This window comes from Pseudopodoces humilis, chromosome 4, assembly GCF_049639895.1.
Source record: "Pseudopodoces humilis isolate 2021_Gansu_Grassland_sample_001 chromosome 4, ASM4963989v1, whole genome shotgun sequence".
Classification (NCBI taxonomy): domain Eukaryota; kingdom Metazoa; phylum Chordata; class Aves; order Passeriformes; family Paridae; genus Pseudopodoces; species Pseudopodoces humilis.
Genome location: NC_142203.1, coordinates 65617866 through 65834655, shown reverse-complemented (window position 1 = coordinate 65834655; position 216790 = coordinate 65617866). Strand labels below are relative to the sequence as shown.

General features: G+C 35.9%; 1 protein-coding gene and 1 long non-coding RNA gene across 9 annotated transcripts; one reads left to right on the top strand and one right to left on the bottom strand.

Moving 5' to 3' along the window:
• Positions 1-40476: 40476 nt before the first annotated feature.
• LOC106628422 (uncharacterized) lies at positions 40477-50538 on the bottom strand. Its single transcript, XR_001331806.2, has 3 exons — positions 50404-50538; positions 43227-43257; positions 40477-40682 (listed from the first exon to the last, which is right to left on the bottom strand). It is a non-coding gene; the product is annotated as an uncharacterized LOC106628422 (long non-coding RNA).
• A 7704-nt stretch (positions 50539-58242) lies between these two features.
• On the top strand, positions 58243-208369 carry NIPBL (NIPBL cohesin loading factor). 8 transcript variants are annotated; one of them, XM_088054677.1, is made up of 48 exons: positions 58243-62696; positions 81576-81677; positions 113521-113664; positions 116103-116268; positions 117388-117518; positions 120629-120728; positions 122331-122482; positions 123531-123691; positions 126498-126591; positions 136186-136818; positions 148620-150140; positions 163420-163602; positions 167958-168152; positions 168336-168407; positions 168501-168590; positions 169714-169817; positions 171035-171121; positions 173354-173585; positions 174269-174420; positions 175111-175191; positions 176260-176360; positions 177443-177581; positions 177787-177869; positions 178919-179051; positions 179949-180092; positions 183703-183792; positions 184040-184254; positions 184356-184458; positions 185328-185426; positions 185516-185662; positions 187280-187414; positions 188780-188878; positions 190368-190421; positions 191591-191699; positions 192286-192422; positions 193931-194071; positions 194385-194478; positions 194586-194740; positions 195011-195101; positions 198194-198367; positions 198893-199083; positions 199828-199935; positions 201277-201477; positions 201869-202015; positions 203675-203970; positions 204280-204454; positions 205044-205229; positions 205794-208369. In XM_088054677.1, exons 3-48 carry the CDS (start codon positions 113601-113603, stop codon positions 206157-206159), a joined length of 8331 nt encoding a protein of 2776 aa, XP_087910803.1. In that variant the 5' UTR covers positions 58243-62696; positions 81576-81677; positions 113521-113600; the 3' UTR covers positions 206160-208369. The 8 variants fall into 8 exon arrangements, with proteins under 8 accessions (XP_087910803.1, XP_087910801.1, XP_014112424.1 ...); XM_088054675.1 differs by lacking the exon at positions 81576-81677 and adding an exon at positions 66698-66909; XM_014256949.2 differs by lacking the exon at positions 81576-81677.
• The last annotated feature ends 8421 nt before the right edge of the window (positions 208370-216790 follow it).

Here is a 216790-nt window from a genome sequence, read left to right as displayed (position 1 = left end):
TTTAATACAAAAAATACAAAAGCTCCATGGTTAATACAAATTATTTTTAATGAACTAAATTATTATTGTTTTCCAACACAAATTATCATTTAAATGTTCTTGCTGAAATGTTTTATGGATTTTCATCTTTGGTTAGTAAATCTTTAAAAGCATTTGATTGAAAGCAGGTTACTTAGAAAATCTAGTATTAAGATAGGTAGAAATGGCACACATAATGTGATGTTCCTATTCTAACCAGTGTGCCAAGTGCATGGGAATGTGAGACTTGTGATTTCCTCCCCTGAAAAGGTGAGGGTTGTAAATGCTTATAACCCAGTCTTAGAGACATCATTCTGATGTCATCTGGCCTGATTAGCCAAGATTAAACATACTTTCAGCTGACATCACAGAACAAAGCATTAATTTTTAGCAGAGTACAAAGAAGAGCAGCTCTGTTAATTTGATTTTTATCCCTTTTTGTCTCTCACTGTCTTTACTCAGTTTTCTCTCCTGACTCTTATTTCTGGTGGGTTTTGTACATTCATGTACATTGCCTGTTAAGCAAGAGAGCTCCTGGAAGTCCCTCTCAGAGACTGGGCAGTGAATATCTATCCTTGTGTCATTAAATTGGTTGTGGTAAGAAGCAGCTAGAACATGTTAGCTGCCCCATGCTAGAGATTTTGTGTTTTTAAGCTGCATTAAACCAGTGAGGTTCTGCTTCCAGCAGAGTGCTTTTATCCAGGAGCTGCACCACACAGAGAAGTGCAAAGGAAGCTTGAGCAATAGATGTGACATACAGCCCCGCAGATAAAGCAAGTCCCGAGGCTGGGAGCTTGTTTCCACAACCCTTCCCCAGGTGGATTCATAGTCTGTGCAGTAACCTATTACCAGGATGAAATTCACCCTAGTTCAGGCAGGGTGAATTCTTGGTTCTGCCTGACACCTAGTGGTCCTAAACAGAAGCATTTTCAGCAATTCTGGACAGCTTTTCTTCGAGTTTCCTGTTTGGATAGTACACACTCAGCCTGGATGTCATGAGAAAAATTTACTGGCTTATGATGTTTTCTAGCATTTTCCCCTGAAGATTATTTAAATCAGACTTTTGATCTGAATTCTGCTTATCTGTCAAGTGAAGCAAAAAACTTCAATGATGTATAGAGATGTCAATTGATGTCAGTTACTCGCCATGGGTCCTCTTCATGTATACAAGAATGTTGTGGAAGAAGAACAGCTCTGATACACAATCAGCAAAATAATGGCACTATGCTACACACTTGACTTGTTTTTAAAAGTAGTAGAAGTACAGATTTTTCTGATTAATTGTGCTACCTTTGGACATGGAACTCAGTACAAGAGATGTGCAAAAATTCATCTTAGAATTTATGACTCTGTATTTTCACTTTTCATTATTCAGATCTAAGGAATTAATATATTTTTCAACTACAATTTTATGAAACAAATGTAATAACTACCAGTATGAAACCCAGTATCAAAAAAGTCAAACCCCTGAAAGAACGGATAAAAGTAAAAAATAGTTGTAGAGTTTTTTTCCAGTGGGTTAAATAAAAACTCCTCACTGTTCATCTTTGGCTACACCAGTTCAAAAACTATGCAACAGCAAAAAAGCCTTTCAAGAAAGACAAAATTCCCTTGATGACAGAGAGGCTTTGCAGAGAAGCCTGGTAAATTAGAGAGATGGGCAGTCACCAACCATGTGTATTTTAGCAATGGCAAGTTCTGGATTCTGCACTTGGGGAAGGGCAGTTCTGGATGTACAGACAGACTGGGGAAGGAGATGCTGGGAAAGCTGTGCTGGGGAAAGGGACCTGGGGCTGTGGGTCAATGGCAAGTTGAACAGGAGGCAGCAGTGCCCTGGCAGCCAGGAGGGCCAGCCCTGTCCTGGGGGCATCAGGGACAGCATCACGAGCCAGGCAAGGGAGGGGATTGTCCTGATCTGCTCTGAGCTGGGGCAGCCTCACCTCGAGTGCTGGGGGCAGTTTGGGGTGCCACAACATAAAAAAGACAGGAAACCACTAAAGAGTGTCCAAGGGAGGGTCATGAGGATGCTGAAGGGTCAGGAGGAGAAGCCATGCAAGGAGTGGCTGAGGTCAGAAACTGACCCTCAGGAAACTGAGGGGAGACTCCATTGCAATTACACCTCCCCCATGAGGTGAAGAGGAGGGGCAGGCACTGATCTCTCTGAGGTAACCAGTGAAGGGAATGGCCTGGAGTTGAGTCAGGGGAGGTTTAGGCTGGATATCAGGAAAAGGTTCTTCCCCAGAGGGTGGCTGGGCACTGGAACAGGATCCCCAGGGCAGTGGTCACAGCACCAGCCTGACAGAGCTCAAGAACACTCTCAGGCACATGGTGTAACACTTGGAGTGTCCTGTGCAGGGGCAGGAGCTGGACTTGATGACCCAGATGGGTCCCTTCTAACTCAGGATATTCTGTGAGGCTGTGCTTCTATGAAGAGAAACTATACTGGAGGAATGGAAAACCTCCCAGCTGAAAGGAAAGAGTAGACCTAGTTGGAGTGCTACTAAAGAAGATGTTATGAGGCCAAGATCTCCATTAACTGTAAAGGAGATGTGTCATTAAGTCCTCCTCTAGTGAAGAAGCAAAGTGTCAGCCCATGATATGAAAAGCTGAAAATTCTCACATTGCAGTTAGTTACTTCAGATTATATTGAGATGAAGATATGAGGCAGAATCCAGGGGTTTCTGTGTTTATAAAGACAATAAGAACTTTCTTACTCACAACAGATAGAATCATATATAAATTTTTGTATGAGGTAGAAATTATCTTTCCTCGGGACATCTGCTATTCTCTTTATGCTGAGTAGGAGGGAAAACCCCCAGGAGCACATTAGATTACATGTTGTGTTTAGAAGTTTTCCTTCTCTGAAGATTTAGCTCGCAGTTGTTGCCAAAATCAAATTATCAAGTGAGATGGACTCTGGAGGTCTGATCCAGGATGGCAGCCCTCATCCCCAGATACCACAGCAGCAAATGGGAAAGGAAAAGACATTTGTTTGTTAATGGCGGATGGAAAGTCAAGAAAGCATGAGCCCTCCTACCACTAACAGCAAACCATAGATCTCCTGCTCCATGAATTCACCAAGCTCCATTTTAAAAGCAATTATGATTTGGCTTTTTACCTCCACTTTTATAACTGGGAAGCTGTTTATTAAAATATCCAATGGTTAGGAATTTCCTTTTGATATCCTATTTTATATAATTATTTGGTTTTGTTCTGTATGCTTTCTAGCATGTAAGTATCTCTTCTCACTCCCCTTGCTGACTTACAGGTTTCCCTTTCAGCCTTTTTCTGGACTAAATAGTTTTTTTCAGATTACTCCCAAGTATCGCTGCTCCCTTTATTGTGCTTTTGAGCCCTTACCCTTCTTGCATATAGGTGATCGAAACAACAAGTGGTATTCCAGATGAAGTTTGGGATGCACAAAAAAATATATTCTTTCTAATAGCTACCAAATACTTCAGTGAACACTCCGAAGTATCATTTACTGCTTTCCTAGCATCTCATTCTCTCTACATACAGCCATCCTTTAAACATTTTCAACTAATTGTCTCCAAGTTTATAGCAGAAATTCTCATTATTTCTCCCTAAGAGCAATGACTTCGCACTTTGCTCAAATGAATTTCATTGCATTGCATCAGTATTTGAATTCTTTTTCTATCAAAGGCAGTAACAGGATTGTTAAGACTGGTGTCAAATGGGATACTTTACTAGTACCTGCCTCCCCTTCAATGTCACCCTTCTCTTTTCCTCTTTAAAACTGTCTCAAACTCCTGCACAGTTCAAACAAATCTTCTTCAATGCAGATAATAGTTTTCTTCAAGAACAGATATTATGTTGAATATCAAAAAAAGAGACCTAGTAAATTATTCTTGTCAAGAAAATTACTTGTATATATAAAGAAAACGATGTGTCAAGCTTGGATTGATCCATACCTCATGAGTTTATGCTGTGTTTTATCCTGTTTCATTTAGCCCCCACACTTCGTCTCATCTCACTTCCTTCTGAAGTTTGCCAAGTCTTACATTCTCCTAAGCACAGCCTAGGCTTAATATCACAGCCATGGGGCTTCTGACAAATCTGTACAGTCTAAATGCTGTAGAGACCATATCAGGCACAACCAACGTTATCTTTGACAGATTAACCTGCTTTCAAAAAAATATCATGGCTGTAAAAATCTTCGGTTAACCTGGAGTTACATTCCAGTTAGAATTATCTTCTGTTCATTCCAAGTGCTCCCTGCAACAAAAAGTGCTGTTTTATCTTGTTCTTTTCCCACACAAAAGAGAAAATTATTGATTAAGATTTTATAATAGCCTTGCTACGTGGATAGATTGTAGCGGCTGTTTCACCATCATCTTCCTTGACATTCAAATAAGCCACATTCTTTCAGCCCCTCTTAATAGCATGTTTTACAAATGTGCATTTTATTTCATATCTTTCCAGGATTTTTCTAGTTTATTCAATAAAATTATTTTAAATTATAATCTATTTATTACATTTCACAATACAAGATACCTAAAATCAGGTAGCTCCTGTTTCAAACATGAATGAAAGATAATAACTGGTACAGTGAATATTTGCTGTACAACAAGTACACAGGGGCATATATGCTCATACAAACAAATATACACAAAATGAGCCTTAGTATAATGCAAATATTTCACTGAGTATTAGTCAAATAGATGCACCTGCTGTCCATTTGAAGTATTCTTTTTTTTCTTTCCTCTACATATCTGAAGCTCTGATGCCAGACTTGAAAACTTAAGTCTATTCAATCATTCTACAGAGTTCATTAGTACTGTTTTTGATTGCTACTTAAAAATAATTGTTATTAATGCACACAAATTTATATTATGTAAATAGCGCCTAGAGACAGCTAAAACACCTGTTACAGTTATGAACAGCACAAAATATCTAACAGCTTCTACAGTAGTCAAAACTATTCAAAGAATATTCAGATAAGATTTTAGTTGATACACGACTTTATACTTCCAGCCTTCCTTCAAGTACCAATCACAGGGTAAACAGGCCGTGACTGCTCGATCACAAAGTACCCTGTTTTTTTCTGGAAGAGAGAGATCCTTGTAAACTGTGGCTGAGCAGCCATGTAACATTGTCTTGCCCATATATTTGTCATAATTTCATGTAAAATAAGATAAATACTTTGATCCCATGGTTCCATATGCAATAATCAAAAGAGATGTTCAGAAGATAAAGCATAAAAAAGCTGATATAAAAAACATTAGAATGCAAACCCTTAGAGATCTGTCTTGGGTAACCTGAGACTTGTCATGCTCCAAGATTTCCCACCTTGTGCTGAAGGGATTCCTAATGTTTTTCCCATGAAGCCTTTCCCTAGGTAGAAGAATTAGTAAAGTACCAGCAGTTTCAAGATTTGGGGATTTTTTTAAGATCAATTTATCTTTTTGACAGCAAATTTCCTCTATCTCACACATTTTTCTACAGCACTGATTTATTCTTGAGGTCTTCGTTGTATTCGAATTCAGATACTAAACTATATGTTCTGGAGTTTTTCTTTTGCTCACTTCCATAAAGAGGTAACTAATCCCTTGCTCCAGGAGCATTGTTGCATCAGTTTACAGGCTTGAATTCCAGTCTTTTTGTCTGAGCAGCCATGATTAAAGTGCCTGAATATCTGATACAAGAGACATTCCCCAGGTGGCAGCTGTACCTTATTAACTGCTTGCTAACATTAACCTGTCTGTTTATCTGTCTCAGAAAATGCTGCAATTCCCACCCCGTGTCTCCTCTGCTGCTTAATGACAGGAAAACTTTCAGTGACTTGCTCTCTTCTCACCTGCTACCCTGTGTTTAAAAGAAACAAGCTAGAAAGGGTGTTGTCCTTCAACAATCACAGGTTTTAAAACAAGGGTGTGTTCCAGTCCCAGGTAGCTTTTCAAGCTTCCCACTTTCTGACGCTCCATGCTAAACAGTGACAGGATGTCTCAAGGGGTTTTAGGAACCTGGGCTTGCTTGGCAACACACAAGGAAAAACTTCTGTTTTCTGCAGCTTAGAAGGCTCCAGAAACTCTCTCTTTGTAATTTGAGAATTCAGAATCTATCCAATTTGAAAGCATCTTCTCACAAAAAGCCGAGACCTTTCTGCTGCTTTTTTCCACTCATTTTCTGAGTACAATTGCGGAATTTGAGGTCACTGTGGGTCACACTGAACTTACCTGCTTACAGAAATACTCATTTCAGGTGTAATGAAAGTCTCAGGGTGTAATTCAATCATATTTTCTTCCTCTTCCCCTTCCCTTTCTCCTCCCCTCCTGCTCCCCACAGTCATACTATAGGAGCCAGGTCTGGTCAGTCCCTTACAGCACTGACCATAGAGACTGCAGTATATTTTACTCTTGAAGACCTGTGCTCTGATTTCCCAGGAATAGTGCTACAAACACCTCTTCTTTGGAAAGGAAAGTGAAAAATTTGACTTGAAAAATCCTTTGAGTATACCTCCTCAGGGAAGGAACTTGCCCTATCCCAGATAAAAATATTAAATTAGTAGCCATCACTTGAGTTAGGTAATTTTTTGTTACCTAAATGTAATGGGCACAAAACCCAGGCAAGAGCCTGCTATCTTCCCTTCTAGAAAGCAAGTAGTTAAAATTCAATCTGAAATAACAATTCCCAGAAGTTTCACTTACCTCAGTAATTACTGCTCAGGGAAAGCAAAAAAAATAACAAACCAAGTCTCTAAATCCCAATACTTTGCTGATAGTTCCTCTTTGCAGCTGACTTTATATTTACTGATATGTTTCAATCCAAGCATGAAAAATTAGTCGAACACCAATAACTTTGTTATCCAGAGGCTGGCAAAGGAAATAATAGAGCAATTAAATGACACATTGGAACAGGTTCATGAAATAAATATACCCACCATCTTATTGGCAGCCAATATCTTCCTTAAAACTGGTTTTAGTGTCAGGCAGAGTGAGAGGGAGAAAAGGGAGGGGTAATGGGAAAGTGAGAAAGAGAATGTAGTAATATTTTGCAGGACATCTTCCAACACAGGAAAGAATATGGGACATAATTATGTTTATTTTCTGTTAGAGAGTCAGTGCCAGAAGTGGACTATGTTGAATTCTCCTCACATGATCAATGACCTTCTCAGTTCACACCTGAGTGATTTTGTAAGAGAAATAAATAATCTTGGTTCAGCAACAGAGTAACTCCTGCAAAGTGCTGAGGAGACAATAGGATATTGTGCTCTGACCTGCTCAGGATTAAAGGTGTTCCTGAAGAATCTACCCGTGAGCTTCCAAAGGCCACAGCAACAAGTCAACTGCTCACCATAACACACTTACCTAAAGACACCAGCAAATTCATAAGAAACGTGTCCAGATACAGCACCAGATGTGCCAGCACAGAAAGCTTGGTGTTCCACATGGATCCTGACATTTTCCATGAAATTTTTATTGTCCTCTTGAGCACTAAATAACTCATTATTTGAAGAGGTTGTTTGCACATTTCACAGCTCTTCTGTTTTCCTGATTAAAGTAAGTGGCATTATAACAGGAGAGATCAGGTGGGGAAGATTTCTCTGGGCTAAGGATATGCCCTGTCTAAATCTACTAGCAGATGCCTTGAAATTACTAGATTCACCTAGGGAATCTATTTCTGCCAGAAAAAAACAAATCTGCCTCAGTCTGAGTCTCAAGCTCACTCAAGTAAATACCTGCCTTCATAAATTGCTGTCCAAGTCATGCTTACAGCCACATTTCCCCCACAGAGAAGTTCTTCCATGGCATCTTCAGCTGTTGTGTGAAAATCCAGCCTCTGTCACCAGCTGCTTTTTTAGTTTTGCATCATCTGATGTGGGAACCGAAAGCCACATAGCAACCCCACCCCTCCCTTTCCAGTCTATACAGGATTCATGCATCCAACATTTAATGTTAACTTGGAGTAAGAAATCCGTGCCATGCGTAGGTTGGAATCTTTTAATCTCAAAGAGCAATTATTCAGGCAGCATAAAAACGTGTGAGTCAGATGTAGAATGGGGTGGCTGAGAGAGCAGGCCCAGCAGGGAAGCAGCTCTCTGGGAGAGGCCATGACTGGTGGGAGTGCCTGCGGAATGGATGGGTGCTGACTGTGCCATGCTTGACAGAGATGGAAAATGCGTTTTTACAATAGCAATACCAGCCACGTGCTGGCATCTTTGAAATGCTTTCTGAACATTAGAGATTAATTTGGGCCCTTCTGTTCCAGAAAATGGGTGAAGCAAAATACAAACAGGGCAAGAAAATCAAAAGAAAGGAGTTACTGCAGTGCATCCCTCCTCATCACCACAAAATTTGCCTTTGGCATAACCATGATACATTCAGGGTGGCAGGATATATAGAGGTCTCATGAGCCAAGGGAGAAGACATATAACTTCATATGTCCCTAAAAACCTCAGCAGGTCTGTGTTTCCAGCAGCATTTCCTCTCACCCTAGAATTAAATGCTAAGAAACTACAGATGATGTATTCATTGGAATCAGCCTCACCCCAAGCATTCAACAATTTTGCATCCCATATATCTCCAGCTGGAAGATGCCTTTAATCTCCTATAATCTAAATTATGCACAAAGCCTGGTAAAACTTTGCTGTGCCTCTAAAATTACCTAAGGTGCAGAGCAAAAAAGGGGTTTTAAGGCAAATGGAAATTCAAAATAACAGTGGGTTGAGGGATTTGGAGCCAAAGGAGTGGCTGGTGTGGCAAAGGGATGGCCTCTGAACAGAAGATGGTGATATTTAAATTCTGATGATTGTTTTCAGCTGGGTGGAACATCTCTTGTTCAGAACCAGAAACAAGTCCTGAAAGCAAAGTAAAAACAGCCCCTACCTATGTGGGCCAGGGAAAGGTTAAATAGCAGTGAAGTGGTAATGCTAATGGAATGCCTGGAAATGTGCAGCAATATCTTGGAAACAAAGATAAAGAGGTTTGGGTGAGAGTATGTGATCAATTAATTTCATAAGAGAGCAAGGAGAGAAATGAGTGTATGCAAGGAGGGCGGATGAGAAGGAGTCAGGTTGGTTTGTGATCCATCAGTATAAAGACAGGACCTGGAGGCATACAGATGGCCAAAAGGTGCCATGATGGAGCTAAGACCATCTTGTATAATTAAGAAATTAGAATGTTCCAAACATAAAACACCAAGTTCACCTAGAGCCTAGCTCAGTTTCAGCCTCTGTTGATTTTCTTAGGATTACAGTGTATATTCTGCCCTGAGAGATGTTTAATCAGCTGTTCTGTTCAAATAATGGTTTAAGCATTATTCTGTCCCTATGTGTCAGCCTCTGCACAGGATTGATCCTGTAGGCTACTTCACATCTGAGAGAATTGTGGGATTGAAAGCTACACAGATAATCATCCTGGGGGTCTGGTTTCTTTATCAGAAAACATTAACAAAGAAACTAAAACTCATGCTGGACCCAGTGTGGGTCTGTAGTTATTGCAGTGCAGCTCTGTGCCTAGCTTTTCAGTTTTATGTCTAACTTCCCTGAAAGGTCCTTTGCCAAGGTTTTATGCAGGAAAACACAACTCACACTTTGCATCTAGGTGAACATTATAGTAATATGGTTCTTCTGGGTAAAGGCAAGCAGATCTTTGTACACTAATTAACTGTTCACACATTCATGTGAACTACAGAAAACTTCTGTCTGAGTGCTAGGGGTGCATAACATTTGTAAGGCAAAGCAGCTGAATCTACCTCTCTTTTACCACAGGCTGAGCTTTCACTGGAGTTAATAAAGTTCATATATTGGAGAAGCAAGGTTTATGAAAATCACAAATAACAGAACCTAAATTAGCATAAAAGAGCAGTGACAAACCCCTGCTAGTACACAAACATACTCATAGAGCCAAAGAGCAGTTTTAAGAACTGGTCTTATCATTTTACTCAATGGAATAATAGCTCTTTGTAGAGATTGAGAGAAAATGACCCTCTTGCAAAACTTGTTCAACACATCAGAGAATAAGGTGGTAGGCAGCATCCAGAAATGAGAAAGTTTAATTTTAAATTGGCAAAATTTAGAATAACCCCAGCTTTTCTGTATGGGTCACTGTAAATTGTTTCTTTCAAAACAAAAACTTTTTAGAGCATCAAGGATTATACTGGTAATGGTTCAAAGCAGCATCATGGTGGTTCAGACTGGACATCAGGAGGCACTTCTCTAGTGGGAGTGTGGTTAAACACCAGTGTCCTGGAGAGGTGGTTGATGCCCCAAGTCTGTCAGTGTTCAAGAAGCATTGGGACAGTGCCCTTAATATCAGGCTTTAAGTTTTGGTCATCACAGTGGTCTGTCAGTTGGATTAGATGATCATTGTATGTCACTTCCAACTGAATGATTCTAGTCTAGTCTGGTCTAGTCTAAAAAAAGAGTGTGGAATCCCTTTAATGTACAACATGCACTCTCTCCAGATTCCTTTCCAACTCTTCGTATCCTTCTCAGGAAAAATACACCACAGACAAGTCCATGGAAGAGGACTGCTACAGACAGACTGGTTTCCAGTGGAGAGGGACAGATATTTTTGAAATGTTTGAGCAGTATAGTCCAACACCATCCATTCTGAATTCTCAACTGTAAGTTTTATCTTCTCCACTAGGGATAAGACCCATGCAAGACACTTAGAGGAAAGATGTGTGTGTAGGTCACAGAAAAATCAAAAATTCAGATCCTTGCCTGTAACCTTCTGTACTATGCAGTCATACTGAGACTGCACATGTGTTTCAGATCAAATGAAAGGATACCTAATGTGTCTTGTCTCTTTTCTCCTGCTTTTATGTCATTCTGTTCTAACCCAGTTATGCGATCTTTAGCCCCACTGAGTAATGGCTGCTAGCACTGTATAGGAATCTGTCCACTGAGGTTGGATCTCCACTTTATTTCTGTGAGGAAGATTGGGGTACTGAGCATGCGTGGTTCTTAGAGCATAAAGAGGAGAAATGGGCAGGTGCCATTCCCAATGCATGCAGCTCGCTGCATCAATTATGCCTTTTGTGGAAAAGCCCACAGGGTTCTTCCTTTGCACATCTGCTAAAGAAAATACATTTATTTCCTAGTGTCAAAACGTGGTAGCTGGACTAATTGTCCTTATCCAAACACAATGCAAGTGCCACACAAAATCCCAGGATACAGGAAACCAGCAATGTGGTTTTACTTGTTCTATTGGTCTTTTCAAAGGGTCCTGTCACCACAGATCATCGTAACCACAGCCCTTCTGCACACAGGCAAGATTAACCTCGTGCTGCAGTAAATCCTGGGCCACTTGGGCTGAAACAAGACACAAGGTAATATGTTCATGCTACAGGGGTCACAAGGAGGTCAGCTGGCATTAGCAGTCCTTTAGGAACTGCTGTTTCCCAGGCTAGAGCTGGGTCAGGCTCCACTGCTCTGCAGCCAGCAAAGCTTTGACTATTCAGCAGGCCAAGCAAGCTCATTGAAATTAAGGAAGAGTGAGGAAGGAGAGAGGAATGACAAGATGCCAAGTGAGAAGGACATAGTCAGTTGTACGATGGAAATTTGCTGAATTTAAGCCCAATGGCAGCCATGGCCTTTAGTGTTCAGGAGAGGATACAAGACACAGGTAACAGGACAGAAATGTTAAGAAAAGGCAGTGATTGACACTGGGAGAGTAATTTTTTTTGCTTCAACTAAATCAACTTTACCTGTGCTTTCTGTGTAATGATGTAGCTGTTGGGATCTTTCCATTATGAGCTAAATGCCTCCTGTGTGTAGGTGCTGGACAGTCAAAGATGTCTCTTCAGACATGTTCCAAATTAAAGCAGCAATCTCAAAAGACTTTCCAAAAAAGTTATCTTTATGACAAATACTTTTTTTTTCCTAGTCTGATGCAACATTGCTGGGTTCTTCTGCCTACTTCAGAAGTACTCTGGAGCTACCCAAATGAGCATAACAGAGAGAGACAGAAATAAGACACCTTGCAACAGTGAAGCATTTCAAGGAATGCCAACAGTCCTTTCTTTCCCCCAAAAATGCACAGCAGCTTCAAGGCTATTTCTGTGAACTTCAGATTTTCAGCCTTTAAAGTTGGAAGCACGCTGGAAAGCACAATGCTGACTTTGCATGCAAGAGTTCCCCAGGCAAAGGGCAGCCATGAGCTGGCCAGAAGCCCTGCACTGGTGCTCATGTCCTCCACCAGCACATGAAAATATTTTATTCCTCCACTGCTATCAGGGTCCTCTGACAGTATCCCTGCCACAAAGTAAGTTTGTGGTGACTGGATGGGTGAGAGACCCAAGAAGAGACAAAACCCCCAAATATACTGGAGTCCACCTCACTACAAACTTCCAACTCAACTGCAGGCACAAGTATCCCATGAATTTCATCTCATTTTCTCTAATTTTAAAGTCAAATTGGAAATACGTATTTATAAATAACAGTAGGAGAGGGGGAACAAACCCAACCAAACCAAACCAAAAAACAAATAAACAAACAACCAAACAAAAAACCAAAACAAAATAAAAATCCCACCAAAAACAAACACAAGCCACTGGAAAAGCCTCAAAAGTAAAGCTTTGTGTTACAGCACACTTTCCCACTTTAAAGATAAATGATAAATAATCCATTAAGATTTCATTTAGATGGCACATTAATTTTGTTTTCATATTTAGGCATACCAAATTAGCTTGCTGTTCATCTGAAACTTATTTCATATCTGAACTATGTACAAAATGGAGGTGGCATCTCTTTGATCAGAGCCTTGTTTGGATGCCTTCATGTTTGACTTTCATCAGAGCCTTGTTTGGATGCCTTCATGTTTGACTTTCAATCACAGGTGGATTTTCAGGAATGATGTGAGGAGCCAGATGTTGTGAAAGTCTTCCATGCTCAGATGTGTTTAATCTGTCATTTGTGGTTCCTCTTTTCACAGAAAGAGCATTCCACTGCCTGGAGAAAATAAATATATTAAAATACACAACAGCAAGATTAAATATTTACAGATTGGTTAATAAGGAGAAAATTACCCTTCGTTTTCTCCCAGAAAGCAATGCAGGTAATCTGCTGAAGTGAGGGGCGCCTGCTCCCTGACATTGTACAGAGCCTAGCACATTCCAGCAGCTTCACAGCACATTAAAAAATGCACATTGGTGTGAAATGTGGCACTTTTTTGTTGGCTGTTCATCATTTATTTCTGTTTATGAATTTTAGGAAGGTACAAATGAATACATTTAAAATATTGACCTTCTAGTCACAATCTGTAGTGAATTCTGCTGGACAATGGAAAACTATCTGCAAAAAACAGATTACCACAGTTTATAGGCCTTTATACAAATAGTAGAAAACTGTTCTCATTATATCTCTTCATGTTTTATTGCAAGCATGTTGTTTGTGCTAATCAGAAAGATGACTGTATTGTTATCTTGTCTTTAAAATCAAATTCTCTCTTGTAAACTATCATATTGGATGGCTATAAGGACAAATTATTATATTGGAAGTTCTTAAGATAGTAAAATGACTACAGTTTATATCAAAATTATATTTGTAATTGTTCCAACCAAATCCCTATCAATTGAATGATGTTGTATTCAACAAGAGCAGAAAATGCTGTTTAATATTGAACTGTAATATCATTGTTGCAATAATTGTGTTTTCTCAATTTGATTCCTCTAGATAATATTTTCCTCACGGTATTAAAGGTATTTTACATTCCCATTTCGTACCACCAGAGGGCAATATGATAAGGTCGATTTTACAACGTATATTAGGAAGAAACTGAGCTCTAAAACTATATTAAAACTATTTAACAAAATTTAAAATGCATTGCTTCATTTATTCAACTTTTTTGCCATTTACTTTTTTTAAAAAGGAAGGTACTGTTGAACATCAGTGTACAAAATGAAAAAATACAAAGATAAAACCAGAATATGTGAAAGAAGGTATCCTTTTGAGAAGAAAATGACAAAAAAGAGCACAGAGCATCAATAACACCCCTGCTGTTCCAAGTCACTGAATCTGTACTCCAAGGTAGGTGGAAAGCTGAGGATCTAGATGGAGAAAGAACTATGGTCATTCAATACCTTTTCAGGCAGAGAATGGTGCTTGACTGTAACTAAGGGTAAACTTCAGTTAATTCTGAACATCTGTTCATATGTTACAATCAGGTATAACACCACATGATGCCTTTATTATGCTGGCAAGAATTTTATATACAGCATCTCTTTACATTGTGTATATAAGTACTGCCTCACAGAAGACACCTGAAGCTGTATTTACTGAAGAACAGACAATTCAGTTAAACTGAAGAAGGCTGATGTGCAACTCATCCAAAAGGAATTAAAGAGAACTACAGGGTACTTAATAGCTAAAAAAAGCGTGGACAATTTCAGAGATTATGTTTATTCTCAGAAAATTAAGATGGGACTCTTCAACTCTTCATTTCAGGTAATTTTCCTTCAAAGTAATTTGCTTTTTTTTTTTTTTTTTTTTTTTTGTTAGATTTTAAATAAATCTGAGTAATAAAGAAATGCCATTTGAAGGCTAATTTGTAAGAGAATGCTTTTAAAGACAGAATTTCCATGATCTAGAAAATAGGATTTTATGCAAAGTCAGTATCTAGACAGTCTTAATATCCACGTAAATACATCCAGGCCAAATGAGGAATGGAAGAGATTTACCCCAATATCCATGACAGCAGCAAGTTCTCAGCTTCTTACGTTGAAACCACAAGGATACCAGAGATTATGAACAAAAGACCCACTTTGAAGAACACCAAAGTTTGAGACTGTTTAGTTCCAAAAGGAACTGACTACTTCCCCACATATGAAAACTGTTACAGAAGTTACACTCTCCCTACTTTCAGTATGGTAACATTTTATACTTATGTAATTAAGAAGGCACAAAGGCCTGGCTGGCATCCCTCCCTGAAATTTAGGAAGTCATTACTTGCATGCATGAAGTATGAAATGAACACAAGATACAGGAATCTTGTGTTACCAGTGAGGATGGAAGGCACATCCCATCCACTGATTTGCAAGGCTCCCAAAGCCAGGTAACATTAACTACATTTTATGAACATCAGATGTAGTAAATGCTTATTTTGTATAGACAAACAGGACTTTCTAGAAAATGGCTTGTCAGTCAAAAGGAAGACAGATAATGAAAATGACTGCAAGTTTTATGCAGTAGAAGTGTGCTCACCAGAGAGAATTAAAAGAAAAATAACTGGAAAGACAACAGAATTGCAGCAGTGCTGAAACTTTGCTTTTAGATGCTATCTTCCAGTTAAGAAAACTATTTCTCAAAAGGATTGAAAATACCTGAGAAAATAAAGGGGTAGGATCTAATTTACCCAAGGCCACACTGTGAATCAAAGTCTTTGGAACAAAAATTCATGTCTGCTGTTACCTACTCTGCTCCCCAAACGATGTTTACTACTTTCCTTGCTAAAAGCACTGTTTTCATGTGGCACTGGTCCTTTTACAAAGAGTAATCTGAAACTCTCTTTTGCAGAAGCTAAGTTCATATCCATCAGGAAGTTCTGCTCCATCTACTTGTACTATGTGCTCATCATTAGTTGTAGTAAGTACACATATTCCAGTCAATTCTGGATGTAGCACACATACATTTAGCTTCTAGACTGGTCACTGCCTGAGCTCCAGCAGATTTGGCAGAGCTTGCACACACTATCATGTTCAAGCAAGCCCTGTCTGAAGAGCACATCTGTCTCTGAGCAGCTAAATCCAGCACCCCAAACAACTGAAACATCACAAGCTTGCTGAGACTCAAAGGCAATCTGACCTATATTCTGGTCTCCAGGCTCCTTTGGGTTTCAGTTTCATTCAGCAAACTTCAGTGGCCATGAAAGAATATCTGATGAGGAAGGTAAAGATGAAAGTGATTTACAAACACAAGTCTAGCTGGAATTCCACCACTGATTGAAGCTTGAGTACTCAGGCCAGTGTCAAAATAGAGCTGAGATACCTCTTCAGGACACACTCTGATGAGAAACTACTGACACATTTCACTTTTAACCATCTGATACCAGTTAGTCAGGCTTTCACCAGCCATGCAGTGGCACTTGCAGCAGCTCATTTCTTTGTCCCAGACAAAACACACTATTTAGGGTAATTCTCAAATGCAAATCAGGAATTTAATGGCAATATACACAGCGGTTTTGAATAGTCAGAATTGTTCTCAAGGGTGCTTAAAGTGAGCACTGAAGGCCAAAAGTGCACTGAAGCATTATGCTTTGGTTTCTTTCATGTTTGCAATGCTTTTTCACCTCTGGGGTGCAGTATTAGACAGTTAAAGTAAATTGGAATCCTCTCACAACTCAACAGAGCACAACTGATGTGTCTTCCATGCACTGTTGATTTTGTAAGATTTAGTTTGACAGTACCTGCTTTTTATTATTTTTTTAAGTCTGTTTGGAGGTAAAACCTATAACACTGTTCATATTTGCTTACTTGAAGCACTCAATGTTCCTGAAGTATGTCTTAGGTCTCTTATAGCCTGGTAACCTAGGGCCAAATAAAGACACACATTGTAGACCATTAATTCACAAAAGGGGTCTAGACCTTGCATCATTACCTGTTCTTTCCACATAAACAGCCCATCAGCAGAATTGGAAAGGTTCAGGATTTATTAGATGTAAATACGGCCATGATCCTGTCACATGCAAGCACAGTTCTTCCCAGAGGTGAGCCTTGCAGTAGTTAGAGCTTGAGTCACATCACCAGAATGAAGAGCGGAGAGTGTCACCAAGACAGATTATATGTCAGTGGCAGAAAGATTGTGGGGTTAGCAGGAAAGGAAAATTAGCCAACACTTACACTCACATACAAACACATTGTATATTTATAGCTCCAAGTTTAGCAATCTCCCAAGCAGTGAATCAAATGTCATCTAAACTGTGCTGACTTGAGGGGAGTTCTGCATGTCCCACAACAGTTAATACAACTGGTAGCTCAAGCCTGAGTTTATGTAACTCTCTGGACAACACTTCAGAGTACAATTAAGTAAAATTACAAAAAATACACTAGAACTACAAACAGCATTACCAGGAATACACAGGATAGCAACTGCCTTTTCACTTAGGAACTTAATTCTTTCAAAGACTTACGTTTAATTCTGAAATCCTGTTTTTATTACAAATAAGTTAATCAATCTTGAACTAGGAGGCCTTACCAGATTCCTCTGTTCAGAACTAGTATTTTAAATCTACAAAAATACCCTACTTGCAGCTGTTGTTTACCCCCCCAATATATTCTCACAGTCTTGACAGAATCATCACATCTCCCAAGGGACAAACCCTAAAGGATATTTGAGTAAGCACTTCAGAGCTGCACTTCTAACGCTCTCCCATGACGTCAATTCAGCTTAATGAAACTTCTACAACTTGACGGTACTTATTTTTTCTTAAATCACACTTTCAGTCCCAGTCTTAGGACTTTATGCTGCAGAGCTGTGTTGTGGTATTTGTGACTGAAAAGGGAAAAGCAATGAGACTCACTGACCTCTTTGTCCAAGCAAAGACATCTTCCTGTGGAATCTCTCACTTAGACCTGCATTGTAGACTTCTCTGGTCAGAACTTCACATAAAAAAAGAGTGGAAGAATGAAAAAATGATCCAGCTCATTCTGTTCCTTTTAAAACTACACATTTTTCTGTCTTAATCTCTTCTACAAATTCACTTTGAGATTTGCAGAGCAATAGCATATCTATTTGTTACTTTTCATACAACGGCAGCAAGCCTTTGACATTTGTTATCTCTTTATTGCTCTCCAAATGCCTGCATGATCAGGAGCTCTTCTTATAAATGTTTTCAGCACATTTACATGGCTATAATAATGTCCAAATAATCAGATCCCCCTCTCCAACTGAATTTTGCAAACCTTTCATTATTTAATATTTTAAATGAGAAACCGATAAACTAAATGGAGCCCCAGATAATGTTTTATAAAACTAAATAGCACAAGATCTACCACTGTGTTTCAAAACCATATTTTTTTATTTTGAATGGAATAACAGTGTGATAAAGAAGAAAAACAATCCCTGCAAGGTTTGCAACCCATGCACTGAATATTTTCTAAGTACAGAGTTTCTGAGAAGTTGAGCTATTTCCAGAAGAAAAGAAGCAAGACAAAACCTTTCAATTTGGGGTGTGTTAAGTAACATAGTTAAAGTTAAAGGAATATTTTGCACCTGCCAAATTCCATCAGTGGCTAACATAAAGAGTTAGTCAGTGGCAATAAAGCTGGAAGCTACAAGAGTAGATGTGACCTTTTGCTGGTCTGGCATAAGGTAGGCAGGAAATGTGGGGCTCTTCCTTGGAATACTTGCTTCATTCTCCCTGTTATTTTAGTGTTTTCTTAGCTTAGCCCTTAATTAGTCCTTAGACAAACTCATCTTGAATAAGGGCCTCAGACTGTGGCACAGATGTAAACACAGAAATGAGCATTTTGGTTAACCTCTCTTCAGTGGGAACAAGGCTTTACAGATTTCTGTCATGGACAGGTAACAGAAAATCTTTGGTGCCACAGCAAAAATTTGTGATTTGTCAACTGAATTCTGAATATCTGAATTCTGTCTGTGGGCTATATGAAGTTCTAGGCTACCTGAGCACAAATCTGGATGACCACCCTGGAGAACTGCAGAGGTCTTGCTACAAAACTACTTTTACTGCTGAGCACTGTGGAAGAGTCTGTTAGAATCAAGGAAATATTTAATTCTTTTTACTTCTCACTGAAAATGCAGACTCTAATCCTCCCTTTAAGGTTTAAATATTCAGGTCCACATCCTAGGAATCACTGGGAAAACTTACTAGCAACACCTCCTATCACTAAGGTAATGTGTCACAGGAACACTTTCTGCACCTTTCTCTGTATAACAGGTTAAAATTTTTGTAGCTGCAAGATATTTCCCTATTATAGCATAAAGGAAATGCAGCTCTAACTAGAAAAAGAGTTTTATAAAATGTAATAAATAGTGTATATGAGAATGAGGAACAAAGTATGGAACTGATTTGCCTGATCTCCCAGAACATCTAGGACCAGTACTGCTTGTATTATTTGTGTGATGTGTGGTAGCTCATGGCTTTTTTAAAACAGATTTTGGATTTAGAACGCAGAAGAAAGAGATATTGAGCTTTAAATACGTTGAGTCACATGGCCAAGCCTGCTTACAGCATATGCTAATTTAGATGTTTGAATTTCATAGAGATCGTTTCTCATTCAGAGTAATGAGATTTCTAAGCTATTAAAAAGATGTTGCAAATGCTCCAGCTGCCAAACCAGCAAATATTTTTCACAGTCTCTGTATTGTGCATTTAAGAACATTTTAATGGCTATTTTTCTATAGTGTCAACAAGAGTCATACATCTTTTTTAGTTGTAAATGACAGCCTTAATTCTTACCTGTGCTTGCTTAAATCCCACAATGAAGAGGAAATTATGGAAGAGGAATGGAAATATGTCTAGAGATTTTAAGTAAAACAATATTGACTATTAGATGTAGAATACACTCAGAAACCTTGACAATATTCACTGCACCAACAAAACTATGTGCTGGATTCCACAGGTTAACAGAGATAAGAAGCAGCTTAGAAAACAAATAGCATTAACTTGCATTTAAAATTGAAACTGTAGTCATTATGTGAATGCGTATTATAGAAAGACTCTTACTAGGAAAAGAAAGGCTGGTGAATTCCTCCAGTTTTACTTTCTTCTTGCCAACAGATGAGTCTGAGAGATGTTCTATAGGAGAAGTCAGTCTTTCCTTGTTGGAAATGCACAGATGGGTTCCAGATAACAGACATATCTGTCTGTTATAAACAGCAATATTTTATTATAATTATTAAATGTTAAGCATACCTAGAAGATACATGTTTGTATCTACTTACTGTAAATGTCATCCCGTTTTACCACAACTTGTTTGTGTTACTGCTCAACACTTACTAATTTAAATTATTCTATAATCCTGCTTTCTAGTACACTGAACAGTAGCTAAGGTCATATGAGCACTTAAATATGTTATTTTACACAGTATGAGTGTCTAAAAAAGGCTATTTTAGATACTATAAGTATGACCCTAGGGTCAGTCTATCCATGACACCTCTGACAGTCTGCCCTCCACACTGAGTCAGCAGGATGGCTCTCTGACCAGCCAGGTATCTCCAAGGATCCTATTCACAGGCAGCTCATGGATTGTCCCTGCCTGCAAGAACTCTGCAATCAGACCAGAGTTCAGCAGCCATGACGCAAAACAGCTGAAATACAGACCCTCTGCTCTGCTGAGGAAGTGTACAGACTGGCTGTGGTGAGCTAGTCAAAAATGTTCTGCTAAGGACAACTGAATGAAAAGGCACAACCAGGATGAAGGACAAGACAAACATGTCTACAGCAATGTCATAAATGTGCAGAAGAATATTCTACATTTTACAGGCACAGCTTTGTGCTACCATTAGTGATTGTTTCGAGCTACAATATGATTTCAGATGTAAGCTATTTCTCAAATCACAAGTGGCATGAATTATTTCCACATCTCTTGTCATCTCTTGTAGGCTTCCCCTTTCATTACAGAGCTCCTTTAGTTACCCATACCTCTGGCATCTGGACTGACTCACATCAGGTGATTCTGCATCAAATGCAATTTAAAATGTTAAGCCAAGAAATCCACAAGGGACGTGATGGAATATTTACTAGGAGAGTTTTTATTATGAGTAGAAGAAACAACAGTTTTTCGACTGCTGTTTCCTACAATTATTTCCCTTTTGATTCCACACTGAAGGTTTGGTCTATACAACCTGAAAAACAGTCTAAAGGGACCACCTATCAGTTACCAACCTACAGGACAATGAAGTCAGAGAGTACTTAAAGATACTTTATTTTCTATTCAGACATAAAAGGATACTGTTATTAATTTAATCACCATAAAAGACTTACACTTACAGTACAAGCTTCTGAATTGACTAACATGTTTTGTTGATTTCTAAACTCAGTGAGAGACTTCTCTTTTCTTCCTCAGAGGATTATCTTTTGCAAATGCTGGGACAGGAATTTTACCTCAGAAAAGGGCAAACTATATGTTTTACTTATTTAAATTTCTGTACCCTTTCCTGAAACAAAAGATTTTTAAAAAATAATTTCATAAAATTATTAAGAAAATTGCTTTCAAATTAGAGTTTTACCATAGAGGAAATTAATCGAATTACATATCCTTTAGGATCTCTTGGAGCAACTAAGTTTTTGAGTGTAGTGTTCCAGAAGACTTTTTTTGCTTTTGGTACTTTGCATGGCAATCTTTTGCAGGTTATTAGTATCTCTTTGAGATAGTTACTGCTTAATTAAAATTTACTAAAAAAAAGACTTCTGTGCATTTTCAGTACTGATCAGAAGGACAAAAAGAAAGATATCTACACACATAAACCCGCTTCTGACAATGACCATTTCTGACAACTTGAATTTTGTACCTTAATGTTCATACTAGGAGCACCTGAGAAACCTGAGCTCTTTCTGTCAAAATTCTGCAAGAGCTTGAGGGTGTTCACTGCAGAAAAAACAGATGTGTCATCTCTGTTCTGCTTTGTTCTTCATCTACCTCAGCTGACTAATTTCCATCCTCTGTACCTTCCTTTGTAAACTAAGTGAAAACATACCAGGATTTTTAAGGCTGAAGGGACCATTACACTAAGCCCAGTGATTTGTGTTTGACCAAGCATGTCTTCCACTTAATTAATTACATAATATAATTTTATATATATAAATAGTACTATTTTATTACATCCTCTAAGGTCTATGGGTGAAAAAATATGTGTAAAAGCTATTTTAATTATGGAAAAAAATCTATCAACTAAAGAAAGGAAGAACGGAATAGAAATGTCTTGCTTGTGTCATCTCTCTTAACTCACTAACATTTTACTTGAAGTCCTCCAAAGTTAAATGGTTTTTTGAACATAGATGCATACAGGATTTGGGTATTGAATAAAATTTATGGTCAACAAATATTAAGAAAATATTTTTATAATAATTTGAGTTCCTTACAAACTGAATACCAGACAGTAATTTTTCAAATATTTTCATCCTGTTCCACCAGGTTTTCCAATTGAATTAAGTTGTTTTTGAAAATATTCAGTATATTGTCAATCTAGTATAATTAAATAAAAAGTTTATTTTCGTAACTTTTTACATTCATATCTTAAATGGAAAAAAAGTCCCCTTTTTCTTTCAGAAGGTCTAAAGATCATTTGAACATTCAAATAAATCACCATGTATATGAAGACAGGCCTATTTCCAAGTTCTGCTTCTGAAACTCTCCCGTGTGGTTCACTTTTCAGCAATTAATGTTCCATGCTGCTATTATCTCAGTGAGTTAGTTGCTGCTTATTTTCTCTTTATCTCATTTGAAATACCTTGATATGTTGGAATAAAATGTTGGAATAGTCATGCTTTAATAGGTGGTTTAGGATCACTTTAGTCTCTTCAAGGTTAATGAATACTGTTAAGTCTTTGGTTTGAAACTGATAAGATCCAGATCCTTCCATCCTTCATCTTGATATAGCCTAATAAAATTGTCTCAGCTTGGGAGAGAACTAGCAGAACAGGAAGTTCATTCTAAGTCTTTTCCTGCTCATGCTGTAACTTCAGAAGTTTTTAACTGAGATGCTTGTATTTCTGAAGCAACTCCTTTCAATCTTTTGCCTTCTGCAAGACAGAAACAGGAGAGAAGGAAGAAAAAAAAAAGCTGAGTTTAAAGATATGTATGTCTTGTGTCTCCCTATTTTTTACCACAGGTAATGAGCAAGCTAATAGTTCAACATGATAAAATGCATCAGTGTAAGCTTTTCATTTTTTGTTAGGCTGCCTTAGTACCCTACTATAGGTGACAATTTTATCTTGTGCTGTTTAAAATTAGTAGTTTCACATCAAGTTACACAATAATTTAGCAATCTCAGGCAGAGTACAACAGCAGCTATTAAATAAACTGGTGTACATCTGTTATAGAGTATATTACTATTAATGTAACTTATTAAATAGAAAAAAAACAACCACAAGAAAAACTTTTGAAGCAAATAAACAAAAGCTGATAATCTTGAACTATTCCTCAAGTGTTAATTATCTCAAATTGAGACTGATGAAAGAGGATCGAAGAAACTCCAAGAAAAGCCATAAACACTGTGGAAAAATTTGCAAATGACTGAAACAATCCCTTGGTCAGGTTCTGATTCCCAGCCATTCTCTCATTGCCTCTGCCTTTAGGGTGTGTGTAGGTTCATTGCTTACCACCGAGGGGACAGGGGAAGAGAGAAAATTATGTGTATCATTCATCAAAAGCAAACATCAAACAACTAAGCAACACAGCAGACTCTTTGGCAATATCTATATACAGAGGCCGAGGCTTTTGTGTTAGTATCATTGATTTCAGTGGAACTAAACCAGTCAGCACTAACTGAACTTTTGGTCTGATATGGCTTTTATAAAGATATCAAAGTAAAAAAAATAAAGTTTCCACCAACCTGTTGTAGATTATCTTCCCTGCTCCCTGTGTAAGCAGGGAATACACATTTCTTTCCATGCTGTCTCTGTAACTGCTTTGTCAAGCGATCTGTAGAAGATTGTGACATAATCCTTGCATTTTGGAAAAATAATTTCAGTCTAGCTAAATGAAAGACAGTTCCAGTAGGAAAACCAAACAATAAAATATTACTTCCAGTCAAGCTTCTGAGTGTTTTGTTAGCACTGCAGAGTGCCAGAGGTGTGTATTTTAAGAAATTGCTCACAAGATCTGTGTTCCCACCTGTAAAAGCCTTGTGGGCATTCCTGATCACTGCATTGTCTTCATATAGAATGAGATCTTCAGCATGAACTATTCAGAGTATTGTTTTCAGTGAATAATTATCAGGACCTGAGCCAACTCCTACCCTTTGCATCTGTGTCAGTTTCCCCTGAGAGTCAGATCCCTTATGCACTGAACATCTTTGAGTACTGAAACAAGCTTGTAAATCTAGCATGTGCAGCAGCTACTGGAAGCATCGCTGAGGTAGTTGTTTTCCTCAGTCAAGTGCTTGGAATTCGTTATTTCACAATGAAATAAAATATTTACATATTTACATATCTCTTTAACCATTATGTTTTCAATTATGTTACACATGCTGCTTCCTTTTGGTCCTCAAAGCTCTACACTATAGAAGTAAAAGTCTCTGAAAAGACCCTCTCTTCAGACCCCAATTCAGAAGTGAAAAATACATTGTAGAAGCAGCTGAATCACTTTATTTTGTACTACAGGTTAATGTAGCTTACTTGCATTCTTTTTTCAGTGTTCTTGAAGCTCTTCTCACTCCTCTTTTCAATGCCTTCCTTGTCATCTTTGAAATTCTGTGATTGCTCTCATATTGCCTGAAGTGCTTGGAAAAATCTCACTCTCCATGGAGAAGGCAGAGTAGTAGGAATAGAGCCATTTCTATTCTGGTTTGCAACTAGCTTTTAGGAGAGAAGAGACTGCCATTTCCATGCAAACCTCTATACACAGGCTGTGAAAGGATAGGGTAGCCACAATCACAGAAAAACACATGCTGTGATGCCTCTTTGAAGCTGTGCAATTTTTGCCACTGCTCTCTTCATCCAGGTATGCCTCTCTGCTTCAAGTCTGCAGGAAACATAACACTTAACCTCATAAAAGCATTCTATATTGTCTCTCTTATTTTGAAGTGAAAGGTTATAGTAGCAGCTCTCTAGTTTCAGGATCCACAGCTTTTATTCTGCTGGAAACCAGCCATCTCCCAGCATGCTGACAGCATTATTTCCATCTAGACTCTTCAGAGTTTAATAATTTCTAAATTTTACATTAATTTCCAAGTGCCAATCCATCTCTTAATACATATCTTTTACTCCTGTTTACAATGAAAATGCTTATAAAGCTTCAGTAGGTATAATTATTTATATATTGCTAAGATGAGCATGTTATGCCAAAACAATCACTTATTAGAAAATAGTATTTATGTTCAATAGGAAGAAAAAGAAGAAGCAAAGCAGGAAGGACTATAAGCGTAAAAGAAAAGAAGATGAAGGGGAGGAGAAAATACTTTGGTTATGAATGCAATACAAAAGATGTAGAATCTATAATTAAATTATTTTTCTATTAATTTCTCATCTATAGAGTGCTTTCTCATATAAAGTTGTTTCATTTATTGTTGTAATCTCTTGTTCCAAACTTTTATCTGATTTTCAGTATCTTAACATTTCCTGCTACAAATGCTTATATCTATGGATGCTGGATATTTATATGACAGCAATTGCACCTGCTGTAAACTCAGAATAACCTCTGTCTTTTTCTCCACAGCTCTCACTTTATTCTTCACAATCTTGCTGCAGGAAACACATGCATTCCTATCTAAGAACCTGACTTTGCAGAAACTCTCCTGTGAGTGCTGTTTCTGGTACAGGTTTTTGCTCCAGCAAAGTAGAATAAATCCAGTCTATCATGAATAAGCTGAAGTGCATGGGCTCAAATACATACATCAGTTTCCACTGAACCAGACCTTGCAGTATTGTGTTAATACTCAAAACATTATGGTACGGATATTTTTATTCTTTTCAAAATTTCAAATGCCCAAACTGCACATGGCTTTTCTTCTGAAAATCTGACCCTAATATCAAATGTATATTTCAAATTTCTGTTTATCAAATTTCCACAACTAGATATGAAACTTTTGATTGGTAATGTCATTCTTGCAGGTATTTTTGTTCTGATGAATAGCTAGTTTTCAATTTTGCACTAAGGTATTTAAAAGAGACATGTTAAAATGTGAAAATTACTTTATTTATTAGGACTCATACAAACTAGCAGATTGAAACAACTAGCAGATTTTTCCTACTACTCCTAAAATAGTTTATTTTTAACTCTACCTTCTATTACACACCCTACAGCTGCTTCAAGTATTTAAAGTCCATATTCCCCTGTTCAGTCTTAATAATGCAAACTTTACTATTCAAGGAATGTAGAACTGAACATAAAAATGTAATTTCTACATACTTACTAACGCTTTATTAGCGTGTATCAAGTATTGATACAGTTCCAAGGTAGCACTAAGAATTAATCTGTTAAAACATAGTTTCTGTATCATTCTACTGGAAAGAGCAGGAATGCAAAGTAAGCTCTTCCAGCCCCGTCCAGAAAAAGCCTGCAATTCCTCTTGGTACTTCCACAAGCTACCCAAGGCAGGGGAAGCTCCTGCACCACTCTTTCCCCTGTAAAAAAAGAACCCAGTTTCAGGCAGGCTTTGGATTTGCTTTCATAAGGAAGGTACCTTGCCTTCATTACAATTGCCAGAAAGAAACAACTTCCAGTCATTTTTTGGCTTTCAAGAAAGTCTTAAATTAGGTAGAAATTTAAAAGAAAATCAACTATGTATTTTAAATTAAATAGCAAAAAGAATAAAATGTTTTTGAATAGTTCTCTTTAAAATCCTAATTTTTCCCTAAAAGCATATGGGATTTTGCGCTGATAATAGAAAGGAAAAAAAATAAAAATACACAATCTGGAAAAAAAAAAGACTCAGAGAAGCTTGTAAATGTTCAGAGGAAATTTTGTCTACAAAATCTGAGTATTTATCTTAGATAAAATCTTATAGAATAGCTTGTAAGTATAAAGCAGGGTCTTTAAATACTTTTAAATTTTCCTCTTAACAGGATTATCTATCAAGACTACATTTTAACTTTCTCATCATTAACTCAGGTGATGAAACTGCCTTCCTCTCCCATCACAAATGGACAAACACCCAGGCTGGTCAGCAGTATGGCATTCCATCATCTGGAGATGGCAGCAGTACTGAAAGCAGAAATTTCACTGAAAAACTCTCCTGTGTACAGCATATTAAAGTGTTGTCTCTGTGAAGGAGTGATGTGGGCGTGATAGGCTGCTTCCCATTTAGATGAAGGTTGACATACTTAAGCATTTTAAATTTATAAACATTTAGTTTACAAAATGTCAGGAGAGTGTATGATACACATATATACTCTGATACTATAGCACACATGGTTGTGAAAAATAAAAAGCATCTGTACAAACATGTTATTTCTGTTGGTGCTCCCTGTGCATTGTGCTGTTTTCTAAGCAGTTTAACCATGAAAATCTGCAGGATGTGCACCTATGTACTCAAAACACAGAAGTGCTTCTCTACCCTGCTGTCATAATGTCATGATATGCAAAGAGAATGCATCAGGCAAAGAACAACCTTCCTCAAGAACACCTGCATTTTCTAATACCCAGCTAAGAAACAAGGAGGAACATAAAGCTGACACTTCTAAAGTGCAAACTTGAGAAAGGGGAGAGGTTTCACATCCAAACGCTGCTGTTGAGAGAAAAACTGAGTATTTGCAGTGAATATTTTAGTCCCCAGAATAAACTCATTGCTCTCTCCCTGAATTTTCTTCACCACCATGTAGATCCAATTTAAATAAATGGAAAATGGTATTTTCAATTAAAAAAAAAGAGAGATGCTAGAGACAATAGATCATGCTGCCTACTGCATATGTCAGTAAAGTCAGATGTATCTGTAGATGTATTTGTAGATACTGTAATATACATATATAGAGATATATGCAGACATACTGCTACAGTACAGATATAAGCAAAGGCAACATTTGGTGTTAAAAGGATGACTCTGATGTTCAGAAAATCCTCTAAACAAGACCCTGAAAATGAGCATTATTCCAGTTTTGAGGATGTCTCATTGTTCTAAATGTGTCCTAGTGGTAATCCTAAAAGCATATTTCTAACACAGAAACTTGTAAGTCAGACTAATTTCCTGAATCCTTTCCAGAAGGGTGCAAACACAAGTTCTAATGAACAATTCTCAGCATACCTAGAGAACAGAGAATTCTTTATTCCAGTGACCCAGTAGTTTTCCCAGTTTAATTGTCAGAAGATATAAGAATCCATTAGGGAAATCAGACCAATAAATCTGAATCATTCATTGTTACAGAAAATTTCTGTCTTGTCTATCTAAGTCTGATGGAACTGAAGTGATTTGTGACTGTAACACAAGCTTAGAACAATTTCCTGGGAATTAGGAAATGTGAATCTGTACTTTCTACAGAATGCCATTTTAGTGAGCAATTCTATGTCTTTAACCCCAAAATACTCCCTGCCTACAGCTGCTGGGAAAACCTTCTGTTAAGGAACCATCTACAATTTCTCTCTAAAGACCTTCATATTGCATCATTATGTGGTTTCCTTTCCAGACTTTCAAATTTTGCTCTACAAACTTGGGTATCTTGAATAATATTACCTTCAGAATCCTTTTCAAGAAGTTCCTTGCTTTCACCACTTGTCACTTGTCAAAAATATGCCTCACAAGTTTCTGTCTGTGCTTGATTTTCAGATTTAACAATCAATTATGCAATAATATTGTCATTTTCTAAAATGTGGAATGTGCTTAACAGGACTATATGGAACTCTCAATGACCTCAGATGCAAGCAGCCACTTGAAAACTTAAGAGTGTCAGTTTTCCTGTTTCAGCCTTTTTTAAACTTTTACTCAGCGTTTTTCAAACACAGTTAGACAATGTTTAAAAAAGGAGTTCCAGATAGCATGTGATTAAGATAGCAGGATTCATTTAGACTAAAGTTCGGAATACACTCCTGTTGTCCATTTTTAAAACATTATTTCTTCTAGCACTTCTCTTCCTCACCAGTTTCACTTTGCTTTTGTAAGGTCAGCCCAAGGATTTTGAGGGAAACATTAAGTTTTAGCAAATTTTAAGGGAAAAATTTCATTTTAGCAAATAAAGGAAATATTGATTAACTGAAATATGCTATCAGATATGTATCATGAACCTCTCATTTTGCACATGTACAATCCACTTCACCTTTCTCCTGTGCCTTCTCTTAATAATTGAGCATCAAACTAATCTCATTCAGTTGTGTCTGGCATTTGCTTCTCTTCATTGACAGGCTCTTTTCTTTCATACCTACTATAGTATTATACAGCCCACTATTGTCACTAAATTCATCATAAATTAAGAACACACTAATACTTACTTTCTTTCTGAAAGACCCATATTAGTGTGCCTTACTAAGGGCATACCGAAGGAAAGTCCCATAAATAGAAACATAGCAAAGAAAACTCCTGTATTCCTGTGATTTTAATTTTTTTTTTTTTAATATATAACAAACACTATCAAAACTTTTTCTTAGCATACACAGTTTAAAATCTCTCCCTGAACAATTTTCACCAGGTGATGCTCATATTTAAGGACCTTACTCAGGTCTGTAATAATTCTCAATTTATCTGGCTTTATCATAAAGATATCAGCAATCCAGCAGCATATTTTTAGTAACAATCTACCATAGCAAACACAATGGCATTTCTATTTCTTCCTGCCACTTATAATATATTAATAAAATAATATAATGACCTTATTTGTGCTATGTAAAAGTCCAGTAATTCATATTACTTTTATATTCTATTGCAATACTTGGGAGTAGGAGACATGATCAGTAATGCATCTTGAGTTATATAAGTCATCCAGTCATTAAAGCTTTTTTTTTTGTATCATGTACAAGGTAATTAGCAGCTTCTAGATGTGATGGTAAATACTGGGGTAATACTTCATGCTTCATCTTATTGCCCCAGCCTTTCCACTCAAAAGTGAAGAATTTCCCCACAGAAGTCAAGCCAACTGAAACCATCTACTTCAGTTTCAGTTAGTTTATTTCTGAAGTCACTAATTTTTCTTCAGTCAAACGTTTTATCTCTGGCAAGAAACCCAGATGAGACTTCATTGCTGTTGGCTTTTTCCTTAGTAAAAATTCTGCAGTTCTTGGAGTACTCTGAAGAAAAGCTGGTGGGTTTATGCATTTATTCCTTTTATTAAAAAATATAATAAAAAAAACCACACAAAACTGTCCTTTTGCCTGACACTTCTTATTGTGATGTTTTAATGAAAGATACTTGTCCCTGTAGCTAATAATTTTTCTTTCATTTTCTGCTTTAATTTGTGAAACTGAATTTTTATTATCTTTGCAAGTACTTGCTATTTCCAAATTCATTTCCATCTTTCCTATGTATTATATTTTTACATTAATACCTAACTCTTGTGGGAAAACTCACTCAAAATTATTTACCAGATTTCAGCATTTCAGAAAAGCAGTTTTCAATTCATCCTGGGGAATAGATTTGATCTTTGATCCCTGTGGATTGTGTCAGGTGACCTTACGTACATTTCCTAGGAATTCATGGACTGGACTTGTAGTGGCATGCTGCAATGTCCTTAGACTGCCCTGACTATCCTGCAGTTACCTGCTGGAGAACTTCTCGCCAGGATCCACTCTCTTGAATAGGATTGCTCTTGGGATGCCATAATAGATACTTAAGAAAGTGCATTAAACCTAGACTCTATTTAGAGCAGTGCTAAACCAGCCAATCTCTCTGACAGCTGAAACAACAACAGGGAATTGTGGTGGCTTGGCAGTAAGGATCCCTCCACCTACATCCTTGGATTCCTTGGTGTCAGCTCCCTACGTTAAAAATTCAGGTGGTTTTAAACTGTCGGAAATTCAAGTTCAGCTCCTTGCTTAGTATCTCATACAGCTTATCATTGAATTTGGAAGGAAGACAAATCTTTATATTCTTTGTAAACACAATACTAGCCTTGAATTTCCTGAACTTGGTATTTGTCCGTGTATCTGAAGATGCCCAAATTAAATATAATATCTCCATACCATAGCCTGGGAACTTTCCCAGAGATCTATACCTAGAGAGAGTCCAGACAAGCATTAATCACATATCAAATGAGGCTATACTACTTTGTGCCAGCACTATAGCTCCTCAGAGATGCTGGCTAAAAGTACCTGTTTTGTGAAGGCAAGGCATAGGCTTTTACACAGCTCCCTGAAAGACCTGGGCTGTGGATGTGAAGCAGTGGTGAGAACAAGACGGTCTTGGACCTCTAGTAACCCACAAGACCTCCAGAATTACTCTTTCAGGACTTTGTTAGGCAAGGAGTCAAATTTGCTGAGTGAATGAATATTAATCATGAGAAGAGCAATAGAAGATATGTATAGGATTATGGATAGATTGAATATTGAAAAGATAGAACTCATTGAATATGATTATGAACAGAAAACATGTATTAGATTCTTGTCTTCATCTAGCTTTCTCCAGCCAAGGATTCATTTAACTCCCTTCAGAAGGGTGAACTTAGGACCTTAATTAGAAATTCTCACATTATAAATGTCATCCCTGAGCAACAAGCTCATGTAGGAAATTATTGGCAGATGCAAGCATAGCCATACAAATCAGGGTCAGTTCTTTCCTTGAATACCCGCACATCTTTTCTTTGTGATCTGCCTAGCTGTCAGAATGGTGAGTGAGAAACTGACATACCTCCTTCCTCTGCACTGCCAGCTCCTGTGGTGTTATTATAATGTCAAAAAACACTGCATCAACTAAAACTTTGTAGATTGTCTCCACTATAGTGTAACTGAATCAGAGGTTTATCAATGTCTGCAAAGCTTAGTCTACAAGTGCATATATCTTTATTGGGATTTCAACAGAATAGTATCTTGCCTGAATTTAAACACAGGCCCTTACAACAAAAGAGGAAGGGAGAGGGAGAAGCTAAATATCTTGTATCTAGCACATGCAGAATGTTGAAAAATGTATAAATGTAACAACAAGTGATAATGAGTAAATTGTCTAAGACACCTTAATTAATTTCTAATATTTGTGAACTATTTCCAAATATAGAAAAATTAGTTATTCTTTGGAAAACCCCTATCCACATAAAGCAGCTGAGAATGCCAAGAAGTTTCCTACACTGTATTAATAAGCTGTGTTTTCTAACAGAATAATAATGAAGTCTGTTTCTTGTATGCCTTCCATAAGCTCTCAACCTACAGTATACTATGTAAACGTAGACTGCCTTTTTACAGTGTGACTTTTGAACAAAAAAAATTTAATAGCCTTTTGATATCAAAGGAATAGACTAGAGGAATGATCCTATCCAAGCAGGTTGTCATTATTTTATGAGCTTCTCCTACCCCTAACATAAGTGCCACTCTTTAAAGAAACAGTGGCACAATATAAAGTGTATTTTAATCACCACTTAAGGTGATTAAAACAGCTTAAGTTCCAAATAAGGAAGAATAAACCACTCAAAAACAAAAACCAAAGTGCTTTTGCTACCATGTAACAAAAAAGTGTAATTAGCAACGAAATAGGACACTCTCATTTTGACAGATAAATGGAGAACATGGGACTCCTGGAATGCTTCTCCCGCTGGAATGCATGACAAAGGCAGAATCTTTTAAAATAGTTACACAGAAATGCAAAGAAAATTTGAGATAATTTAAAATTATTTGATAATAATTTTAAAATGTTTAAATTTATCATATAACAAATTTGAAAATGTTTTTGTCTTCAATTCAGATGTATTCTTTGAAAGCAATTTCTTTTGTACTTTCCTCTGTGGTTTTCATATGTGCATGGACACCTTTGATTTCTACCATTTTACCTCAGTAAGTGTTTAAGAAGAGTAAAGGTTCATCTCTGAAAATGTCTGGGTACATCTCAGAGACATCTTCAGAAAAATGATATCTTTACAGAGACCACAACCTAGTCCAAGCCTTAAAGCAATGATGATGCTGGTTTAAAAGTTTGATTTCAAATTCAAAGTGTTAATGTATATTGCATCTTCAATTTATATCCTCTGCTCAGAGTTTCTCAGAGATTTTATTGCAGAGGTACTCTCCTTTTCAGGTGGGTGGTCCAGTATGCCTCACATCACCCCAAGTAACTGCACTATGCACTTAGCCACAATTTCTTTTGATCTTTGGATTTAATCGCATTTTATGAATGTTGTTAAATACTACTTTCCAAGGTTAATATTTGCAGGTTCCAATTAGGTATTAGAAATATTTTTTTAACTGAAAGAGAGGTTAGGCATTGGAATAAGTTGCCCAGGAAGGTGACGGAATCACTGGTTTTGGAAGTGTTCAAAAGGCATCTGGATGTGGCACTTTGGGATATGGCTTAGGGGTGATTGTGGTAGTGCTGTTGGACTTGATGATCTTGAAGGTCTCTTCCAACCTGGATGATTCTGTGGTTCTGTGATACTTGAAAATGTTAATAATTTGTTTTTTTCAATTTTTTTTATATTCAAGCTCAGTAAGGGAGACTGTAAGAGGCTCCTATAAGGCATCCGTTTCTACTTGCGCAAGTCAGTGACTTTCTTATAAACTGACTTAAAGACACCACCCAAGAGCTTCAGTGGATGTAAAGAGACCTGGCAAAACTCCAGCTCTAGCTCTTAGAAAACTGAATTCGTGTGTACAAGGCACGTGGAATGTCGTATGTAATGTCCTGGGTTGATTATGATGTTAAATTTGTATTCGTAGAATGAAGAGCAATGAGTGTCAATTTGTGAGAGAAATTGATCTTGAATCTGCAAAGTAAATGGTGAAAGCCCAAGCTACAGAAGTTTGGCAGGCATTGCTTTCATATGTAACCCTATTTCATCATACCAGAATACAGTGCAAACCACAAGCTCCGATTTACCACCCTGAAAACACAAACACACACAATGACTTGACAAAACCACATCCTGATTCCTGACCAGTTGTGTAAAAATTCTCAATCCTGCTCAGCTGGGTCCTAACAAAAAATCATGCACCAGTGTATGCAAACATGTAGCTGCAGGAGAGGGGAAGAACAAGGCAGAGAAAAGGAAAAGGTAATGCAACACCAAGTAAGATCTGGGAACAAGAAGGATTATGAACATAAAACCAATATAATAGTTTCAAAATATTACACATGCCATGAAGTTCTTCCACAGCACTTTGTGGTCTGCTCAAACATTTTGGCTTCCTTGGAATGTCTCCGTTGTTATGAGATAAAAGGCCTCTATTGAATTCTGTGCAAAAGCTGCTGCTCTAAATGGCTGTATTTGACATTATTTGCGAATACAAATGGTAAATATTTTTAGAATGGGAGGTGATCATCACATACATAATTTCAGTTTTCATTCTCTTTGTCCCACATGAGAGGATGATTCACTATAATAGTTATAAACTACCTCAACATATGCAATAATATGATAGTTTATGTAATTCTCAAATAGACAAAAAGCAAAAAGCAATCTTATTCTCACAGTTTATTACTATAATCCATGTAAATAACTCCTCATCATACACAGATCTCAAATACAATGGTAAATTGACACTGTCTTTTGTGTTATAAATCACTAACATCATTCCATATAAATATAACAGTTTAGGATACACAGCACAGTTAGCCTAATATGCTTAAAATTAGCAAACTGAATCTCTGAGGCTCTTGAGCTTTACCAGTCTGCCTTTGTTCAACTTGTCAAAATATTTCACTCCTAAGTATATTGTACCATATAGCCCAGCAGATATTACAGAAACAAATCAAGCAAACGTATAGAAGCAAAGCATAGCATAAAAGCAAAGCATAGAAGTCTGTTATCACGGAAGCTTGTTACCTTTCCAACTGTAGAACACTAAAATTATGCAGTGAAGCTCATGGTAGATTTTTTTCAGAATCAAAAAGAGGAAGAGCAGCACAATTTGCATCATGTCTAATTTTTGCAGCCTCTTTCTCACTGCTGGTGTAGGCTTTCTGCTGTTTATGAAAAGTCCAATATTTGCATCTTTATGAATGAAGATGAAAGAAAAATTACTGAGATGGTGTCTGAGGAGGAGTGGAATGGAGAATAAGTGTTCTGCACCCACAGAAGAGTACTTTGGAAAACAGTCTGCTGTTGTTCAAAATAGTAGATTTAACTTGTGATTATACTTGGCAATGATGCAGTTCTAACAAAGGGAAGAACACTGAAAGGGTGCTAGTTTCTGGCCTAGATACATCAGAAGAAATGAAAAAACAATACCGATTTTGCGTATATGCTCGCATAAATATAACATGTAGGGTAGCAGGAACTGAAAAGTGTATATGATTGATTTTGGATCTTTTGTTCACTTGACTGCATATCTTACCTGCAAGAATTATGTTGTAAACACATCCAGAAATCCTCTGTTTCCACCTCTTTAGTTTATAGCCTGGAATTTGCCAGATGTTATGCTGTATTTGCTGGTGCATTGTGAACCAACCTACTTATTAACTGAAAAAGCTAGTAAGATAAATAGATAATTTTTCAGCAACAAATCATAAAGTGCATGTTTTAGTTTCTCATACAGTGTGCCTATTAATTTATTAAACTTTATATATAAATTTATTACATTAAATTAACTGGTATTTCTGCTCTATGGCAAAAAGTATAAACACAAAGCATCTCAACCAATCCCCCAAGCAAGATTGTATTCCTTCTAAAAAATCACAATACTTCATAATACAAATTATTTTCCAGAAGAATAATTGATACTGAGATGTTACAGTATTCTTTTCATAGTTAAGACTGACACCAGGTTTGTCTTACGCTACTTTGGTTTAGTATTACTGCAGTCTGCACTGGTATTCCTCTGCCTAAAAATTACAAGATATACACTGTATAAAGTAGGCTCCACCTTCAAACTTGGAAAGAGAGTTGTCCTACTTTTTTAATGCAGAATATTAGAAAATTATTTGGCTAAAACATTTTTAGCTTGTTTCTCATGTTTTTGGCCCGAGATCAAAGATAATTTTTTACTGCTCCATCATTTACTTCCTGTAAATTTGGTTTCTTTGTAGTCATATGTGACAGCTACATTTAAAAAAAAACAAATTCTATGAAGAAATTTTGCTGTTCAGAAAATATTGACTCAGTTCTCTTTCTATCAGTATCAACAATTATATTGCCATTGATTTGAGAAGAAGTAATGTTCTGTGTGATTACACAGGTATGGCACCTCTTCATATTTCTTCAGCAATTTTCATTTGAGGCAAATTTTTCAACCGTCATTAAGGAACTTCAACATAGAACTCCACCTAATTTTGTCTGATTAGAAAGCTAATGCTCTGTTCATTAGAGCTGAGATTATTGTCTTCAAGATGCCAGCATACAAGTGTCTCAAGATAGTTTCTCCTTTCAGTTTTCAAGGTGAAGCTCTTTTTACTGTCTGCATTATTAAGCACAATAAAAAAAACAGCTTCCTAATTGCCTCTAAATTTTCATTAAGCTGGTAAATGGAATGATTTTATTCTTGGTAAGTATATTCATGGAACCATAGGTTCAGCTATAAATCTTCAGAAACAATATTATTTGCTTATTTACACTGACAGATTTTGATGCATGTAAGTATAAACAAAAAGGTAATCCATTTCTCAACATTATTTCACAGAATCACAGAATATTCTCAGTTGGAAGGGATCCACCAGGATCATTGAGTCCAGCTCCTGGCTCTGCACTGGACACCTCAAAATTCACACCGTGTGCCACAGAGCATTGTCCATAACTGCTGCTGTGACCACTTCCCTGGGGAGCCTGTTCCAGTACCCACCCTTTCTCTGGGTGTAGAAGTGTACTACCTCTTTCTATTCTCCAACCTAAACCTGCCCAACACAACTTCATGCTGCTCCATTGGGTCCTGTCAGTGTCACCCTGGAGCAGAGATCAGTGCCTGTCCTTTTGCTTCCCCTCACAAGGAAGCTGTACCTGCAGTGAGATCTCCCCTCAGTCTCCTCTCCTCCAGGCTGAACAGACCAAACGATCTCAGCCACTCCTCACACAGACTCCCCCTCCAGACCCTTCATCATCCTCATGCCCCTCCTTTGGACACTCTGACAGGTTCTTGACTTTTTTTATGTTGTGGCACCCCAAATTGCCCCCAGCACTCGAGGTGAGGCTGGCCCAGTGCAGAGCAGAGCAGGAAAATCCCCTCCCTTGCTTGGCTAGTGATTCTGTCCCTGATGCCCCTGGGACAGGGTTGGCCCTCCTGGCTGCCAGGGCACTGCTGCCTCCTGTTCAACTTGCCATTGACCAGGAGTCCCACGCGCCTTCCCACAGCGCTGTTCCTCAGCCTCTTCTTTCCCAGTCTATACACACAACCAGAATCACCAGGTGCAAGAATCTTTCACTTGTTCTTGTTAAACTTCATATGGTTTGTGGATGCCCAGCCACTCGTTTCCTGAGGATTTTCACATGTTCTTTCTTCCTTTCAGAAAGTCAGAAGCTCTTCCTATCTTTGTTTTATTGGCAAACTTGCTCCATATCCCTTCCAGTCCTGTGTCTGAGTTTGGAAAGATGTTGAGGAGCATAGGGCTGAGGATGGAGCCCTGTGGAACCCACCAGTGACAGGCCACCAGCTTGATGTCACCCCAGTCACTGTAACCCTTTGTGTCACACCCTTGAGCCAGTTGCTCACTCATGGCATGATGTATTTGTCAATCGCCCAGCTGTGAGCTGGACATTTTGTCCAGGAGGATACCATGAGAGACAGCACAGAAAACTTTGCTGAAACCCAGAAAAATTCAACCAGCTAGCTTCCTTTGATCAACTAGGTGAGTTATTTCAAAGGACTATGTGTTTAGAAGATAGTAGCTTGCTGTAAAAAATTTTGAATACCATTTTCTTAGCTTACAGAATGAAGTGCACATTGCAAAATGTACTAGAATTTATATTAAAATTATATCAACTTCAAACTCCCTAACTTGTTATTGTTAGAACAGCTGGCACTCAAATTATGTGATGATATAGAATATTCCACTTGAAGAAGAAAAACACACAACTCTTGTGTTGATTTAAATAAAAATCCATAATCATAATCAACAAGTGCATTTGTGCTCTAAATGTAGTTTTAGGGCCCTGACTTACAGCACTGAAGTTGATGGAGTTTTGGTCATTCTGGTTAGCGTGATCAGGATCACTCAAAGACATTGTTCTGTCATATTTACATGAAGTTCATTAAATTTTTCAAAATTTTTAGCTCAAGTATCAAACCTGTAGCTAAGCTGAGTAATCAGGAAGATACCTAAACTTCCAGAGTGAAAACTGACTTACTAGTTTTAGTGAGGAAAACCCAAATTTGTATAAGGATAAAAATTACTATTTTTCTTATTCAGGAACAATTTCTGCTTTTCCCAGTCCCTAACTGAAAGTGTTTCCAATGTGCATGATTCTTAATTAGTTCAGTTTCCCTGGTAACTGCTGGGAGAATAGAGACCATTGTTATCCTATGGTTGTGTACAGTAGTTCCCATTGTGGGAAGATAGGAAGAAATGGGACTGACCTTCAAGAAAACCAGTAAACAATTACTCTAGTGGAAATTTCAAACTGTTATGTAGAGGTGAAATGCTGCAGATGATGTTACTTCACCCTCACTTTTGAGTTTTCCCTAAATAAGTGATTAACAGAAGAAGATGATTGTACTTTCAACTTATACTTCAGAGATCATATTTTCTTAAATAAAACGTTATTGTCATTAAAAATTAAAGTTCATTTCCCTTTTCAGAATATGGACATTAGTACTCTAAAAAGTACAGGAAGATTAAATAAACCAATACTTTAGTTTAATTATTTACACTTACTTGAGGTAAGTAAGCTGGGTAGTTTGTTTCCCAAAATTTAGGAAGGGCTTTCTAAAAGAATTTTAAAGGTTGCAAGGTTAACAATAAGTAGTCATGGAACAACTGAGGACTAAAACAGAAGTGCAGGCAACAAAGTTAAGTGGTAGTAGTCCAGAGGGAAAATAAATGGACACAATAAGGATTCTGAATGACAGAATTTTTGGGGGACTTTTGGGTCACTTTTATGTTTCAGAAGCATCATTAAAGCTCAGACATGAGTGATACTAGGGATGTGAGAGATCAGAACCTTAATTTCTGAGGTATTTATTAGTAAAAACCTTATTAGCAACCAGAAAAAACAATCAAGATTAAACAATGACAAACTTTACTTAACTGGAATAGTCATGTACAAAGAGCACATATCTAGACCTCTCTTATATAATATAGAATTATCAAGTGAATTGCCCATCACTGCAAGTAAAAATTTACATTTTTTTAAAAAAATTAGTGTGAATTTTACTTTCTTTACAGATTTAATGAGAAACTACATTAAGTTAAGCTGGCTGGCTTTTGAATTGAGGGTTGTCAGGAATATATCTACTGCAAAGGTTTATATTTTCTTTGACATCCTAGCTTGATTTGCACTTGAAGCAAAACTTCTCATTAAGAAGAGAGTGACACCTTCTGTTCATGTTTTCACAAAATTGTATTCTGAATAGTAAAATAATTTCTAGCAAAATTCTCCCTGCAGCTTGTGATGCAAGCTACAATCATCTCTGTTCACATATTAAAGAATTCTAAGGAGCATTACTTCACTTGCTTACATTATCATGTTTCACCCCAAAGGTGATGTCATTCATGGCCAGTGAACTTATTCTTGCCTAGTTGTAACAGGAAAAAGTACCTTCTGGTTTAGACCTGTTTGAGAAAAGTTATAAATGCACCTCTCAACTGCCACAGATAAAGATTAAATGGCTGATGAAAGCTCCTGCAATTAAGATTGGGTTGACTTTCTGCTTTAAAATCCACTATGAAGTGTGTAATATTTCAACACTTTAAAATAGCCTGGAGTTGTGAACAATACAGTACATTCTCTCTCTTTTTCTATTTTTTTAATTTATTTTCTTTTTCTTTTTACATGATTTTTCACTTTTCTTTTCTAAACCAAATGTACCGATTTCTATCTCCACCTATGGAGTTGAAAATAATATTTTCCAGTTTAGGACTTATATCTAGGAGGGAACATTTTCAAGCTGCTAATAACTGGAACAATTTCACTATGTTAAAAAAATCATTGTGTGTACATTTAGAAAATCTTTATTGAGCATGCAGAGTAATTAATTTTCATAACCTCATTTGTTATGACATTGATTTCATCATTTAACTTCAAGGGATGTTGTCTCCCATCCCACAAACCTATACATGTCTGTGAAGGTGTACTATGATGCCAGTACATAGCAGAAGGAAAATCTGCCATCTTCATTTCCATAGTACCTCTCATGCCAAAATAACTTCAAAACATTGTAAATAATCCAGTCAAGAAAAACATAAATTTATGTCCTGCAGTAAAATATAGTATTTTAAATGGTTGTTCTTTTGCTATATATGATGTTATATTTAATGTTTTAAATGTGATGACATGATGAAAGTGGTGAACCTTTATGGTCAAAATTAATTATCTTGCTTCAGTTAAAAAAATTGTGAGTATACACCAATGGAACACAGAAGAATTTGGGAGCTGAAATTTTCCTTCCCTCAGCTCATAGTCTTCCAGGCTCCTTTTTGAGTGACTGCCTCATGTGAGTTTTTGAGTGAGTTTTTTCCTCAAGGTAGAATTATTGTAAAGAGGAACAAGAAAATGTTTCAAACAAATTATATAATCAGTTAAACTCCACTAAAATATCTTTAAAACTTAATTTAAAGAAGAAAAATTTCTTTAGAAAAATAAGATCAGGCATTTTCCAAGTAAGAGTTTTCCTTTTGCCTCTTGTTACAAGAAACCACATTTTTTCATAAACTACTGTTTTACATCAACAGTAATAATTCCTTCAAGAGCAAACACATCAAAGAATTAAGCAAGTGCTGGCAGTGTTAGCAGGGGACACAGGGCAGAGCAGTGAAATCAGCAGTGATGAGGACAGATGTTCTTCATGACTCTGCTGCCCAGCTTGGTCCCCTGAGCTGTGTGACCATCATATTTCAGCCACATTTGGTGTGCTGGCTCAGCCTTTTCTGCACCCTTTATGCAAAGCAGAAAAAAAGTAAGTGAGCTGGTTGCTTCAAAACTAAAAAAAAAACAACTAATAAAGATGCATTTTTAATTGATTTAATTGATTTTCTGATGTATATTTAAGTAATATATATAACCAATATGTAATTAGATAGTATGATATATTATGACATCATGATAATATGATAGTAGAATAGTGTTGTAGGAAGAAATTTTTTAAAGAAAGAACACCTTAAAGGAATGGCATTTGGACATGTGAAAATCAGGATGGTGAGGGGAATTAAAACTTTATGAAAAAAACTTTTTCATGAAAAAAACTTTTTTATGAAAACTTTCTAACTTTGTCCCTGGAAATAAACAGAGTCATCCCCAAAGGGATCAGCTAAATTCTCAGGTCAGATACTCAAATTATGAAAGGTAAGAAGTCCTACATGGTATCTCTTTTCCTGTTTAGTGTTATTAGTTGGGTTTTCTACCATGCGAAATCTTCACCATCACTCTAAATAATGAGCAAAAGTACATTAAAATAAATACATGTATCAAAAAGAGTACAGTCATATTCCAGTACAAGGAAATGAAATACATAAGGTTGGTGCAAGTAAAGGGACCACAAAGTAACAGTTAACTAAGATACATAAATTATCTATAGAACTGCTGATGAAAATGAGCAAAATATGGTTATTATAAATGTCATGAGAAAAGATATAGAGAAAAATTGTGAAAGGAAGTTATTTAGTTGCTTTGTCACATTTCCATTCTCAAGGACAAGAGGAGACACAGCAAACACCTGAAAGGCATAAATGCTTGTTGGGAAAAAAAAACACTGTAAATGTTGCTGAAGTGAAGACAGAAATCACCTTTCCTATACATCTGTAATCCAGTGAAGGAGGACAGGTGCTAGTAATAGAACTTCTAGAGACAGGCAGCAGTTATGTTTACTGCATTAATTAAAAATTGAATTAATATTACATGAGAATTGTGTCTTTTTTTCATTTTTCACTTTGAATAAAACAACAGCACTGAATAGCTACATAATTCTACAGAAAATGTTTTCCTGAACACCTTCAAGGTATATCCTCTTCATTTGTGAAAAGTAAAATACAATATAAGTTAAATATTGCTACTTAGATGACTACGTCAAATGATCACCATAGGTAAAAAGCCCAAATACAAAGAAATAAAAATATCATTAGTTTTTATTTTCTTTTATTGGAAAATGTTTAGTAGCAGAAATAAAAGTCATGCACTTGAAAAACATGAGTTTTCATCCTGGTGGTGACCCCTATGCTCTTTGTCTTCGCTAGTATCACAAACATACAAAGGTTGTGTTATACAATGTAAATGCAAAACAGTTTGTTGGAACAAGAGCTGCTCTTGAAAGCCATGCTAGCCTCCTTAGGGTCTACCTCTATTTCCTTTAAGTGCACAGAAGATTTTTACTAACAGTATTGGATTTTGAGTCAGACCCCTTGTTGTTCTGAACAGCTCATCAAGCTAATGCATCAAATACACACCTTAACTAACAGACAGAACACACAGAAATGTGTTATTTGAAATTGAATACACCCAAAACACACATGAAAAGGAGGCAGACAAATTGGGAGCTCCTTCCAATTCCCATCTACATGATAAAGTCATCACCACTATCAATGGAGTTAAAAATTTACAACCCCTGATTTTCATGAACAATTTCATGTTTGCTTATGTCCCTAAACCATCACAGCTATCCCACCATTTTTATAGTGTTTGAAATGTAGCTTACAGCTTTCTGTTACAGAAATTAACAAAAGCAAGTACATTAATCAAAAGCAGCTTTTGATAACAAACCCCTTACAGTTCTCAACTTGAGAGAGACTTTTATCATATATGAGTTGCTGTAGTCTGGAGGGAAAAAAACCCAAAAAACCCAAAAAACCCAAAAACAAAAGCAAGCCAAAACCAACCAACCAAAAAACCCCAACCAACCAACCAACCAACCAACCAACCAACCAACCAACCAACCGCTAAAAGGCAATAAAATTTACTATTGACTAATGAGCACTGTGTAAATGGCAAAAAAATGCTTCTTAACTGTAGCTCCATACTTTAAATTTCATTTAACATCGTTTAGTAATTTAAAAGTAATCCCAGAGTCAAGACAAGGCTCAAGACAGCCATTGCAGTGTCTAGGGCTCAAGTCATGCTCTGAAGTAATGCCTAATGCAGATTCATTAGAAATAAATAATTTCACAAGAGGTACAATCTGAAGGGTTTTAATTAAAAAATCAGTCTTCTTAAAAAGAGTTTAAGCTTTACCTTCCTTATATTACTGTGGAACTACATGAAATACATTCCTATAGGTACAAATCCCATTAGCTCCAGAATGCAATGACTTATTAAAAATTATTATCATCAGTGTCTCATTAGAGAGATGGAATTTGTTTTTCCTTTGTTGCAAACTTGTATTCCAACTGGAAGCGACATATGCAGGTCTTCTGTTTTTAAAATAATGGGGCAAATCTGTACTTTCATTAATATAGGACAATAATTCAGATAAAAACTATGTTCATTTACCTTGTGCCTCTTTCTTGCAGCTGACTTCATTCTGAAAGGAGATACAAAATATAAGAATCAGAAATAATTGAAAGGAAATTTATTTAGTTCATTCTCTTGCCCAAAGACAAGATCTAAACTGCCCACAGTACCTGTCCTTAAATATTCAGTGATAAAGATACTAAAATCTATCCAGGCCATCTACTTCAGTATTTAAATTATCAAATTGTGAAAATACTGCCTTTACTTTTCTGGGTTTTTCCTCTAATGCTTAACATAAATCTTCCTGCAATCTGAGCTCTGATTTTTGGCTCAGAACGAACACTTGTGTTTGCCTTCCCATTTTCAGATACGCTTTACATATATGAACACTAGCCATCCCACCTTTGGTTGTACAGCCAGAATATTTTGTTCATTCATATTTTTGTCAAGTTCATTTTGTTCAAGTTATCATGTTTTCCAACAGCTTGCTCTTTCTGTATCATGTTTTGCAGCATATTTTTCTCTGCCGATTCTCAAGTTCTCCAAACTCTAATGATTCAATTCATCAAAACTGAAAAAAATCCACTGCATTTTAGTCTTTTTCAGTTTCAAACACAGTGGACATACTACTTCATATATCTTACTCAAGATACTTTTATTTAAACATCTAAACATTGTGCTTGATTATTGAATTGTAGTATGATATTTCTGAAGATATTCAGGATAGCTACGAATACTCTCTTATCCTTCTTTGCAAATCTGTCATTTGATGTCCTATGTTTTTTGTTTTATTATTCCAAGCTTCTTCACTTTGAAATATTTCTGTCTTTGATGTTGTTAGTATTTTTTTCTAAGGATCTGCTGGCACCCTGAGAGTTTTTTTCCATTATGATCCTTTACTGTGGGATTTTTTTACTAATGGTATTTTTGTTTTCATCCTAGAAATCATGAGTTCTATAATTTCATTACCACAATCATCATGTTGCTTTTAATCTTCAAATTCTCCCAGAACTCTATACTGACTCTTCAATGTCTGATGCATTTCTGCTTGTTTTCCTTCTTAAGGTTTAAATAACAAATGTGGTCAACACATTCCAAGACCTTGCTAATATTTGGCATATTGCTATATGCTGTATTTCTACCAAAGTTCAGCCTAGTTTGAAATTTCATCTGCCTCGTAACCTTTGCCTAATGTTTCATTCTGACTGACCACGAAAGCACCTTTGTGATTTTTCTCTTTATCACCACTATGGACTTTACAGATTCTGCCATTCAGAGCAAGCTTCTGTGCCTCAATATAAGGAATAATATCTTACTCCTCTTCTTTGCCTGTGATTCCTAATAAGGTTTCATATTCTATATTCATATTTGAATAATAAGACTTAACTACTGTTACGCCAGATTATTTTTATCTGCTTAATTTGTTTTTGTTCTCACTTCACAAATGGATGTATTATTAATGGGGTTTCCCAACAATGTAGTATGACAGCATGGTTTTTAAACCCAGTGAATGCATAGCACTAAAACAAATCATCCATATTAAAAATTAATAATATTAAGGGTAATAGAACTTTTCTATAATTAGAAAGTATCTGATGCAAATTTTAGGTGCAAAATTTTTCAGCAGCAAAATAATGCTGAGTTGTCCAGCTGTGTTAATATAATTATTACTCTATCACCAAATACTTACCCCAGTGTCAAAGTGCATTTATATTATTGTATCGTTAGTGTCTTAGGAAAGAATATTTTTAATTGGTTTATATACCTGTACTTTTAAATTATACTAGAAAAAAAATAATGGATATCTGGTACAACTATAAAGGTTTACTTACATTTTCATTAAATTTTTCTCAAGATCATTTACAGCTGAACAAGAAAACCTTTAAGTCCATTGTTCCTTTTTGAGGATCCATATAATTCCTGTCTTAGTAAGACATTTAAATACTATAATTTAAGTGTATTTTCTGGAAAGTGCATCTTAATTTGAATATTATTCTAATGTGTTGTGTATTTTATTGTATTTATTTTTATGTCTTGTTCAATTAATCATTTGTGAACATTTTAGGAGATAAATAATATGATTTGGCAATAATAGCACATTACATCTGTTATGTCTGATGCAATAGCTACTCAGAATCAGAATAAGGAAACTTAGAAAACTTAAACAGTTGCAGAACTATGAGCAAGAGTTTTCTTTGAAAACCCACATTTCAAGCCACAAAATTCCCTAGCAGGATATACACTTAGGTAGTGAAACAGAAAATAAAGCAGTATGTTATTATTTATTAGGCTCTTTTGTTTATCAGATAGAGAGAAATCACATTGTCTATAGTAGCTACTAAGGTGTACAATTTTCAAATAGGCTTTTGCCTGAGTAAAAGACATAACACATTTTTCTTTCTTATTCTGAGGGCTGTTCACGACTGCAGACATGCAATATGCAAATTAAACTTTTTTACTCCAGCTGAAGTTATACTTTGCCCACTGAGTGATTTGTCTTTGCAAGAGAGAAACCATTATTTGCACCACTAACCTTCCTTGAGACTTTGCTGCGGGAAGTTTTCCTCACCATTTTTATATGATTACCTAAGAGTGTAGGTATGAAAACCACCCTAGATAGAAACTCATCTGGGTATGTCTGGGCCATGGACCTTGTATTTGCAGTCTTACCCATTTTGGGCACAGTACAGGCCCTAAATGATGCTTAAAGACTGATGCTGTAAACTGTTTTCATCCTTTTCTGCGAAACTATCTATTATCAGAATGAATCTGCTCTAAATTGTATTAGCATAAACTGACACAATTTAAAAGTGCATATGTATCCTAAAATAGTTTATTTGGAAGATTTTGTACTTTTGAAAAAATAGTGAATAGTAAAGTAACTGCTGGTGCACTAGAACAATCTGCAGAAATAAGATTGGTCTACTAACATGTATAGATTTGTTCTCCAAAATCAAAATAATAACTTGTTAAATGTATTTACTTAGATTTTTTTTTTCTTTAATATCTGTATGTGGAGCTTAAAGGCTCAGGGAAATCAGATCCTCTCACCAGTTCAAAAAATAATAGGAAAGCAAAATACTCTCCATTTTAAGGAGAAGTAAGATAAAAAAAAAAAGGACAAATAACATAACAAAATAAACATTAAACTCAGCTGTTCACTTATTCTACTCTTCCATTATTTCCCATTCAGTCCTTCCTCTCTTGGCTGTTTATTTAAACTGTAAGCTATTTAGGGTGAAGGGGTTGTTTTCTGACTCATTGTCAATAGAGACTGGCATTCTGTACTAAGCAAGTATTATAAACAACAACATGTATATTCTCTTTCATACAAACACAACAGATTTTTTAACAATCAAGAGTAAGGCTTAGAAAACAGACCCTACACCTCAGAGTAGATAACTGGAAAGTAGCTGGGAATATCTGGGAGCTGGATCCCTGGAGTTAAAGCAGAGAAGTTGGCAGTGCCAACAGCAGCAAGAAGCATTGAATAGACAGAAGGGAAACTTCTGTTAAAGCACTGGAAGGGGTTGAAAATGAGACAGGGACTGAACTACTCTAGTGTGAATACAGCTCTCATTCAACAGAGCTGAAGCTTTCTAACTAGGAATCTCACATTATATAGCTTCCAAGTGGTTGAAATTGCCCAAGTCAAAATGCTGCTGGAAAAAAAATTCCAAGCTTTGCACCGACACTGTTCAACAGGTAACAGTGACTGGGTCTGAAAGAAGATATTTCCCTTTCTCAGTGGTCAGTTAAGCAACATCACAGAGAAAGTACAACACAGTTATTTTACAGACAGCTCTATCTTTATTCTAATCTATTTCTTTATTTTAAATGGAAAAACTTACTTTTTCAAGGCTAACCAAAAGTACTAGTAAATACTGTTTGGGTTTCAAAATGGAAATAAACAATATGTGTGTTTATCATTGAGGACACAATATAATAAGTAGATTATCAGATTCTGTTAACTGAGTAAGAAAATTATGTGTGAAATTGCATGTAATGAGTCTACTTAAGAGGGAAATATGATAGGGAGGTTAATTCATTTGTCCAGATAGCTAGATATAAAACAGAATAGACACTAAATGAGAAAAATTAATTAATTTTAATTACGGAATTTGTAACAATACATTTTAAAAATACAATGCACATTTGCCCATCTTAAAGATGGGGACTCAAATCACATTACAGAAGACCATAAACTAGATTTTAGTCCTGAGTCACAGTATTCTTATTTATTATGATACGTAACAACAATTCTACATATCACCATGATTAGTAAATTAGATTCTAAATGCCTTTCACTAAGTCTTGCTCCTCAGCACTTTTCTGTACAAATTTTGCATAAAGTCATTACTTTTGTCACTTTACTTGAATTGATATTACCTGTTTATTTCAAGATAAAATTCTAAATATTTTTTCTTTTTCTCAGCTGTAAAACTCCCGTACCTCCTGTATAAAAACAAAACTACCATGAAATAAAATTACCATTATAAAATTTTTCCCAGTATACCTGGAACTACAGCCTAGAAAGCCTGATGTTCACTGCAGGCAAATGGGTAAAAATGATACTGAAACATGCAAATAATGGACATATGGATAAATAGTAGTAAAGAGGGAAGCATGAACTTGGCTTTCTGGAGTCAAATAATTTTTCACAAATCTCTTGGACCTCTCTAGACCACTCCTCATTTTTCTATTACATGTAATCTTCATGGATCCAATTCTTAATACACAGAATGCTCTGTACAATTTCTTAAATTTCACTAAAAATATTTTCAAATATCAGTTAACTCCTGCCACAAACAAATCTGGCAGAAGGTGATAAATAAATAAAAAGTGAAAATTAAAAGGTGTAAAAATCATTTATTTGCTAAACACTAATAACTTTCTATACTAACTACTCTTTTAATGCTGTTGCTTTACTATTTCTTTAACCTACTGGCTCTACGGTTTATGTTCCTTTTATTTTACTTTGCTAAATCTCTCCATTTCATATGTGGAAATCTGATGTCTAAGACTGTGGTTCCAAAAATCCTTTAATTCAGAAAGAGAACTCTGAAACATTATTTTTTTCTGGTTTTCATGGATGTGTCTAGATGTCTTTTCAATTATTCTTCCTCAAATGCAACAGTACAGTAATCAATAAAGATAGAAACTGGATGAGAAGCAGAAATTATTATAAGAATCAGGTAGAACATTAGAAAAAATGTGTTAAAATATACATATTCCCAGACTAAAAAGATGGGCACAATAATTTTGTGATAGCTTATATCCAAGCACTTGTATCACTCAAGCTGAGAGGAAAAATTAAATTATATGTAGAAATTCCAGCAAATACCTGCCACAACCTCAATGAAATATCTCCAAGTGATTTTTGTGCTATTTGTTTATTTTTCATCCACCAGTGCAATTCTATTGGTGTTTCTAACAGTGGAAGCTACAGGACAGGGAGGACATATTACCACTGTGTCATCTGATCCTACTCAGGGCAATAACAGTAGAGAAAAATGATCACAGATTTCTCAAGAAAAATACTTTTTACTACCTGTAAAGATGACCTAATTATCAATGTTGTGAAAAGAACATTTGAACTATCACAAGAGATACAGTAAGACAGGATGAGTGACAACATCAAGGTGTCTGTCAAGAAGGTAAGAAGGAAAAGGTATGGTTCAGCCAAGGTGTTTTGGTAGCAAATATTAGTAATCGTACTGACAACAAAAAAATCGTAGTGGAAAATCTCTTCTTTCCTACGATGTCTTACTTTCTGCTTATTTCTAATAGCAAAAACTTGTACCAGGGTGTTTTCACAACTTAGTATTTCAGAAATTAAAACTGGATGCTGACAAGGAAAATTGCAATGGCAAATTTAAATTTTTCAGTGTAGGGAGTGAAGTTATTTTTTGATTTGCTAAACTACTCTAAGCAATTTCTTAGCCTCTCACTAATGATTAACAAACAAAGGCTTTCCAAATTAACTTTATTATTCAATGTTCCTATTTTCCATTTGCTGTACTTTCATGGTTGCAGTTTGCATCTCAGATAACTCCCACCTTTTTAGAAGAATCAGGCCTGGAGAGTAAGCACTGAGATAATATGCAGAGAATCAGAGAAAGAAACATTGAAACCACTGGGGAGCAAGAACTGTGGAGGAATTCTTTTGCAACTGGTCTACATTCATAAAATTGCTCATCTGAGGACAATTCTACCCACTTATTTTAAAAAACTCTAAGTTTCACAGAGAAAGAATTGTGAGACTTTTAACTGCTACCAGTTACATTTCATATGCACCATTATTTTCCCATAGCCCTTACTATTCAGTTGCCTAAAGTTTATATCATGTATTTTTTATACAGCTACCTGTATTTCTAATCCACAGCTTCAACTTGTGCTGCTGTCTTTACAAATGAAAAACAGTTTGACAGATATCACTCTGATATAATTAAGATCTTCCATAGAATCATTCATGCCATATGGATTGATAGATTGCTGTGTGCTGAATTAAACCATTCTTTTTGAGTTAGATAAAAGACTATCTAACTCACACCATTTAGAATGTCAAATTTCTGAAACAGATATTCCTCCAAAGTGTCCTAATAAGTTTTGCACATTCATTGTGTAACTTGAATACTTCCTCTTTCTTTGTAAAGTTCAACATTCTTTAAAATCTTTCCAGAGTCTTCGCTTTTACAAAACAAGGAAGAAGTTTGTTTGAAAGTACTTTCAAGAGAGTATTCACGAGTGGGAATGTGAACCCGCGGGAGGTGAACCTGCTACCCTAAAAACAAGGAAGCCAGAGCTGCTCCTGTATCACCATCTAGTGGGGAAGAACTGTTCTGCCCATAAGAAAGCCGAGCTCTATGAGTGTGAGAGCAGATTCCTGACTGAACTTCAAGTGATGAATTGCCCACTAACTGCTTAATCTAAATTTTTATGCCCAGTGATCAACTGACTTGTTGTTGTTATTTTGCAAAATGGGTTTTCCTTCTCCTTTCACTTTTGAAAACCATGTTTGCAGTCATACACCATGTGTGCTTTCTAGATTAGATAGCCAGGCCTGATGTTGAAACATAAACTGAAAGTGTAAAACACTTTTCAGACAAGAAGTTATGCAGCTGCAATAAATTTAAATATTCTAATGTCTAGTATGTTAAAGGAAAATATGATATCAATATACACGATTTGTCAGATACCAGCGCAAGTAACTCACCTTGCTTGGCTTAAGCAGACAAGGAATTCAAATTTGTGGATCCATTCATATCACTTGGGAGGCTTCTAGAAAATGTTCTCGTGCACTCGTGCAACTTGCAGAAGTTTCCCTGCCAGAACTCCTGCCACATGTTCCTTGCTACCAACACAGGCCATATAATTAATAACTTGGATTAACTTTAATAAACTGGAATAAAATTACCAATCTCCTACTGCATTTACTCTAAGCTATATTCTTTCCCTTCTTCCTAAAAAATGTAAATGGCTCTTGCCACACAGTTCAGTATGGTTCAGACCATTAACCTGCGAGAATCAGAGAATAAAAGAGAAAGGAAAGAAAAATAATGGTTCTGAAAAGGAATATTTTTTGGAATTTTTTTCCAAAGATGGAAGACACAGAAAGGAAAACATTTAATTGTAGGCATTAACATCAGTGTAAACACCACAGGGATCCAGTATTGTGATCCTAGGAGATAATGTGAGGAAGGTAAATGGAGTTTCTAGTATTTAATATGGCAATAGACTGAAGAGACTAAGAATTGAGAAGATGCTAGGGCTTTTTACATGCTTTTATTTTGTTTTACAAAAACTTTCTGAGGGATTGAATCGCCACTTGAAGTTATGGAGAAGCAGGAACAGAGAAACAAAGAATCGTAAAAAAAAAAAAAAAAGACAAACCCCAGAAATTTCAGCTAAATTACCCTTTGCATTACATTATTTTAAAAAGCAAGTACAAAATTTACAATTTTCCTTTACTCCCTCAGCAGCTGCATTTGGAAAGAGTGTATGTCAAAAACCATCTTACTTTAGACATTTAAGTGCTTAAATTGGGAAAAGCAGGTTGGGATCCCAGCTCTCAGGGTCAGGACACCTCCAAGTCTCCAGTTACTGCTGAAGAGTTTCTGGGAGGTGACTGGTGGGAAAGATGTGTACTAATGTCTTTACAAACAATTCTACGGGTGAAGGAATGGGTGTTAATGTCTTTGAAATGGGTCTTAGTATCTCCACTGACATCAAGCCGCAAGTTTGTTACAGAGCCCAGACAGCCTGACTCCTGAAAAAGGCAAGGGTCTGCACAAGCCTCAACTCTCAACTTTGGGACAAAATGACAGGTTCAATTGGGGATATGTGTTGGGCGGTTCGGAAAGGCTGTACTTTCTTCGTAACTCAGCCAGCGGGGAAAGGAAGAGGGCAACGTGCGGTCGGGAGTTTAGGATAAACGGGTAAGAGGAGGCTGCATCCTCCAAAGCCTCGAGAGAGAAAACCCCGTGGGCGTGTGCCCCAGTGGACACTGTCCCATCACATGAGTAAAGCTGCAGGACTCCTCCGACTCCTTTATGGACACTTGCTTTTCACAGCGTGATTTTCCGTACACGACTGAGCCCACCTGAGGAAAGCATCCGCTCCGGCTGAGCAAGGACAATGCTCCGTCTGCAGGGACGAGGAGATTGCTCGCCTGGCGGACAGCTAGGTGCCGTCTATACTGGATCTACAAAATTCTCCACTGGGAATCATAAAACAAACCAGCAAACAAACAAACAAACAAAAAAGGCAACAACACACACCCCCCCTAGTTTAACCAATCACTATTGAAACATTGTCACACGTTTCCACAACACTACGAAGACATATTGGATGACTTTATCAGATTTATGATATTTAAGCCGTTTTGCGGGTGGGTGGTCGCTGCCTCGCTGCAGACCGACTACCCTTACCTGCCCGCGGTGCTCCAGCGCAGCAGGCCCCGAGGCAGGATCCCACCGCGCCTCCGTCAGGCAGATTCTTTGGGATCGGCAGGAAAGGGGTTAAACGCCGGAGCCCCGGCGCCTGGAACCCGGTGGACTGTTCCATTACTTCGAGAGGGGGAACCCACTTACACATTGCTAATTATTCTCTATCAGATGATGTGAAGACTAGAAAAAAAACTATAAGCTGGCGTTATAAAGCATGAGAAGCAGGTCTGTGAGTTAAAACAGGTGAACCTAAGGTAAAATCCTGAGGGCACCTCTTTCTTTTCTCCTGCGTGGGCAAATTGCACTCAGCCCGGTCTGAGGGAGGAGGCGAGGCGGCACCCTGGTAGCGTGTTTGGGGCTCGCCGGGCGCTTTAGGAGTTTAGATACACTTTAATTTCTCTTTTCAGCATCCCTAGAGGTTTCCTCTTCGCTAGATGCTTATAACAAGCCTTGTTTGCCTAAGCGGGACTGGGAGGAGAGAAGGAAGGGAGGGCAGGGTAGCGGTGTCGGCAGGAGGATTCTGAGGTGACAAAGGCGCGGGAAGCGGCCGGGGCAGCCCGGGTGCTGCACGGTCAGGGGGTCAGTGGCTTTCTTTAGTTCAAATAATGATAGAATCGGTCGCGCCGAGCCCAGTGGAAGAGGTGTGACAAACAGGTTTGGGAGTCCTGAGCATAAACGCGAGTAACTCGGCCGGAATTCACAGGAGGTGTTGGAAAGCCGGGGTTAAGATCCGCCCCAGGCGGTTCGGGACAGGCGGAAGGCGTCCTCAGACATCTGCTCACACCAGTGAGCAGTTTCTGAGTGTGAGATGTCTGTGTTCTGTAGGGTCTATTTAATGTCAGTACAGGGAAAAAAAAAAGAAAAAAAAAACAAACGAAAAAACAAACCAAAAAAGGGCTTTTTTTTTTTTTTTTTTTGCTATTAATGGTAAGAATTAAGAAAGCGAGGAACTGTGTTCTTAGCTCTGCGCCTTGACAGGAGGAAACTGAGCGTGAGTCTTATGAAGGAACTGGTTTAAGAGCAGCTATTAATGATAGAGAGTTTTCCATCATACTAAAAATATTTCTGTGGAATCATAAGCATGGGCAGTGCTTCCCAGGCAACTATAAAATGCCAAGCCCATTCCTTTGAGAAACTCTGAAACTTAAAAGCAGCTCAAAACCACACAGTATTAACAAATTTAGAGCTTACAATGAGGGAATAGGAGGGGCATTGTCTTTGAGAAGCCAAGTTAATTTTTGTAACATATTTTCTTCTGTATTATTTGTAAGAATATTTCTTGTCTGCCTAATTATTCTTCAGTACCAGCTGAGCAGTATAGTTTCAATAATAGTGTAGCGTAGTATAGCTGGAGAATCCACAAATTTCAGAGAAACGTATGGGAGATTAAACTACTTTATAACCTGGGTCCCTCTGGGGTGCAACAATGAAACAGCACTAGGAAGTGTGCTTTAATCATTATTCCTGCACTGGATTTTTTTCTGTGGCTAAATAAGGATCTAAGTGCACTAGACTAGCAATCCAGAACCTTTCCTGAGCTCTACATTACCAAAAATAGTATTTAATTTAAAAGTTGCAATATGTTTTTGCAATCAAAGGGAAGTATATGCTGGAGAAAACCTATTGGATTAATAGTACTGTAAATGTTTGCTTGGCACATAGAGAGTTCTAAGAGCTTATCCTTTAAATTTCTGCAGATGGGGACCCCCTCCCCCCCCATATTCTTTGGGGCAATAATTAAATATTATTCTACAGCTACCTTAACATGTAGTTGTATTCCTATAGCCAGGTTATTATACCTCTATAACTTCCCTGAAATTACATGTGAAATTTTCTATTTCAGGCATTTTGACAGCAGTAAATAGCATTTTGAATGAAATTTTTGGGAACTGGACAAATTTTATCTATTACATGTGAAGAACACCAGCCATAAAGAAGTCTCATATAGACATCTCTGAACTGCTTTTAGAAGAGGGTAAAGCTGGTAGAGGCCTGGTAAGAAAATCTTCATTTAAATATACACAATTTTATTGTTGGGAGGGAAGATTATTAAAGGAGTGAGAAGGAGGAAGAAGGTGTAACTGCTAAAGTTAATCAGTTCGGTAGATCTTGAATGTTCAGCTGTTACATAGTTTTATACTAGATAACACCATGAAGGTGGCAGGAATTATGTCTAACACAGTGTCCATCGTAATGAAACAAAGCCTCACAGCCAGGCTATCACACATGTATGAAGTGACTGGCACTCCTTCCCCCATAGGCCATGCTATAGTTTTGAGTTAATCATCAACAATAAAGGAATACTAAGGATTTTTTCTCACTTTTCAAGTTCTGTATGATATTTATGAGAAGATATAAAAAATAAGGAGATGATAAGGATATCATGACTAACTGTAAAATAAAATATATTTTCCATTCAAAATTCAGATAGACTAGAAAAAACTGCATTTACCTTTATAAATCTTGTTTTTAAAACCAAAACAAATTCCCTAAATGTCTATCACTATTTTTTTACGTAATCAATTTTTCATGAAATTTAATTCTTAAGGAAAGCTCAGATATGGGTAACATCTCTACTTGGCATGCCCCTAGGCTGGACAGTCAGCTGCAGTACTTCTGAAGATTATGAAGCAACATCCAAGTTTAGCAATATGCAAAGTTGTTCACAGACAATCATCAACACACCAGAACATTTATTTTTTAAATAATAATTTTTAAAAATTGCACTGACTAGTCTAAATGAAACTTGGTGTGAAAAAAATTTTAAAAAGGAAATATCATATTTTCAGGTTTGCATATATAGAACAATTTTTGTGACAGTTTTCATGTAAGTACTTTTTGTGCTATCCTATAATTTAAACAGAAATATATAGCATGGCTTTTGCAAATAATCACTTTACCAGGAGATTATCCCTTATTTAACTGAACTTTTTATCCAAACATTATTCAATCACAAATTCCTTTTCTACAGTATTAAAATGGCTTACCCACCAAAGTCAGTTTTTCATTCACTTTCTGCTCATAGTGCATTCTTCTTTTGCCTCTCTGGGCATTTGGCTAATCTATAAACACGATTTATAAAAAAAAAAAAAAAAAAAAAATATTTTAACCCAGAAAGATCATTTTTTATAGACACATCCTGTTTTTAAGCCGGTGATTTCTTAAGTGAAGCAGACAAAGATTCACATCATGGATTATTTTAACAATGAAGAAAAATAAAAATAGGAAAATAAAGAAAGTAAAGGCTTTTGTATGCTACCTCTAACCTTTAGAATCATGTAAGAAGGAAACAATCTAAAACATTAGGGAAAACACAGCCTAATGGCAGAAAAAGGATAAACATTGCCTAAGGAAATGCAGGAGGAAAAAAGCACTTTAACCAGAGGAGAGTAATCACTAGTGTAACCTGGAATAAACAGAAGACTTTCTTAAGTCTGGAAATGAGGGGAAACAGCAATGGAAGATAAGAAAGTAATAAACAAATGTAGGAAAAAGTGTAGTGAGTAAAAGTACATAAAGTATTTTGTGGTGTGTATGCACATATTTTCCTGACAGGGAAATGCATATCTTGAATGCTGCCAGGTTACTGTAATTTATGGATCTAGTTAGAAGGCAACTGTCTTTAAAAGTGGCAATGTATTCTTACTTAATTTGACTTGGTTAGTGCAATGTCCCTGGTCAGAAAAAATAGGTGGCGTCAGATGTTTTGATGCACTCTATAAAGATTGTGTGTACATGCTTTTCCTCTGAAACCATATGAATGTTTCACTCAAAGTCTCAGCTCCTTTTTGGTTGATAGTCATCTTGAATCTCTCTTGCTCTGCTTTTCTTACAGCTACATTCCCAGAGATTGCTCAGGCCTGTGTATGGGTTTCTGTGTCTTCTCTGCATCTGTTTCTATGGCACTTTACATCTTTTTTTCTTACACATACCTATCCTCAAATATCCAACAAAACATGTGCCAACCACGTGTCTTTGTTTTTGGTGGTGACATGTTCTTGTAGAAACTGGCTCTTTTTTTTCAGAAAATCAAACTACTTCTTACAGTGATTTTGAAGTGCACTACCTATGACAATTAGCTGTAATATTTGATCTAACAGCAATTTTATGGATAAAAGATCGCATTAATAAATTGAACCCGAAAACACACTAGCAATAGCACAGGTATACAGATCACAGCCTCCTCAGGAGAGTCACTGTATCATTTTTCATATGAGTACTTGCACTGGAATGCAATCAACAGTAGAAAAAGTTGGAGAAGCTACAAAATGTACAGTAATAATTCAAAACTACAGATTAACAATGCTGTGCACACTAGTGGTCTTTCATTATCATCACGATTTTAAAATTTTTTCCACTTACCACTTAGAGCGTATAACTCTGAGGCAAAAATTTTCTATGGTGTGCTTTTTTTACAAGATGAATTATGTTTAAGAAATCTGAGGAAGTTGAACATGTATTTTATAATAATGGGAGGATAAATACAGAAATGTAAACATCAGAAACTGGAATTTAAATACATCATAATACAGAAAAGGCCATTTTTTAATAAATAGATAATTTTGATGTGATTTTTAAGCTGCATCATCTAGCCAGAGACATATTTATATTTAATTTGAGCTTCCCCAGGTCAACCATTTATTTCAAATTTCAATCAACTTTTATTATGTTTCTGGATAAAGATAAGGTCATTAATTGCTTGCATAAAGAAATAATTAGAATGTGAATGTGATTTATCCCTAGATGGGGAACCACAATTTCTTCTTACCTTCCTTTTGGCAAATCACTTTGAGAAGATTGCTTTAGGTGTGTCTATAAAATTCAGCATAAATGGAACATGCATGGACATAGGAAATAATCTGTCTAAAAATTGCATATTAAAGTGTTCAATTGAACCTTGGCGCAAGCTCAAAGCATGCCAGCTTGCACTTTCCCAAACAATTCCTGTGCACAATTTAGGTGTTAGTGTTAGCCATAAGTCATTCCCAATGGGCAACACATGCATGTCACTATCCTGTTTAGAAGAATAGAAGAGTGAAATATGGAACGTTATGTGGCTACAAGCTCCAGTGCCAGAGAACAGTCCCAGGTGTGTTTAGCCTGATAGTTGTATGTAGCCATTTCATGTTTTATCTGAGGACAGTTAACACTTCTGAAGAATTGGAAAGTTCTGTCTTCTAAGGAAGCAGTTTTTAAAGCCCAGAGCCAAGAGGCTTTTTTAACATACATTATATAGATAAGTATATTTCTGTCTTAAATCTTTTTTTCCTGGCAAGCTCATTAAAAATGGAATGGCACGGTATGTTAGGATATTCTGAATTGTTTTTAAATGCATACAAGTATGACTTTCAGCTGAATATAACAGCCCTTAAGGCAAATTTTTAACTTTTGTCTTTTGCCAGAAGAGGAATGTCCACATTAATTTGGTGGCCTGTGAAGTTCTGTATCGATTTAGCTTTACTTCTTAAAAAGCGGAGAAATAAAAAAAGCCTCAATGCTTTTATATTTCTGTCTTAAAATTTTCCATAGTACGCCTCAACAACACTTTTTGTACAAGGGAAATTAAACAGTATTGCTTGTGTGGCTAACATGATAGTAAATTGTCCTTCCAGTGCCTAGACAAACTAAGACAATTGAGAGGATAGAGTTATATAAAGCTCAAATTAAGGAAAAAAAAAATTATGGGAAATCACAGCAGGTGTCGGGAGTAATACCTGCTTCCTTTCTGAAGTTCAGCAACGGTGAGAAAAGCACCTAAAGAACATCGTTGGCGTTGATTTCAGATTGCCTTCAGTAGCAGTGTGTAACTAATCATTTGTCTTCCCTAAAAAATCAACTCTTATTAGGTCGGTTTTTATAGTCCTGATGTAACAATTCTGGGACAGTCTACTTGTCCAGTTGTCTATCACTGGCCTTTTTGCAATTATATAAGGTGTCTTATTATTCTGTATGTTTTAAAGTCTAAATTAAAAGTTTTAATTTTCTTTATTTTAACTTTATTCAGAATCCCTAGTGCTTTGCATAATCAAGAGCTTACTTTAACATTCAAATGAAAGTACCAGAGTTTCATCTTCTGTCATTTTTTCTCCATAGAAACATTATTATACATTTTAATATATATGCCTGCCATAGAATTCAGATTGTATACAAACAGACACTCATTCTTAACAAGGTAGAGATAATGCAAGTTTGTCACTTAAAATGAAAAAGTACCATTTAGTTAATATTAAATTCTTGTTAGTCAGTTAAGCTAAATAATTAGAAGAAGGAAAAAATATTACCTCCATCTGGCTTACCAGGAAAAATAAATAAAAATCATTAGTCTCTGTGAAGTTGTAAACTTAAAGCAAGTAACCATACAAATATTTGACTCCTCAGTCTACAGGCTTCCTTAGCTTTTTATTTAACCTGCACCACTCTAAGCTTCATATTTAGGTTGCTTACTTTTCACAGTGAATATTCCCCAGTCAATTTGTTACATGGTGCTATTATTTGTTCCTGTGAACTAAAGGCAATGCAGGGAACATAAACTTATCATACAGCATACATTATAAAATTCTCCCTAATCAATGTGTACATTGGGTACAGCCCTAACACCAGATTCTAAATAATTTGAGTACTTCAGTTTAGGATGATAGCTAATGATTGTGTTACTGTAATCAGATAACAAGCTCCCACTTTTATGTGGAAATTTCTTTTCAATTATTGAGAGAGTATATGAAATATATGAGTATATTGAGAGAATATATGAAATATACAGTCATAAGTTTAAAAATTACTGACATGTCCTAATTATTTTTAAAACTTATCTAGAAACATGTATACTGTAATATGGGTAATATACATACCTAGTAACATGTAAGTTACTAAGAGGTAAACCGAATGCACAGTGTTTGTGCCTCACATAACTACTTAAAATGAGAAGTACCTGAATGTTACACCGGCCCTTAAAGAGACAAAAATGGTGAAAAACAATGCATTTTTCATTCATTCTACAGAAAAATAAATCAAATTATAACAATCATATCTAAGAAAACATTGGTGCCAGGTGTATTTTTACTCCGCTATTATATACTGTCCATAATTTATGAATTTGAATAACAACATGTAGCAGTCAGGGAAGTTAACATCAGAGTGAAGAGGGCAAAGAGGTCCCTTCTCTGCTTTCAGCAGTGTACTCAGAAACACTGTCTTTGCATTTAGAAACCTTATCTCAGTACACAGCAACCGCAGTTGTAAACAGCAACAAGAGACATACCTACAGCTTTCCATATATTTTGTCAAAATTGCTTGAGTACTCTCTACATTAAGATCTCTAATTTCTGCCTTCTGAATTAAGATTTTCTTTGAAGAACAAGAAACAAGTCTGAGAGTAACAGACTGTATAAATAGCTTAAATTTGTGGGAACTCAGTCATTTGTTTTGGGCAAAAGATGTATTTGCCCTTGACATCAAAGGGAGCAGGATTAGGTTCTAAAGCTTTACCCTGAAACTTGCAGTTCATTTTCTGGATTACATAGGTATGGATTTGTCAGGGGAATTCAGAGCTCTGCCCTTCTCCACACTGCGGCCAGCTTTGTTCATGCAGTGTATGCTCCTTGGTGTGCTACAGTCATGGTTGCATGGCTGCATAGCTCCTCCCATCCAGATTAGGGCTATCCCCACCCCATGACTAAGGCCTGGAACAGAAATAAGGTTTAAAGGCTTTTGCAGTAGTTATCAGGTAATCTGAAATACTTGATTTATCACTTTTCTGGTCATTTCAGGCATAATGACATGAACCCTGTGCATACTAAAGTGTTTTTAGGAATGTAGTGAGCCCCCATTCTGCAATAGATTGCTGTGAGTGAGCTTTTGAAAGAAGAATACAAGGAACCACTTGTCTGAATGCAGTCAAAGAATTCGATCTTTCATTTTAAATAGTGGAATAAAAATATTTAGTTTCCCTTAAGGAAAATAAAACCCTGATTTGCCCATGTGTGTTACACGCCACCTTTCTAAAAGAACTAATGGCTTAAATTCGTTGTTCTCTTGTGCAGGTAATATAGCATAGCACTCAAGTAAAACAGCCATTTCTAGAAGTTCTTTAAGTTGAATGGTATTTTAAAAGCATTAAATGGTCTAGTGATATTCTCACTGAAACCATAATCAAATAGGTGTTGTGCCTGACCATAATGTTTGTAAAGTTCAAACTATATTTAGCATTTGAAAATTAAAATTTCAGTATTCTGTATTTTATTTACATATTAATTCACCAAGAAAAAAATAATTATTTAAATAGATTACTAAAATCACAGAAAGATTCCATCAATTTGAATTGGTAACAATCACTTAGAAGTAGATTGAAATAGTATTCCTGATCTTTGTAACTTTAGAATTACATTTTCCTGAAAATTCATAGATGTATAAGATGTACACATATATATATATTACGTGAACTCCAGATAGGTAGTTCATTAAGTTATATTTTATTTTAAAGAGAAGGTAAATAGTTTTCCCCTTGCAATATATTAAATTAAATGCTTAAAAAGACTTAAGGACACACTTCATTTGCAACATAAATTACTTCCCTTTATTTCAAATAGATAACTTTAAGTTAGAAATGAATAAACTATTATAGGATTGGGACCTTTTATAATTAACTTGGAACAAAGGTCTGTAATACATTTTTTTTAGAACCCAGTTTACTCTGTCTCTGATAATATGTGCCATAACCTAATAGTATTTCCACTACTGAATTACCGTATTTTCCAGTGTCATCTTCATTTCTGTACTTTTAAACAAAGACATACACTTATAAACCAAGCTTTGATTCATCCAAAATTACGAATTTTGTAGTAGTTTAAGCTTGAGAGAGGCATTTGAAATCCGTATTAAAGACAGAGCACTATTCAAAAAATCCTAAGTATTGGATAGAATCAGGTGCACTGGTGTAAGATTTTATCCCTTTGTGCAAATAACATTCATCCAGCGCTGAAAGGGTTTGTTTGTATGTCACAGGGTATTTACAGCTGTGTCCAGCTGATTCTTGAAGTCGACAGACAAGCAGTGCTTCCTCTAGAAATGAAAGGATTTTTGTCCAAGTACTGAGCAGCAAAACGACATTAAGTGAGTACTAAAAGACGTAGTTAATTCATGCGATATAAGTGTTTCTTCATTATTATCCTGTGCTATGATTATTCAGTTTTACCTGTATAGAGCCACACCACAAAATCTTTCAGATTAGGACATGCCCTTTCTCCAAACACTCCTTCACAACATACAATTAAAATATTTCCAGTAAATCTGGTGGCGGTGAAGCCTCAGCCTCCAGCGAAGGACATTTCACCTCAACATCAGTATTTTCCTCAGTGCTCGTCCAAAAAGCCCGTTTTTGAAAGCCACTCCCGTTCCGTCTCTCCATCTGAAAATCCCTCGCCTCGGCAATGCTTTGAGCAGCGGGTGTTTCGGTTCCTGCGGGGTGGCCTCTCACATCCATCGAGAAAGGGCATGAACGGCGACAGTAACTCCAGCGAGTGTCCCACCCGCAGGGGCTGCCGCCTTTGAGGATTCAGTTTAAGGCCCCTTTCCAGGTCTGCCTTCTGCGAGGCACGATTTTGCAGTCCTCCTCCTCGTCCTCCCCACCATGCTTAGGCAGGACAAAAAATGAACACCAAAACGTGTATTCTTTTTCCAGCGGTCCTTTCGTCACAAATCCTCAGCGCAGGCTTAAGCGTAAACTTCGGTCTCGTTCCGCGCACCAAATGGCAGGGGGGAGGGGGGAAACAACAACAACAAAAAACATTTAAAAAAAACCCCACAAAGTCGTGCAGCAGCCGGAGGGGTGTGGAATGGAGAGGAGCTACGTTGGGGAGGCTCTGCCGGGAAAGACGAGGCAAGGGAGCCCCTCCAGCTGCAGCGGCGGAAGCGGCGCTGGTGGAGCGAGGGAGCGATCGGCGAGGAGGAGGCAGCGGAGGGAAGGGGGAGGTTGCTGGTGTTTGGCGCCGGTGGAGGGAGTCATTCCTGCCGCTGCACTTCCGGTCGGCATTTTGTTCTGAGAGGGAGCGAGAGAGACACACACAGGATCCTTTCCCCTCCTCCTCCTCCTCCTCGCCCTTCTCTTCCCCTGCCCCCCCGCTCGGTACCGACTCACCGTACCCAGGCCGCCCCTCCCCGCCCTCCTGCGCTCGCACTCTCGGAGGGAGCGGCGGCGGCCCCTTGGCAGCGCTGCCCGTCGGCCACCCTCCGCTCGCTCCGGCTCGGAGCGCGACTCGGAACCGGTTCGGCGCGGCGCGGCCCGGCCCGTGTTGATGTTGTGAAGCAGGCTCGGGGGGAAGGGATTTGCCTCGGCCGCACACCCCCCGGCTCTACATGTTCGCTGCACTGAGGAGGAGACGGAAGAGGAGCCAGCCCCCCTCCCGGCCCGGATTATTGTTGTTATATTATCTCCCCTCCTCCTCCTGCTCCGCGGCGGCGGCGGCGGCCCAGCGGCGACGGCGGCGGCTCCTCTGAGGAGGGAGGGGGGCGGATTTCTCTCCCCCTCTCTCGGATTCTCGTTGGATTCAGACGCCGATTTGCTCAGGTAATCCCCCTCCTTGTCTCCCCGTCCCCTCCCTGCCCTCTCCAGCAGCGGGCCGGGCCTCTCAGCCCAGCGGCCCAGCACTGCCAGGAGCAGAGGGGATTAGCTGTTATCCGGGGTAGAGGGGAGTAAGTGGCAAACGGAGGTGTTTATTTCGCAGCCCCCCTTCCTGCTCGGTCGGGTCTGGCGGAGGAGGTTGGTTCGTGCCGGGCTGCCGGGAGGCCCAGGCCCGGCGGAGGGCGCAGGCCCGCCGGCCAGCGCCTTTACTCCAGCTCGGGGATTAGAAAGGCGAAGCGGCTGCTCAGTGACAGGCCTCAACCCGAAAAGAGCAGGAGGAGGAGGAAACAAAACAATTAGTCGCAAATGTGCACTGATCCTTTGCCATATTTACAACTTCACCTAGGGCAAGGAAGGAGGTCCCAACGAAGACAGCCCTCTAAAGTGGGCCAGGAGTAAGTGGAGGCATAGGGGAGGAGAGACAATGTAAATACTCAGGAACAAAAATGCCACTTCTCTTTGCTGTTACCTTATTCTTCTAACCGAGTGTGTTCTGAACATTCAAAAGTTTAAATGCTTTTGGTTTTATAATCTGCAGACGTTTAATTTCTAAATAACATTATTGATTAGTGTATTAATGACTTAGTATATTTATAGCATAAAATAGTGCTTGAAGGATGATTGACATGGCGTGGACGCCTGCAGATCCAGGAAATACAGATAGGCAAGCATATTGTATCAGGTACTCCACACAATTTTGGTGTCTGTGTGCTAAATACGTTGCAGGCAAATATGTTAAAAGAAGAAATACCATTTTCTGCTTCTAACAAACGGAAAACAGGCAAAGGATCGTGTGTAAAGTGCTGTGTTTATGACATTTAAGGGACCAAAGTGAAGATGAGATCTTAATCAAACTACTTGAGAATCAAATGTAAATTTATTTAAGTGAAATGTGAGGAATGCTTAAAAAGTCTCATATTTTCTTGTCAGGCTATATCACTTTGAGATCCCAAGGTTGTTATTGGTTGTTTGTGTCCATGATGTTTGAATATGTAATTAGGTGTCATTTTTACAGGTCAAATGTGTTTTGAAAATGACTCTTTATTAGTCTCAGTCTTTGTAAATAAATGGTAGCTGATTTACAATGAAGTAAATCTTGGACTTGTAAGTGGTAGAGTTGTAAGTTTTGCTAAAAACTCCGGCACATTTAAGCAAACACCCTAGTAAAAATACTTCTACAGAAATTACATATTGTGGGTAATTTTAAGATGCAAAGTTTTCATCCTTGTAGAAAGGAATTTTGTTAGTGGCGAACTATTTTTGATATTACATAATTTGTTAAATTCCTAGCAGGTCTTCTAGTTGTTCAGGTAGATTTGTTGTTACAATGCATGGTTACTATATCTAATAGTAACTTTCTGATGCATTGTGTTCAGAGTCTTGTAAATAAAACTCTACTTTCCTGCCTCCTTCGTGCCCTGATACATGTTTAAAAGGGTGAAGTTAATATAGCTGTCACGTAGAAGGCGTGTTTTTAATGCTGTAAATCCGTGTAGTAGTCAGTAGTGTGTCCGTGATTTGTATTGGTCAGGGAGCAGTTTGAATTTTAAAAAGCCAGAAGATCCTGCTGAGCCCCAATCCCGGCCTCCCTTCCTCCCACTAATCTCCCATTCCTGTCTTTGTGCTGCCTGGTCCTGTTAGACACTGTTTGCAACAGGGCCTCAGGCCTACGTGCGTGGAGAGGAACCATTTACAGTTCAAAAAAACAGCTTTTTATTTTTAAACTTTGTGAAATGCAGAGGGAGCCACTAGTGGTCTCTAACTGTCCCCACCTCGGTGTGTAACAGGGGAATTGCTGTTTGCTTTTGCTTTGTAGCATGCGTGGAGACCGAGTGTAACTCTGCTTCACAGGAAAGAAAGGGCTGTGCAGAAGTAGTTGTAGTTCTTGGGTAGTTTTCATCATCAGGAAGCGACATTACAGCCGTAGCTTTTCTTTCATCTATGTCGCTTCTTCTCTCAGCTGCTGTTCTAAGAAGAATGTGTTTGTTAAGCTAACAGTAGTGAACTTTTGTGACTGATTTTTCATTTAAAGAGGTTTGCTTTAAATATTCTAGTTATGAGCAGGAAATGAGCTACTGTAGTCACACAGTTCCTGTCAAGTTTATCTTGCCAGGGTTGTGTTTACAGCACCAGGTTTTTTTGTTTGTTGTTTTTTTAAGGTTTTGTTGTTGTTTGTTTGTTTTGATTTTGATTTTTTTTTAATCATAATGGATGCACTTTTCTGGAATGAAAAATACATGTATTTATAAAGGGAAATATAAGATATTGCCTATTTTTATTTGTAATTAGTTTTTTGGGTTTGTTCTTATGAGCCATATGTGGTTAATCTTGAATTAGTTACTTGATCACAGTAGTTTTACTGAAATATTTAAAGTTGAAATATTTTAAGAGGACTTATTTTTCTTTTGGTTTGCATGTTTTAGCATATTTAAGACTCTGTGTGTTTGTGTGTAACAGGCCTGTGGCACTTTCACACTGCTTTATCCCTAATGTTAGGAGATTCTACTGGTCCAGTGTTTATCACAACAGTTAGCTGCTTAAGAACATTGTATTTATTTTATTAATGTTATAGAAAGACAAAATTAATTACTCTCAAGATGTTAGTTGTAATTATTATTTTATAAAAAAGAGGAAAACACTTATTTCTATATTTTGTTTTTTACTTTTTCCTGCTTTGTGCATTTTGAATTTTCTTCATCTGTACAGGTTGTTTTTTTCCTCTCAACTTCTTGAACATTTTATCTAAATTTTACCTTTATTCCAACAAATCTCTTCCTGAAGTCTTTTGCTGTTGATAAAACATGGTTTATACTTATTAAAAATCAAGACATAGGAACAGGCATGCCAGTAAAATAATATTTTTAGAAAAAATTTGCAACATTTAAGTTTCGACTTGGAAGCAATAGACAGGATCAGAGAAGCAAAATTATATACCTAAGCCTTTTTGAAGATCCTTATTCTACATAAGAGCATAGGTACCCTGTGAAACCTTATGCTTGAGACTCCATGTACATAAATGTTCATGCAACTCTTCTTGCAGAATCAAGGTCATAGATAGTAATTTCCTTAGGACATGAGCTTTTTGTTTGTGTTGTTGTATTAGTGTGATTATTAAGGTAATGTAACTTTAATCCTAAGTGTTTCATGTATATAGTCCTCTACAGTATAAATAAACTATATTTTGGAGGATACTAGGTGAAAAATATTAATTGCTCTGAGCTAGAATTCCTGTTCCTATTTGTATATATTCAGTGGCAACTGGACTTCCATGTCTATTATATTACAAAGTGTTAAACTGATTATATCACATTTATATTAATATTTCATAAAAATTGCACAACACATAGGAAGTCTCTGAATAATTGCCATAACTAGAGAGAAAAAAAATGTACTTCTATCCCGAATATCTAGACCTAGGAAGGAAATCAAGTCTTCGAATTCACAATTTTATTTCTAGAAATTATGTTAGAGGAGTGTGTAGTATTCATGAATGTGTGTAATTTGGGTAACAACTATGGGCTTACTTAAACAGAAAAATGAAGAGTGATAGCTTTAGAATTTTCTGGCATTAGGGTGGCTACTTAGTATCACAAAAGACTAAGAGTATTTAATATTTGAAAAAATGGCTGTTTCAGTACCATACCGCTTATTTTTGATCTTGTTTTTCATTTGCCTTTATTAGAAGTAGTTCACTTTAGGTTAGCTTCTGGTTTTGAAGCATCAGCAGTAATGAACACTCAGTTGCAGAGAGGTACCTACAAGGAAATGCTTGAAATTGGTTATTCCTGTGTATTATTGCTAATAACACTGTACAATAATGATCCGTTTTAATAAAAAAAAGTATTCTTGAAATTAAGAAAACAAGGGTTTAACAATATCAGAGTCCTTAACATAATTCATCTACATTTATATTTTTATTTTCTTTGTGTTGCAAATATACTTCTTAGTAGCTGATCCTGACCCCTGAAGAAGGTGTGGAAGAAGTGCTTTACACTGACATGTATGACAGCCCATGAGTAAAGAAATTGCGTTTGAGGAGATTGTGCAGGACCTGTGATTTGTGTTTTACTTCCTGGCCCTAATGTTAACCATGGAAAATCACCCCAGCAAAAGGGAGAGAAGAAAGGATTTTGTCCCAGCTGTGTGTGAAAACTAAAAGGTATTCCAGTCAGATTGAAGATGGTTGTTGATACTGTATTTTAAGGTGATTACTTGGTCTACACAAATAACTTCAAAAGAATGTGAATATCCAAGACCAGTTTTCATGTTGATGTCATAAAAAATTCTAGAAAAAGTTAATTCTATAGCCTTTAGAATTTGTATCAGTCTTAAATGTAAGTAATCAGAGATGTCAGATTCTTTTTATATGAGTAGATAATTATTTTTTCATTTTATTGGAGTGGCTTGATTTGAAGCACTTTGGTTTTTGTAGCAGTGTGTACGTGTAGACATGCAGTGCATTTTAGAGGAACAGTGTCAGAAAGGCCTAGGCTGCAAAATAAGGGAGTCATGTTAAGGAAACAGCAGACTGAGGAGCTGTGCCTTTAACTGCTGCACAGTATTCAACCCTACCCTTGAAGCCCCAGTTCAATGCCTCATGCAGTGCATGGGAAATGCCGGCTGACCACTATACTCTTATAAGCTAGTTCATATTCTAATCATTCAGTGTATAGTCTGCTGCTTTGTTACCTGCTGTGTACATCCCAGTCCTTCAGGAAGGCTGAAGTGTTTTCATATTTTAATTTGTAGAGTTACCTCAAAATAAGGTGCTTTGCAGACATCAGAGAGCTTTATTTTTGCACATCTATCAAATATTTTTTCAATTTTATAGATGAAAGACTGAAATGGAACCAAAATAGTGAATTTTAAAAGCTTATAAATCTTATCTATTGTGACATGCTTTACTCAGATTTTTAAAGTTACTTTACAGCACTTAGGAAGTTCATAGCATTGTTTTTGTTGGCCTCATTTGTGGTAATATGTGTTCTACACTTCTGTATTTATTAGGCTCATTGTTTCTCCTCCTGAAGCCCTAAGAAGTATGGAATGGGTTTTCACTGAAGGCCTTAAACATCTATTAAATTTCAATTCTTTTGATCATGCCAACAGTTGGGAAAAAAACAGACTTCCTGTCTTGAGAACCTAAAAAAAGCATCATCTATCTCTTAAGTTTATCAGGGAGAAGAGAGAAAGGGAATAGATTGTAACTGGAATACCTCATGCAATTAAATATTGTAGCTACAACACTGAACACACAGATACAAAATGTTACTGTTACTTTGTAGGATTTCTAGTTCCTGTTGGAAGTATCCTAAGCTTTGGGTTGGAATTGTTGAAGATAAAGTTCTTATCCTGAGCTGATGATTGTTGCACTTGGTATAGAGTACTTGAATGTGCATCTCTGCGCCCACGGTTCAGACCACTGCGATGTCAGTCAGTTGTCAGGCTCCTCTAAGACTGTTAGTGAAGCAAGGCTGTTCTGAGGTGTAATAAGTGCATTCCTAGCTAGAAATTTGCTTCAGGGATGTAGGAAGTCCAGGCCCAAATGCGCAATTGTATCAGGCAAAGAACTTCTAGAATTTTTTTCTTCCTCTATGGCTTTTTGTATCATGCTCAAAGCATGGCACAGAGGCTGTGAGTACTTTATGGAATAGGCAGAATAAGTAGCATTTTAGTCTTACTTACTTCTATCCTTTCTATCTTGTGAAGGTTTTATGTGAGAGTATGTTTGTTGAAGTTTTTTTTTGTTAGTTTTGATTTTTGTGGTTTAGGTTTTGATATTTTTTAAGAGGAGTTGATAGTCATAAATGTCATTTCTCAGCAAAAGATGTCTTGAATATGAATCTTCTCAGCGAATTGGTTTTATTAACTGTGTTTTATTCAAATTACTTAGTAAAAATGTTATGTTCCAAATAAGGCACCTCCTTGTACTTTGTAAGTTCGTGTTTCATGAGATGTATGTCATGTGCCACATATGGGACAATGATCCTGTGAATAACAAGAAATGGTACATGATCATTTAATCAATGGCTATCACAATGCACAAGGAACTAAAATATAGGTATGAGCAACCATAACTGACATTTCTTAATACTTCAGTGCTTGTTTTAGTACTACTTTTTTATCTCTTTTTTTCCCCCCCTCAAGCTCACTGAATAACAAACATATCTGTGATAATGCAATTTCTGTCTCTCATGTTTGAACTTAGTCTTTCTTCTATGCTGACATCAGAAAGGATGAGGTTGCAAATACTCTGAAATTTTGATTTCAAGTCTTATGACATAATAAGACTGTCCACATTGCTTTCATGTTATTTTCCATTCAGATGTGTTTCTTTCTCTTTTTCTTCAGATATGCTTTCAGGATATTGAGGATAGAAGGAATAATTTAGAGGGTCCTCACCAGATGCTATGTCCAGGAGCTGACCATAAAAAATTCTGTAGAAAAAATAATCTGGAATCTGGTTTTTGTAGTCTAAAAGCTGGAAAAGTTTTGATGAGATTCTAATAAGACTAGTGAGAACTTCTGAGGAATTCTTTGTGAAGATCTAAAATATTTGATTTTTTTTCCCCCCCAACTTTGTTGTTTTGTTTTTTTTCTGAAGGGAAAATTTAATATCTGCTTGGTGATATGTTTGCTAAGTTTCTAGTTAAGAGTAAGGTAATGTAATTGTGGGTGCTATATTTCAGTTTTTTTCCTCTTCTTTTGAAATAATGGAAAATGGATATTTTTCTGCTGCCATGCTCAGTAATGGCTGGCTCTTCCTGGTTTTCTTTTAAGAACTCATGTTGAGGCATAGCCTGTAGCACAGCACAACTTCATTTATCCTGTTAAAATTTGGCAGTTACAAGGATTTGAAGCATTGCTAAACAGAGTTACTAGCTGATTTTACGAATGCATGTTTCTCCTTGCATGTAGATAGGACTGGTTCTCCTCTCAATTTCTTGATTACTGATGTACTGTTTCAAGGCAATGATTTTACTTCTGACTTTGCTAAACTTCAGTCATTTGGGCCAAAACCTTCCATGTTGAGTGAATGCCCTTTATTGATTTGCTCTCTGAATAATGTTTAAAGTGAACATAGTTCACTGGCTTCTAAGGGTTTTGATGAAGGAAAAAAAATTTTAAAAATTATTCCTGTTCTTTTTTCAAGCAATTGGAGCACTGCTGTTCTTTGGGAAAAGGAGTTCAGAATTTCAGTGTGAGATGACTTTTTACATTAAGGATATGTATTTTATTGCCATTTGAAAAGCTTTTAAAAATTGGGCAAATTATTAGTGTCTGAAAACATTAACTGATTTCCCTGATTGTAGGCACTATTGTTGAAAAATTTTGTCTGCACAACAGAGCTTTCCTAAAAAGTTCTAAGCAGTGAGATAGATATACAAACTCTTAGTTTTACGCTGTCCATTCTCTGCTTATCCACAATACAGATTAATTTGAGAGTGTTAAAGACAAGAAGTGAAACTGCAGACGGGTGGAAGGGTGAGCATATGGAGAAGGAGCAGTGGACTGGAACTAGACTTAGACAGATGGGGAGGGAATGGAGTTTGAAGGGTAGGAATTGGGAGAAGACAGGAGCTTTGAGGTTTTTAAGGAGCCACTCTTTAAGATGATCAGCACATCTCCTGTGAAGACAGTCTGAGAGAATTGGGATTGTTCAGCCTTTTTCAGAAGAAAAGAAGGCACTGGAGAGAGACCTCATATCACCTTTCAGTACCTAAGTGGGGCATTTTGTGAAAGCTGGAGAGGGATCTTTTACAGGGGCGTGTACTGCTAGGACAGCAGGGAATGGCTTTAAGATGACAGAGGGAAGGTTTAGAGTAGGTCTTAGGAATGAATTTCTTTCTGAGAGAGTGGTGAGACAGTCTTGCCCAGAGAAATTGTATCTGCGCCATCCCTAGAAGTGCTGGAGGCCAGGTTGGATGGGGTTAGTGGAAGATTTATTTGCCCGTGGCAGGGAGGATGTTCCTTCCAACCCAGATTCATTTTATTGTTCTATGAAATAATGACTGATCTGTAGTGATTGGATAAAGGAGCTGGTGGGGCAGATACAAATGCTCTTAAGAAAGATAAAGGAAGAGCTGTGAAACAATTTTATCAAGAAGCCAGGGTAAAAAGATACTGTGGATTTGCTTGTACAGTCAAGGAAAGCAGTTCAGAGATGAGAACGGATGGGAAGTGTGTTCTGAGGGAGGCCAGAGAGGGGAAGGAGAAGAAATTGCCTGAGAAGCCAGAAGTACAAAACAAGGATTGGCTGGGCAAAGAAGCATTATTTCACACAGAGGACTTCATTGTTTGAGTTGTCCTTTTTATTTTTTGTTTCCCTAAACTGAGAAAATTACTTTGGAAAAAAAAAAGAAACATCAGAAATTTGGACTACTTTATATAAGAACAAATGATGGAATATTATGTAGTTCAGATTACCTGTGTAGTATGTGTGCCACCTTTGTGAATACATTGTGGTACTCTTAAGTCTGTCATCCTTTTTTTACTGACAACAGGATGTCTATTTCACTGATTGTGTAAAATAAGTTAAATTGTGGTTTTTATTTTTTTTTTTTTAATACAACGGGTTATATGAATGTCCCCAGGTATTTGCCTTAGATATTGTTGATTCTGCCTTGGGGAAAGGGATAAACTCTTGAGATTGCTTTCAGTCCTGTCTTTTATGATTAAACATTTTGATTTCTCTTTGGTGTTCAGTGTGTGGCTTTTTGCCTGAATTGTTTTGTGTCATGAAGCCCTGCTCCAGAGACAGAAGTCTTAATTTCCTCATAGGCTTTTCCGTGGTCTGTACTGGAATATTGTAATTCCACAATTAAGCTCCACAAATGCTAATTTTTAAAATGTTTTTGGGGGTAGTATGTAACCATGTAAGTTGAGTAGTATTGAGATAAAGAAGTTGGTCTTTATTGTCTTTGGAAGTCTAACTGGAACAAGTGTAGAACTTTAATTTTAAATTAACTGTTTGGGTTTTTTTGCCTCATGATTTGTACAGTAATAGTACAACAGATTTTGTTAATTTTGGTTACAAATATGACTAATCAGTGCTTGTTCAAATTAGGCTTTGGAGCCTGCAGGATAAAAGGAACACAGAAATACTTACCATTGGTAATAAAAGTAGAATGAAATTCCCAAGAGTGGCATTTATCTGTTTCCTGCTATCTGATCTGAAGTGTCTTTCCCTTCATATTTTCTTTGTTTTTACTTGGACTTGAAATGTCGTGTACAACAGACCTTACAACCTTACGAATAGCCTCTGATTCATTTCCAGAGCAGATCCCTCCGGTAAGCTGAAGGAAGATTGGGCCTGGGGGTGGCAGAGAAGTGTTACACAATTACATAATCCAAGGACTGTGTCAGAATTCTTGAAGGCAAGGGACATTTATTAACTTTTGATTGACTTTGCAAAGATTTTCAGCCTGGCGATTTCTTGTAAAAGTCTAGAAACTTTTGAGCTGATACTCAGAAAAAGTAGTGTTTTAGTATTTGTTGATATCAACTTTTCAGTGCTGAGTGGAGTGCTTTAGAGGATGCTTTTAAAGTCATGCCTCGAACATTTTTAATTATAAGAGTTTCAACATACAATTATGCATTTAGTGTGATGCATTTCTAAGCATTGTCTTGTAAAATAGCTGTTAAAGTGTAATAAGTAAAATTTTCAGTCTTGATTTCTACATCATAAAAAGGAATTGAAGTGAGATCAAAAATGGACTTGTTGTGAGATTGGTGTTGAAAAGGTCAGCCTTTGAATGTCAGTCAAAAGTTTGAGATGTGTGAGATGCAAAATGGAACCCAGCTCCTGTGGTGCTAAGTAAGGGATTCATATTGGTTAGTCGATAGAAGACACTGGAGAGATTTTGACATCCTGGAGTTCAGTTTGAATCACTTTATTTCAAAATTGTATTCTCTCCTTCAGGTTTCATCCATGTTCTAATTAGTTTTCTTTGCCTGTGATGTAGTACTTCTTCAGCAGGACGATAAGACAATGGTCCCCATAAAATACAGAACCAAAGACACTAAGAGATAGTGACAAATGCATGTTTGAATGTCCTGCTACTGAGGAGGATTTCAGAATCACTGTGATACCTCAAGCAAATGTTCAGTCTCTGTCCTCCCAAGATTTTAAATGAAGTGTTGGAGGCAGTGGCTAATATGCAGTGCCAAGTGCCAAATAATTTTCTATGTTAGGTATGCTCAAAGTATGCGTATGACTGGAGTTTCCTACTCTGAAAATCTCACCCAGACTTACATGTAAAACTGTAAGTGTTGAGCTGCTTATTTCTGACATGCGCTGAGGCAAGGTTATAGGTGAACTTTTCTGGTGATAAGTTAGGTGACTAATGACTTAGAGAGTTGTAGGAACACAATAGCTACAGTCGCTACAGTCACTATTACGAAAGATTATTTAGAGTTATGAGTCTGCATATTTACTCACTGGAGTAATTCCCTCTGGCATTATATCTAGCATGATGTAAAATTTAGTTATGTTATTTGCAAAAATAGATAATTTATTTTTACCATGGAAAATATAATTAGAATATTTGAGGAATTGAAATAAAAATGGAATGGTTTAAAGACTGTTTTGTCTGTAATTCACTAAGTGTCATTACATGAACAAGCCATCATACTATTGGAAAGTAAACATTCTCAGTTTTCACATCTGAACAAGCCATCATACTACTTGAAAGTAAACATTCTCAGTTTTCACATCATACTGTAATTTTAGCCCACAACCTGGAGAAAGAATAATGAGAACCATTTATTTAATTTAGTGGCTTATTAAATACTTGCCTTGAACTAGTAGACTTCAGAATAGGAATTATCTTTTTTTTTTTTTTGTGAATGTTTGTGTTTATTCCTGACAAATCTTTTTTCTAAACTCAAAGTAGGCATATGATGTCATGGAATTGAGCAAATTCCTAATCACATCCTGATAAACAATTAGTCAGTGAAGTCTTATAAAAAGCTCTGTAGGTGGACTTCAGGGTATTCCACACAAGTCCTGATAATCTGAAGTTACTGCATGCTCAGTTACAATGAATGTTCGATTGTTTATATGTAGCATGTGGCAATTGGGTTAATTTAAACCTGTTTCATTGCTGACTAAGGAAGGTTGGATTAATTTGCATTTTTCATGGGCATTATGTACAATTATTGAAAGTCAGCTGATGCACAGTTAACTAGAGAGTGTAATCTACTTCAACCAATCAGCTTTCCCACGCATGGCTGACACTCCATGTGGCCCTACATAAAATTTGTGAGAGAACAGTATTTGTCTGAACCAAAAACATTTAAGGTCTACTACCTGCACCTAGTTAATGATACAGGTGTAAGTTGGAACAAGTGTTTTGGGAAGGACAAATAAAATGGATGAAATTCTCATTTTAAAATGCATAGATTTTGAAATTCTGATAGAAGATATCATAAAGCTTGTTATAGCTGTAGCAGATAATTATTTTAAACAAAAACAGAAACGTCAGTTTTATGATGATGCTTAGATGCTTATGCTATTTTATAATGAATCAAACGAAAATCAGAAAATCAACATACTTCAGTTTTAAAGGTGACCCTATAGAAACAGCATCAGTTACCAATGGCATTAAACTTGCTGTACAGAACTTAGAAGTTTTATTTGCAACATGACAATTACCTTCATAGGAAGAATTCAGTTGAGTTTCATATGCATTATGATTTATAAATATTCTGTAAATCAAGATACATGAAAGTTCATTAATAATGCTTAAAAATTATACTTTTCAATAAATTTCAAAAATTTAATTTTTTTTAAAATTTTTGAATAAATGTTTTAAAAAATTATTTTTAAAAAAAAAAACCTTAATTTTAATGCTTTAAAATTATAGTTTTGCAATGGATTATTGACATACCTGTCAATACACAGGTAGGATTACTTAAAATTGATATCAACGTATTTGCTTTCTTAAATGAGAAATAGCAAGGACCTTAATGCTAGAGTATTCATATATAGTAAAACATTTATTTAATGAACCCAATTATTATAGTAGTAAATCGTGGGTGCACACAAGACAAAATAGCTCTTTTTTTGTTTAGATAATGCATGATAATTTTTAGGCTAGATTTGCCCCTTAAGGTTAGCAACAACTTTGTAATACAGTTGTAGTTACTTAGTATTGTCCTGTGGTTAATTTGGTTTTTTTTCATAATCATTCTTAAGTGTTTCATGAACCTTTGTTAGTTAAAGATGTTTGTATTTTGTGGGAATGAGGTGGGAGTGGGTTGTGGTCTTGTGTGCTAATTGCTGAAATGTGGTGGTGGGCTCCCAGTTGTGATTGCTCTGCAGTAAGTATCTGAACTCTGAACAGCGTTTAATACATTTAGCACTCATTTAGCTTACTAGCACTAGTGTTAACTAGTATCGATAACTTGAAAGATATTGTGTTTTTTTCCTGCATAAAATGCTTATGTATTTGTTCGGGTAGTAACTCAGATACTTGCCCACTGAAAAAGCAGAGTTGTCTTTGAGAATTTACCTTAAAACCTTTTAGCAATAATAAGTACCTACTTGACAGTTAATGTCTTAGAAAATGTAGAAGAGGATGTTTGTTATGAATAAACAGTAGGAATAATTAGCAGTGGGGGGAGCTCAAGTTCTTTGTAATATGAACCTGGATGTAAGTGAATGTTGGATTATGTGAGATAGGAGTTCAGTATACTACTACAGAATACTACTGTCGGTATAAATTTGTGTCTCAGACACTAGTATCATGTGTGCCAAAGCATGCAGACATTCATGTCAAACATTTGGCCTGGGAAGGCCACTTGTGGTTCTGCAGGCTCTAATTTATGGTATCCCGTGGCAACTGTTAGAAAGAAAAAAGGGTTATGAGTTGAGATGTGTCCCACAATCATATCCTGTGAGTTTAATGTGAAGGGTTTATTTTTTTCTGGATGTAAACAACCTCTTCACACAGGAACAGATCTTTGCCTTTCTGCTAAGGTGCCCTCTACTCTCAGTTGTGTGTTTAGTCACAGAAAATGGTAAATTAGCAATTATTCTGTTGGGAAACAGGTCAAAAACTCAGTAATTTTATGGCCTGGACAAGTGGCTAGCAATGGTTAGTGTGCCTGCCTGTCTAGGTGCCTTGGCATCCAAAAGAAGAATGAAATACTATTAGCTATTCCTTATTCCTACTTTAGTGTATGTCAGTCTTGATGTAAATTTAAGGTATTTGAGAAGTTTCTGGTTTCTCTTCAGATGACATGTAAGTGAAATTAGAAGGGTATCAACCTTAATTTTTGAGGCTTCTGAATTGTTAGAATAGTCCCAAAAAGATGTGTAGCTTGTATGTCTCCTTTGTGCCAAAATAAGTTTGAGAAAAAAAGCAAATGGATTCTAGCAAAGCTGCAGAGAATTGAGAAAAAACTCCAAAATGAGCTTGTGACTTAAGAAATAATGTTTCACAGCAGAAATATTGAACTATTGTTCTAAAAGGTGCATGCTATCAACTACATCTCAGGAAAGAACGCAAAGATCAGCTTTAGTTTTCCCTCAAAGGTGCTGCCCTACAAATACATATTTCTAGCAGTGCTGTGGTTTACATCTTACTTTGTATGTACTTACTTTCATTCATCAGTGATCTGTGATCATCAGACAGCTATTACTGTACTTACAAGAGAGTGAACTGAAAAGTATAGCACACTTATTTTAGGATATTTTAAAATACTTGGTTTTAAAGTAATTAGAAGATAAAATGATATGAGGGTTTAATATTTTTTTTCAGGATAGGTAATTTAGCTCAGTTGGTTAGAGCATGCTGCTAATAACACCGAGTTGGTGGGGATTGATCCTCATGTGGACCATTCATTTATGAGCGTAATGATGATCCTTGCAGGTCTTCCAAATCAGAATATTTTGTGATCCTTCTTGAAACTTCAAATATAACTTACCTGTATTTTAAAGTCCACTCCCTCCCTAGAAAAAGGGAAAATGTAATTGCAAATTATTGTGGTTCAACAGGTTATGAAAATAAATTACTTGACATCCAGTTCTGTAAATTCTATTAAAAAGAATTAGCATTACTCACTCATCTAGTCTTCACTTTATTCATTAATTTGATTATCTGCATGGTCAGTTATGATTATCCATGTATTTGTAGCATATGGGCCACAGTTCACCTTCACCTTAGCAACAGCTGGGACAATAGTGCTATCTAAATTCTAGTCAAAAGTTTTGTATTAAAGCCTCAGTGAAATTGAGAGCTATAATTAGGCTTCTTTTCCACAGTAGTGAAGTTCAAACCTTTAAGAAGAGTTGGTTGTTGTTTAGAGTGAAGTATCTGGAGAATAAAGTACATAAAAGATAAACATCTGTGGATTGTCAGGGATGGAAGGATTCAGTGTGGATTTTTGTGGTGTGATCCTGTGAGGTCTAACTGAATCTTCATGAAGGAGTTCTTGGGTGTTCCCCATATGCCTATAACACAGTCAACTGTGCAGCCTGGAGTTGGAGCTGTGTCCCTGGCCTAGGTCATATTTACTTTGTGTTAGCTCATCAGGTTAGAATTTAGAGATTTAGATATAGGATGCACAAGGATTTTTATTTAATCAATTAAATAGTATCTGCAGCTCATAGAAATAAAGTTCACAAATGGAAAAGTGCAAATTTTTCAGTTTTGGTCATTAGTTGATAACCAAATTTCTCATATTGGAAGGTTTGACTTATTTATATAAATATAGAAAAAATAGTTGCTGTACATGAATGACTAGAGAAGCAGTAGCAGTGCATTTATCCGCTCTCAGGTTTTACCAGTCATTTATTTGAACAAGTATTTCTAAGAGCACTATTTTCTTGCACCCATTTTTCTAATGGGTTTTTTTTTTGGGGATGTTTTTTATTTGTCAACTTCATTGACAAACTTCACTTTTGTAAGTGAGAGCTTGTATGTGTGACATAATTAGACTAGACTTTCTGGAAAGACCTTGTAAATGCTTTAGTAAGTGAAGCTGAAAACAGGCTCAGCTAAACCTAAACCAAGCTGCTCTTACCCTGAGACTTAGATTTCTGCATTTTTCTGATGTCAGTGTAAATATCTACTTTTTAGAAAAGTGTAGTAATTTTTCTTTAGTAAGGGCTTGCTCATCTCTCTCTTTTCTCACCCTCCCCCACAATTTTGCAATTGACTGTTCAATCACTAACTCTCATAAGGCACTGAAGATGCCACATAATGAAAGAATGCTCAGCAAGGACAGGGAAATAAAAATCTTTCTTACCTTGTTTCTTTGGAGCATTGACAGAAGATATTGGTTGAGTGAACTATGAATGAGGCTGGAGCTTTGCAAGTATGTGACGTGACCTAGATGGTCCCTTTCTCACCTTGCAAAATATAAAGAGACGTATTTTGATGTCAGTGAGTTGGGTAGGTTTGTGGGAGAAAACTTGATTTCTGAGGGAGCATTTGTTGTTGATTTGCGATAAATTTGTTTGTTTTGTGGTATTGCAGTGCTTGATTAAAAGTACAACAGTTTGGGAATACTGACTTTCAAAATATGTCCTGAGAAATGTTTTGGCTGATTGGAAGATCTTACAAACTTACAAACACATTTCCATATAATAGAACAGATAATTCTGCCTGGATCTTTTATATTCTTGGCTTTTGGGGTAAGATGGATTAACATGTGTGAGTGTATTGTCTTGTTTTCTTACTTATATTAAGTTTTAGCTGTTATATGATCTAGTGAGGACTTTCTCTCTGTATGGATTGTACAGTTTTTGATGAGACTCTGCTCCAAAACAAAACGGAAACAGTGTATGGCATCTCTGGTTTTTGGAAATCTTACATCAGTAAAAATCCTTAATCTGACTTTTGAAAACAGTGTAGCAATATTTATGGGGAGAATTCAAATCAAAGTGTACTAGAGCTGCGATTGTAGAACATAATTAAAGTGTCTTATTTTAGAAATACTGTAATGTTATAAAGCTGAAACTAAATTCTGTTATTAAATTTAAATTTTAAATTAAAATTGATTTAAGTGGAAATATTTTCTAAGATGTGTCCACTTTGACATATGACAGAGTTTAGTGAAACATTCTAATAAAAAAAATTCTCATTGAGTTAAATGGGTAGGTGTTTGGGAAGAACGTAAATACTCTCTCTCTAACCACTAAACATGAAAGAAGTGGGATTTTTCACCAGTGTCTCCCCCCTGTACAGTATTTACAGAGGTCTCATATGCTGTAATGTAATCTGAATAATGTCTTTAAACTTTTGGCCATTAAATTATTTCAGTTTCTATACATGTGTAAATTAGTAGCTGTAAGGTATCTTCCAGTCTTGTATGCTTCTTGCTTTTCCACTTATTTTGTAGATCCTATTATGGTCCACTTTAGAGAGCCTTAGACAGCTTTAATCTCATGGATTATTTAAAATTTTTGCTAAATAGGCAGGTTTATTAAGATATTGCAGGACATGCCAAGGACTTCAGGAGAAGGTTTGGTTGCTTTGGCATGAACATGCTTGCTTTTTTTTTTTTTTTGCCACATATGTATTTGGAAAGTACAAGACACAGAGAGTTAAGGTGTCTGTGGTTCAGTTATCGCTCATCTATAACCCTGCCTTCTATATTTTTTTTGGCCAGGTTCATATGACAAATAATTGTAATATGAATATCTCTCGTTTTTCAGCTCCCCAGTTTTGATTGTGATACATTTAAGTTTCCCTAAGATAAAAAAATAGTCTGGGTACAATGATTATATCAAGACCAGCTAGGTAAATTATGGTTATCAATGAAGTATAGCTGAATTTACTAATTTCCTGTACTATAAAATTGGTGGTTTAATTATATGAATTTGACAGTATAGTACTAGGGAAGCATAAAGAGCATAGATCCAAGCTTGATACAAAATTAAATCTCTCTTTTCATAGCAACGAAGTTTATTAGGAGTGACCGTGCTTAGTCAGTGCACACCCTATCCTAAATTATAGAATAGGTACTTTGTTTATCTTAACAGTGATAGGTACTTTGTTTATCTTAACAGTGATACTTTTCCCATAATAGGTTGTGCTGAAGCTTTGCAATTACTGAGATTAAATGAGTCTGTTAAACTAATTTATTCAGAGCTGTTGAGTTGTGGTGAGAAATAGTTGATGTGGACATTTTGAGAACGTTTGAGAATAGTGGATGTGGATCTTTTGACTCTCCAAACCTGGAAAAGGAAGGAAAGGAAGGAAAAGAGCTTTGCTTCAAAATTGGTGAATGAAACCCCTTATCAAGTTTTATTTATGTTTTGTGGTAAGAGCCTCCTTAACACTGCGATTTAATTTGAATCTGTGAAAAGGACAGTTTTTAAAAAATATTTGTGTTAATATTGTTGCATGCAGTCATTACATATTGACTGAAGAGCCCTTTCTGGATTATATATCTTTCCCTTCCCATGTTTTGTGTTTGAGGTGGGAAATACAGTTTTGCAGTAGTTCTAAAACATGTTACCAAATAGGTAGTCATATGCAGGAGTTTAACTGTGGAAATAAAATCTGAAATCCTCTAATAATTTTCTAGTTTTGCTTGTGGTTCTTTTCTTAGACCTTCTTTTGATATTTCTTGTCCAGCCACCCTTGTAACTACAGCTTTAATTTATTGAAACTAAAAAAAGTTTTTAATTTAGGTACTGTTGCTGGGAAGTGTTACTGGCTAGAAATTTTTATGATTGGCTTGATATCATTAAACTTGCTTGCGTTATCTGCCTGAGTGTGTGCCTGTATATAATACAAAGAGAACTAACAAATGTATCTCTTGAAAACCAGTTTGAGTACCAGGCGGAAAAAAACCCAGGCAGTCAAACTGTGACTCTTAACAAAAAATGTATTGATTCCTAAAAAACAGCCTTTCAGAATATTTGATTCTTTCACTATGATGATGTCAGTTGCCTTTCAGTTTGTTTTCTGAAACAATGGAGGACATGCATTACTGTGTTGGAAATGACTTTATTATTTTTAATAAGGATTTGTCTATCCAACTGAATGTATATGAGAGACATACTATGAGACCGTATATTAATGGTGATCACCCTTGTCTGTACTTGAAGTTATCTCGGAGTATAATTTCTTAGCTTTTCAAATTCTTTGCTTGAAGAGTGTACAAAACACAGTAAAATGATGTAGAAGGTGGTATGACTAAAAAAGGGGGGAAAAATGGTTTTTAAAAGCTTTACAACTTTTAAATTTTCAGTACATTCAGAAGAGAGTCTTCCTGGTTAGTCAGGAATCATATCAAGCTTTGAATCACAGAATTATTTGGTTTGGAAAAGACCTCCTTGATGGAGACCAACTGTAGATCATTGCATGCAACCATTCCACAGCTTACACAGCTTGTGCATTTAGACTCTTGAAATTGTGTGAATGATTAATTAATTGTTAATTAAATTAGTAAGAAACAAATGGTTAAGAAACACCTTTTCTATCTACAGCTGGAGAGATCTTGATTGCATTATAGCAGAAATGTTGTAAGATTTTTTTTCTTTAAGTTAAATACTAGAATAGCAATACACTGTTTTTACATGCAAACTGATATTCTAAAGAAAGTAATATTACATTCTGTTGGTTAGGGCTTGCCTTAACTGTATATTTTGCATTTGACTTTGAATTTTCTTTGTGCTTAATAGGTCTCACTGAATTCCTGTGCAAGGTTATATCTTTTAAAAAGCCTTATTTTAAGGGCTGAAAATAACTACATGCAGTTTAATGGTCAAAATGATTCCTCTCCCTGTTCACCAAATATTATATTGATCAGGCGTGTCTGCCTACTACCCTTTAAAACTTAAGACAACTTTTTGTTCCTTTACAGGCCAGTGAACACATCTGCAGGATCCATAAATATTCCTGAGAAATATTGCTATTGAAGCCTGGGCTGTATTTGCCTCTTAATTGAAGTACTGCTTAATTTCTGGTATTTACTACTGCTGTTGTTTGTGAGTCATGAATCATCTTGGGTCATTAAGCTTTTTGAAGGGGATTACTTGACAGTGTTGGAGTTGGTGCCAAAATATTCCTGAGATTTTACACAGAAGATGTTATGCTTTAGAAAGCCTGTGTGCTTAATTTGGAGTTTTGAGGTCAGTCTGTCCACAGAATATAATTCAAGTTAGAGAAGAGCTTGACCTTAATATCTGAATTAAGAACCTGTATAAAATTAGCCATTTTCAGTGATCAGTGAGGATTAAATTGAAAGTATACCATATATTCTTCTGCACAATGTTGCATGATGGGTTAAATATCTACATATATACACACAAGTTTCAGACCTCAACTGTGAGTTGTTTTCATTCAGTTTATTCAGTAGGCCAAAACCACCTTCAAGTGAACTGTTAGGGTTTACTTGGCAAGTGAAATATCAGGTGGAGTTTGACTTTGGTTCTCCAGAGAGCAGCATGGGTAATCCTTCTACAGTATAAAAATAGAAACAATGATAATTTTTCTGACTTTCCAGTCTGCAATAGTAGTAACTTTGTTAAGTCTTAGGTGTTTTTCTCTAAAATAGCACCAGTGAAAATGGCCAGAGGTTGCCAGTTATTGTGCTGCTATGCTGCAGTGTAAGGTAAAGTTTCATGGATTCTACCAAACAATATGATAGAAATTCTTAAATGACCTAGGTGTATTTTAGTGATCATGTGTTTTCATTTTAATGTGGTTATAGAATATAGGTTTTATTATATGTATATAAATATATATTTCCAAGTATGTGGGGACAGTCAGGGTGTTTGACCGTTGAACATTGGGATATGAGTATTTGAAGTGACCAATTTCCCCATATAGATGAACTTTCAGTAAGATGGTAGAAACAGGTGAAACAGAAATTACCTGCTTTGGATCACTGGATAGTCTGTGGAATAACTGGAATGAGATGCCTTTAATCAGAGTAATTTTTGTCATTGATGGTAAAGTTGCCATGACCTTTCTCACTCTGTGATTTTATTTTCTTTACTTGGGGGGGGGTTGTTTAGTTTTGTTTTTCTTTGTAGTTTTTTGTGTCTACATATCTGGGTTCAGATATATGTCTCAGATTTCAATTATTACTCTGATATATAAGAATTTGGAAATATTGACAGATAGGACAGAAGAATTCACTCTCTCTGTGTTCTCAAACATTATGTTCTTTTCTCACCACTGCTTCCACCGACACTGACATTGATGTACTATATTGCCGGTGTCCTGTCTTGCGGGAGCAAAAGGAGTAGAATTAATCCTAGTTTTCTGTGGTGTATATGTAGTAAATATCTTTTATCTTTGCATGAAGCAGTGGGGACAACAAGGAAGGAAATGTGGCTAGTGAATAGAACTGAGAGAGAAGGAAAGCAGTAAGAAGTAAAATAGCTGAATTTGAGAAAATATTTTTGTAATAGAACATTTTGAAGAGTTGCTAGTTACAGCAGTAGTAGGAAAGGAGGTATATTTGTGTTTTTCTTTTGAGGTTGGAAATATACAGAAAAAGGCAAAGGAGATAAAGAAATGGTTAACACCTTTCTACTGTTTCTCAATCCAGCTCCTAATTGCATTAGAAAATTAAAATTTAGATTTTTTTTTCCTTAAGTACACCCATTCAGGATAAGATTAGGTAATCTCATTCTTACCCTCCTGTTTGTGTATTATATTGTGCTTTCTCACTGAAATGAATAATGAATCGGAGACAGTGCTGTGAGAGCAGTAGCTTTCAGTGGCAGTCAGTTCAGCTGTTACATGGAACTTTATCCTTTGCTTTATGTCAGCACCTTTAGTGCTACTGCTCTCACTCAGCATCTCCCATTCTTATGTTGTCCTGCATTTATTGTTTTGTATGTTAGTTTCTATTTACTCTTCCTGTTTCTTGATGTGTTAGTGTGGGTATGGATGCTAACTATGAAGCAGGCAACACAGTGCCTGTGGAATAGCAGGCCGCATAACTTTCTCAGTCTTGCCTGAGAAAGTGGCCTGGGAAATCATAAAGAAGAATTAAAACAATCCTCAGAGATAGAAAGCAGCCTTGCAGGTGCTGTTTGTCTGTTCCTTGTTTTCTTGCAAGAGAAAGTTGAGGGGTAGTGTACCCCACTGACCAGTGATGGTGATGTGTTAGTTTACTAACCAATAAGAGTTTTATTTTTCTGTACTTGCATGTATCGGTCTATAAAAAAGATCTGAGGTAGTAAACCGAGAGAAATTCTCCTGTTCGACTCCAAGAGAGAGTCTGTGTCGTTCTTCTCGCCATTCCCAATAGAGTGACAAGTGGGTCTAACTTTTGTCAACTGATCATGTTATTTTGTGGTCCATTTTTTCGTTTATGTACACAATACAGTAAATTGTTAAAATTCTTTTAGATTGTGAACAGTCTGAATTTTAAATATATTAATAATTCTGAAATTATTCAGATTCCAGCTTCTGTCTTTAATCTAGCCTACAATACAAATTTTTTATAAAACTGCCACAATTGCAAAAGTAAATGAAACTGAAATATTCCCAGTGTATACAATACACATTTTCTAGACCTAAACTTCCATTGTCAAAGTATGATATCATAATGTTTTTGTATATTGACAGAGGCTTGTTTGCACTTTTGCTTATATTTGAGTTGCAAAGCTGCAGGAAGTCAGCAATGACCATATCTCAGCTGATGCACAGCAGCCTGAAAAAGAGACCTAAGCCAGAATATTGGCAATATAAACTCCTAAAGCAATTTCTCAGGAAAACAATCAAATCCATACCTGAAATAAGTAGTTTTTCACAAGTGGTGAAAGAGTAGCTCATTTCCTCAGCTATGTGGCTGCCTTCTAAACCAAAAGTTACAATAAGTCTCAGGAAAGATGGTGTAATTTGTGGGTAAATAAAATAGGTAAATACAGTTATGTTTACAAGTTTATATAAATAGTTATCATGGTTAACTCTACCCCAGCTGAAACCCCAGCCGAAACCAGCACCTTCATGTATACAAGCTGTACCTTGTTCAGGATAATCGGCAAGTGTTCTATGCTTTTTAAGGAGAGTATTGTTCAAAAAAGATATCGGGGTGGAGAACACAAAGGACTTGTGATGTATCTAGGAAATATACTTTGTATACAGAAGACAGAACAAAGCATTCAAAGGATTTGACTATTAGTATGGGAGGAGCAAATGATAGAGGAGACTGGCCTTTTTGACAGTGTGGAGGAGATGGAATGAAGTGTGATGTGAGACAAAGCATGTAAATGATACAGGAAAAACCTCAAAAGTCTTGCATCTGTAACTTTGTGGGGTAGATATGGAACCTAGTTAAAGAGAGAAGACAAAAAGATGGGCTCAAAATGCCATAGTAACAGTTGTTACAGTGAAGTAGGCTGTGGGGCATGAAGACAAAATCAGTCTGAAAACAGAATGTAAATGACACAATCAGCTGAAAAAAAGATGACCAAGGGGAGCAAGGGTGACAGAGGGCTACTGAGATGGTTAGGGGGCTAAAGCATGAAATTTAGAAGGAGAATCTGAGGTTTGGTTGCCATGGTGAAGAGAAAGCTAGGAGAGGGATTGAAATGCTGTCTTTAACCTGGCTAATAATGACCATATTTATGTAGAAGGCAAGGCAGACTCCTCTGAGGGGCAAAACAAAAGGAGCAACAGCTGCAACATAATGGAAATGCTGACTGGATTTAACTGGGAAAAATTCACAGTGAATCCCTATTCTTGAAAGCAGATTTTGACTGGGATGGCCCTTAGTAACTAGATATAACTTTGAGATTGCTCTTACTTTGAGCAAAGGGTCAGTCCAGATGTCCCTCTAATAGTAAATAGGCTGATTTTGTGCCAACTTCTGTTTAGAATCATTGTCTGTGCTTGGTAGCAACAGGAGTTATTGAGAGAAAACTATTGAAATACTGATCCACTTCAGTCTTACTTGGGTGTCATATTCAAGATAATCCAAATGTGAATACAAAGTTTCATTTAAGTACAACATTGGGAAGTTACCTGTCTGAGATTATATATATGGTACCTCTCATGGATTTGATGGAATTGGATATCTATTTCAGTTAGATAAAGGTGTTTATCTAAAAGGTAGCTTTAAAAATGTAATTTCAAATTTCTAGATCTGATTTACTGTAATAGCATATCCAGTTTTTGAAATTCTGTGTTTAAATGATGAAAGAGTGGGAATCGTGTACTAAAGTAATTTACCTAAAGGTGTTTCCTGCTGGGTGTTACTCAAAGCAATCATAGTTAGAAACTCAGTTTGTTCCAATATTTATATTCTTTATTTCCAGTTCCCGTGGATGTACCTTTTTTGTAGTTGGAAACCAGTGTTGTATCTTCAACTCAATGACTGTTCACAGTAGTGATATTTAAAGAATATAATTTAATATTTTCTAAAGAACATACTTTATTTTAGCTACTGAAAAGTTATATGCCAGTAAAGAATCTAATTTTGTAGGTTAGTGCAAGAAGGAATGCACTGTAGTGTAAAGTAGTGTTAGACTTTAAAAGATAGTTTTAAGGTAGTAAGAGTTCTGAAACATGAATCCACAAACTTTATAAAATAGAGACTTATTAAAAAAACATGAATAGAAAAAGAAGTTTTCATTTGTGGATATAAAGTTGATATCTATTGTCAGCATATGGAAGGTTTTGAATATCTGTCAGGAGACATTTGATGACCTTGAGAGCTGCAGAAATAGAGGTAGGATAAAATTCAAGTGCAAAATGTTGGTACATTTAAAGATTTATTACTAGAATTTATGCTGTAAACAGACACCTTTTCCGCATGATATGTCAGAGAAAACATAAGATCTGTATTAATGTTATTACGAAATACTTAGTCATCAGCAAGATGAGACTATGAAAAAGCATATGCAGTTTTTTAATTTAACAGAAGAGGTATGTCTTTGTAGAAATATTCAAGTCTCAGAGTATATGCATACATGCAATGTATTGGTGTGTGATTCCTTTGGGCACACGAAAATAATCAGATGGTATCAAGTGTAGAGGACAGTAAGAAGGTTGGGAAAATTTATTTTATGCAAAAACTTATTTTTGTAACAGGACTCTCAGAATAAGTTACACTGCAGCTAAACTAATTTCAACTAATTATAACTAATTTGTTTACATGACTTCTGGGCTACAGCTGGCTCGTTTCCAACTAGCTGAGAGTGTTTACAAGTGGTACTCTTAATATTTGACCTTTTCATGCAGCAATTCCCAAATCTTTTTTCTCTCTTATTCCATTTCTGAGCTTGGACCATGTTTTTGGGGTTTTTTTTGGTGGTTTTTAATTTTGTTTTTTGGTTTTGGTGTTTTGGTTTTGGTGTTTTTGGGGTGGTTTTGGTTTTTTTTAAGTGATTCTCCTGCTGTTAAATATGTCAGGAGTATTTTCTGCTTGCGTTCAATAGCCTCGTCTTTAGGGGCTGGAGAAAGATGATGCAAATGAGCTCTAAATTTTCTGGATGGATTCACTTCTGGAAAGGCCAAGAAGATGCAACAAAAGGGGAACATAAACTGGCAGTGAATAATTCCAGTTTGGAAATTTATATAAAGCTCTAGAATGCTAAAGAATGAGATACTGGAATTACCTTCCAGTAAGAATGATGAAGGCAAAAAGTTTATGAAATTACTAAATGCTTGAAGTACATTATGTGATTTAAATGATAATGGTCTGGACTTCATGATCAAAAATTCTTTATTTCTTAATAAAACACCATGAGAAAATTGTTTCTGATGTGAAAATATGCAATCTAACAAAAAAAAAAATCTAACTAAAGTTACAAGAACCTGAATATCATATTATGAGACTAGTATATATATAGCCATGTTCAGTGTAATGGAGTTACTGGTAGTTTTAGCTACAGCTGTAGCTGTCTTTAAATGGGAACTTAATATTTAATTTATTCAAATGACCTTCTAAATGTATATTGAATTTTTATATTAATACTAAAATTTCTGTTCTTTTGTGGTGGTTTGTTGTTGTTTGGGGTTTTTTTTTGGGTTTTTCTGTTGAGAATGTAGACTCATTGGTACTACTAGTAGGTGAGATTAATTTGTCCCCCTTACTTCGCTCAGCTGGAACTTTACTATTCATACGTAAACCCACTGGTGCTAATATGATTACGATTTCTGAGTATCTTAAGGTGTCTTAAGGAAATGAAACAAACATTTATAATGTTGAGCTGTTTCCATTGAAGGATTTGTGCAATGGTAATGCAGGAGCAATATAGTGGTGTGTTTGAAAGGAAGAATCTGATTTGATGCTGCATTTGAAGGTGGGCACTTAAAAAACAAATGCACTTGCTCTGCATGCTCCTTTTTCTTTGAAATGAGTACATTTCAAAGAAGTAGGTTTATTTGTAGTCAGTGCTGCAGCCCAGGAAAGGAGTTTTTTTTTTGAGGTAAGACAATGGCATTGGACTCTGAGATTCACAAAAAATCCCATAGTTAAGATCCTATTTTGGAAAGTTTACTTTCTAATGCTTATTGTATCACTTAGTCTCTTTACCAAAACTATTTCTGTTGCTGAAGTGCATTTCTTGGCTTCAAAGTAACTAACTTGACTGTTTCATTTTTACCCTAAAATAGTTTTGCTCTGTTTTCTTGTGTTCTCCGATTACACTTTTGTTTGTCAATGCTTTTGTGAATGACCATGTTTGATAAATCTTAGAAAAGAGTGTGAAAAGAAGGAAGGAGGTTGAGTAGCTTCATGTTCTGTTTCTGTATATCTTAGCAGATGTACCATTCAATTTCTATATAAATTTAAAGAAAAGTTGAGGCATCAAGAGGTGAGTTTGTCTAGACCAATAATCATGTAGCAAATTATTTGATTGTTTAAAAAAAAACCAAAAAACAAAAAACATTCTTTCTAGCCCAATTTGGAGTCTTATGCTTTTGCCATGGTTTCAGTCCATATGCTTGGAGCCAAAGGATGAGTTGATTATGATAGAGAAACCTGTATTTTGTATTATACAAAAATAATGGACCACAGAGTTTAACCTACACCTTGAACTGCAGCCTTACAAGCAATGGTAATGACATGGTGATAAATCTTCCCTTCTTTGCCTAACAAAGTCAGCAATCCTAAGCTGAGGAGGAAATGCTTTGTGGATTCCCCTATCCCAAGAACACAGTAAACAGAGTGAATAGCATCATAGTACTTGGCTTTATCATCATTCTTTACTAGGTGTTAATATAATGAAAATTTTAGAACCACTTGCAGTCACCAGTACACAATTTCTGTCCCTCGCAGTTGAAAAAGAATGAAAACTTTCAGAGTACTAACTGATTTTGTTGTGCTCTCTTCCCCTTGAGTTTTTTTGATTAATTGAAAATCATTTGAAAATGCTTTGGAAGAAAAACTTTCAAGTTTGGCAGTTACAGAAAGTTAAATATTTACAGTTCTTGAGGTTTACAAAAGTTTTGTGAAACCACACAGAATTTCTACATTTGTAAAATTTAGATTTGAACAATCAGATTCAATTGTATCAGTAAGCAAAGGTGCAAATAAATATATGTTGGTGAGACTTTGATTATATTACTTTAATATTCTAAGTTGCTGCTGGTTATGCCACCTTCATTTCATGACTTACTGCATTGAAACAGCATTTCATGATCCCTGTTCTATTGAATCAGGGATTTGATAAGCATCCTCTGAGTTAAGTTGCTAGTCTGTTCAACTTGCTAGCATATGTCACTTTCTGTAGTATTTCCCTATTAATCAAGACAAGTTTCTTAAGATTGTGAGTGCTGTGCAATTCCTTAGCTTAATTTCTTGCAGAAAGAAACACGGTTGTACCAAATTCTGAAACTTTTCTGCCAGTCATCTGCATCTAAAAGAAAAGCACAGTTTGCCATGGCAGGCTTCATGAAGGCTGTTTTGGCCAAATGTGGTGTAAATTTTAATTAGCTCTTCCTAGTCCTGTAATCCCAGAATAAAATCACTCATAACTTCACTTTTTAGCATTGGCCAGCATCCATGTAGCTCTGAATTAGGAATAGGATTTTGAGTGTTTTATGTAGTATGTCTGTATCTTGATAAATAAGGGTCATCTATAAATTGATAGATAAGGGCTAAAGACTGAAGTTCAAATTGGTATGAATACAAAGCTCCATGAAACAAGTTCTTCTTGGTTCTGTTGCACATGAAGAAGTTTGTTTTGCTTTATCTCTGTGTACAGAGAAGGGAGAGAAACAGGTAAAGTGTTAATGGTCATATCTAGAGCTTCTGATGATAATGCCTTAATTCTTTCCATCCCTGGCAAAATATTTGGACTCTCTGGAGTGTGCCTGAATTCTCAGGTTATGGATTTAAACACTGGTTGGTGTAAACTCTTCTGGCAATTCTGAAACACCAGCGTGAGAGGGAAAACCTTGCAATATTAGACTACTTTTGTTACCAGGAGGCACACTCCAGAAAACCCAGAAGAATTTCTGCTTTCCTAACCTGAAGGCAGTTTGGCAGAGCTGAAATACAGTTTTAAAATTCTCACATGTTTTCTTTCTAAAACTTAAAAAATCCTTTTTAGTGATAAAATTGAGTTTATATAATGGAGAAACCTTTCTGACCCAAAGTATGTGCACAATTTTCTTTTTTCTGGGTACTGTTTTATATGCAGTGTTATATAAATTGGTACAATTTTGTTTGTTTGGCTTTTTTGCATTAAATTTTTCAACAGTTGTTAGAATGACAAAAATTCCATTCTCCTCTACAACTGTGGAAGCAACTATTGGTTACTATTAGTTTTTATAAATATTTTTTAAAAACTATTAGTTTTCATTGACAGCAAAGGGTAGTTTATAAGGTAAACTGCCTTGACTTGCCTACCTTTCTTTCCTATTCTGTGTACTGTTTGTTGCAAAAATTAAGTGCTTCAGGTTCTCATAATGTTGAAAATACTTCCCAGCATATAGATTGATGAATTTTTGGGGATTTGTAGGGTGAAGATTGTGAGATATGTTGACTGGTGTAGTGTAAAAGTACCTCAGCTGACTTTCAGGAGGAGTACATGACTTCAAACTGTAGGTTCTCCAATAGTGACTTTCCTCATGTCCAAAAGCTTCAAGAATCATTAACAGATCCTCATCATTGTCATTATTATTAGTGTGATCCATGGTTCAAATGTGGTTTCTTTGTCATGCAAGAATTTGAAATTATAGAATCATAGAATATACTGAGTTGAAAGGGAGTCTAAGGGTCATTGAGTCCAGCTCCTGGCCCAGCACAGCCATCCCAAAGAGGGCATGCCTCACACCACATGCCTGAGAGCATTTTCCAAACACTTGTTGAGCTCTGTCAGGCTGGTGCTGTGATCACTGCCCTGGGGAGCCTGTTCCAGTACCCAACCACCCTCTGGGTGAAAAATACCTTTTTTGATATCCAACCTAAACCTCCCCTGATGGAACTTCAGGCCATTTCCATGGTCCCACTTATCACCAGAGAGAGAGAGAGATCAGTGCCTGCCTCTCCACTTCCCCTTGTGAGGATTTTGTAGACTCCTATGAGGTCTCTTCAACAAACCTTAAAAAAGGAATTCCTTGAGGAAAATTCTGCATAGAATCATCAGTCCACACAGACTGAGATGAAAGACAGACCTCTTAGAAATTGCTGCAATGACTGCAGGAACTTAAAGGGGCAAAGGAGAAAATTGGCATTTTGGAGTCTAAAAGTGCTGCTGTTGCTTGTTTAGTCCTCAGTAGTCTGATGAAACAAAATGTAAAATAAGTAGTCTGTGCTGCTTACAGGTCAGTAACCATCTGACCAGCTGGTTACAGCTCTACAGTTTCTTATACATTCTGCAGAGTATTCCTGGACAATGTTAAAAATTTGTAAAATATTCAATGTGTCCAGAGCTAAAAGAGCATGAAAATATATGTCAGTAACTGTACAAGTAATGTAAAGCGGCAGTCCAGTAGCTGACAGTGTAATTTCTTGCATCCAGAAACCCTGCAGCCAGCATTTAAAACTGAATCTTGAATTATTGAGTGGTTAGATAAAAAAAAAAACAACCAAACCAAAACAAAAGAAACAAAATCTACACCCAAAAACCACCCCCAAACCCAAACCAAGCTAACAAAGCCAAAGGAAAATACAACCATGTAACTATCAAATGCTTTCATTTTGCAGGGGTCATTATTTGTTTAGCTTTCTGAGGTAGAACTCCAACTAAAACCAGCCAGAAGTGTGTAAAATAAGTGTCAGGGTATAATGCATGATTCGGGTCTTGACTATTTGTATTTGATATATACAGGCTTTTCTTATTTTTTATAATGTTGTCATAAAGTGGTTATATGAATTGACCAATTTGAAATTTATCTGATGTCTTTACCAATAACCAGAGAAGGAGCCAATGCTGTGATTTATAGGATAGGCTTTTAATAAAACGTATTTCCTGGGGATCATCTCTCCAGAAGATGGAAAAATTTAATATTTTGTTAATCTCTAGATAATTAATACGTGAAAGATGTAGAAGGAAGCTTTTCTATTTGTTGATCAGTGTTAAATTAGAGGAGACAATTTCCTTGTTAAAAGACATTCTTCATGAAGTGAGATACTGAATCAATTGCTGTTTTGGTGGGAAATTGAAAGCAATTAGATGAGAAAAAAATGAAAGGATTTATCGTCTGCTTCATACAGGTTTGAAAAGACAAGATTTTAGTTACACAGAAATGCTGTGATAAACCATTTGTCATCTCAAAAGAAATCTTGCACTGAGATGCTGGTTGTTCATGATTTTTAGTAATTCTGTTTCAGTGTTCAGAGGAAGATGATGATGATGATTCAGTATGAGTACCCTGAAACTTTAAAATGCTTGGTATATCCCGCCATAATTACTGGAGTGGTTTCACTTATCTGCAATTATAAATTGCATATATAACAGCTGATATGAATCATGGGAAAATGTAATTTTTTAATTAATAACTTAATTTGTAATTTGTAAAATTAAATACATTCCGAGGAATGCTTCTTTTTTAAAGGCATTTTATTATACCTGAGTCAATATCATTAGTCAAACACTTTGATGTGATTCTTTATCCTTACCAGTGTTTCTGGTATTAGATTTTTGCATTTGCTTCCCAGTGTTTTCTGTGTTCATTTGATTTTTGGCACACTAAATCCTGAGATCTCATGCAGAAGTCTTTGCCTTTTTCTGCACTTCTTTTGGTATTTGATTTTGTTATTTTCCAATATAACCAATGTGCTGTTAAAGTGGGCAATTTTGTTTTCTTAACCATTGGTGATCAGTTTTCATCAAATTGCAGCTTACTGTGGGAAAACATGCTAGTGGATTTTTTCCCCAATTTATTTTTTTTTTTTTACAGTTACCTCTTCTTTTTCTTTTTTTTCCTGTGAAGTACTGATATGATTTCGTAAAGTATCTGAGAAACTGAAATAGTTCACCAACCAAATATATACTCAGATGCATCAAAGTCCCTGCTTTAGACAGAATAAATAGGGGGATTATAAACTAAAATAGTAGTTTAGCTTTCCTTCTAGCTTTAGACATTTATCCTTTTATCTGTATGGTAAGCTTTTGTTGAGAGTTGTTCTGATCATTGTGTGGTTTTCTGTATGTGGCTTCATTGTCTTGATGAAGTTAACATTGTTGCTTCCCTGTGTAGAGCAAAGGAAGCATTCTGAGCTTGGTTGTCCCTGTATTATGGACAGTAATTGTGATATTTTGATTTGATAAACAAGGAAATTGTGAGGTATTACCATGTGCCTTCAGACACCTTAGACTCTTCTTTAGAGAGCAGTTTTTATCCCTGGATAATATGTATTGCAAGTTTTTTGCTTGCGTCCTTGTATTCAATCTTACTTTAAGAAATCATTTGCTGTTTGCAAGTTTTCTGAATCAGCACTGTAGAATGTATATGAGAATATTTCCTGTCTTGCGCAGGTGTTTTGAAGAGCTGCACTGTGCTCTTCAGGCATGAGGAAGGAAAGCTACTGGAGGGTATTATGCTGTACATGTTTAGAGACTCTTTTAATTGGGTCACATGGGCCTATACATGTGTTTGTCCTGTCATGTTCGGGACTTACGGAAAGAAGTTCCTTGGTTTCCCTCTACACTTCATCAGAAAAATGTTCAGCTGGAGATAGTTTTGGCCGTGCATGACTTTTTGTAGTCTACACTTGGAATTGATTCTTATGCAGTTTTAACTGACAAGGGATTTCAACAATTTTGCGAGAAGAACACTGAAATCATGCTATTTTCCTCCTATTACTGTCTTCTGAAGCCAAATATGTCTTCCATCACTATTGCCTTGTACCTTTTCCATTTCTGAAATCAGTGCTGAAAACCCCTTGTCATCTATGGTAGTGAATACAAGGCACTCAGGCTCTTCATTAGGTGCACGTTTAGAAGGTGTAAAATCATCTCTTGGCATCTGCATCTTTTATGACTTTACTTAAGAAACAGTCATTTAGTTGTAGAGACGTTCTTTATTCCAGATGCAGTTCACACTCTATTTCTGCTATGGTGTTATTTTGACTGTTTAAAATATTACCTACTCTAACATTCACTTAGGTTGTTTTTTGTTTGTTTTTTTTCCCTCAAATCTTCAGAAGATACAAGATTTCATTTGCAATTTGCAAAAACCTCACCTCTTTTAGGCTAAGGCATGTCAACTGCTATGCAGGTAATGTTGAGTGAATTGCTTAGTGGGAAGAGTCATAGCACTTTCGGGTCACTATTAAGGAAATGAGACTATGTTATTTAAATTTCTTCTTACTGCAGTTACCTTTAAGTTCTGAATAACGTGTAATACCCAAGATGGTACTATGAGCTTGAATTCTTCAATAGTCAGTGCACAGATACAATGTGCCGCATATTCCAGTTAAAATGCTGCATTGGAATGTTACTGTATGGGTAAAGCCTCTCATCAAAAATTGTTCTGTAGTGGAAGGAAGAGAATGTCTAAAACTCTGAACATCTGCGCTTGTAAATACATGATAGTGAATGTGTTGGTTTTGCCTTTATTCACAATTGATGATGAGAGAAGAAGCCACCCACAGGAAGGATTTTTGTGAGAGAAACTGCTAAGAGCTTCTTCTATTCCTGGCAAAAGCCAATAGCTGGCAAGCTCTGAGAATTGACAACCTATTAAACCATTAAGAAACTAGATCCGCCTCTGTGAGATTCACATTTTGAAGACCGGCTAGCCTGGGAAAATCTCTCTTGCTTCCGGCCTCGAAGATTTAACTGGGTGCCGATCGGGCTGGCCCCGCTCCGAAGCGGCCGGCGCAGCCTGATGGGGCCGGTCCGGACCCCATCAGCGGCTGGGTGGGAGACCGGAGAGGCTGTGGGGCCTCGGCCACGTCTGGGCCGGGCTGCGGCTACTAACATCTTGCCGACACTAAGCCCTGCCCTGCTGCCGGCCTGGGCCGAGTGGGGGCCCGCTGGGCCCTGGGAGTGGCTACGGGCCGGGTCTCCTTCCCCAGCGCGGCCAGGCCAGCCCGCGGCTCAGCTGAAAATCCTGCCGCTGCTGAGTTTGACTAAAAACTGCTGGTAGATCCTAGCTTCCCCCCAGCACGCCCCCGAAGAGCTTTCATCTTCAGCCGCAGCCCGGCAGAGATTATGTGACTACCCACAGGCATGGGCGACATACTAACTTTCACTGCACAGATGAAGCTTCCGAAACATTGATTCTCTCTTGAGTGAGGGAAAAGGACAAAGTGAAGACGCCAAGGTCAGTAAAGAAGGAGTCAAGTCTCAGATGGGAGGAGAACGAGGAGATGCCTTAGTCTTGGGCTGACATTTTGGTAAGGCCATGGAGATGGACTATGATACACTAGAATATCCCCTTTAATTAATGAAAAAGCACGGGGGGAATGGAGTGTTCAAAGTACAGATGTGAGCAGAAGCATCCATAATGAAGCAGAGCAGATGTTGAAGTAGCTGTGATCCCATGATAAGTTTGAACTGAGAGAGAGATGAGTGATGAAGACCCTTCCCCTAGGGAGAGAAGAGGAAGACCTCTGTTTCCAGAGATGAAGATGATTTCAGAGATAGATGAAGAGAACTTTCGCTTTTGAACCACTCAACCTTAAAATATTACCCCATAAGTTGACATAGCCCATGAAAGCAGCTGTGGGAAGGCTGCATGAGATGGGAGGAACTTAACAAATGCAGATTTTCCAGGCTGCTGCTATTTGTGGAAATGAAAAGCCATGAGAGAACTGTTTCTTGTGGAGAAGTCTCCATGGATGAGAAAAACTCTCTATGAGAACTGATGAAAGACTAGTTGTAGAGGTGGTAACTGCTTGAAAATCTGAGTATTTGTCTCTACATTGTCGGTGGGAAAGAAAAGAGGTTGTGGGAGGAGAGAAATGTTCTGAAGGATTTTTTCTGGTTCTTATTATTCTTTTAGTCCTGTTAATAAAGTTTTCGTTATGCCTTTTAAGTTTTGAGCCTGCTTTGCCCTCCTCCTGGTTCATATCTCACAGCAGGAAATGAGTAAATAATTCTAGTAAGTGCACTGATGATTTTAGCCAGTGCTAAACCCAGTGCAGTGATCTAATTTATTCTAGCTATATTTGTTTAGTTTAGTAGGACAAGAAGAAGACTTCCTGTTTTCTGACAGTAAAATACAGCTGAGAGTTAAGTTATTGAAGCCAGGAAGTAATGCTATGAAGGAATCTTTTAGTAGATACCTGGCGCTTACTAGATGTGATGATTAAAAACACAAACATAGTTTTGTCTTAACAGAATTACATATTTTTTAAAAAACCAATACAATCCTATAATGTTTTAGGTTGGAATGAACCTCTGGAGGCCATCTAGTCCAATGCCCCAGCTCAGAGCAGTGTCAACTACAGCAGATTGCTCAGAGCTGTGTCCTGTCAGGTTTTGAGTAACTCCAATGACCAGAGTTCTCACAACCCATCATATGCCAGTGTTTGATTACGCTTAAGACAAACAAGCTTTCCCCCAAATGGATTTTCTTCTGCTTCCCCTGACCACCATGACATTTCAAGGATTTCTGAGAATCGTCTCATACTGATGTTGGCTAGCTCACTCAGCACTCACCGATGCATCTGACCAGGTCCCATGGACTTATTTGTGCATATCCAGTTTGTCTAAATGTTCCCTAACATGATCCTCCTTTACCCAAGGATAATCTTCACTGCTTCAGACCTCCCAGCTGGTCTCAGTGCCAGCAATTCCTACAGCACAGTCTTACCAGTTAAAACCAAGGCAAATAGACTTAAATTTTACATAATAGCACCACTGCTAACTCCCAGAAAATCAGGAAACAACAAACATCTCCAGGTAAAGAAGAATTGACTGTCATATTGCAATTGACCAAATTTTGCACCAACATTAGAGTCTTGACAAGAATGGTAAGACTGTTTCCCACTTCCTAGCATATTTTGTTGACAAATACAGGAGTCTAACAAAAATACAGGAGCTGCCCCAAGCTGGGTCGTTAATGACAAGGATTTGATGGCCTTCATCTGACAGTTTCAAAAGGACTGAAGATCAAAGAACAAACTGGAAAATTAAAGCTATTAAGAACAGTCTCAAGAGATACATAGTGGCCAAAACTGCATAGCCCTCCCAAAAGGCAGTGAATGACCTTGTAGTTGTACCAACCCCTACTTTCAGCATCGGAAAAAGTTATTTAAATGCCCATTAGACATAAAAACTAACAAACATGTATTTACATGCTTGTATTTACATGTTTGTACTCAGAAAGCAAACTTTCAAATAACTCATGAAGATTCCAAGTTATGGCAATTTAACTGCAATTGTTTAAGTATGCTGAGTGTGACTACAGGCTGGTTTTCTTATAACAGATGTAAATTACATATACCTGAGTTCAAGCAGTTTCTAGAACAACTAGAACTTACTGAGGTTGATACAAAAGAATAATAAAATTACCCAAATTATTTCTATAAACTAATGATTGGGGGTTAAAATTAAAGTGAAAGAGAAGTAGCCTATCCTTCCCTGCTAAAATCTGACAAAATTTCCCTCTTTTATTCTACTGCTGAAGAGTGCAGAACTTCACTGTCTGTTTCTAACTAGTACAAACAAACCAGGGATGAGAGGTAGTTCATTACGACTGGGCACTCAGAAAGTGATCACTTTCCCTCTGCTTACTGCTTCAGTCTGTATTTAAAATTTCAGCTATAAAAAAGCACAATTCCCTAGGTCAACATGTTCAATTAAGAGCAAATTTTTTATATGTTCTGTTATATTCACTGACAGAAGTTACCCACCAGCAAAATCATCTTTACTAGGTCAAGAAAGCACCACAAACATATAAATTCATAACAAGTGACTCCACAAAAGTTCCTAATAAATTATATGATGCATTGATATGATCTCCCTATCTGAAGTACTGCTTTCCATTAGGAAATCTAATTTTACAAACCAAAAGAGAAAAAGGCCAAAATAAACAAAAGTTGTAATCATGAGAGGAAATTTAATATATACAAAGAGGGTGTCAGAAGTTTAGTGGGAGATGTCTTCATGATGAATTCCTATGACTGATACCTCCTCTTCCCTAGAGAGAAAAAAGAGTGTGTGGGGAAGGATAAATTAAAAAGATATCTGTATGGTAATGCTATCAGATGAAATTATGTTATAAATTGAAATGGTACATGGACTGAGTCTTATATGGCTTCTTCTGAAGGAGATATCCATTATATTGTTCTGGCCATTGCAGGAGCTAAACTTGATGACCTGGGTAGCCTCCTCCAATCCCATGTCACCCTAATTTCTTAGAAAAATGTGACTGAAAGATATTCTTCCTTGACTGTCAAGCCAAAATACACTGTCATTGTACAACTGAACATTTTAATAGTAACTTTAAGAATGTCCCTCTGTCCTGCACCTCTATTGAGATATCATAAACTTCAAGCATCAAATTCATTTTTGTACTGTATAGTAATGATTTTCCAAATATCCAAGAGGGGTAGGGAAAGGATAGTTCATGATGATAGCAGTCTGGCAGGACTATGTGATGCAAAAAATTATGGGGAACACTGCTGGACTATAGATTAGATTTGCTGGGAGAAGACATGATGCTGTGGGGCTGTGGTGCACACTACAGGACATTAGCAATAAATTCAGCATTTCTATGATGCATGTTAAAAATGTATGAAAATCATATTCATGCTTCTGCAAACAAAGTTTTTCAACCTTGTATTTAAACAGACTATTACAAGATTAAATAAACTAAATCATTATCATCTATTTACAAGCATAGATGTTCAGAGTTTTAAACATTCTCTTCCTTCCAGTGTAGATCAATTTTTGATGAAGAGGTAAATGGCCTTCCCTGTACAGTAATGTTCTAAAGCAACATTTAAACTGGAATTTTTTGTCCCACATTTATTTCAGAAGCAGCAATTTATTGTCTAGGTACTTTATCGCCTTTTTGCTTTTAAGGCTTTTGCAATAGCATATATAGGAGATTTTGTATGATGTGGTGACTTAGAAAATATATGATCTTTCATGTGTGTTAATTTTACTAATTAAAATATCCTTTTCATTCCTCTTGTTTTCCTTGGAAAGCCATTAAGTATTCACTAAGTTACTGGGGCAGCTTCAGAGAGGTGTGTTTGTAGAAATGATGACAGCTTTCTGCCATGGAGGATAAGTGCTTTGAGCCCAAAAAACCCCCATTTTACAGGTTTTACATATGCAGTGTGCATTGATATTCCCTTCTACAGAATAAATATGATGATTAGAAATTGGATTTAGATTTATGCCTGCTCTTATTGTAATAGTAGATACATTAATTCTAATAGGAAAACATATAGTTGTAAAATATAACTCCAAGAAAGTTACTAAATGTCATGAACAATGCTGAAAAAAACAGCATTGCTGTTGAACTCTGGAAATTTACCTTGTGTTTTGTTATCATAGAATGGTTTGGGTTGGAAGGTACCTTAGGAATCACCTTGTTCAAACCCCTATACTGGGCAGGGACACGTTCCACTAGACCAGGTTACTCAGAAACCCTTCCAACCTGGTCTTGAACACTTACAGGAAAGAGACAGACACAGTTTCTTTGTGCAAACGGTTCCAGTTCCTTACCACCCTCACAGGAGGGTGTCAAGGAGTTTCTTCCTGACATCAATTTAAGGCTATTTCCCCTTGTCCTGTCACAGCATATCCTTGTAACAGAGTCCCTTTCTAGCTTTCCTGTAGGCTCCTTGATAGTACTAGAAGGCTGTAGTTTTCCCAGAGCTTTCTCTTCAGATTGGATAGCCCAACTCTATCAAGCCTGTCTTCATAGCAGAGGTGCTCTAGTCCTCTGAGCCTCTTGGTGGCCTCCTCTGGACTTGCTCTGGCAGGTCTTTGTCCTTCATATATTGGGAACCTCAGAGCTGGATGCAGTGCTCCAGGTAGATCTTTACAGCGAAGCAGAGGGGCAAAATCACCTCCTTCTCCTGCAGCCCACACTGCTCTGGATGCAACCTAGGACATGTTTGGCTTTCTGGCCTCAGAGCTCTCATTGACAGCTCATGTCCAGCTTTTCATCAACCAGCACCCACAAGTTCTTCCTCTGTGTGTGTTTGAGATTGCCCCAACATATGTGAGGACCTTGCACCTGGCCTTGTTGAACCTCATGAGGTTTGTATGGGCCCCCTCTACAACTTCATTGGAGTTTAACAATTGAGAAAAACTCTTCTTCATAAGTGGCAAGCTGTACTCTCTGATTTTTGTACTTACTGATTAAGTAGGCATTGTCATTCATGATTAGGAAAAAAATGTAGTCTGGGTCCTCTAAATCCTTTCCAAAAAGAACTATGCTCCAAATTACTATAGAGAGAATTATCGCCTTAGAGACATGTAGTGTGAATCTTTCCAATTTCCTAAAATTATTACCTCAGCTTTTTTCCCAGGTAAGATTTATTTGTGTATATCATAGATTATATTCACCGTTAATGGTGTATGTTACTCAACTTCCCTTTAATATTAGGAACCCTTTTTTTCCAGTATGTGTTAATAAGCAATGAGATCATTCTAAGTAAATTTACATCAAAAGAGTTAGACAAACTTACTGGAAATTTTATGCAAGTGACTGACTGCTTACATCTTTCCAAGATCGCTTGTCTCACATAATATTCTGGACATTGAAATAGCATTTTTATTAGAGGTTTTGTCTGCTTTATGGAGGCTAGATACCAAAATTGCCTTCTCAGCTTAGAACTTGTAATCAGCTTGAAAGCAATGGCATTTCCATTTCTTTTTACATCTTGTTGTAAAACTTCTGCTGAGGAGTGATCCTGAAGGACTTCCATTTTTCCAAGAAGATCTGAGGTCTACTAAAGTAATTTCTAAGAACCAATATCTTAAGTGTGGGTGGGTTAGTTGGTTGGGTGACTTGAGTTTTTTTTCTTGGTTGTTTTTTTTGGTTTTTTTTTTTTTTTTTGAGATTAACTTGGAATGTGATTTTCAGCATCACTCATTCAAACTCTGGATAATATACTCTCAAATTTTGTGTGGTAATTAGGAATAATTCCCTTAGGAGATGGTACTGGCTTGCAAAGTTATGCTGGAAGACTGCATTAAATTGAGGGAAATCAGACAGTCATTGTGTCAGCCATGTATTTTCTGTTGCAGTCTCAGAGACTATGACTTACTTTGAAACCTGTAAAAGATGTTTCAGGTGTGTCAGATGAGAGGTAAAAGTTACTTAGGAAGAACTGAACAATTTACCAAAGTATTTTGTTCCTTCAAGGCTTGGGAAGCAAACATTTTGTTTGTGAATCTGTATGCTGAGTGTGAATAATGGCTAATTCAGCAGTTGAAAGACATTGTATTTGGTGATTTCAGGGAAGGGTTACTGCAGAAGGAGAAATCTAAACTACAGCTACACTCTGATGAGGCAAATAGAAAAGTTAGATACTTGGATGTGTTCATCTTTCAACTTCATCTGATTATGGAAAGCTTATTTAACCAAAGTTCTCCATATTTGTCGAAGCAAGACTAGGCTCATACTGAAAAGCACTTAAAGGTGAAAGCTGATTCTTCTACAGTTCCATGAATCTGTGAATTGGGAAGAATAGAAAAGATTTCATTACATCCACTAATCGTGTAGGAAAAAATGTCTCTGTCATAGGTATTTCTAATTTTGTTTAAAAGCCCCTTCCAACTGGAGATGTTGCGATACTAATTTCTTTCTGCAGGATGCTTTTAAAAAGCGTCTGGTGATTTGGTTTGGTTTGGTTTTTTATAGTAAAAGGGATTTTTTTTTAACATGGCTATTTGCTGTACATGCTAGCTGTCTTCAAGGAAGTAACTTACTTTCTACATTCCATTGAAGTAAATGCATTAATAGAATTAAAAGCCAAAAGTAAAAACTACTATATGGGATAGGTTTGGAAAATAAACTTTAGTTTAGATTTAATTCTTTGCATAACTTGTTACAATTTCTCAATTATTGATGCCCTTTTAGCTTATGGTGATCTTTACTAACTGTATATACTCTTGGTGTATGGTTATGTGGTTAATTTTAACTTACTTGATCCAAAGATAGAGGCTAAAGTGACCTTCAGGAGAAGTTTTTGCTTTGTTGCGGTCACTGTCAAGATTAGAAATGTTACTTTCCTTGAGGCATTTGTAATCTAAAACTCACTGCTTGCTCTTAAAATGAAAATGGAGAAAATGACTACTAGAGTAGTTAAAAAATAGAGTATTCTGCAGTCATTAAAAATACTAATTTTGGTAATACAGTTTTGCTCTATGGATTGTTTACACTTTGTGAATAGGGAGCCTTAGATTTTGGGAAATATGTTTTTTCCTAAGTCTATTAAAATAGTTTGTCTCAATGGTTGAATTGTCTTTGAATTTCTTTTGTTATAGAGCAAATCAGGTACTTCTGTGTCAGCTTTAATAAAGATTACAGACAGTGAAAGTAAAGTGCATAGTCAATTTGAGTCCATGGATTTATTTTTTTTAAAAAACCATGCTGGGAATTTATGTCCCACCAACCCCCCTCCAGTATTCTGGACATTATGGTGTTCTTGCTTGAGTGGGAGCTCAAGATAAGATATCCTCTGGAGGTCACTTCCTTCAGTATTCTGTGTGTTTTTTGGGAAAAATGTGTTGAAATAAATATTCCAGTATTGTCACAGTACAGCTTGTCTGAACTGGGCAAGGTAAATCAGGCCGCAACACAAATCCAGTTTGGCTGGCCTAGTTAGTTCCAGAACAAGTCCAAGGATAAGTTACAGGGGACCCTCAGCCAGCCCTGTTGGAGCTTAAATGCAAGCAGAGACAGAGGCCAGAGGTCTGGGCAGAGAAGGATAGAGATCCCAATCAATCAGCTATCTGAGCCTATAGACTATAAACACCCTATAGAACGGGGCAACCAGATTAAACTTGTTGCTGGTGTCGCATGGATCTCTGAGAATTCGTGTCTCCACCCCATGACCCCATGTAACACCTGGATGCATAAACACAATAGTAGTTCTCTGTTCCTTCCATCTCCATCAAAGGATAAGGAGTGTGGGGGAGCAGAGAAGGGAAAAGAAATGTGTGTTCAATATCTTTGGTATTTATTGTCATGATCTGTTTACATCCTTGGTACTGAAAGACATTGTTCAGCTGCAGAGGTGATGGCAGCTTACAGTCCTGTCAAATTTAAAGTGACTTGTTTTCTGCTGTTCTTTGTGTTGCATATATGCACATATGCCTATGCATATCTGTTGCATACTGAAAAGGAGAACTTTAGAGAAATATCTGCATGGGCAAACTGTTTTTTATGCAGTAATGGGGTTAATCATGGACAGAGATAAATTATAGGTATTTGGAGCAGGAGAAAGACAGGTCAGGGAACAGTAAGCTTGTGTATTGTGCCTTCAGTCAGCTAGATGCTTATTTTCAAGTGTTAATAAATGTTTTGGGAAGTGTATCTGTCTTCCTTTTTAGTTATTTGTCTTTGTGCTATCCTCCACATCAGCAGAAACCAAATTCCATAACAGGACGGGAATTCCAGCTGGAGTTAGTGCTTAGATTTGTCTCAACGCAATTTTCCATCTACCTCGCCAGTCTCTAAGTGCGTATCCGTGTCTGTACCTCCACCTGTCTGAGGAGCTGAGCTGCAGCTTTCTAACTCTGTGACTCAGCCTCATCCTTGTAATTTAGTAAAACACCTGATGAAACATAGACCTAAAGGAACAGAACAAAACCGCACTAGAGTAAAAGACATTGCATTTAAAAAACATCCATTTTGGATGTGTAAAAAAAGGTCAGCAAAAGATAACTTGTTTGGTTGGTAATCACATTAATTTCATGGACTGTTCAGAATGCTCTTTGGCTTGTCTCTTCCAGCCTTGTACTTTATTGAATTGTTGTGAAATGAGGAGATAGCCATGACAAATGGGCCATGTTCAAAGAAGTCTGCAAGTGAAGTGAAATTTTTTGCACCATTCCTCAATTCTTAGCTCTTTGTGTCACAGTTTATGATCTGCTCTGCTTTTTAAGGTGAAAGTAAAATCTACTAGATTGACAACAGTTCAGTATTGAAATGTCATAGCTAATCTTCTGTTTTCTATGTTCGATACACTTTTATTGTGACTGGTAAGTTTGTGCCTGAAGTTCCAACAGGAATTTTACAATATGTAACTTAAAATTGTTCTTGTTTCTTGGAAAAACAAATGTGAAGCTAGTTTGTAGGTGTATTATTTGTGTTCAGCTGAACTATTTCAAAATATATGACTTTGTTCAAATAATTAGAAATTAAGAAGTTGCTCAATCCTTGTCTATGTGACAGTACTTAAGATTTTTAATGTAAATTAACTGGAGGAATTAATTTAAAGTGGTTTAGTTGAGCTACATTAAGCATTTGAGTTTATATTATCTTTCAGAATTAGTAGCTTAAATTCAGTTGATTTTGTTTTACTGTAAAATTAAGTTGTATTGGAGCTCTACTCAAGTATGAAGAAAATTTCCTAACTGGTTTTAGTTACTTAAGATTGTTAAAGAAAAAAAATCAGATGCATGTTTTAGGGAATTTCCATGAAAAGGATATTTTCACTACTTATATAATGTAGTGTGCTTCGCTGTACTTGTTTTATACTAACTGGGTCATAACATTCCTGTCCGCATAAATAATTACCATTTGTTTTGCTCTAAATTATTACTTATACAAGTATGTTTTCACTGTTGACAGCTATTCTGTGTTTCTTTGTATTGTGGCAGTACCCAGTGAAGGTGAACTGAGAATATTTAACATGGACAGGCCACACATTAAAAATCCCCAAGCTTTTTTTGTGCACGACCAGCATAATTTCATCTAATTGTTCTTGACTGAATGTTTGTTAATATTCTGACAGTGGTAAGTTTGAAAACTTTGCAAGTTGCAAAGCTTAACCTTGATGGAACCTGTGAGTTTGCCTTAGGCTGTGAGCAGCTTTGCTAACTACTAGGTGCAATTCCTGTGTAGTTTTCATTCAGATTTGTAACATCTGCAGGCTATCAAGAGTAAGATGTGGAAGATGGTTGGTTAGGTGAAAGAGACACCACTTTGGAAGAATTTTTTTATTTGGAAATATATCCCTCCTTTTAGTACAGTTTATGAGGAAAAGAAACTTCTGTTGTGTTTTTGCTGCAGCTGCAGGAGAACCAGTAGCAGCAACACAAGTTCAGAATTACATAGGGCACTTTCACAGGTAGCACCTTGAACCCATCCCCAGAGCTAGGAGGACCAAACACCTAAACCTAAAATAATATTTTTCCTAGCCACTGAGAGATTCCAGATTGTTACTGTCTAGCCCACGCTGCTCATGGTAAACTGTTAATGAACTGCTTAGTTCATTAACAGTTAATCCAACACAGTACATCTAGATGTTGCATACACTCTGTTTCAGGGTTTGTTAATAACTTTTTTAACATGTTTGATTTTTTTTTTCCCTGGCTCTATTCTCTATTTTTTTTCTGTGCTATGTCTTTGAGCTCATTGTGCTTCAGTAGTTTAGCTGACCAGAGTGTGTGTGGAACTGGAAAAAAGGACTGTCTTGGCTGACTAGTGACACTGTTTTACAGGCTTAATTGTGACTTCTTTGTAACACTTCAGTTGGGTTTTTTTTTTTGCAAGTTACCTTTGCTCTTGTGTTCAACCTTTTGAAGCAATATGTTTTTGCAAGATTAGTAATCTTAATTAAAATGTTAAATTCCATTGATTATTTAGGGAATTTTTGTCTCTTAAATGTTAGCATACTTTCCTTTAGAGAGTGTATCTGCCTATATGCTGCATAAACAATATATAATACCTTGCATAAAATAAAACAAACAGAACACATTTTCAGTAGTGAAATAGTAGCTATATAATTACAAAAATAATTACATTGCTGTAATTTTGCAAATGTGTACAGCAGGACAGTATAACCAAAGATCTTCATGTTTCTGCACAGTCACTATAAACACTGATTAATTTACTAATTTTCTACCTATTGATCATTAGTCACCTCTTTATATGTAAGTCCTTCAGCCTAATAATTTTGGGAAAGCATCAGCAAGTTTGAATTACCATTTACAAGGGCTGGAAATCTCAAGACAGTTTAGTTTGTGAAAATTGGTTGTTGAATAGAGGAGATTCTTGTGTTCCCATTGAGAAAGAGGCTGCAGCATGTGCTGTCTCTCTTCATCCAGCAGCTGAAACGTGTGGGAGTGGATTTGATATGAGAGAGGGAAACTGGATATATTACAGAGGGCTAGTTGAGAGTCTTCACGTGGAGGAATTGCTTCATTGTGTTGAGACGATAAGGGGAAGTAATACAGCAGTTCAGAAGAGAAGCATCTTAACTCCCTGAAGTGCTATATAGCATCTCTCTTGCATGTGAGAGAAATTAAAGTTGAAAAATGGGCAACAAGATGAATATTAGGATAAACAAAATAGCATATCACTGGTCAGTATTAATTCCAATATGAAGAGGCAGTGATGTGTTTTTGAAATGCAGCTCTGTAAATCTGTTTATATAGAATTTTGTATTGGCTCTGCTGTGGATTACTGAAGAAATGGTAAAGAAACTGATGCATCTGTTCTCTTAGTGTATGGAAGAAGTTTGGAGGGATTTTAATTAATTTTCAAAGTCAAAAAAGAGGCAAAAATTGTGTGTCTTGAAGACTTGGTAAAATCAGCTGCTGCTTCAAGACGTTAATTTCATACCAGTTTTGTTTTGTAAAGCTTATGAAGTATCCGAGAGAGTTCAAGGGCAGAAACACAAGATTAAAAATTGGAAGAGACTGCTGTATTAAGTAGGTTTTGGTTCAGCGTTTAATCATTAGGCTTTTAGTCTGGTTAAGTTCCACCCTAATAAAAGATCTAAAAGTCTTTAAAATACAAGTAGAAGTCAGTATACAACTGTGTTTAGGAAAGGGCAGCACTACTAAACAGCTAACAAAAGACATTCCAGAAAGTTAAAAAAAACCAAGCTGCTACTTCCTTCCCAATACCTGTCACAACTATTTTATTAATGAAGATGGGTATTCTCCATTTGACAGAGCTGACTTAAATGAACTCTTTGATTTGCTTTTGCTCTTCTATACATCTCTTAACTATTTTCTTACAGTAAAATGAACTGTATCTAATATCAGCTACTGCATTTGTGCCTGAGCAAGGACAAGGGCTATGCTCACTGAAAAGAGCTTTGCTTTCTTGGCTGGAGTAAAAATCATGTGTGGAATATGTACTGCAGGTGAGAAATAAATGTATGAACTGCTGGAGTAGGTTGGTGTTTTCCCTTTGTGTTTGTTTCTCTGTGATGGTTAATATCATTACTAATCTTCACAGTAAGCTTCACTTCATGAGGTTTGCAGAGTCCCACTTCTCAAGCCTGTCCAGGTCCTTCTGGATGACACCTCTTACCTCCAGCATGGTACTGCATCATAGCTCAGAGTCATTGGCAAATTTGCCATGGGTGCACTCAGTCCCACTGTCCCACAGATCAGGGAAGCTGCATATTGCCTATAGGCATCCGTTCTCTACAAATGGCTTGGTCTGAGTCTGGGTGTGGTCCAGTTGTGTCAACTCCCTTTCTCAGTTCCCCCAGGAAGAGTTGTTACAGGTTCAGAGCACGACTGATGCTCATCCTGGTAGAAATACGTGTGCTCTTACATTAGGGGGTGTCTTGCTGAATCCACAGTCCAATCTCATTCATTCTGTACTTCCACTGATTGTACTGGGACTTTTCGTGCACTGTGGTGTCACTGCTACTGATATCACCTGGGCAGGAGAGACATCAGTGTCATTGCTTATCAAATTAGAGCAGAGACTAAAGGAATGCAGTAGTAGTTAAAGATCAAGAAACTGGTTGCTTTAGTTTTTTTCCCCTAAAGATTTCTTTATCCTGCTAAAATGAAATAAAGCTTACAATTGTACAGTATAGTACTTTCCACTTTTCTTTTTTTTCTTACAATGATTGTGATGAACTGGGCACCTACTATAGGAAAACACGTTATGCTAATTCTGGTTTAGAAGCTGTACTAGGTAATCATTATCTCAAACCCTTTCATTTTTCAGTTGTTTTGTCAGCATCAGTGTTTCTGCTGCCTGATCACTTTATGAATGAAACATACAGATTTCACTAATACACACAGACACACAGACACACAGACACACAGACACACACACGCACTCCCCTGCTTGTACAACCTCTTTACTCACATGCTGCAACCACCTCTTTGGCAGTCAACTTAAATAAATATACAGTAGCTTCATGTTTACTTGCATTACTATTTTAACCTTAGACAGCTGCATTGGGCAGCTGATTAATTAATGTTCACTCTTCATTTCCAATACTGAGTTTTTCTGAGATTGAATTAGCTTTAAATGCTGTACATTGTAAATGTATATGCTTGCCCCTCCCCAGATACTTAAATATAATGTTTTGTCAACTATATTTGTTTCTTTAGTATGTTTTTGGAAGTATTTTTGAAAGCATTTAGTTCTGGAAACTCACTGTTGTTGAATAAAACTGTAGCTCTGGAATAGAAACCAGAAATCTGCCCTCTTGTGGATTAATCTGTATGATATTTATGATCTGTATCTTACCTGAGTGAGAACTAAAGGATATTAATTGGTTCTATTTGTGATTCTCATTCTTTAAGCAATTTTTTAAAGGCTGGTTTATATATATATATATATATAGTTGATATATATGTAGAAAAATAAGCAAAAGTACAAACAAGAAAAGTAATTTATTTCAAAATGTCAGAGTTTAAAACTGACTATGAGACAAAGATTCATAAATTTGTGATTACAAGTTTGCTGATTTAAAATAAAAGAAAATGTTCACTCTTCATCTAAATTATGAATTAGCTAATACATAGTTATACTGTTTTAATTTGCTTATGAAATTGAAGAAATCAAGATCATGGTGCTGTGGTTGTATCTGTGTGATATTACTCAACATACAGGAAACTGAAACTGCTTTTTAAAATACTTCCATGCTAAATAAAGATTTCATAATCTAAGTGAAATAAAACAAGACTATTTAAAGTACTCCGCTTAATAGAAGTAAAATAGTAAAATAGTATTTTTAAAAGAAAAACACAGATATCTATTATCATAGCTTGTCTTTAAATTTTAATTTTAATCCCCTTTTTTACTTCTTGGAAAATATCAGATTACTTATATATAATATATTGTTTTAAATCTGAAGAACTGCCCAATTCTGAGACTGGTTACTTATCTGTGCTTTGCTGCTGAGCCTTTTTGTATTACTACATAAACAGATTTTTCCTTTTGTTTTGTGTTTTACTCTTCTCATGCGTGCACATGGCAAAGCTGGGGAAAACCTGGTATTTTTGTTAGAGATAAACAGTTTCTCAACCAAGAGGAATGTTTCCTAAATGAAGAGCTTGTACCTTAATATGATAACCAGTGATCAGAGTCGTCTTATCATTCAATTGATAGTTAAATGCTTCAATATATGAAAACATACAACTGCAGTTTGTTTCTATTTCTTATTTGAAGGGTAATTTATTTGTTTTGTTTGCTTGGCTGTTGTTATTCTTTTCCTTTTATGCTTGTAGCTTCTCGTTGCTGGATGTTGATGTCTGTATTTAACTTGTTCCCAACTTTCATCCTCTCATCCTCTCTTCCTCCCTTAATCTTACCTTTGCAATAAAGGACAATAGAGATAATTTAAAAAAAAAAAAAAAAAAAAAGGGAAAAGGATAACTTAAAATTTGTTTACTTTAAATTTGTTATTTAAATTAAATAAAATAAAAAAAATTAAATTAAATAAAAATTAAATGAAAAATAAAAAATTAAATTAAACTAAACTATTACCTAAACTTGTTTGATAATAGTTTCCTTGCTATGTTGGCTTGGCTTTTCATTATTAGTGTATATTATGATGATAAATTTTCACACGTTGTTCTTTAGATATGCTGCCATTTCACTATTTTCCTTTCACTGAGGGGTTCGTTGTGTTGCTTCCTTTGTACACTGTTTAGGGAGTTCCTTCCTCCCTAAAATGTCTTGTATGGTATCTGTTGTTTCTTATAAAGAAGCAAGAGCATAAGTACCTCTACACTGAATGTACAAGACCTCATACATTTATATAGACTGTATTTCCTGTACTGTCTGAACTGCTACACTACAGTCTAATGCATTGATTAAAAGCCTTCCAGTGCAGATCTTTGATTTCCTTAATTCAGCCGGTAACTGACAATATCTGTAGTTATACTAACTAGTTATAGTTATACTATAGTATATAGTATAACTATATAGTTAACTATATAACAATATAGTTAACTAACAATAACAATAACTGTTTCATTTTTTTAAGTTAATGGGCTATGTTAACTATTACACTATTGTTAACAGTTACTGAACAAGCCTGGCAATGAAAAATTTTGAGATACTGAAAATGATTATTCTTCTTGATTAGTTGTGAGCTGCTAAATTAGTACTTTTAACCCCTCTTTCATTTGGGGAATGGAGGTAGGGGAGAAAACTCCAACAAAACTTGTCTGGCAGTCAAGCTATTGTTATATGCTGTACCGATGTTTTGTATGGAACAATCTATACCATCTTGAGCTGTCAATCTTTATTTCCCTAACTGCTGGAGATTTTAAAGTCTTCAGATGATTGAGTTTATTGATGTTCTCAGTGGCATCAAATTTGAGTTGTAGTTTCACTGGATCTCAGTCTCTGCTTCTGGAGTTGAATCCCACCTTGTTTGCCAGTTTTATAACAGATACAATTTTGCCATCAACACAACAGATGTAGTATTTAGACCCAGATTTTACTATGTGGTTTCTTCATATTGTGTTTGTTTTGTAAACTAATCCCATCACTTAATCTCATCAGTCTCTCTTTCTCTCTTGTTTACTCTCATCTGTTTATTCATTTCATCATGCTTACAAAACCTTCATAATGTCAGACTTCTTGAATTGCCGTGCTTAGCCCCCAAGCTGATGCAGACAACCACATCCTGTCACTTCTGTAACAATCTGTACAATCCGTCTTTGGAGTAGTGGTGTTGCTTATCTCTACTAAAGTAAGGTTGTTCAAGAAGTTGGCAGCTCTGATGATGAAAAAGTCTGTTCTGGTTTTCTTCTTGGTTGTATTTATGTGCTCATTTATTGTTGTGTTAGCATTGCTCTGTGGCTTTCTTTCTTAGTAACCTTCTTTGACTGCCTTAAAGAGAGCAACCATATCCCCTCTTGACCTTTGTTTTGTTAGTTAAACAAACCAACCCCTTTTACTCTTCTCTTACAAAGAAAGTTTACTTTTCCCTTGCTGACTGCACTTGCTGCACTCTGAGTTCTGAACCTTGCCAGGTTCAGATTTCTTATCATGTATCTGTGGAAAAGGTTTCTAATACTAAGTGTCTGGTTTTGGAGGAATTTTTCCCATAAAATATCTGTATAATTTTCTTTATTGTGGCAGTAATAGTTGAATTAGGAATTAACTTGAATTAGGACTGATAACTTCTGTGTTAACAACTTTCTCACTTGATAAGGAAGTGAAAGTGAATAGACTTCTTTTTCTTATATTTCATTGTGTCTGTGCTACATAAAAATTTCCGATAATACTGGATAGTGAAGTAGCCTTTCCTTTAAGGCAGTTTCAGTTAGGAGAAGTCATCAGACATAACATTTTTATAGTAAATCAAATTTATGTGTGAAAGTTGTTCTTTAATTTTTAGGCTTTCAGTGAAAACTTAGATTTTAAAAGTATTATCTTCTGTGGGTTTGGCTGCAGACTCATTATGGGACTCTTCTGGAGTGTTTTATTTTTTAAATTTATTTTTAAGAATTGCTTATTTGTGGAACTAGGCAACCATGGAAATTTTGCGTATATTTGTATTCATTCAGGGTAAAAAACCCTTGGGTATTGAGTAGTACTTGAAGCTGCTCTGAGGGAAGTTTTTTCTTGGATTAAAAATTAAACCCCAAACACAGCAATCCACATAGAGTATCTGTCTGTAGTTCATAGTATTTTCCTTTCTGACTAGATTTCTGTATCTGCAATGTATATTTTTAATTTTAAAAAACGTAATTTAGGTCAAAATGAGACTGTGGCAGGTGCAGCAGAGGAAGTCAACTCACTGTCAGTTCTGTTTAACCTCAGTATTTTTTTCAAAGAATATGCAGATAGGGAAACTTCGAAAAGTTAATTCCACTGGCTGATGAAAACTTTTGAGCAAACAAAAAGACTTAGAACATTTGTTTTCCTTGTCTTGGACTCTACATAGTCTAGTATGTATTTATAAGCAGTGGAGTTCTATATATTGCTATATATTGCCATATGCTGCCATGTTGGTGTGGCATAAGAAGGAATGTTACTAAGAAATGTTATTAAGGAAATTATAAGGATCTCGTGGTTTAGATGTATTTTATACACAATTCTCAAAAATGTAGGCTTGTACAGTAAGTAAATAATGATTTCAGCATTCAATAGATAAGAGAAATGCTTATGTAAGGACTCTCTACTATTTCCCAAACTGTGTCAACACACATGCCTGTCTGCAACAGGTAACCACATATCAAATTCCTTTAATGACATAAGAAAAATCATGTCAATTTCACTATATACTAGGGGATTGTAATGTGTGATTTTTGTAAATTTTTGATGGTTTGGAACTGCAGTTTTTGAGGGTTTTTTAGCAGTGTAGACTTCCTTACATTTAGGATCTTTATAATTAGTGCAATCCAAGTGAACTAATTCCTTTTTCTGTAGTCGAATATAAAATGTGATGTTTTACAGGAAATAAATGAGTTTGTTCAGTAGTGGTAAAACTTCATTTTTTCCCCAGGAGGAGTAATTTCTGGTAGTTTGACCAGATAGAGTTATATATTGAAGAGATATTGTCAAATCAATTTTGAAATAGCTACTACTTTTATAATATACTTAGATTTTGTATTTGTCAATATGTTTGCTCCTTTATTTTTGAATCTGTAAATTACTCCTTTTAGTTTTGCTAGTCTCTTTATGAAAATGCCTCCTTCTGTAAAACTGGGAAGTGAGTATAATAGTTAACCACTTAAACTATTATGCATTAAGTGCTATCACTCTTCAGCATGAACTAACAGAAGTTTTGTTACCAGTTTTTGAGTCCATATTGTATAACTTGACCAAACTTTTTTAAAGTTGCCTTATCTTGCATCTTTTTTGGTGAAGGGGTTGGTTCTGAGACCAGAAGGAAGCTTGCTTTTTAGCTGGCTAATGCCACCTATTACTTAAAATCGACACTCTTCTACCCACTCTTGAAAAAATTTCCTTAGTACACAAGTAAAGGTAGTATGGTTTGTTTCACTTATGTTAATGAATGTAAAATTTTAAAGAAGTCAACTGAGAGATTTTATTTGGTTTTGTTCTTTTTGTTTTGTGTTTAGTGCTTGGGAGATGGGAAGTAATGATAGCTGGCACCTGAACTGAACTATCTGTGTAGGCACTACTCTCCCAGAACTTCAGGATGAATGGGGATATGCCTCATGTTCCCATCACTACTCTTGCAGGGATTGCTAGTCTTACAGACCGTAAGTACTCTTCTTTTTCTTGTCTTTACTATGCTTTACCTCTTTGGTAAATACCTGCATTTTCAACATTCTAAAAAGGTTTTTATTTTAGAAGTTCTTACAGTTAAATCTGTTTAAAACCAGACTTGCCATTAAATATGTTAGCCTTGGTATTGCTTAAATAGCTAAAATCTATCCAAAAAAACCCCTGCATTTTAAAGCATAACATGAAATGCAGGTTAAAAAAAACCTTAAAGAAACCAAATGCAGGAATTCATAATTTACTTGCAATATAATTTAGTAACATATCTGTTTATCACACAAATAAAGAAAAACATATAAATGTTAAAGTACTTCTAAAACATGCATCCCATCATCTTCAATGAAAAGACAGAGACATGGGATTAGACTGATGTGCAACTGATCAAGAGAGTTGCAGAATATACTGAATATACTTGAAACCTAGTTCATTTATTTTGAGCTAGTTAATAGGTGCACAAAATGATGGCTAGAATAAAATAAGCAGCTGAACCTGAGTCTTTTTTTCTTTGCTGTTCAGCCTGAAAAAGGAGTATATGAAGTGTGTATGCTGACTTTAAGTACATCAGGAAGACAAAATGCAAGAAAAGAAAAAAACTATTTACATCACAAACTGATACTGGACAAAACCACATCATTATGATGTGACCAAAAAGTAATTTCTAGTGAAAACTAAGAGGAGATTTATTATTACATAGTGAGGTCCTATAACCATCCTTACAGTAAGAGCAGTTTAGACAAAGAGGCATCTTATATATATATATAAAGTGTAAGAAAGATTTTTTAGCTCAGTTGTCTGTCTGAGGATAATTGGAGTTAGTGACCTTAGATGCTTCTTCTAAGCAATTCTGTTGTTACACTGTTGAAAATTGGAAGCTTTCTAAGAAATAGTGGAAGTATATATTCAGCAATTGAATTTAATTGCTCACAGTAAAAAAGGCAGATGTTTTGGAGGAAAAACCCACTTCATGTCCTTCTGGTATATTCTGAAGTATTGAAGTGGAAGATGCAGGTTATGTATTTAAACATGTATGTATGTATGACCATATATGTCTAATAACAGACCATCAGGATGCAAATAATGAGTTTCCAGCTATGGACAGTTTTTCAGAATTAAGCATTTGTAGGTAAGGTTACTTTACTGGTGGAAGTCACTGGTCAGACTTCGGTGGAAGAGTTCCTTTAAACACTGAATTGGAATGGACAAGATCAGTTGCCATGGAGACACGGATGCTATCATGCCTGAAGGCGATATACTAGGCTCGCTAAATTTACGCTACTTTAATAAGCATGCTTTGCTGATTTTGCTAATTTTTCCAAGTTTCAAGCACATTCAAGGTAATCTGATGCAAGTAATGAAAGCTAATGACTTTAATATATTGCACACTTCTATTTGAATTTCTTTTATTTCTAAGTACAGCAATGATACACATTATAAGGGGTGAAAAATGCTGGAATCACCCCACTTTTTAAATTTCAAAATATGAAAGAACCAAAAAACATGTTTCACTTTGATTGTTTTTTTTCTAAAATTGTTTCTAATGCTTCAGTTAAAACCTTTTTCTCAAGGATGTGATCAGGATGGTAAGTTGCAGTTAGAGTTAGCTTGTTTTCCTGAACCAACTGAGGTGACTTTACTCTGTATCTAGCCTTTTGGCCTCTCCTGGCTTACCCTTCTCTGGTCTGTGTAGCTCTACAGTCATCTGATCAAACCTTCTTATATGTACACTTCCTTGTTATATCCGAAGACCTAAGAATGTCCTATGAAATTGAAGTGTACTTATAATCTGATTGAAATAGTGTTTTCACTAAATCTTTTCATGAGATTTGTAAGTTTTTCTGACTGAATTGGCATTTCAGTGAACACACCAACCAACAATACTAGGCCTGTCGTGAGAAGATAGTTTACATAGGAATAAATAAAAGAAGGGGAGAATAAACTGGGAATTTAATTAGTGGATTTAATTGATTGTTGGGTTGTTTGATTTTTTTGATGGGTTGTTTTCTTCTGGTTTTTTTGTTAAAGACCTTATAAAATGGTAACACTGATTAAAGACTGAGATCAGAGTAGAAAAATGAAATCCCCGATACCCATAAAGTACTGCATGTAGCTGCAAAAATTTTGCATTTCCTTTTTTTTAATCTATGCTTCTGACTCCAGGAGAAAGGTACTATAACATATAAAGAGCTTAATATTCTGGAATGTTTAGAGAGTCCAGTGTTGGTATGTGAGTGGGGGTGTGTATATTTCTTTGTGTGAAATTAAAAGTTAAAAAAAAAAAGCAGAAATGTTCCCTGTGTTTTAAATCTAGGTGTCAGGTTTTCTTTCTTAATCTCATGAGGATGTAGGGGGGTGACTACATATGTATGTTTGTGACTCATTAAATTATTCTGAAGTTCTTCCTGTTTTCTAATAACAGTTTTGAACCAGCTGCCTCTTCCATCACCTTTACCTGCTACCACAACAAAAAGCCTGCTTTTCAATGGACGGATAGCTGAAGAGGTGAACTGCCTTCTGGCTTGCAGGGATGAAAATCTGGTTTCACAGCTTGTCCACAGTCTCAATCAGGTGTCAACAGATCACATGTATGTATTTTGAACTGCCACATCAGATCACCATCCTTACTTCTTGAAATCAAAATTAACTGGATTGAGAAGGATGTTTGTGAAAATACAAAAATTAGAGTATGTAGATTTTTCCTTAGGCTTGCTTAGCAAGTGGCTGCAATATAAGAGTCAGATGTTTCAGTCAGACAATGTTAATAATTGTCCATGAGCCCTTATGCGTAACTGTGGGGGTTATTTTACAGATCTGATGCTTATTCCCTTCTTGATAGGTAAGAGTGCAGACTTCATGGTGTTGATTGTGCAATACTAATTGGCTTTCAATGTCAGTCACTAATAAGCATAGACAAATTACATACCCAAAAGAAAATTTTTGATACCTGTGTCAATTCTGATTAGGTATTGAACTTAAGTAGTTTAACAATTCAGCCATCAAGTATGCTAATGTATTCTCTTTCTGTTATTTTTTTTCTTATTTCTTCCTGGTATCCTTTGAATTGTTTTATGTTGACAACCCTGTAATTTCCTTACTTGTTTTGTTCAAATGGGAGTAGCTTTTAAAAGTCCTCGAAGCATATAAGAAGTGAGTGCACAGATGCATTTACAGAAAATCCACTGCATTTCTTTATGGTTCAGAGAGAATCCTGTGATCTCAAAGATATGCCAATTTCCGCTTTTCAAAATAAAAAGATTATCAAACCATTGGGTTGAAACATGAATGTTACACATTCATGTATATGTTATCTTCACTCCTACAGTTACATATTCTTCATGTTATGCCAAAGCATTCTTTTAGACAGAAGATCATGATATAAAAATGGGCCTAAGAGACTTCTTATGATAGTCTTAAACTGACAGCCGCATATCTATAAGAGCTTAGTAACAGAAAATGATTGTGAGGACTTGTAGGAATATTTCTTCCTTATTCCTTAAGGAAGAGGGTGAAAAAGACTAGAGGCAGGAAGCAGTGCTTTGCAGACTTGATTTTTCCTATATTTTAACAGTAAAATTGTCTTCTTTCATTTTGGTTTTGATTTTTTTTGGTTTTTTTTGGTTTTGGTTTTTTTTTTACTTGACTCATAGTTTCTTATAATTTGAAAATGCATTTGCCTCTTTATTTGCTTACTTCCACAATTCCAGAGAGTTGAAAGATAACCTTGGCAGTGATGATCCAGAGGGAGATATACCAGTCTTGCTGCAGGCTATTCTGGCAAGGAATCCTAATGTTTTCAGGGAGAAAAGCATGCAAAACAGATACGGGGTACAAAGCGGTAAGGATTTTTGATTATCTATTGATTAATTTTATGTTGTTCTATAAATCTAGGGACTGATACTAACCACAAATATATGTGCAGCACAACTGTTGTATTTATACTTTGCCTTGTGTTTGATAGTGATTTAAAGCTATGTACCTTAATGTCTTCTAAGAGCAATTGTATAGTAAAAAGGAGGAAAATAAAAGCTACTAGGTATTTTTCTAAAAAAAAATTCATTTCACTAGAAGTTTAATCTCTGGGATAAGTAACTGGATTTTATTTTGAAACCAATTTTATTTTGAACTTTTTATGCCTAGGTTCATAAATTTGTCTTGGTGAATAATTGAAGGTGAAAACATATGCATCAATCTTACTGAAAATCTATATGATTATACTGTATCATTGCAGTGAGAGTTCTTAATTGTTCTGGAGTGTAGAATAAGTTGCATTGAGGCATCCTTAGCAGCTCCTCCCTGTCATTCCTCATGTTAGCAATCTTGTGATGTCCTACAGCTCTAAGTTATTTATGAATTTTGGGAAACTAAAACCTTATGCATCTTTCCATAAATGTCAATTACTTCAATATTTTTTTTACATTTACGAAAGAACTCAAGTGCACTTTTGCCTATAAAAGGAAGAAACTTCACACGTGCACTTTTAATAAGAATATATATCTAACTGAAAAATCACCTGTTGTTGAGCCATCTTAGCTTAAGCATGTATGCTGCTGTAATACAGTTTAGTTGTACAATAATTTTTATGCAACCTTGAGTTATGATTCTGTGAAGTGCATTCTTTGCCATTTGGTAGGAATGCTTAAATGGATTTACACAGATAGCTTTTTTACAAGAAGAAAAATTGTAGTAAGACTGGGACTATATGTAAGGAATCTCATTCCAGAATTATTCTACTAGGATGGTGTTTTCTCAGTGCTGCGTAGTAAAATGAGAACAATATGAAAAAGTATAAAAAGATACTGTAGTGCTGATGGCCACAGACTCATTTCACATCCATTTTAGACCCAGTATTTGGGGCTTGTTTTTACTTCTTTCTCTTTCTCTACTTTGCATCATTATCACATACACAGAATGATAAGTGGGGAAACTTTGTAAAACATGTTTTTTTGTTGTTGGGGCATGTTTAGTTTTGTTTTGGTTTTTTCCTTTCTTTTTTTCTTTTTACATTACCTGGTCTAGGCCTTCCATGTCTTGCCCCTGCTGTCCATAACAGAGATAGAGAAGTGAGAGCTATCTATCATAGATTAAGTTAATTTTGAGATTTTCAAAAATTGCATTAGGAAATTAACTATATGTTTTCTATTATTATTTTCATCCAGAAACGACCACATCTGTGATTCAAAGCGTGTTTTAAATCAGGGAGAAGAAAACAGATACATTTTTTAAGTCCTTAAAAAGAGCACTCTGTTCTTTAAGCACTAAATTGATACTTTGTCTGTACAGTTCATGCTGATATGGTTACATTATGTCAGCTTTCTGTACAGGAACGTTAAGATTAGTTTGTCTGCAATATTGTACCTAGCTGCCTTGAGAGTGGCAGTGAGAGGTGAGGGGGCAGTAGGCATGCTGGGTGCTCCTTCCAGCATTAAAAAATCTTTGGGGTTTCATGTTCACTTGCCTCTATGTGAGGCAACCACTATCAATTTAAACAAACTTTGTAAAAGTTGAGGAGTCCCCATCTGTTACTCCAGACAGTGAAATGTACTCTGTATTGAGCTGTGAGTATATCTTTTTTCAGCACAACACAGGACTTAACTCTGTTCAGGGCCAGTATTAGTGTGCTCAAGTACATGGAATGCAGCATTTACCACCTACTGGGAGGTAGTAATGGCTTAATTCCTGTGGGATTATCACTGTCTCTGCTGGAGAAAGTGGAGGAGAAAAGAGGATGACAGGGAAGGTTTCTGAAACTAGTTTTGCATGTGTGATATTGCAGTAATTGAAATTGCTGATAGCAACTGTAGGATTTACAAAAATCTCCCAACAATTTCATATTGGGACTTTTAACTGTCTAAAATACTTGTACTGTTTAATGAGCTCCTTCCTAAAGCTATAGATCACTTGCTGTGGCTTCCCAAGATAGTGTGTACTCATGAGTTCTGACACTTTTTTAGCTTTAAAAAAAAAAAATTCTGTTGCTAAAATAACTCCAAATTCATTTACATTTTGTGTTTCTGTGACACATTGTCATGTACTTGTTAGGAAATTCTTTATTCCTATACTGAGGAGAGGAAAAAAAGATTCCTCTAAATTCCCCTTCATAATGATGTGAGTCAGAATAGAATAGAATATTTCAGTTGGAAGGGACCTACCACAATCATCTAACCCAGCTGCCTGACAACTTCAGGGCTGACTGAAAGTTCAGTCAAATTAAGGGCATTGTCCAAATGCCTCTTCAATTAGTTAGTTTCAAAAACATTGATACATGTGGATTGCCAGCTGATTCAACACCTGAACTTCCAACACATGTCTGTGGTTATCTACTAGCTGTGGGAGCCACATTTGGGATATTGGTTCTGCTTTGCAATTGAAATACTCCAGCACCTTCTTTGATAGCATTCCCTCTACGCTTAGTGGAGGTGAAATAGAAAGCTTTTGTCTCTGGGTAGAAAGAAACCACTAAATATTATTGGAGCAGTCAGAATATCTTGCAGCATACAACCTAGGGTAACTGATTGCTATACTTACTTCAACAACTAAAGGTAAGTTTTCTTTGCTCTTCTGACTTGTGAATCTGCCAAATATTTTGCTTATTGGCACAACAAGTATTGTACACACCAGCCTGGGGTGCAGAATGTATGTCCTTGTTTAAAATGTTTCTCTTTACTAGTCGATTTTGACTTAGAAAGCTCTAAGGAAGAGATGAAGAAACTGCTGTTAATATTTGTAACTGAATTAACACAACTTTAGGGAACACTTTTTTATGTCATAATGTAAAATAGGCATCATACATGGATTCAGTAATTTCTAATTTTTTTAACTGTGTGGGTAGATGATTTTAATGTCATTAAAGCTCATAATCTCATTGTATATAATTCTGAAATTAGATACTTCATTGATTGAAAAGGAAATGCATGTAAAGTAATTCTGCTATCTGTTTTTTAATAGGGATGATGATGTCACAGTTTAATATTTCTCAGAATTCCATGCGTGGTAGTCCTGCATCTTCCAATTACCAACAAACCACTATCTCACATAGCCCTTCCAGGTAATGCTTTCTTTAAAGTGGGGTGGGAGGGGAGTGAACTGCAAGCTCTTCCTACACAGACAGCCAATTTTTGTTGCAAATATGTAAGTGGAAGGTGATCAGTATCACAACAAATTTTGCATTTGTCTGACAGCAGGGTAATTTTCTTCAACAAAGAAACATCTTTCTGTCAGCAAACTAATCCCTGTATTCTAAGGATTCATCATGAATTCTCCTCTCTCTCACTCCATCCTGTAATTTTGCCAAACTTTCTTTCCCACCTGAAGAGTCCCTCTGCCTCCTGTTACCCTCTGGTTGTCTTCCATCTATGTCAGAGACTGAGACTGGTGGCAAGAGGATAGGACAGAATAGGCTGGTGTGTTCCAGCTTGTCCCAGTACTGGTTTAGTAGAATGGTGGGAAAGATTTGTAAAAGTATGGAGTACTACTGTAGCAGTTATGCAAAAGGCTTCTTGCAGAATGATAGGCCCAGTAGTTTGGCCAGTCTTCCAGCAGAATCCTTGTCAGATTTCTGGTTTTTAAAAGTTTTTCTGTGTTTGCCAATAGTATTTACCTATAATTTAGGCTTTTATTAATATAGTGAAGTACTCTGGACTAGGAGAGAGAGTTCTGCTTGTAGTTTCAACCCAAGTACTGGGCTTTAGCAGGTCCCATCTTTAGTTATCATTATAATAAACTGATTTCAGGTTTCACTTCAAGTTACTGCAACTCGTAAATTATATGTTCTGTATCTTCACAACAATTAATGCACTTTTTAACTTTTATATCTAAAAGTGATATCTAAAAAGTTTGTTTGAGCTCTGAATATTACAATGAATAGTAAAAATATTTCTTGAAATCCTTGCAAAACCCTTAAGTACTTTGCTGTTTCCTTCTATGGAAGCTTACCTTCGTGGAGTTCCTGTTTAGAACTGAGGGTTGTGAAAGCTTGTAATGTACTTTCTGATGTATTTATTTAGTTATTTTAATTTTGAGAAGCTCATATGAGAATGTAATTAATAATGTGCATGTATTATTGTCACAATTCAGTGTTATTTTTATGGCTTCCTATCTGCAGAAAGAGTCTAAGGCAAAGCCAGTGAAAGTTGTAGCCAGTGGACTTGGGTCAGGTCCTACCTAACTGCCTAAAACATTCCTGACATCTTGTACACCTGTATTATAGTGTAGTTCTGTTAGATGAAGTTACTTGGAACCTTTGTGGAAAGTAAAGAAAAAGTAAACGTCTCCTTGTTAATCCTAGTGACTGAGTTGATTGAAACCTTTGCTGTCACTTTCATTCAAACTTCTGAGTTTACTTTTAGAACCCAGTTTAACTTTTGGAAATTGCAGATCTAATTTCCATACATATTTGTGTCATTGTTTTTTTCCCTAGGTGGAGATCTTATGAATGCTTTACTGACTCTTAAGTAATGTTTGCAGTTAGGAAAGTATAGATAGCTTAAAACACTGCTTTTGAAGGAACTTTTCAATTGTGTTGGGGGCTTTTTATCTTAAAGAAATTCTCATATTCTGATGGTATAATTTCTAGAAGAAATAATGAATTTGTCTGTATTTCCTATTCCAAATTTTAAAATTTTTTTTTTCAATTTTATTTTCTTTTTAGCCGGTTTGTGCCACCACAGACAAGCTCTGGTAACAGATTTTTGGCACAACAGAACAGTCCAGTGCCTAGTCCATATGCTCCTCAAAGCCCTGCAGGATACATGCCGTATTCACATCCTCCAAGTTACACAGCTCATCCTCAAATGCAGCAAGGTAAATCTGTGATGTTTATTTTATTCTCCTATTTCATGTCAGCTTTCTTTCATGTGCACATTTGATGGGTTTCTAATTTCTTTGAAGGAGTCACGTGCTTATTACTAATCTTTGAGGCAGGTATATTTAAGCTTTGCTTTTTTAGCTGTAAAGAGTGGTGGTATCTACTTTTTTTTTAAAAAATTAAATAGAAGAAGAAAAGGTAAAACACATTCATGTTGCAGTGCTCCCCTATTTATGTCCAGTTTGCATCGTTGCCCTGTATATGTGACAGTAAAAAATTCTGAACAACCCAAAAGTTGTATTCGTTAGCTGTGAGCATCACTTACACACACTAGGAAATACCTCATTTCTGCCAATGGAAAGTTAAGTTTTCTTAATTTTAGATTAACTAAAGTTACCTTTAGATATTCTTTAGCCTTACTGGCCCTTTTTAATGTCAGATTAATTCTAAGTTCGCTAGAATTATGCTCAAGATATGCAGTAAGTGGCAGAGATGACCTTCAGAAAAAATGTATTTCTTTGTTCTTCCCTTGTCCAAAAACAGTCCTGTACACATGATTAATATTAAGGTATCTAGGGCATTTCTTTGTTAGTAAGTAGAATTCTATTGGTTTCTTCCAAATAGCGTTTTCTTGAAGTTTGACATTGTGCTTAGAATATATATACAGCTGTTTTATATGTAATGTTATGTGTCTCATGACTACCTTAGAAGTTCATACCACACTAAGGTAGTGAATTCAAGTTATATAGAAGTTAATAAAGTTCTCTGTAATCAGTAAGGAAGCTACTCACTGTAATTAGAATAGATATGGAGAGAAATTTGGCTAATATGTACTTGGAATTAAGATTTTTAAATGCTTTTGAAAAGTCTTAGATAATGCATTTTTAATCGTATTTGTGGCAAGCTGGATTCTTGTTCAGATTCTAGATCTCTTGCATCCAATGCTTTAATATCCGTCATTAAGAGTGTTTTCTTTGAATCTTTTTAAGTTCATGACTGGGTGACTGTATCAATATAGTTACTCTTACTCTTTTTATATTTCAGCTTCCGTATCCAGTCCCATTGTCACAGCTGGGATGAGGAATCTCCATGAAAATAAAGTTTCAAGTCAGTTGTCTGGAAATTCAGCTAATCATCATGCTGATAATTCTAGACATGGCTCAAATGAAGACTACCTACAGATGGTGCACAGACTTAGTAGTGATGTATGTTACCTAAATCAATTTATTATGATAAAGCAGATATTTACTATGATAAAGCAAGTATGTGTTTAACTGCATTAGAAGTCAGATATTTTATGATGCTGTTGATAGATAAAACCACTGAAGATAGATTTCAATTTCCAGGTGTAGACTCGTTTGAAAATGGATAGACTATGAAAACATAGTACATCATCATTGGCTGGTCTAATTGGAGAAATGCTAGACATAAAAAGTAGTAAATGTTGTAAACTTGCACTTCTATCCTCTTGTGAACTTTCTTAATGGTACATATGTGTCACCTGTGTTTTATTTGTAGTTATGTCTTTTAAAGCTGATTTTAGAAGCTATGATGCAGAAAACAATTTGAAGAATTTTGATTAGTTTTGCATCTCTGTATGAATAATAATTATAATGTTGCAGCCTTTTCTACTTTCGAGAATATCTTTATGAATGAATATTTTAAGAATCATAAAACTCAAGAACTTAATTTTATTCATTTTAGGATTTTATTCATTTAAAAAAAGTTAGTAAATCATATATCTCTGAAACACAAAATCAGCAAGTATACCTTTGAAGGCTCACTACACAGTCACTCAATTTAAGGACATTTTTTTGGTAAACTTGAGAGCATTCCTAGAATATAATTCATCATTTGGTGAAGCTCCAGACTAAAAAAGTGTAAATACACATTTCTGAAAATTTGTCAGCTGTGGTAGGAATGGCATCTCTGCCTGAAATGTCGTATACCTAGTTAGCCTGTTTAGTTAATTTAGTAAAAGTTGTCTTTGCCTGTGTCTTTGACAATCATGGTTAAAGATTTTCTCCTGACCTAATAAAGCATACCTGATAAGAAGTTACTAAGTTTATTTTTCAATATGGGTGTGTTTTTGAGATTTATTACAAGTCAAAGAAAAGTCAGTTTGGGGAAAAAAAATCAGTTCCATAATTTCAGTTCAGTAGCTAAATTAGTAACTCAGTAGGATATGAGTTCAGTTTCACTTAAAATAGCATAGTATACTTTTGATAAGGAGTTCATTTTATTGTGCTAGTCTGAATATTAAACTCCTTTGCCCATGAGAATATCCTCAGAAGGCAACAACTCTTTTTGCAAGCACTCTTGCAAAACATAAATGTAAGTAACCCCACATTTTAAGTTTAGGTTTACTGTGCTATAAATGGAAAGAAAAAGATCTAATGTAGATGTGTGATAAGTGCCCATAGGTGGTAAAATTGATGAAATCTGATTTCTTATGGATTTGTGTTCTTTGATTTGTAATCATCTTATGTGCATAAAATTCAGACTCTTTCCTTTTCCTTTAGCATTATCATCTACCCCTTCACAAGGCATAGCTTATAAATGACCCACTGTATGGTTATACATGTGGAATTTGGCTGTTTGGCCATTGTCAGAGGCCAAATGACTGTGTGATTTTCCATCTATGCAGATGAAAATCCCCCTGAAATACCAATTTAGTGTTCTGTCTCACTACTGGATGCTGATTTCTTTCATGCAGACATGTAAAAACATTATAATTAAACCTTCTGATATTCTATTAATTGCGTTTATTGGTCAAAAGGTAAAAAATCATTTATCAGACATAAAATTGAGATTTAAAAAACAAAACAAAACAAAAAAAAAGACTATTTGAAAAAATTACCTGTATCCAGATACTTCAACAAGGGCCACATTGGAATGTTAACCACTGAAATAGCCAATTTAATTAGGAAACATGAAATAACTGTAGAACTTCTTTGGAGACTTCATTCATTTGTATGGCTGTACCTTTTGGAAGAATGACATTTTTAGAATTTGTTTGTAATTGTAGAAATAGTCTCTTCATAGATTCAGAATTTGCTAGCTTTTCCTTTCCCCAAACATTCTCATGTTTGTAAAAAACAGTAGTTGAAGTGGGAAATACCATTCTAAAATTGAAGTTAGGACATTGCTTGAATGAGTAGTCGTCACCAGCAGAGGGCTCCACAAAAGTATTGGTAAACCCCATGTAAAGCACTGAATGGAAATTGGAATAGTGCGTTTCATATTTCATATAACAGTGTGGGGGTAAAAAATGCACATTCCTTTAGCAATTTACATTGCTAAAGATAGAGCATGGACATAATTACATTGCAATTAGGATTATATTATGAAAAATTCTGTCAGAAATTATTAATTGCTTTGGAACAGGTTGGGGAAATGCTTCATATTGCTATTAAGTTTTTTTTCTGTTTAACTCTTATAAGCTAAAATCATTCCAGCTTTGTTTTACATGAGATTAACCCAGCTGCTGTAATGGGACTGCTAGAGATTCTGTTTAGTCCTGGCTTCTGTATGCTGAGGATATAGATACAAAGTGTTACTTTGCTGAACTGTAAGAGCAAGATGGTAGATAGATAATCTTTTAAGGGTAGATTATGTAAAAAAAAAGAGTTTCAAAAATCTATATTTTATAATCTGTTCTTTCAAATGGTGTTATATTAAGGTCATGCATCTGCTGTTCAGCTGTCTACTATGGGTACTTGCAACAAAAATTCTAAATGTAATCTTAGTGTAAACCCAAAAGTGCTTGTCTAGTTAAAAAACATACACAAAGCTTTATTTTTATATGCCTGTTTTGGTTATAAATTCTTCTTAGGTCTGATTGGAGAACCACATACATTATAGCCTAATAGCAATCTAAATTACAAAGATTTTAATGTGACTCTTTTTCTACTATTTTTTTTGTATAATCCATTTATGTACTAATTCTAGTTTTTATTTTAACAGATGTTTATGTTCATATGTTAACTTCTTTTATTATTCTTACTTTAGGATGGCGATCCTTCAATAAGGAATGCTGCATCTTTTTCTTTGAGGTCACCACAGTCAGTCTGCTCTCCAGCTGGAAGTGATGGAGCCCTTAAAGGTAGTCTAGAAGTCATATATATGGCAATTTATTTTTTTCCTGTTTTAAATAACAGCAAATTTAAAGAGGTTTTTAGTTATTCCTTCTGACTTACGTATTTAAATAGTACTAGAGACTATGGTATTATGTTTTGGGTGCAAAATTACTTTGAGCCCTGATCCAGAAGAAATTTCTGTTGGTCTGAAAATTAACTAATCATCCTTCCAAATGAAGCTTAAATTTATGGAGGACAGAAGGATTTAAAATCCTTTCCAAACTGAGAATTAAATTCTTTATAAGAATTCAGTTGCTTTACATAACAACAGTTTTAAAGGCAGCATTACGAGTATTGAACCCTTAACCAGCTCAGAAGTGATTTAATATGCAACACTTGTCTTAATTACATTAATGAAATTATAAAAATGTGATAATAAATGAGCTCAATACACATAGCATAAATGAAGCCTGAAAACCTTAGCTGTGGAGAGGTATAGGGTGAACTGTCTGTCAGTTGAGAGGAAATAGAAAAAAATCTGCTCAAAATAATTCTTTATACTAAAATCCACTTGGTCAGATAGGGGTTGGGACATATTCTTGTTAATTTTCTTTTGCAGTGATTGCACATTTACAGGGTAATAATTGAAAAATTAAACAGTGCTTTCTTCTCAAAAAAAAAGTCTTATTGGGTGATCAGTTTAGGCAGAGAAGAGAAGAGAACAGAAGATGGTGGAGGTTACAGAAAAGGTGAAGGTATTATGCAGCCTGGATGAGAGACATATTTGTCAGGGGTGGACCTCAGGGCAGCTTTTCCATGCCTATGAGGAGATTATCAGGAAGATCTTTTCATCTTTATGGAGGAAGGATGAAATACAATGGACTTAAATTTAAATAAGAGGTTCAGACTAGATCTAAGGAAAAACCTTTTCCACTATCCAGACAGTCAAGCAGTGGGCAAGGATCCCCATAGAATCTGTGAGTTTTCTGTCCTTGGGGGTTTTCAGGATCAGGTTGGATAAAACCTGACATATTGTGTCCCTGCCTTATCCTGCTTTGAGCATGAAGATGAACTAAACAACTCCTGAGGTCCCTTCCTCAGGGAGGAATTATTATTATCAGGGAACTGAATTATCTTATGGTTCAGGTGGCAAGTGAGAAGTATGTGTATAGGATGCCAGGAGCTTCAGTATTTCAGGAAGTCTTACTCTAAAGGACTTATAGTGAGACTTGTGTAAATGTGGTTATTTTTCACTCTTTGTCAAACTTATAAGTTTAACAAGGTTGTGGATCTAAGTTAACCCATTCAGGTATGTGATTACCACTCAGTCAGACAATATCTGAATTTTTTATTTTTTTTTTAAGTTACTGCTGTTTCAGTTGGCTGTCTCAGAACACAGAATTGAAGGGATATTTTTTCAGAAAACAAACTGATTGTATAGTTCAGATTGTAATGTTTCAGCATTAGCATTAAAGTGCAAGAAGAGCTTTCTGATTTATTTATCTCTATGTTAACTTTACTTTTCCCTTTGATAAATTGCACGACTGAAATACTGCTGCTAGTGGTGTTACCATTTTGCCCTCTTTGAGACATTAATAAACCCTGATGCAGAGAACCAGTTCTTAATGCACCATCTAGTATTTTAGAAATGTACGGAAGAGGTGTAAGTAATTTCAGTGTTATTAAGAACATGGGGTCCCCTACAGGGAATATTTGGCCTATGATTTGTAGCAAAAGTTGGGATGAATACAACAAGTATTTATGCTGAGCTTTTTGTTGCTCTCTTATTAGTCCCTGAAAGTTTGGTTGGCAGGTCACAAACCTTGATAAAGAAAATGAGCAAAATACTTAACATTTGTCTGGAAAGACAAAATGAATGGCAAAAGGTGTAACCAGTCATATCAGAGAGAGATCTCAGGAACATTGTTATAGTGTCTGAGCTTTCTTATGGAACACAAAGATTTGAGGCATTTACCAAAGATTATAGGACTTCCGGAGAAATGGAGATCATGATTGAATGGTCTGGAGTTACCTTCACACTGAATGTAGTTGTCTGACAGAATCTTAATGAGGGAGAAATTTTGTTTGCAACACAGGCAAATATTTGAGAGATGGCAGGACTTATATCTGTGTTTTGGGGTGTTACTTCATCAGTGGAGTAAAATTTCACTGTTTTTGCTTCACTTCTGCTTCATTAAATGTACAAGAGCAGATGAGGTTTAATCCCCAACATTTTTTGGTTTTAGCTATGCAACATCATAATGCCTCTGTTTTCGTGCTGTCATCTGTTCCCACATCCACTTGTTAAAAATTCATTCTGTGAATACAGTATGGATTATCATGGAGTGTTTTCTTCTTGTTAACCTCATAAAATAACCTCTGGATTCAATTATTGAAGACTGATTACTCATCAGAATATTTTATCCATTTGTTCTACTTTCCTACTGTTATGGAACCTCACATTTTATTTTAATCCTTAATTTTTTCTTGAGGAAACTTCTAAAAAGTTGGATAAAGGAAAGCCTTTCACAGTGTTTTAGTCCATTGCTACAAAGAGCATATCATTGCTACAAATGGTTCATATCATTCACAGTTCTGTTTCCATACAGTTTCCTAAATACTTAGGAAAACATCTGTAAGCATCAGCTCTTAGGAAATTATGTAATTTGGCACTCTTTTCCACAAAATGGTTGTATTCCCTCCAGAAATTGCTAATTAATATTTGATTATTTTCTGAATAATTTGCAAAGTTCACGTCTATCTTCTTAGGTTTTCACAGAATTTCTCCAGACAGATTGCACTACATTTAGTCTCTGAATATAGAATAGATAACAAGAAGTATTAGGAAACTTCTCAAATCTATTGTGTAGACTTCAGTGTTTTCTCTTCAGTGCTACTTATGAAGAAAAAATATCATCATCCCTTCTCTCTTTCAAAAGAAGGGTAGAAGAAATTTTTTCAAGGATTTTTTTCTGATAGCACCAAAATAAGCATTTGTTCTTGTTTCTTCCTTCAAGTCTTAATTTTTTATGCAAGGAGGTTCTGAATACATCCATTCTCAGCCAAAGCTGAGTTTTTACATGAGGCATTTCAAACTCTGGGTAGAGCGGTGGGACGCTTCCCTGAAAACTGTTGGAAGAGGATATGGAAAGTGAATACAATCTGGCCATACAAACTTCTGAAATGTATGTTCTTTATCTGTCACATATGCGATCCCTTTAAGTTTGAATTTTAAGTTGAGTTAGTGCTCTTTAAAAATAAGTGTCACTGTTGTCTGCTAATCTAAATAAGTAACATCTTCTTTATATCTAATGCAAAATTTGGGAAGCTTTCCAGGGGAAGATTCTAGGATTTTAGAAAAAGCTGCAGGAAAGGACTTGAGGACTTGTCATCCCTTTACACTCATGTTGGCTGAGCTGTAGCAATACTGCTCTCAGTAACTTCCATATATTTTAAAATGTCAGTAACAGAGTTTGCTTGAGTTTACCATAGAAGTTATTAAAATTCTTAGTGCTAGAAAACTCCTAATGCTTAATCTGAATAATTTTTGTTGCAGTTAGTCATGATGCTTTTTGACTTCTTTCCAACGGACAAAGAAAAACAGATCACGTCCTTTTTTTTATATCAGACGTTTACATATTAAAGAACATTTTTATGTCTTGCACTAATCTAATCTACAAACTGAACAGCACAGTTTCTCTTACCTTTACGTAAATCATCATTTCTGAGCTTCCAATTGTCTTTGATGTTTTTAACTGACTTCTAATTGATCTACGTATATCTTGATGTTCAACTGTTCTAAGACATAGATACATCTCCATTTGAAAATTTAGGATGAGTAGTCAGTAAAATACTGGAGGCTACTTTGTGTGACACTACTGTTGTATATGTAAGTATAGCTGCTCTTTGCTGATAACTTAGATTTATAGTGCAAGTTTTTTTAAACATTCTTCTGTCTTTCTATAGAGCTTGTCTATCTGCCTCTTATGGTTTGCAATTCACAGATAAATAAGAAGTTTATGCTTCTTGTAACTGAACTTATTTTGTTTCAGAAAGTTACTCAAATTAGTCAAGAAAACTTTTGATTCTATTTTTAAAAGCAGGGATTGGCCTCTCAAAGACTTAAACCCAAAAGCAGTAAATGATATTTAGATTAATAAAATAATCTCTAATTCTGTTACATGAGAAGGTATTAAAGACAAATATTTTAAACTATTATTCTTACGACAGTGCTCTGGAAAGCTGCACTTCTTCACATGCACTCACTTCGTTTTTATTAAGAAGACTTGTATTTGTGTGAACATAGATCCACAGTACAGTTTACAATAATCAACATATTTTTGTGTAGATTACACTAGATTAAAACTCTTCAGCTTGTTAATGAAATTATTATGAGAAGTTATATAAAAAGCCATGCTAGAGTCCAGATATAGCACTCAACTCTCTTAAAGATTTGATGATACTCATTCTTAAAAAGTTCCTTTTGGAGTACCATTTCTTCGTTATCTCAGTTCTTACACAAAAATTATTCTAGTGTTTACTTAAAGCATACAGACTATATGTTATTCTCTGGGTAGGCCTTTTCTATCCTTTTGAAGGGACTGTTTTTCCCTTTTTGAGTCTACTGGAAGCACAAATTCTCAGTGATTATTACCAATTTTGGGACTGGTTTAGCTGGAGTTCCTGGGTGAATTTGTTTGATCCCATTTTCATGAAAACTTTCTTTTTATGTGAAGGGGATAAATAAGATCATGTTAAGGAAAAAAAAAGACTCACTTCATTTACACATTTTAACTGCAGTCTCTTAAAATCTGTTTGTAATAGTGTGTTCCTCAGGTTTTGTAACCACAAGGTTCCTAGTCATTTTCCAAAAGTCAAATGTCATTGTGAATACAATATGAATGTGCTGGTTCTCTTCTCGTTCTCCAGCTTCTGCCGTTAAGAGCTTGCTTACAGTGTAATTACTCATATGTGGAATCTTAATTATTCACAGGTAGCACATATAAATTTCTTAAAGCCTTTCTTTCCAAAGGCTTTTCCAGTAAAATGTCTGGAATGTTGTGTTCAGGCTTATACACCAATTTGGTGTATAAATTTGGTACCTATTTAAATCATGTTCCAGGGGTGTGGAAGATCACTTCCCTATGGATTTTAAAAAATATAGCACTTGGACATTCTTGAAATTTCTCTCCAGTGTACTATGAACCAAGTATTAAGCATTAATACTCATTTGTTCTCTAAAAGTTTTTCCAGCTTTCATGTTTAGGGAATGATACTTCTGGAAAAAGAGTGTATAGGATGGGTGAAAGGCTTTAACATCTGAGAACCTTTGCCTGCAAGGGAATTAAAGGAATATGAGGATAATGTTTCATGTGACCCTTTAGAATTTGTTATTGTAAATTGGAAAGATAATTCTTTAAATACTGAAAAATATGTGAATCCTAACTTCCTGAGAAACTTAGTAATGGCTTTTTAACCATGTGGATCACAGCAGAGTATGATCAGTGGTGTGACTTTGCTGCATCATCTTTGAAAGACAAGTGATGTGAAAAGGCTTAGAGATGATCAGAGGAAGTGTAACAAATACTTAAAGACGGTGTGAGTATTGTGGTGTGATTAGCAAGTCGAGACAAAACCTTAAGATCAAGATGTCAGCGATATGTGCAGTCTCCTGCACAGAAGCTTCTTTGTTTACTATCCAAGTTAGTGATACTGAGCAACTAGACCTAGGGTAAACAAACCAGCAATGGATTCAAAACTTTACATTTTAAAGAAGGCTAAATCTCTGTCAGTGCAAATAAATTATTTTTGGAGTTGATTGCAGTATTATATAGGATTTGATAAGATACCAGTCAAGAATTACAGAAAAAAAGGTGTTTGCAAATTGCTATAGGAGTTGATAAAACTTCTTCCATACTCAGTGCCATCTACCACTAGAACCAATGGAAGAACTAAGAAATGTACAGAACCAGCCCATGGATTATCATGGGTGGTCAGAATGACTGTTGCTGAAAGACTAGAGAGGTATTGTTGATGGTTGTGTTTGTCCTCTGTAGAGACCTCATTTCCTCAGATGGTACCTGCTTCTCAGCTATGTTTGATGTTACCTGGTTGACTATATTTGCTGTTTGGTAATAATACAGTGACCTTTCTGAATCAGTGAGAACCTCCTTTTATCGCAGAAGTTGTACATACTCATTCTATATAAAGAGAGCGTGCACAGAGTTCTTTTAATGATACTATCGATGGAAAATCAGCTACAGAAAGTCAGATTCACTTTTCTCTTGAATTACTGCCCAGCCCTAGATTTAGACTCAAAAGTTGTCTACATATTTCTGTGTTCTGAAATAAGAAATCTAGTTTTTTCCTAAAGATAGTTTCTGAAGATTTGTATATTATTTGCTGCATTGACAGCATTTTGCAGAACAAACCTTATCAAACTTGGAATCTCAACTGGTTCAGCAAATTCATCATAACTGTCTGTGTATTCTTGAAACTTTGGGTTTTTTTTTCTGTTATCCAGTCTTGGTAAATACATTTATTCTCAGACATATAATGGCCCAAGACTTCTCCCATAGCAAATATTGCAGACTGACTCCACCATTAATAGACAAAGCCCTCTCTGTGTAATGGGTGTAGTTTTCATAGAATTTTTAAGGTTGGAAAAGATGTCCAAGATCATCTGTTCCAGCCTTTAAAGGAAAACCATCATGTCAGCTGAGCCCTCACACTAAGTGCCACGTCAAGTCATTTCTTGAACACCTTCAGGAATGGTGACTCCATCACCTCCCTGGGAAGCCATTCCAATGCTTACCCATCCTTTCAGTGAAGAAATTTTTCCTGAGGTCCAATCTGAACCTCTACAGTTTGAGGCCATTTCCTCTAGTTGCCTGGGAGCAACCTACCTGGCCATAACCTCCTTTCAGGTGGTTGTAGAGAGTGATAAGGTCTCCCCTGAACCTACTCTTGCCCAGGATAAACACTCCCAGCTCCCTCAGCCGCTTCTTGCTGGACTTGTGCTCCAGTTCTGCTCCCCTTTTGTGGTCATGCTCCAGTACCTCAGTGTCTTTCTTGCCGTGAGGGGCCCAGAACTGAACAAAGCATTCAGGATGTGTTTTCACCTGTGCCCAGTACAGGGAGACAATCACTGCCCTGGTCCTGCTGGCCACACTATTGCTGATACAGGCCAGATGCTTTTGGCTTTCTTGACCACCTGGGTACACTTCCAGCTTTTGTCTGAAGTCTCAGTATTGAACGGTATGTGCTGTGTTCATTGTGTGATATCTGCTAAGGTATCTGGTAGGGTGAAACTGTTCAAAAATGGTTCATAATTTTCAGTTTCTTTTCACCACACCTCCATACATAGGCATTGTAGCTTCTGAGACTCCATGTTGTCAGAGGCTTAACCATCATTAACCATCTCAGAAATATGTGAAGTTGTGCTGGAACATGTTATTTTGAAATGCAGCTTGTAGGCCTTACTATCAAAACATTTCAAGGATTTCCTTTAGAAGGAAGATACTTTCAAATACTTATTCGTAGTGCTGCCTAGGAGAGGCAAAATTTTGCTTTTGTTTCTTCATTTACTGGATTCTAAGACTGTTCAATTGAATGCAGTGAAATCCTTCTGGCCTCCTCAAGTCTATTCAAAGATAAAAAGAACCACTTTATCTGCTGCTGCAGCCTTACTTTTCAACATGAGAAATGCCAAATTAATACCAAATCAGATCTTTTCATATTTATCTAAAAGGTTAGAACAAGGGAGAATCATACCTGTTCTCTGTGTTTAGAAGTAGAACTGAAAAATAGTAAGAGTTGCATTGTTGCAACTCTAGAATTATTAATATAAGAGATAATTCAAGTTTAAGATGTAATATCTCTTCGGAAAGTTCTGAGTTGCCTCTACTATTTATAGAAATATCCTCCAGCTTGTACTTCCTGAGTGACAGTCATTGCCATAAAAGAAATTAGTAATCAAGGACTCCTGATACACATTACATTTAATCTTATAAATTACCCAAAGAAGTGGTACTTGTGGGGAAGAGCATGACAAGAATAGGAATCTGGTGAAAAGCAAGGGAGATATTTTCTTTGGGTGTAGTGAGAACTTTGGTACTGGTACTGGTTGGCTGAGTGTGGTATCTGATTTGAGGAAGGGAAGTAGACTAGTAGAATAGTTAGAAAATTGGGATGAGTCAAAACAGGCCTTCCCAAATTGATGTTGACAGAATATGGATTTGTTGCTGAGGGCCAAGAAGGATTAAGATAAAACCATGTCATACCCTGCTCACTACATATAGAAGCTGCAGGACTTCTTAAAGAATGGTCTGGGGAGACAAATGCATAGCAGTCTGTGCAAAGAGGTCATCAGTAAAAGCATACTTTTCATGTAAATTAAAGCTTTGACAGAGATAACCATACTGTTTTTTTCATCTACAGTTTGGTACAATGATAAATGATTCTTAAAACTTCCAAAAATACCTGGTAGAAATTTAAGCTGCAAAATAAAACTGCTTTCTTGTTTAGTAGTGTTTCTTGAATGAAACACACGGGACCTGAATTCCAGTTAATTTTTGCATGTTGTTAGGAGTGCTGACCTATGATGACCTGACTAGAATGACTAATAATAACTTCAGTCACTCCTTTCTGTATTCCCCAATGGATGAATGGAATCTGAATGGTTGTTCTGAGAAGTGGAGACTGTGTGTGTTCCCCACCTTGCACAGTATTCCCTTCTAAGCCAAAACTACAGCTCAAAATTGTAATTGTGACAGGTTGAAAAATTTCTTTGTTTCTCAGACATTTTTCTATGCTAACAGTTACAGGAAGCTGATTAGTTAGAGGAAGTAGAACTTCAAATGTAATTAATTGGAGAAATTATTTGATTAGAAGTATCCTCTTTTTAAAACTTCTGTAGATACCCTCAAATCCTGGAAAGAGTACACATAGAAGCAAAAATTCATACATTAAACAAAAAAGGAGAGGAGATAAGACAAGGAATGGTAGCAAGATGCCTTTAGATAATTAGTGTTTTCTAGATAGTAATGAATGGGGGAGGTTGGAATAAATTTACCTAAAATAAAATTTTAAAAAGAAGAAGAAAAATTTTAAAAAAAGAACTGTCAGAATCCAAGTTAAGGAGGTTGTGTATGTTTTGATTTTATTTTTTTTTTTTATTGAAAATGTGTGCTGAAATGGCTAGTGCTTACTGATCATTAAGTCTTCATCACTAGACCTTAATAAGAATCTTTTTTGATCTTTACTTTTTTCTGTCGTCAACTTGCTTTTGTTGATCATTTTCTAATAGCTGATATTCTGAACCTTAGGTACTATTTTTATTTATTCTTTTTTTGGTGGTGGGTTTTTTTTGTTCCGTCTTCTCTGAAATGGTCCCTTCTCTACTTGCAGTGGACAGCTAAAATTCCTAGGAAATACACTGCAACTATCTAGACTGCATCTTGATCTAGCAATGATGTACTTCCTACCAATCTTATTTAGACCTTTTGTGAACACAGTTATATGTAGAGATACACATTAAAAGTATGCAGCTTATATTTAGTGTGTTTTTATATAAACATGAAACAACATAACTGTTCAGTTTTTCTGAATTATTATTCTAGGATCAAGACAACCTTTAATCCAACAATCTCAGCCTCCACCTTATTCATCACCTAGAGATGTTCCCCCAGACATATTGTTAGATTCTCCAGAAAGAAAGCAAAAGAAACAAAAGAAAATGAAGTTAGGCAAGGATGAAAAAGACCAGACTGAAAAAGCTGCAATGTATGATATCATTAGCTCTCCTTCCAAGGACTCCACTAAGCTTACATTAAGACTGTCTCGTGTAAGATCTTCGGATATGGACCAGCAGGATGATATGCTTTCTGGTTTGGAAAACAGCAGTGTGTCAGAGGGTGATATTCCTTTTAATGTGCAGTACCCAGGACAGACTTCTAAAACACCCGTTACTCCACAGGATGTTAACCGCCCACTAAACGCTGCTCAGTGTTTGCCGCAGCATGAACAGACAGCTTTCCTTCAGGCACAACAAGTGCCTGTTTTACAACAGAACACTTCCGTTGCTGCAAAACAACCTCAAACTCCTGTGGTACAGACACAGCAACAGGTTTCGCAACAAGGAGCTATAACGTCATATGATGAAGTAGAGTTGGATGCATTGGCTGAAATTGAGCGGATAGAACGTGAATCAGCTATTGAAAGGGAGCGATTTTCAAAAGAAGTGCAAGATAAAGGTAAAAGGATTGTGTGTGTGTATATACACTATATATTATATAAATATATAAATATATATATATATATACAACCCCCATATATATATATATATATATAAAAAACTTCCTGTCATTGTCACATAGTTCAATTCTTTTTATTCAGTGTAGGTTCTTCTGCAACATTCATCTCCATTCCCTTCCAACGATGAACTGTAATCTTTCATATATGCATATTTTGAGTATCTGGTATTCTTTATTTGGGGTCTTAATGGATGGAAAGTAAAATTCTTATGTTTCAAAATTCTTTTAAAATACTCTTATTTTGAACCATGAGACTGAATGAAGTACAGTTGATGTTGTTTATAGTTTCTAAAATCCCAGCAGTACCATAAATCAAAACTTGAAGTAAGTTTTGTTAGTTGTGTTATTAATCCATGTTTCCTAATTGAAGAAAATACAGGAAAACTGTTTTATCCCATTTCTATTCATATGCCCATTTGGATTTAATGTGAAGGAGATGTTAGATTAAAATCACATCTATTCTGTTCTTTTGAAGGTAGTGTAATGATTGGCTAATATATACAATTATGTTGTCTCTAATGTTTGTTCAACTGGATATTAATTATTATGTAGGCATTAGAAACTTTAGAGAGCTACCATATATCTGTATGGTCCATAGTAAAGAACCACGTGGACCTCTGAAATGTTTTATCTTTACTTTGGTAGATGTACTTCTTGTCTTAATGGATTTAATTGAATCTATCAATTTTTTTATTTTGATTTCTCTTTCTTTTTCTGTTGTTAACTGGTTTGAAGGTCTTTGGTTTCAGATGTATTTTATGAATTAGACGGTAATAATTTACCATAAGTATTTTTCAGAATCCTCCTCTGTATTGTGTTTAACTTCTGAGAAAAAAAAAATCTTTTGTAGCATAATCCTAATTTATTAGATACTCTCAAGAAAAGTCTTGCAGGATGGAAAATGGTGAAAATTCTCATTTTGGAGGTTCATAGGTGAAAATGGTCCATGGAGACATACTTTCATGGAATGAATTTACACGCAGTTCTTTAACCAGCAGAGAGGGTGCCAATTTTCTCCCTAATCCTAGGGGTTTTTCACTATTTTTAGAGATGCCTGAGTGGTGAGGGGAGGAGAGAGTTTGTGCATGTTTGTGTGTATGTGGTGTGTGTGTGTGTGTGTGTGTGTGTGTGTGTGTGTGTGTGTGTGTGTGAGTTTGTAAATGGTTGCAGTACTAAAAGGTTTAATTTTTAAGTTGTTTCTTATTTGGTAACTAAATCAAATCTTTTTAGGAAAAACTATTTATGAGTATAAGGAGAAAAGGTGTGCTTACCTCAAAAGAGATCTCTATGGATGTGTACTTTCCTTAATTTTAATTTAATGAGATGGGGAATTTGTTTATTTGCTTAAATCTCTTCCGTGAATTTTAAGTTTATTGTTGGAGAGCTTGTAGTTTGTGGTGTAATACTTCAAAAGCTACATTTTTGTCCATACACTTGCAATAGAATCTCTACCATGTTTTACCTGAGGAGCAGATGAAAAAATGAGAAGCATTTTATTTTGATTTCTCTACCTTTTTCTGTTGTTAACTGGTTTGAAGGTCTTCAGTTTCAGATGGTTTCAAACTTTGATCAAGACTAAAAACACACTTTCTGTTTTGTTGTGTCTTTCAGAAAAAGTTGACAATAAGTTGTAGAGTTTGTTTACCGTAATTATACATCCATGGTCAGAACCTTGATTTGTTTCTTTTGGGGAAAAAGAAGGATTTTTTATAGACTGTGACCTTTCCTGTTCACCACTGGTCAATAACCATCTTCCCAAATACAGATTCCAACATTATGGTTTCCCCTTACCTGCATCCTCTGGTAGGCCTCAGATCTTCCTGAGTTCCTGCAGTTGCTATAAGTCAGGTACAAGAATTGCTGCCTTATCCTGGGACAAATAATCACTATTTATTCACTCCTGCTAAGTTGCCCCTATGATAGACAATAGTGCTTTTCACCTTTTCACTCTGGCTCTTGAGGTTTCAGCCATGACTGCAGAGTATTTAGTAGAAAGATTTTTAGCAGTCTTGGAACAGACTTCCTAAAACTGTTACCTTGGAGAAATACAGTTCTTATTTTTTTGGTAATGCTTTTCCCATTGCTTGTAAGTTTATGCTATGTCTAGAAGCTGATAGAGTCTGGGATTGTTGTAGTTAGAGGCATTTCATTTTGTGAGACTGCAGGAAGAGGCATCATCTATTATTCCTATAGGAATATGTCTGATAGAAACATATTCAATAACTTCTAAATATGTCATTCATATCTGCAAACCTGCGTAGTGTCTTTATACAAAAGCTTAGCATTTGTGCCTTTTTGTACATGTACTGTAACTTCATATTACATATGGTGGGTGTGCAAGTACTTGGTCTAAATAGAGTGGGAGTGCATAGTGCCAGCTGATGCTTTACAATAGCAAGCATCCCTTTAGAGAACTTACTCAAAATGCTAGCACATGCTAAAACCTGCATGAAAGCATCTTTGCTGCTTTTGTAACAGAGGCATGGGAATGCATATTACAGCCATATTGTGTTTTCTGTGTACACTCATACCAGTTTCCATAAACTACTTTCAGTAAAGTGGTACTCAAAAGTTTTGGTAGTAGATTAGTGGTCTCTTCTGTCCTTTATTTTAGATGTGAAATCACCATAGCTTGTATTCAATCACAGATTTTCAAATAGTTTATTTTCAACTTCATTTTCTTCTGAGGCTAATAGCCAGTAGTGTGGAGGAGTTCATTTCAGAGAAGCAGCAAAGATAGGGAGGGGGGGTGAGGGGGGGGGGGGGGGACATTTTTGCTAAAAATTATAGAATTTGGCTAAGGCAATGCTCAGATCTGGGTGGTTTTTTTTTGGATGCTGAAGTCCTTTTATTATATTTGGTACTGGTGGGAAATGGGGATTGGAGCCCTCCTGTGGTAATTATAGTACTTTCTGTAATAAATCTTTGTTTCTAATAAAGCTGTTAAAATGTTTAGCTTCCACCAAACAAAGTGCAAAGCAGTCAGTATTCCGGAAGAGGAACTAACACAGGGTTTTGCAGAAGTGCCTTCTTCTTTGAAAAGCCACATACCTTTCTGAAATCTGATTTTCATGCTTTTGCTTTATGAAAAAGACATCTTTAGTGCAAAATTCACTAATGCAAAATATGACAAATTTGATCTAGTCTGTGTCAAATATGTGTAAGGAGTGATTTTATAATATAAGCTTCCTTCCTCATATCTGAGTGCTTTTTGCAGCTATGTTTTTATAATTCTATCCTTTTGGGCTACTTGGCTCTTGGATTAGGTGGAGTGTATCCTTGTCATTTATCATGATAGAGAAGTGCAAAGCTTAACAAGTTGGTTTCATCATTGTCCTTTGTGTGGAAGGGCAGGAGTTTGTATCCTCTTTCTACTTTATCCATCACAAAAGTCTCTCTATTGATTAATTTAACATGTAATTTTTCTGTATCTGTTAGTGAAAGGAGATTCTGAATATCGAGGCATTTGGCACCAAAAGTTACATTCCAATACATCTCTTACATTTAATGGTTTCAGTAGTGCTAAATTGTCCTTGCAACATGACGTAACTCAGGTCTTCTGTTCCCATTGCCTCCTTTACAATGGCCTTTATACCCTCATCAAACACAAGATGTTAATCAATTCTAGATTATATCTTCTCTTTTGAAAGAATGTGTATATTACAGATAAATCTAGCTATTGTTTACCAAGACTCAGATTATCTAAGTTAGAAAGAAAGTGATTCAAAAGGGATATTAGAGAAGTAAATTGACTTTTTACACAATGATTGACAGGTAAGCCATCCTCTGCTCTAGTTACATTGTGATATTTTGATGATGTAATTTCTTCAGAAAAGTAGTGAAACTTAATTCACACTTTCTTCTCTTCTAACTACTGCCAATAGTCGCACTTCCTGTACTATTTGGTGCTATTGAAGGCTTTTGAAACAAGTAGAGGTCTATATTCTGAACCAATACCTTATTCTTAACCAACCACCTTGTTCTCTTGACTGAAATTATGCTTTGTTCACATTCTGAAGTTGACTAGTCCAAATAACTACAGGAAATCCTATTAAGTTTTCAAAATTGTCCTAGGAATTTCTGTTGTTTCAGGCATCTTTTTTTCCTTTAGAGAGATAGGAATGTGGAGGGAGAAATTTCACTTTGGTAACCTCAGTTCATTGCATTAACTTGTGCTTTGCTACTGTTCAAATATAAGTGGCTTACTTTTGTGTGTAGTTAAGTAGATCAAAGTTAGTCCATCACTTTTAGACTAAATCTTTCCTAGAACATTACACTAAAGTTCTTCTTTTTCAAGATTTAGACCTGCTACGGAATTAATTTTCAGATACAAAGTTTATACATCAAAATTTTTCATGCTTTTCTAAAACCTTTAAATACTGTGAAACAAAAATGCTTAACACATTAATGCTAAAAGGAGCTCAGTCTTTTAGCAATAGGAAAAGAGAACATAACCTTGAAAATTACATAAAATCCCAGGAAGTAACCCATCTTTTTCAGATATGCTTTTGCAAATTGATTTAGCTTTTTTATTTTATTCAGATTTGCTGTGTTTTAATCTGATCTCTTCCATACACTGAATTGTGTGGTTAGGCTTTAGGCTTTTTCAAAGATACTTTTGTATGATACAGCTGTCTTAACAGATTGAGGAGTTCTGCTTGTAAGACACTGTTTTCTGGCATTTGTGAGAAGAGTAATGAAATCATTAACCATTTCATTGTGGGGGGCTAATATTTTTTTAAAACTTAAAAGCATTAGAAGAACTTTTTCAATGAGACAGACCGACTTGTATATGTGTGTTTTTCCCTATATATTTTACCCCTGAGGATCCATTTTACCCACTTCTTTGGAATCTTACTGTGGATTCTTTGAATTAGGAAGAAGTGAAGCTGTAATAACTTTATTTCCAATAATTGGATCAGTTAGGGGGCATTTGGATGCCTGCTGTGGGCCCTTCTTTTTTTGGTTCGTTCCAAGCCCTTAGCAGCAGAGACACACATCCCAAGAGTGTGAATCTGCCGGAGCAATACTCTCAAAACTACAGTTCTAGGTAAGTAACCTTTTTCTCTTACCTTTTAAGTTCTTACCCAGCTCCTCTCCCTTTCTCCCCATTACCCATCTCCCCCATAAAATTCCCTAAAGAGGAAACTAATAGAAGAATACTATTAAGAATGAATAGTTTGTTTATGTCTAATTTTATGTAGCCAATTAATAAAATAACAGAATGTATAATTATAACCAATATAACCAATACTTAACAAATGAAATTTTTTTTTTAAAAAAAAGGTAGGATCATATAACTTAACAGCATTTTTATTTGTGCTCATATGTAACATTAAATCAAAATTCCCCTATTTATCCCAGATTGTGCTTTACATAGGGTAGTGCAGAAAACTGCTCTTCTAGGAAGGTATAGAAGATAACTAAACTGTAGCTGTTTAGCCAGAAACCTTCTTTGTTTCAGTCTACACTGTAAACTAAGACTATAAAATTCAATATAAATTGCATGTAATGTTTACCATTGATTGTACCTGTTGGATGAGAGAATTTATGATACCATTAACCCAGTAATGACTTACATACTGGGGTAGTCATTTCTCTATAGTGGATTTAAGTCTCGATAAAGAAATGGCATGAGTAGTTAATAACCCTATTAAGAGCTTAATCGGGTTCTGTAGCTCACAGTCACTAAGTTCATGATGACATCAGAATAAGAAGACACAAGTATTTTTCATTGTCATGGACTATAAATGTTACTGATCTAGTTAACTGATGATATTTTTGAGTGCAAGGCAGAACAAAATTAACAGTTGGAAGGGAGAAGGGAGAGCCATTGCTTATTTCTGAAGTTTTCTGTCTATACAAATGAATTAAAATCTAATTGGATATGTTAGTTGTGATACTAAAGTCGTTTTCATTAAGTCTGATGTTAGTGTATTTTTCTGTTATTTCCTGGTGTAGTATGTCCTTTGTATTACTGTAATTGATAGATAATAGTGAGTAATCAGACATCTTTAAGCAGAAAAATTCATAAGACGATATCATGATTATGTTATTGCTATATTTAAGAAAAGAAGCAAAACTTCAGAATCTTCGTTTTGATAAAGTCTACTACTCCTTAAAGCATGTCAGGAATGTCACTATAGCTCTTTTGTGTTTTGAACTGAGTGAATTTGGACATCCCTTCTAATGGGGTTTCCTTTTTGGACAATGGCTAGAAGATTAATGAGGTCTTTTAACAGGTCACTAAAGATTAGTAGGTGTTTCTGTTCTGAGTCTTGCAAGTCCCTTTCTTTGAACTGCAGCAGCTGAAAGTCTTCTGATCTCTTCAGAGATTTTTGGAATTATGTACCATTCTATAAAGCTTCCTGTATGAGGTTCATGACCATACTTTCTTGAATTCTTCTGTAAGGGAGGAAGCAGTGAGAATAAAATCTTTACCCTGTTGGCTGAATCTCTCCTTCTAGAGGAGGGGCTAGTAGTGTTGCAATCTCTTCTACTGATGGGAAGGGTTTTCTTTGGTTGTTCAATTCTTTTCTTCAGTTGGTATAGGACTTTGAGGTCAGTTGGAAGCAAACTCTTATGGGCTGTCAATGGTGTGCATACATAAGGGATAGAAAAGAACAGATATTTGCTCTCACTCCACTGATAGGTCATCCATTGGTACAATTGTAGTAATTTTGAAGATTCCTTGTATACAGATTAGGTTATTGTGGTCTACAGAACACTGTTGGTTGTGGGGGCAGGGCACTTAGACAACTTTGAAAAAATCTGTGAAAACTAACTAAGAAAAGGAAACAGTTGACAGTGGACATATGTTTGTTATGTGGACATATAGCTGTGTGTCATTTGTTGAAAATTTCTAATCTTGATTGCTAGCTTAAATAGATCAGCTTATAATTGGCCTCTGTCTGACTTGTCTCTCATGTTGTTAAAAAATGGAAGGTTTGACAATATGTTATAACCTTTTAGGATTAGTATATTTGAGTTAAAATCATTAATTAGTGATACAATTAAATAAGTGCTATTTCAAATGAGTGGAAGCATACCCCAGTAATATCTAATATGAGAGATTGGAACAATTAGAAGTTTAAAGACGTAAAACTCTAAAAAGTTATCCTTTACAAAAGGAATGTTTTTACTTTCAATTACCACTTAAATGGTTCATCTAGAATTCATCATTAGAGGACCAATCTTTTTTGTATCTTGAAGAGAACATTCACATTTAACCATTTTGAATATGAAGTCTCCCACTGAATCCCTTACAAGGTGTAAATGGGAAAGCAAAAATTTATCTGTTATGTCTGTATATAAGTATGCCAAACAGTATTAATAGAGGGAAGCATTACCATTCTGCTAAAAAGGAAGCTTAGCAACAATGCTTGTGATTATTATCTAGACTGGTTACCTTTTCATTGATACTTATGGAGGGCCCATTTCAATTTGCTAGGCCAAGCAGTTCTAGAACTGGCTATCACCCCCCAATTATACTCAGTGTTTAAAGAGTTTATTCTGGGATTTAAGGCAGTCATCAGTCTTGCAAGGAAGCAGTAACATAGAGGATATCAGCACTAATGGTGTCTTGACTTTTGCTTTGGAAAGATTCTAGGGTGAGTAAAAGAGCAGAGATACATTTATAATACAGCTCTCCTCATCCACTTGCTTCAGCTCTTCACCACACTTCCTCAGCTTCCAGGCACATCTGTTTTCAGGATGAATGGTCTTCAAATCATGATTGCCATGTAGTTTCAGCAAAAATATATCTCAAGATGTCTGTGGTTTTTCCAGTGCAATGTGTTTTTTGTTGCACAAAGGTTCCACAGTAATTAATTAATTAAATAATTTCTAGATTTTAAAGTATGCATAATTTTGATGCGCAGATATTTCCAAAAGTGAAGGCCATAGCCTGTCTCCAGGAACACTATTCATAAGAGGATTGATGGGAGATTACCACTTGGAAATCCAGCTGATTTTTTTCCTATGTCAAGCTTGTGGTTCCAGTAATGTTTTGTTTCTTGTACCACAGTGAATCATTTCAATTGATAAAATAGCTCTACTATTTTTTAGTATAATGTAGTTTATAATCTTGCTTTGAGTTCCAAGGTACTGCCTTTTAGTGAGCATGTTGCAAGGTAAAGAGAACATTCCTATGAATTTGCCAAGCCAAAAGGATTCATACATAGAGTAACTGTTCTCTGAACTACCATAAATTTGTTAAAGGAATTGGAAAAGATGTAGGTATATTTTGAATATATCTATAACCTCAGAGAAAGGTAGAGGAGTGAATAATTGCTTTGAAAAGAATCTGAAATCAATGAACTCGCATACCCTACCATTAATATATTCATAAATCTCTTCTGTAACTTAATACATACTCCTTTTACTATGAAAAGTGTTACAAAGATGGAAGCAAAAACATTCTGATCACATTTTATTGGACTAAAGAGATTGTGAGCCAATGTATTTGGAGCTGCAACAAGCTTTAGATCTAGGTCTGTAAGATTTCAAAGTGAGACATTAGTCTGGTATTTCGGTGAAGTCCTAGATCACCATATTAAAAAAAAATAAAATAAAAAAATCACTACTGTCTATGGAATGAAGTGAGTGAAACTTGAATACTCACACCGTGAAAGCTATGAATGTATTTCAGTGGACATTGTAAAAGCTCATCTGTTCATTTTGGGACTCATGACTTAAAAGAGCAGCTATATGCAAACTTGCATATATTTGACTGTAAAAGAGAAGATCTGAAGATATCTGTTTTCAGAGGCTAACTACTCTCTTCTCACCTTGCTGATTCTAATTCATATAGCCGAAAGTGAGTTCAAGATTTTATAAAGCCGTCAAAACCCAATGGTTTGTTTCAGCTTTCAAATTTCTGCAGCTATTATGTCAACTTTAAAAGTTTTATACTTATTCAATGGAGTTTTTTCATTATGCTTTGTGAAGGAAGTGGTACTATGTATTCATCCTACCTTTTTTGCCCTAGTTCAACTGGATGTTTTTTTTTACTCAGGACAGCTTTTTTTGTCCTAGATCCAGAATTCTCATAGAGGCAAAGCAGTAATGATTGAGTCTAGTTTTGAGGCTCACTTTCAAGTTGCACTGGAAATCAGAAATCTGTGAGTGATCTGTAACTCTGTCTGCAATCACCTTGCCAGTTAAGAAAACGAAGGTGTCCCTTTCTTCTCAGGCAAGATGTCAAGTTACTAAAAGATCAGTATTCTAATGTCAAGAAAAATGAAGAATGTGCATCAGAAGAGCTATGTATTAAGAGGGAATATGTGTGCCAAGTTGTGATGTGATCATCTACTTATGTGTTCTCAACTTACAATTTGACATTTTGGATGGTGAAGAACAGAAGCATGTTGAGCCTGGTCACTTACAGAAGTCCAAGCAAGAAAATTGGCCCTACTTGAATTGTTTTGGTTGTTTATTCTTGGTGCCTTCAGCATGAGGGCTCTGAAAGGTGAGTTTTGGTTGATCCAGCTACAGCTGTTTAAGGCATCACAGCCTGTGGCCATCTGCTCCTATAATAGGCTTAAGAGAGGAAAGCATTTTTTTGCTTAAAACTGAATTACTCAGCCTGGTAGGTTAATGCAAACCACCTTCACTAGTGCCTTGTGGTGATGCATTAGATAGTGAAATGCAGTTGTGGAAATACAAACGCATGTTCCCTTCTGCTACAGATGAAAACTTCAGTTAAAGACTTGGGGCAGATCATAAATAACAGTAATGTCTTAAAGACTACTGTTAGATCCACCATCAGAGCTTTACAGGACTTCTTCACTGTGCCTGGCATTTCTGGACTAAAATGACAAGGCTGACCAACTTTCTCGTAAAAATGCAAGTTTCTGAATTTAGATTTCAAAATTTATGGTTTTAATTGAGAAGTAAGGTAATGATGTGTATGGATGAATGTGTATTTGTTCTAATTCATAGTCAAGAAAAATACATCTATATAAGTCCTCATATGAATCCAGCAGTTTCATGTAGCACAGAAAAATCAAAAATCTCCATGCTAAAGAGCTGCATCTTTGATTTGGTAATTTTTTTTTTGCTTCACACATCTATCATAAAGTTGGTATTCATTCCTACAGGATTTTATTGAGCTTTGCAAAGTTCTTTATTTGATCAGTTTCTGCATGGAGTTTATTGTATCTTTCTTTACTGTCTTCGAGCCATTAAATCTTGTACAAAACCTTTGAGTTTTAGAAAGTTAAGAGATATCCAAATAGATATGGGGATTAACATGATAGGGAAAAGAGCCTGTTCACATCACTGGAACTGACCATGTTACTGCTTGTTACTGTGGCCGAATTTTAATTTTGAAGGTGATCCTTCTAAGTATGTCTAAATAAGAATCTCCAAAAAATTTAGAATTAGAATTCAAGTGTTGTAATTCTGGTTTACAGTTCCAAAGGACTGTGTGGGTTTTTTCATTGACATTTATTTCCCTATTTCTTGATTGCATCCTCCTTACTGTTCATTCACCTGCTCTGAGTAGGAAAGCTGGTTCATTGCATCTGGTGATAAGGCTCCACAAACCTAGGCACAAAGTATGGTATTTTTCTTTGCATTTGTGGTCTAAGCATTTTGAAAATACATCTATGTTTAGTAATTCCTTAGACTTACAATCATATTCCCTGATTGCAGAGAAAGTAACTTTTTTTGGACAAATTACACAGTGATAGTTGAGAAGTGAGAATATAAGCTTTAGTGCAGGTAGGGCACCTAGTTTTTGTGGCAGAAATTATTTTTAGTTTAGAGTTCTGTGTTGGTAATATAAATAGGTTGTAGTTTTATATAGGTAGAATATACTCTTTTGGATACTTCCATGTGCTTCTCATTTCTGTGAATTCTACAAATTACAGGGTGTGTGGTTGACTCAATTTTTCTGTATTCTGCTCCTAATGTTTTTTTAGTGTAAAATTAAAGGCTTATTGCAGAGTCAGATTCTTGACAGAAAATTATCACTATATTTTTGTTTCATCTATAAAAAGCATTATGATTGCAAAGGGAAAATTGCACAAGTTTTTAAGCGTGTACTGGCCCCCCACCTAATATGCATGTGTTAAGGTAGAGACGCCAACCCTTGGTGTACTGCTTTGCTTCAAAGAGAAGCATGGAGTGGTGGAATAGTTACTTTATCATTTTTGTCCATTGTTTGTATGTTCCCTAAAATATGTGTGAAGTCCAGCTGATCCACTGAACCAGATAGGGAAAACCTCTGTCATAATCATTGCAGATCCTTGCTTAGTACACATGTAGTAAAGCAGGTAGAATCTGCAGAAGATATCTTTTATAGTGGTATTCCTCAAAAACTAGTTGTGGAGCTGCACCTTAACTTTGACTTCTCAGACTTCTGCTTCAACTGTAATTGAGTAGTTTGGGTTTTTTTAAATGGGGTGGGGTTTTTTTGGTCCTTATTTATTGCAGCTGTTTATTAGGTGGTTCTCTTGGGAGTTAAACAGGGCCTTTGATTTAATATGTTTTGAGGGAGAGTTTTTTTAATGATTAACTGGCCTATGTGGGAGACTGACAATGAATGATAGTCTGAATACATGAAAAAGTATTACTTAGAGAAGTCCTATTCTTGCTTTTAAATTCAGTGGATTTTGTTGTGTGTGCGCATCTATGTTGAGGAGAATTAATTGTGGGAGCGGAAGGGAATGGACATTCTTCCTTGGACATTTATCAGTTTTTATATATAATTTGTGATTTTTTTTTTTCTCTTGCAGATAAGCCTCTGAAGAAGCGAAAACAAGAAAACAAACCACCAGAGGCTGGAGGTGCTACTGGAGGAAATAGAGCAGCTTCTCAGGAGACAGGTTCTGCAGGAAATGGGGCAAGGCCAGCATTGATGGTTAGTATTGATCTGCAGCAAGCAGGAAGAGCAGACTCTCAGGCAACAGTAACTCAGGATTTGGACACCATCAAAAAACCTGAAGAAATTAAGCAGCATAATGACGGGTTTGTGTGTGTTCCCCAAGAAGACGCTGTTGGAGTTCCTAAATTTAAACCTGAAAACCATCCAGAAATTTTTAGAAAAAAGTCAGACTTTGAAAGTCAAAAGACAGGTATCCAGCAAAATGAAAACAGACAAATGGAATTCCAGCAAAATGAGAGCAGACGGTTGGAAAGTAAATACAATGAGAGCAAGCAGTTGGAAGTGAAACATGAAAGCAGACAAATGGAAATGAAACAAAATGAGAACAGACAGACAGAATCTAGACAAAATGAGAGCAGGCAAATGGAGATGAAACAAAATGAGGGAAAACAAAATAATGGCAAACAGGAAATACGACAGAGGCCAGAAACACCGAAACAGAAGAGTGAAGGCAGACCTGAAACACCAAAACAGAAGAGTGAAGGCAGACCTGAAACACCAAAACATAAACATGATAATAGGAGGGACTCCAGTAAACCTTTGTCAGAGAAGAAAATTGAAATATCTAGGCACAAACTAGATGTGAAATCTGATCCTTCAAGGATGAAACCTGAAAGTCGACCTGAGCCAACCAAACCAAGGCCTGATGGGCGCTCAGTTTCTGATGCACCAAGGCGTGACCAGGATAGCCTTAAACAAAGATCTGAGGAGAGAGGGGAGTCAGAGAGGTACAGAGGAGATCCATCCAAGATTAGAAGGCCTGAATATTTGCGATCCTCAAACAAAAATGAACATGATTCTAAGCATGGTATTAAATCTGATAGTTCAAAACCTGAGAAATTTGAAAGGAAATACAGGCATGAGTCTGGTGATTCAAGGTTTTCTTCTGGGGATCAGAAATCAAGACCTGACAGCCCTCGTATTAAACAGGAAACTAAAGGGGATTCTAGCAAATCAAGACCTGATAAACCTGGTTTTAAGTCACCAAACAGCAAGGATGAACGAAGGACAGATGGTAATAAGAGTAAAGTAGATAGTAATAAAGCACATGGTGACAATAAAGCAGAGTTTCCCAGTTATTTGTTGGGGGGAAGATCAGGCGCATTGAAACATTTTGTCATTCCAAAAATCAAGCGTGATAAAGATGGCAATGTTACTCAGGAGTCAAGGAAAACTGAATTTAGAGGTGAACATAAGGACAAAGTAGAGAAGATTGGGCTAGTGGAAGATCTAAATAAAGGAGCTAAGCCTGTAGTTGTCCTTCAAAAGCTTTCTTTGGATGATGTGCAGAAATTTATTAAGGACAGAGAAGATAAATCAAGGGGCTCTTGTTTTAAACCTAACAAGAACAAGTCATCCAAACCTAATAAAGGTAAGATTGTTTTAATATTAATTGCATTATATCTTTTACACTTGAGTTCTTGTAGATTTCTTCCTCTGCTCTTAGAAATCAAATGCAAACACTTGATAGTTTATATGCTTGCTTATATGGTGAGAAATGAAGTGAAACTAGTCTAAGGACTTGTCATTATCAGAAATCTTGCTACAAATGTACCTGAAATTATTTATTTACTGCAATACAAGTACATAATCTGGCAACATTTAAGTGGTCTTAAGATCTATTTCAGCTGCATTAGTTTTATATAGTAATTTATCCAGTGAAATGTAACTGTTGTATGTATAATTTTACCTGGTTTAGGTGTATCTGTATAAAGGACTGCCACTACTGTAATAGCATAGCTGGAATGATGGGAAATACTAAGAATGCAAGCCCTAATATTCTTTTGTATATTTAATTTGGAGTGAAGTGGGTTTTTTTAAAGTATGTTTTTACATAGTGCTATTAAGAACATAGTTGCAAAGTCCCATTACCTCTTTAATACTGTAAATACAAGTCAGTTGAGGAGGTTCCAAACTTGAGACTTTGTGACAATGAATTTTGAAAAAGTCTGGTCTGTAGGAGAATTCACGTATCATTGTCTTTAGTGTCCATTATATGCAGGAGGAAGAAAGCTGAACAATTAGCTGACATTTTGAAATTAGCAATATGGACAGGAAACAATTTAGAATAGCTTGGAGGTATTTAATTGATTGTCCCTTCTGCAGATTTAACAGGATTTTAAAATAAGACTGCTTTTGTTCTTGGTGCTTTCATTTTGGCTTCTTTGGTTTCAGACTAAACTAGATAATTTCATATTGTGCAATCAGTATTACTAATGGTAAATCTGGTCAGGTTTGGTTTTTTTAACATTTAAAGAATTTAAATTTCTTATCTATTCATGTTTATAGAGTTGTTGTGTCTTAAAGTAGACAGATCAAAAGCCAGAGGAGAGGTTTACAGCTGTATGCAGGACGCTGTATAAATCCATTTCCAGGTGTATAATGATTTCAGGATTAAAACATTTTCTTACATAGCTGATCTGATAAGAAATTGTGTAGAAATCATCTTTGTGAATGTATTTTATGTGCATCTGTAAAGAGGTGTTGTCTGTATCGTTAATTGCCTGTTTTCTATCTACTGACCTGTTTTTATTAACTCTAAAAAGCCTTAATAATAATTCGTGATGTATTTTACATCTTTGTAAAATACTAGCCTCCTTGTTAGGGATTTCTCTTTGTCCTGGAAATAAGAGAATTGTCCCTGTCCCTTTTTGATGTTCAAAAGATGCAAGATTTCTGTTTCTAATAATAGATATCTAGAGTTAACCATAAAATTATGTTATCTTTGTTCTCAGTTTAATCTGAAGCTTTAAGATGAAACCCTTATTATCTTGATAGGAAATGCTAAAAACTTTCTTATGGAACTCAGTTCTAGTCTCAGTGGGATAGATTTTGAATTCACACATCTTTATGTGCAGAAAATTAGTTACTTTAAAGTCTTCAGAACAATAGGCAGTGCATGTATGCTTTCCAAAATGTTTCTGAATTACTTTTTTCTTGTAATCTGTATTATATGTGGTTATGTATGTAGAATGCTTTCATAATGTTGAAAAGTTTTAATGACTTTTGGTGTGATTTTAGTAGCTGTCACAGATAAGAAATGCATTGATTTTAAAGTCAGGTTTTTAATTTCTCTACAGTGTTTTTCTGCCTTTTTTTTTTTTTTTTCTTTCTGAAGTCATAATATTCTTGCATTTCTTGCACTTTGAAATTACTTGTTTTACAGGGGAAGAATGGTTTGAATCTGAGTCTTTTTGCAATTGTATTCAGAATAAGGTTCTTACAATGATACTAGAAATAGGTTTCATGAAAAGAATAATGCCGCTATTTTTATCTTACAAATTAAGTTTTGAGTGTTCAGCAGGCAGATTTTGGAGAAAGTGTCTTTGAACTGCAGATTTTTGATGTGTATGTTTTTCTGGTAACTTACTTCCTAGAACATATTATGCTAATTAATTCCAGTGCTTCAGAAGGTAGAGATGTAATAAAATTATCTCTCTTCATAAGGCAAAGCCTATTTGTCAACAGCTAACTGGTGTAGATATATTCATGCCACTACAACAGTGTCCTCAATCCAGTTGAAATAGTGTTCACAGTTTTACTTGGTGCCAGTTTTACTTATAAACTTTTTAGTACACTAGGAAATGTCATTTTCATAAATCTTCTTTTAGTCCATCCTATACTACTTAGTAGATTGTAGCAATTCCTTTCTAGTGTTGCCTTTTAGCATCATTATTCAACTTCTCACATGCCTCTTATGCCACGTAGCTTAGTATATTTTACTTTCTCTTATTTCACTACCTTTGTATCTCTTGTGCTTTCTTTTTTCTTTTTTTTGTCATCCATCCCTCCCTCAAGAGAATGTGTTCTTCTGGCTTTGTCATGTGCAACATCATTGCTATAATTTACCTAAAATGCAGTTTAAAATAGGGTGGTTCAGTTAGTTCAAGACACCATTTAGATACTTGTTCTCTCTTAAGAGGCTAATTCCCATTCATTACAAAACTCAATATCATTGACTCACATTAAGCTACAATTAATTCATTGCGAACGGAAAGACTGTACAACTTTTTGCATTGTTTTAGTAAATATTAAATTTTAAAATCATAGCTTTATTTGCACTGGGCTTCAAAAATACAAGGTAACATTGTCACCAAATTTTTTAAACACATTTGAAAAGTTATCAAGTTATGAATGGGAGGGGTAACCATAGTATGTGGCTGCTAATATTGAATCAATCCAAGAGTCCCTTTTGGCATTTAACAGGAAGAAGGAACTTCCCTCTCTCCATCTCTCTCTCCCATGATCTTTGAGTATTTTTCTCAAAGATTTAGTGTATCTCAGAGGAAAGTTATGGATTTTTTATAGTATAATTGTTACAGGGTCTTGTGGTGAAGTCTTGTGGCCAATATTGTCCAGGTCAGACTGTACTGTGACATTTTCTTTGTCTGATTTTAACATGTGTGAATGTCTTTTATCCTGGTTTTGATGCAAATGTATGTTGTTGTGGGATCCATGAAACTTTTCCTTTAAGTTTGTGCCTGCAATGAGGAGGTCGTGTTTGCTGTCCTTTCTTTTCAGAACCTCAGTGAATATCTTCTCTGCTGCTTTTTAGAGCTATGCTGATCAGCTGTGTTGGGATGAGAGCTGTTAACAGCTTCATAGTTACTGCATTCTAACAAGACAAATTTTCCTTTGTTAAGCATAAGTAATGAGAGATATTGTAACTATCTGTGTGTAGATTGTTATGGGATTCCTTATCTTTACAACACAGAACTGAAGACCTAAGGTTGTGTTGCTCACTACAAGTCTTCCTAAATATATTGTGTTCCCCGCTGCTTTCATCTAAAATTTGAGTAAAGACTTGATATTTCTTTAAAGGTGCTCTTCATACATACTCTTTACAGGATCAGCTAAAAATCTTACTGCTTAATCATCTTCATGTCATTAAAAAATTCTTCTGGATTCTTCTGTGTTCTGTGCTTATATGGTTTGTTTGGGGGGGGGGGGTTAGTTTGTTTTTAATTCCAGGTGACTTTTTCTGAGCCTGTAGTAACTCTGATTTGGCATTTGTGTAACATGACAGTCTGTCTTTGGGTTCTAGCACTGTTGGAAATAGTTTCACTCAGGAAACAGCAATCAATTATCATCTAGTAGTGACGAGAAAGGGAGTGTTTCAGGATGAAGAGCTGTATTCAGATTGTGTAGGCTCAATAGACTGAACTTGTGATGCTTCTCACTGATTTCTACGTAGCACAGCCAAACTACTTAAAGATGCTTTATGGTACAGATGAAAACTGTGGACAGAAAGGAAGTACCAATTCTAAACCTTATTTAAAATCCTTCATGTACAGGAATTCTGTAAGGACAAAATTGGGTTATGTATGTTAGCACATAAAATTTTAGAATTCACACAAATTTGTTTCCAAAATAACAATTTCTTAATGCTGAAACAGACACCTGGAAATCAGAGGGATGGGCCACAAGGAAATAACTAGAGTAAAAATATACCCTGGGTAAAGGAAAGTTTGAAACTCAGCTTGCTTCCCATAAACTGTGCTTTTGTAAATGTTAGCATTGTGAAAATGCTCAGTTCCATATATCTTGAATTTGAAATCACTGTCTTGAAGTTCCTGGTAGCAACTGCATTTGCATGCGTCAAGACCAGAATACTAACCTGATGACCATCTTGCATGTGCATGCAGCACCAGGTAGATCTGTAGAAAATTATGCCACATTTCAGAGGGAAAAAATACTGTATTTCAGCATTTACAGCAGAAAAATTAGAATGATTCTTCTCTAATCAAATGTTTAAACCTTCTTCAAACTAAAATTTAATTGTAATTATGGAAGAACAGCTATGACTTTCGTAAGAATTCTACAGTCTTCCTTTTTTTTCTCTTTTCTGATATATTAATGACTACTTCCTCTCAGTTTAACTAGACTAGAAGAGGTACTGGCTCACCCTTGTACCATTAGAAGTATTTCAAGATATGTGAGGTTTGCAGATGAGTCATTTAAATATGCACTTTGTTCATTGAGCCCTAATTATTTGATTTTTTTTCCTGGGTTAATAGACTCACATTTTGAAAAATATTCCAAACATTGTTTAGTTAAAAGTCTAAGCTATATATAACTTGTTAAAGTCTAGGAAGGTCTGATTTCTCCTATATGCTTTGCACCAGAATGGTTTTGCTTCTGCTTGCAGGAAATTTTAAGATATGGTGTGTCTGTCCCATTCTAAAAAGTTGCTGGGATTTGTGTGGGAATTGTACATGCTCTCTGGGGCCTTCATTTTTGGTGCTAGCTTTTCAGAAGTAGATGTTGGATAAGCTGGTATTGGTACACAGAAGGAATCAGGCATTGCACACAGGAGTAGTTCCTAATGTTGATCAGTTTCTGGTAATAGAGGTGACATTTTCAGCACAGAGCTTTGCCTGGTGACTTCTTTGCTGCTATTTGTTTCCTGCTTTAGACTTTGCTACTAAGGTAAACATTTTGATTTGTGCTCCTACAGTATTTTTCTGTATAGGAAGAGTGAATTTTGCATGTGTCACATCGAATTCTTAGCAGCAATAATGAATTTGACCCAACTCACTCATTTCATTATACTTTGTCTGAAATATGATGCTTTGTCTGTTTGCAGATTTAGGAGTGCATTGTTTAATTAGTTGATTTTTGAAAGATTACTTTGGCACATGTAAGTGTTACATTTATTACCTAATTTTATTACCTAATTTGTCAGAACAGTTTCTTGGAAGTCTGAAACTGCTCTTGGTTCATGGACATGGATGAGAGAACCAGAGTTCCTCTTGCTTCTGGGAATAGCTAAAGTTATTTTGCATAAACAATTTTTGCAACAATGCATTGCAACATGTAAATGTGGCCCAGCAATTTGTCTGATGTGAATTACAGTATGCAATGCAGACTAGTTCATGTGTCTAAGGATCTAATGGTGGATATTGATCTCAGCTTATGTGCAGGAATATATGCTTGAAATTTTTGGCTTGAATTTTCTTCTAGCTAAAGGGTAAATTTGACTAAATACAAATACCAAAAAGCCTTATATTTGCTTCTGGAGAATTAACTTTTCTGTTGCTCAACATTATCATCTGTTCTAGGTGACTCTTTTAATGTAAGAAAATTTAAACTGTTTACTTGAAATTTGGAGTTTATTTCTGCTCCATGGGAATACTAACAGCACTTTTTTGACAAAAAAAGACTTCTCTGTCTTTCAAATTACTGTTGTTTGCATTGAATAACTTCCTTAAACATACATTCTGTTTAAATATCTTCGAAGCAATTTTCCTGTACTATTTTATATTTAAAGCTAAAACATCAGCAATCTTTTGTTGTTGTTCCTTATGTAATTGTTATCTTGAAGAAGCAAAACCAGTAGCTTCATGAAATATTTTCAGTGATAAGGACTGAGAATACTTCTATGCAATAGTAAGAAAAGTAAGCAGGTCTTCTTGATGTACCTAGAAGTTGCAGATGAGATGAAAAATAATGGCTTTTTTTTACTTATTCTCTGCAAATGTTTTGGTTGTATTATATTCCTTGTATAGAAGGTTTTGGTTTATGACAAGAGAAATTCTGAGGAGTAATCTGATTTTATTTAATTAAGGTCTTTTTCTCAGGTGCAGTAAACCATCAGAATACATGGCTGTAAAAATATATTAGTCATAAATTTCAGATCCCAAACATTAGTCATCGTAGGGTCAGTGAAGGGTTTGGGTTACAAATTATCTTAAAGATCATCTCATTCCAACCCCCTGCCATGGGCAGGGGCACTTCAGGTTGCTCAGAGCCCCATCCAGTGTGGCCTTGAACACTGCCAGGGATGGGGCACCCACAACCTTTCTGGGCAATTTGTTGCTCACCACCCTCTCCATAAAGAACTTCTTTCCAACATCTAAACTAAATGTCTGTTCTTTTGATTTAAAACTGTTTCCCCTCATTCTATTGCTATCTGCCAGTGTTAAAAGCCAGCCTCCCTCCTTTTTTATAAGCCACCTTTGAGTACTGAAAGGAGTTTTAATAGAAAAATATGAACAGATAATTGCATGCTGGGTTTTGCAACTGGACAAGATACCTTAACTTCTTAAAACAATAAAATGAGTTGGCCTAAATTTCAATGTGTATGTTCAGAAGCATTGACAGCAAAATCCAAAATCACCCCCCAACACTGGTTCATAAAAGCAAGGGAGTTTGTGCAGCATTACATTTATTTCAACTGCCAACCTTGCTCCTTTTTATTCTGAGTACTGCTTTATTTTTTGTACAACATCTTGGAAAACTAGACTGCTCTAGCCTCCTTTTATCAATTTCTATACAGACAAAACGTCAGCAATAAGGCCAGCAGTAACTTTCTACATCAATCACATAGCTTGAGAACATCATTGATGCCAATGTCAATGTGAGTTCTCTTGGAATCTTGCGAGAGCACGTGTTGGATGTATTCCCTGCTTTCTGCCTGGATATTTCAGAGTTCCCTATTGAAGTTTCTTCCCTCCTAAAAATGTTTGTTTCTTCTCAGAGTATTTTGTACTATTAAAATCTGTTTTGAATCTATGTTTCTTAGCTGATGTTAATGATGACCTCTGTTGTATCGTGGAATTATTCTGTTGCCATGTCCAGATCCTTCTCTGACCAACCTGTCTGGGTCCCGTCCTTCAAGGCCAGAGCTAAGGACTGAAGTAAATGCGGGGAGTCTGAAAATTTTTTTTTTAAGGCTCTGAGCCTTTTCTTTGTGCTACTTTTGGGGGAGATGAGGAAGAATTGTTTTATAAAATATGTTAAAGCAGGTTCAATGAAATGTAGGACATACTTCTCCCTGACACTGCCTGTCTCCATCCTGCTAAATTGATTGCAGCAGAGAATTCCTGTGTGTGCAGTCCCTTGGGTGGAGGTGAGGGCACCTCACTTCCCCACGATTTTTCTGGCATAACCGTATGTGAGGTGAGCTCTGGAGTTATCCCTTAATATATGTAGTGACAGTACGTCAAAAGATGAGGATAAGGCACTCAATAGAGGGTTATATCCTTTTGGATACATTCTGTCAGATGTAGCTGTATACCCTTCCATAAGCTTTACAGCAATGAAGGGGAGAGGGGAGAAGAAAGAGAAAAGGGAAAAGCTGCTGGTGTAAATGTAGTATTCAGTTTGTTTTCACCAGCATTCATTGATTATGTGTTTTTCAGCTGATGATAGGGTATTGAGATTAAAGTGGAACTTCCATCATAGGGGCAGATAGGTCCTCCTCAAAACTTAAATTTACTTTAAAAAATTGCTGGGTTTTCCCTGTGTTCCCTCTTCTGTTCCTGAAACTGTCCAGAGCACAAAATTATTTTGACAAGTGTGAAGCTTGTCACTGGGTACACTACAAGGGTAGCAGACTCATCACCAAGGGCTCGCTTCACCAAATAAAGAACGCACTGGAGCATTTTAAGGGAGAGCCTGGTGGAAATGATATCATTAAATTTGCACACTTGAGAAAGAATCAAAGATTTTTCAGCTTTAACCAGCAATGTCTTCCTCATTTCATAGGCACTCCTGTGGCCCTTTGCATTCCTGTGCCTGAATGCTATACTGTAACAATAGTTAGCTGTTTTAGAAAGGTGTTTATTATCTAAATATCTTATAATATAGGGAACTACTTCTATCCTTTTTTTTTTCCTTTTAGTTCCTTATTTAAAACACAACTTTATGTGCATGAGTATTTGCTGTAGATTTAACCTTCGAGTCTCCACTTTCGTAGCTACAGTGACATGGCTGTTCAACAAAATAGTAGCACTCTTCTTATGGAATAAGGATATTTTATTTCAGTTAGCGCAGGTTTGAAGGTTGGTTGAGCTAATCCAGAAGGAAACTGTTTTCCTTCTTGCGTGTATATGCCTGACAGAAGAGGAAAGTTAGACTGTAAGCTTCTGTTAGAAAAGGGGGGAATATTGTTTAGCAAATGCTCAGAGAGGATATTTAAGGGAGGTGGGCTTAGTCTCTGTGGAATAAAAACAAGACTGGATATATAAGTCATCAACAAAATAGGAAAAGTCCAGTAACAGATAAAGTCTTTTCTGACAAAAAATGAACAAGAAAAGGGCAAAATTGAGCTGCAGTCAGTAGGGGTTTATTTTTAATGTCCAAATGAAGATGAGTGACAGTTCTTTAGTATAGAAATTCAGTGGTCAAACTACAGTTTCTAAACACTAAGAAATGGGTAGATTAATATCCTCACCCCAAACAGGTGGCATTATTACCCTCTCAGACCTTTGTGTGTTCTTTCAATGTCTTCATAGTTGGGAAAAGTTGCACTTTAAAATCAAGATATATAGAGTTTACAAATATGAATTTGCATTAACTGCAGTTTTGATTACAGTTTTGCAAACAATTGGCACACAGAAATGGAAAAAAATAATTTTTATATTTCTACTGTATTAACTGTCTCATAGTAATAAAAGTAGCAATTCAGAGTTCAGATTTCTAAATGTGTTTTAATCTTGATGGCTCATAGTTCACAGGAAATTGTACCAAGATCTGATTTAAACGATGTATTTATTTTCCAGAGTTTGGAAAACAAAGATAAATCATTACTGAGAAAGTAAGAGTTTATTCATATTGGTTTTGATTTCGTGACAGGAACAGCCTCTCTGATCCTGAAAAGTTCACCTAAGCATCAGTAAGAATCATCCTCTTTTCCATAGGTGTTTGTTTGAAGTTGTTACATCAAGCCAGATGAAAGTAATAAGAACACAGATTTTTATGTCAAAAAATAATTATGCTGTCCATATTGAATGGACCCAGCAAAAGTCCGGAAGAATGTTACCTTTTTTTAATGTTTAACCTCTCTTGAAGGATGATCTGCCTGGACAGGAGTATCTACTTGGCTTGCAAAGTCAACACAAAGCTATATTGGATCCTCCCAAAGACTACATATGCATAAACATTAACTAAAGCTGTTCTACAAAGTTGAAGTTGCAAAACACAATACTGAGCTGTGAATCAGGCCTGTTCTTTTCCATAAGTTTTTTAAACCATATGTGGAGAAGGGAAATGCTGCATCCTCTAGATATTTATAGAAATGTTTCTACTATACACAGGAAAACCCTCTGAAAAACTTCCCAGACCATAATAAAATATGGGACCAGGCTTACAGACTAATTCATTTCTCACTGAGATTCTCTGACTGATCTTTACTGTATTATATTTTGTAAAGAAATGCTTGGTGAGAAAACATCTTATCTTGAGGGTCAGTGGACATGGAGTAGTAGATGAAGATTCATTAATATTAATATTTTCCTTAGAAACTTTTTAATGATAGCAATCAAGCAAAACCAAGAATTTGTTCTTCTCTGGCAAGTAACTTGCATGTAAGTTGTGGACAGCATTGCATATGTTTGGAGAAGCACTGTAGAAATTACTTTTCATATATACAGTTCTTTGAAATTAATTTTTCTTCTGTGTCTTCCCTTTGGACTCAACAGTGTGGAGTTTTTTAGAATGCTCTTCACGGCAGTAAGAAAAATTTTGTTAAGATGGTACTTTCCTGGTTTTTGCGGGTTTTTTCCATTTTTTTGGGTTTTTTGGGTTTTTTTCTTTTTTTGATTGTTTACTTTAATAGTCGCAGAAGTTTTGATATTATGTGTAAATGACACCTGAAGAATACACATGCCTGTAGTCTCATTTCAGGCATGTGGTGTACACTGATCACACACATTGTGGAAAATTGAGTTTTTCCATTGGTGCTGACAGTCCTTCAGCAAGCTATTTGGACATTCTATTAGATTATCAAGTAACTTTTTAGTAAAGTTACTTCCTCTTCACTGTTTAAAAAGCCATGCATGCTAGAGCCAAATGTAACTGAATAAGGCGAAGACACGGAAGTAAGTACTAGGTCTTAGCAAACTTAGCAAAAAAAGTTGGAAAATTGAAAGGGATTGTACATGGATTTGTAGATTTTAAAGAGGTTTGTGTTACATATTCTATTAATTGTTTTAGAAACATTTCCCATAAACTGAAAAGGCATTAGCATGTGTTTTATAAACTAATTCTTACTGCCATGTGACTGGATTCTTAGGTGAACTGGATTGTTGTATTTCTTTACCACTCTGAATAGAAAAAAAATAGTGTCTACATTATAAAAGAGGAGATATTAGAGAAGGAATTTAGTAAGATATTTCTAGTGATTTTTGGGCTGCCCTGATTCAAGCATAAATAATAGAGGAAAATAAATATTAACAAGCTTTTGACTTGACTAAAAGTACAGAATATCCCTGTTTTTTTTCAAAAAGGATGTTAAGTCCTTCTCCATGCATATTAGAATTGTATATATGTGTACAGTCATGCTTAACTCCTTTGTACTACATAAGTAAAACTATAGATTCGGTTATTTACAATCCTCAGCAGCTAAGAAAACTGGGCATGTGGCACACTTACTTTCGTGACAGAAAGAAGAATTTCAATGATAGCTTAAAGAGAGCTCTATAATAATTCTATTTGTTCTTTTTCTGCTGTTCCCTACTTGAATAAAGTAAGCTTTGCCTATTTCCTAATAAAAGACAAATGGGTAAGGTTATACAGTAATCTGAAATATCTGTAACAGGAGAGAATACAAATCAAGCAGTTGTTGAATTTAGCACTGGAGAAATAGAAACTTGGAACTTTTGAGACAGAAATAAAATAAGTTTTATAACTATTTAAAGTCTTTTTTTTTCACTTATGTCTAATGAATGCTATGATTTTTGATTTCTATTCAAAGAGTGAGTACAAAATGAAAAGTCAGCAAGAAAAGAAAGCAAGTAGAGATATTCCTAGGAGACAATAGAATAGCCTGTGAGTTTTGTTTGTTATTTGAGGATTTAATGTAACTTTTGTTCATTTACTTGTAGCTGTCCTTTGCAATGTTTTTGTTTGTCCAGATTTATTGTAGACTTAATGCTATGTGTGTAGTCCTCCTGATTTTAATGAAATTACCAAAGGGCATAAAATTGAAAATTCATATTAGAGAACCTGGATTTACAGCCCTCTATGAATTTCATCTGTGCAAATTATCTTAAAACTTGTATGTGTAATTTTTTCTGCATTCTGGGGCTGGATGTATGCACTGTAAAGGCATACAAAGTATGGGGACACAGTGGTTGGTACACAGAGGGGAAATGGTCTGCCCATGCTGCAATACTTCTCCTTGTCTGAAGTCAAGTGCATAGCTCACAAAATTAATCATTAACTGAGGAACATGGCCAACCACACCATGAAATGTTTTACAGCATTTTCAAAAGCAATATTGATAATTTAGGTAGCTTTGGTACATGGTGATTGTATAAGGATGGCAACCTAACACAAATAGATAACAGTGAGCACAATAGGAAGGAAGCAGGGACAACTTTAACTATCATTTTAATTTCTATATGTTTCACTTCAGAAACGCCAATATTTGTTAAATTGTTTTTTAAAATGCACTTAAATGAGATGACTTCCAGAATATATTTTGATGCTGGAATCACATAGTAGGACTCTTCTAATTCTGATTAAAGGTGTTTAAAGAGAGAAAGAAAAAGTCCAAGGACTTTCTTGAATTAGAAGTTAGGATAGTAACGCGAAAATGGAAATAAGTTTTAGAAAGTTAGCACAGTGGTGTAGTGAATGCAATTAAAAAGTGTATTATCATGCAGGAGATAGATTTTTTGGAGGAATATATGTGTGTAGCAATTTGGAGGTGATTTCCTCTCTAAATAATACAGTATGCATTGGGAAGGAGAGAGAGGTACTTACGATGAAAATGTTTCTTCTGTTGCTGGAAAAAGATTAAGTTTAGTTTAGTCTGACAATCTGCAAATCTGTATAATAGATTCTTCAATAAATAAGAATAAGACATCAAATAAATCCCAAAGAAATACTTTTGAATTGATTTGTTTCCTTCTCTCAGTTAGAAAAATTTTGCCTGCAAATCTCCGTCATTCTGACTGCACATGCGTATAATCTTGGTTTCAAAACTATGAGAATGGTGTGATATTTTCTACCTATTTATCACTGCGGAAAAGAAGTCTGATTTGTGGTTGAGATAGCTGTTTGTCTGTATTAAATAAAAATGTTTCAGTTTTGTTTTGTAAAAAAATCAAGCAACAATTTGTGTTGACTCACCAAACTACCAGTAAGAGGTAAGAAAAAATCTGAAACAGAAGCTGAGTTGTCAATGATTTGGCCTGTATTTAGGGATATGACCCTTAGTTTTGCTACAGGTTGTCTCTCCTTACTGGAAAAGGGATTATTACTGTCCCTTTTGTGTACACTAATTACTATGAATGATAGTAAACAGAAATGTTAATGAGGCACTAAAATCCATAATTTACTTACGACTGTTAGAAAACCTGATAAATTCAGAGGATGAACTGAAATAAGACTAAACTTTGTGGAGCAGAGCAAGGATATTGTTCTACAAAGGTAATTCAAAAGGTTATTCAAAGGTAATTCATTTTTATGACTGACAAAGTATTTTATTGATGGAAACGTGTATGTAATTTATTGTGTTATTTTATCTAATTGTAGTGTGAACTTTAAGAAAAAGGCTGTCAAATATATTCAAGTCTATCTAACTGTGATCTATCTGATTGTTAGTGGTTATCCTGTGAGTGGTTCCTGAGAAAGAATTGTAGATTTTGGCCCTCTTTTTTATCTTCAGGTTCACATTTGCTCTTCTTACTCTCCACTAATAGGTAGCATAGATCAGTCAGTGTTAAAGGAGTTGCCTCCTGAGCTTCTGGCAGAAATTGAATCCACCATGCCACTTTGTGAACGTGTGAAAATGAACAAGCGCAAACGTAGCACAGTTAATGAGAAACCAAAATATGCTGAAATCAGTTCTGATGAAGATAATGACAGTGAAGAAGCTTTTGAATGTAAGTAGTACATAATGTTGTTCCTTAAGGTAAAAAAAGCTAATATTTTGTTTTTACAAAAAAATACACATATTTTAAGTTGGCTACCCTAAAACATACAGCCCTTAATTTGCTGTCCTGACAACTGCCTGGCCAGGAGCCCTTGGTTCTCTTTTAAAAGAAAACTTACTTGATTGCGATTTGTCATTCAAGATGAAAAGCAATGTAGTTGTTAAATTTATTTTCCTGATTACTTTACTGGAAACTGCTCCCTAGCTGGTTTTTTTTTTTGCTTTCAGTTGTACCGTAAAACATTTCTAACTATTCAGATTAAGGAAAATATCCTCTAAAGAAGCACAGAATTTACATACAAGTGTATGCAGAGAGAAATTTGATTGAACAAATTCTTGAGTTATTCTTAGTTTCATTGATAAGTGAAAGATCTCTAAATTGAAAGTCTTACTGCACAGAAGTTTCTTAAAATATTTTGTCTAGTATTTCGTATCATATTCCTTGAAAAATGGAAATTGTTCTTGATGAATTCTCAAAATACCATTTGCTGCTTCTACTATTCTTGAATTAAGAATTAAATTAATCTGTTTTAAAAGGAAGAGAGGAAGCTTCTATTTAGAATTTTGCTGTGCAATTGAATAAAGTTCCTAAGGAAAAATATTTATTTGCCTCTAAGTTAGGAAGGCATAGGAATTTCCTACCTGTTGATAGAAGTATGGTTGGTTAGTTTCTATGGTTGTACAGTTAACCAGCACTGGAAATAAACTGAACAACGTGCATCAGTTCAGTCTGAGCCATGTAGTCATGCAGGGCTGCAGGAGAAGCCTGTTAGCCTGAGGACTCTTGCTTATAATGATTTTTTCCCAAGTTTTGCACCTTTGTTTATAGAAACATCTTAATGAACTTTCATTAAATATAGTGTTTTGGAGTTTAGTATTTCTTAAGGTCGAAAAGAGAAAGATTGTTTGTTGTGCTTCTTACTATGTTTCAAGTTTTCATCCAATCATGGTTGAAATATGAGTCTTTGCACATGAAAACTGTAACACTGTTACCTTTGACCTTTATCAAAGAAGCTGAAAAGAATGTCCTTCTTTGTTTGTTTTCCCTTTTAATTATAGCTGAATAATGCTTCTCTGTGCATGAATGTGGTGTCTTGAGGTAAATTGTAATCAGTCTAAATTATGGCAAGGGATTAATGATGACTTGCTTCACTCAGGAATTCTATATTCTCTGTTTACCATATCATATCACCTGTATATGATGTTAACAATTTGGAACAGTGAATTAAAAAAATAAATTCACTGAGCAAAGTTATTTAGGTTGGTTGGGAATGGAGAGAATTGTCAAGAATTTCAAATACCTTAATCTATATATTAGCCATAGTAGCTGTCAAAATTCTTAAATACAAAGCTGAGCAAGTTAAGGAATACTTTCACAATAATGATATGCCTTGAGAAATTCTAGTTTCATTAAATCCACTCAAGAGATCTGTCCATTATTCTAATCAATTCAGTGAATACATGTGGTTTAAAAATAAATTATAGTATTTCTTAAAGAATAGTGTAGAACTGAATCAAAACGAAACAAAAGTGAAAGATTTGTGGCAAGAATAGATTGTGGCACTGAATAGATTTCTACTGTTACAAATACATGTTTCTTAATTATTCCGTTTTCCTAAAACTCAATTTAAAGAAATATGAAATAGTGATTAGTATAGAAAAAGAGAAGTTTCTTTGAATATTTCATTAAGAAGGGACATGCCATTAAACAATATTAAAAGATTAAATTAAAGATAAAAAAGACTGATGAAGTAATTGTCTTACAGTAATTACTAAATATGATATTATATAAATGTTTGGCAGAATTCAGAAGGAAATTGGGTGTTTATATTCCAAATAATATTTATTTATGTATAAAATCAATCCTAACTCTTGAAATGTTATTAATACTTAAATTTTAGTCAGTTTTATTGACTTCAAAATAAATATGGTAGAGCAGTGATTGTGAATAGCTGCTCCAATGTTCACGTTATTTGTCTTGTAGAGCTAGCAGAACTGTAACACATTCTGTTTTGTCATGCAGCATTGATAAACTGGTCAATCTGGAATTCTGCCAGGAAGCAATATTGGAAGTTACTTTTCTTGTGGAAATATAACTGGGGTCAGAATTCATCCAACAGAGCTTAGTGTTACAGATGATTTGTAAACTACAGAAAGAGCCATCTGCCTTCAGAAAACACTCTCTCACGGGATAAAGGAATCAATTAATATGTGTAAAGACTTTTCCAGTAGAACTCTTACTTTCTTCTCCAGTGCATTTACTCCAGCCATCATAGAACAGTTTGAGTTAGGGTTAGAAAGCAACCTTAAAGGTCACCTAGTCCCAGCCTCCCTGCCATGGATGGGAATGTCTCACCTAGACCAGGTTGCCCAGGACCCTGTCCAGCCTGGCCTTGAACATTTCCAGGCATGTTGCATCCATAGCTTCAGGGCAACCTGCTCACTGCCTTACCACCCTCACAGAAAGAATTTCTTTCTGATCTCTTATCTAAACATGCGCTCTTGTGGTTTCATTACCCCTTGTCCTAGGACTCCTTGTCCCTGTGAAAGAGATCACACAGGTTAACCTCTAGAGCCTGTCACAATTTTCCCCCTCTGGATAGCATCCATTCCCACCAGTGCACAACACAGCTCTGTGTCATCTGCCATTTGCTGAGGGTGCCCTCAATCTCAATGTCATTGTCTGGCCCCAGCACTGACCCCTGAGGGACACCACTTGTCACTGATCTCCATTTGACCATCAAGCCATTGACCACAACTCTGTGACTGTGATCATCCAGCCAGTTTCCTACCCACTGAGTGCTCCCAGATGGCTCACCATTTCTTCAGTCACAGATTACTCTCTCAACCATTTTAGGCAGTGCTAGTACCTCTGCCATCCTGAACATGACTATACTTTTCCAGAAGGAACTTCAATCCAGATGTACTACAGCTTGAAGCCTGAACTGAGTTATTAGGTTAAAGACTTGGACCACCTCTACTACATTTTTGGAATTTGATACCTCTAGGATTCATTGCAAAACAGAAGTGTTCCCTTAGGAGTTATTTTTATTAATTCTGATCCTGGGCGATTGACTATAACCTAGTATGTTTCTTATGTTTCTTAATACATGGGTTGTGGTAAGAACTTCTCAGTTCAGTTCCAGTTCTGTATAAATGCTTTGAGCCATTCTGCTCAGAAACAACCTTATATACAGTCATGCCAGGGAGACTTTGGTAGAGACACACAATATCAGAAGTGTTATATGCAGGTTCAGAAGCAATAATCTGGCAATAAACACTGCCAGTCTAGAAATGTGATGTTTTGCAAGTGTTTTGATCTTTGCAGTATAGTCTGTGTTAGACATCTCTTTAGGAGCTCAGTTAGCTGGTTATGTTAAAAAATGGAAAGTTGGCTGATTTCATGGAGGAAGCTACCACCTCATCCATTTCTTTTTCTGTTAAAACTGAGCGTTCTATCAACTAAAATATACAAGACTTTCTTTCAAAGTAACAAGAGAGCTGTCATTCTGCTCCCCCATTTTATTTCCACAAAACCTGTGTGCAGTATTTGCTCCAACTTCTTCAGCATTCACTTTTGCTGGGTTTTTGGTGAAACCAAGTGAAAACTAATGAAAATTAATTAGAATAATTATCTGTGGTAGAAGCTTGCTGTTTGGCCCAGAATTGTGACTCCAGCTTTCTCTTTTATACAAATTTCTTGCAGTATATACCAAGGCAAAGTTTTAGTTCTTTTGGCAAAACAGAGTATCTTTTAGAAAATAGATTACAAAGTCTCATTGGAACTTGGTGTGTTAAACGGGCAAGGCAATTACTGAATTGGAATATGGACACCCAGTAATGGTCATAATTTAGGTAACTGAGGAGATTAACTCAATATTCTCTTCTAAAAGGATTAAATTGATTTTGATTTATACAGCTTTGCTTACTTTGCTTTTAAAAAGATAAACACCCTGTAAATTCATATTTTTAAATGTTTTCTGGTATCTTTGCCAGTTTCAAGCACATTTTGTCATAATTCAAAAGAAAACATGAAAATAAAGAATCCATTACGGAGTTGTACTGGTAACTTTAGTGTCCATTTGATTTAGAACAGCTACACAAGAGTGTTGGACCTGCAAATCATAGAATAATTTAGGACCTTTATGACCATCAAGTCAAATCATACAACTAATGCAAAGTGCACTACTAAACCATGTCCCTAAGCCCTACATCTGCACATCTTTTAAATGTTTAAAAATACTCAGTTTTGAACTATTAGAAGTGTAAGTTTTGTATTTAAAATTAAAATGCATTTATTTCTAGCTTCTCGTAAGAGACACAAAAAGGATAGAGATGAAGCTTGGGAGTATGAAGAACATGACAGAAGAAGTTCTGGTGACCATAGGAGAAGTGGTCATTATGAAGGAAGGAGGATTTCTGGTAGTGGCCGTTACCGTAATCGCAGTCCCGATGACTCTGATATGGATGATTATTCTTCACCTCCTAGCCTCAGTGAGGGTAACTGATCATTATAAGGATTTAATCTTATTCCATAATACTAGTGCTTTTTTAATGGATATGGTAAACATTTTAAAATGGACATCATTGCATGCAATATCAAGTAAAAGTGTAAGAAATGTAAATAATCACTTTTTTATGTTTTGAGGATGTGTTTGTTTTACTCCTTATTCTCTTAATTAGTGGCTAGAAAAATGAAGAAGAAAGAAAAACAGAAAAAGAGGAAAGCTTATGAACCTAAACTAACACCTGAAGGTAATTTTAGGAAATTTATTCTAAAGCTTGCATTTTCTGCTTTATAATATTTTAAAGATAATTGCTTATTAATTTCTCTTTTTTTTTCACCAGAAATGATGGATTCTTCAACCTTCAAAAGGTTTACTGCTTCAATAGAGAATATTTTGGAAAATCTGGAAGACATGGATTTTACAGCTTTTGGTAATACATAAGAAATTTTCAAAATGCTTGCCCCAGAGAAAAACCTGTATTGGTATTTTTGAACTTCCTTCATGGTGATTTAATTTTATGTGATAACTTGCTATGGCATTCTGGATTTATATGGCTTCCACCTTGAATGGTGGCCTTTACCTTTCCAATTACACTTGCCACTGCCTGAAGAAGATCCTTCTTCCTCTGTCTGCAGAATCCAAAAGGGGCATAAATTATAATGAGTAGTCCCCTTAAGTGGAAAGGATACTTCTTTGGGATGTCATTAAGGTGTCAAATGTGTAAACAAGGTGGTTCTCTTGTTAGGAATGTCCAAGGCACATAATTATGCATCTGCTACATGCAGATATGATTATTCCTTTCAGGCAGCAGATCCCTGGTGTATTTATGGCTAAGACTGAATCACTTACCTATTTCAATAGAAGAACAGCGTCCTTAGCTAAGTGTTTAAGGAAGTAGTTCATGTTGCCAAAGGTGACTTTCTTTTGAAATGGATAATGGAATATTCATTAATTTTTTTCCTACCATCTTTGTCACAGGATTAAAACAAGGGGAGTGGCATAGTAAACAAGTTTCTATTTTCTTAGTTTTTAAAGCCATAGTGCATGCAACCTTGAACATAAAAGTGAAGTCACTGGATCTTTCTGTGTCTGGTAACATGATTTTTGTCTAAGGTTAAGTATAATTAAGACTCAGATTATCTCAAGATGCTTAGTTTCATATGTGTTTTTTGTTTGTTGCTCTTGCCCCGATTTGAACTTTAGGGCTACAATAATTTAAGATTTGTTTTACTGAAATAAAAGTGATTGCACAAATACTCCAACAAATGGGGTTTGCTATTTTAAAAATTATTACTTTGTGACTTTCAGAAGGGCATACCTCATGTTAGTCTCTTAAGTGGTATTTGAGAGGCAGTCATACTCAACACAACCAAAAGGTATCATTATCAGTCTTTATTAGATGCTAACTATTTAGAACCATTAGATGCTGACTATTTGGACCATTAGCTCTTTTTTTTCAGTTAGCTTTTGCATATTGTAATAAAAAATACTGGTTTCCTAAAAGTCTTATTAGAAATATGATTGTTAATTTTTTACTTTTTTTTTTTTTAAAGGTGATGATGATGAGATCCCACAGGAATTGTTACTGGGCAAACATCAGCTTAGTGAGTTGGGTAGTGAATCTGCAAAAATCAAGGCAATGGGCATTATGGACAAGGTACCTCTTTGTAATCTAACTTTTTCTGGAACATAAAATATTGATTAACATACAAAAATTTACTTCCTCCGTAATTACAATCCACCCTTTTCAAGGGTGCACAGACCAGAAGAACAGCTGAGATTCTGCTCACTTAGATGAAGTGCTTAGGAACTTACAACATCCTGTTACTCTTTCTGAAGCTGAGACTTTTTTGTTGAAAGGTGTCCTACTCTTCCCCAGTCAGCTAGAGGAACTTTTGTTTGCAACAAGTGCAAACTTGTTGATGTCTCACCTCTAGAAACATTGCTCTTGATCTCCTTTTTTCTTCCTGGAGCTTTTGGCTTTGAGCAGTCTTACGTCTTATGTCCTTTGTTAAACTCTTTGCCTGCTCTTGACCACTTAAGTTTATGGAGCGTCTGTGAAACCACATGCTATTATAATTACTCTGGACTATTCCAAACTTCTTTATTCCAAACATTAGATATTCCTTATGGATTTTCGTTCAATCCCCCTACCTTCCTTTGTAGTTTGTGAGTGGCATGATTGTTTCTCTGTCCTGATCGTTCTCACTCTTACACTCCCTTCAATATTTTTCACACATTCATAGACATACATACATACATACATACACACATACATGCATGTCTATATAAAATCAGTTTTGTTGCTTCCAATGGTGAATAGTATCTAGATTAGAGAAGCTGACTCTCCTCAAGTTTAACATATTCCACAAATTACTTAATCAGACTTCTCAGAAGATTTGTGAGTTCAATTTACTTTTTTCAACATGTGACTTCTTTGAAGATAGCACTAATATTAAGAAAACATTTCCCTTTTATTATCTTTCAAGTATCAGGGAATTTATTTCTACTTGTTCATGCAATATGGATTTTCTCCTAACAAAGCTCTGTATTGTCAGTTAGAATTTGTAGATCATACATGGATTTGGTAAATTTCTATTTCTAGAAGCATAGAACAGCACAACATTAATGACAGGCAGTTTAAAAATTTGTTTCTTTGGATTTTGCTGGTTGAAAATGCAGTTTAATTGCAATCCTAGAATATATTTTACCTGTTTTCATTATAGTATCTGCATTCTCCTCACGCCAGATTGTTCACAGTTGAGGTGATTCAGATTATACAAGCTCTGTCCTTCATTCCTCAATGTTCTTTTCAGCAATTTGGAATTATTTATATTCCTGCAGTTGTTTGACATGTTTCTTTATTTGTTTTAGCTCTCAACAGATAAAACAGTAAAAGTCCTGAATATTTTGGAGAAGAATATTCAAGATGGATCAAAGCTTTCTACTTTACTTAACCATGTGAGTTTGAAATTTCATAATTTCACACCATTGTGCAGAATAGTTTTCTTCACTTGAGTCCTATTTAGTGATAGGTTCAAATACTGTGTATGTGTGTGAAAGGGATTTCTAATGTAACAAATGTTTGATTGAGTTATTCAAATTTTAATACTTGAAGCAAAAATTAATTATATTTTTTCAGTACTAATCATATTTTACTCTAGTAGTTACAATTAACAGATCCGTTGGGAGCAACTGTATTTTCTTTTGTTTCATCCTGAGATATTATAGTTTCATCCTGAAATATTCATGTAATTCTGGTGTAATTTACACTGTTGTTGCATGTTTCTTTGCTATGTGTCCATAAAGTATCCCTTACAAAATGTCAGAAATACTATAGTTTTCACATGGAGTCTATCTTTCTCCTGAGCATTTAGGAGGAAGTTTATGGTTTAAGTGTTCTTACACTGCCAAGTTTCAATGTCCATGTAAATTAAATTAATGGGAAGTTTAATGTTTTAGGATGGGTTTTTTTCCTGGTATACCTAAAACTACTCAAAGATTTAGAGAATTTATGATGTTGATGTTCCATATTTCACATACTTTTTATTTATACACTTTCTATTTAAAACTATATTGCAGCAAAATTAGAATTGAGTTTTATAGAGAAAAGCACCTCATCAGTATAAGTACGAGAGTAGTAGTTTATATCAGAAAGGAGGAGTTTGAACTTGACCACAAAAACCAGAGACACACTATTTGTACCTAAATACTTTGATCTAGATAGTTTGTAAGGGTTTTATAGTTTCAGAATATGGTTCTGAATGTCTTTGGCAATACAAAAAGTGCATAAACGGGAAGTAAGGGTTTACCTGGTCTACTTCATTGTCATGAAGTCTTTATGCCAATGATTTTAAAGTGATATTTTTCTTTTAGTTTTTTGAAGTAAAATTCAAAATTATTCAGAAGTTATTATTGTCATATAATTATGATATGATATGATGTTATGTTATGTTATATTTAATGAAATTGTCCAGTGCTTGCAATTTAGAGACAAACTTGGATTAAAAAAAAATATAAAACAAGTTTTTTAGAAAAACAAACAAGTTTTAGGGTTTCTTAAAAGTATTAAAAATTGTTCTAATCATTGTGACAAAGAAAGTCTTTCCTAAGGCATAAGCTTGCTACTTTTACAGTGCAGTGAAGATATCTTACCTCCATGTCAGTGTATTTTGCAGAAGCAGAGGATGCTTTAATATTAATTTCATTTCTAAAATTAATTAGGGAAAACATTTTTTTTTCCTTAAGGTGTCATTTGTATATGTAGCAAATTCTGTAAAGCCATTGTATCTGAGAAGCTTGCAGCGACCTCTTGATTTGCAGATTTTTGTTGATTTTATAATTATGTATATCATATATATAATGCACTGTTCTATTGGTTCAAATTCTCTTAACCCGAAGACAAAAAGGTGTTACAGTCTCATTTACCTCTGACCTTTACAAGGAAAGCCAGCAGTGTTGAAGTGTGGTGTCATATAGGTAGTAAAGACTCTTTTTCCTTGGAGGCACTGTCTGTAGCCAAGAAGCTATGAGAAATTCTACCTAGCTTTGCTGTAATAATGTTATTACAATATTTAAATAGTCCTGGATGGTCATATTGAACCTCATATATGTTTGTTTTGGTACCTCATGTAAACACAGTAATACAGAGACTATTGTATTGTAGCCTATTGTAATCTAAATAGACATATTTGATAGGAGGTTGATAATCAGTGGGTTGGTTTAAGAAGCAGAGAAAGTTGTGTACTTACAGATTTCATGTGACTTGCAAAGTCTTTTTGTACAAGAATTCCCTCTAGTGGCAGAAATTATGTGAATCAAAGCAGCACTGAAGAAGGAAACACCAGATGAAGGAATTAGATTTTGCTGGATGTACATCAGTCGTAAATAGAGCATACAGCAGTCTTCCCTTATAGTGCGTCCCATGAGACACAGAAACCTTTGTGTTCTAACAAAAGAATAGAGATTACAGGACTTTGAAGACCAGTAGCTTAGACACACATTACAAACTTGTTGCTAGTAAAACAAATATTACTTGATTTTTAAAAAAAAAATTTGATATTGTAAAGAAAATACAATATTTTATACGTTAGTGTATATAAGCATATTAATGTAGCATTATTTTCTTTTACTTGGTGAGAATAAAAATTTAACTTCTTGCTCATATTCTCTTGTTTTTCTTGCCTGTTACAGAATAATGACACTGAAGATGAGGAGAGATTATGGCGAGATCTCATTATGGAAAGAGTGACAAAATCTGCTGATGCTTGTCTTACTGCTATCAATATTATGACATCACCAAATATGCCTAAAGCTGTATATATTGAGGACGTAATAGAAAGAGTTATCCAGTACACAAAATTTCATTTGCAGAACACTCTCTATCCTCAGTATGATCCTGTGTATCGAGTGGATCCTCATGGTGGTTAGTATGCTAAGAAATCTTTCCATATTAAAAGTTATAAAAATTTATCTAATATATGATGGTATAAATGACTTTGTGGAATAAGATTTCTGTATGCAAATTTTATACTAGTAGTTCTTTCTTATCACATACAGTATCCTGAACAGCTGTACAGTTATATATAAATACCACTGCTAGTTTGAGGATGATGAAACATAGTAAAAAAACCAGTGAAATGTGTCATCTGAAGAACTTAGTCATACAGTGCCTTGGTTTACTGCAATAATGTCAATGTAACCAATGTATTTGGATTACAGTACTTAGAAGGTTGAAGTTCAACTTTTATGTATAGTTATTTTATGTTGAAATAAGTAATTTCCTAGTCATAGTCCCTGTGTATATAGTGATTTGTTTCAGGGAAGACTATTTAACTTCTAGCCTTTTATTTTCATGTACATACTGACAGGTGCATGGCTCCAATTTTAAGAATCTTTTAAAATTTCAGGTCAAAAATTTAGAGTAATTATGAAAGATAATTATCATGTGAAATTCCTGCTTTCCAGCTGATGCTACTAAGTAGTTTTTCTAAATTGCTTTTGCAAATCCGTAGTGATGTAATTATTTGGGGGCACTTTTTGAGGAAGATCATCTTTCTAGTATTTGAAACACTGAAAATATTAATGAATGTGTATTTTATTTTCTAGGTGGTGTTTTAAGTTCAAAAGCAAAACGTGCCAAGTGTTCCACCCACAAGCAAAGAGTTATAGTGATGTTGTATAACAAAGTTTGTGACATTGTCAGCAGCTTGTCAGAGTTGCTAGAGATACAGCTTCTTACGGATACAACTATTCTTCAGGTAGGTTTTTTTCAGAATTCATGTCCAAAAATGTTAGCCTTGCTTTTCCTAGAGTGAAAGTGAAATATAGTTATCTCAGTGACATGAAGTTTGAAATCAGTACAAGCTTTTGAATTCTTAACATCAGAGTGACTGCATAGTACGTCATTTGCATTTTCTCTTCTACACTTAAGAAAAGTTTAACCTGATTGTATTCAAATATAGAGTAGTAGAATCATTTACACTGGAGAAGATCTTTAAGAACATCAAGTCTAAACTTCTAAGCGCACGACTAAACTGTGTCCTTAAACGTCCTATCTACATATCTTTCAAATATCTACAGGGATATTGGCTGGACTACTTCCATAGGCACTTACAATCCAATCTAAACCACCCCTGGCACAAGTTAAGGCCCATTTCCTTTGTCTTGTCACTTGTTAGCTGGGAGAAGAGAGCAACCTCACCTGGCTACACATTCCTTTCAGGGAGCTGTAGAGGACTATAAGACCCCCTCTGGAGCCTCCCCTTCTCCATCCTAAACAGCCTCATACCGCATCAGCCATCTCTCATAAGACCTGTGCCATAATTTAATATTTTCATTTGCAAATAATACAAAGTAATTGTTGAAAGCCTTACCTGCTGACTTGTGACATTGCATAAATACCAGTTTGTTAATCCTATGTACTTAAAATAACTTCTATCCATTGATAGGTGTCATCTATGGGAATAACACCTTTCTTTGTAGAAAATGTCAGTGAGCTACAGTTATGTGCCATCAAATTAGTAACTGCGGTAAGTGCCTTCTAATTTGTGGGTTCTTGTGCCTGTACTGCTGAGTGTTCTTAGGGCATTTACATAGGCTGTATTTTCTCTCTGGTAGAGAATTGGAGTGTAGGATTAATGCTGTTCTTGCATGTTTTTGCAGTTTGATACCATAATATAGAAATAGTGTGGTATCTGTCAGAGCTGCCCCTATTTGCAGAGTATGCTGTAGAAAGAAATTGCCTACTTTAAGCAAGAAGCTTCTTAATTTTGTCAGTTAAAGTGTAAACACAAGCTTCTTCCTCTTACCTGTCCTTTTTTATTTTAAGATATCTATTTCTTTTTTGAACTTGCACAGTAAGTCATAGAACTAGTATGGTATTTCTGTATAATAGAATAAATTATTTTTCTCACAAGAGGTGACTGTTGGAAAAAATCACAGGATAGGTAAAATACTATTTCAGGAAAAATGTAGTAGAACACAAATGTCCTTGTTCAAGTGAGAGATTTTAGTCTTTGTAAGGATTATATACTTCACTATTCTTCCCAAACAAAAGGGAAGGCAAAATCAATGGTTCTGACTCTGTAAATTGAAAGAACATATCTTGTCAAACTCTATGGCAAACTTTAAAACCTGGCACAGGAAGCAAAACTGTTTTCTCAAATGTACTCTACAACCTACATGTGTTCACGTAAATTGTGTTATGACAGAGTTTTCCTTTGTACTGAGAGAAATAAATACTAAGTCTTAACAAATAAAATAAAAACTAATAAAAACTTAGTATTACACTGTTTGACTTTACTATATAATGTGTTATACCATCGACAAAAATACTTTAAATAGAAGGTATTTTCTAGACCTAATGCATATTCATGTTATATAAAGATTTTTTCTAAATCTCTGGAAAAGTTTTTATGTATTTTTTAAAGAATTGCTTGCATTGAGAAAGCAATGCATTAACAATAAGGTGAATTATAATTTATTGAAGTGTCACATGACGTGCATGCTGTCATATATAATTATTTACAATATATTTTAGAAGCTCTATTTTATATAACAATAAATCATTGTCTAATAATCCTGTAACTATTAAATAGGTGTTCTCCCGGTATGAAAAACACAGACAGCTAATACTAGAAGAAATTTTCACTTCTCTTGCGAGACTACCAACTAGCAAGAGGAGTTTGAGAAACTTCAGGTAACTTCTGATGTAAATTAGTAACTGTTGTAGACTATAGCATTTACAGTTTTGTAGATGTAGGATTTTAGGCTTCATTGATAATTACACTAAAAATGTGTCTCTACAAGCTGCAGTTTTTGCAGGTTGAGATTTCAAAACAAACTCTTTGACAAATGTAATACTTGCTTGGTTTTTATGCTATCACTTTAGTGCCTACTTACAAAAATAATTGAAACATTATTTTTCTCGCTAAGAATCTGAATATGTGTAATGCTAGTGTGAGTTGAGGATTATATATTGTTGGTCAATTCTTTAATTCAGTTTGTATGGAATTACATAATTTCTTTATTGCTAAATCTCTGTAGGAACATTCTGGCTGAATTTCTTGGAGGGTACACTCAAAGCACTCTTTCCAGGAAGGGAGTCAGTTTCATATCCATATCATCTCATATGTCGGCGTTTACCTACTTTTGATGTTGTTAAGTGTAGCAATAACATGGTATTGGTGTGTATATGGGCAGTAAACTCATACTATTTCTGAGGTTACATTAGGGAGAAACATAGTTTTTTTACCAACTTAAGACAGTTGCCTGCTGAAGTTTGTAGTCTGCTATGCTGCTGCAGATTATTGTAGGTGTAGCCCTTGTAAAACTCAGGCTAGGTTATAGTCACTTTTTTCTGTTTTTAAAAAGTCCTACACATTTCACATACATTAAATACTACAGAAAAATTATTACAGCAACAGTTTTGTGTGTTTTGTTGTGTTGTGTAGGAGAGAACATGGTATTATACATAACAAGCTTATTACGTATTTTAGCAAGTAGGTGTTTGTTTTATTAAATATTCCTGTAACTGTTTCAGCCAGTGAACTGTGTGCTGTTTTAGTTCACCTCTTCCATGCAAGAGCAATACATACTGGTTTTGTTAGGTCAAATGTTACACTGGATAAAAAGGAGCAAATTAATAGATAAATGTCTAGAATGTGGATTTCTAGCTGTGGTAATAATTTTTGAAAGATATGACTTAAAAACAATTTTTTTGTGTGTGTTTTGTCCTCTTTGCTTACTTTCAATGTTAATACTATCTTTTCTTATTAATAGGTTAAACAGCAGTGACACTGATGGAGAGCCTATGTACATTCAGATGGTAACAGCACTAGTTCTGCAACTTATTCAGTGTGTGGTGCACTTACCATCAGCAGAAAAGGATTCTAATTCAGAGGAGGAATCAAACAAGAAAGTAAGATATTTTTAAAAGCCTTTTTTATGTCTGTGTGCAGGAATTACTTATGTGTCTTCATAGGTATAATGCGTTATTACAATGCCCTAGTAATCAAGCATCGTAATTTTATGTCTGCTGTAATTTTTTGGTGCATAAGAAATGCTGATCTGGAAACCATAGATCTATGCTAAGATAATAGACAAATATATCTTGTTATTTTCAGGTGGATCAAGATGTGCTTATTACTAACTCATATGAAACTGCCATGAGAACGGCACAAAACTTCCTTTCTATTTTTCTTAAGAAGTAAGTACTGTTGCATTCTTTAGTGTACTGATAAACCCAACTCCAAATGAATACTTTAATAGCCGACCACTGAACAGTAATAAATACCTATTCATAAAGTTATTTATAACAATATGCTTTAGTGACACCTAAGAGAGCTTCTTGCCTAGACAAAAATATTTATAGAAAAGAAATTCTGCAGTGTTCTTCATATATTTAGTAATCTGTCTCAGAGTTCGTGTAGGATTCCTTTATTATGGGTCTCTTATTTAATCTGAAGCCTGAAAGAGAAGGCTGAGCAAATATTTAAGTGGTGAAACCTTGCTGATTCAGTCATCAGATATAAAAAACCTAAAAACTTCTTTCACTGAGCTAAAGTTAGGAATGTCAGTAGCTCAGAAAGGAATAAATAATGTACCTGAATTAACCATAGGATTTCAAAGAACAAGTCTTTAGGTTTTAATTGTGTTAATTTCTACACTTAAATCTGAAAAGCTATTTAACAAGCCATCTAGCAATTGCATGCTTCTGATGTTAAACTTTGGGATGATATATAGAAGTCAAAAAGTATAAGGTATGCTAACTTTTGGTGGGTTTTTTGTGGGGTTGGTTGGTTGGTTGGTGGTTTTTTGGCATTCTGATTGTAACCTTTGTGAAGCATAATACTGAGATGTGTTATCACTATCAGATAAACAAAACTGAGCTTAAAGAATATAAACATACCAACTCTTAAATATCCTACTCTAAATTATTTTTTATAATTATACCTACTATGTGTATCCAAATTAATACAGACTTTAATGCAAAGGTAAACATAAAAATCTTAGCAACAAAATTGTGCTGCTATGGATTAGCTCCGTTATTTCCAGTGCAAATTGGAGAGAGAACTGTTCAAGCTATTTCTTTGCAAACAAATAAAACAAATTTTCTGCTAGTATTTCAGATTTGTTTTCTTGGAATTACATAAAACTGCTTTTTCTGATTAAACACGGGATTACTTCTATTTGTATCAGAAGAAAACCTTGTATGTTTGTTAAATTTGCTTACAAAAAGCATTTTCTCCTTAACAGGTGTGGCAGTAAACAAGGGGAAGAAGATTACAGGCCATTGTTTGAGAACTTTATTCAAGATCTTCTTTCTACAGTCAATAAACCAGAATGGCCAGCTGCAGAGTTGCTACTTAGCTTACTAGGAAGGCTACTGGTAAGGGATTCTTGTTTTTAACTGTGTGAATTCATCTTATTAAAATGAAGACTTGTTTATTTCTGCTGAAACTACTGTAGGAATACTTTCTGATTGTTGACACACATGCAGCATGTAAGGATTTCCTTGCATGTATCACTGCTATGCAATACATAAATAATAAAATTTTGGTTAGAGGATCATTCATATGAAACTTGTTGAAAATGGTATGTATAGTTTCTTGTGGAAGTCCAGTTTCACTACTTGATTACATTTTCAACATTAAAAAGCGTCATTTCATAGCATCTAGTAAGTGCATGTATTCATCTGGAGTAAGGTCAGCCTAAGAGCTGTAATTATACATATTAAGAATCTTCTCTGGACTATTCCCTTAGCACAGAACCAGAAAACAACTCTGTGGTTTGGTTTTTAACAACTACAGCAAATGCTTATGGTATTTTACAGAATGAGAATGTTTTTGTTAGTGTGTTTTTTGAGTTGCTCTTTAGTATTATAATGTAATTAACGCAGTAATTTGAGCTGCTTCTTGAAAAATATTGCATGGTCCTGTTCTTGGTAAAACATAGCTTTATATTTGTGTGAATAATGAGGAGGTAGCATTATGATGCTTAAAATCTCTGCCGCTGGAGATCTGCTGTGCCAGTTGTCCAGTTTGTTTAATGAAAATACGTATTTAAAAAACCTGACAGATGTATTTGTAGAGCGCGAGAGACCAAATAAAAAAGAAGCATTAATATAAAGTAAGTAATGTATGTGTGATGTAATAGCAAATTACATAATTTTATGCAATATGGAAGTTAGGTGGAAACTTTAATAAGGTAAAGCAGTCTTCTGTGAGAAGAATCTCTGTGGCACAAATAAATATTTATTTTTAAATGTCTATTCTACTTTTCTTAGGTTCACCAGTTCAGTAACAAATCTACAGAAATGGCATTAAGAGTTGCTTCACTTGACTATCTTGGAACTGTAGCGGCAAGACTGAGGAAAGATGCAGTCACTAGCAAAATGGATCAAGGATCTTTAGCCAGAATCCTCAAACAGGTGTGTGAGACATCCATGGCAGCTGAATGGAGATCTATCTATTCAAATGCTTGAAATTTTTAATTATACCTTATGGAGAATCAGTCTTAATTCACTGTTTAGGTTTCTGAATCAAATATATGCAATTTTTAAGTATCATATTTGTTAACTCGTATCTTCCTTGCACCATTTCTGTAGTGATTCTATAAATTAATTAATTACAGTGGTTAGTTTTCGTGTGAGAAAACTGAGGAAATGATGGAGCAACAGTTGGATCCTATCTTAAGAGATCTTAAAAATACATATGAACCTGTATTTGCTATTGTAAAGTGGAACCTAAGCTGGCACTCAAATACATGCTTTAGAGAAGTAATCTATTAGTCTTGTAGGATTAGTTTTTGTCGTGTAATTTGAGGTTTTGGGGGGCTTTCGGTGTTTTTTATTGAACATGCATATGTGTCTGTAGTGGGTTGATGCTGGCCAGATGCCAGGCCCTCACCAAGCTGCTCTGACTCCCCTCTGCAGCTGCACAGAGGAGAGGAAATGTAAGGAAGGGTCCCTGGGTTCAGGTAAGGATCAGGAGAGATCACTCATCAAATACCATCACAGGCAAAACAGGATCAACTTAGAGATATGAAGTGAATTTATTACTAACAAAAATCAGAGCTGGATAATGAGAAGTAAAATAAACCCTTAGAAACGCCTTTCCCACCCTATTCCCTCCTTCCCAGCTCGACCCCCTTCCCCAGCAGCACAAGGAGACAGGGAGTGGGGGTTGTGGTGAGTTCATCACCTGGTGCTTCTCTCACTGCTGAGGGAGAGGAGTCATTCCCCTGCTGCACTGTAGAGTCCCTCCCACGGGAGACAGTTCTCCATGAACTTCTGCAATGTGAGTCCATCCTATAGGCACCAGCACCCCTCAAACCGCTGCAGTAGTGGGTCACTCTTCCATGAGGTGCAGTCCTTCAAGGACAGGCTGCTCCAGCCTGGGAGCAGGGCCCTCTTCCCACAGGTCTCCCACAGGCTCCTAGGCTCCTCTCAGGCACCCACCTGCTCTGGTGTGGGCTCCTCCAGGGGCTGCAGGTGGATCTCTGCATCCCTCTGGACCTCCCTGTGCTGCAGGGGCACAGCTGCTGCACCAGGGGCTGCACCAGGGGCTGCAGGGGAATCTCAGTTCCAGTGCCTGGAGCATTTCCTCTCCCCAGTGCCTGGAGCATTTCTTCCCTCTCCTTCTTCACTGACCCTATTTCTGCAGGGCTGTTCCTCTCACATGTTCTCATCCTGCTCTGCTCTGGTCACAATTACATCTGAACAATAACTTTCTTTTCTTTCTTGTAATATACGTTATCACATTACTACCATCTCTAATTAGCCCAGCCTTGGCCAGCAGCATGTCATCTTTGGAGCCACCAGGGACTGGCTCTGCTGAACATGGAAGAAGCTTTTGGCAGCTTCTCAAAGAAGCCACCCCACCCTGCTACCAAAACCATGCAAAGTCTTTCATTAGAGTCCATATTTGGATTTCTGCTAATGCTGCTCAAAATCTGCTGGAGTGTCAACATATGCTAAAGAAGGATATGCATTTGGGCTCTATACATTATATAGTATAAGAGAAGCTCATGTCCCATGTGTCCTTTTGCAAATGGGGATTTGCATTTTTCTTATGGATACTATACATTTCTTTCTGAACTAACTGTTCTCAGGATTTCCCTTCTACTTCCCTGAGAAGACTACAGATAAATTGCACATCCTTTATAATGACCATTAGATTTATATTGAAGGAAAATCTTCTATACTTTTCAGGCATGCAGTTAAAGAGGAAAAATAATCTACTCCTTTATGAGGCTGATTCTTCCCACAATTTCTTTTGGTTAGAATATTCTACAACATACCATATTGAATCTTTATGTAATATAATTTATACTTCTGTATGATAAGGGATTATAATTCTCCACTCTTGACAGTGATTCTGGCAATTCTGCATTATACTTAGTGAGGAAGTATTTCAGAAGAACCCTTTTCTCTTTCTTATCTCTTTCCTTATTCTCTGATACTGAAAAATATTCTAGGAAGATATATACCTGACCTGAATTTTTCTGTTTGGTTTTGGGTTTTTACAGGATCAGGTAGCTGCTAGGCATTAGGACTTACAGAGAATAAAATTGTGGTGGGCAATTGAGTACTAAAACATTTTATTTTCAGTTTCTCAGGAAACTTAACATCGCTAATGGTAGACAGTACCATCCATGCATTGTGGAAGGTGTGTACTATGCAGTACAGTAGACTGTTGTGTTACAAATTTGTAAGAAAAGAACAATACGTACAGAATGGATGACCTTCACTTATCCGTTCAAATGGCAAGAAAATAAGATCCAGGGGCAGCTGTTGTCATCAGAAACTTAAATTATTATTCCTATTCAGAAATTAGCTCACACCCCTACAGATTTTTCTTTTCTGCTAAACTGAATACCTCTGTTGGATATTTTCTTCTGCACTCTGATATCGTTACCATGATATTAGTCAATGATTGATAAATGCATATAATGCTCCCTACTGTGGTTTGGATCCATGATTCATAGAATGAGTTTTAGAGGAAAATCTATTTTCTTTTGACATTTTCAAACACTACGGGTTTTTTTTTGGAAATAGTTTGTCTAATTTATTTGAACACTTACGCATACTTTTCATTAGTTTATCTCTTGATACACTGATGTTCTGGACTTGTTAATTATACCTTTCTCCACTTGCTGATGTTTGCAAGGTATGTTACATGCTGCATATGTGTCAAGATTCTCAGTCAATGCTCTTAATAGAGAATTAAAGATGATTATAAGTTAGAAGTTTCATTGCTGACGAAGAATTTTTTTTTCTGGCTAAAGAATTAAAAAAATTTTTCTTCTACTTTCAGTTTGATTCTTGAATGTGATTTTTTATAGGCATCACAGTTTCACTTTTTTTGTTCTGGGATTTTTATTTGTTTGAAAGTAGTTAGGCAGTTAAGCATCAAGCACGCCTTATATTAAGCCAGTTATCTACAGAATTTCAAGTTTGTCAAAGGCCAGAATTTCTATTCACAATTTACACATACATATGTGCACATACATATGTACCTTATTGTGTTAAACATATTTTTATATATATATATATGTGTGTGTGTATTGTTGTTATTGTTATTATTATTATTATTATTATTATTATTATTATTATTATTATTATTAAAACAGTATTATATGTCTTGTAGGCATGCTTTGAACTCTTGAACTCATTCATTTTGGGGTAAAAGAATAATATCTTTTTCTCCTGTAACATCAGCAACTGCAAGGATGCATAATATTGAGGAAATAAGGGTGTCTTCTGCGTTTTGCCCTTTCATATTTTCCTATGACAGAGGGTCCTCACTCAAGATCATAGAATGAAAACAAGCCAAATCAGTCAGTCTGTTTCAAAACCAGTCTTATTCTGCTCTTTATATTTTTTTTTACTTTATAACTAATTGGTTAAAAAATTATAAATGCTGTACAATTATGCCAACAACTGACTTCAGTGTATTTTATATGTGGACATGCAGATTTTCAGATGGTAATTATGACTGCAAGATTCTTGTTTATAACTATCTTTCTACTTCTAACAGGTTTCAGGAGGAGAGGATGAAATTCAACAGCTGCAAAAGGCTTTACTAGATTATCTGGATGAGAACACAGAAATTGATGCATCATTAGTGGTAAATTTCAGCTTTCTTTCATCAGGAATTTATATAAATAATTTCAGTAATGTGTACTGAAGAAAATTATTTTTGATTTTATATATATTAGTGCTTCAGTTAAATTGTCACCCTAACATATACTGTTGATTGTGTTTTCAGAAATATTGTTGGTGCATTAGATTTCCCAAATCTCATTATAAATCTGTTAATTCTTTTTCTGTAACTGTTGGTTTTGTTTTCTGTGCATCCTGCTCTATTTCTCCAGTTTTCTCGGAAGTTTTATGTAGCTCAATGGTTCCGTGATACAACTATGGAGACAGAAAAAGCAATTAAATCTCAGAAGGATGAGGATTCATCCGAAGGAACTCATCATGCAAAAGATGTTGAGACCACAGGACAAATCATGCACAGAGCAGAAAGTCGCAAAAAATTTCTTCGTAGCATCATTAAAACTGCTCCATCTCAGTTCAGTACATTAAAGTATGTTTCAGTATCACTTACTTCTTTATTAGCCATGCCTTTGATGTTTTAAATAATGTTTTTGTCAACATGTCCTGATTAACGCATGGAATTTATTTCAGGATGAATTCTGATACTGTGGACTATGAAGATGCATGTTTGATTGTTCGCTACTTGGCCTCTATGAGGCCGTTCGCCCAGAGCTTCGATATTTATTTGACACAGGTAAACTGTAACTGGAAGTCTTAGTATAGTGAGACACAGTTGGCTTCTGATTCCAAACACTTTCACAGCCATGTGCTATATCTGTCCATTGTTGAGCAGAGGTATTTACAAGCCATGATAACACCACGTGCTTTCAAATTCTGTATTGATGGCATAAGTGATTAGGTTTCTTTTTCTTGCATGCATTTTGTATGTTATCATGTGCGCACAGTATTTTATTTATTACTGTATGGCTGTGGCAGAATTACTGTATGCACACAGTTAGAGGATCATTACAAAGTGTTGAAATAATTTCCACAGCTTTTGTAAGATGTGTGGTCCTTTGCTATGATTAAATCATTAAATTGAGCTTAATTTGATTTGAAAGTAAAAGCCACATTGCCCAGTTGTTTGCAGTGCATGTTTGGAAGCAGCTGTTTGATCAGTGTAATTTCTTTTTTTTTCTGGGAGAAGGGCACTAACCCTGGCACAGTGACATGTTTGAAATTCAGTACTAGTTTAGGTTGCACTAAAGTTGATCTGCATACAGAGGCATTCTTAGAGTGCCCATATCCAACTCTACTGTTAAAAGAACCATGGTGAAAACCACAACTGAATGACAAAAGTAAAATTTAAAGTTAAGAATCTTACAACCCATTTCAGAGAAGTAGTAAATAATAATAAATATCAGTTCAGTTTTCAGAAATTTCAGTTTTCAGTACCATGAAACATCACTTACATGCACCTTTTTATTCTCTGAGAAGATAAAGTCATCTTTTAGTTATTATTTTAGTAATATTATTTGTATGTTATTTTGCTGTATTTTTGCTCTTGATTATTATTTTATACCTTCCCAAAACAACTGAATCTTTGTTTTTGTTCTCTTTTAGATTCTGCGTGTACTTGGTGAAAATGCAATTGCTGTTCGAACAAAAGCCATGAAGTGTTTGTCTGAGGTGGTTGCTGTAGACCCCAGTATTCTAGCCAGGGTAAAAAAGAAAATATCTACCATGCACATATTACCCTTAATATAAAATAAATCTTTATTCTGAATCTTTGTTTCATATGTTCTTTTTAGCTGGATATGCAACGAGGAGTTCATGGGCGGCTAATGGATAACTCCACCAGTGTACGAGAAGCAGCTGTGGAGCTGCTTGGACGATTTGTGCTGTGCCGTCCTCAGCTTGCTGAGCAGTATTATGACATGCTGATTGAAAGAATATTGGTATGGTGGTACTTGTGGTATTTATGGTAAAATAAGTGGCATTGGAAAATTTGCTTTTAACTGAGCATGTTTAATAAACTGGATTTGTTCGAATGGTCAGCCATCATGCTGTTAAGAACAGCCTTGTAAAATGCATTACTTGCTTCTAGAGAGGCTTTGTTACATTGAAAGGTGAACTTCTACAGAAAGTTGTACTGCATCAGGACCAGAGTTACATTCTTTTTTGATTCCATTATTAGTGTTCAAATTAGCTGTATCATGGTTGAAGCCCAAATACCAGTTTAACACACATCATGCAGCTGCTCACTCAACTCCTGCATCACTTACCCCCACCCTGGTGGAGTGAGCAGGAGAATTGCACTAAAATTATATATTGAGATAAGAACATTTAATAATTGAAAATAAAGTAAAATACAATAATAATTATAAATAATGATAATAAAAAGGAAAAATCCATTGATGCACAAAGCAATTGCTCACCATCTGCTGACTGATGCCAGAGCCCCGTTCCCAAACCTAGATTGTCTGTGCTTTCTGATAGCTCCCCCTATATATAACAGGCATGACATTCTGTGGTGGGGAGTATCCCTGTATCCCTTTGGCCAGTTCTGGTCACCTGTCCTGATATGCTCCCTCCCAGTTTCTTTAGCCTACCTCCTCAGTGGCAGAGCATGAGACCAGGAGGGAAAAAAAAGTCCTTGACTCAGGATAAATGACTTAGCCAAAACCGAAACATCAGTGTGTTATCAACACCATTCTCATTCTGAATCCAAAACACAGCACTTTAACAGCAGCTGAGAAAAAATTAACTCTACATTAATTTTAACCAGGACAAAGTGAAATAAGGAGTTTTGCTGCATATTTCAGGTCTGAAATATGGATCATTGAGGGCAGCTTTTGCATGCTATTTTTAGTGTTTTGAAAGGTTTATTAATTTTTTTACAAAATAGTGTTTTTTTCGTTTAGGTGTTCAACGTTAATTTAACTGTTGGATAACATTAGCTTATAGTATCCGTGTCAGGATTTTAGTCAAGTACTACACATCTGCTATAGTTACATGATAAAACAAGTTTGTGAGGGCTTTAGGAGATAAGTAGATCATGTGCATACAATACTAGATAAAGCAGTTAAACCTGATACTCAGATTCAACAGATTTTGAATAAGGTGATACGAAGTGAAGTTCCTCATCTATCTCCTTAGATGAAGCCTAGTAAAATGGAAATGACTGCCTGTATGTATCTTATCTACAAGTTTTATCCAAAGGCTTAAAGTATTACTCTCCAAATCTATAGGGAATCTTGTTCCAATAAAGTAGCCAAAGCATCATTACATCTGGCTTTTAAGTTCTTGAGTTTAGAAGTGGATTATACATTTGCAACATCATAAGCTCTTAGACAGGAGGGTGTAGATGGAGAAAATGTTTCAGCATTCTGGGAACTCAGCCTGAGCCTTTAGAACAAGTTATGCTGAGCTTTTGTATAAATGCATTCCAGAAGATTTATTTTCTAAATAAATTTTGGGAGTCAAATTGGGTGATCTTCAAATATTAATTCATATAGAGCATAAATTAATGTTTCTGATTTGTTTTCAAGAGTGTAATTCTTTTCTCTTCACAGGATACTGGTATCAGTGTCAGAAAAAGAGTAATAAAAATACTTAGGGATATCTGCATTGAACAACCAACTTTTCCCAAAATTACAGAAATGTGTGTGAAAATGATCCGGAGAGTCAATGATGAAGAAGGCATTAAGGTAGAATGAAACATATCCTCCTTCAGAGTTTTAATTATTGTTACTTTAGTGTTTCCCTATTGTGAAAAAATAAAAAAATATTTCATTTCTCCTTTGTAATATTTATGACTTACGAATTTTTAAGAGCTGATATTTTAGCTTTCTGTAAATTTCTCTTACTTCTCTTTCTTCTCTATCCTCTGTTTTCTGTAACTTCTTGCTGACAATCAAAATATTTTAAATATTTTCCAGAGATTTGTTTTCTTCTTGCAAGTATTTTCTCTGGTTCTTCTCTTTTCTAGCAAGTAAAATTGACATAAAATTTTGATTTCTGCAAATCAGTAAACTTTAAGTAAAAATTAACTAATTGACATTAACATATGCCATATATAATTTTTTAAGTTATAAAGTATTAATCTGTGCTAATTTTGTATTAATTCTGAATGTTCAGTGAGGCAGTTATTCGCCTGAAATGTTGCTTGTGTGCTCATACGCTACCCTTTGTGCAGTGTGTATGTGAAGAACACAGACCTAATACAATGTGTGAAATAATAAACCTGATAATGATTTTGTTGAATTTGACAAAATACTTTTTAAATTGTTGAGTAATTAGGGATACACCTGTAATAATTTTGTATCACACTTTGCAGCAGATATTTTTACCTCTTGAGGTACATTAATGTAAATTGGCTTCCTGAAAAGACTCTTAATCAGCAAGTAGATGAACAGCTAAAGCCAAGGTGCTGCTGGAAAGGAAGAATGACCATGTTCTCTCCCTTCCTTCCTCTTACCTTTCTAACAAAAAGAAAAAACAAGGCATAAACTTTAATGCATTTTTAACAGTTCCATAAATGAGAAGTAATTTTGGAATAGTTTTTGTTCACTTGGAATAATTTTTTGTTCACTTGAATTCTATTCTATATTTTTCTTTATTCAAAAACATTGGAAGGTTACATACTTTGTATATTTGAGTGTAGAGACTTGACTTCTCTCTCTTTCCTGCCTTGTCACAGCTGTTTTGTAAGCTAAATGAACCTACCACTGCTGCTGCAGTTCTGCTTTAAGGATTATTTGTTCAGTTGTCAGCTTCTCAGTCAGCTGTGTTTTTCTGAGGAATACCAATTAATGCAGGAAGGTGGTAACTTTATTTTTTGTAGCATTAGTTCCCATTGTTTCATTTTGCTGAAGTTTGACATGAGATCAGTATAAATCCTGTAATAGTAGATCTGGGTCTGTCTCAGATAACATTTCCTACTACAGTCTCATTTAAGTTGCATAATTCCTTATGAAAAGGCACAGATCATCAGCACATCTGTTGTATGGATATATTAGAATTAATACTTATGTGACAGTGTAAGTTTATGCTAGTATTTTATTTTCCTTCAGAAATTAGTAAATGAGACATTCCAGAAGCTCTGGTTTACTCCAACTCCACACCATGACAAAGAAGCAATGACAAGGAAAATACTAAACATCACTGATGTGGTATGTTAAACAAATTTGAGTTGTATGCAAAATTCAATTTTGTTTTTAGTATCTTAGAAACAGTATCTGTATTTTTTAAACACAGTAATATGATGGTTTCCCCTTTATGTTTCAGGCATGAAATATATGCTAAAAATATTCACGTGATTGAGCAGGCTGTAGGAAATTTTAAATGCTCACTAATCTGCTGGCAGTAATAACTGTGACCACACTATATTCAGATTCTATTAAGTACTTGTTCGGTTAAAACACAACCAATTTCTATTGTATGTAACATTCTACAGGAATTGCTGCTAGCAGTGTATAGTTAAGTCTACCTAAGAACTTGTCTCTTAAAAGAAAATTTTCCTCAAACAATTGATAACCTTTTTTGGTAAGCTTTGTAAGCTGTTTTAGTAAATACAGGCTCATGTTTCTACTAAGAGTAAACTGGTGTATGCATAATTGTATCTTACTTTTACTGAACAGCAAATTAAATAGCATATCTCCAAAATAACAAAGTCTGCTTCAGATTAAAATGCTTTAATTTGTAGTGAAAATACATTGTATAAAACCACTGTGATGAAAAGATGTTTTAATATCAATTCAAGGATATAAATTTAAAAAAAAAATAACTCACTTCATTCCTTAAAATTATAGATTTAGACCTCATTTTGCTTTACAGCATTTTAAAAAATTAGAGTCTGGTTTACATTTTTCCTGTCTGAGGATCAGTCAGTCAGTTTGACTTCTGTTTAATTCTCAGTTCTCCTGACAGTTCTAATTTGAACCACCTGTGTGTTGCTCCTGACATATAATATCAGTGAAGGCTTAGTTTGTTTATATAAAAATACATATATATGTATGCCCAAATAAATATGTGTGTGTGTGCATGTACTTCTCTCTGGTGCACAGACACAAGGGAGTGGCCTGAAAATGTGTCAGGGGAGGTTTAGGTTGAAAATCAGGAAAACGTTCTTCCCCAAAGGGTGGTTGGTCACTGGAACAGGCTCCCTATGGAAGTCATCAGTACCAAACCTGACAGAATTTAAGAGGTGTTTGGACAATGCTCTCAGGCATATGGTCTGGCTCTTGGGGTGTGCTGTGCAGGGCCAGGAGTTGGACTTGATGATCCCTGTGGATCCCTTCCAACTCGAGAGATGCTGTAGTTCTATGATACACATACATGTCCATTTTCAAAGTGTCAGGATTGTATTTATACATGAATTTGTGCAAAATTTTCTACAAAAAGAAGCTTATCTTGCACTAGGGAGAGCAATCTCCAGGAAAGCATTGTGGGCTTTGTGTGCTATGAAATACAAATTCTAGAGTCACTTAAATGGTGAAAACTATCCTTCAAATGCAGAAGACAGTTTCTGATCTCCATTGTTCTTAATGTGTATAGAAATGTATGCATGTTTGCTGTTCTTTTGAGATAACATCTGTATTGAAATAATTTTTCCTCAGATGCCTTGTTTATTAACTAATTTATTCTCAAAAATACTTATAGGTTGCAGCTTGTAGAGATACAGGGTATGATTGGTTTGAACAACTTCTTCAAAATGTAAGTAATGAATTTTGAATGTATAGTATAATCATTGTTAGAATGTTAGTGTTCCTTTTACTTCTAAAGCACATAGACTGGGAACCCCAAGAGCAGTCCTACAATAGACAATTGTAATAATAATAAATTCAATTTCTGCTCCTTAACATCTGACCTGTTTCTCTTTCTTACTCAGTGCACTTTTATTTGGCATTAGTTTCTTTCTTTGCAAATCATCTTTTAAAAATATTTCATTTCTTGGTTTTGGGAGGAGTTTCATTTATTTGTTTAATTTTATTAGTTCTTCAGTAATGACTGGCGTAACACAAAGTCCACAGCTGAGGTACTTAATTCTGAAATAAGGTATCTACTGATGTTGATTTTTTTAAATGGTAGATAAGTGTATTTTCACATCCAGTATATTTTCTACACAATTTATGGAAGCAGTGAATCTTCAGACTATAAGTTACTTCTGCATTATATTCTACTTATATCTAATACCAATATTTTTAAGAATTGATCTTGGTTTGTTTACATCTCTTAATCTGTGTTATCATTCTCTACATCATGCATGCACTGGTTAATTTTCAAGCAAGGAAATCCTTTGATTCCACTTTTGCCTCAAGTGTCATGAAAATAGGTTGTTAATTACATCAGAGCCTCTTCACTAAGAACAGCTTCACTGAAGGAAAGGCTGTAATACGGTCTCAGTCCTTCTTAGATACTAGAAGAATCTTCATGGCCACAATTTTAGTACCCAAACTCATATGTAAAAAGTTTAAATAAAGTATTCATACACAGCTATGTTAGATCCTCATTTGGTATTTTAGCTTAGTGTCAAAAACATTTGTTTTGAATTTGCACTTCATTTCTCTAAGCATTTTAAAAATCTTTGAACTCCTGCTAGTTCCTGCATTATTTTATTAAGCATAGAGCAGCTTTCATCCCGATGCAAAAAATCAGGAGAACTACTATGGATTTTTATTGCAGTTACTTTTTCTTTACTTATGCTGCTTTTTTACTTCCCATAATTCTTTCTTTACCATATAAGTTTTATGGAGAATTAAATCATTTTGTTATCTAAAATCCTTGTGTATCTGCAGTAGTTGTTTTAAGACCATTTATAGCATGTATCCTATACAAATGAATACAGCGTAACACTAAACCATTTTCTGTTTCATCTGCTACAGCTGTTGAAGTCAGAAGAGGATGCCTCATACAAACCTGTGAAGAAAGCCTGTACTCAGCTAGTTGACAATTTGGTTGAGCACATTCTTAAATATGAAGAATCTTTATCAGGTAATATTATTTAAAACTCAGCTAAAATCCTTTGAATTTTTTATGATACTGTAACAGTTCACACTTCATTGTTTACACTTCATTGTAAAAAGCTACTGTCCTGGAATTCCTCTTAAAAGCTGGTTGTAATAAGTCATTGTTCTTAAGTGATGAAATTTTAAGCACGATATAATAAATAATAAGACTTCCCTAATCTTCACCAGCTAACCAAAATAGTAGAACTACCTTTAAAATAAATAACTGGTTCAAACTTTCACATCACTAAAACCAAAACTAACATGGCATGTTTTATTTGCATTAATATGTTCTATATTGGTTATAGGAATCATTGGCGTAGGAAACATTTGCAGTAAAGAGTTTGAAAGCAAGTGATGTCTTTGATGCATGTTTGCTTCTTTTTCAAGTCTTTCGTGGTCCCATATAAATGTTAATACATTACGTTCTCATTTCTAATAAGACATTCTATTTTGATCTTTAAAGAGATGCAATGAAAGAGATAGTGAAAGAATGTTTAGGCCATATGTTTTTCATTGCTTAAACAGTACTTGGTCTTACTATCCCTTTTGTATTTTCTAATCTTTTGCAGATTCTGACAATAAAGGTGTGAATTCTGGTCGCTTGGTTGCTTGCATAACCACTTTGTTCTTATTCAGCAAAATAAGGCCCCAGCTAATGGTCAAACATGCAATGACCATGCAGCCATACCTGACCACTAAATGTAGTGTAAGTAAAGAAAATCAGTCTTTTCCCTAGATAATTGGGCATGAAAATGAACGTCTGTCTTGTATACTTGAGGAAATTTAAGGTAGGAAAAGAAAATGTAATAAAGGTGTGGAGTGTTTTCATGAGCATCATAGCTTTGGAAGTTACTAGATCCTTTTGATGATCCCTGTAGCTTTTAAGATGTTCTTCCTCCCATTCTACTGTCATATTTTGCAGCCAAATGAAACTGAAACCTGTTCTGCATCTTTCCCAGTTTTTCTCCCTTCAGAAAATAGTTTCTTAGAATTGTTTTAGTTTACAGTCACAGTCTTAAAAGTAGTTAATGTTTAAACTATGAATCTTAAGACTAAGGATAAGGTTCCATAAGATAGAGTGATCTAATATATAGCAGATAAAAGAAAACTTCTTATTCTCTTCTAGACTTCATTTCTTACTTCTCTAGCTCTAGTGCTCTTGTATTTCTCTGTAAGACATTGTAGAGAGCTCTAACACTGAAACCCACCCCCATTCAGGTCTCTGAATCCTTGCAATAGTTTCTGCCATTTTGATCTGGCACCCTGACTGGTTATAAGGAGCAGGGCAGGATCATGCACCCATTGCTCAAGGATGATGAGCATGAGTGGGTAGCAGCAGTGCCATTCAATAGGTGAGCTGCCCAGGGCAGGCTTAAGGGGTACTTATTACCAACTTAGACTGTAGATACAGCCTGGCATTTTCCAGGCATTTTCCATGTTCCATAGGGCACATTTACAGTCTCTAAGAGCTATTTCTGAACAAACAGGATAGGAAAGACTTATATAAATATTTACTTGCTGCTGCTCATTTAGTTGGTTGCAAATGGTTTGTTTTGTATTTACACAGGTTGAGATGAATCACAAAATTACCACTGACAGCTTGAACATGTCAAATAGCTTGATACTAGCATTCAGGATTTATACTATCCTGGTTAGCAAGCTGGATTTGTCAAAAGTCCATTTCTAGCAGGATGTCTCTTTAACAGATGTTTTCCATAGATTCCAGACTTAAAATATACTTGCAGTCATCATAATGCAAACCAGTAGTAATTTTAATTGTAATTTCTACACTTGTGCACATTATTACTTTTTGATTAAGGTGCATTACGTCATTGCGCAACTTCATTTTTTTGCTGGTGCCTGGTTTTCAGGTGTTGTGTCTTCTCTAGCGTGCATATCTCAGGAAGAATTCCTAGATTTCTTGTAAGAGTTCAGAAAATTATCAGACCCAAAGGTTTTCACATCTGGCACAGCCTTGATAAGACATGTAATTCTGCTTATCCAGACTTTTTTTCCCCAGAATGCCTGTAGTAAACAGAACTATATTTCGTAATAATGTGTAATCTAATAGCAGATGTGAAATATATAAATATTCTTTTAGATATTTACCAAATATCTTAAATAAGTTGGACTTTTTAACTGTCAGTACATAATAATAGTACTTAGCTTATCCATGACCAGAAGTATTAAACACTATAAATGCTGTTGTTTCAGACCCAGAATGATTTCATGGTGATCTGCAATGTTGCAAAAATCTTAGAGCTTGTAGTGCCGCTAATGGAGCACCCAAGTGAGACCTTTCTTGCCACTATTGAGGAAGACCTCATGAAACTCATCATCAAATATGGCATGACAGTAAGTTTTTAATTGCTACTATTCTATTGATTCCATTTCACATGACTTTAGTTCAAAGACAGTCTTATCTTCATTATGAATATAACTTCTGAGCAATGAAAAATCAGTGTACGTGGTTTATCAGGATTTCCATGTGTTTTCTCTGTATTTTAATGAGTATGAATTGGTTTTCAGAGCAGTCTGGGGAGGCATATTATGTTATATCTGTTAGATTGTTAATTTTAGTTCAGCATAGCTTTTTCCTGCAAAACTTAACAAGAATCTCAATTTAAACTTCTGAGTAGATGATTTATTTGTGTTTTCTTGCTCCTAGGTCGTTCAGCACTGCGTGAGCTGTCTTGGGGCTGTTGTGAACAAGGTCACCCAGAACTATAAATTTGTATGGGCTTGTTTTAACAGATACTATGGTACGCAAAATCGTAACAATTCTCACTTTTCAGTTTTGAATACAAATTTTATCTGAGAGATACACCACATTTAAACACTGAGATAAAAAACTTTTATTTTACTACAGGTGCACTTTCTAAATTAAAAAATCAACACCAAGAAGACCCCAACAGTACAATACTTACTGCCAATAAACCAGCACTCCTTAGATCACTTTTCACTGTTGGAGCACTGTGTCGCCATTTTGATTTTGATCAGGAAGACTTTAAGGGCAACAGTAAGGTAAACTAACTTTCATTTATTCTCCATGTCTTAGGTATATTGAATGCTTCATTTTAATTTGAAAGCACATTATTCCTAGTCCCCCTCAGGTATGTATTTTTTCCTAATGCATAAGGTATTGTTTTCTGGTTTTTAAATACATGTTATTGCTAGGACTGTGCAGTAAAGTTGTGTTTCTCCATTCCTTTTTTATGTATGTTCTTTATATAAAAGATTAAAAACATCTATTCCATCTTCAAATAGCTATTAATTTTGTTTTAATTTGCCCAGGTTAACATTAAGGATAAAGTACTTGAACTGCTGATGTATTTTACAAAGCATTCAGATGAAGAAGTACAGACAAAAGCCATTATTGGTCTTGGTAAGAAATATTAATAGTTTTTTATTATTCTGCTCTAGTAAAAATGCATGTGTATCAGTAGGAATTCATGTATTTGTGTAGTCACAGAAGAGGTTACTTAAAATCAAAACTTACTGCATATTTTGTTTGAGAACTGGTCATAGGAAAGCTGTCAAAGGGTTGCTAGTTGCATAAGTCTGCAGCAGCTTGGGTGCTTTTGACAATGAATGCCTTTTGATGTGTGACCAAGTTGTAGAGGGAAGCAAATTTTCAAGGTAATGAAGATGCTATTTTTTTACTCCACATGCAAGTATAACTCCAAACCTTGTTTTTCAGTCCACAAGGTAAAAAAGGATGGAAAAACTTGGAACATTTTAGGGGTAGGAGCAGACATTCTGCAGGACTCAAGGGAACTGCTGTAGCTGGATGGCCTTTTTGAGATTAGTATGGCATTTCAGTGATTTGCAGTAGAAAATGAACTGCCACTCAGGGATAAAAATTGTAGATCTGAGAAAATCTTGTTTGGGCAGATAGGTCTTGGTGTCTGGAAGAATTCAATTCTTGGTTATTGCTTGGTCTAAAATAAATTGTCCCCAAGGCATGAAAGCCTCCATTGTATGATTTAACTGTGGGCAAGAATTTCCTTCTTTATGATGCTATTTAGGTGACTTTTTAGATATTCTACTCTAACAGGCTAGGGAGGGCTGTGAGGATAAGGATCAAGACTGAATCTTCATTTCATATTCTAAGAAATACCATTTCAAGACAGTTGAGAAGGATTAATGGCATTGGAGTTGTCTCTGTTGCAGGAACAATGGACTAGCAGCTTTTCTGGGCATAATGTCAATGTACCTGACACTAACCTATAATCTAGTCCAGTTTAATTGCGCTCTACAGAATATCATATGTTGGGTAGGGTGTGTATTCCTAACCATAGAGATGATCACTCTGCTCATGAATATGGAGTATGTCATATTTGCCAAAAATGTTTCTGAATTATAGACTGAACTGTGAACTGTTTTGTCAGTAGTCATTCTTCAGATTTTTTTTTTCTGCCTGTAAACGTATCAATCTTTATTTTATTTAAACCTCACTGTTTTTAGTGATATATCGATTTCATCCAAGTACTGATTCTGAAGATAGCTGGTGAATGTATGGAGATGTAGTAGACAGTGCAAATTTCGACCTCAGTCTGGTCACTGTGCAGCGTTATCAAACTCATTCAATGCTCATGAGCAGCAGTACACTGAAAAGGACTAGCAAGCTAACTCAACGTTTATATATGACAAAAAGGGTCATGTGAAGAATGTACTTTCCTATCAGCCTGTCACCTTAGTAGGGACACTCAACAGGTTTAGCCTTTGCTTCAGGATGTGTCACTGCTCTCGAGGGATTAAGCTTAATCCTAAGGTTAATAATCGTGGTTGTGCTTCTTTTCCAGATATGTACTTGCAAAGCAAGTTGAGGATATAAATTCTTAGTAAATTTTGCTAAACTTTTAGGTGCCTAACAGTAAATGTTTAATCAACCAAGTTCAGTGCTTACTCTAAAGATTCTTAACAGAGTGAAAACAAAGGTGTGAAGAGAAATGTTGTGACAGCATCTCTGAGATGTGAATTCAGTTCTTAAAAAAACATACAGCAGGTGCCTTTCTTCATCTCCTATGACAGCCTCATATGCAAGTAAGATTACTTCCCCAGTTAACTGGGGATGGAAAAGTAAGAATTTCTCTGAGAATAGTAGTGGTTTAGATTTTTCAAGTGAATGAAGAAAAAGTTTTATTAGTTGTTATGAATACATCCATGTGCTTTTCATTTTTAAAATTAACAAGAAGTGGGCTGGCCTTTGCACAGAGGTGGTCAAGTTACAAACATCAATGTACACTTGTATAGACTGAACAATCATACCACATACTCTAAAGACCACCATAATTTCTTCTTCTCTTTTCCCTTTCTCTCGCTGGCTTCTCTGCTTCTTGTTTTGAGATTGAAATGAGATCTGAAATACACTAAGGGCTTGCCTTGGACTTCACCTTTACCTACACTGTCTTTTTGTGTGTATGGAGCCTATTTTAAAAACTTCAAAACTGGCTCAACCTTCCCTCTGTTACAGCTGTTTTTATATATTGCTCTTGCATAATTTTATTTGCTTTTATTTATTCCCCCATTTTTCTTTTATGTTCCAATTTTTTCTGTGTGCCCATTTAACATCTGAATTTTTTGTGGTCATAAGAAATGCATTTAATGTCTACTTTTTCCTAAACAGTCTTTAAAACAATGAAGTAGTTAAATGTAAATTAATTAGGATGTTATGTTCCCATTACTTTTTTTTTAAGATACTGTGTAAGAGTTTGTCAGAAACACTTCTAAATCTACATACATTATCTAAAATGGTATATACTGCCAGTAATTTAGAGAAGTTTTTATTAAATACCCACTTAAGAACAGACAATTTGTTGGCAAGGGAAGACTACAGCTAAGAACTGTTCTGTAGTGTGTGTCTTCCAAAATACATAGTCTTGGAACACTTCAGATGATCTTCAAGGGAAGACTACAATAGGTGTATGAATAATGACAGCAAGAGGTATAAAATCTACTGTGTTCCTTGGTGACTATTTTTTCTATTATGATGTTAAATACCCATGATATTTATCAACCTTTCCACATTTTCTCTGCATCCGTATGAGCCACATTTTACAGTTGCAGCAAAATGTTTGTCTCTAGATGTATTAGAATGTCTGTATTAGAAAAATAACAGATATTTTTTGATAATGTTCCTTTCTAGTTTTTATGATTGCTCTTAGTCATTGAGATGCAGGCCACTACACTGGACCTGGTTCCAGACCTGTGTAACTTTCTGTGCAGCTGCCCTTGGTCAACACTCCATTTTACCCATCAGACAAAATCGTAGTTAATAGGACTGTCATGGTTATTAGAGCTCCTTGTAAACAACGGATGGTGTCCATATGGAAGCGTGATAGTGTTTGGACTAGAAAAAGCTGTGCTGCTGGGAGGAGATACATTTTATACCTTTCTTCTGAACAGCTTAAAAAGCAGAAATACAATTTCTAGATTATAATACTGAGAACCATTTCCTCTTTTTTCCACTCTTAGGATTTGCATTTATACAGCACCCAAGTTTAATGTTTGAACAAGAAGTGAAGACTCTGTACAACAGCATTCTTTCAGATAAGAACTGTTCAGTAAACTTAAAAATCCAGGTGTTAAAAAACCTCCAGACCTACTTGCAGGAGGAGGATACACGTATGCAGCAGGCAGACAGAGACTGTAAGTGCTGAATTCTTCTGTGCTCATGAGCCTTGCAAAACCTGACTTTGTTGCATACAGTTACTATATGTCTGCACTGAGTCACTTAAAATTGTAAACAGATCAGTAGTATTGTACCCAAAATACTGTAGAATGATCTAAAAAGAGGTATATGCGTAGATGTGTTATTTACTTCCAAAATGCATAAATACTGGCAGCAATCCAGAATTCATAATTGTAATGATGGTAATATTTTTTATCAAAAAACACTCTTAAGTTTAATTTGCAGATAGAAAATAACTAATGCAACATTATTAAAAAACTTTATTAAGGAATTAAGACTTGAATTAAAATTTTGTCTCTCTATTTTGTTGATATACATATTTATACGTTAGATTACTCAATGTTTCATGAGATCATAAACCCATTCTAAGGCAGCTGAAAGGTGTGTTTATTGTGAAACTTAAACATCAGCATACAGGAAGTGATGGCAAAATAAGTGGTTATACTATGATGAGTATGCTATTGCTTTTGTCCTTTCCACAGGGAAAAAAGTAGCAAAACAGGAAGACCTGAAAGAAATGGGTGATATTTCCTCAGGGATGAGTAGTTCCATCATGCAGCTATATCTCAAACAGGTCCTTGAGGCTTTCTTTCATAACCAGTCCAGTGTACGCCACTTTGCTCTAAATGTCATTGCACTGACATTAAACCAAGGTCTCATCCATCCTGTTCAGGTATGATAGGCTTTTGTGGTGGGACTTCTTTTTCTTCGTGTTTTTAGGGGCTTTCACACTTGCTACATAAATTTTCAGGTCTTCTACTTATGTTACAGTAGTTTCTTCCTGTAGCAAGAAGCTTTTACAGAAGGCACATTTTAAAATCTGCTTTATGTTGTTAGCCAATGAGATTCCAAATGCTTTCATTATCTATATTTGGATTAAGATGTAAAAGCCCAGGCAGTACCTAAAGAGCATGTAGATATGTGCATTGGAGCATATTTCTGTTACAACTTCGAGGTATATGCCAAAATGTTTTCTTTATTTAGTTCTTTATTCTGTGTCAGCTTGCTTCCAGCTCAATCCCTATATCCTCCAAACACTGTGGAATTCCACAGTCAGTGTCAGAACTTCAACCATCATCTCCATCACTCTTTGCTTACATAATGTTTTGTAATTAATTTTTGATGCTGCAACCATTTCACATGTTCAGTCATAAATGTTTTTTGGGGGGGTGGTTAAAATGCAATTTTCTGTATTTTAAACTGACTATAGAGTTTGAGGAGAAGGGAAGTACTTTGTGAAACCTCACAACTTCATTAGAATGCTGGTGTCTTGTAGTATTTTGTTCTGTTTACTTGAAAAAAAAGTATTAAGTTGCATAGACCTTCCTATTCTAATTTCTGCAGTAGAAACAAAGAACAAAGACTGAGAAAGAGGAGGTACAATGCCTTTGAATAACCATTTCGTTTGTTTTTCAAGTGTGTGCCATACTTAATTGCTATGGGCACAGATCCAGAGCCCTCTATGCGAAATAAAGCTGACCAACAGTTGGTGGAAATAGACAAAAAATATGCTGGGTTCATTCACGTGAGTAATTCTAATTTAACATTTTATAAAATATTTTTATGTTCTCTAGTGGTTTAACACTTGAATATGTTTCAGCTTTAGAAAAAGACTATAAAGGAAAAAAGTAAAATAACTGTAGGCAGTTGTAAAGATGACTCTTTCCCCTGTTCGGAGATTTCTGTTCTGAGAAACAGGAAGGAATTTAATAAATTAATAACATAATTTGAAGTGTCTCTTCTAGTCCAAAATTTCCTTTAATTTGTGATTCACAGTAATATTTTCTACACTAAACAGTACTTAAGAGCCTTTATGTGAGAAGAGGTAAGGACAAGTGTTTCATAATGTTTAGCAGTGATTTTCCTGTATCAGTGGACTAGAAAAGAAAACACCGTGTAACAGTCAATAGAATTCCTTGGTGTATATATATCTTAGGGTGTGCAATGCAGAAAGGCTTTATAAATTGTAATCTAAGCAGAAGCATAGGAAGCTGTTTACATCTGATGAATCTTGCTTAAAGGAAAAACTACGGGCTATGTGAGGATGTGGAGTTGTGGCATAGTGCCAGTTCTGCTTAAGATCTGCAATTAGGCTGCAGCATTCTCCTTATTTTGGAAGATCCCAATCTAGGTTCAGTGTGTGTACTATGTTGAAGGACTTCTCACATGTCCTTCCTTGTATTCCAGTGCATTTGGAGCATTGCACTGTTGATGGCATCCAAACAGATAACTCATCCATTAGGTGAAGGCTAGCAGTTGGAATTTGCTGTGTTAGGCAGCTGGGATTTAAGAGTGTATAGACAACTTTGTTGAACAACAGCAGCAGAGGTAGTATGAGGACAATTGGCTATGCAGCCTAACTAGAGATTGTTTGTTCTGAAACTAGAGCAGGACCATTGAAGTGAGTAAAATCAGCTGGAAATTATTAGATATATGAAGGAAAAAAAACCCAAAAAACCAAAAAAACACTAGTTTCCTATTTGTTAGTGCTATTGTACTCATACAGATTAAATTACTTGTTTCACTACAGGGGATACCAAGCATATACATGTGGTAAAATATTTTGTTCATGTATGAAAACATTTCCCTGAAAATTGTTTGAATTTAAATACCTGGCTATAGTGGGTAAACAGATTAGATGTATGTTCCTCATAGCAGAATTTACAGTCAAAGCAGTTCACAAGACATTCTGATCTCTGCCACAAGTTCTGTTTGACAGCTCAAATCTATTTGCTGCCTCAAAAGGTAGTATTGCCTCAGTGCGTGTTTTAAATTTAAATTTCAGACGAGCATCCCTTTAAAAGGATTGAATTTTACTGCTTTCAAAGTAATGTTTTGAATAAAAATAAATATATTTCCCTTTCAGATGAAAGCAGTGGCTGGTATGAAGATGTCTTACCAAGTACAACAGGCAATTAATACCTGCCCAAAAGATCCTGTGAGAGGATTTAGACACGATGAATCATCCAGTGCACTGTGTTCACACCTCTACTCCATGATTCGAGGGAACCGTCAGCACAGACGAGCCTTTCTAATTTCTTTACTCAACCTCTTTGATGATACTGCAGTAAGCACCACATTTCCTTCACTTAAAAATAAGTTAAAATGCAGCATTACAGGCTTAAGTTCTCATTTTATGATGTATTTTTGTAACATAATTATTGGTAGATTTGTCCTTGATGTCCCTACTTTTTTTGGTTAATATAAAGTATCTATCTGTGTGCTAGAATGCATGTTGCATCATTGTACCCTTTTATACTCAGTTTGGACTGATCAGAAATAATGTATCTTCAGGTAGGACTAAATTTTGCATGTATAGATGTTTTTTAGAGTGGGTGTGGGGACTATATAGATAAAAATTGTGTTCATGTTTTTTGCTCTAGACTGTTAGGAACACTGCAGAAGTATATGAATCCAGGATATTTCTTCATGTATTTATGTGTTATTTTTTCTTCCAGAAAACAGAGGTGAATATGCTTTTGTACATAGCAGACAATCTAGCCTGTTTTCCTTACCAAACACAGGAAGAGCCACTGTTTATAATGCATCATATAGACATTACACTATCAGTTTCTGGTAGCAACCTACTACAGTCATTTAAAGAGGTATGTGCATTTATATTTTAGTATATTTATGGTGGTGGAAACATAAGCTTCTCCATAATGGGGTCAATTTTTCAGTGAATGCAGTACTATTATTATTGTGTGGACCAGTTGCATTACTTGACATATATATAAACAATAATCAAACATAAACAATAGTCAAAAAACAAACAACACTGTCTGTTCTGACCTGTATCTGGTAGACACTAGTCAAAAACTCTACTCACATTGCTGTTTATATTATTAAAAAAGAATGATGAATTTTGAGATCAGATCTATATAATTTCTCTATATGGCTGTGTAACAGTTAATTTTATACATCTGAAAGCACATCAACGCAGAATTATCGTGGAATAGTAGTTTGTTGTGGTTGTTTGTAAAATGTTAATAATAAAATCCTGTTGGTAGTTTATTTTGTTGTCAAGTAGCTGATGGCAGTTGAATTTGTACTACCTGAGAGATTTAAAATACATTATTTACTGCAAGAGAGGAGTAGGCAGTATTTCTTAAGGCAGCACATAAGAACCTGTATCATGATAGGGTACCTGTTGTTACGACAACACATGAGCCTGTGAGTGGGAGGCTTCTGCTTCTTAAAGACTTCAGTGTCTTCCTTTCCTGAACAACTATTACAGTAGAAGGTGCAAACTGTCAGGAAGCAAACCAGTTTCTAGAATGTGCAGTTTGACTAATAAATACAGAGTTGGTGCCTGAGAGTTCACTGTCTGAAAAGTTCTGTGCTTTAAACTCACCCTACCAAAGCTGATCAAAAAACAAAGTTGATTTTTAATCTGCTTGAAAGAGACATTCTTCAGGCTGAGAACCAGTATGTAGCAGCCAGCATGAAAAGGATGAGATCCTTCTGAGGTCTGTGTTCTGAAAATTCATACTATGTGCAGTAATAATGCATTTGTGAAATTCTGTAGATGTACAAGTAATCATTGAACTAATCATAGAATCATAAAATGGCTAGGGTTGGAAGAGACCTTAAAGATCACCTTGTTCCAACCCTCTGTTCTGGGCAGGGGCACCTTCCACTAGACCAGATTGCTCAGACCTCCACCCAGCCTGGCCTTGAACACTGCCAGGCATAGGGCAGCTGATTATTCTTATTCTTAAGAACTTTTAAGAATTATTCATAAGAGTAAGAATAAGAATAAGAATAAGAATAAGAATAAGAATAAGAATAAGAATAAGAATAATTTAGTCAGCAGTGTAATTAGTGTCATAGAATTTTAAGAGAAAAGGATTTAAAACCAGCTTGAACACCAAAGTACATGTGGAAATCTTCATGATACACAGAAATTATATTCAGGTGAAAGAAAAACAGAATTTTCTTCCTGATTTATTGTGTTTGCCGTTCTGTATTTGCTGTCACTGATGAACTAAGGAACTTCAGCAGTCTTTTTATGATAACATACCAGGGGACTGTTTGTTGTTTCAGTTCCTTCTGTATGCATCTTGACAGAAAATCTGGCTTTTGGATAATTTTTTCAGTATCTTTTTGCCATAAATAATTTTAAGCCTATGAAGTTATAAATTAATAACATTTTTCAGGGAATTCTCGCTAATTTAAGCTAATAATTATTTTGGACAGATTACTTTAGGAATATACATGATACTACTTACCCTAATTTGGAATGTAACTTCTCTGTCTTGCAGTCCATGGTGAAAGACAAAAAAAAGGAAAGAAAGCCTTCATCAGATGAGGAGACTGAGAGTGACAGTAACAGTGGTAGTGGGAGTGAAAGTGAGGAGGAAGCTTCTAAGCCTCGGAGGTTACGGAAACGAGTGGACTCTGATTCAGATTCTGATGAAGAGAATGATATAAATGCAGTGATGAAGTGTTTACCTGAAAATTCAGCTCCTTTAATTGAATTTGCTAATGTCTCCCAAGGCATATTATTACTTCTAATGCTGAAACAGCATCTAAAGAACCTCTGTGGGTTCTCTGATAGGTAAGGCTTTTTAGATAATAGGACACTTATTACAGTTGTTGTTTTAGAAGTTTTTTCCATTTATTTAAGTTGATTTTAACTACAATACAATACATTGCTACAAAGCAATACATTTGTGTAACAGAGAAAAAAAACTTATTGAGTTGAACTTTGGCTAAAAAAAACCAATTATTTGATTTCTTACCTGACTATCTATTGTATATGTAATGATTCAGAGATAAATACCTATATGGGAGATTTTAAAACCTTTTTGTTCAAATTGCTCTGGATTTTCCTTAAAAAGTCTTCTCTTTTGTTTTCTTTAAACAGTAAAATTCAAAAATATTCTCCATCTGAATCTGCAAAAGTGTATGATAAAGCTATAAACAGGAAGACAGGAGTGCATTTCCATCCAAAACAAACTTTGGATTTTCTGCGGAGTGATATGGCCAATTCCAAGATCACAGAAGAAGTGAAGAGGAGTATAGTAAAACAGTACTTAGATGTAAGTAAAATCACTTTGGAAAAAGTCTGAAGTCCTTTAACATAGTATAAACTTTAAAGTAGATTTCAAAATGTTAAGGTCCTTGTTATTTTACCTGATTGTTATCTTACCTGATGTATGGATCTTCCTTTCAGGATGTTTAGCAGGATTGTATTTCAAAGATAATAAGTTTAAATTCAATGATAATTAATTTCAGCTAAAGGATATTCATCTTTATGGAGTATCTTCCAGTTTCTAGTATCCATGTTGTATACCTCTCCCATATTACTTGCTCACTTTATTCCTGACTCTTTCCATCATGGGAACAGAGACTGGATGTGGTTTATTAACTGTCCCTCACTCCGCACCAGTAACAGTTAGAGGAAACTTGCCATTTGGAAAACACAGGAAGAAAGGTTTTGTATATCCACAAAAAAAAATTCAGAAAGTTAAGTTTGTAAAACACAACACAAGCTGTTCAGGTTGTCTTCGTATGTTTTACCCTGTTTGTTTATGTTGGTACTTATTTCTAACATAATGTAATATGATATAAATGTCCCATGTTCAAAATTACAAAATGAACTGGTTTTTTTATTTTTTTTTAAAATAGTTCAAGCTCCTTATGGAACATTTGGATCCTGATGAAGAGGAAGAAGATGGAGAGGTGTCAGCTAGCACAAATGCTCGGAACAAAGCAATTACCTCGCTGCTTGGAGGAGGCAGCCCTAAAAACAATGCAGCTGAGACAGAGGACGATGAAAGTGATGGGGAGGATAGAGGAGGAGGCACTTCAGGGGTGAGGCGGAGGAGGAGTCAACGTATTTCGCAGCGTATTACGTAAAATGATTTTTATGTGCTTATAAATGTCAGTTTATTATATTAAATGTACACCAAGTAATGTAATCCACATGAAAAAAAAGCATTTTGTAGATAGAGATTCTCTACTTAACCGTTTATACAACTTTTGTAGAAAGTTTAACAGAAAAGACAATAAAAAAAAAAAACAACTAGAAAATGAGATTTATCCCGTATAAAAAGTTATTAATTTTCCTTTGGAATGTACTGTGTGTTATCCTTTTTATTGTTGCCAAGTTTTTATGTAGCTTTATGATTCATGTGTATATATAATTTTATATATCAATAAGAGATAAAGACACGGGTACAAATTAAGAGTATGTGGTTTTACAAGGATATGTTAACCCCTTGGCGCTGGCGGTCGCGGTGCGTCTCATTGCCGGCAATGGAATGTGTGCCGGGGAATCCCAACTCCCGGCGTCAAGGGATTAAAAGCAATAAAAGCAATAATTTCACTAAAGTTCTTTTGTGTAACACTTGGTCTTTTTTCCCCCCAATGTTTTAGTCATTGAGAAGGTCAAAACGAAATTCAGACTCTACGGAGTTGGCAGCACAGATGAATGAAAGTGTTGATGTCATGGATGTCATCGCTATTTGCTGTCCAAAGTACAAAGACCGACCACAAATTGCAAGAGTAGTACAGAAAACCAGCAATGGCTTCAGTGTTCAGTGGATGGCAGGCTCCTACAGTGGCTCCTGGACTGAGGCTAAGCGCCGTGATGGCCGCAAACTGGTGCCTTGGGTAGACACTATTAAAGAGTCAGACATTATTTACAAAAAAATTGCTCTAACGAGTGCTAATAAGCTGACTAATAAAGTTGTGCAGACTTTACGATCGCTGTATGCCGCCAAGGATGGAACTTCCAGCTAATGAATTTGTACATGCAGCCAAATTTACAGGAATTGAAATAACAGAAAAACTTGAAATATCAACTTTCTGGCAAAAAAAAAAAATCAGTTAAATGAAGAGTAAGAATGGAACCTGGGACGCGGGGAAAAAAGAAGGAAATGTTTGGTAAACATTTTTGTGGGAGCTTCCTTCGCTGTTGTGCAGCAGAAACTTCTCAGTTCATTTTTACTCCCACTGTATTATAGTTTAACAAAAAATTGTTTATATCTTGAAAAAAAAACCTTTCTGTTTAAAAAAAATAAACAAGTGAATGTTGGAAATTAGTCTGTTAATGTTCTTAATAAAGTGTTCTTGGAGTTTAACCTAGCAGCGGATGGCTTTCTTTAGCTTAGCCCAGTTTCCAGGAAAGCATTGTTTTTCCAGGCTGTAAAGTGGCAGAATCTCCTGGATATATAATTTATTCTGTTGAAGAAAAAAAAAAAAAAAGAAAGAAAAAAAAGCATGCAGTATCTATGACCTATCTGCAGGAGGAGTTTTTGTAAATGTAGATTTTGATGTATTAGGTCACCCTGAAGTAATACAAGAAAAGGGATCCCCAGCAAATCTGGTGGAACGAATACTGCAATAAATTTTTTTACTTCTCTTTGTTACTTGTCTGTTTCCATTTGAATTTCTTATTGTAAAGATCTGTTTAAATCCATTTATATTATTTTGCAGTCTTTTATGTAAAATTTACTATATCAGTGGTTTTCAAAACAAGACATAAAATATTGTTTATACAGTTTGTATAGGCTGACTTCTGAATAATTGGTATCTTTTTATTTTTATCCCTAAAGGGGTGTAAACACAAGTTAACACTAGGGTTTTATTGTATCCTGCAATATTTAGTATTAACTATATGATTTAGCACTGTGCCAAACACATTTTCAAGAGTACATTTTGATATAAAAAGAAACTATAGTTTATTCCTTGTATGCTTCAATTTCTTTCTAATGCTGTCCAAGTGGTAACTTACGATAGTTCAAATCTGGGGAAAGCTGAATGTCTCTTCTGCTTGGGCAAACTGGCCATGTATGCATTTCACTGGGTTAATATAGAGAGGCTTGTGTCAAGAGGAGCTAGCTACCGTTGTCTGAGGAGTGAATGCGTATGAGTCTGGGCAATTACACTACATTCCTTCACAAATGAATTTTTTTAAAAAATGTTTGTATATTAGACTAATTTTTTTACTAATTGAAAGATGTTATCACATTTTGTAAATTGAAAAAATGCTGTTGAAATCTTCCAGAAGTATTTGCTTTGACTGCCTTGCCACAACCTTTCATAAGCAGTTTGTCTTCCTAGAGAGCAAGAAAAGCGGCATATTTGCAAACAGGAAAAAATCTAAAAACAGCTAAATTTTTTAGGAGTCTGTTAAACCCTGCTGTCTTTTCAAATGTATTTATCAAAAACAGGTGTTCCTCAACATAATTATTTTTCTATTATGTTTTGTTTCTTTTAAAAATTTAATATATGGTAGGGGGCTGTTTCTATGAAACTAACTTGCAGAATTCTAATAATACATTATTCAATTTGTGAGGAACAGTAACAGTATTCCAAAATACTGATATGTAAAAAACCCAAACAACACATTAAACAAATTATTAATAACTCCTCAGAATCCAGGTAGTAAATTGTTGGGGAATGCCTTTTTGCTGTTTCACCACTGGAATTTCTCTGAACAGAAATGTTTTAGCACCTCTTTGTTTGGTAGTGTTGATAGTATTGTCTTCACCATACAAAAGCCACCTCTTGGGCTAAGATCGGTATTGTTAAAGGAGGGAGAAGTAGAAGAAGCAGGAGTCAGTCCTCTGCTGCTCTGGAAACAGGACATTTCTGTAGCAAACATTGAAAGACTATATTTCTCAGGGCCAAGTGCAGCTTTTATACTGGCAAAGTCATACTTGGAGACTAGAGGGGTTATATGACATGTCAGATATTACTGATAAGCAGAGTTGAAAATACTTCACCAAGAAACTCCCAAGTGATAAACTGAAGGATTTCATACAGTTGCAGTTTAAAATTAAGTTGGCTGTTAGTAATTTCTGATATTAAAGCATTTTATTTTTAATAGATAATACAGATATTTCCTTGTTGATCTCATGTGGCTTTTCCAATAACAAAGATGGGGGATTATTTCAATTTGCTTGGTATTTATTGGAATAAAATTATCAGAAAGAACTTATAATTAAACAATATAAACCTGAAGTCTTAAGTTGTCTTAGTTGAGAGGATTTAGACCATTACTATATTGTATGGTATGCCAGTGGCATACATGCTCCTTGATGGGATGTGATGGCTGTTATATAATTTACAGTTATAAAGTTGATTATAGATGATTAAATAAATTGAATATGATTCTTACTAGTTAAGAGTTGCATTTTACCCTCCCAAAGTACACAAAGTAATACCTAGTCGGGTTTTGCCAATCACAGATACTCTGGTTATTTGCTGTGAAAGGAAAAGGCAGCAATGCCCTGTTTTGGAAAACAAACTCCAGTTAGCTGTGTGTGACTCGGTCTGATGGTTGTCTGCACCATGGAGTGAGTGCCTAGTCTCAACCTCTGAGTAGCAAGTGCAGCTTTACCAGCATGAACCACATCAGTAGCAACAGCACATTCCAAGATAAGAATTTTTCTACATGAGAAGGTGTTTGGTTTTGTTTTGGGTTTTGTTTAAGTGCTGCAGTGCAGTAATTGATCCAGTGACACAATTTTGCTCCTTTGTATTGACATAGCTTTGTAGTATTTTTTCACTGTATGGCTATAGATTTTTACATATGTAACTATAAGATTATTGAAATTTTTATTCTTCCTGCTTTCTCCCTTTGAGTACAGGATCTGTACATAGAACTTGTTGCAAAGGGGTATTATCAAGCTTTTAGAATTAGCACTAGCCATAATGTACTTTTTAAGAAAACACAGACATTTCCACAATCTAAATAAGAATGAAATTATTATTTTTAAGCTTCCACTTCAGTACTGTAAAATTGCAGAATAATTCTTGAATATTTTCAAGATCACAATAGTTTTTGACAGAACTGTAATTACAAGTATTTTTTTAAATGATTCAGTAACACCCTTTTGTATTTTTGAGGTTCTTTATTGCTTATATTAACAACTCTAACATGTACAAAGTAGGCATGAGAAAAACTCAAATATTTTAGTGAGATGTGGCCATTACGAAAAACAGCTATTTAAATTTTTAAAATTTTGAGTCAAACTTTAGCCTTTGTTTTGCTGTTGTGGTGTCACTAGTAAGAACAGTATTACTGTGGAATAATTAGGTTGTGCTAAACAGTAGCTCTAACTACTTTGCAGCCCTAAAATAGATCTTAAATGTGATTGTGGCTCATGTCAAAAAAAAGTCTTTAATCAGGTCTGGCTCATCTGGTGCTCGTTAACAGCAGGACATTCTGCCAAACGCATGTGTTGGTGATACTTGAGGGAAATGAATGGATGAGTTCAGCTGATCCTTTGCCTTGACTCTGAGCCCCAGGTAGATTGTAGTGAATTCAAACACCTTTTCCTATGTCCCAACACTCCTGAACTCTCATGCCCTATCCATAGCAGGAGTGCAAGCCACAATTCCTGTATCCTGGTGTTCCTACACTCATCAAAGAGCCACACCATGATCATATGAGCGTTTCTATATCCGTCAGAGATTTGTCATCGTAACATTGAAGTTCTGAGTTGTAATGGGTGAGTTCTTAATGTAAGTAGCAAGTTTTTAGATCTCATGGTTCCTTGACTAAATATTAAAGTGTTACTGTTATATACAAATAAGTTCATAGTATTTTCATATTTCATTTATTTAAAATAAATGTTTTAAGAGTTCAGTTTTAACCCTTCCAAAATTAAACTTGCAAGTTTTTAATCCTAGAATGTGCACACACTTCGTTGATCCCTTTCTCACTGTGCTCACCGTGCTCAAATTATGCGTGGGCACCTGTAAATCATCCAGGGAACGCATTTTTGGATTATTCTGGGAGACTTCTTGCCAGTCTATGTATCCCATCAGACATAATTACAACATTTCTAATTTCTGCGTTATTCAGGGGCGGTGAGTTGCATGCACTACTCACAGCTACCCAAACTGTGAGGTCAGATACCCTCCAGCCGCTCCTTGCCCTGCGTGCTGGTTCGGGGCCACGGGAGGGGCAGGGGAGGGTTTATCCTGCGAGGAGCTGAACTGGCTCAGGCCACCAGCAGGATGGCGGCCCAAGTGTGCGCTGTGCCCTTGGCAACCATCCCAGGGGAGGGACTCCCTGCACTGGAGTTAGAGCGGGACATCAACAGCGGCTGCCTGTCCCAGCTGCAGTGTCTGGCACTGAGTGACCCGCGTTACTCATTATTTCAGCGGCTTCTCCTTTAAAGCAATCTGGTTGGGCTTCGAAGGAGCTTTTCTCCATCACTGTTCTTTGTGCAGCTGCGTTGAAGGGCTCATATTTATAGTTTGAAACAAGATCCTACTTCCTAAAATCTAGAAAGGTGATTTATCTGATTTTCACCCCCGCTTTCCTGTGGACTGGTCATTAACAGGGTGTTGCAGCTGTGCCTGCAGTGCAGCCTCTGCCTCTCAGCAGCTGCGGTCACCAGCACCGAGCTGTGCTGGGCGGGTCCCTGCTGGTGCTGGCTGCACTCACTCCACACACTCTTTGTCCAGCAGCTCACTTTCAATGCACTTCCTCCTTCCCTTCTCCCAAGAGGGCTTCTGAATTTGTTTTACCTATCCCTTATTTGTATTTCTCTTCCCAACTATAAAAAGCTACATTTGCTGGAAACAGCCCCATTTTTTCACCATGTGTAATTTATTTTTAAGAAACCATATAGGGGGCCATCTGCTTTTCATTTTGACTTCACAAGCACAGACTGAAGACTTATATTTTCTTCAAGCAATTCTCCTTTCACTCTCTTATTTTGCATGTTTTGTTCTCTTGTTAGGATTCATGATTGTACAGAAATTACTCCTTCACTGCACTTAAACTCCTGAAAGCCAGAAATACATGTGTAGAGGGAGACAGAGGGAGAGGAGTGGGTTTCCTGCTTAGACTAAATGTATGCTGTGAGCACAGACAAAGAAGTATGATGATTCCTTAAGAAAATCTATTTGTTTCTTATTTATAAGAGCTTTTTTATTTTGAATAGTCTCATGTGGAGGTGAATGTTCTGATTCAAGAACCCATCACCTGTGCAATGAGTCTCTGCAGTTCCATCTCTACTGACAAACCTGCAGGACAGAGTAATGTAAGTTCTGTATGATTTGGATCACTCCTCATCAAGGCTTTTTATTTGCTGTCCAAAAGTACTGCTGTTGCTCCACTCAAGAGAGAGAGGATTCCTTTCCTTTCCTTCGTTTTGAAATCCACATGAAATAATCAGCGCAGAAGTTGTGGAGTCCGTGCCTTCAAGTCATCTAGACCAAACTTTCCAGACCAGCCATGTACAGGCTTCTACACAGAGTTTTTTCCTAACTTTAAGTCTTGTCTGGGAAACCCACCCCAGCCACTTCTTGTAATGTCATACTAGATATTTGTAGGAGGGTGTACATAATACATCATTATATAGTATTATATATATGATAGGTTACATACAAGGCATGTATTACTCTCAGCAGGCCCTCCTCAAATTTAAGTACTTTTTGAACTTTCCTTTCATCTATTACTTGTGTCTTTCTATATCAGAAAAAGAAAAAAGTCCTTCCCTTATTTTAGTGTATTTGAAAAATTCTCAGATGAGGTGCAGGGTAGTTTTTGAGCGCTTTATCTCCTGTGTGTAATCTCAAACTGACATTTTTTCAAAAGCAAGTTTTAGGGTTGTATTTATTGTTTGGGTAGTAGTGAAGTTTTGTTCCTTTTTCCTACAAAGTTTTACGAATTGTAGTGCCGATTTATCTTGTGTTCACATTTCAATGGCACACATCATTTACTGAAGTCTATGTAGGATCCTTAAAATTCCACAGCTGAAGACACTCGCTTCCATCTTCAGAAGGTGTGAGTGTGGCTTTGAGGAGTCAGGGAGCCTAAAAGGAAAGTTCCCTTGCCTTACCTTGTACGTTCTTCTTGAAACCTAACTATTTCTCTTTCTTCACTGGCCAGTGGTTTTGAAGAGAAAACATAAATTCCAGCCTTGTGTATCTTAATCTTTCTTTTCACAGAATTTGACATCTTGTTGGTAATCTCTAAATATCTCAGTCAGAGCTCTGGCTTAGAAACAGCTTCTGGTGAAGTCATGTCAGTCAGTGGTAAGTACCATTGAATTTATTACTCCCTGAGTCCCTTAGCAAGCAAGATTTCATATTAAAGAACCAAAATAACTGAAGCAGTATGTTCTTGCTTTTGTAACTTTGTCTTTTTCATCTTCTTAGTTCAATTCTTGTACTTTTTTGGTTTAATTTGGTGTTGGGTGTTGTTTCAATGATCTCTTTTTGGGGTTGATTAGTGGGGTGTTTTTAGTTTTGCTTTTGGTTTTACTTCTACTTTTACTTTGTTGTTATTTTTTTAAACTTCCTGCAAGAATTTTTTTCCTGAAATAAGTTGCTTTAGACTTTTTAAAGCTTTCTGACAGAAAACACCACAGAAAACAAAGATCAAAACATATTAAAATGTAAAATGCATGACATACAGAGCACAGGCTCTATATATTATTTAATCCAAAGAACATAATCATATGCTTAATCTGTGAAGCTTCCCTATCTTTCGCTCATATGGAAATGTTATGCTATTAGAGTGCTAGAGGAAGTTTAGGTCTGTTTGGATGAGATTCCTAAAAAGCAGTGGCAGTGGCTGGTTGTCACAGAACCCCGCCCCAGCAACATCTCAGTGCAAGTGTCCATGGCAACAGCCTCAGGCAGCAGCTTTAATGATGGTTGCCATGGCACCATCCTGGTTGTGTCAGGTGCATCCATGGTCCTGCTGCACTGCCAGCCCTAAGGAGCTACAGCCAAGGTGTCCTGCGAGGAATGACAACAGAAGGCTTCCTGCTGGCACCCTGTTCGAGCACTACTCCTGCTTCAGCTACAGAGCTGACAGAGAGAGCCACAAACTCAAACACAGCTGAGAAGCCTCTGGGTCATCCTGTATCTAATTGGTAATATGCACATGCAGCTCAGCAAGTTTAAAACTCAAAAGAGAATTTGTACTTTTACATGTTTCTGTGTAAGAAAATAGGCTTTTCATGTTTAAAGTGAGGTTTCTTACATAGTGACTATGGTATGGTATAGAATAGAATAGAACAGAACAGAACAAAACAAACTGCTATGGTTGGAAGGGACCTACAACAATCATCTAATCCAACTGCCACTTCCAAAGACCTTTTTGCTAACTCAAAGAACACTTTGGATTAGCAGAAACGTTTGACCACAGGTTAAATTGCTATTGCTAATGGTACTGTCCAAATGCCTCTTGAACACTGACATATTTGGGGCATCAACCACATCTCCAGGACTCCTGTTCTATCTGACCACCCACAACCCTTTTGGTAAGGAAATGCCTCCCAGTATCCAGTCTGAACTTCCCCTGCTTCAGCTCTGAACCATTCCCATGCACCCTGCCCCTGGAGGCCAGGGAGAACAGCTCAGCACCTCCCTGTGTCTCTCCCCTCCTCATGAAGCTGCGGAGAGCAGTGAGGTCACCCCTCAGCCGCCTTTTCTCCAAAGTGGACAAGCCCAAAGACTTCAGCTGCTCCTCACAGGAGGTTCCAGCTTTGTTTCCTTCTTTAGGACGCACTGAAGGACCTTCCTGACGCTGCTCTTGGCCGCACTGGAGCTCCAGGCTAGCTCTACAGTGCCACTCCAGCACGGGCAGTTGCCAGGGGTGGGGAACTGCAGGGGAAAGGCGATCCCACTGCAGAACCTTCAGAGTGCCGATTCACTCCGAGCTCTGCCAACTCAGTCGTTGTGGGTGGTGGTAGAAGGATGGAGGAGAGTCTCTTGGTAGAAGTTCCCAGGAACAGGTTTATTGAGGAGAGGGGAGGAACATGAGGGTCTGGGCTAGGAGAGTTCAGGACCGAAGAGAGCCCTGAGCACCTCTGTGCATGGGATTTTATCTCAGGGGCGGGCACAGTCCAGGGTCCAATGGGAGCTCACAGAGGGAGGGGTAAGGGGAGGAGGTTACAATGTCAGGGACCAATGGGGATACAAAGAAGGCAGGAATGTAACACATCAACCAATAAAGTATAGAGGAATGGATGACATACATGGAAGGGTCTGGAAGGAGAGGTGGGGTTTACAATGATGGATGGGGAGTTGGGGCACTGTTAAGGTGATTGATGAGGAACATTCAAGAAAACTAGGAGGGGTTTACATGACAGACAACTGGAACCAACCAAAGCAATCAATGGGGGAAAACCCAGAACATACCAATCAGACAAAATACCAACAATTTTAACAGAATTAAATAAACATATTACACCACCTTCCCATCCTCTTCCATCTGCAGGACCCAGAAGGACCCAGGTTGAGGCTGCCCCAAGGCTGAGCCCAGTGGGACCATCCCCTCTCTGGGCCAGTTGTGCCGTGCTCGGTGCTCTGGGATGGGGTTTGTGCTTGGGGCTCTGGGATGGGGTTTGTGCTCGGTGCTCTGGGATGGGGTTTGTGCTCGGTGCTCTGGGATGGGGTTTGTGCTCGGGGCTCTGGGATGGGGTTTGTGCTTGGGACTCTGGGATGGGGTTTGCCCTCGGGGCTGCCCAGGCACTACTGAGCCACACTGAGCCTGGCACCAGCCAGCCCCACCTCCCTCTGCAGCTCTCCAGCCACTCCTCTCCCACTTTACCCCTGTGCCTGGTGTTACTTCATCCCAGGTGCAGAATACGACACCTGGACTTGTCAAATTTCACCCCATTTAAGACTGCCCAGTGCTCCAACCGATCTAAATCCTTCTGCAAAGGCCTCTTGTCTCTCAAAAGAATCCACAGCACTTCCCAGTCTGGATCATCAGCAAATTTGCTACTGGTGCATTTACCTGCTGCATCCAGACTGTTGACAAATACATTGAGCAGAACAGACACTGTAACTGAACAACGAGGATTTTGTTTGTGTCTGACAATGTTATTCTTCACTTTTCTGATTATTTTCCCAAAGAGGCAACTTTGAAGATTTCCCACGCTGGCCACTAATCCAAAGTTAAAACAAAGTTATGTTTCTAAACATTTATTCTATGCAAAGTGTAAACAAACATTTGCTTGGGAATGTTAAGCATTTTTAGGAATCAAGGAAACCCCTGGAAAAGAAAGCCAAACGTGTCCTGGGCTGCATCCAGAGCCCCGTGGGCAGCAGGGGGGGGAGGGGATTCTGCCCCTCTGCTCTGCTCTGCTGAGACCCAGCTGGAGCATCCAGAGCTGGGGTCCCTGCACAGGAGGGACAGGGACCTGCTGGAGCCAGCACAGAGGAGGTCATAAGGATGATTAGAAGGAGCACCTCTAAGAGATAAGAAGGATGGAGACTCAGAGAATTGGGATTGTCCAGTCTGGAAAAGAGAAAGCTCTAGGGAGACCTTTAGCTCCTTCCAGTACCTGAAGGGGCCCCACAAGAAAGCTGGAGAGGGATTTTTTACAAGGTTAAGTAGTGGCAGGACAAGGAGGAATGGTTTTAAACTGAAAGAGAATCAACTCAGGCTAGATATAGAGAAGAAATTATTTTCTGTTCAAAGTGGTGAGTCACTGGAACAGGTGAGAGACTGTGATCAAAAGAACACCAGAAACTAACAAAAAACCCACAAGAGATAGCAAAAATGAGGCAAGGCTGGATAAAGAAGGAAAATTTACAATTTCTTCCTTTACCAATGTTTCAAGTTCTGCAATTTGGTGCTTGAGGAATAATCTTAAACTTCAAACTTGAACATAAGCATTAATTTCTCTTTCAGCTTTGCAAGGGAAACTTTGGCCCTCAAAAGTTAAGCAAGTAGTAAGGCAATGAAACTGTAAACCAGTTCAGATTAATAAATACATATACAGTTGTATTTCAACTACCTTTACCAGGACATTAGAGAAAATGAGCTTTTTAAAATTCGTTTCTAAAAAGTTGCAATGGCTTAACATATTTTTATTTGTTTGATCTTCGTAACTTCTGTGACAGCAGAGCTCCTCAAGGGTTTTTTAATGTCTATTTCAAGATTTCATCAACTTCAAATGACTATCTGCTTCTCTCAAAAAACACTCTAAATAGTCTCCTGCTCTTCAGCCCTAATAGGGGCATCACAGAAAGAAATTGCAAAAAAAATTTTGTGAGTCCATGGAAGCAGTTTGGTTAAAAGATCACTCTTGATGATCCTCTCATGTGCCCCAAGTGCATTTTCTCACTGCTGTGGCCCTGAAGGAGCAGCTCTGCCTGCCCAGGCTCTGCTGCTGCCATAGCTCAAGGCATAGTGTGAGTTCAGCACTGACATCCTGACTGGGAGGTCTTTGAACTGCCCCTCTGCCCTTGTGTTAATGATTTGTGATGCTGTGGATCTAAAGGCACGTCAAGGAAGTATTTCCTTTACCACTGTTGAAATGAAATGGACTGACAGCTTTCTCCTCCTTCTCACACATGGCTGTGGGCATAACGAGATTTCCATACTTGGCTAAAACAGTATTTTCACAGTATTTTCCCACCAGGAACAGAAAGTACTTCCTGAT

What these genes read in the sequence shown, in the direction of transcription:
- NIPBL (XM_014256949.2), top strand. Translation starts at nt 113,601, where the DNA reads ATGAATGGGGATATGCCTCATGTTCCCATCACTACTCTTGCAGGGATT. An exon ending in CGGATACAACTATTCTTCAG is followed by an intron (nt 174,421 to 175,110) that starts GTAGGTTTTTTT and finishes ATCCATTGATAG; the next exon opens with GTGTCATCTATGGGAATAAC. An exon ending in GCAGCAGGCAGACAGAGACT is followed by an intron (nt 198,368 to 198,892) that starts GTAAGTGCTGAA and finishes TCCTTTCCACAG; the next exon opens with GGAAAAAAGTAGCAAAACAG.